General features: G+C 57.0%; 1 protein-coding gene across 4 annotated transcripts; it reads left to right on the plus strand.

Moving 5' to 3' along the window:
• Positions 1-2,456: 2,456 nt before the first annotated feature.
• Positions 2,457-236,637, plus strand: DNMT3A (DNA methyltransferase 3 alpha). Of its 4 annotated transcripts, none has more exons than XM_074991537.1 (24): positions 2,457-2,538; positions 16,793-17,041; positions 46,401-46,505; positions 100,309-100,579; positions 133,010-133,056; positions 133,966-134,112; positions 138,430-138,462; positions 193,909-194,121; positions 200,209-200,367; positions 200,472-200,579; positions 201,472-201,628; positions 202,252-202,401; positions 203,503-203,547; positions 205,384-205,463; positions 209,328-209,440; positions 210,644-210,827; positions 212,055-212,139; positions 213,043-213,188; positions 214,295-214,385; positions 214,486-214,634; positions 233,126-233,226; positions 234,922-234,991; positions 235,687-235,805; positions 236,349-236,637. In XM_074991537.1, exons 2-24 carry the CDS (start codon positions 16,973-16,975, stop codon positions 236,488-236,490), a joined length of 2,784 nt encoding a protein of 927 aa, XP_074847638.1. In that variant the 5' UTR covers positions 2,457-2,538; positions 16,793-16,972; the 3' UTR covers positions 236,491-236,637. The 4 variants fall into 4 exon arrangements, with proteins under 4 accessions (XP_074847638.1, XP_074847639.1, XP_074847640.1 ...); XM_074991538.1 differs by having other exon boundaries at positions 233,126-233,211; XM_074991539.1 differs by lacking the exon at positions 138,430-138,462.
• Positions 236,638-280,192: the final 43,555 nt, after the last annotated feature.

A 280,192-nucleotide genomic window follows, 5' to 3' on the forward strand; every position in this document is an offset into this window, starting at 1 on the left:
ATAGACAGGCACTATATGTCCTCCGAAGTTCCTCGGTTCCCAACAGCCTTAACACACCTCCAGAACGTCACGCTATCAGCTTCCTCACCAGTTCCAGCTGAGTAACCACCCTGCCTCCCGACTGAATTACCAGCCTTGTGCACTCAGGACAGATGGGTCCTAAAAAGTACTGTACGGCGGGAAAATCACGGCATTTGGACAGTAACCAAAATTGCGTCTCTCTCTCTCTCTCTCTGTGTGCTGAGCTGTGAGGGTGTGCCCACAACTGGGGTGTAGCCCATTCTCAATCACCGAGAACCTTCTGGTTCTGGACCGTCGTGTCACCTGCTGGGAGCCCTTGGCCAAGTGGGAAACGCAGGTGGGCGTCTCAGCCAGCACAGCCGGCCTGGCTCAGGCAGGGGGGCTGTGTGGAGGACAGAGGACACTTGCAGGCTGCATGGGAGGACGGCTGGAGAGGAAAGAACCGGCAGCGCCTGTATGATGACACCGGGCATGGTGGGAGCGGTGCACCCGGCCAGGGGTGGTGTTGCCTCAGGTCATGCTCAGGGCTGGGCGGGGAAGGCAGCTGGAGGCTCTGCCAGTCTGCGGAGCAGTGAGCTGCCCCAGGTGCTGCCCCCAAGCAGGGGGTGGGAGGGGGCGATGCTGGGACCAGAAGGTTCCGTGTTGGGGGGAATGGAACCTTCTTTCCCCCTCCCCCACCTGTGACTAGACCTTCAGGGGATGCAGGGGGTGGGGCGGGTGCAAGTGCCCCCAGGTGAGATGGGGGAGGGTCCCGGGTTGAGGTGGACAGGGCGGGGGCAGAGGGGGCGGGCGGCGGGGGGGTCCCGGGGCGGGCGGCGGGGGGGTCCCGGGTTGAAGTGGACAGGGCGGGGGCAGAGGGGGTGGGCGGCGGGGGGGTCCCGGGTTGAGGTGGACGGGGCGGGGGCAGAGGGGGCAGGCGGCGGGGGGGTCCCGGGTTGAGGTGGACGGGGCGGGGGCAGAGGGGGTGGGCAGTGAGGAGGGGTCCCAGGTTGAAGTGGACGGGGCGGGGGCAGATGGGGCAGGCGGCGGGGGGGTCCCAGGTTGAAGTGGATGGGGCAGGGGCAGAGGGGGCGGGCAGCGAGGAGGGGTCCCAGGTTGAAGTGGACGGGGCGGGGGCAGAGGGGGCGGGCGGCGGGGGGGGTCCCAGGTTGAAGTGGACGGGGCGGGGGCAGAGGGGGTGGGCGGCGGGGGGGTCCCAGGTTGAAGGGGACGGGGCGGGGGCAGAGGGGGCGGGCGGCGGGGGGGTCCCGGGTTGAAGTGGACGGGGTGGGGGCAGAGGGGGCGGGCGGCGGGGGGGTCCCAGGTTGAAGTGGACGGGGCGGGGGCAGAGGGGGCGGGCAGCGGGGGGGTCCCGGGTTGAGGTGGACGGGGCGGGGGCAGAGGGGGCGGGCGGCGGGGGGGTCCCGGGTTGAAGTGGACGGGGCGGGGGCAGAGGGGGCGGGCAGCGAGGAGGGGTCCCGGGTTGAAGTGGACGGGGCGGGGGCAGAGGGGTCGGGCGGCGGGGGGGGGTCCCGGGGCGGGCGGCGGGGAGGTCCCGGCTTGAAGTGGACCGGGAGGGGGCAGAGAGGGCGGGCGGCGGGGGGATCCCGGGTTGAAGTGGACGGGGTGGGGGCAGAGGGGGCGGGCGGCGAGGGGGTCCTAGGTTGAAGTGGACGGGGCGGGGGCAGATAGGGCGGGCGGCGGGGGGGTCCCGGGTTGAGGTGGACGGGGCGGGGGCAGAGGGGGCGGGCGGCGGGGGGGTCCCGGGTTGAAGTGGACGGGGCGGGGGCAGAGGGGGCGGGCAGCGAGGAGGGGTCCCGGGTTGAGGTGGAGGGGGCGGGCGACGCGGGGGGTTCCGGGTTGAAGTGGACGGGGCGGGGGCAGAGTGTTCGGGCGGCGGAGGGGTCCCGGGGCGGGGGTAGGGGGGGCGGGGGGGTTCCCGGGGCGGGGGCAGATGGGGCTGGAGGCGGGGGGGTGTCCCGGGGCGGGCGGCAGAGGGGTTCCGGGTTGAGGTGGGCGGCGGGGGCAGAGGGGGCGGGCGGCGGCGGGGTCCCGGGGCGGGGGCAGATGGGGCTGGAGGCGCGGGGGGGGTCCCGGGGCGGGCGGCAGAGGGGTCCCGGGTTGAGGTGGGCGGCGGGGGCAGAGGGGGCGGGCGGCGGCGGGGTCCCGGGGCGGGGGCAGATGGGGCTGGAGGCAGGGGGGGGTCCCGGGGCGGGCGGCGGAGGGGTCCCGGGGCGGGGGCAGAGGGGGCGGGCGGCGGAGGGGTCCCGGGTTGAGGTGGGCGGGGCGGGGGCAGAGGGTTCGGGCCAGGCGGGGGCCCCCGGGGCGGGCGGCGCAGGAGGACGGGAGGGCGGGCGCTAGGACCGCGCGGCCGCCGCGCTCCCGCGCCCTGGCTGGCTCGGCTGGCTGGGCTCCGCGCTCAGTGCTGCAGTGGAGGCGGCGGCGGCGCTGCGGGAGGAGGCCTCGCCGGGCAGGGCGGGCGGGATCGGCGGCGGCGGCGGCTCCCGGGGGGGAGGTCCAGGCCCGGGACTGGCCGAGGTAGGAGCGGGCCCGGGCGGCGGAGGGGGCCGCTTCCCTAGGGCCGATCCTCCCCTTCTCCGCCTCCGGGGTGGGGGCGGTGCCATGGGGCAAGCGGGCAGGGAGCGGGGGGGCTGGCAGCCGGGCATGGGGCCGAGGAGCTGGCAGAGCCCCCCCGCTGCACCGGCTGCAGCCCCCCCCGGCGGCGTTTGCTCCGCACCGCAGCCCCCCCCCCGCTTGTTGCATTTTATTTGATTGCAAAGAAATCGGCCCTAGATGTTGCACTGACCCCCCCCCGGCGAGCTCACGTGCCCCCGCCCGGGGGGGGGTCGGTCCCGGGGGCTGCCCCCTCCCCGCACCCGGCCGCCTTGATGCGGGGCACGTGAACTTGATTCACCCCGGGGGCCGTGCGGGGAGGTAACAGCCCCTCATCAATTAATCAGCCCTCGGTCCCATTCCCGGAGGTCGAGCTGCAGCTTTGGCGTTGAATCCGGGGGGGTCGTGGGGGGGGGCACCCGGGGCTTGTCTTTATTTCACGCCGCTCTTTGCAGACGTGTCTCGGTTGCGTTGCTCTGCATTGCTCCCGGGGCGGCTGCTGCTGTTATGTTTTTTGCAGCGGTACGTTGGGGTTTATTAAAAAATAAGCTGGGGGCGGCGGGGGGGAGAAGGATGAGCCCAGTTCCAGGGCAGGGAAATAATCCCTCTCCGCCTCCCTCAGCCCCTTCTGGGGAGGGACTGGAGAGTCGTGTTTGCAAGAGGGTGGTATGGAGGGCAAAGCAGAGAAGCAGGAAAAATGGCAGCCTGGCATGACCCTCGCTCTCTCCCTGTGCCCCCCCCTTCGCTCCTAGCCAGTGCCCTCCAGAGAAGGGGGCCTTATGCGGGGTGCCGAGCAGGGAGTCCGGCCGGGAGGGGGTCGGAGGGTTCTGTAGACAGCTGCAGGGTGTCGGGCACCGCCTGGGGGGCTGTGCTGATCTGCTGGGAGAGGAGACTGTCCCCAGGGAGCAGGTCCCCGCTGTGCACCCCCACCTGTGGCTTGCTGTGTTGGTGTAGAAAGTAGGAGGGACCCCCTTGAATTTGGGCGGGAGGAGATGCTGCTGTCTGCTGTTGGATTGTGCCTCCTGAGGGCCAGGGCTGGGGTGCAGGGAGGTATAATTCCCTAGGCTGACTGCTGTCAGCATCCTCTTGTTCTGGAGCTTGGCTGAGGGCATGGGAGGAAACCTGCCCCCCTCTCCCCAGCACAAGCTGAGGCCGGGCCAGGGAGGGAGGGGTGCAATGTAGGGAAGGTGGAGGGTTTTTGGGGGGGGGAGGCGTGAGAAGGGAGGGTTCTTCCCCTGTATCGTACCATCAGACCTGGGCCCAGGGGAGAATCCTCAAGATAAAGACTCCACAAGGGGCAGAGGAAGCGGCTACATCTGCGAGTGGATTTGGAGGAGCCAGGCTGGTTCACAGCCCCCCAGTAAAGCTTGGGTCTGTCCTCCCTGTGAGGAGCTGGGTGCAGACGTGTCCTTGAAGGGTTTGCATCTGCACCGGTGAAGGGCAAGGCATCGCAGCTGGGATTTGGGGGGGAAGGAGGGAGGCTGCACTGGGGATCTGGCCCCCTCCCTAGTGCACACACTCACTGCAGGGGAATGGGCTCCATGGGACCATTTAATCAGCCCCACAAATTCGCCCTGTAAAACTCACTCCCTTCCCTCCTGCCTGTGCCTCTTTCTTCCCTGCATTGCCTGCTTGGCTGGTTTATCATCCTGGGCCTGGCAGAGGGCCAGGCTCCATCCCCTCCCCTCGGGGCGCTCTTTTCTCCAGCCTTTGGGCCGGGATCTGGCAGGCAGTTCGGGGGGGTGAAGTGGGGGAACACACTGCAAATCTCTGCTCCCCCACCCCAAGTCCTGTTGTCTTTTTATTTAGAAATTGTCTCCCTCCCTCTTTTCCATCTTAGGCAGCAGCAGCAAGGCTGGTCTGCCTGTATTGTGACAAGGGCTTTGCAGCTCCCTCCAAACAGAAGACGCCTGGAGGGGTTCGGTAAGGCAGGCTGGCATCTGAGATGGGCACGTTAGTCATTCTGTGCACACAAGTGTCATTGCCTTAGCCTGCCCATCTGTGTGCGTGTGTGTGTGTGTGTGTGTGTCTGTTTCTCTTGCGCTCCCATCCGTCATCTGGGAGTGACAAAGTCCTGTGGGATATGCATGGAGAATCTTTTCCTTACACGCAGTCATTTCAAAATGATCTTTGTCAAAACGCTTGCCCCAGCTGGGGGACGGAGCCCTGCTACCTTTAGCCTCAGAAAGTTCTCAGGCCAGGACTGGGGCAAAGAGGACAAGATGACGTGCTTCGTAAGATTGTATCCACGTATGACATGCACCGTGATGCTCCTGTTACTGTTTCCACAGACTTTCCTAGATGTCTCTTCTAACGTTAATTGACGGTTCGAGTCAGTGATTCCTTTTTTCAGTGTTCAGATGTCTGTGTGTCTGTGAGCAAGCGAAATCTTCCTCTTAAGCCCAGTTCCCCCCTTTGTGCTGTGTAAATGGCATCACAATTGGATTGGCTTTACTGTATTTCCATTGCTTTGCTAAGTGGATGATTGCAGAGTCAAACCAAGAAAGAGGTCATTGGGGAAGTTCAGGTAAACTGCTAACCTCTGGAGAGCAGAGGCTTTGAGAACACCCATTGTGTACATATGTGTGTGTATTTTTAACTTCACTGTTTATATGGGTCTGGAGTACCATTTAGGAAGGTGAGTGTTCTGTCTGTCATCCTATGGGAGGAGAAGGCCTGGAAATTTGTAAGCAAATTCTTCACATCCAGTGGTTGTGAAGTTCTTGACAATAATGGAAGAGGAACTGACCTTTCTGTGTTAAGTAACTGCTCTCAGTAACTCTTCACACATGCAATAGCATTTCATGCTGAGTCAGCTCGAAAGTTCCTAGCAGGAGTCTTTTTTCTTAAAATGAAACATCCACAAACATTTCTAGGAAATAATGGATGCCCATCTATAACACTCGTACAAGCAGTTCTATAGTAGAGTGTCAGTGGGATTAGGGGCCAAACGATGTTTCCTTAGCTATTTAAATAATCTCTACGTTTCTAACTGTCTTAAAGCCATGTGTCTGGGCTGATTGGAATGAAAGCAGCGCTGAAATGATTTAGTTCCTAACGTCATTCTCAGTGAAACTTGGGCTGGGTAAAACCCTGGAGGGATGTTTGCATTTAAAAAGTTGGCAGAATCCGCTAATTTGATCCTGCTTTGCAAAGTATTTTTGAGGGTGGGCACCACCCCTGTCACCACAGCACCTCCCATTCTTTACTGTAGTTCTTTGGTACTTTGTACAATGGAGCTCTGCTTTGGAAATCAGTTCTGGGAACCTCAGGTGATTTAATATTCGTTGTGCATAGTCCTAAAAATGTCACTACATGACTGTATCACTGCTTGATTGATTCCATGCCGGCATCTCCCCACACTTACACCAAACCATGGGCTGTTTTTTTTTCTTTGCTGTCTGTTGCAGTTTGGGGTTCTTCTAACCTCCAGCATCCTTGCTTTGCTCAGGCTATGTCTATACTTACAGAGTGTCTGATGTGCCGCGATCAATCCTCCAGGGTTCAATTTTGCTGCGTCTGTGAAGACATGGCAAAATTGATCTCTCTGAACTCAACCGTCGACCTTGGTACTCCATACTGCCGCATGGAGTAGAACGTCGGCATGAGCCCAAAACTCCCCCACACCCCCAACACTGGGGAACAAAGTGGAATCTGATGTGTCAATTCTAGCAAGGCTAGGCTACGTCTACACTAGCCCCAAACTTCGAAATGGCCACGCAAATGGCCATTTCGAAGTTTACTAATGAAGCTCTGAAATGCATATTCAGCGCTTCATTAGCATGTGGGCGGCTGCGGCACTTCGAAATTGACGTGCCTCGCCGCCGCGCGGCTTGTCCCGACGGGGCTCCTTTTCGGAAGGATCACGCCTACTTCGAAGTCCCCTTATTCCTGTGAGCAGATGGGAATAAGGGGACTTCGAAGTAGGTGGGGTTCTTTCGAAAAGGAGCCCCGTCGGGATGAGCCGCGCAGCGGCAAGGTGTGTCAATTTCGAAGCGCCGCGGCTGCCCGCATGCTAATGAAGCGCTGAATATGCATTTCAGCGCTTCATTAGTAAACTTCGAAATGGCCATTTGCGTGGCCATTTCGAAGTTTGGGGCTAGTGTAGACACGGCCCTAATGGCATAGCTAGGATTGCGTATCTGGGATCGACTTTGTTCCCTGGTGTAAACCAGGCCTCAGTCTATGGTGGTTCTAATCTTCTTAGGGTGCTTGAGAACAGTTTGAGAGGTTTCACTTATAAATCCCTTGAATGTCTCAGGTGGCTAAGGTATTGGTAGAAAATAGGCATGCACGCAACTCTGGTGTGTTGGTGATGACAGTCCAGGAAGGGAAACACTGTTCTCTGCTCTGGGCTTCTTAGAGCCTGTCGCAGAACTGAAGAGGAAGTGAACTGCTCCAGTAAAGCTCTTTATTACCCGGGTGTGTGAGTTTAATTTTCCATGTAGAATCTACTGTTTTGATGTATGGGATGTTTCATGGGGGAGTGGTACAGAATTAGTTACAGGTAAACAGTGACACGTTTCACACTTTTGAGTGTAGTTTTCTAGAGTTTGGGACCAAACTGTGACGGGGTTCCTGAATGTTCTTACAGATTTTGGGCGGCTTTGGAACAAAGTCCTTCTTGACCTGTTAACTAGTTACTTTTGTAGTAGCCGTTCTGTTAGGTGTCCAGGTGGGTGGGGTAGGGTTGTCCGACTTCCAGGAGCACATGAAGTAAACATTTCATAGATTCATAAACTTTAAGGTGAGATCAAACAGGCCATCAGATTTTCGCTCGGACACCACCTGCTGCACTGAGCCTAGTGACTGGTCTGTCTGAAAAAGCAGATGCCTTCTGGAAAGACCTTAGATTGGAAGCCATCAAGAGATGGAGACTCCATCACTTCCCTAAACCCCTCACCCTTCAATATTGCACCTTATTTCTCACTGGAATGTGCTTGTTTTCACCTACCTGCTGCTGGTTCTTGTACTTCTCACTGGTGGGAAGAACTCTTTCGTACCAGGATTTTCCCCCGTGAAGGCACTCATACCCTGCACTCGACTGACTTCTCAGCCTTATTTCTGAGACGCTGGCCAGATGGAGCTCTCTCAGTCTCTCACTGCAGGGCATTCTTGTCCAGCCTCTAGTCGTTTTTTTGGCTCTTTCCTGCATTTTCTCCAATTTTCAACATCCTTCTAACTTGTACATCCCAGAACTGGATGTAGTATTCCAGGATTGATCTCATCCATGTTGTGCACATCGGAAATTACCTCCCCGCTCCTGTGCCCCAGTTTCTACTGTCAAGGGTGACATTGGCTATGCTTTCTCCAGTTTGACCTGGGAACTTGGTCAGTTCCTTGCTCACCATGGTCCCTAAATGCTTTTTACTCTCTTCTTTCCAGAATACACTCTTCCCTTCCCATGGCTATGGCCTGCAGTCCTTGTTCCTGGATATATAACTTCACATGATTACGTTTCAAGTGTAGGAGAGGATCTTGACTGGTTAGATTACAGTGTAGGAGAAAAGAAACTCTTGTTGTGTGGAATAACTTTCAGCGGGGCTATTTTGGGGCCTTTTCCCATATCTTCCTCTTTGCTGTTGAGTCTTTTGCTGAGAACCAGCCTTTCTTCCTCCAACATGCCTGTTTTTGTGTATTTTCACCTGACCTATGTGCTGTCACTGGCCCCAGCACTTGGCAGAGTTGCTGGTCTGATTTTGCTGAAATTCCCAGGGTATAATGTGAAGTTTCATGTAGCTCTCTGTGACGGAAGAAGCCACATACAAATTGAGATTCTGGCTTCTTTGCCTAACACTGACACAATTTTGAATAATAAGCAAAATATTTGATCATAGAAATTTATAATGAGCTAAGTGTTTAACTGGATCAAGCCAATACTTTTATTACCCACGACAGTGAATTTATTACAGCCATCTGTTGGAAGTAATGGCACAGGTGACACATCCCTTCTAAGCTGTTAGTCCTGAACATTTTTTGGCAAATAAGACTGATTTTGTTTAATCTGTGTCTTATCAGCCTTGTTGTAGTGGAAAGAGAGACATTCCCAAATGCCTTCTTTTCTGACTGTTCAGAGTTATGGTTTGCAGTACCATTTATTTGATGCTGTTTTGGAAAGTGACGTGCTCTGACCTCAGGTTCTAAGGAGAGGTGGGCTTGCTGGCTACTCTCATGGGATGTCTCCAGTGAAAACTCAGGTGCAGTAGATGCTGACTCAGGGTAGGTACCACTCTTAGCTCTGAGTCAGTTCTCAGTGAATGCTGCCGTGTTGAGCTGCTGGAGGGGGTGGTAATGACTCAAAGTTGTCAGTTCTCATCTTTCTGAGTCAGTGTTCAGCTAATGCCCCGGAGTGATTTAAGGACAGCTGAGTGGTTGTTGGTGGCTCAGTAAGTGTCTCCTGTTCCTGAGTCAATTCTGAACTAGTGCATTGGGATGGGAAGAGGAAGGAGGGACTGTGCTGGCACAGGGGCTGTCGGTGGTTAGTAATCATACCTGTCATATTTGAAGTGCTTTGAACTGGTTCCCCAAGAGTACCTCCCAGCTCCCTGGAGAGCGCCCCGTTTTTGCAAGTGCAAAGTAAGCAGCACACAGCCCTTCCTCCCCACTTCTCCGTTGAACCACTCTTCCCCCTGCATGTGAGGGGCACCGTGTTAGCAGAGGTGCTGTCCTACCCGTCAGCAGTGCAGCTCAGCTTCTAAGTATCTGGGGTCAGCAGAGGTCCTTGGGTGCTTGCTGGCAGGGGAAGGGTGTCATCTCTCTGTCATGGCCAAGCACCAGCAGGGGTAGGGGTAACTGCTTGCTGGCGTGCCTCAAATTCTGCATGTCACATCTGAGCAAAGAAACCGTGCCCTGCAGCAGCTGGGGGGCCAGTAACGGAGAGAGCATGCGTGTGCGTCTGGCATGTGCATTGCAGTGGTATGCGTACCGTATGCATGCCAGTGGACGGGTCTTGGGGTGCTGGCCTTTGTGATGCAGCTTGCCCTTATCATTAATAGCAGAGGCAAGAGGCTCCTGAGTTCTCCTCTTTGAAATGACTTGAGATAAAATGCCTGTTAGGTTTCTGTGAGTTCCCCATATGTGCTCAGGCTGAAGCATCCTGACAGCAGGCCTTTAGGAGTTCCTAATAAACCCTGGTTTGTCAGCACTGCATGTCTCATCGAAGGTAACCCACTTTAACGCCTCTGCCGTTAGTGGGAGTGACTGGCAGGTCCCATGCAAGCTATGCCTTGTGGGGGAAGTGCTGTAAGTTTTCTTTCCCACTTGCCTTCAGTTGTAAGGTCAGACTGAGCTGTTAAATAGAGGAGCAGAGGAACGGGCATAGTCCTTCCCTGCACTTCAAAGGCAGGCACTGGTGCGTGAGTGGGAGAGCCAAGCAAGTGGCAAGGAGAGGAATAATTGTGAGACCTGCTGCACTGACTGGGTGAAACTCTTCCAGTTTGCAAGCTTCTGCTCAGCCTTTGCTGCTAATGTGCTGGTAACACCACTGGGCGCTAGAGCACAGGAGGAGGGGTGTGTGCCGTGATCAGGGAAGCGAGCGTTGGAGGAGCACGCTACTTTGGGTAAGGTGGTTCAGAGAGCTTGGGACCAAGGCCAGGCTGCTGTGATGGGCCTCTCCTGAAGGCCCCACAGCTTCCATCCTGCATGTGTACCCTGTCTCCGGGGTGTTCTGAGACTCTCTCTGGTGACGCTTAGACAGAAGGAATGTTGTGTAGACCTTGTCCAGCCTCCTTGAGATGCAGAGGCAAGGTCATTCGCGGGCTGGGCAGGAAGTCCCCTTCCTCCTCTTGGCTTCCAGGGGAAAGGGGGGGGGTTCACGCTCTGTGGTGGCAGAAGGACAGCGCTGTGCCAGTGGCTGTCTTTGAAAAAGGGTCTGTGTTTTAAGTTCAGCAGAGGGCAAAGGGAGACGTTCGGTGGTGATGCTGTCAAAGCATGGTGGGGGCCAGGGGAGGTCTTTGTTGCTCATTGTTCCCCGGTTTTCCCCATGTGTATTCCCCTTCTGCCTGGTGTTTCTAACAGAGCCTGCCTATTTTTAGTGCATTTGGAGACCATGTTTGCTGGAAGCGAATCAAAGCCTGAGAACTGGCTATTTTTCAGAGCGGAGCTGCGTGCTGCTCTGAGCGAGCCGTTTCTCTGGGACATTGGGGATGACCTGGGGTGGGGGCTGGCAGGCGGTGCTGAGCTATTTGCTGGCCTGGTGTGTGTGTTGGAACGCCTGCCTAATGGCAGAGCTCCCTGCATCTGGGGGGAGAAGTGGCTGACAGAGGTGTTTCAGATGGGTTTGAGGAGGCTTACTTACACATGCCGGCTCAGCTGGGGCCCAAAGGGTGGGAGACCCACCAGGGGAGAGTGTTCTGTGGTGAGGGGCCCCCAGGGGTACAAGAGCCCTGCAGTGGAGCTGGACTGCGTGGGGGGATATGGAAGTCCAGAGGGAGGGGTGAGACCCTGGCAGAGGAGTCAGACAGCGTGGGGAGCGAGGGGAGAGGGAATATCAGACCCTGACTGAGGAGCTGGATTGCCTGGGGGGTGGGGGTCTAGGCCAGATTAGATGACACCCACTGACTGAGGAGCTGCATTGCATGGTGGGGGGCCTAGGCCAGATTAGGTGACACCCCCAATTGAGGAGCTGGATTGCCTGGGGGGGGCGCTAGACCAGATTAGGTGGCACCCCCTAATTGAGGAGCTGGATTGCCTGGGGGAGGCTAGGCCAGATTAGGTGACAGCCCCTGACTGAGGAGCTGGATTGCATGCGGGGGGCTAGGCCAGATTAGGTGACACCCCCTAACTGAGGATCTGGATTGCCTGGGGGTGGGGCTAGGCCAGATAAGGTGACACCCCCGGCTGAGGAGCTGGATTGCATGCGGTGGGGGCTAGGCCAGATTAGGTGACAACCCTGACTGAGGAGCTGGATTGCATGGGGGTCTAGGCCAGATTAGGTGACACCCCCTAATTGAGGAACTGGATTGCCTGGGGGGGGCTAGGCCAGATTAGGTAACAGCCCCTGACTGAGGAGCTGTATTGCATTGGGGGGGGGGGGGGGGCTAGGCCAGATTAGGTAACAGCCCCTGACTGAGGAGCTGTATTGCATGGGGGGGGGGGGGGGCTAGGCCAGATTAGGTAACAGCCTCTGACTGAGGAGCTGTATTGCATGGGGGGGGGGGCTAGGCCACATTAGGTTGACACCCCCCTGACTGAGGAGCTGGATTGCATGTGGGGGGCTAGGCCAGATTAGGTGACACCCCCTAATTGAGGATCTGGATTGCCTGGGGGTGGGGCTAGGCCAGATAAGGTGACGCCCCCGACTGAGGAGCTGGATTGCATGCGGCGGGGGCTAGGCCAGATTAGGTGACACCCTTGACTGAGGAGCTGGATTGCCTGGGGGGGCTAGGCCAGATTAGGTGAAACCCCTGACTGAGGCGCCAGATTGCATGGGGGGAGCTAGGCCAGATTAGGTGACACCACCTAATTGAGGAGATGGACTGCTGTGGGGGGGCTAGGCCAGATTAGATGACACTCCCTAATTGAGGTGCTAGATTGCATGGGGGGGCTAGGCCAGATTAGGTGACAACTTCTGCTGAGGAGCTGGGTTGCATGGCAGGGGCTAGGCCAGATTAGGGGGCACCCCCAACTGAGGAGCTGGATTGCATGTGGGGCTAGGCCAGATTAGGTGACACCCCCTAATTGAGGAGCTGGATTGCCTGGGGGTGGGGTTAGGCAAGATTAGGTGACACCCCCTAACTGAGGAGCTGGATTGCATTGGGGTCTAGGCCAGATTAGGCAACACCCCCTAATTGAGGAGCTGGATTGCCTGGGGCGGGGGCTAGGCCAAATTAGGTGACACCCACTAATTGAGGAGCTGGATTGCCTGGTGGGGGGCTAGGCCAAATTAGGTGACACCCGCTAATTGAGGAGCTGGATTGCCTGGGGGAGGCTAGGCCAGATTAGGTGACAGCCCCTGACTGAGGAGCTGTATTGCATGGTGGGGGCTAGGCCAGATTAGGTGACACCCCCTAATTGAGGATCTGGATTGCCTGGGGGTGGGGCTAGGCCAGGTAAGGTGACACCCCCAACTGAGGAGCTGGATTGCATGCGGCGGGGGCTAGGCCAGATTAGGTGACACCCCTGACTGAGGAGCTGGATTGCATGGGGGGGCTAGGCCAGATTAGGTAACACCCCCAATTGAGGAGCTGGATTGCCTGGGGGGCTAGGCCAGATTAGGTGAAACCCCCGGCTACGGAGCCAGATTGCATGAGGGGAGCTAGGCCAGATTAGGTGACACCACCTGATTGAGGAGGTGGATTGCTGGCGGGGGGGCTAGGCCAGATTGGGTGACACCCCCTAATTGAGGAGCTCGATTGCATGGGGGGGCTAGGCCAGATTAGGTGACACCCCCTAATTGAGAAGTTGGATTGCATGGGGGGGGGCTAGGACAGATTAGGTGATACCCCCTAATTGAGGATCTGGATTGCATGGGGGGGGGCTAGGCCAGATTAGGTGACACTCCCTAATTGAGAAGTTGGATTGCATGGGGGGGGCTAGGCCAGATTAGGTGACACCCCCTAATTGAGGAGCTGGATTGCCTGGGGGTGGGGCTAGGCCAGATTAGGTGACACTCCCGACTGAGGAGCTGGATTGCCTGGAGGGGGCGGGGGGGCTAGGCCAAATTAGGTGACACCCCGACTGTGGAGCTGGATTGCCTGGGGGAGGCTAGGCCAGATTAGGTGACAGCCCCTGACTGTGGAGCCTCAGCCCCTGACTGAGGAGGTGGATTGCCTGCGGGGGGTACGAGTTTGAGGGGTGTCAGAGCCAATTGGTGCTGCTCAGGATGAGCAACATGGGGTGCTCCCCGCGCCAGTGAGGCCACGGCTTGGGGGTACAGCTCTTAGGGGTTGGGCACGGCACACAGGCAGCGCTGGGAGATCTGTCCTGCCCTGGGCCCAGAGGCAGCACCGCAGAGACGGCCTCTCAAGGCGGGGGCCTCCTGGCTAAGCTCAGGGTGGGCAGAGGTGGGGCGGTCGCTGAGGATGGCCATTGGAGGCTGACGCCACCCAAGGGCAGCGGCGGACCTGGCCCTTGGCAGGGAGGTGGTGAGAAAGGCTCTTGGGTTTTGCCTCTGCTGGGGAAGCTTAGGCCGTTTTCCCGCCTCTCCGCTGGTTGAAAAAGCTGCGCTGGTCGGCGAGGCAGCAGGCCCTGCTGCTTCATGCACCTCGTGGCCACCGAACTTGGGCAACTCCCTGGCCCGCCGAGCACCACTAGCTCACTGGCTGAGGGCGTCCTGGGGGCTCCGAGAATAGCTCGCCTTCCCCTCGGCCAGCGCCGCAGGTCCTCACCTTGGTCCCACGGGTCCCAGCCAGCAATTCAGCTGTGGACCTGGGGCTGACTCGGCAACTTCAGCCCAGCTGCCTTCCCGGTTCTCCCCCTGCTGCTGCACTCCTTCCTGGCTGTGCTCGCGGCCCACAGCTCAGCTGCCTGCTGAGAGCTGGTCTCCTGGCTGCCTGATTCCCCTTCCGACCCAACAGCAGGACTTGCCATGCTGGGCTGTGTGGGGAGCAGAGCATGGCCAGGAGCAGAGTGCAGACAACATGCATCACCGGGGGGGCGGGGGGATGTCATCTGGGGGGCATAGCGCGTGGGCTAGGGGGAGTCTCAGCCAGGGGGTGGCCGGGGAAGCTGCCTGGGTTGTCACTGTCACCTTGCGGGAATTGCAGGCAGCAGGGGGGCTGGCCGTGCCGGAGAGGAGCAGGCGCTCTGCCGGGCCATGGTCTGTCTGCGGGATGGAGGGAGACAGGCCCCAAGGGAGTGGAGAGGCAGCTGGTGGGGTAGAGGTGGGAGCTGGAGCGATGTGAGTGGATGAGGGATCGGCTTGCCCGGTGAGAGGCTGTGAAAGGAGAAGAGTCAGGGGTCAAAGACCGGCCTGTGGCACAGGTTCTGAGCCGGGGTGCAGGGGTCCGTGAGCTGGTTGTGGGGGCTGCTGAGCGTTAGACTCCCTGGAGCCTAAGGTGCTCCCCAAGTCCTCCTGTGTGGGGCCGACGCGCTGGGTGTGAGGCCCCCTGGGGCAGCTGCCCAGCTCGTTAGCCCCCTAAGGCCGGCCCTGGCTTTTCTAGGCGGAAGAGCAGTTCTTGTGGCACAGGCGGGCGGTGAAGCTTTAAACAGCTTGCTGGGGCGGGGGATGCTCAGAATGAAAAGGTTGCGAGAGGACCCCTGAGCTACCGGAGTGGAGACCACGAGAGCCCCAAACCGTGCTCAGAGCGGGCCAGGAGAGGAGGGAGTCTTGAGAGCCGCAGCTGGCGGACACGTCAAGCAGGAGTCTGACCTGCGGTGTGGAAGGCAGCAGCCAGGGCAAGGTGGTGAGGAAGCTCAGTGCTCTGGGAATGGCCTGGAGGGGAGGTTGGAGGAGACCCTGGTGCGGAGAACGTTCCTTGCTGCCCGGGCCTCCTAGCGGAGGGGAAGCAGCTTCCCCCCCCTTGGTCTCAGGATCCCTGCAAAGAACGAAAGGCCGGGGGAGGCTGCGTTAGCTCCCTGGCCTCTGAACAGAGCAGAAATGGGGGGCAGCGCTGGAGGCTCTGACCCCTGCATGCAGCTGGGGCCAGGCGCAGAGAGGGGGAGAGAGAGAGAGAGAGAGAGAGACTGGTTCTGTCCTGCATCCAGCCCCCACGCCCCGCTTCAGCGTGAGCAGAGGTGTGGGGACGGGGCTGGTTCCTTCCTACACCCCCCCCCCCACCTCAGCACAGAGCAGAGGTGTGGGGAGGGGCTGGTTCCTTCCTACACCCCCCCCCACCTCAGCACAGAGCAGAGATGTGAGGAGGGGGCTGGTTCCTTCCTACATCCCCCCCCTCCACCTCAGCACAGAGCAAGAGGTGTGGGGAGGGGCTGGTTCCTTCCTACACCCCCCCCCTCCACCTCAGCACAGAGCAGAGGTGTGGGGAGGGGCTGGTTCCTTCCTACACCTCCCCCCCACCTCAGCACAGAGCAGAGGTGTGGGGAGGGGCTGGTTCCTTCCTACACCCCCCCTCCACCTCAGCACAGAGCAGAGGTGTGGGGAGGGGCTGGTTCCTTCCTACACCCCCCCCCCACCTCAGCACAGAGCAGAGGTGTGGGGAGGGGCTGGTTCCTTCCTACACCCCCTCCCACCTCAGCACAGAGCAGAGATGTGGGGAGGGGCTGGTTCCTTCCTACACCCCCCCTCCACCTCAGCACAGAGCAGAGGTGTGGGGAGGGGCTGGTTCCTTCCTACACCCCCCCCCCACCTCAGCACAGAGCAGAGATGTGAGGAGGGGCTGGTTCCTTCCTACACGCCCCCCCCACCTCAGCACAGAGCAGAGGTGTGGGGAGAGGCTGGTTCCTTCCTACGCCCAGCCCCACCCCCAGCCTCAGCAGGAGCAGAGGTGTGGGGGGAGGGAGGGGTGGGGGACACCCAGTGCTGGCTTCTGCCCAAAGCTGGGGGGAGCAGAGAGCGGGAGGGGCGGGTTCCTTCCTACGCCCAGTTCCCCCCCACCTCCCCCCCCCCGGCCTCGGCCGGCAGCAGAGGTGTGGGGATGGGCTGGGGGAGGGAGCCGGGAGAAGCTGCTCCCTGCCCCCCCCCCCCCCCGGCACAGCCCGGCACAGCCCGGGGGGCAAGAGGTGCGCCTGGGGTTTAAGTTTGTGCTCTGGAGGCAGCGGCTCTGCCTGCCCGGCAGCCCCCCACCCTCCTGGCTGGGAACGAGCTGCTGCGGCTGGAAAGCTCTAGAAACAATTCGCAGCTCCGGTGCCAAAGGCAACAGCAGCCCGGGCCATGGCGAATGCAGGCAGCGTTCTCCATAGCAACAGGTGCTTGCTGTGGTGGGCAGCCCCTGCCGGGGCGGGGGCCGCATCTCTCTGGGACCGTGGGCGGCGGGGGGGTGTCTCTGCCCTGGGACAGGACTTTGGAGTTGACTGGGGGGCCAGGCCGGGCGAGGGGCTCTCCTCAGCCTCTGGAGCAGCCGGGAAGCGTGATGTCAGGGTGGGGGGGGGACCCTGCAGGTGGGTGGGGGGAGGCCAGCAGAGCTGGGGGGAAAGGGGCCCCTGCCTGGCTGAGTCAAGGCTGCAGCGTGTTAATAATTGTCCCTGGCTGGGGGCGAGGCAGCTTCGAGCTGGTGCGTGTGGCTGCTGCAGGCAGTGGTGTTCCCAGCCTCACCCCGCGCCCTTCTCTGTGCTTCCTCCGCAGGTGGCAGGAGGGGCCGGCCGGCCGGACAGACGGAGGGCTGGGGACGTTGCTCTGGGGGCAGGTTTTAAACTTTCTTCTTGTTTTTAAAGTTGGAACTTTTTAATTTTATTTTATTTAAAAAAAAAAAAAAAGAAAAAAAAAAAAAGAAGCAAAACTTGCCAGCCTCCTCCTCTCCCCACAATGCCGTCCAACGGGTCTATTGACACCAGCAGCCCTGCTCCGGACAGGGAGACGCCCGACGCTCACAAGGTAAGGGACCGCCAGGGCAGCTTTGGCCTCTGAAGCAGGGCGCAGCCGCTCCGGGAGGGGTTGCTGTGCTTCCCGCTCTCTGATGGCCCACGCGTGGTGAGTTGGGAGGTCTCAGTCCAGTGGCCCTGTCCATGTCCAGGGTTGGTGCTACCTGGCAGAAGGGCCGCTGGTGTGGGGGCGCAAGGGGGAGCCGCTTGCCCAGCAGCTGTCTTGCCCCTCCTGGGGGGTGCATGGGGTTCAGGCTCTGGGGCTGTGCCTCTGGCCCCAGTGTTTTCAAAGGCCCATGCCTGTCTGATTGCTGGGGGGAGGTGTGGGGGACAGCAGGGCAAGTGGTGGCTGGGGCTGACGTGGGGCATGCGCTGGTTCAGTGTTTTTCAACCTTTTAATATAATGTACCCCTTTAAAAAAAAAAATGGTGAGTACCCTCAGACTTCGCTCGCGTGCCCTAAGGTTGTGCGTACACCGGCTGAGAAACAGGGTCCCACGGTGTTCTGAGGTCTTGAAACAAGGCCCCTTCAACCTCTCCAGACTACTGGACCTTTTTACGGGTCAGGTTTGTTTTGCATCCCACCGAGTTACACCTCACTGAAAAACTACTTACAAAATCATGCAAAAATCTCACAGCAGACTCCTGCTGACTTTCTACCGTCCTCTTATCAAATCAATGAATTGGAGTAGAAATACTGTACTTGCATTTCAGGGACAGGCGTATGCAGTACTAGAAAGAAGTCATTGTCTGAATGAACATTTAGATTCCTTTGACTTTACTAGTGTTTATGTGTAGCCTGTGGTGAAACCAGGCAAATAAGTAGGTGAGTTGATGCACCCCCAGAAGACCTCAGTTTACCCCTGGTTGAGCAGGACAGCTCTAGTGCCTCGCAGGTGGAGGGAGCGTGGCCACAGGCGGGTCCTGGATTTGACCTGGGAGTGAGACAGGCAGTGGGGAGGCGGGAGCTGCTGAGTGGGATTAGAGTGGATTGAGCTATTTCTGGGCACTGCTGGGTGGGGATGAGAGTGACTGTGTGATGGGACCTTCTGTTACCCTCCTTGCTGCCGCTCCGGTAAGGCAGGGGAAGGAGGACAGCTGTTCTGTTGGATAGGGTGGCCGTAGGAAGGCGGGGGCCTGGCTGCTCTGCAATGGCTGGTTCTCCTGCCCCTCTGCTCCTGGGCCATGGGGGCTTTGGCAGCAGGACGTGGGTCAGTACCCTCCATGTGGTCCCTGGTCTGACTTCACACACCTGGGTAGATGGGAATGTGGCCCCTTGCACCAGGGAGACACGAGTGTCATGGGGGAGTGCACGCGTGCACACGTGCAAGGAGTAGCGTGCCCCCCATGCCAGGGAGACCAGTATGATGGGGGTGTGCAACCACTTGCAGGGAGGAGTGCACCCCCCTGAGCCAGGGAGACACACATGTGTTTGGGGATTGCGTGCGTGTACAGACACGGAGTTCATCCCTGAGCCAGGGAGACACACGTGTGATAGGGGTGTGTGCACACACACACACACACACACACACACACACACAGGGGGAGGAGTGCACCCCCCTGCACCAGGGAGACAGAAGTGTGAGGAGGAGTGTGTACACACGCAGGGAGGAGTGCACCCCCCTGAGCCAGGGAGACACACGTGTGTTTGGGGATTGCGTGCGTGCACAGACACGGAGTTCATCCCTGAGCCAGGGAGACACACGTGTGATAGGGGTGTGTGCAAACACACACACACACACACACACACACACACACACACACACACACACACACACACAAAGGGGGAGGAGTGCACCCCCTCTGCACCAGGGAGACAGAAGTGTGAGGAGGAGTGTGTACACATGCAGGGAGGAGTGCACCCCTCTGCACCAGGGAGACAAGTTTGACGGAGGGAAACATGGGTGTGAGGGAGGAGTGCACACCTGAAGCGGGGTCACAAGCACAGGGGAGTGAACGCTCCTGCATCAGTCGGGGGGGAGCATGCAAGGGGGTAGTGCACACGCCTGAAGCAGGTGACCCCTAGCAGGGTGGAGAGATGTTGGGGTGTAGGTGGGGCAGAGAGCTTCGGCACGCACACTGGGCTCGAGTGCGAAGGAAAGGCAGCCTGGGAGGAGGGACCACACAATGTGGCGAAGGGCCTGGAGCAAGGACAGAGCTGAGAGGGACTGACGCCAGGCCAGCTGTACACAGATGTACGAGGGCAGGGGGCGGCAACCCGGAGAGCAAGAAGAGCCATTTTTTCCGAATTTGGTGAAAACAAACTTATTAATTCCAGAGCGGTGATGCCCGTGAATAAGAGATGGTCCTTAATGAATAACCTCACACCGTACTTTTTGTAACCCGTTTCAGACAGAGCGAACACACGATGGTTTGTACTACGATACATGTTACTGCAGGACAGTCACAAACTTTGTACAATACTCGATTTCCTCACACTCGATCTGTGTGTCTTTGTACCACCAGCTGGCTGCCGTCCACTCCGGAACCTTCTTTACCTGTGCCAATGTCACTTCACGTTTAATTTCCGTTTTCTTTCCTAAAATGCGTGTGGCCCTTCACAGCAGGAATGCTGCAGGCTTTTTCCTTTTCAAAATCTAGACTTTATTAACCATACGATCTAAACAGACACAGGGTCATATCCCCCAAGGCTCTGCAAGTGTGAAAGGGGGCATTATCCAGCCTTTCGAGAGCACTTATTGTTTGCTGTTTAGATACGAGCTGTTTGTTGTTGGGCTTTTAGACCGTCACCATTTATTGAAAATAATCAGGAAGGTTTTTTTTTTTTTATTTTACTTTGCAATTATCCCTAAAGAGCCTCCTGTGGCTCTGGAGCTGCAGGTTGCAGACCCCTGTGCTAGGGAGCGTGGCGGGAGAGAGGCACAAGGACGTTACGCGGGATGGCATGGGAAGCGATGCACACCGAGGGGGAGCAGGGCATAGGTGTGGGACTCCAGGGACCGAAGGAAGATTGAGACGTGCTGGGGGTGGAAAGAGGGAGGCGCAGGCCTGCTGGCGGTGGGGCAGGAAAAGGAGACCTTGTGCTCTCTCTCCCGATGAGGGGGAAGCACAAGGGCCTGTGGCAGAGCTGTGCTCATTTGTCAGCCAGAGCTGGGGGCCCAGCCCTATCGCCAATGCCGCGCTGGAGCGGGAGAGCTCGGGTGAGGCCCCGCAGGAGGAGGGGGCCTGTGAAGCAGGGTGTAGATACACCCCCCTCCATTGCCAGGGTGAGAGGTGCGCATGTCCCTGTGTGAGCCAGGTGTGCGGAGCGGGAGCGCGGTGCAGTAGCCCCTCTGAGAGGCGGGAGCACGCAGCAAGCCTGCGGCCCCCTGAGTGGGTTGCTGCGGGAAAGATTCCCACGCGGAGCAGCAGGTGGGGACTCTGGGCTGGAGCTGGCTGCACGGGGCCTGTGGTGTTCTACCTGGTTCCCTGGGCGCTGGGCGCCCCTCGCCTCACCTCCCTTCTTACCTCCTCCAAACTCACCAGAGGAGTTTGCAAGTCCAGCAGCAGCAGCAGCCTTTTGGTGGGCTGGTTTCTGAGCTCCATGTCCCGAACGTCTGCCCTCCAGCCACAAGCTGGGCCCGGTCGCAGCCTCCCCCTGCGGCTCAGCTGTTCCTAGCCCTTCCCTATGCTGAGCGCAGGACGCCTGCAAAATGATGCCTAGGGAGGCGAGTTGAACAGCTGTCAGTTGAAATTAAAGTTGAGTTGACTGAGCCCCTTAAAAAGAAGCATTGTGTAACTGGATTCGTGTTGTTTACCTTCTTTAAGGCTTTAGGGTGCAAACAGGGAGGAGTGACACACGCATTCGCGTACACCTCTCTTACGGGGGGAAGGGGGCTGTTACCAGCTGACTGTACTTCCTGCCTGGTACTCTGCCCGCCACACCTGTCTTGGCCCCGGCCATGGACCTGCCTCTCCGCGTACCTGGCACAGCTTCTTCCTGGGGGATGTGGGGGGCAAGCAGGGTCACATGCACCCCCTCCAGGTGTCCTTCCTTTCAGCACTGGAGGGAAGGGATGGGAGCTGATTCCAGCTCCAGAGAAGGAGAAGCAGGGAGCGGATGATCTTGTGTGTAGCTGGAAGCAGCTTGTCCCTGACCGCACAGTATCCAAAAGCAGCTAACGTCTCCAGGCTCCTGCTGGCCACGGATATAACCCAGCCGTCCCCTGGTTGCAGCGTGGGCGAGAGGGGGCTATGCCTTTAAGGTCACACTGTGCACCAGGGCCCAGGGAACCTGACTGCAGGGGCTTCAGTGGACCCAGCTACAGAGGTGGTGCAGCAGCCCCACATCCCTTGGAGGATGACCCAGGAGTGGGCTGTGTGCAAAGGGTGCTAAAGCCCTGCCTTGGGGGCTGCTCCATCCCCTACACCCCTCTTTTGCTGAGCCACCTTCAGCTGGAGCCTACAGGTTTGGGGTACGAACAGGCTGGAAATTGCTCCCCTGCTGTCCCCACCTGCCACTCCAGAGCTTAGCTGAGGGGCGGGGAGGCTGTAGGGGGTTGGTACATGCTGAGCTAAGCCGCTCCTGGCCAGTGCCCTTGGCTGGAGGTTCCTGGGCTTGCCTGGGGCACTGGCCGAGCTGGAGGGAAGGAGTCTGCTGGACAGGCTCTGATCGGGGCTGGCTCTCTGTGCAGCTGGGGGAGTGGGACACACTCTGCTTGAAGCTGGGTTCAGAGGAGCAGCAGTGCTTGCGGGGTGTATTGTAGGGCCAGACCAGGCACTGGACAGCAAGAGGAAGATGTGGGGAGCGATGCATAACTGGCAGCCACCTGGGGCCTGCCCAGGCTCACCAGACACTGCTGTGGGGCCGGCTCAGAACGGGATGGGGGCTGGGGCCCAGGTGTCCGAGCCCTGGCACACAACAGGCGCTGCACTGATGGGTCTGCGGCTCCTCCTGCTGCCGGGGGCTGCGTCTGTGCCCCGCCACCAGCCTTGCACACCAGCCCCTGGACCCCTCCCTGGCTGCAGGACCCACCTGCCAGGACTGGTGAAGGGGGAGGCAGAAAATAGGGGGCAGTTTGCCCATTTTTAAGAAGAACTGGGGGCACCTGCAGGAGGGTTTAAATAGGGGACTGTCCCTTTAAAGTGGGACATCTGGGCACCCTGCAGTGCCTCGCTCCTTCCCTGCTGCACTTCCCACTCTGCTGTCAGGTAGGAGGTGGCGCGCCGGTGTCCATCGCTGCCCCGCTCTCTCCCCTCGCCTCGGGCGCAGAGGGCTGGCACACGTCATCCGAGCAGCCCGCTGGCTTGGCCCTGTCTTCCAGACCCCTCGTTTCCTTTGCCAAGGTCCTGGACCACCTCCGGACATGTCTGAGCACAGGTCTTTCCTTCCCGCGCCTGAGCACGTAGGCGGCGGGCGGCCATGCTAGCCCCTCCTTCCAGAGGGACGATGGTAGCGATGCGCTTCAGAGTGTGCTAATGAGGCACTGCTGTGAATATGCAGCACCCCCTTAGCATAATGGCGGCCACGCGCGCTTCGAAACTGCCGGTTTCGTAACACGCACCGCCTGTGTCGCCGGGGGCCTTTCGAGACGGCCCCCTGGTTTCCAAAGCCCCTTCTTCCCAAAACCAGATGGGAAGAAGGGGTTCTCAGGATCGGGGCCGCCGCGAAAGGCCCCCAGCGACACGGGCAGCGTGTGTTACGAAACCGGCAGTTTCGAAGAGGGTGCGGCTGCCGTTATGCTAATGAGGTGCTGCATGTTCGTAGGAGGGCCTTGTTAGCATATTCCAAAGTGCCATGTTACCAATAGGAGGGGCTGGTGTGGCCGCAGCCTTAGCGAGAGTGTTCCTCTGGCAGGCCGCTTCAGGGCCACTCTCGGCTTGGCCTATGCCCCTCTTCTCCCTTTGCTGCTTTTCTGACTCTTCTTGAAGGGGCAGATGGTCCTGGTAGGGCCCCACCGCTTGGCACTTCAGCCATGTGGCGGGGCCCTCTCACCTCCACCCCACCCTGGGCACATCTTCCCCCAGACCCTCTTTCGGGTCAGTTTTGTAGGTTAGTGATCCAAAATGAACCTAAAACTCTGCCCTCCGGCCATAAACTGGGCCCAGCCCCTAACTCCCCTTCAGCTGCCTCCCAGCCTTTTCTAAGTGGGCAACTCCTCCGGTCTGAGTCTCTGCAGACGGTAACTCTCGTCTCCTCTGAGTTTCCTGGACTCATCTTTCCCCCCGAGTCCTGCTGCCTTGGATAGGGGAGGCATTTCCTCCAGCCCTGCCAGTTCTCCCTAAGCCCGTCGCCTCCTGTCCGGTGTGGCAGGCCTGCCTTGCAAGTGCCAGGCCATCCCATGAGAGGGAGGAAAGACTGCGATGTGTGCTGGAAGGGCAGAGCGGGACTGAGAAGTGCCCTGTACGCAGGGGGATGGGATGGCCCCTTGCACCTTGCATTAGCTCTGACTTCTCTGCCAGCAGAGATCCAGTGACCTCTCAGCACTGGCTGCATCCCTTCCCTGCCACACGCTCCAGAGGGGGATGCTTCGGCCTCTGCTAGAAGCCACCCTGGCTCCCGGAGCAGCCTTGAATTTGGAAAGCACAAAGGCATAAGGCCCCCGGCGTGCTGCACAGCCTAGTCTGGTGCAGTCTAATGGTGCTCTGGCTTTGCCGGAACGGCCTTCGACAGGGCTTGTTTTGCCGGGTGACGGCAGAGGGGAGCGGAGCAGCGGGGGCCGGGGACCGTAGAAGGCACTTACCTCAGGAGAACGGGAGTCAGCTGCTGCTTAGGGTACATCTGTGCTGCAGGGAAGACCAGCCTCACTGTGGTCAATCTTCTGCAGTTTGATTTAGTGTGCCCGGGGCGGGCGGTGGTGCCAAATCGAATTTACAGCCCCCATCGACTGCACTGCTCCTGCCCCGCTAGGAGTAAGGGAAATTGACAGGAACGCAGGCTCCGATGTCCCCCACCTCTGCCCTTGTACTTCGTAGCCTTGAGCTTAGCGCAAAGCCCCACCCAGAAACCCATCTTTGGTGTGCTGCCGCTGGGTGACGTTGTGCTAGAAGAGGGACGGTGGGCCGTACTGATCTCCCAGCACTGCCTGTGTGGTGGGCCCTCCTGGCCCCATGTCTCTAAACTGCAGGCTTATGTGGGTGGGGGACACCCTTACAGCGCAGTTTGGAAGGAGCCCGGTGCTCTAAGGGTGCTGCTGAAGATGATGAATAAATAGTAATAAGGAAATACTGTCTATGGCAGCAGTAACTAGGGAGTGGTGTTAAAGTGCAGCTGTTGAAGTAAAGCAGGTAACTTGTACCCAGTATGTTAAAAGTAGCTTAGAAGGTCTCTCAGCCATTATTGTTGATTTTTAAAAAGTTGTGGATCCCTGGGAGAGGGCCAGGGGATGTAGAAAAGCTCTTAAAGTTGTGCCAAGATTTCAAGAGTCAAGGGGATGACCATGGAACGTCAGCTGAGTAGCCTGGCAGAGTTCTGGGAAGGGTGATGCAGAATGTGGTCAGGAAAGACTGAAAGGGAAGGCAGAGCCATTAATGCCACTGCACATGGTTTCATGGACAGTGAGGCTCGCTAAACAAGCTTGTTAAGTCTTTGTTCCGAGATGCCAGGTTCAGCTGTGGAGGTAATAGCGCTGACACAATACACTCAGAGTTCTGACCCTGTCCCTCATGATATTCTGATAAAAAAAATTACTCTTGTTCAAATCAATGCATCACGGCAAATCCCCAAAGGACATAGCCTCATCGCGGGTTGAGTGCCACGGGGACCGAGCTCTAGCTGAGCCGTTACAGTGGCCTGGCTGGGCACTCAGTGTCTGCCCACCATTGGCAAGCTTATCATGCCAGAGAAGCCTTTGGTGACTGTGATTGCTGGCGGCAGCCTAGTCTGTTGGTCTTTTACCCTAACAACGTGCGTGTTCCAAAAAAGCTGCTGGGCTGATTGCTGGGTCTGGTGACGGATGTCCTCACTGTTCTGCCACTTGACATAGAGCAGTTGACAAAGGCAGCAAAACCTTCCGGCTGCTGCTGCTCAGTCTTCTCAGCTCCCACATTTCATTGCCCTACAGTAGAGTTGGTAGGACCACGGCGTTGCAGATCCGCAGCTTCGTCACAAGCTTAACGTCACCCCATCTGCACGGAGACGCCTGAAGGGCTCCAGGTACGCAACAGCCACTGCTGTGCAAGTGTTCACATCTCTCAGGCATGCCAGGGCGCCGTCCCAAGTCTCTGGCTGTGGCCACCTGCTTGACATTCCATCTGGACAGGTTAATACTGAGCTCATTGTAATCTGGAGCTGGAGGCTGATCAAGGGGAATGGCAAGAGGTTATCTGGATCAATGTGCCCAGGCGTCTTGCCCAACCAGGCTGGCATCAGGCAATCTAACAGAAAAAGGCAGAACAAACCCAAATATCTGAGTGCTGGAGTGAGACAGATTCAGAAAGTACCAGTTCTTAACAGGGTAATCAGCCCTCGGGAGAATTTACAAAGGGTTGTGGTGAATTCTCCGTCACTGGACAGTTTAAAATCCAGGCTGGATGTTTGTCTCAGACACCTCATAGTTCAGGCAGACGTTATGGGCTTGATGCATAAATGGCTGGGTGGAGTTGTCAGAAAAGATGATCTCAGTGGTCCCAGCTGGGTGAGATCAGGCCAGGAAGGAGCATCAGGTAATGGGACAGAGGCAGGGTGAGAGTGGGAGGTGGCATGGTAGCAATGGTGCTGGTGCTCCACAGTTTGCCTTAAGAGGTTTAACATCAACAAAAGTACCAGGGGGATTGACCCTCCTGCTTTGGACAGTGGAACACACAATGGTGAGAGCTGGCTTCAGCCAGCGGGCTGGAAGTGAGGAGGGCCACAGCAAGGGGCAGCCTGCGCGCTCTCCCAACACGGAGGCCCCCAGCTCTGGACTGGTCATTCCTTTTCTGGGCCTCTCCTTACCAGAGGGTTACTGACAAAGTGGAAGGGATGTAGTGAAGAGCCACAGAAATGCGCTGGGGGCTGAAGGACCTGACGGATGGGGGATGTTGCAGAGCTACGCGTGGTACGGGGCGGGGGGCGGGATGGTGACGGTGGCCCCAGGAGTGTAGCTGGGGGAAATGGGATGGAATTAAGCGATGACAAGCGCGAGGCTCCCTGGCAGGGCAGCGGGCCAGGCTGGGGCGCTGGCTTTCAGGGAAGGGCACTGCTGTTCTAGTGACAGACTGCTGGCAATCACACCACTGGGAGCAACCTCTCCTGGCCCTGGGGTGAGCAGGAGCCCTGCACACTTTTCTGGTTTGGGGTAAGGCCAGCTCCCACGCTGAGGTCGCATGCAGAGACTAAATCCGTTGCACTGTAAGGTGAGATGGGTGACTCTGCCTCTGAGATAGCGCTGACTCCCAGGTCCCATTGCAGCAGTGAGGGTGCTGTGCTCTGGGGAGTGCAGAGCAGACCTGAAGTCCTGACCAGAGCCTGTTCCCAGGGGCTGCCTCCGTCCCAGTGCAGTATTTACCAGGTACAGTGTTCTCGTTACCTTCCTGGGGCAGATTTCAGCTCTGGTGTAAGTAGGCAGGATTCCTGGTGTTTTCCCTGGGGAGCTCAGAAATAGCTGCCCTGCTGCACCCCACGTGAAAAGAGCAGCAGAGACGTGAGCTGAGGCCAGTGACCAGAGCGAGGTCCTCTTCACAGCCAGTGCCTACTTCAGGCAGCAGCTCTCCTTGGAGGTAGCTTCCCGGTGGGTTGTTGCTTGGCAGCGGTAGGAGAGGGCTGTGCTCCGGGAACACTCCAGGCAGTGAGGCAGCTCATTAAACTTGAGGGGGAGGAGGAGCAGTGTAATTTACCAGTGGATGAGTCAGCTCTGAGCCAGCTGGAGGAAGCAGGGAGGTTATGGCATGGACACTGTGGAGATGCATCCTCTTTGTAGAGGAGGAGCATTTCCCCTCCTGCCAGGTTTTGCCTCCTTTGCTGCACTTTGTCCATTCCCTGCACCCCCTGTGGATTCTCCCTCGATGGTGGGATGCTGTGATTCAGGTACCATCCTGGAAATGCCAAAGTTTTGCCAGCTGAACCTGGTCTTGGCTGAGTGGCGTTTGAATGGGTTCTCTCAGGGAAAACACAGGTGCTGCAGGCCTGGTGCTGGTGCTTCTGTAGGTGGTGGTCTTCCTCTGCTGAGTGCTAAGGGCTGCCTGTGATAGGACGGGGTTTCTAGGACAGCTAGAGAATCACTCCAGGGTGCTTAAAATCCAGGCCACTTACAGCCCCAGGCTGGGATTTCCTTCTCACTAAGGCAAATGCAACCGGCCACCACAGCACCTCTGCCAGCTCCACTGACCAGCCAGAAGCCACACAAGCAAACCCACAGACTTCCCAGCTGTTCTGACAAACCAGAGCAATAGCCCCTACTCATGTGAGAGGTTCTTAAAACCTATTTCACCAACTCCACACACATTCTTCCAGGCCCCAAAGGTCCAGCTGCGGTTCCAGGTCAATGTACACTTGGATCTTATCCAAAACAATACGGTCACCAATTCTTTAGATCTAATATCTAAAGATTTATTAATTTAAAAAAAAAGAACAGGATTAGAGAGAAGAATGGTTAAAGTGATACATTACGTACATCAATTACAGCTATTGGTGCAGCCAGCGGTGTTATATGCTGATTCTAGAAAGTCTGTGCAAGCATCCTTTTGAAGGGTGGGCCCCCAGTCCAGACAGGCTTAACTCATGAGGACTGAAGAGTAAAGAGGGTCCCTGCTAAGGCCCATCTTCTAGTTTCTTCTATGCGGAGGGAAAATTCTGTTCTTCTGCCATAGGTCATGGCTCACCACCTGACCAGGTGGGTGTCTGTGCTGCATTGCTATTTGATGCAGCCCCTGGAGGAAAATCCTATCTTCACAAAATGTGTATTGGCTGTCTGGGCCTCTGCTCAGTTTATTGTCCTGGCTGGGGTGAAGACCCACCTCCCAGAGCGAATCTTAGCGCTGAAACATTTCTGATACTGCTACAGAGCTAACATCTGTAGCTTTACATACAAACATGGCACAGACATATAAGTAGCATACCTAGGTTCAGGGCATCGTCAGCTTTTATTAGACACCTCACACAGCCCCCTTGGCACAATATTTGGCGCCAATAGATACAGTGGGCACATCAGATATCTTCCATACCCATATACAACCCTGTCACGTCACACCCTCACGCAAAGTTAAAAACCATTTGGAAAAATTAGATGTCTGCAAGTCACCAGGGCCTGATGAAATGCATCCTAGAATCCTCAAGGAGCTGATAGAAGAGGTAGCTGAGCCGTTAGCTCTCATTTTTGGAAAGTCATGGGAGACAGGAGAGATTCCAGAAGACTGGAAGAGGGCAAATATAGTGCCCATCTACAAAAAGGGGAATAAGAACAACCCAGGAAATTACAGGCCAGTAAGCTTAACTTCTGTGCCAGGAAAGATAATGGAGCAGGTAGTTAAGGAAGTCATCTGCAAGCACTTGGAAGGTAGTAAAGTGATAGGGAACAGCCAGCATGGTTTCGTAAAAAACAAATAATGTCAAACCAACCTGACAGCTTTTTTTGACACGATAACGAGACTCGTAGATAAGGGAGAAGCAGTGGATGTGGTATACCTAGACTTTAGTAAAGCATTTGATACGGTCTCACATAATATTCTTATCGACAAACTAGGCAAGTCCGACTTAAATGGGGCTGCAATAAGGTGGGTGCATATCTGGCTGGCTAATCGCACCCAGAGAGTAGTTGTTAATGGTGCTCAATCCAGCTGGAAAAGCGTAACAAGTGGGGTTCTGCAGGGGTCTGTTTTGGGACCAGTTCTGTTCAATATCTTCATTAATGATTTGGATATTGGCATAGAAAGTACGCTTATTAAGTTTGCAGATGATACTAAGCTGGGAGGGGTTGCAACTACCTTGGAGGATACGGTCATAATTCAGAATGATCTAGATAAATTAGAGAAATGGTCTGAAGTAAACAGGATGAAGTTTAATAAAGATAAATGTAAGGTGCTGCACTTAGGAAGGAATAATCTGTTTCACACGTACAGAATGGGAAAAGACTGTCTAGGAAGGAGTACGGCAGAAAGGGACCTAGGGGTTCTAGTAGATCACAAGTTAAATATGAGTCAACAGTGTGATGCTGTTGCAAAAAAAGCAAACCCGATTCTGGGATGCATTAGCAGGTGTGTTGTGAACAAGACACGAGAAATCATTCTACCGCTCTACTCTGCGCTGGTTAGACCTCAGCTGGAATATTGTGTCCAGTTCTGGGCACCCCAATTCAAGAAAGATGTGGAGAAAGTAGAGAAGGTCCAGAGAAGAGCAACTAGAATGATAAAAGGTCTGGAGAACGTGACTTATGAAGAAAGGCTGAAAGAATTGGGCTTGTTTAGCTTGGAAAAAAGAAGATTGAGGCGGGACATGATAGCGGTTTTCAGATATCTTAAAGGGTGTCATAAGGAGGAGGGAGAAAACTTGTTCTTCTTGGCCTCTGAGGAGAGAACAAGAGGCAATGGACTTAAACTGCAGCAAGGGAAGTTTAGGTTGGACATTAGGAAAAAGTTCCTAACTGTCAGGGTGGTCAAGTACTGGAATAAGTTGCCAAGGGAGGTTGTGGAATCTCCCTCGCTGGAGATATTTAAGAACAGATTAGATAGATCTCTATCAGGGATGGTGTAGATAGTGGTCGGTCCTGCTGTCGGGGCAGGGGACTGGACTCGATGGCCTCTCGAGGCCCCTTCCGGTCCTAGTGTTCTATGATTCTATATTCTATGAAAATTGATGCCAGTAACATCACTGAGGGCATCTTATAGGCCTCCTGCTCTAGAAAACGCATCGGCTGCAACCTTCTCCTTCCCCTTTATGTGGACTATGTCCATGCCATGGTTCTGTAGGGCCAGACTCCAGTGCAGCAATCTGGAGCTGGTACCTTTGGTGTTGTGCAGCCAAACCAGCAGGGCGTGATCCCCCAGCACTGTAAACCACCTGTGATTCCAGTAGGGTTTAAGCTTCTTCACTGCCCCCACCATGGCGTAGCACTCCTTGATGGTGGCGTAGTTCGCTCAGCCAGGGAGAGCTTCTTGCTCAGGTAGGCCAAGGGTGCCTCTTGTCCCCTGCACCTCCTTGCATTAGCACCGCCCCCAGTCCAATGTTGGAAATGTCAGTGCACAGCAGAAAAGGCTCGTCAAAGTTAGGGCTGGCCGGAACAGGCTCCCGGGGTCAGGCCTCCTTTATGCGCTGGAAGCCCTGCTCGCAGGCCTCTGTGCGTACCACCCGGCCTGCTTTCTTCTTCTTTGTGAGGTCCGTGGTGGGGGCGGCAGTGTCACCGAACCCCTTCACACACCTCCGGTAATAGTTTGCCAGACCAACGAATGCCTGGACCTGCTTCTTGGTTCTGGGGGTTTGGCCAGTCCTTACTAAGGCAAATCCCAGCCTGGGGCTGTAAGTGGCCTGGATTTTAGGCACAGGTACCTGGATTGATTTCTCTAGCTGTGCCCAGAAACCCAGTCCTATCACACAGCTGTCAAGCTCAGATTGCTGTGTTTCCAGCCTCCCTGTGTGCATAGCTAGTTGGGGGTGGGGGCAGGTCTTTGGTTTAGTGGGGAAGGCGTGCAGGAGGGGCGTTTGGCGTCCTCTTTGTGTACTCTGCCCAAGGGCCTGCATGCCTGATGCTCAGAGCAGCTGCCAGGAAGTTGTTTAACCCTGTGGTTTGCTAGCCTTACACCTGCCTTTGCAGCCCTTCTTCATGCTGTGCTTCCTGACCAGCAGAACGGCAGCAGTAGTAACCCTTAGGTGGCCCAGGCTTAGCAGGGTGAATGGAGGCTGTGGCCTCAGCGTGGCATTGTCCCATTGCCTCTCAGACAGGGACGGAACTCAGCACGTCTGAAGCCTGAGTCTCTTGATGTGAAGGTAGGCCAGCGGTCGCAGAGCACACCACCTGCCAAGAAGGGGGGAGGTACCCCTTATCTCACAGAAAAGGCCCCCCATGACCAAGCCGTCCTTGCATGCTACCTGGCACGGGGCCAGAAAAACCAGGCCCCAGGAAATTTCCAGGAATTTGGCCTATTCACGTAAGCAGAGCTCGTGAGAGCACTGGCTGGAAATGGGGCCACCCTCCCTCCTGAGAGTTCAGGGGTAGTAGAGAGCACCTGGGAGCACTTCTAGCGGAGACGGTCAGCTCCTCCCCATGGAGGGAATTTACCAGCTAGCTGAAAGTGGGTAATAGCCTCACCAGCACTAAAGAAAACGTCATCCTGCACCAAAGTCCTCCCAAAGTCCCAGCTGGCCTGCCCTGGTCCCTAGGTAAGGGAATTCCACGGCACAGACCCTTCCTCTGGCCAAAGGCAGGCAACTCTGATAGTTAGCTCGTCCTCCATTGGCATCGCCTGCCGAGATTTTGCCCTTTGCCTGCCTGGACTGTTCAAGCGCTGCAGGCAGCTGTTGGACAAGCTGGTGACACAACAAGGGCGGACGTGCCAGCAGCAGGCACCAGATATCCAGTTCTACAGCCGCCTCACGTGCAGTGTGAACAGCACCACCCGTCAGCTTTCTGAGCCTGCCGATGCAACACCTGGCTGCAGAGCAGCTGGCTTGAGCTGAGCTGATGATGGGAGGGACAGGGAAGCTGTTTTGAGGTGCCTGGTTCCTCCTCAGTTTCACCCCTCTTTGGGGCATCAGCCCTTGGGCTGAGAAGGCGATCCACAGCGTATGGTCCCTTCAGACACCTCAAGGTATTGGGTGCCTAAAGAGTTATGGTGGCAAAAACAGCTCACTATAAGACTGGCCAAAAGACAGAGATTCACACATTTACGGCCTCCAGGACTGAGTACTGCAGCTTGTTCTAGCTAAGTGTAAAACCCACAAAAAGCTCTAGCTGGGACAAAATACAGCAGGTGTTCTGCTTAGCAACATAGGGTGCATGGATATATCATCCCAGGCACATTCCCTTCATCAGCTCCCCACTAGGTCAAGGTCTCTCTCCTGATGCCCAAAGCTTCAGAGATCATCCGTGGCCTGAGAGGCACCTCTTCCTCTGTGGCCAGGGCCTCTCACCCAGCTGCACTGTGGCGGAGCAGTGACCTATACAAAGCACAGTTGGACCCGGGTGTCTCAGGGAGACTGATAGAAGAACTGAAAGAGATATCTCTGCCGAGCATCGAGGGCGAGTAGAAAGAGTGGTGAAACGACTAAAGAACAGCAAGAGCCCTGGAAATGCTATGACCACGGGAGAGATGATCAAATATGACCGAGAAGGTATGATTCAGGAAATACACCGAAATGACTATGTAATATAGCATGGAGAGAAGGGAAGGCACCTAAGGAATGGACAAGAGCTGTGCTAGTGACGATACACAAGAAAGGAAGTGCATGGGAGTGCAAGAACTACAGAGTGATTGCCCTCAGGAGTAATCTAGGCAAGGTGCTAATGATGATACTGACAGAGAGACCGAGATCGCAGATAGAAGAACATCTAGTGGATGAGCAAACAGGGTTCCGGAAAGATAGAAGTACCATACAGCAGATATTGGCACTAAGGTTGATAGTGGAGAAAGCTCGATGAAAGAACAAGAACACCTACACTTGCTCCATCAATTTGTCAGAAGGCATTTGATAGTATCGATCAGAAAGTGGCTTGGGCGGTGTTGGAGTCATACGGAGAGGGTAGCAGACTGATAGGTTGTTGAAGGAGATCAATGACAATGCGGAGGCAGCAGTGAGAACGTATGGGGAGTTGGGAAGCTGGTTTAGAATGAGTAGAGATATGACATGAGAGAAAGAGATCCCATATCACTGAATCTCTTCATCGGCATCTGGAGAGAGCGATGGACGAGATCAAGGAAGAGGCAGAAGGGGTATCTGTGCAAAGGAAAAGAATTAACAACGTGAGGTTCACAGATGATATAGTTATCATTGAGGAAGATGAGGAGAAGCTAGCGAAAATCGTGCAGGTGCTAAACGAGGAAGGAAAGCAGTACAGACTGATTACGAACATCGATAAAATAAAAAAAATGCTATTTGGAGATAAGGAGATAAGAAGGAAGACCAGTGAAGATGGGACTGAACTAGCGAATGTAGAGAAGTTCACCTGTCTGGGGAGCAACATAACGTATGATCTAGACTATAAGACGGAAATAGCGACTAGAAGAGTGAAAGCAAGAGAGAGTTTGAAGGTGATGGATAAGCTCTGGAAAAGCAAAGCGATTAGCTTAGGAACAAAGCTGAGTGTCTTGAAAATGTGTGTATTCAGCAGCATGTTGCACGGATGTGAGGCATGGGTGATAATGAAAGATTCAAAGAGAAGACTATTGGCATTGGAGAGCAGTAGTTATAGAAATATCCTGACAATAGGATGGATGCAGAAGGTCACCAATGAGGAATTCTATAGGATGATACAGCCGAAAGAGAACCTACTGCAGAAGGTTATACAATGGAAGTTATAGCTATTCGAGCATGAACGATAAATGAAGAATCAAGACCCTGGTATTCGGCAGAATGGACAGTTGAAATAGGAGAGGCAGACCCCACAAGGAATGGGTAGATGGTATAATAGGTTGGTACGGAGCTAGTCTGCAGAAACTAAGCCACTCCGCACTGGACAGGGAACGATGGAAGGAAATAGTGAGAGAGGCATCAGACACCAACGGGTGCTGAGCCTATGGTTGTTGATGATGATGATGATGATGGTGAGTGAAATCATCCCCCATCAGGAGAAGAGAGAATGTTTCTGTGTTCACTGGCCATGTTGCTTCATCAACATCTGAGGGCAGAAAAGAGTCACCATACTTCCAACTTCTACAGCCGTAGATCGCTGGATGGGAAGAACCTGCCTTGCTGAATCCTCCCACTGTGTACCTCTCATGATACAAAATGTCTTCTGGGAAATCAGAGTGTTCAAAAGGTTCTAGCGAGACTGTACTAATGACATTATGGGACATGACTTGAAATGGTTTCGGCTAAAGCCTATACTGCAGACCTTGCTCCTGAAAGAGAGGTGCGGCCCTGGGGGTCACCAAGTCTCGGCTGAATTAGAACTCAGCTTTTTGACTTAGTTGTTTCACACACCCAACAAACTATTTCTAGCTCTGCTGTGCCTGACTCTATAAACCTGCCGTTTCCAGACTCCTGTAGTCCTGTCAGCAGGCTGATTTGTCTGACAGTGCCCAAATTTCACCTCCCTTTAGAGCCACTTGTTTACAAACAGAAACACAAAAATGTGAGAGTGCCATGGCACAGTGTTACAGGCGAAGTGCTTACATTCACATTTTTATTCTGGAATTAGAAGCTAAACCGTGACCCTGCAGCAGTGTGCCTTCTAAGTTTTCCATCGACGGGTCGAACAAATTTTATATGCACCACGGCATGTATGGCCGTACACCACCAATAGAAACACATGCTGCTAGCTGCCTGTGGGCCTGTACCTAATCAGCTGGGCAGCACTTGAATCTCTCTAGCCACCCATGTGCTCAGCTTATATGGAACACTGTCCCCCCCCGCACCCCAGCTGAGAAACACTGATATAGTATGTAGAGCAGTAAAAACAGGTCATTGTTTGCATGAAATTCTAGTTTGCCTGACTTTGCTAATGCTTTTCATGTGGCCTGTTGTAAAACCGGATGAATTAACATACCCTCTGGAAGACCTCCCATGTACCCGTGGGTATGAGTCTCTCTGGTTCAGAACCACGACTCTAAACCACTCGAGTATTGTTTCCTGTAGGCTGACAAAGAAGGGGTGTGAGAATGTTGGTGTTTCCATTTTAGAGCTGTGCTGACCAGGACTTGTCCAAAGAGTGCTACTGTACTGCCAGGAGAGAAAAGAAGCACAGAGATGGATGGGTGGGCTCCTGGGCATTGACACTGCGGCTGCTCCAGGGCTGGATTATCCACAGAAAAATATTAGTGGGGGTTTAACACCCCCTGGCAGCCAAATCTGGCTTCCCACCAGTGAACCTTCCCGATCAGTTCCTTCCCCGCCCAGTGCCTCTCACCCATTCTAAGCAGCTGTTCTGCAGCACTCAGGAGGCACTTGTGAAGTGGGGGGTTGGGAGAAGGGGTTGAGCCCCCTTGGGCCTGGAGGAGACTGGCACATGTTCAGGGGAAGAGGACAGCTCTTTCCTGGCCAGAAATGGCCGTGCATTTGGTCAGAGACCTAGGCAGCCTGAGCAAAGTGGATTTATTTAAATCACCAAAAAAAAAAAAAATTGATTTAAATCAAGTTACCAAAAGAAGTGAAGACGGACTGTGCTTAGAGAGCACTTAATTTTGGAGTCAGCCCCACTGAACTCACTGGCACTTCTGTTTTTTGAGAAAACACGTATAGAATAGGGGTTCCCTTGGGAAAGCTGAGTTTTACTGAAGTAAAATAGGGACTAGACTTATGGCCTCACCGGCATGGTCTGTGGCCAGGCTGTTCCAAAAGAAGGGACATGTATTATGTAATAGAAAATAAGAAAACAGCACCCAGTGGCAACTGGCAACTCTAAGTTTCTCTTACTGCAGCTTTTTGTATGGTATACTTGAGTGGTAGAATCTACACCTAGTTAACTAACTAAACAGGCCGTAAATCTTAGCTAAGCTAAACTTTTTTTTTTTCCCAGCAACATGCGGCGCAGCAAGCAGCTTGCAATGATACTAAAAGGCACAGAGAGAATCTGGAAGAATGATGCATTGCAAAGTTACCCGTCAGTTGATCTGTTCAGCCATAGCCGCATAAGAACGTAACATAAGAATGTAATAACATAAGAACGGCCACACTGGGTCAGACCAAAGGTCCATCTAGCCCAGTGTCCTGTCTTCTGGCAGTGGCCAACGCCTGATGCCCTAGAGCAGGGTTGAGCAAACTTTTTGTGTTGGGCCCCACTTTTCGTGCCCTGTAATTAGCTGCCTCAGAAGGGATGTGGTGGGGAGGGGATGCTCAGGAGTGGGGTGCTGGGGGGCTCCCAGGGGAGGGGTGCTTGGTGGGAGGGTGCCAAAGAGGGACCCCAGGAGGGTATCTTACAAAGCCGGGAACAGGCCGGCTGCCCCCACCACTTGACTCAGAGCCTCTGCGCTTGCTGATTGGCCCAGCATTCCCTTCGTGACAGCGGAGGTGGAGGCCGCGTGGCAGAAAGCAGAGGGCAGGTTTGGGCGGAGAGCCGATTGCACTGGGGTCCTGCCCCTCTAGGGGGTGTGCCCTCCAATTTGCGCACCCCTGCTCTAGAGGGAGTGAACAGAACAGGTAGTCAAAACAGCGAGCCCTCTCCTGACTCCCGTTTCCAACCTGTGACAAACAGGCCACGGACACCATCCCTACCCATCCTGGCTCATAGCCATTGATGGGCCGACCTCCAGGAATTTAGCTAGCTCTTTTATGAACCCTCTTATAGTCCTAGCCTTCGCAGCCTCCTCTGGCGAGGAGTTCCACAGGCCGGCCCTGGGCTGCGTGAAGAAACACTTCCTTGTGTTAGTGTTAAACCTGCTGCCCATTAGTTCCATTGGGTGACCCCTTGTTCTTCATCTTCATCTACATCATTTCCTCTCGATAAGGAGTTTTCCTTATGATATTTCGTCCTTGCAGCTGCCAGGCTGTCCTCCTCCTCCTCGCACCGCTTACACTTGACACATTTTCCTTTTTTACTCAAGGAACAAATTTCTTCAAAATAATCCCAGATAAGGAGTCTCTGAGGCCCAGAAGCCAGGACAGTTTTTCTGTGGCAGAAGTGTGGGGAGTACAGAAAGTGGCGTGTGCGCTGAATACTGTCTTCCCTTTTTATTTCTAGTCTGCTCCGCTATTCCTTTCTACACTGTCTCCGTCCTTTCCTATACGGTAAACTCTTCATACCAGCAGCCCCAGCACTGGGAGGCTGCCAGACAGACGCATATTCTGGATGGTAGAGAGGTGGACCTAGCAGTGCCTAACTAGAAAGAAAAGCAAGAGTAGGTATTAAGCAAACAAAAACGTAAGCAGAGCACTCTATTTACCACCACCAACAGCAGCATCGTGCACTTGTAAACTCACACTGTATTTGCTGTATTTATTTTAGTTATTCTCACTGTGCTGTACTTACAGAAAATGTAACTAACATTGACTTATGGTTAAAATGCCGGTTATTTGAGAATTCTGAAGGTCAGAATGCCAGGTAGGAAAGAGTTTGCTATATATTGTCTATCATTAAGACAGTGTCTTAACTAAATGCTCTGCCGTGCTTGGCTCCTACGTGAGCACGAAACAAACCCAGGCCTATCTATGCTGTGTCCTTTGCACATGATGCTTTTTAGTCTTCTGAGAAACAGAAATTGAAAGCCCAGAACTTTGAAGAAGCGAGAGCTGGTACTTAGGCTGGACGTACTGGAGCAGGGGTTCCCACCCTTTTCACTAGAGCGGACCCCCAATCACCCCTCCAAACTGTTTGCAAACCCCTGTCAAAGCCAATTCTAGCTGCTCTGTGTTGTCCATTACAAGCAAAAGGAAATCACAGCATAGCTTTTTGGACAGTCATTCATGATGTTATTGGAAGAGGTTTAATTTAAAACTCATAACTGCGTGTAACTTTGCAATTTATTTAAAACTGATTTTCTGTGATAGTTTTTATTTATCTTTTTCATGGACCCCCCCAGGGGTCCACAGGTTGGGAACCACTGAACTAGAGCCATTAATTCATTTTTATGAGACTAGGTGCACGCTTGGCATAAGATTTAATTGTCTGTTATATTGAAATGAGAAATTCAGTGGTGATGGTTTTAAAAAAATTTAAAAAATCCGATTTGTTTTGATTTAAAAAAAAAAATCATCGATTCTTATTCTCCTCCCCACCCCCAAGCCTGGGTGACATCTGGGGGCCGTTCCTTCCCCAGTGCTTGGTTAGAGGCCAATGGCAGCTTTCCCTGTAGGCTGGGTGCTTCTGTGGCCGCCCAGCAGAGAGTCAGATGCCGCCCAGCTGATTAGCAGAGTGCCCGCAGCCGGGTTTTGTTTCAGCTGGTGATGCGCATCCGCCTGTGCCTCCATGTACGTAAACATGTGTTCCTCCCTGGGATGGAAAAATCTGCCTACGGATGGAAAAGATTAGAGGGAACATTGGCTGGCAGGTCTGCCAGGTCCTCCCCCTCAGCTCCGTTCTTCGCCCTGGGTGGTTGATGGTGAGGATCCTGCTTAGCGGGGCAGGGGTGACGCTGAGTTTGGTCTGCGCTGGTGGCGAAATGTCGTGGCTGTACGCTGGGCTGTGACGTGGCCCCTGCTTGTGGGTGAGATGCTGTATAGTTCTCTGCGGCGTTCTGATGCCAGGCCCTGCTGAGAGGCTGACAGTGAGGGCCGGTTTTGTTGGTGCCTCTGTGGGTGACCTGTCCGATGACTGACTGTAAGGCAGGACTGTTGTAACCAAGGCCTGGAGACCCCAGGAGAGAGTCCAGGACCACCCCGCAGATTAGGTGCACGCCCATAGCCAGCCGCACGTGTTTCTTCCTTTGGTGCACAACAACCTTTTATTCTGCCGCGGGACGGAGGCAGTTAGACGGCACACTGCTGCTGAGCTGTGGCACAGTGGCCATCATCCTTGCTCTGATGATGCGGGAGTCCTGGGGGTCACCCAGCAGCTTCTAAGACTTATCGTGAGTTGCTATAGGTTCTGGGGTGGGATGGCAGCAGCCCCAGGGCCCCCTGTACTGGTGGTGTGTGCACGCAGAGGGCAACGCTGTCCCTGCCCTGCAGAGGGCAAAGACGCAGACAGGCCTTGACCACTCTGTGCCGTGCCTGCACAAGGCCTTGCACAGTCTGCGTTCACTGGCGGTCAGGGACTGGTGGTGGCCTCCCAGTAAGGGAGAGAACAGCTTCCTTGGATAGCCGCTGGGAAAGACAATGGGGTTCTCCCGCCTTGGGCCTGCCAGAAGGAGGGGGAGCTGCTAGGGGGCCTGGCGCAGGGGAGCTGTGTGGGGAGTGAGGGGGTCTGTGGATGGGGAGAACTGTGTGGGGAGGGCCTCCTCCCCACTGCTGACCCCTCAGTGCCCTGCACACCCAGGCTGAGGGTCTTGGGCTCAGCCCCAGCTGGCACCACACTGTGCCCTTCCCTTCTCCAGCCACTGCTCTCTCTGCAGGCCCCGGTTCCTGCCCACTTCCAGCCTTCCTGGAACCCCCATCTGGATCAGCCTTAATGATCTCCCCCACACGCCTCCCAGCTTCCTCCCACCCCACCTGCACCACGTTTTTTTCCTGCTCTTTTTCTCCCAGGCCCCTGCATAACCCCTTATCCCCCTGCCCCTTCTGTCAGCCCTGGGCTTCGCATGCACAGCTGTGCTGAGGCTGATCAATCCCAACCCCAGCCCCTGCTTTTCCGGCGCCAGGCTGCCCTAGGCAGCCTCACTGCTAGGCCTCCCCCTTCCTCCTCCTCTCTGGGCTCTCTATGTGCTTGGAGATAATGGCATTCCTGGGGCTATTTTCTGCGCTGGGCCCCACCCAGCTCTGCCTTACACACACCTGTCCCTGGCGGCCTTTGTCTCCAGTTTCTTGCTCTGACATTTCCTTGTCTCTGACACATTCCAGTGGTCCTGTGCCGTGCAGGCGCCAGACGGGGGAGAAGCAGGTTGGGGCGGGGGTGAGCGTGCAGGAATTCTAGCACCACTCCCACCGGGGATCACTGTGAGGCATTGGGCCTGTCTTCTGGCCCCCTCGTCCAGCTGGACCACCTGCTGGGGGAATTCTGCTGCAGCTTTCTCACGGAGTCCAGGGAGGGTCGTTCCAGCAGAGCCGGTTTTGGGTTTTTTTCTTTTATTTCAAGTCCTTTCAACAAAACGATTAAATCTTCCCCAAGCCTGTGCCTGCCCCCCACCCCCCATGAATTCCTCAGCCCCAAAGTGTCTGGCTCTTACCTCAGAGCCTTTTGGAGAACAGGGCTTCCCAGTCTCCCTTCTGTCCTTTTGGTTCCTTGGAGCAGTTCCTCCAGTAGCAGTCCCGGCATCCAGCTGCTATTGCCACTCTCTCTATTTCCTGCTCCTCTGCTTGAGGATCAGCTAGTTAGGCTTCAGGTCTTCCCAGGTGCTCGCAAGAGGTATAAAGACTGCGTGAAGGCCAGCGTTGCTCATGCTGGTTTAAAACCAGATAGCTAGAGCAGCATGCAAAAGACCGAACAGGCTGGCATGCTCTCATACGACACATGTAGGACAACTTTGAAGAGCAGCTACGCGGATGCTCACTGATGCTCGGGAGAGGAAGAAAGCAACAGCTGCAGTCGCACCAACAAAGCCAGGACAATTCCCTTGTCTCCATTGTGAACGCCCGTGCCGTTCAAAGCTTGGACTCCTCAGCCACATGCGAGTCCACAACCCACGAGCCTGTGCAAGCCCAAGACATCATCGTGGGACACGACGGACTACCTACATACTTTCCAGGTGCATTGGGTGGGGTGGTCAGCCAGCTGTGGCCCTCACACCTCAGTGGAGGGGTAAAATCCTGGCTCGCAAGGAGCTGCACTATTGAGTGAAGATCCTGTTACTTACTGGAACTGTGGTTCTTTGAGAGGTGATACAGATGTGTATTCCATGCAGGCGACGTGCACCCTCTGCACTGGAGCTGGGGTCTTTTGCCTGGTGGTACCCGTAAGAGGGGTGGTGCTCATGGCGCAAGCCTGTGGTCTCTCCCCTAGCTATATGAGTCGGGGCTCCTCCTACCCTTGTCAGTTCCTTCTCACTGAATGCCCACAGGAAGACTCCAGTGCAGAAGACGGTTGTGGAATGCAGGTCTGCACCTCATCTCAAGGAACCAGTTACCGCAAGGAACCGTTCCTTCTTCTTCAAGTAGGTGACTAGTGAGCAGTTCCCCCATCTGGTGGTGGAGCCTGGAGTCTACCTGCAGGAGGATCACAGGACTTTTCTTCCAACATTAGCGCCCGCTCTGGAAGATGCTGGGATGGTGCACTGGTATGTAAGCACATGTACAGACAATCTTGTGGCCACCCTATAAATGGTCGATATGGAAATGTCATTGAGGAATGCCACTGCCGTTTGTCCAAGCCCATGTGTTCTGAGGATGCTCGCTCATACATGGTCTTTAGGCAAGATGTTCTCCATCTGGCCATGGGTCTGTGGAGAGAGCACCTGTCCTTTTGTGCTTATCCCATATTCAGCCATGACACTGGTCAGATCTATTCAACCAGAGCGCTGGACAGCCTCTAAGGTATGGAGGAGTCATGTCTCAGGAAAGGAATGCTTCTTGGGGGGAAAAAACCAAGCAAATGCAGGGCACCAACAGAGCCAGGACAATTCAAACGATCCAGACTTTGAATGCAGCTCAAGAGTTACTTTGTCCCTGGAGAGCTGCATGTAAGGATGCCCCACCAGTAGGGATGCTACTCTTTCACCCACCCACTCTTGTGGCAGAGGTAATGGCTATCAAGAAGGCTGTTGTCTGAGACAGGAGGGGAAGCGGACAGGAAGCAAGGGGCTTGAATGGAAGCCCTGTTCAAGCCACTAAACCCATGTTCAGGTCCCACATAGGAACCAGCTTTCAGCCTGGAGGAGGCAGGCAGATAAATCATTTCAGAAGTGTCATCATCATGATGCTGGATAAAAAGCTTTTCCCTTGGACAGGTGGATGAAACACTGATGTTGCTGCCAAGTGCATTTTTAGCAAACTTGGGTGCTAGGTCTGGTTCCTGAAGGTGTAACAGGTCCTCCAGGATGTCTTGGGTGGAAGCCTTCACTGGATGGTTTCCATGGACTCAGGACTACACGGCAAACCCTCCTCTGCATTGCCAAATAAGCCACACTATTGGGAAGTTTGCAGTTGCAGTTGCCAGCTGCAGTGGCAAGTGTGCAAGAGGGAGCCTGGGCTAAGCCCCTCCAGAGCAGAACAAGCAACACTTCTACTACGTGCTTGTTCAAAGAGGTCAGTCATGGGGATGCTCCAGGATGTGAACACCTTCCAAAGGACAACCCTCTTCAGGGACCGCTTGTGGCATGGGGAGAAAGCCCTGCTGAGATGATCCACAAGATGGTTCTGGACCTCTGGTGAGTGGACAGTGTTTGGAATGAGGTCCTCTTCACTGCAGAACTGCAGCAGGGCGATCACCCCCGGGCAGAGTGCTCTGGAATGAGTTACCCTTTATTCAGGTATTATTGGTGAGCATGTGAACTTCCGAATTGGGTCCTGGAAGGCACGACACCCCCATTGTGGGTCGCCTGAAGCACCAGTGTATTGATGGGGAATGAAGCTTGTTGCTCCAGTCACAGACCTTGCACTCTAAGCGAGTCCAGATTCGCACTCCAACCCAAAAGGGAAGTAGTAACAGAGAGGTGGCCGTGTCAGTCTGCGTTCTAACAAAACCAACCAGCAGTCCTGTAGCTTTTTCAAGACTAACAAAATGATTGTTGCGGCGATGGGCTTTCGTGGGACAGACACATGACTGCTGTTTTGTTTCTCCACAAGGGATGTGTTCATAACCACTGACTTGGTGGGAGAAAGCTGAGCAAAGGTGACCTCTTTGCATGTATTACGTGGTGACTTCCGCAAGCGCAAGGACTCCAGGACTGCTGGAGGAGGGTGACCTAATCTGTGTGAAGACTTTTGGGCAGGCTGTTGAACCGTGCTGCCGACAGCAAAAGCGCCGGGCACCCAAGCGACAGCACACGGCTTCACGTGGTAGAAAAAGTCGGTTTTCTTGGCAGCGCTTTGCCTAGTCAGACCACGGTCAACAGCGCAATCCCGTTGTGCGCTTCAAAAGCCAGTTCTGCTTATGAGTGTCTTTGTCACCGCCTGTGGAACGTGAGAGGCATTCGCCTTCCCACCAAACTCAGTGCACCTTGTGCAGGGCTTCTCTCTAGGCTGGGACACACGGACACGCTGGAGAATGCAACCACAGTAAATGACGTGTCTTCACATGTGCTGTCCGTGTCTCATCTCTGACATCGGGCGGTCACGCAGGACACCAGCCATAAAAGTTCTGAACCAGTGCTGCGTGGCTAAGCCTTGAATTCCTCCTCTTAGAGGAGCAGCTTTGCCGAGCCGGTCACCTGGTGTGTAGGGTGATACGTGACTCTCCAGAGCCAGATTTCGTGCTTTGAAAGCAGGAGCGCATACGCTGCAGGCCCATGAAAATGCTTGGAGGACATTTGGAGCTCACCTACAAGCTGGAAAAGCCGGGGCAGCTGCTGTCGTGGGCATCTCCGGGTGGCAGCCAGCCTCCTGGGCTGCAGGCTAAAGTCATTGAGAACAGCAGAACAAAGAAAGCCAAAGAGGAAAGTGAGTGGAGAAAGCAGCTGTGCAAAGCCAGGTGGCCACATCTGCTTGACACGTGTGTATCTGCGGATCCCTTGTCCATTTACAACAAAGGGAAGGGGAAAAAAGCAGTCCTGTAACACCTGAAAGACTGACAGTGTGTCTTATTAGGTGAGGAGCTTTCCTGGGGCAGACCCACTTCACAGGTCTGGAGAATCCTGGTAATGGAGATGAAGAGAATTTAAAAAAAAGAGAAAAAATGGAAGGAAAAAGCTGACAAATCAGCTAGATAGGGCGGAAGGAAAGGAGGAGGGAGGAGGCAGGGGAGGAAAAAAGCCTCTTCAAGTGTCTGTTCAGTGAAGTGGGCTGGCTGCAGTCTCTGCAGATATCAAAAGTGGGGAAATTGTCCTTGTAGTGGGTAAGGTAACTGCTATCTTTGTTGCGTCCATGCTGATAGGTGTCAACCTTGCCAACAGATTCCAATTCAGATGTCTCCCTTTGTAAGCTGGTGTAATCAGGGAAAAAAACTGGTTCCTGTGAGGATCCTGGCTGGAGAGTCCAGCAACATGCGATTCTCTGGCCTGTACTCTGTGGGAAGTCAGATGATCTGAATGGTCCCATCTGGCCATACCATCGGCGTGGGCTTGTGCCTGGCCTGGCCACTCCTCCGGGACCCAGTGGGGAGTGGGTATGAGGGTGGCCATCCAGCTGTGTGCTCCTTGGTTGGGAACTGCATCAGGACAGCGTGTGGGGCTGGGAGAGCCACCTTGGCTCTGGGGTGAGGTCCCTGCTCTAAGAGCGGGCAGCAGGGGCTGGCACAGAGGGGCTGTTCCCAGAGGAAACAAGCACTAAGAGCTGCCACAGGGAAGCGTGTGTGGTCAGCGTGTTCCCCCCTCGCCGGCCGGACACACAGGACCTGTGGTGCTGGGCTTGGCTTACTTGGGGGATGTGCATGGGCCTTGACTGTGGCGTGTGTAGTGGGGTGCTGCAGGGCAGGTGTACAGACAGGCACAGCCTGGCCGCTTGGTGCCCCTGCTCCTGGCATGCTGCGTTGGGTGTCTCCGCGGGGGCACTCAGCTGCCCAGGCGTTTGGCAGCAGCCTCGTTGTGTTCAGGAGGAGCTGGAACGTGGCTGGAGCTTGTGCCTGAGACGTCAGGCCCCTGGGAGCCATTGAGGCACCGCTGGATCTCGGGAGCCAGCTCACATCCCCTCCCCTGGCCTTACCCTGTTCCAGTGCCCCCTCTCCTTCTGCTTCTCCCCTCGGCTGGCCTCTTCCTGCCTTGGCTGGGGCTCCCATCTCAGAGGCTCGATGACATGCGTCCCTGCCACAGCGAGCTGGTTGGTTTCCCTCTGCTGGGGTGCAGGTGGCTGGCTGCGGTCCCCGAGAGGCCAGTCCCTGCCCATGGTGCACAGCCAGCAGGGAGGTGCTGCACCTTGCTGGGGGCTGCTGGCAGCTTTTTCTGGCCTTGGCTGGGCAGGGGGTGGTGGAGCTGGCTGGGCCAGCTGGGAGAGAGCAGAAGGTCTGTGTAGCAGGTCAAGCATGGGATCTCAGTCCAGCCACACAGCAGCCCCCCGGGTCCCTTGCTGGCAGCCTCTGCGGAGAGGCTGAGGGCTGAAGGGCCAGTGGAGTTCTGGGGCTCGCCCCTGACACAGCCTGCGCTAACTCCAGCCCTGGCAGCGCTCGGGCAGAGTGGCTGGCCCCCGTGGGACTGTACTGGCATGCAGCTGGGGCCTCCCTGGGGAACATGAGCCGCCCCTCTGGGAATGTGTCAGCCACTCGGAGCAGGTTCCTCTCCTTGGGGCATGTTCACCTCCCTGGGCCCATGCCAATCGCGTGCATCTCAGCAGCTCGCTGGGGCCGGGATCGGGACCGCTCCAGGCCTGGGAGGGGAGGAGGTGGAGCTGCGCCCCTCAGCCGGGCCAGGTGCTGGAGCTGTGAGAGTGGCAGGATCTGCAGGGAAGGGTCACGCCTGGCTCTTGCTCAGGCCCGTGTGGTTGATCAGTCTCCCAGGCTCTCTGCTGGCCTCCCCACTGCTCTGCCCCGGATGCCCCTGAGAGATCTGCAGAGCTGGGCTGCGGTGGAGAATCTTAGAATCCTTGAATCCCAGGGCTGGAAGGTCCCTCAGGAGGTCGTCTAGTCCAGCCCCCTGCCTAAAGCAGGACCAGCCCCAACTAAGTCATCCCAGCCAGGACCTTGTCAAGCCGAGACTTAAAAACCTTGAGGGAAGGAGAATCCACCACCTCTCCAGGCAACGCATTCCAATGCTTCACCACCCGCCTGGAGAAATAGTTTTTCCTAATATCCAGCCTACACCTCTCCCTCTGTAACTTCAGACCATTGCTCCTTGTTCTGCCATCTGACACCACTGAGAACAGTTTCCCCCCCACCCCCCTTTAGAGCTCCCCTTCAGGAAGTTGAGAAGCCTGTCTGTCCTCTCCCCTCCGCCAGTGCAGTAATGTCATTGGCAGTGCTGGCTAGAGGAGGGTCTCTGGGGGGCGGCATTCGCCTCCGGCCTCTGGGTGTAGATCCCCGTACCGGGGAGGCTGCCAAGGCGTGTGGTGTGCCTGCATGCCTGGGCACAGACAACCCTCCCCTCCCTGGCCCCCAGCCAGCTGTATTGTTTGCCAGATGGAGCCCAGCTCCCAGAGGAGGCTGCCCCTCCTGGCTCTGGGGCAGCCCTCAGCCGTCTCCTCTCCCTCCGAGTGGGCCGTACCCCAGAGCGAGCTGAGCCCTCCCTTTGAACTCATCCATCCCCGCCTCTTGGCTTCTGCCAGTCCTGTCAGTTCTCAGCTCCTCCCTGGCTGGCCGCAGCCAGGCCGCCTGGAGCCGGTGAGTAGTCAGCCGGCACAGTCCAGGAGGGGCGGGTTCCAGTCCCAGGGGCTGGGCAGCGCTGCTCCTGCCGCCGGCGGGGCTGGCGGCTCGGGCGGAGGAGTGGTGCCCTCACTACAGCACTTGGAGACGGGGCTGGCTCAGGGCCTGCTATTAGCTGAGCTGTCGGCCGGGGCACTCGGAGCCAATATTCACAGGGTGGAAATCTCGTTTCCTCTGCCAGGGAGGAACCAGCACCCGTCCTGACCAGAAGGGGTCTCCGCCCGGCTCTTTGCTGCACGCTGCTGCCCCCCCCAGGGGTGGCTGCCCCTGGCAGGGGTCTGTAGCCTGGGAGGCGCGTTGGGATGACGGGCTGTGTAGAACCGTGAGAGACGCTGGAGAGGAGGGAGCAGCCTGGCCCCTCCTGTGCTCACTGTACCCTCTCTTCCCTGAGCAGAAGGAAGAGGAGCTGGAGGAGAACCGGGGCAAGGACGAGAAGCAGGAGCCAGGGACAGCCACCCGGAAAGCAGGGCGGCCTGGCAGGAAGCGCAAACATGCCCTGGTGAGTCTGGGACCGCGAGGCGGCTCGGAGTCCTGCCAGCGGGGCTCTGTCTGGGCTGACGGTGCCGGGAGGGGGGCGGAGGGCACTGAGCCAGAGGGGAGAGCCTGGCGCGCTGGCGTGGCTTGCGGCGGAGTGGGAGCGTGGCCCCTGCTTGTCTTGGGCGGTTGTGTGTGGCACTCCGTGGGCTGCAGCAGCTCCGGGGCAGGGCTCGCTTGAGTGCTGTGGAGAGGAGGAAAAGGAGCCTGGAGCCCATGGGAAGGCACAGCCCCGTGGCATGTGATTGTGTCACCGCCTGGTGTAGAGGGAGGGCGTCAGAGGAGCTGTGCAGGAGCACAGACGCTGGGGCAGGAAGCAAAGGTAGGAACGTCTGACCCGGTTCTGCATTGCAGCTCACAGCTTGCATGGAGAAGTGGCAGCTTTGGTGACTACATCTCCCAGCATGCAGTGGGGCCAGGCAGCTTGGCGGGACTTAAGTGGCACCTCCACTGAACCAGTGGAAGTGCCTGTGACCTGCTCTGTTTTGTGCTGGGCAGGTGTGTCCTTTGGGCTCTGGGGTTCTTGCTCAGGGAAGTTGGAGGGGCCAGGTCGGTGGGCTGCTGTGTAAATACATCAGGGCGGTGCCTCGGCCGGCCTTCCCACAGGGCGACTGCCATACAGACTGGCGGATCTCACAGTGCCAGGGACACTAACAGCCAACAGGCAAGTAGCTTCTGAAATGCAGGTGCAGGGTTCCCCCATCGCACCAGCCTGCTCTGTGGAGATGCCGGAAACCTCTCCCAGTCCAGCTGTCAAACTCAGCAGCGCCCGGCCTTAGTTACTTACCCGCCTGCTGTAATGGGGGCAGGTCGGTCCCCTCACTGCTCTTACAGAGGCGGAAGCTGAGGCACAAAGCTGTTCTGCCTTGCCAAAGCCAAGAGGACAGCCAGTGGCGAGACAGAGACCGGCGCCCGGCCGCCTCGGTTCCTGGGTCTCTAGCCCAGCCTGCTGCCTGCCTGGCCAATACAGGATGCTCGCCTGCTCCCTCTGCCAATTCTGTGCTTGCCCTAACAGAGACGTGACCCCTTTGCCTGAGCTTTGGAGCATACAAGCCTGTCTGTCAGCCTGCTGCAGGACCCAAGCGGGATGTAGGACTCGCTGGTGGTCTCTGGGATTGTCTCTGGCAGCTGCAATAACAAGGCATATTGGACTTCTCCATTTACACAGCAGTGCTGGGTTGCCTCCCCAAGAAACCTCCCCCTGGAGCTGCTGCTGTCAGTGTCCCGCACTGCCTGCCCCTGTTCCTGATGGCTGTCCCAGAGCTCCCCATTCCGGCCCTCCCAAAACACTTGCCAAGCCAGAGCCTCCATCCACGGGGCCAGTGTGTGGTGGGGGTCCCTGCAGTGCTCTCTGCAGGCTAGCTCACTGCATGCTCCCTGAGGGATTCATGCAGCATGTGTACAGAGCCAGCCCGGCCGCCGGACCAGGCACCGGTCCCCATCCCCAAGTACACAACGTCCCTGGCGGGGACCGTGTTCTTCAGACACTGTCCGAACCTTGAGCAGAGATCACACATGCTAACAGGAGACACTGCCCCCTTGGTGGCTGGTCCATCCCTCTCATCCGGGCCTGGCCTGGGAGCACATCTTCCTTGGGAAGCGGGTCCTGCTGCAGCCTGTGCCATCCCCCAGCAACTTCGTACTGTGCCCTGCAGGCCAGGGATTTGGGCTGTGTCACGCCGGGGCGGGCAGGCGAACCTGCCTGCCAAGCAACTGGGAGGTTCAAGCATGAAGCACCCTTGTGGCAGCTGGAGTGTCTGAGAGCCTCAGTCCTCCACAGCATGGGGCAGGCTGGGTGGGTCCTGGGCTGCAGCAGGGGAGTGGGTGTGATGGGAGAGGTGCAAGGCAGGGGCACCTCCCCTTGCTGGCTCCTGTAGATTTCACACCAGCCTGCCTGGCCAGCATCCACGGCTGTGCTGGGGCTCTCGATCTGCTGGCAGTTGGGTGCTAATTGCCCTGCAGGAGGCAATGCTGCTGGGAGGAGACTCCCCCTAAACCCCACCTGGTGCGTGCTCAGAGTCAAATGCTGCCACAGGCACTGGGAGCGGGTGAGGATTTGCAGGTCGTGGAGGTGTTGTGCCGCTCCTGGACCAGCTATGCGGCTCTCGCTTGGCCGCTCCCTGAGATGAGAGCTCAGCCCTGGCCTTGGCGGATTCTGTGCAGGGGCTCAGATGTTCCCTTAGTCTGATGGAGGTTGGCCCCATCTCTGCGGAGGCTGTGCTTCAGCCCCGGCGCCAGCAATCCATGCTGGGTGTGCGAGCCCCTGCCCAGAGCCTGGGGTGTAGAAAGATGCCACAGTCCTGCTCAGAGAGAGCCTCTTAGAGGGGGCTGTGCGAATGGTGCTAACTGCTGTGCCCTGGGGCGCGCCCGGCGGCTCTGAGGGCCGGCTGTTAGCAGGGGTTCCGAGTGCTCACTCGTGTCTGTTCCATGGGAGGGGGGTGTGTGCCAGCCGCTCTGGCGCTGCAAGCTCTAGGGGGCTGGCCTGGCGCTCTCTGGAGTGTCGCGCACCTGACGGGATCTAAGGAACGCTGCTGCTGCCTCTCGCCCTCCGTCCCTTCTCGCCCCCAGCAGAGGTGCACGGAACGTCTTCTGCTCTTACCAGCGTCCTCCCAGACCTAGTGTACGTAGTGAGTGAGTTACCCTTCGCGGTAGTTCAGAGTTTCATTAGTCCCAACCCGGACTCAGCCTGGGGTGGGTCCTGCCCTGCTTCCCGGGCATTAAGCTATGCAGTCACTGCAGATACCCTGTGCCCATCAGCAGCAGTCCTTCCAAGCGTTACCATCCATGTGCAGAATAAATTTTATGTGCGCTGAGCCGTGTGCTCTACTAGTAGAAACAGAAACCTATCTGTGGGCACTTGGCTAATCAGCTGGCTGGCTTGAGTCTCCTGAGGGGCCACACAAGTGCCCAGCTTATAGGGAACACAGCCCATCAGCAGTCCCCATGGTGCTTGAGCAAAGACACACAAGTGACCAGTGTCACATCTGCAAGCCTTTCAGGCCTAAGGGGCTGGAGCACGTGACCTGTGAGGAGAGGCTGGGGGATTTGGGCTTGTTTAGTTTGCAGAAGAGAAGACTGAGGGGTGATTTAATAGCAGCCTTCAACTTCCTGAAGGGGAGCTCTAAAGAGGAGGGTGAGAAACTGTTCTCAGTGGTGTCAGATAGCAGAACGAGGAGCAATGGTCTGAAGTTACAGAGGGGAGGAGTAGGTTGGATATTACGAAAAACTATTTCCCCAGGAGGGAGGTGAAGCACTGGAATGCGTTGAGTGAGGTGGTGGATTCTTCATCCCTAGAGGTTTTTAAGTCCCATCTTGACATAGTCATGGCACGAATGATTTAGCTGGGGTTGATCCTGCTTTAGGCGGGGGGCTGGACTAGACGACCTCCTGAGGTCCCTTCTAGCCCTAGGGTGCTATGATTGTATGATAAGCCTAGGACTCAGAGGATTCACAATATGTGACTTGAAATGCTCCCGATGGAGCTGGTGGAGCAAAAGTCTCAAGTCAACACAGACTCACGGAAGCTCCATCTTTTTGGACGGAAAACATATTCATCTTCCAGCGTGCAGCTGAGAGTGGCCAACCACCGGGCCCTCCTCGGCTGTGGTGGCAAACCGTGGCCAAGTTTGACGTTTCCCTCCCAGAAGGTTCCTGGAGAGAATTCCAAGTGAGCCTCAGTGAGGTTGCCTCCGTGGTCAGGGTGGCACTTCAAGTGGCATCTGATGCAGCTGATTCTGTTGCCCGCACCAAGGCCTCTGCAGTTGCCATGTGGCGAGCTTCTTGGCTGATTCTCTCCAGATTGTCCGCTGAGGCTCTGCAGTCAGGGCAGGCCAGGCCCTGTTTGGGGATCAGGCCTGGAGGAAGCTGCTTGGCTTGAAGGGCTCCCTGACCGCCCTCAAGGCTCCAGGCTCTGTGTCCCAGGCCTGCTGTGTAAGTGGTTCAGCCTGCAGCATCCACAGGGGCAAGGGAGCCAATCCTGGCAGGACCTGCCTCCCAAAATGCCAAGGACTGTGAGCGCTGCCTGAGCAGTTCCCTGAGCCGTGCAGCCACACGGCTTCCCATTAGGCCCTGCGTAGGGGCTCCAGGCTGTAGGGGGGAGAGCTGCCTCACCCCAAGTCCTGGAGCTGCTGCACCCAGTGGGGAGGAGTTCCTTCCCTCCGGCCCCAGCAGGGAGTTGCCATGCCCTTCAGAGTGGAGACCCTCCCCATCGCTCCCAGCACAGAGCTGCCCAGGCAAGCCTGAGCCTCAACCCCTACCCCACTTTGAGCCCCCTCCTGCTCAGCCCCACTCCAGAACCTGCATCCCCAGCCAGAGTCCTGGCACCCCAACCCTGTGTCCCAGCCCTGAGCCCCTCATCCCCAGCCTCACCCCAGGCCCCGGAGCCCTCATACCCCTGTACATGTGACCCTTTGCCCCAGGCCTGAACAGCCTTCACACTCAGAACGCCTTGACCCCACGCCACCCTATGAATTCTGTTATGGTCACCAATATGCAGGTGGGGTGTGACACATCACCACCATGTGTCTCACCACCTCCACATCGGTGCACGTAAGAAAATGCATTCCACTCAGGGTGGAAAAAAGTAGAGGGGACACCCTGCTCTCTGCCCAGCTGGGCACGGACCCCTCCAAACAGTGAGTCACGAAGTTATTTTCAGTGCGTGCCCGAGGGCAGCCTACCAGACTGTGCCACAAATCCAGTTTCCCCTTTTTTTCCAACCACCTTTCTCTTTCCCTCTGCATGGAGCGCCGGGACCTTGGGCCTGGTCACAGCTCCACATCCTACGATTTCTGTCCACTCCCACCCCCACCTCACCTCCCTGTCCCCCTTCAAGTGCCCTTCGCACAACCTCTCCTCATGCGGGAGGTCAGGGTTTGGCAGCTGGTGCGGTGGAGGAGGTTCTGCTCGTACACAGGAACAGGGGGTTCTGTTCCCATTATTTTTAATCCCGAAGCCCAAGGGTGGCCGACGTCCCTTTCTGGACCTACAAGACCTCAACAGGTAATTAAAGCGGCTGAAGTTCTGCATGGTCTCCCTGGCTTCTGTCCTCCCTTTCCGGGATCCGGGAGACTGGTACTCCGCCTTCGGCCTGAGGGACACACACTTCCATGTCGCGATCTTTCCAGGCAGCAGACACTACTGCTGCCTTACAGCAGGTTCTGCCCAGTGCCAGTTCCCAGTCCTCCCTTTTGTCCTGGCTATAGCACCAAGGGTGTTTAGCAACTGCGTGGCTGGGGGCAGGGGGGTGGAGCTTACCTCAGGTGCTGGGGCACCAGACCTACCCGCACCTAAAAGCCATGTTAGTCGCCATTCACAGGATAAAATTAATCAGAGTGGTGCTCAGCTCACCCTCTGCAAGGCTGTTTCTGCCACTAGGTAGGTTTCAGGCCCTGACAGACCTCATCCAGGGGGTATCAGTATTTCCTCTGATGAAGTCCGGGGTTTGCCTGCTCCTGCTGGACCACTTGGCAGCATGCAAGTACAGGGTCTGCCATTCCAGGCTCCACAGGTCGACAGCCTGTTCCCCACCCTGGGACCCCCCGGCAAAGATCCACTGGCAAAAGTTACTTTGCTGCCGTGGTGGACTGATCGGGAGACGGTCCCAGAGAGAGTTCTGTTTGAAACCCCTCCTCTCCCTTGCGCTCGTATCAGCGCCTCAGACTTTGGCTGCAGAGTGCACTTCTGAGGTCTCTGGAGCGGGAAGTGGTCCCTGGAGGAGATGATGGTCCCTATGAATGTCAAAGAGCTCAGAGCTGTCCACTTGTCATGCGGGTCCTTTCTGCCTCACCTGTCGGGTAAAGCAGTGAATCCAGATGGACATCGCAGCCTTGATGTTCTGCAGCACCAGGCCAGGAGAACGAATTCCTCTGCTCTCTGCCAAGGGGCTCTGCATCTCCAGGACTTCTGCATCAGCCACAACATCCACCTGGAAGCTGGTCACTTCCCTAGCATCAGGCATATGCTGGCAGATCCCCTCAGCAGAGGCTTCCCTCACCACAAGAGGTTGCTCCTCCCAGAGGTTGGGAGAACTACCTAAGTAGATCTTCTTGTCACTAGGCAAAACAGTAAATGCTATCAGTCTTGCTCCCGGCACAAGTTTCCACTCCCTTTGTGATGTCAGTCTCCCGTTGTGGGTGGGGGGCCTGATGGAGGCGTTTCCTCGGTTCCCTCTTATCTGCAGGGTCCTGGGAAGGATCAAGCGGGAGAGAGCACAATCAATCACGACCACCCCAGTGTGCCCTTGCCAGCACTGATTTAGTACGCTTGTGAATCTGCAGTGACCCTTCCCTGGCTGCTCCCCAGCCAGCCAGACCTGCTGTCATGGGGTCGAGGTTGGCTTCTGCATGCCAGCCTCATGTCTTCTCCACCTCTTGGGCGTGCGCCTTCTGTAGCTGAATACAGAGGAGTGATGCGCCTGCCTGGCAGAGGCCCATGGGTCCTCCTGGGAAATAGGAAGCCCTCGACCTGGCTCACTTTTCTGCCTTGGTGGATGAGGTTTTCCTGCGGGATGTCGGAACATGGCCTCTCTCCCTCACACTCTTCTGTGCAGTCCCTCTTGGATGACCTGCTGTACCTAGACCCTGCCAAACTAGGGTCTGGCACGCTCGTCCATAAGCAAGCATCTGGTGGCCATCTCTGCTTGTCGCACACGGATGCCAGGCTAGGGGATTTTCCCATGACATGACAGTCAGATCCTTGAGAGGTCTCAGGAGACTGTTCCTGCAGGTGTGGACCCCATTCTGCAGCGGGTTCCTAACTTGGTTCTCTCCAGGCTCACTGGCCTGCTCCAGGCTCACTGGGCTCCTGCTCCCTTTCCCTCTTGTAATGGAGGGTCACTTTCCTGGTGGTGGTAACGTTGTCAGAAGAGTGTCTGAGATTAAAACCTTAACCTTGGAACTGCCTTACACAGTCTTCTGCAAAGACAAGGTTCAGCTGCAACCACATCTGGCCTTCCTGCCAAAGGTGGTGTCTACCTTCCGTATGAGTCAGGACATCTTCCTCCTGGTGTTCGGTCCCAAACTAAATGACAGGCATTGGGGTGGTCTTGTCTGACCTGCAGCACAGCAGAGGCCAGAAACCTGCCTGACAATCCATCTGCTTTTGGTTGAAACTTTGTCAGTGATGGAGAATACACCACAACCCTTGGGAAATTGTCCCAGCAGTTAATTACGCTCCCTGGTAAACATTTAGGCCTTAATGCCAGTCTGAGTTTATTTAGATTCAGCATCCTGCTATTGGATTATGTAAGACTTTTCGTCTGCTGGACAGCCGAGCCCAGTATTAGACCATTGTTCATCACGCAGGTACTTCCAGACAGATCAAGTTACTTGTTTTGTTAAGCTAACCAAATTGAGCTCTTTGAGTCTGTCGCTACAGAGCATGTTTTCGCTTCCTTTAATCTGACCCCTTTCCGATTTCTCTTTCTTAATGGTGGCACTAGACATGGATGCAGCAGGGGTTCCCCAGTGCCAAGTCCAGAGGTCAAACAACTTCTCCATGCCTTCTACCCCTTGATATATCCTAGGATTGGTTGCATTAGTGCCTTTGGCCAGCAGGCTGCTGGCCCCACAGGCATGTAGCGCAAGGTGGCATGGCCCTGGCCGGGTCCGGGTTGCATGAGGAGGCCCAAGTGTTATGGGGTAGTTGGTCTGAAGCTCAGGGATTGAACTGGAAGAAGAAATATGAGGGGTTCTTCTCCAGGCTCCATCCACATGAGGTGCAGCTGTTAGGGGCCTGGTCAGGCCTGCTCCCTCAGTTGTGCAGGGGCCCAGAGTGTGACTCCTTTTTGACTTCAGGAAAAAAAAATGAGGGACGCTTCTGAGCCCACCCACTCACGGTGCCAACCGACCCACCAGTAAAGGCGGAGGGGCAGAGCGGTTTGGTGTGAATCTTCCTCTCTTTACGTACATCATCTGGGGAGCCGTGACCTCGTTATCATTTAGCTCAGCTGCCCGCTGCTGAGGAATTAATGAGGTGTTCGCTCCTCAGCTGCTTCCAGCCTTGACAGGTGTCACTGTGTCGGTTCTGCTCACATCGTATTTCCCAGGGTTTGTGCCAAGCGTACGTAACAGCTGGAGACTTCCCTTTCCGGTGAAAGCCGAGGCCCTGAAGGACAGAGCAGGTTGCCGTGTTACTGGCGCACCACCCTCCCACATACCAAGTCCTTTCAGCTTTGCGGGGGGGGCACGACAGGGGCAGATCTGAGGCTTTGCTGCTTCTGCCTTTGGGACCAGAGGGATGTGAACAGAGAGCGGTCAGGTGCTAGGCAGAGCTGAGGGTGCTAGAGGAACGTGATGCCTGGAGGGAGCCATGCTGCCCCGCGAGGTGCTAGCAGAGCCCTCCGGACAGGCTGTTGACTGCAGAGCGGAGCGGTGTCTGGCTGGCTGAGAGGCGGAAGGCAGTGGCGATAAAGGCCAGCTCGCCGCGTGGGTCGTACAAATCTCTGTCCAAGGCTTAGGATTGTGAATGTAGGGCAGAGCTATAATTAAAGTGCTCCAGTGGTGCATCGTAGACACGGCCCGCAGCAACGGGAGGGCTTCTGCCATTGCCACAGCCAATCCGTGTTCCTGGAGGCGGTTGCTAGGGCGACGGGAGCATTCTTTTGTAGACTTAGTGCTGCCTGTCCCGGGAGCTAGGTGGGTTAGCTCCGTTTCTCTGAGGGGTGGGTTTTCCAGTGTAAATTCCTGTGTAGATCAGGCCTCAGATGCCTCGTTGCTGGGCTCCTCAGGGGGCATCACTGGGGACAGTGCGTTGGTGGTCAAACCAGCGAGGAGGTTGCATAAGGACCAGGAGCAGGAACAATATTCCAGTGCCTTCCTGGGACTGATGACCGGTGCAGAGAAGGTGGGTGGCTGCTCCCTGCCATTCACCCTTTCCCATATGCCTAGGGCTCAGCCAAAGGCAAGACCAGGAAAACTGCGTCGTGGCCCATGAAATATGGTCTCCTCCTGTGAAATGTGGCCTTCTGTGTGCTTCTACCCAGCACTGTGCATATTCCATGGGGGAGAACGTGTTTCGCAGCTTGAGCTATCCAGCTATGGTGAATGCATCAGGCCTACAAGCCCTGTAAGATTCTCTGCCTTCACTTTTCCTCCTCCTTGTCTCAAGGGCTAGCGGGTGCCAGGCACTCTCTGAGGGTGACCGTTCAGTGACTGAGACGCCTACGCTGGGGTCAGACGTGGGTTTTGTTCCCAAGGCTGGCTTAAGTGACAGTAGAAAAAATGTCACCCTTTAGCAAAGCTGTTGGGCAGTGGAGGGCAGCACCTACGGGCGACCCCATTCCAGGAGGCCCTCCATCTTTCACATGGCAGAGCCCTGAGAAGCGGAGCTTTAAACTAGAAGCTGTTCTCAGCCTTGGCTGTATAGCAGACCTGGGGTTCCACTGGGACCTGCAGTGAGGCTGAGGGGAATCCCCTGTCCCCCACACAAGGCTGCACCGTCAGACACCTTTCCATAGCGCTGCAAGCGTGGGCTGTGCTTCCAAGTTGTTGCGATGTCCCTGCTAGAGAGATGGGATTTTATAACAATGCCGGCAGGGCCAAGGCTACGCAGCAGTACTGGTAAACTTGCCTCGGGCTGGTGTATCTCACCCCTGTGCTGCTGTCAGAGGGTGATTGCTGCACACATGGGGCTGACTTTAATCAAGCTGGTTTTCTATAAATAGCCATGCAGCCGCCCTGCCCTGGGTGCTGGCCCTGGCTGAGCAGGCCCCTGGGTACGTACTTGGGAGACAGAGCAGGGAAAGGAGCTGTGTCTAGCTCAGGTGACCCACCGATGCTGCTGCTGTTCCTCTCTACGCTCATGTAGACATGCCGTTTGGGTGCGTCAGCACTCTGCTTGGAGTCCTAGCTGGCCAGCGGTGGCTGAAACCACCTCCTTGACTGGCCCCATCTCCCCAGCGCTGTTCACCAGTAGCATGCGTGTGCAGATGCTGTGGCGTCTGTACTGATAGAAACAGTTCTCCACTAACAGGTGCACGGTCTGGTCTGGTTTTGAGCTCCGTTCCTGGGGATCTCAGTGATTGGAAGCACCCCACCACCCCGAATCCTCATGGTTTTGGAACGCCTTTCTTCCCGCTAGCTCACCTTGGCAACCCAGCCCCAGGGGGCTGGCGCCGTGTAAAGCTACAAGCCGCATGCTGCTGCCTGGCCCAGGAACCAAGTCCCAATTTGCTCAGCCTGTGGGGAGCAGGAGCTGTGCAAGAGCAAAGGTGTCTATCTGCACATTGCAGAGGGCGTGCGTGCAGCAGCTGGGTGTGACAATGAGGAGCAGCTTGGTTGCACCGGTACCTGGCGCTCAGTACGGGTACAGCGTGTTTCGCTTTCTGAACCAGAATAAGCTACGCTGGTGTATGCTGACAGGCCTGCGCCTGCTCCACTTCATACTGGGGACTGAAGCAGCAAGCCCCGGGGGTTAAGGCCTTGCTGACAGTCTCTGTTCTTCCTCACTGTGCTGCAGCTCTGGAGCTCGGGGCCGCTGGGTCCAAGCTGATGTGTCCTCCTGTCATTCTCCCCTGTCGGTAAAACACAGGCTGGGGTGGAGTCCATACCAGGGGGATTCTGATGCTTTATTACCTGCCAACCAGAAGCCTAATCTGAGCATCTCTGTTTGCCATCAGCTGGGTGGATAATTAAATCCCTCAGGAGTGCAGGGTCCTTCTGGCTCCCCTCCTGCCTGACAACCTGTAGGCGATGCCCTGTGTGTCCACTTCCACAGACCTTCATTCCAAAGAGTTTCTCTACTACCCTCCTCGGTGTCGGTTGCTGACTCCCCTTTGCGGCAGGGGCTTGTGCCCTACATTATCCCACCTGTCCACATTTGCGCTGTGCCCGCCTCAGAGAGCTGCTCCCTCCGGCTCTGAGGAAGTAGCCCACTCCTTGTTAGCGGGCATTGTTGTTTGTGTTGCAACGCTGGGCGGGGCGGAGGGCTCTTGTACTGGAAGCTGTGCACTGAACAGTGAAGGACAGTCTCTGCCTAAGAGCACGTATGGCCTGAGGCAGATCAGGTGAGTGAGACAGAGCAGGGGTGGGATGGAGAGAGGAGTGATACCAACAGCAACATGCCCAAGTTGTAGCCAGTGGGAGCAGCAGGCAGTGCCAGCAACGTTCTCTCAGCCTCGTGGGCATCGGGAGGGCCAGGAGGAGGGGCAGGTAGGGATTTGGTGAGTTTTGCCCAGTGCGTTTGCCTCGTGAGAGGCGGGCGGGGCAAACACGAGAGAAGCAGGTGACTGGGGCTGGCGTCCCTGGCAGAGTGGAGGAGGGTAGGGCCTGTGCGATGGGGGACGGAGCGCTCGGATGCCGCAGCCAGAGACGCGATGTGTGCCTGAGGTGGTGGGGATGGGGAGTCCAAGGGTCGGACACAGAGAACACGGCGGGGCGGTCCAAGGGCCAGGAAGACAAGCTTGGGGACAGCATGTGTCAGGAGGGGGGCAAGGCACGGTGGCAGCGGAGGAGGGGTGAAGTCAGGACACAAGATGATGGGATTCAGGGGAGAGCTGGTAAACCACCGGGTTCCTGCGCGGCAGCTGCTCTGCTTCTGGCTTTGCAGCTGCAGGTGTGGGTCTCTTAAGTGCCCCGGTAGCTGTTCTGTGTCCACCTCTGCCCAGCTGTGCCCGCTGCATGAAAAGGCGGATGGCTGCTTCTGTTTGCCTGGCCGTAGTTGCTTGGCTGAATCCACTGCCCACCTGGCGCTGCCTGACCAGAGACAGAGGGTGTCTCATGGGGCTTGGCCCTGGCACTGGGGCCATGGAGCCTGTACCTGCTGCTGCGGCAGCCTGCTCCTGCCCCACACAAGCTGACAGTGGAGCTGAGAGGCTGCCCTGCGGACAGTGCAACGCATTGTCTTTGTGTGTACACAGCATCCAGGCTGCCAAATGTGACCGAGCTGGCAAGCCTCGCAGCCCTGTCAGCCGCTCGGGCACTGCCAGGAGAATGTCTCCGTGCTTGTTTTCAAGGGGAAAGCCCCGGCCTTGTGTGGGTTACTATAAATAGCCCACACAGCTGGAGAGCCCTGCTGTGCTGGCTCCTCCAGGGGAAACCAGAGGCTGTGTCCAAAGCCATCTTCCTGGGAAATAGAACTGGCTGCTGGAACCCAGTGGAGAGAAGCCAGAAAGCCTGTGGTACGAATGCTCCCTGTGCATCTTGGTGGCTGCATTTAACTCTTCGCGGGCTGGTGGGGGAAGCCAGCCTCTCCTTTAGTCCTGGTGGCAGGGATGCTTTGCTGTCAGGCCATCTACTCTGGGAGCGCTCCCAAGGCAGCTTCACAGTGCACCTGGCCATGGGAGCGAGAGTCTTTCTGGCCTCCTCAGCGAGTCGTGGAGTCAGGCCAGAAGAGACCACTCAACCATTGGGTATGACCTGCTTTCCAGCACAGGCCACCAACCCACCTGGTTACTCCACACCAGGACCAGTGACTGGTGTCACATGACCTGATTTTTGTCTTGGGTGTGGAAGCTATCTTATGTGTTCATTGTATCTGTTGGCCCCAAATATTGTGCCAAGGCAGGGGCTGTGTGAGGTGTCTAAGGAAAGCTGAGGATGCCCTGAATCTAGGTATGTTACTTAAATGTCTGTATCCCGTGTATGTAAAGCTACAGATTTTAGCCCTGCAGCTGTATGAGAAATGTTTCAGTGCCGAGGTTCACAAAGGGAGGTGGGGCTCCACCCCAGCCAGGACAATAGACTGAGCCAGGGCCCAGATGGCCAACACCCCTTCTGTGATGTTAGGGTTTTCCTACAGGGACTGCAGCGAATGGAAACTCAGCACAGAGACCCATCAGGTCAGGTGGTAAGCCAAGCCCTGTGGAGAAGAAAGGAATTTTCCCTCCACATATGAAAAACACTAAGATGGGCCCTGGCAGGGACTTTCTTGGCTCTTCAGTCCTCATGAGTTAAGTCTGTCTGGACTAGGGGCGCATCCCTCAAAGGGATGATGTAGTCTTAGCAGTGTCCATCTTTGATCTTCTGTCTGGTGGTCTCCAAGGGCCCATGTCCCAGCATCTGGACCCCAGCAGGCCGGATCTACGAGGCTCCAATGACTGAATCTATGTAACCTGAAATGAACTTTCAGAGACTTTCAAGAATTGGCAAATAACATCGCTGGCCTCCATCAACAACTGAAATTCATCTCTCTGACCCTGTTCTTCCTTTTTTTATGAATAAATCTTTCGATATTAGATCTAAAGGATTGATGAGTGTGTTGTTTTGGGTAAGATCCAAGTATGTGTTGCTTTAAGACTGTAGCTGGACCCTTTGGGGGCTGGAAGAATCTGTGCGGCATTGGTTGAAACAGGTTTAATGGCCGCTTACCTGAGTTTGGGGGTTGCTGGTCTGGGCTGGTAGAGCATCTGAGAAGTCCGTGGGTTTGCGTGTGTGACTCTGGCTGGCAGAGGTGCCGTGGAGGCTGGTTGGATTTGCCTTAGTGAGAAGGAAATCCCAGCCTGGGGCTGTAAGTAGCTCGGGTTTGAAGCGAAGGTACCTGGACGGATTTCTGTAGCTGTGCTTACCCCATCCTATCACACCCTGTCACAGGAGGCTGAACTGTTGGGTGTCACTGGCTGAGAACAGGAGGGACTGATGTGTGTCACTGCCTGAGAGTACTTCAGCAGCCAGGAGTTGATGGGGTGGAGTCTGGTCAGACGATCCTAGCAGGTAACTCCCCCCGTGCTGCAAACGAAGGAGAATCCCTTCCACCCCCAAAGTTCTTGCCAGTCTAACCAGGGGAAAATTCCTTCCCCATGCTGCGTACGGTGACGAATGCCATACCTGGGTCAAACCAAAGGTCCGTCTAGCCCAGTGTCCTGTCTTCAGGCAGTGGCCAGTGCCAGGTGCTCCAGAGGGAGTGAACAGAACAGGGAATTGTGAAGCGATCCCTCCCTTCGCCCATTCCCAGCTTCTGGAAAACAGAGGCTAGGAACACCAGCCCTGCCCAGCCTGACTAATAGTCAGTTATGGACCCGTTCTCCAGGAACTTGCCTAGTTCTCCTTTGAGAACTTGCTCGTGTCTATTTATAGACCCGGTATGGCAGTGAAGCAGCTTAACCTTACGGGCTGCATGTTCCGCATTAGGAGTGCCTGCTCGCCCTGTGCCCTGGTGCCGGCAGGTGTTACCTTAGCAGCACCTGTGGGGAGTGTTCCTGGCGACCCCTGGAGTGGCACTTCTAAGGCACAGTGTAATGGGTGCTGTCCGCTCCCCGACCTTCAGTTCCTTCTTGCCACCAGTGATGACGCCGAAATCTTCTGCTGCCTTGTGCAAGCTTGTTCACGCTGCTCGGTGGCGTGGCCTCTTTCTCTCTCTGTACGCAGCGATAGTTACTTAGACTCCTTAGTAGCTAGAGTTAGTTGCAGGTCCCAGACGGGAATTTTGTCCCACTTTGGGGCATGCGCTGATCTCCTGGGTTTAAGCCCTGTGACCTCTACAAGCATCCTGTGCCCATCAGCAATCCGTACAGCAGCTCCGTGCAGTGTCAAGGTGAAGGACTTGTTAGCAGCATGTGTCGCATCTGTAAACTGTTTAAACCCAGGGCTAAACGAGAGTGAGACATCCATGTTCGGGCTCTCCTGAGGGAGTGGCCGTTGGCCCTGGCACTGAAGCACTGACCTGACTGGTGCAGAGCATTCCCCCAGTGCCGTCATCCCGCCAGCACCAGTCCCCCTCACTGGCTCTCTTCTAAAAGGCTGAAAGCTCCGTGAGGGGCCTCAAGGAGAGGGTTGGAGGAGACTTTACAACCCTCACTGGGTGACTTGGCTCCTCCGCCGGCGTCCCAGGCACTGACTCAGGCCGAGTGGTCCAGCCTGCCCCATCCAAGCCTCGGTGAGGTCCTCCATCACATAAAGTGCTGTCCACACCTGGGTGGTACCGGCCTCAGTCTGGTCTGTGCTCGTTCACAGAATCCCAGGGCTGGAAGGGACCTCAGGAGGTCATCTAGTCCAGCCCCCTGCCCAAAGCAGGATCAACCCCAACTAAGTCATCCCAGCCAGGACCTTGTCAAGTTGGGACTTAAAAATCTCAGGGGATGGAGAATCCACCACCTCTCTAGGCAACGCATTCCAGTGCTTCGCCGCCCTCCTGCCAGTAGGGAGATTCCAAGCCTTATCGAGCCCAATTGTGGAAGTGCACGTTTCCCCGACCACGGGCAGGTTTGGCCTGCTCACGCTGGGTACGTGGCTGTGTGCATGTCCGTGGTGCAGCCCACCGGACTTTGCACGTGGCCCTCTTCAGCAGCGGCTGGCATCAGTCTACTCCCAATCCTGGGACAACATGGAAAAGGTTGTCACCCTCCCCTGCAGGTTCTCACCTCGCTGCAGGGCTGGACCGAGTGCAAGAATGTCCTGCGGAGGGGTCCGGTTTTGCAGTCATCCTTCCTCCGGGGAGGGCGTATCCAATGCAGTGGAGCTTGGTTGGGGGGGTTCACATTGTCAGTCTCTTGGCTCAGGGCATGGGTATCCCAGAAGAGGCTCTGTGACGTACAAACACTGAAGAGCACCGGGCTGAAGAGTCCGGTTGGCTGCATAGCGTTCATGCCTCACCTGTCCAGCAACTCAGTCCTCACAGGCAATATGGCGTCACTGTGCTGTGGCAACAGGAAGAGAAGAGTGCATTCATCGGCCCATTGCCAGGAGACCCTTCTGCTCTGGGTCTTCTGCATTGCCCACGACATCCATTGGGACGAAGTCAGGGAGGCCCTAGTGGAGCACCTCGTCAGGGACGTCTCTTTTCACCAACAGTTGCTGCAGTGGGACCTTAACTTGGTCTTCTCCAGGCTCACTTCACCCTCCTCTGAGCTGCTTGGTTCCTTCTCCCTTTCTCGCCTATCCTGGAAGGTGCCGTTCTTCATAGCAATAACATCAGCAAGGCGTGTCTGCGACCTGGGACTCACTGCACTCCACCTCTTACAAGGACAGGGTACAACTGCAGCCTCACCCAGCCTTACTGCTGCAGGTTGTGTCCGCCGTCCGCGTGGGCCAGGATACGTTCCCTCCTGTGTTCTGCACCATGCCTCACAGGCCTGCAGAGGAGGGATGCCCATGTGTGCTGGGTGTGCGGAGAGCACTAAGTGTGTCAAACCTTGCCTCAAATCAACACAGCTTCGTGTCACCACTGCAGACCTCATGAGGGGCCTGCTGGAGCCATGGATCGGTGAGTGTGTACGCATCTGCTGCACGCTGGCTCGCATACCTCTGCCTGAGATTGTCCAAGCCCATGGCACCAGGGCTCAGGCATCCTCAGCAGCTTTCCTGGCTCATGTGCCCATACGGCAAGAAGTCCTGTGGCACCTTATTGACTAACAGATATTTTGGCACATAAGCTTTCGTGGGCAGAGACCCGCTTCATCAGATGCATGGAGTGGAGATTCCAGAGGCAGGTGTAAATATACAGGCTCATGAAAAGAAGTGAATTACTAACTAAGAGGAGGGCCAGAGTTGAGGAGGTCAGTTCAGTCAGGGAGGATGTGGTCCACTTCCAGCGTGATGTGGAGGTGTGAACACCAAGAGCGAAGAAACTGCTTTTGTTCTTGGCTAGCCACTACCAGTCTCTGTTCAGTCCTTGGCTGATGGTGTAAAATGTGCAAACGAATTGCAGCTCTGCAGGTTTCCTTTGGAGTCTGCTTTTGAAGTGTTTTTGTCGCAGGACGGCTACTTTTAAATCTCAAAACAAAAAAGCAGTCAAGTAACACTTTAAAGATTAACAAATAATTTATTAGGTGAGCGTTCATGGGACAGACCCACTTCTTCAGACCATAGCCATATCAGAACAGGCTCAATATTTAAGGCACAGAGAACCAAAAACAATAATCAAAGTTGACAAATCAGAAAAAAAATTATCAAGGTGAGCAAATCAAAGAGCAGAGGGGCCGGGGGTAGGGTGGAGTCAAGAATTAGATTAAGCCAAGTGTGCCAAAGAGCCCCATAATGTCTCAGAAAATTTGCATCCCAGTTCAAACCACGTGTTAATGTGTTGAATTTGAATATGAAAGAGAGTTCAGCAGTTTCTCTTTCTGAAGCAGACTGAAAATTCTTCTTCAGTAAGACGCAAACTCTCACGTCATTAACAGAATGGCCCACTCCATTAAAATGTAGACTAACTGGTTTGTGGATCAGGAATGTGTTGATGTCTGTTTTGTGCCCATTAACTCTTTATCTGAGAGAGTTTGCAGTCTGTCCAATATACAAAGCATCTGGGCATTGCTGGCACATGATGGCATATATGATAGCTGAGGAACATGAGAATGTGCCCGTGATTCTGTGACTAACCGGATTAGGTCCAGTGATGGTATCTCCAGAATAGATATGTGGACAGAGCTGGCAGCGGGCTTTGTTGCAAGGAAAACTCCCAGGACTGGTGTTCCTGCAGTACAGACTGTGGCTACTGGGTAGAATCCTCATAAAGTTGGGAGGTTGTCTGTTTTACCTTTAAATCTGTTACTGAGTGTTCGGGGAGATGGAAGTGTTCTCCTACAGGTGTTTGTATGTAACCGTTCCTGTTACCTGATTTGTGTCCATTTATTCTTTTGCATAGAGACTGTCCAGTCTGGTCAATGCATATTGCAGTGGGGCATTGCTGGCACACAATGGTGTAGATTACATCAGTAGATGTGCAGGTGAATGAGCCCCAGACGGTGTGGTTGATGTGGTTAGGTCCTGTGATGATGTCGCTGGTGTAGATATGTGAGCAGAGCTGGCAGTGAGGTTTGTTGCAGGGACTGGTTCCTGAGTTAGATTTACTGGTTTGTGATCTATAGTGGCTGGTGAGGATTCGTTAGAGGTTGGCAGGCTGGCTGTAGGTGAGGACTGGCCTGCCTCCCCAGGTCTGTGAGAGTGAAGGATCATTGCTCAGGATTGTCATGGGGTTCCAGGGTCCCCAAGCACTGCACCCCCAACTGCAGCCAGGAGTGACTCTCACTCAGTGGGTAGAATGGGAAGTTTATTAGTAGATGGAGACACAGTGCAGTGCAGAGGTGTCAGTACAGCAGACAGAGCCGGTCACTCCAATCCATCCTGGGGAGAGGAGGCCCTGAGGGGTGCCCACATCTGGGCTCTAGCCTCCCCTCAGCATAGGCTGACTGCCTTCCCTCTCTCCCCGCAGCTTCCAGCCCCCGCCTCTGATTCAAAACCCAGCTCCGCTCCTCCCTGCTCTTCGCTCAGGGACAGAGGTGTTACCTGCCAGCTTAGGTTATAGACAGGAAGGGGTCATCCCCAGCCCTTGTGAGCTGCTCAGCCTGTCACATACGCATCCAGCCTGACTCTCACACACATCCACCCCCCACTCCATCACAAGGATGGGCTGCAGATCACTGATGTTGCGCTGGAGAGGTTTTAGCTGGGGGCTGTATGTGATGGCCAGTGGTGTTTTCTTGTTTTCCTTGTTGGGCCTGTCTTGCAGCAGGTGGCTTCTGGGTACACATCTGGCTCTGCCAATCTGTTTCCTCACTTCCTCAGGTGGGTATTGTAATTTTAGGAAGGCTTGGTAAAGGCCTTGTAGGTGTTTGCCTCTGTCTGAGGGGTTGGAGCAAATGCGATTATACCTTAGTACCTGGCTGTATACAGAGGATCCTGTGTTGTGCCCTGGATGGAAGCTGAAGGAGTGTAGATAAGCACAGTGGTCCGTGGGTTTCTGGTATAGAGTGGTGTTTATGTGACCATCACTTATTTGCACAGTAATGTCCAGGAAACGGATCTCTTTTCTGGACTGGTCCAGGCCGAGGTTGATGGTGGGGTCTATAAAGAGCCACCCAGTGTGGAATGGACACAAGCAAGCACCTGCTGCCCATTAACTTCACTGGGTGACCCTTAGTTCTCGCGTCCTTGTGGGGGTAAATAACCCCTCCTTATTGGCTTTCTCCAGACCAGTCCTGTTAATCTTGCCTAATACTGAAGCTGTTGACTCTGACCATGTGAGCAAAACTCACCAAGCGTCAGAGACACAGAATTCATTCTATCCACCTCCAATGCTCTGCTCTCTTCAGCCATGGTCATTTCCTACCTCAGAGGAAGGATGCGGGGGGAGACACAGAATTTGCTGGTGAAGAAAGATCCCTTCATGACCCCTGTGGGGTAACCGTCTGAAGTCTTGAAACAGGCTGGCAGGCAGGGCGATTACCCCGCACCAGGGGCACAACGTGGCTGGCCTGTTGGTATCGGAGCCCAGTGGAGTGCTAGGATCTCTCAGGCTCTGTGCCCCATCCTAACGGTGTCTGACTTCCTCTCCAGGCAGGGAGCTGTGCTGGGTGGGGTGGTAAAGCTGATCTGTTCTTCCACTGGATGTTGGGGAATGTGAGGGTGGGAGGTGGCGCCGAAGGAAGAACCCAAAGCAGGAAGTGGAGGAAGGGCAGGGGTCTGGTGTGTGCTCTGAGAGGCTGGTGCCGTTGCTGCTTGCTGACAGTGTTGGTGAGTGAATCTGCTGCTAACAGTGACCTCTTCCCCCACTCCCTGCTTTTGGGAGTAGAAGCCAAGGGGGGCAGAGTGTGAGGAACCTCAGAAGAACATAAGAACAGCCAAACCAAAGGTCCATCTAGCCCGGTGTCCTATGTGCCCACAGTGGCCAATGCCAGGTGCCCCAAAGGGCGTGAACTGAACAGGTAATGACCTCTCTCCTGCCATCCATCTCCAGCCTCTGCTGGGAACATCGTTCCTTACCCATCCCAGCTAATAGCCATTAAGGGACCTAGCCTCCATGACTTTATCTAGCTCTTTTTTAAACCCTCTTCTAGTCCTTCCCTTCACAGCCTCCTCTGGCGAGGAGTTCCACAGGCTGACTGTGCGCTGTGTGAAGAACTTCCTTTTATTTGTTTTAAACCTGCTGCCCATTAATTTCGTTTGATGTCCCATCATTCTTATATTACGGGAATAAGTAAATAATTTTGCCTTGTTCACTTTCTCCACACCACTCATGAGTCTATATATCTCTGTTACATCATAAGAACATATTCCAAGGCATCCTTCCATCTGCATTGCGCCCTTCATAACTCCATTTAAGGTCGTCATTTGCAGCGTTGACTGTGACTGTGGAGGCCCACACGAGAGTGACAGTCCTTGCTACATCTGTTGCATGTGTAGTGGGTATCTGGCAGGTCCTTGCTGTCCTTTCTACGGGCTTACTTCTCCTCTGCTAGCTGTCTGATCCTCATCTCGCCCTTCTGAAGGCCCTTGCGTAGGTCCTGCTTCCAGCTGCTGCAGTCGTCTGCCAGCTCTTCCCAGCTATCTGGGTCGATGTCTGCCTCCTTGAGATCCCTCTTACTGATGTCTTTGTAGCGCAGCTGGGGGCGTCCGGGAGGTCTTTTGCCAGAGGCTAGCTCGCCGTACAGGATGTCTTTTGGGATCCTTCCATCGTTCATCCTGTGGACATGGCCAATCCAGTGGAACCACCGCTGCCTGAGGAGGGTGTGCATGGTTGGGAGTCCAGCTTGCTCGAGGACGGCATTGTTGGGCACTCTGTCCTTCCATGATATTCCAAGGATGCGCCTGAGGCAGCGCAAGTGGAAGACATTCAGCCTCTTTTCCTGATGGGTGTACAAGGTCCAAGACTCGCTGTCGTAGAGGAGGGTGCTGAGGATGCAGGCTCTGTAGACTTGCATTTTGGTGTGAGTGTACAGCTTGTTGTTGTTCCACACTCTCTTGCTAAGTCTGAACAGAGTTGTGGCTGCTTTTCCAATCCTCCTGTTTAGCTCAGACTCCAGCGACAGGGTGTCGGTGATGGCGGACCCGAGGTAAGTAAACTCGTGGACAACCTCTAGCATGTAATTGTCAATGCTGATTGATGGAGGTTCAGCAACGTCCTGATCAAGTACGTTTGATTCTCTAGGTGGATGGAAAGCCCGAAGTCCTTGCATGCTTTGGAGAACTGATCCAGCAGTTTTTGAAGCTGGTCTTCTGTGTGTGTCACTACAGCAGCGTCGTCTGCGAGCAGCATGTCTCTAATGAGCCCTTCCCACACCTTAGACTTAGCCTTCAGCCTTTCAAGATTAAACAGTTTCCCATCAGATCTTGTGTGCAGCAAGATGCCCTCTGTTGAGGACCCAAAGGCTTCAGGGGGAGCGCGAAGATGATCCCGAACAATGTCAGAGCAAGGACGCATCCTTGTTTGATGCCACTCCTGATGCTGAAGGCATCCGATGATGTGCCGTCATATTGGATGGTTCCTCTCATGTCTTCGCGGAAAGACTGGATCATCTTGAGTAGCCGTGGTGGACAGCCTGTCTTGTGGAGCAATTTAAACAGTCCATCCCTACTGACCGAGTCGAAAGCCTTGGTCACGTCAATGAAGGCGGCATAGAATGGCTTCCCCTTCTCCCTGCATTTCTCCTGCAGCTGCCTCAGGGAGAAGATCATGTCAATGGCAGATCTCTCGGCATGGAATCTGCACTGGGATTCAGGATACACCCTCTCAGCAATCTTCTGGAGTCTGCCGAGGATGACACGTGTCAACAATTTACCAGTGATACTTAGGAGGGAGATTCCATGGTAATTGTTGCAGTCACTTCTGTCTCCTTTGTTCTTATACAAGGTTACAAGGTTGGCATCCCACATATCCTGTGGAACCTCACCCTCCCTCCAGCACAGGCACAGCAGCTCATGTAGGGGTTCCAGGAGGGTGTCCATGGCACACTTGATTACCTCTGGTGGTATACCATCCTGGCCTGGGGCCTTTTCTACTGCAGTGCTGTCAATAGCTTTCTTCAATTCGACCACAGTAGGTTCCTGGTCCAGCTCATCCATGACTGACAGGAGCTCAACGGCGTTGAGGGCTGTATCAACCACAGGGTTCTCGCATGAGTACAGCTCGGAGTAGTGCTTGATCCAGCGCTCCATCTGTTTGGCTTTGTCAGTGATGACTTCACCAGATTTGGATTTCAGAGGTGCCGTCTTGTTCTGGATGGGTCCCATTGCCTTCTTTATGCCCTCATACATTCCCCTGAGATTACCAGAGTCAGCACAGGTCTGGATACTGTTGCATGGCTTAAGCCAGTAGTTGCTGGCACAGCGCCTGGCTGTCTGCTGTACTATTTTTCTGGGTACTCTGACTGGGTGAGCGTTTATACTCCAGAAGTGAAGCACGCTCCTTTTTGATGGCTGGAATCATCTCATCGGAGTTAGCTTCGAACCAGTCGTTTGTGTTTTCCAGCTCTTCTTCCAAACACTGACAAGGCCATATCGCAGATCGTGTCCCTCAGATGCTGCCATCTGGATGTTGCATCAGCACCCCCAGGGGTGCTGCGCAGATTCTCCTCAAGGGTTTCTCTGAACATTTCAGCTTTTCTGGGTTTGCCGTCTTTCTGGCATCAATGCGGGGCTATCCAGTTGGTTTAGAATGGTTTAGCTTCTTGGGTCCCACCTTGAGCTTGGAGCAGACTAGTGAATGATCTGTATCGCAGTCGGCACTACAGTAGCTGCGTGTCAGGAGGACATTTTTGAGGTTGTCGCATCTGGTGATGACCAAGTCTAATTGGTGCCAGTGTTTCCAGCGTGACACTCTGCGCTGTGGCTTGGTTTGGAAAAATGTGTTTGGGATGCACAGATTGTGGTACGTGCAAAGTTCGAGGAGACGCTGTCCGTTGTCATTCATTTTTCCCACACCGAAGTGACCTAGGCAAGAGGACCATGAGTCACGATCGGCTCCAACTCTTGCATTGAAGTCACCCAAAAGGTACAATTGTTCACGAGCAGGTATTTGCACTATGGTAGCACTGAGCTCGTCATAGAACTTGTCCTTTACTTCTGGTGTGGCATTCAGGGTTGGAGCATAAGCACTGATCAGGTGGACAGGACCGGTGCAGGTTTGAAGTTTGACCTGAAGGAGTCTTTCTGATCCTCCCGTGACTAGTTCCACCATTTGCAGAAGGGTGTTTCTGTTGGCAAAGCCGACACCATGCTCCCTGGGTTCATCTTGGGCTTTGCCCTGCCAGAAGAAGGTGTAGTCCTTTTCCTTTACGGATCCTGAAGCTGCAAGTCGCGTCTCCTGCAAAGTGGTGGTGTCAACTTGGAACCTCTTCAGTTCCTCGCTGATGACAGCGGTCTTTCAGGTGTCGCTGATGTCCTGAAGATCTTCAGTCAAGCCAGTCAACATGGTCTGTACATTCCGGGAAGCAAGCTTGAAACTTTGATGATTTCCTTTTCTTAATAATTTTCTTGTTGATTTGTCTAGTGCTCATTTCAGTCACTTGCCAGGTTTGGGAACCTTAAGCCTCATGCGCCCAGTGAGGCAAGTGAACTGTGGCGAGACAGTACCCTTCTGGCTGGGGGCTGCCCAGCTTAAGGTCGGCGGTGACTGTCTAATGAGATGTGATGATCTCTCCCACCGTTGAAGGCAACCCCTGGCGCTCGTTCTCTACGCCAATCGAGCAAGAGCTTATAACCAGTACCTGTTGCCTCCCGTGTTGGTTCAACGCTGTTAAGCGGTGCTGGAGTACCTCTCCAGGTGCAAGCCTGGGCAATTTTTATGGAGACCCTGGGCTGCCCAGACACCAGGCCCCCGCCCTCGGCTTTACTGATATAGTCCAAAGGAAAGGATAACCTCAACGTTTGGTACCAGCTCAGCTGCAGGAGTTGCCAGGTCAGTGCCAGAAGTTAACACAGAACCACCTTAGGACTCCCCTCCATATCTTCTGTCAGAGTTTACTCCCTTAGCCTTACTGCTTCCCAGGATAACCCACAAGGCAGTGAGGCGTCTTCCTCCACCTTCACAGGAGTTGTCGATTTGCAGCACCACATCTCCTGGTCTGCCGTTGAGACTGTGCATTAGAAGGGAGAAGGAACAAGTCCCTCCATAAGGGCGGTGTGTGAGACAGACCAGACCCCCCTTCGCTGTGTTTCACCTGCTGCGAGCTGATGCAGTTGCCTGGGGGATGGTGTCGCTGTAATGCACAACAGCTGCGAGGAGCCAACAGTGAGAGTTGAGTGGTGGGTGAGGACCAGTGCTTCCGTCTGCCTGAAAAGGTGCAGCTGCTGGAGAGTCAAAGGTACTACTTCTACCCCAGACACCCCATATCCACCCATAAGAACACAAGAATGGCCATTACTGGGTCAGACCAAAGGTCCATCTAGCTAAGCATCCCATCTGCTGACAGTGGCAAGTGCAAGGTGTCCCAAAGAAAATAATCAAGCAACTTGTCTCCAGCCATCCATCTCCAGCCTCTGACAAACAGAGGCCCGGGACACCATTCCTTACCCATCCTGGCTAATAGCCTTTTATGGACCGAACCGCCATAAATTTATCTAGCTCTTCTTTGAATTCTCTTATAGTCCTAGCCTTCCCAGCCTGCTCTGGTGAGGAGTTCCACAGGTTAACTGTGTGGCACAGGACTTCCTTTTATTAGTTTTAAACCTGCTGTCCATTAATTTCATTTGGTGTCCTCTAGTTCTTATATTATGGGAACAAGTAAATACACCTCTCACAGAGCTGGAAGGGACCCCTCAGGAGGTCATCAAGTCCAGTCCCCTGCCCTCTTAGCAGGACCAAGCACCATCCCTCCCCCACCATTTGCCCCCAATTCCTAAATGGTCCCCTCAGGGGTTGAGCTCATAACCCTGCCTTTAGCAGGCCAGTCGTCAAACCACTGAGCTATCCCTCCCCCTTTTCTTTATTCACCCTCTCCACATCACTCACAATATTATATACCTCTATCATATCCCCCCTCAGTCTCCTCTTTTCTAAACTGAAAAGTCCCAGTCTCTTTAATCTCTCTTCAGATGGGACCCATTCCAAACCCCTCATCGTTTTAATTGCCCTTGTCTGAATCTTTTCTAATTCCAATATATCTTTTTTGGGATGAGGTGACCACATCTGTATGCACTATTCAAGATGTGGGCATATCATTGTTTTGTGTAAGGGCAATAAGATATTCTCTGTCTTATTCTCCATCCTTTTTTTTAATGATTCCTAACATCCTGTTTGCTTTTTGGACTTCCGCTGCACACTGCGTGGATGTTTTCAGGGAACTATCCATAGTGACTCCAAGAGCTCTCTCCTGCTTAGTTGTAGCTAAATTAGCCCCCCTCATATTGTATGAGTAGTTGGGGTTATTTTTTTCAATATTCATTACTTTACACTTACCCACATTAAATTTCATTTGCTGTTTTATCACCCAGTCACTCAGTTTTGTGAGATCCTTTTGAAGTTCTTCACAGTCTGCTTTGGTCTTAACTCTCCTGAGCGGCTTCGTATTGTCTGCAAACTTGGCCACCTCACAGTTTACCTCTTTCTCCAGATCATTTATGAATAAGTTGAATAGGATTGGTCCTAGGAATGACTCTTGGGAACGTCACTAGTTACCCCAGAATTTACCATCTGTTTCCTGTGTTTTAGCCAATCCTCAGTCCAGGAAAGGATCTTCCCTCTTTTCTCATGACAGCTTAATCTACATAAGAGCCTTTGGTGAGGGACCTTGTCAAAGGCTTTCTGGAAATGTAAGTACACTATATCTACTGGATCCCCCTTGTCCACGTGTTTGTTGACCCCTTCAAATAACTCTAATAGATTAGATCATAGAATCACAGAACCCTAGGGCTGGAAGGGACCTCAGGAGGTCATCTAGTCCAGCCCCCTGCTTCAAGTAGTATCAACCCCCGCTAAGTCATCTGTCCCATGACTATGTCAAGCCAGGACTTAAAAACCTCTAGTCATGGAGATTCTGCCACTTCTCTTGATAATGCATTCCTGTGCTTCACCGCCCTCCTGGTGAAATATTTTTTCCTAATTTCCAATGTACTCCTCCACCTCGGTAACTTCAGACCATTACTCCTTGTTCTGCCATCTGTCACCACTGAGAACAGCCTCTCTCTTTCCTCTTTAGAGCTCTCTTTCAGGAAGTTGAAGGCTGCTATCAAATCTCCCCTCAGTCTTCTCTTCTCTAAACTAAATAAGCCCAAAACCCTCAGCCTCTCCTCATAGGTCATATGCTCCAACCCCTTAATCGTTTTCGTTGCCCTCTGCTGAACTGTCTCCAATGCGTTCATATTCTTTCTATATTGGGGGGCCCAGAACTGGATGCAGTACTCCAGATGTGCCTCACCAGTGCCAAGTAGAGGGGAATTACAACTCTTCTAGATCTGCTGGAAATGCTTCTTGTAATGCAGCCCAACATGTTATTAGCCTTCATGGCTACAAGGGCACACTGTTGACTCATATCCAGCCTTTAATCCACTATAATCCCTAGGTCCTTTTCTGCTGCGCTGCTACTTAGCCATTTGGTCCCCAGCCTGTAACGAATCTTGGGATTGTTCCATCCCAAGTGCAGGAATCTGCACTTCTCCTTGTTGAACCCCATCAAATTTCTTTTGGCCCAGTCCACCAAATTGTCTGTGTCTGTCTGGACTTTATCCCTACCCTCCAGTGTACCTACCTGACCTCCTTGCTTAGTGTCATCTGCAAATTTGCTGAGGGTGCAATGCATCCCCTCATTCAGGTCATTAATAAAGATATCGACAAGTACTGGCCCTAGAACTGATGCCTGGGGCACTCCACTTGAAACAGACCACTCACCACTCTCTTGGGCAGCTATTTATGTAAGTAGGACGAGGGCGGGGAGGCGGCGGGAGCAGGACGAGGGCGGGGAGGCGGCGGGAGCAGGTCTAATGCGGGAGGTGTGGTGGGAGCAGGACTAGGTCAGGCAGGTGGGAGCAGGACTAGGGCAGGGAGGCGGTGGGAGCAGGACTAGGGTGGGGAGGTGGCGGGAGCAGGTTTAGGGTGGGGGGCGACAGGAGCAGGTCTAATGCGGGAGGTGTGGCGGAAGCAGGACTAGGGCAGGGAGGCGGCGGGAGCAGGACGAGGGCTGGGAGGGGGCAGGAGCAGGATTAGGGCGGGGGGGTGGCAGGAGCAGGTCTAATGCGGGAGGTGTGGCGGGAGCAGGACTAGGGCGGGGAGGTGGCGGGAGCAGGTCTAATGCAGGAGGTGTGGCGGGAGCAGGTCTAATGCGGGAGGTGTGGCGGGAGCCGGACTAGGGCGGGGAGACGGCGGGAGCAGGACTAGGGCGGGGAGGTGGCAGGAGCAGGTCTAATGTGGGAGGTGTGGCGGGAGCAGGACTAGGGCGGGGAGGTGGCGGGAGCAGGTCTAATGCAGGAGGTGTGGCGGGAGCAGGTCTAATGCGGGAGGTGTGGCGGGAGCCGGACTAGGGCGGGGAGACGGCGGGAGCAGGACTAGGGCGGGGAGGTGGCAGGAGCAGGTCTAATGTGGGAGGTGTGGCGGGAAAAGAACTAGGTCGGGAGGCGGCGGGTGCTGGACTGGGGGGGGAGGGGGCGGGAGCAAGACTAGGGTGGGAAGGTGGTGGGAGCAGGATTAGGGCGGGGGGGCAGCAGGAGGAGGTCTAATGCGGGAGGTGTGGTGGGAGCAGGACAAGGGCGGGGAGGTGGCGGGAGCAGGACTGAGGGGGAGGCGGCGGGAGTAGGACTAGGGTGGGGAGGCGGAGGGGGCAGGACTGAGGGGGAGGCGGAGGGAGCAGGACGAGGGCAGGGAGGCCTGCGGGAGCATGATTAGGGCAGGGGGGCAGCAGGAGCAGGTCTAATGCGGGAGGTGTGGCAGAAGCAGGACTGAGGGGGAGGCGGTGGGAGCAGGACTAGGGTGGCGGGGTGGTGGGAGCAGGACTAGGGTGGGGGGGTGGCGGGAGCAGGACTAGGGTGGGGGGGTGGCGGGAGCATGTGAAGTCTGGGGAGGCTATTGCTGCTCCTGGGAAGGGGACAGCTCGTAGCCCTGGAGTGATGTGGAGTAGACGGGAGGCTCTGTGCCCACCCTGACAGTCACTGGACTCCTGTCTCGTGGATTGGCTGGTGCCAAGCAGAGGAGTGACTCATCACGTTGGGGATCCCTACCGCTAAGCCCAGTCATGGGGACCTCAAGGACTTATGGCAAGAGGCCCTCCTCTAGCCAAGTGAGGGCTTGAAAGGGCTGGACTGGAGGTGGGGCTGAGACCCGATGACCCTTTCCCACCCACCTGAGCAGGCTGTGCTGGTCCCAGGTAGAAATACAGGGTTAGATCTTTCCACTGACCCTTGTCATCGCACAGCCTGTGTCCCTTTGCCCCTGCCCAGGAGAGCCGCTCCTGGAGGGTGTCCCTTGTGCAGGGCAGCATGGAGATGGCTGTGTGAGGGGCAGCAGGTAGGGGATGGAGGCCGGGGGCAGCATCGTAAGAGATGAGTGCAGAGCTGGGCTGGGCAGATGGGTGGCTGCTGGGAGCCAGTGGCACTGATGAAACAGTGGCTGTTTGTGGGCTCACCTGGTGCTCGGGGAGTTTGCTTTCAAGAGCTGCGGTTGCCAGCCAAGCCTGGTTAAATCTGGATTCCCAGATGAGGAAGCCTCATTTGAAAGCCACCCGGTGAGGGTACGGCTGTGCTCCAGCGACCCACCTCTTCTCTCTCTGGGCCGCCTGTTTGCGCACAAGAGTCGGAGAGCAGGGCAGGGCCTGTGCAGAGCAAGGGGTATCTCTGGGCAGGTGCTTGACCTGCAGATCACATGGTGCATCCCGTGTCTGTGCAGAAGCGCCTAACGGGGCGTGTGCCCCCCGTTCCTGCCTCAGCAGGAGCGGGAGGGAGAAGTTACTCCCCGCCCAGGGAGACGGCACAAGTGCCGCAGTGGCTCTGCAGCGTGTAACCCAAGCCTGGAATAAATGCAGGCTTTGCAGGCCTGCGCATGGGGCTGCGAGTTCCTGTTTATTTCTGGTTCCCAGGGAGCATCCCGAGGTCACCGATTTCTAAGAATAACTGAGGGCAGCTGAGTCCAAACGGAGAAGCCGCCAAATGCCTTTCACTGGAGGAGAAGCAAACAGAGAGGCAGGGATGCAGTGGGCCAGGAAGTGACACGCTCAGACGCAGGCACGCTGCACTAATGAGTCAGTAGGACCTCGTGGGCATGGCGCGTGCCGAGCCCTTGGGTCCGTCTCAGCTGGCTGCTGCTCTGGCTGGCCTTGGAGGTGTCACCCCACACCAGTGGTTCGGGCCTATGGCAGGCTGAGGTTCCTGGCCCCTAGAGGTGTGGTGAGCAACCAGACGGGTAGCAGAGTGCAGGGAGACGGGCTTTGTGCACCTCAGTCCAGGCCTGGCTCAAAGCTCCTTGTCCCCCGGCCGCAGGGCATGGGGCACCTTTGCCCAGACAGAGCACGTGAGAGGAGCTGAATAAAGTTCCAGATGTTTCCAACTGGCCAGGCGGGATGGGCCTCAGCGTACGAGAGCCCAGCAGCCCTCCTGCTGGAGTGTGCCGGCCGGGGGGACTCTCTCTTCCGTCTTTTGGAGGAGACGGGGCATCTGTCCGGCTCTCCTGTGACGCAGGGCGGCTGGCTGTGTCCCCTCCGGGCTGGATGGCTCTTTGCAGCCCCCTGGTTCTGGCCCTTGGTGGGAGCTGGCCTGTGCTTTGCTGGTGACCTGAGGCAGGGGCTGTGTTTGTGTGACAGTGATAGCCCATGTGGGGACCTTGCCTGGTGCCGGTTGTGGTGTGTTAGGCGGGTGTTGCTGTCAGGGCAGGTGAGACAGTGTGGCCAGTTTGGATTTGCTGGGGTTGTTTGCCCAGGTGGGCTTGAGGGGTGAGAACTGTAGAGAGGGTCCCCTGGGGCAGTTCTTGGGAGGCAAAGGATGGGGAGCCCTGCCCTTGCCCTGCTACTGAGCTGAGCTCAGGTCAGGCTCCTGCCCTGCAGTCTCCAGAGCGAGCAGCGGAGGGCAGCTCCGTCTCAGCTGCACTTCCTGCCGGCTGCACAAAGGAGTGGCTTGGTGTTGGGTGAATGCCCTTTGGACTAGGGGCCTGAGGAGAGGGACGGAGGGTCCTGCCCAGTACCCCTTGCTGGCCTGGCGGCCTCTCTGGCTTCTGCCCTGTGGGCCAGGAGGTCCAGAGCCAGCTAGGCCCTGGTGAATTACCCTCAGATGGACTTACCAGGCTGCAGCGACTGTGCACAGGGAAGGGAAAGCCAGGGGGTTGGATGGCCCTGGCAGGAGAGGGGGGTAGGTTGCATTCCTAATCCAGCCCCAGATTGGCACTTCTGTCCGACTGGGCTAGAAAATGCCTGTCACCACGCTGTGCAGGGAGGCTGCCAGCGGTACTGGGGAGCCCCGGGCTGGGATAGCTGGGGGCTGGGACAGAGGGACACTGGGAGAGCCTGGCAGGCTTAGCGAGGGGCTTGGGGAGCAGGTGGGTGGGACCCCCATCCGCCTGCCGGGCAGCTCCCTGCTGAGTCCATGGCCTCCCAGCTGTGTGCAGAGCCTGCAGCTCATCCATGCAGTCCACAGAGACTACAGCTCCCATCATGCTGTGCGGCCCAAGCTGCGGGAGTCAGAGGATGGAGCATTGCACGCTGGAATCTGTGCAGAGCTGCAGCATCTGCTCAGCGTCTCTTGGCTTGTTTGAGTCTCTCTCTCAGCCAGGTGTGGCAGATCCTAGGGCAGGAAGGGCTCCTCCAGGAGAGCACCTGGAGAAAGCATGGGCTGTGTCTTTTACTGACGGTGGGATCTCAACCCTGGCTGGTTTTTCTTGCACATGGGTCCTCCTGTGTCACTGATCTGGGCAGCACATCCTCCAAAGCAAAAGGGTCAGTGCACAAGCGCCCACTGCCTCCATTGGTCCTGTGGCATGTCCGTGGAACTGGCCTGCTATTCTATGGCGGGAGCAGGGGCTGGGGGCCAGGACTCCTGGGCTGTAGGTCTGTAATCGGGGTGGGGAGAGGGGTTTAGCGGCGGGAGCAGGGGACCAGGGGCCAGGACTCCTGGGCTGTAGGTCTGTAATCGGGGTGGGGGGTGGGGTTTAGCGGTGGGAGCAGGGGGCCAGGGGCCAGGACTCCTGGGCTGTAGGTCTGTAATCGGGGTGGGGAGAGGGGTTTAGTGGCGGGAGCAGGGGACTGGGGGCCAGGACTCCTGGGCTGTAGGTCTGTAATCGGGGTGGGGAGAGGGGTTTAGTGGCGGGAGCAGGGGACTGGGGGGCCAGGACTCCTGGGCTGTAGGTCTGTAATCGGGGTGGGGTTTAGTGGCGGGAGCTGGGGGCTGGGGGCCAGGACTCCTGGGCTGTAGGTCTGTAATCGGGGTGGGGAGAGGGGTTTAGTGACGGGAGCTGGGGGCCAGGACTCCTGGGCTGTAGGTCTGTAATCGGGGTGGGGAGAGGGGTTTAGCAGCGGGAGCCGGGGGCTGGGGGCCAGGACTCCTGGGCTGTAGGTCTGTAATCGGGGTGGGGAGAGGGGTTTAGCAGCGGGGGCTGGGGGCCAGGACTCCTGGGCTGTAGGTCTGTAATCGGGGTGGGGAGAGGGGTTTAGTGGCGGGAGCCGGGGGCTGGGGGCCAGGACTCCTGGGCTGTAGGTCTGTAATCGGGGTGGGGAGAGGGGTTTAGTGGCGGGAGCCGGGGGCTGGGGGCCAGGACTCCTGGGCTGTAGGTCTGTAATCGGGGTGGGGAGAGGGGTTTAGCGGTGGGAGCCGGGGGCTGGGGGCCAGGACTCCTGGGCTGTAGGTCTGTAATCGGGGTGGGGAGAGGGGTTTAGTGGCGGGAGCCGGGGGCTGGGGGCCAGGACTCCTGGGCTGTAGGTCTGTAATCGGGGTGGGGAGAGGGGTTTAGCGGTGGGAGCCGGGGGCTGGGGGCCAGGGGCCAGGACTCCTGGGCTGTAGGTCTGTAATCGGGGTGGGGAGAGGGGTTTAGCAGCGGGAGCCGGGGGCTGGGGGCCAGGACTCCTGGGCTGTAGGTCTGTAATCGGGGTGGGGAGAGGGGTTTAGCAGCGGGAGCCGGGGGCTGGGGGCCAGGACTCCTGGGCTGTAGGTCTGTAATCGGGGTGGGGAGAGGGGTTTAGTGACGGGAGCTGGGGGCCAGGACTCCTGGGCTGTAGGTCTGTAATCGGGGTGGGGAGAGGGGTTTAGCAGCGGGAGCCGGGGGCTGGGGGCCAGGACTCCTGGGCTGTAGGTCTGTAATCGGGGTGGGGAGAGGGGTTTAGTGGCGGGAGCAGGGGACTGGGGGGCCAGGACTCCTGGGCTGTAGGTCTGTAATCGGGGTGGGGTTTAGTGGCGGGAGCTGGGGGCTGGGGGCCAGGACTCCTGGGCTGTAGGTCTGTAATCGGGGTGGGGTTTAGTGACGGGAGCTGGGGGCCAGGACTCCTGGGCTGTAGGTCTGTAATCGGGGTGGGGAGAGGGGTTAAGCAGCGGGAGCCGGGGGCTGGGGGCCAGGACTCCTGGGCTGTAGGTCTGTAATCGGGGTGGGGAGAGGGGTTTAGCAGCGGGGGCTGGGGGCCAGGACTCCTGGGCTGTAGGTCTGTAATCGGGGTGGGGAGAGGGGTTTAGTGGCGGGAGCCGGGGGCCAGGGGCCAGGACTCCTGGGCTGTAGGTCTGTAATCGGGGTGGGGAGAGGGGTTTAGTGGCGGGAGCCGGGGGCTGGGGGCCAGGACTCCTGGGCTGTAGGTCTGTAATCGGGGTGGGGAGAGGGGTTTAGCGGTGGGAGCCGGGGGCTGGGGGCCAGGGGCCAGGACTCCTGGGCTGTAGGTCTGTAATCGGGGTGGGGAGAGGGGTTTAGCAGCGGGAGCCGGGGGCTGGGGGCCAGGACTCCTGGGCTGTAGGTCTGTAATCGGGGTGGGGAGAGGGGTTTAGCAGCGGGAGCCGGGGGCTGGGGGCCAGGACTCCTGGGCTGTAGGTCTGTAATCGGGGTGGGGAGAGGGGTTTAGTGACGGGAGCTGGGGGCCAGGACTCCTGGGCTGTAGGTCTGTAATCGGGGTGGGGAGAGGGGTTTAGCAGCGGGAGCCGGGGGCTGGGGGCCAGGACTCCTGGGCTGTAGGTCTGTAATCGGGGTGGGGAGAGGGGTTTAGCGGTGGGAGCCGGGGGCTGGGGGCCAGGGGCCAGGACTCCTGGGCTGTAGGTCTGTAATCGGGGTGGGGAGAGGGGTTTAGCAGCGGGAGCCGGGGGCTGGGGGCCAGGACTCCTGGGCTGTAGGTCTGTAATCGGGGTGGGGAGAGGGGTTTAGCGGTGGGAGCCGGGGGCTGGGGGCCAGGGGCCAGGACTCCTGGGCTGTAGGTCTGTAATCGGGGTGGGGAGAGGGGTTTAGCGGTGGGAGCCGGGGGCTGGGGGCCAGGGGCCAGGACTCCTGGGCTGTAGGTCTGTAATTGGGGTGGGGGGTGGGAGCTGGAGCCAGGATTCCTGAGTTGCACTCTGCGTTTTGTCCCGGGCGGGGTCACTTTTACACTCTGCTCTCTCTCTCTGCCGAGTGGAGCGCTGCATTTACCCCTTCCCAGGAACAGGCTGGAGGAGAACTGGTACCCTTCCCTGTTGTTTCCTGTTGTGTAGCCGTTTACTGACCCACGAGGGGTGCGTCGGAGGCTAAGTGCATGGCTCTAGTGGGTTCCCCGGGGCAGAAGAGTGCAGATGCCTGCCAGGCCGGATCATGATGCTGTTGGTTCTGGACCAGTGGCCAGCACCAGGTACTTCCCAGGGAGAGCATGACAGCCCACGGTGGATGCCCTGTGTGCTTTTTCGCTGCTGCATCTGAACCATGTTGCCAGGTCTCTGCTTCTCCAATGACCGGCTGCAAAGCCATAGGGCCCATGGCCGCGACTGAGTTCAGTCTGCGTCTGACTCGCACCGTTCATGTGCCAGCTCCTGGGGGCTTGTTCTCCAGTTCAGTTCATTTATTTGATGCTGCCCCCAGACTTTCTGTGCTCAGCGTGCCATGGGGGGGCTTCTGCTACCCGGAGGGGCAGGAAGCAGCTGCTGTTTGGGATTGCAGAATCACCACGTTCGCTGGATGGTTCTGCTGAAGCAACCAGCAGCGGAATCGTGCCAGTGCTGGTATTTATGAAGCTGTGCTTAGGTTCCAGAGTTAACAGCTCATTGTGGTGAATGATGGGCTATTGTGTCTAGCTGTCTGCGGCCCTGGGAATGCCGGCCATGCAGACTCTGCTGCCTGAGCCTTTTAGGGCCATTTTTTCCCAACAGCGCGGTCCCTGGGCGGCAGCGTAACACTGGGGAATGAAGCAAAACAGCGGTCACGTAGCACTCTGAAGACTAACGAAGTGATTTAACCGAACGCTTGCCTGTCCTGCGGCGGGGTTAATTTTCCAGCAGTCTGCTTTGTGTCCTGCCTTCACAGAGCATCTGACAGCGAGGGCTCTGCTGCCTGCAATGCTGACTCGAGTCCCTCCCCCCATCCGAGCTCGACGGGGGCTTAGGGACTGGACAGCAGCAGCCTTGCAGCGTCCCAGGGCTCTGCGTGGCCTTCTGGAGACCCCAGCTGTAGTGCCTTTGCATGCGCTCTCCGGCTGCAACCTGATCTCTGCCTCTGGTGCCTGGGGAGAGGGGCAGAGCTGGCACCCCGCCAGCCCAGGCTGGAGCAGCACTGCTTACGTGGAATGACGGCTATTTCCTGACACTGGCTCAGGCCTGGAAAGAGCTGGCTGTGCCCACCCGAAGGTTTGCAGCTCGGGAGGAGTTGGCGGGAGGCCAGGGTTCTGTCTCTGCACTGTAAAGGCACAAAGCAGAACAACTACATCTGCTTAGCTTGGCTGGAGCGCCACGTCCGGGTGGGGGCTTAAAGGCACAGCTTGCTGAGTTGTGAGCGCAGGAGGGGCGGCGTGGGATTGGCATGCCAGCAGGGGGGAGGCCGTGCCTCAGCTCGCTGGGGCAGTTGGACCCAGCCTGCCTGGCATAGTGTAAATCGCTCTGGGGGGTGGCTACCGGGGGGTGGCAGGGAGAAGTGTGTGTGTGTGTGTGTGTGTGTGTGTGTGTGTGAGAGAGAGAGAGAGAGAGAGAGAGAGAGGTCCTAGGCTCGATCGGCCTAGGCGAAGGGGAATTGAATGCCTCGGGGGGATCCCTGCAGCTTAGTGGCTCCCTGCATGATCCTGGGAAAGCGGCCACATTCCTCCAGCCACCGAGGCCCAGAGCTGATTGATGCCTAGTGTGGCGAGGAGGCATCTGGCCCAGCTCAGCTCTGCAGCATTGTTTCTCCAGCCGGGCTGTCGCTGGGCCAGAATGGGCTGGGCCCTGTGCAGCCACTTTTCCCAGGAGCCCTTGCAGCAGCCCGCGGCCTAATCCAAACCACATGGCCTGGTTTCCCGTTTCCTCCCTGGGAAGTGCACAGAACCATTGTTATTGTTTATAGTGGAGCCTCCAGGATGCAGCTTGGAACATGGTGTGAGCCGAGCTGCGCACGGAGGCCAGGGCGGAGACTGCAGCGGACCAGTTGCTGCGATCCCTTTTCTGGGGGTGCTGCTGCCTTGAGGCTCGCGCAGGCTCTCGGCGAGCTGGGGCCTGTGCTGAGAAGCTCTGTCCTGTGCAGAGCCCTTGCAGGAGGTTTAGTCTGCCCCCGTGCACAGTGCTGCAGGGCCAGGCAGCGAGGTGGGGTGCGGCAAGTGGGAGGGTGACGGGGTGGGATCTCCTGGCGCAGAACATGAGCTAAGGGAGAGCAGGAAGTGGATTTTGTCTCGGGGCAGAGACGGGGTCCGTCTGCCGTGGGAGAGAGACTTAGCAGCATGTTCGCACGTAGGGCTCTGAGCCGGGGGAGCAGCCCAGCCCAGCCCAGCCCAGCGGCAGCTGGGCCTTACTCCCTCCCGCTCCTCCTCTGCAGCTGTCACAGCCGGGGTCTGGGCTGGAACTCCTGGGCAGCAGAACGGCTCCTTCGCCTGCAGCCCATACACTGCGTGTTGTCCGTTGCAGGATGGAGCCATGTGGCCTTTCCCTTGGGCGACCGCAGGGTTGTCTCCTGCAGCCTGCTCCCTCTGGCTTTATACAGTGGTAGATGTTCCCAGAGGTGGGGTCCCTCTTCTGCCTGGGACAAGCCCCCCACCTGGACCGGGTCCCCTGCCTCTGGGTTCTTAATCCTAATCAGCGTCCATGGCTGGCCAAGCACTGAGCAAACAAATGGTCCTGGCCCTGTGGAGCTCACAGTCTGCCTAAGCCAAAGCCGGCAGATGGATACAGTCAGTCCGAGCGTGTTCTTCAGAGTCTCTTCCAGACCCTGAAGGCAGCTGTTAAATCAGAGCAGACCGCGCCACTCCCTGTTGTAACTTCCAGGCCCCTCACTGCTGTGTAGCATTAGCCTATTACTCCATTTCATCGGTGGCCCCTCTGCCAGCATCCAGTCTGTTTGACAAGACTGTCCGAGCCAGTCTGAATTAGTTTGGACATCCCAACGTGTTCTGCTACTTCCCTGGGTTTCCAAATTCTGACAGATAAAGCCACAGCCTCTTGTCCAGCTTTGTTCTGTAACATACCCTGCTGCTGCAGCTGCTGCTGGTTAGCGTTGTCATTCTGTTAGTGCTGGGTTGCTGCGTGTCTTTAAATACAGCTCTTGTTCAGCTGAGGCTGTGTTAGTATTGTGGGATGGTCATTTCTCAGGCTTCCCTCGTTTCTCTGCTGGAGGATTGGCACTAGATTTCCTTCTATTCAGGCTTTTTGGATCTCGGTGATGCTTCAGAAATTGCTCTCTGGGCTTGTGGCGGGGAGGAGGAGCGCCGTGGCTTGCTTCCCTGGCTGATTGGGAGGGATTTCTATTTTCCAGGTGTTGCTGTAGCTGCTCCTCGCAGCCAGTTCTTTCTCAGGTCTGCATTACTTCCTGATCGGCCAAATGTTTCCTGGCTTGTGTTGGAGACGGGCTTGGAAAAGCCATTTGGTGTCTCCCTGCCTGATCTGCGAAGGAGCCTCCTGTTTCTCCCGCCTTGAAATCCAAACAGCCCCTCTTAGCCATGTCTCAGCTCCTGAGGCAGTGCTGCAGCATTGCAGCTGTGCTGCCTTCATGCTGGCACTTCTGACGTTGATGGAAGGAGCCTTTCTGCTGAGGCCGTTAATTCTGCTCCCCAAGAGGCTGTAACTAGGGCAAGGGAAGAACTCTTCTGTAGCCCTGGCTGCGGCTACACCAGTTTCGTCTCACTCCAGCCATGACATTGTTCACAGCCTTAAGCAGCCTAGCTAGGCTGAGCTAAGTTTGAAGTGTAGAAACAACAAGAAGTCCTGTGGCACCTTATAGACTGACAGATATTTAGGAGCATGAGCTTTCATGGGCAAATACCTGCTTCATCAGATGCGTGGAGTGGAGGCATCTGACGCAGCAGGTCTTTGTCCACGAAAGCTTATGCTCCTAAGTATCTGTTAGTCTGTAAGGTGCCACAGGACTTCTTGTTGTTTTCGAAGACATGGACTAACACGGCTCCCTCTCTGATGTTTGAAGAGTAGAGTTAGTGATCTAGCCTTTGGGCTAGCAGGAGGTGGCTCTTTCCCTTGCCCCGGAAGCCCTCTGTGGTGTCTTGTCTGGTAACCTCCTCACCGGATCCAGTACAGGTTAACCTGTTCCTTGCATTCTTCTGGTTTGGAGCAACTCTTAACGTAGCATATCCATATGCTCTGGCCTTCCCCATTCAGTTTTCTCAATTCATTTAATTCCTCTTGCTTTGCTCTCCTGAGTTTACATCACCTCGTGCTGCTGGGTTCTGGGACCCAGCTTCTGCCTGTGGGGAATTCAGGTACCAGGCTGCTCCTGGTGTTCTTATTCTCCATCATGCTCTCTGTATTGCCATGGCCTCTCCTTAGGGGGCTCTTTGCATCCTGGGCTGGATCCATTCCCCTACAGAGGTGCGGGTGGTACAGTCTCTTGGGGATAGTCCGTATTCTTGAAAATGACGGTGCTGGAAAGTGAAAATCTCCAGCTAGCCCTGATATCTGGGTTTCCAAGATCCCCAGGCCAGGAGGACAATTGTGATCATCTGGTCTGATCTCCCCAGCACCAGCTAGAGCAGGGGTGGCCAACTTTTTACATTGGGGACCACGTGGCAATTTTTACATATTCCAGGGGCCAACAAAATAGCCCCAAACCCACACCTCCACCCTCGCCGTAACCCCTTGCAGCCCCAAACCACTCCCCCATGCCACCTCCAGGCGTAACCCCTCAGAGCCCCAAACCCAGGATTAACTTACCTCACAGAGAAGCACCACTTGCTGCTTGTGATGGAGTGGTGGGGTGCATGTGAGTGAGTCAGGCTGGGTGTGTGTGTGACAGGCAGAGCAGCTCACAGGGCTAAGGATGACCCCCTGGGGCTGTAACCTAAGCTGGAAAGTAACACCTCTGACCTGAACAAAGAGCAGGGAGGAGCCCAGCTGGGTTTGAATCAGAGGCAGCAGTTAGAGGCTGGGGGGAGAGGGAGCTGGAAGGCAGCCAGCCTGGCGAGGGGGGAAGCTACACCCCAGAGGGGCACCCCTCAGGCTCCTCTCCCCAGGACGGGTTGGAATGACTGTCTCTGCTGGCTGCACTGACACCTCTGTGCTGAGCTGGGCCTCTGTCGCCTAATAAACTTCCTGTTCTGCCTGCTGAGTGAGTCACTCCTGCCAGCGGATGGGGTGCAGTGCATGGGGACCCCTGAACCCCATCACACTGCTGTCCCCTGCTGCTCCTTTGCCAAGCCCCCCATCTCCTCTTCACCGCGGCTGCACGGCTCCCACCAGTCCTCCTGCTCCCTTCCCCCAGGTGCAGCACGTGCAGCTCTCTGACCTGCGGCACTGAAATAGCGAGACTCAATTGAATTGGTTTAATGGCTGCATCCCTCCTGCCAGCCTTTAAACCAGTTAAAGTGAGTTTACTCTTTCAGCACAGCAGAGCAGGGAACCAGAGCAGGAGTAAGCGGCAGCAGAGGTGGGAGCAGCAAATGGCTCCTCCAAGAGCCACATGCAGCTTGGAGCCACCCAGCTGGCTTTCAAAATGGTGTTGCTGCTGTTTCCCCGGGCCGGTTGAAAAGACTGCGCGAGCTGGACTCTACCCCATGGGCAATGTGTTGGCCACCGCAGGCTACAATGTGGCCCCAGAACTGTTCAGCAAGCGCCCGCCTCTAGACTCTAAAAGTGTTGTTGGACTATATGTATATATAATATGGAGATGCACATATCTCATAGAGCTGGCAGGGACCTCAAGAGGTCATTGAGTCCAGCTCCCTGCCCTCTTAGCAGGACCAACCACCACCCCTGACAGATTGTTTTTGTTTTTTAAATCTATTTGCCCCAGACCCCTAAATGGCCTCCTCCAGGACTGAGCTCACAGCCCTGGGTTTACAAAGCTAATGCTCAAACCAAATGTTGCAGCTCCCCAAACCGCTGCCAGCTGTCGGGTCCACCTGGAAGCGTGGTCCCTGACCCCCCAGTGCTTCCATTACCACTCCAAGGAGCAGGAGTGGCGAACAGTGAGGGCAAGGAAGGGTTGCATTAGTGATTTGTTTTCAGGCTGGCAGGGGAAGGCCACTAATGACAGACACTCTATTGTGGCAGAAGTGTCTGGCAGTGGGGAGGATGGTGGCTTGATGCTGGAAGCCAGCGGGCCATCCATGGGAAGGAGAAGTGGATGAAGAAGGTGTCAATCCTGGGGTCACTGGGAGAGGGGCCCGAAGGCCATGCTGTGATAGATCTGGCTCAGGCAGAGGCCAGTGGCTATGGGGCATCTTTCAGGCAGGCAAGGAAGGTTAAGCATGACCTGCAGAGGACCGGGAAATGATGCTCTGGCTTGCCCATCCCCCTTCCTGGGCTCTTCCCAGGGAAGATCTGCTCATCCATCCCCTAACTCCACACAGCAGCTCCTCCTGCAGCCCAGCCTCTGTGGCCTGCCCATGGGTGGGACGGGGCCGGTGTCCCATCTCACCTGAGTTTTGGCAATGAGAAGTCTAAGTTATTCCCTGAAGAGGCTCTCACCTGGTGACCAGCTGCTGGTTCCTGTAAGCAGGAACCACCGCCCTATGGCTCCCTCGCGTATGCCACATCTTGAGTGGAACCCTGAGCTCCTCTTGCTGGTCGGGGTGGTTTATTAAGAGCTGGATCTGCAGTAATTGTCCTCGGAGCCCAGTTTCTCTCTGCTCCCCAGGCTGGACTTCTCAACTGACCCCTGACTATCCTTCCCTCCGCCCCCCCATCAGTAAAGCCGGATTAAATACAAGCCATGGTCTGCCCTTGCAGGCTGCGCCCTGAAGGCAGGGCTAGGTCCACTGAGCCCCTGGGAGAGAAGCGGTTGTCTCTATAACCCTAGCCCACCCTCGCTGGCAGCTGGCTTAGCAATGGTGATAGACAGATCCCTTCCATCCATGTGTCCGTCTGGCAGTACAGTGGCAGAGGTGCAGAGCCTAAGCGGTGCCTCTGCAGGGTAGACGTGGCCAGGGACAGGGAGGGTATATGCTGGCCCACTCTGGAGAGGGGAAGGAGTTGCTCTTATCTCCTGCAGGGACCTCTCCTGATGGGCTCCAGATGGGCCAGCGTAGCAATGGGCTGGGCTGTGCATGAGAAGCTCAGCCACAGGATCCCCATGGGCCGGGCAGCTGCTGCGTAGGTCCTGGCAGTTGGCTCTCACAACACTGCATGCACCTGGTGAGCTGTGCATCATTGTCTTGTCCAGGGACGGTGCAGAGATGCTCTGAGGTCAGCGGCTGCCTGATTCTCAGACTGGCCACTGGTGCTAAGGGATGGCAGAGACCCTGTCCCCAGGCCAGGCCAGGCCAGTGCTGGGTGACTGCTGTGTCAGGGAGAGGTCCCGGCTGGGCAGCTCATGACTTCAGGGCGAAGCCAAGGCCCTGCCTGAGGAGTGTCAGCAAGCTGGTGGGTTCCAGGCAGTGCCCCTTCTGGTCTGCTCTGGTCAGGTCAGGGAGCACAGTTCTGACTGCACAGGGGTTGTGTCACCACTGCCCCGGATGCCTCACAGCACTTGGCTGCTGTAGCTCCCAGCTTGGACGCACAGGCAGCCTGCCACCCTGCAGGTCACATATGAGGTGTGCGAGTGTGAGAGAGGGAAAGAGAGCCCTGGGACAGCCGCGTGGAGCCTGGGCACCACCAGCCAGCTGGCCCCTGCACACTCCCAGGCCTGCATTTCCCTACAGCCCTGTGCCCTGCAGCTCCTGGACCATCTCGTTACACACCTAGCACTCAGGGAAACTGAGGCATGGGGTGTTCATGCAGGTCCAATGTGCTCCCAGGCCTGAATTTGCCTAGAGCCCTGTGCCCTGCCATGCCTAGCCCTTCCCTGCGCGCTCTGAGCAAGAATCCCATCCCTCACTGCTGGTTCCAGCGCATTATCCTGCCTGGGGCCGTTACAACCTCCCTAGGCTTGTGTATGTGCCGGTATCACTAGTGAGTCACAGATGAGCCATTGGGCCAAGGGAGTTGGGTGTCAGGAAGGGAGATGGAGACAGGCAAAACTCAACAAACTACATGTACTCCAGGCGGCTTCTTACCGGCCTGCCTCCTGCCCAGCCGTGGCTGGCCGTGCGCACACACCCACAAGGCGCCGGTTGCTTTTGGTGAAAGCGCTTTGCCTAAGACTTCACCCCTCCTCCTCCTCCTCCTCCTTCAGCATGAGGGCCTTTCCTCCTCCTCCTGCCAGAGCCCTGGTCCCAGGCCCCTGCCGAGTGCTGCCTGTCACAGGTGGCATCTGTCTTTGCTGCTGTCCTCAAGGGCCAGGGCCCTGTGTCAAGAGGCTGGAGGTCTTTCCCTTCCCTGGAGTGGAGCTGGGGCCCCCAGGTGTGATTCTGCCACACTGGAGGGACCCAGGAGGTGGGCAGCTAGGATGTTCTCTCCAGGCAGGGACAGGCCTGGTTCTCCTTGCTAGGGCCCACGCTGTGAGCACCCCCCATGCCGTACGGACCATCACTGCAGCCGGCGATGCGGGGCTGCGGTTAGTCACCAGCTGGGCCCAGGCTCCACGAGGCCCCTCATGCCAGGCCCTTTGTAACCAGAAACGTTGGCACAGCCTGGAGCCAGGTGCTTCGTGCCAGTGGGGCAGACCTGTCTTCATAGGCCAGAGGAGGTCTCCTCCCAGCCAGAAGCTTCTTCTGCCCCACATGCTAGTGTGATGGGGTTCAGGGGTCCCCCTGCACTGCACCCCGTCTGCTGTCAGGATTGACTCTCACTCAGCAGGTACAATAGAAGGTTTATTAGGCAACAGATGCCCAGTTTCTCACAGAAGCGACAGCACAGCAGCCAGAGACAGTCCTTCCAGCCCGTCCTGGGGAGAAGACCCCGAGGGGTGCCCCTCTGGGGTGTAGCTTTCCCCCTCCTCAGGCTGGCTGCCTTCCAGCTCCTCTTTCCCCAGCTTCCTAACGGCCGCCCCCGATTCAAAACCGAGCTCAGCTCCTCCCTCCTCTTTGTTCAGGGCAGAGGTGTTACCTGCCAGTTGTAGCCCCAGGGTCATCCTTAGCCACTGGGAGCTGCTCTGCTTGTCTCTCACATCCAGCCTGACTCACACATGCACTCCCCCCACTCCATCACAGCTAGTCTGGGGCTTCCTCTGCCCAAGGGGGAAATTGGCCTTCCTCGTCTCTGCCTGGCCTGGCCTGGCCTGGGGCAGCAGCAAAGGGCCTGTCCTTTGCCTAGGGCCGACCTGGTTACCAGCCCCTGGCCGGGCCAGGCCTGCTTAAACCCCCTGGAGTCATGATTCCAGTATGCGTCCGTAACCCCTGCTCCACACTCACATGCACCCTGCAAGGCCAGGAACGAGCACTGAGTCATTAGTGTCCCAGTGGTGTACAATGGGGCACCTGCGAGACAGGTTGGAGACAGGTCGCTGGGCTGGGGGAGCCCCTCCCCTGTGGTGCTGGGCTGCTCTTAGGGTCACCTCTATCCACAGAGGAGTGGAGAAGCCCCCAGAGGCTGGAGCAAGAGCTCCCATTTGGGGCCTGGCTTGTGGCTCCTCTCGGGTGCCTGGGTCTTTGTTCTGCCCAGCGTGAGCATCACGTGAGGAATCACTGTCGAGTGTGCTCAGCTGGCCTTGGAGGAGAGACAAACCTCTTCTTTGCCCCTTCGCCCCCCCCGCCCCGAGACTCCTGCTGCGGCAGGAGGGGGATAGGGACTGAGGAGCGGTGGGGATCGCACCTCCCGGTACTCTGCCCCTTCCTGCGTAGTTGTGAGGTGAAGGGAGAAGAGATGACCCCCAGGAAAGTGGCTGGGCAGGTGCACAGGCTTTGCCCTGTCTCCTGATATCAGGTCTCTGACCCGTCTGCCCCGATCCTGATTCCTGCCTCTCACTTTGGAATAGGACAGGGTTTCTGGACATGGCTAGAGAATCACTCCAGGTACCTTTGCTTCAAACCTGGGCCGCTTACAGCCCCAGGCTGGGGTTTCTTTCTCACTAAGGCAAATCCAACCAGCGTCCACAGCACCTCCCCTAGCCTCACTGGCCAGCCAGAGCCATACATGCAAACCCACAGACTTCCCAGCCGCTGCCAGCCCAGACCAACAGCCCCCTCCTCAGGTGAGAGGTTCTTAAAACCTATTTCACCAACTCCACACAGATTCTTCCAGGCCCCAAAAGCCGTGTCTACACGTGCATGCTACTTCGAAGTAGCGGCACTAACTTCGAAATAGCGCCCGTCATGGCTACACGTGTTGGGCACTATTTCGATGTTAACATCGACGTTAGGCGGCGAGACGTCGAAGTCGCTAACCCCATGAGGGGATGGGAGTAGCGCCCTACTTCGACGTTGAACGTCGAAGTAGGAAACGTGTAGTCATTGCGCGTCCCGCAACATCGAAATTGCGGGGTCCTCCATGGCGGCCATCAGCTGAGGAGTTGAGAGACGCTCTCTCTCCAGCCCCTGCGGGGATCTATGGTCACCGTGTGCAGCAGCCCTTAGCCCAGGGCTTCTGGCTGCTGCTGCTGCAGCTGGGGGTCTGTGCTGCATGCACAGGGTCTGCAACCAGTTGTCGGCTCTGTGGATCTTGTGCTGTTTAGTGCAAGTGTGTCTGGGAGGGGCCCTTTAAGGGAGCGGCTTGCTGTTGAGTCTGCCCTGTGACCCTGTCAGCAGCTGTGCCTGGCACCCTTATTTCGATGTGCGCTACTTTGGCGTGTAGACGTTCCCTCGCTGCGCCTATTTCGATGTGGTGCTGCGCAGCGTCGATGTTGAACATCGACGTTGCCAGCCCTGGAGGACGTGTAGACGTTATTCATCGAAATAGCCTATTGCTACTTCGATGTAGGCTTCACGTGTAGATGTAGCTATAGGGTCCAGCCACAGTCCCAGGTCAATGTATGCTTAGATCTTACCCAAATCACCATGCTGATTCCAGTCCTTCAGATCTAAAACCTAAAGGTTTATTAACAAAGAAGGAACAGGGTGAGAGAGAAATAGTTAAGGTGATACATTACATACATCAATTATGGCTATTGATGCAGCCAGCGATGTTATGTGCTGAATTCCTGAAAGCCTTTGAAAGCATCCTTTTGGGGAATGGGCCCCTCAGTCCAGACAGGCTTAAGTTATGAGAACTGAAAGAATCCTGATGGACCCTGCTGACGGGACTCTCTGGATGGACAGGTAATTAAAATATTTAAATGAGTCCCTGAATAAGGGAGTACATGAACCCCCTGTTTCTTCGATGCCGGAACCCAGATCAAATCCCCGCTACAAACCCCAAACCGGGCGACGCTACTCAGGTGAATCTTTTGGGTCTCCACTAGAGCCTCCTGGAAAGGAGAGGCTGACAGGAGCAATGAGACAAGGACAAGGGTTGTAAAGTTTAAAAAAACAAAGTAACTAGGATTTTATTAAGGGACACAACAAGGTTAGAACTATAACAAGTAGCAGTTCTAAGATGTAAACTTATTTATGCTCTAACGATACTGCACTTGTGTTTGAAACTGTGTCCATTTGGTGGCTTTCCTTTGGACCTCGAGTTGATTTTATTGTACCGCAAGGCAAAGGATTTGGTTATAGGAGCAAAGGTAAAAGGATAGAGGAGTTTAGGAATGAAGGGTGTTGGGAGTTTGAAAAATCCCCGCTGACTCCTTCCAAAGCCGGGGTGGGGGTGCTAAGCCCCACCTCCGTGCAGGGTCAGGTTGCTAGCCTGACCCAAGGGGTTGGTACCCGAGAGCCAGTCTGGGCTGTCCCTCTTTGAGGGGCCCACGGTACTCCCTTAGTGGGTCCAACTAAGTGTACCTGGGAGGCTTATGCTCTTCCACAGGTCACTATGGTAGGATTTGACAACTGAGGGAGGCAGGGAGGCAATGCCTTCCCCTGCAGTCTATTTAGAGGAGGTGAGTAAGGATAAGGGGAAAAGGATAGAAGGGAAAAGGGTGGTTAGAACTTTCGCCTTAATGTTAAACCGTTAAGAGCTAGACGAACTATAACAACTTACACTTACTAATAACCATTAATTATTAATTAAATGTGCTGAGGTTTGGTTAATGTAGTGAACCCTGCCTGGGGTGTCCAGGCCCGGCCTCAGGGGGTCGGGCCCCCGGGTGCTTCCCTCCTCTCGTCAGAGGAAGGAACAACAGAGGAGCAACCCCCGTTCCCTCGCAGAGGGTCCTGATTTCCCAGGTGGGAGTGAATGTAGTATATGTATACAGCTATGTTAAGGCAGTTTTACGTGTCCAGTCCGGTTAGGTAAGGTCCAGTCCAGTAAGAGTCCAGACCGGTGGCGGTGAAGCGTCGATGCCGCAAGATGGCTGGCGGCGGGAGCAAAGGGGCCGCTGTGATGGCAGGCCCTGGGCTTCAGCAGGCGAGCACGCAGTACCTCACCCTAGTGGTGAGGCCAGGTCGCCGCCCGCCCGCCCCACCTCAGGGCTGCTTGCTGCTCCTCGACGCTAGAGAGCGGTGAGGCGCGATGGCGCGAAGACGCCGCTTCAGGCCGCGAGGCGGCTCAGGGTCCTGTCAGCAATGGCTGAGGTGGCTGGGTGTAACTAGCCAGGCAGTGATTTAGCTCTGTTCAGCACCGCTCAAAGGCGAGTGCTGAGGTGATTTCAGCTCTGTGCCGCAAGCGCGGCTGTGGTTCAGCTCTCTTCGGCTCTTAAGCCTGGCCGGCCTCGGAACTCTCAGCGGTCGCCCAGTGGCCTCGCTGTTCCGTATAGGGTCAGCAGGGTCCTTGCCCGCAGTACCCAAGGGCCCCGAATGCCAGGACCAGCCTGGCTTATATATGTAGAGTTCATACATGATTCATAAGCTAATTTCCATATGAAGGTTCTAAGCACATGTTTTCAAACAGGTCCTCTGGGCCAGGGAAGCTTCTAGAAGCTGCTCACCTGCACCCAATGAGGAGCCTGGATTTCAAATCCATTATTCTGAGGTGTTTGTGAGTTCAGGTTACCGGGGAAACCAACTGACACAGAGTGACGGTTACAGGGGGCTGCTAAATGGCAGCCTATGTATCTTTAGAGTCTACCTGCTCCTGCAATGATGTTAAATAGGCCGAAGGCTTGTTTCCCCTGGCCCACGGGGACAGTAATGCCCAAAGGGATAAAAAATCCTTGACGCCTGCCTGGGCCTCTCTTAAAGTTTTATCTTTTATGCAGAGGGAAAATTCCTTTCTTCTCCCGTAGGTCTTGGCCTACCACCTGACCAGGTGGGTTATCGTGGCCTGTTGCCATTTGCTGCAGACCAGGAGGAAAGCCCCACATTCCTGAGGTGTATCAGCCATCTGGGCGGCTGTCCCTTTGTCTTAGTCCATCATCCTGGCTGAAGAGACCACCGCGCCTCCCATTGTGCACTCTGAGCATTTCTAAAACAGCTGTAGAGTCACTACCTATCACTTTACATACACACATGGCCCAGGCATGCAGGTGTCATGGACAGATTCAGGGCATTACTAGCTTTCATTAGGCACCTCGCTTGGCCCTCTTGCACAAAGGTAACATAAATGGCTTCCATATTCCATTTAAATATTCCAACACCACCACACGCTTTTAACAGTGCTGCCCCCAATCTCCGGTCTCTGACCCCGATTCCTGCTGCTTGATTCTAACTCGGTACTGCCTTGATATCCAGTCTCTGACCCTGGTTCCTGCCTCTCTCTTCTAACCCAGTACTGCCCTTGGCTCCTGTCATTGGTGGACTGACCTCGGCCCAGCTGCGAATGGTAGACCAAACCCCCACTGCCCTGGTCCTTATAGCAGGTCCATGGGTGCGGACTCCTGGAGCGTTGTGTGAGGGTAGCTCTGTGCAGTGTGAGATGAGCCGTTCCCGTGGCTTCCAAACAGGCCACACCAGTTGCAGCAGCTCCCATAAGGCACTTGCAGTGAAGCTAGCCAAACCCTGGGCCTGGCTTCTCTCCAGGCTGGGCTCCTGGCAGGGCTCCTCTCAGAGCTCAGTTCTGGCCAGACCTTACGTCCCCTCTCCCAGAGCATCTGAGCCCACCTCCCTCGTGTTTGGGTGGGTTCAGTGAATTACCGGAACCAGTACTAGCACCAGGCTTGGGAGTTTCAGGCAGCTATCGGCCGACTGGCACGGTACAGCGTGAGTGTGTATGTGGGGCGGTGTGGGGGGTGCAGGTCTCTGTGCTGATGGACGCACTGGAATGGGGCTGAAGTTACTCCGTTCCCTACACTTGATGTCTGTGCAGGAAAGGAAAGCCTGGAGCCAAAGGTTGGGTCAGGTCAAGCGCAGAAGCAAGCACAGCCTGGCCCGGCCCAGCCCTGTGGCGGGCGGACAGAAACGCCAAGTGTTGCTGCAGGGGGGCGCTCTTCCTCGGGCGCTCGGGGTCCCTCGGGTGGGTGAGAGGCAGGTGTCCAGGCTGATAGACCCCAGCTGCTTTGCCAGTGTCCTGCCGCGCAGAGCTGCCCTGCTGGGCGGTGGTGTTTCGTAGACTCCATCCATCCGGTCCCGGCGGCTCGGATCGCCGCTGTTGATGGCTGGGGGGGGACCCGTTTGGTTTCTCGAGGGCTGCCCCAGTCTGCCGTGTGGACAGACTCCCATGCTGCTGCAGGGGCTCTGGGTGAGACCTGCCAGGTGTTAGCCACCCCCCTCCAGTGCACCCCACGCCCCTTGCTGTGGGCACCCCGAGGTCTCTGCCTCTCCCTCTGTGCCTGGGCAGCCCCTCCCACTCTCCTGACACCAGCAACCCCCACTGCGTGGTCTCTGCCCCTTTGTGGTGACTCCAGCCCTTGGCCTTCCCCTTCCCACCTACAGCCTGTTGCTGCCTCTCCCCCAGTTTCCTCCCCGGCCAGACTCCCGCCCCTTCGCGTCCCCCCCGCGTGCCAGGCTGTGGCTGAGCTGGGTGCCCAGGGCTCTGGGGGCGAGGAGGCTGGCCTGTGACTGGAGGAAGTGACTGCGAGGGAGGCAGCCTCAGGGCCGGCGCTCAGCAGGAAGCCACTGCTCCAGCGCTGAGAGAGAGAAACGAGTGCGGGGCGGAGGCTCCTGGGACACGGGCCAGTGGCGGCTGTCTGCGGGGGGCTCCGTTCAGCCTCCGGAGGGGATGCGGTGGGGCCTGCACCATGGTAAGAGCCCTTGGGGCCCTGGGCTGTGCTGGCAGCATGCGGGGTGTCTGTCAGCGCATGGCCGAGGGGGTGGGGGTTCCACCTTCCTTCCCTGCTTGGGACCTGGTGCAGGGGGGTTCGTGCCTGGCGGACGGCGAGGGACCCTGGCAGCGTCAGGGTGGGGGATTCTTGAGTTCGTTGGGGGGGATCTGCAGTGCCTGGGAGAGGGACGGGTTTGGAGGGCTCTTGAGAGCCCCGCCTGCGCCCCCCGCCCCCCTTCTAATCCTGTGTTCAGCCCCCCCGGGCCCTGAGGCTGCCTGCAGCTCCTCTTGGCTATCGCAGCCTGTGGAGCAGAGGCAAAGCCCGGCCGTGTGCTAGCAGGCTGGCCGTGCCATTGTGCCCTCTGGCAGCCTGCCAGCGTGCGCTGCATCTTGGGATGTGTAGTTTCCACTGGGCACGATGCAAGCGCCAGCCCCGTTGTGCACCAGCTGGGCCCAGGCCTGGCCCTGCATCGCGCTTCCTTTCTCGCTTCGCTTTGGAGTGAGCAGCGAGTGGGCGGGGGGCCAGCAGCCCTGGTGTGGAGGGCTGTGTGGCAGGAGAGAGATGAGGGGCCGAGCAGCCTGTGAGCTTTGGCCGGGGAGGCTCCCTGGGGCCCCTTTTGGCTGGACTGAAGGGGTTCCTCCTGACCCACCCCTGTGCCCTGCAGAGCTGAGGGGCTGGCCTAGGAGGAAGTCACGTCTGGGGCCTGGGACTGGCACTCCAGTCTCGTCTCCTTGTCTTGGGGGCAAGCCTCGCGCTGCACAGCCAGGCTTGCCGCAGGGCCTGGGCCGAGGCCAGGTGGGTGCAGCAGGTGCTGAGTGGGATGGCCAAGGTCTCCCAGGGCCTGGCGGTGTGGGTGCCCGAGAGGGCTGGGCACCACGTGAAGTTCCTGGCGCTGAGTGACTCTTCCCCAAGCCGCCGCCTTTCTGCTGCTCCATCCATGTCTGGCTGGGCCCCAGGCAGGTCCACCTCTGCCCCCAGGGAGAGGCCAGGCCCTCGGGTCCTGCAGGGGCTCCTGGTTTTGTGTTGCCCCTCGGCTGCAGGCCGAGGTAGGCCCCGGGTCTCAGGCCTGGCTTGTGGGAGGGGAGGTGCGGAGGCTGGGTTTGGAGCACAGGAAACTGAGCTAAGTGTTCAATACCTCATGCTTCCTAATGGAGCATGTAATGTGCCTGGTGAGCGCATGGGGGTAGGCCTGGCACGCCGCCGGCGTGGGGCCCTGGGGGCTGAGGCTGAGTGACTGCAGCCGCTCTGCACGGGCTGCTTGAGAGGGGGCGCCCTGTTTGCCCGGTGGGCTGCCGGGTACGGGGAAGGCCTGGGAGCTGTGCTGTGCTGTGAGTTTGGCATGGGGGCTGTTGGCGGAGCTCCAGGGGGAACCCAGATGCACAGGGGTGGCATTACGTGGGCAGACCTCAGTGCTCCAGCGTTGTGCTGCAGGGAGCGGTGGGGTGATGGAGCAGGGATGTTCTGGCTCGTCGGCTGACTGGGAGCCCCCCCAGCAGCTGAGCTGAACCCAGACTCTGCTCTCCCCACCTGCAGCAGCTGCAGCCCGAAGACCTGAGCTCTGATCCAGCCTGAGGCTCGAAGTCTCCCCCTTCTTGTAGGAGGGAACTCTCCAGGCCAGACCTGGCTCCCAGGAAATTCCCGTTTCGCCCAGTGGCCGATAGTTTCTTTGCTCTGGGGGAACGTAGGCCCTGGACCCAGAGGGACCCATGCTGTGACCTGCATTCCCTGGGGCTTTGGCCAAGGGAGGAAACCTTGGCCTGGAGAGCTGTAGGAGAGAGTGGGGCATGGGGCAATGTGCCCTCTAATCTTCTCCAGCCATGTTCAGGATGGTTTCGCAGTGCCCTCAGGCCTGTGTGGATGTGCCCCACCCGCAGACACACAAAACCCAGCTGTGGGTGCTCTGCTCCTGAGCTGGGAGGCTCTTGGCCCTCTCGTGGATGGCCGCACAGGTGCACAGGAGCACCGGCATGTGGAGACGTGGCCATGTGCTGTTAGCAGAACGGCTCCTGCCTTTTGTCCCAGCTGCAGCTTGCTGAGTCTGGCCGGTTCCCAGCTCAAGTGATCTGCAGTAATAGTTCCTGGAGGCCAAGCAGTGAATCTCTAGGGCCAGGTCTGACGGGGGCCCCCAGGGTGGCCCTAGGGAAGAGAGCAAAGGAGCCGGGAAGATGGGCCCCCCAGTGCCGCCCTGCTGGATTAGTTGCTGGTTTGTGCGTGTGCCTGGCGCTTCAGAATCTGGGGGGGCGGGGCCCGCGGCCTGGCCCTGATCTGGCCGCTGGGTGAGCCCCTGCTGTTATGGGAAGAACTGAAGTGCCCCCTCGCCAGCAGCACAGCCCCCGTAGCCAGCGCTGCCGAGCACGCTTCCCTGCGAGCCTTTGCAGAGCACACTTACACTTTCACTCTCCCTTGCCACGGAAACCACTGCGCCAGGCTGGGACCTTTCGCTCTTACTCCCCACCCTTCCCCTCCGTCCACCACGGCTCTCGCAGCCTCGGCTGGGCCCAGGCAAATGGCACCTGAGCCCCGCTGCTGAGCAGGGCAGCAGTCCCGGCCCACCAGGGCTGCGCAAGGGAGCGTGGCCGGACTGCTCCTCACAGCCAGTGGAGGCTCTCCCACTGCACCTGGGGAGCGGGGGGCAGAGGGGCAGTCCAGGCCTGGGCTGGGAGCTCTCACACCACCGCTGGGCCTTGCAGGCTGCCCCCCCTGCCCGTCCCCTTCCTCTCAGCTGAGAGCTCCTGCAGTCTGTCCTGGGCTGCTCAGCGACGGGAGAGGTTGGCCTTGGTTCTGTACCTGCCTGGGGGCTGGCCCCATACACCCAGCCCAGTGCTGGCCTGCGGTGGGGTCCAGACCCCAGTGCTTGCTGTCTGTGGTGCCCCCGCCCAGAACCACTTCCCCCCCGCACCTGCTGCCCCCCCCCCATACACACAGAGCTGGGAGGAGGCACCAGCACAGGCTGGCGATGGGCTCTGAGTAATGTGGGTGCCCAGCGCCTGGCAGGAGCCCATGTCCCGACCACAGGCCTCCCTTTGCTTTGGGTTTGCAGAGCTCCTGACAAGTGCTGTGAGAAGCCCGTCTGGGGCTGGGAGTCTGGGAGCCGAGGTCACTGGCCTGTCCCATGCTGCGTGCACACACCTGGTCAGGGCCAGGCTGAGACAGCCTCGTGGGGCTCAGCTGGGGGGCAGGCGGGGAGATGCAGGCCCTCCCGAGGTGCCTGGCTCGCAGGGGAAGCCTGTGCAGCTGTGAGGTGAGCTGGGCCGTTGGCCAGGCTGGGGTGAGGGTAGGAAGAGACCTGGAGCTTTGGTGTGGCTGTGCTACATTTCAGGGCAGCTGGACACCGGCAGGAAGACGTTCGAGGGAGGGAGGGGGAAGGGGAACAGGGCGGTGAATTTGTGAGTCATCAGCAGAGATGGGTGTTAAAGCCAAAGCCCTGCTGTGGCTGAGATCACTCAGAGAATGGCTGCGTGGCCCCCAGAGAGCTGCTCAGCCTGGCTCTGGCTCTGGCTCTGGCTCTGGCTCTGGCTTGCTGTGTGCTCTCAAAGAGCTGCGTACACAGAGCCTTGATGCCCTCTCTGTAGCCCTGTTTGTAGAGCACCAGCGTGAGCCTCGCAGGCCCAAGTCATCTGAGCCTAGCGGGGAGGCTTCCTTCTGCCAGCGGCACAGCCATACTCAGCGAGAGCCAGAGTGGAGGGAGACAATGGGGGGGGGGGCAGGAAAGTGTCCCTGAGAGGGTCTCCCATCGGAGGGGGAGTGCAGCAAGGCCGTCCCTAGAGGAGCTGCGGAAGGGCAGAGCTGAGACTGGGGCCAGCCCAGACATTGCAGGGAACCAGCCTGGCTGGCTGTGTGAAAGGCAGCCAGCCGTGGCCCGGCTGCGAGGGGGGCCTCAGAAGAGGTCAGCTGAGATCTCTGGGGGTGCCAGTGGAGGCAGGGGGCAGAGTACCAGCAGCGGTAGCCGTCTGGCTCGGTGAGCCCTGAGGAGCTGGAGTTGGCTGCGTTACGGCGCAGACTCTGGCAGCGTTGCTAGGAGAGGAGCTGTGTGCAGCGGGTGGGGAGAAGGGGCAGGGCTGGTGTCTTCAGGTGGCAACGCGTGCCTGGAGCCCAGAGGTCCCATGGCTTTGGATTTCAGGGCAGCTCTGGACACTGTGTCTGCTGACAACTTCCCTGCGACATGAGCTCAGTTGCCTGGAATGTGGGGCTCTTGGAGGGGGTGTGACGCGGGGGGGCTTTACTGTTACGCTGGGTCTGGGGCATGAGGCCAGGCAGGGAAATGGGCTGAGGTGGAGCCGTCTCCGAGGCGATTGGCTGGAGCCCTAGAGAACCCCCTAAGGGCCTTTGCCTGTTCCGCTGGCTCTGAAGCAGCTCTCCTGCCAGGTGGGGCTGGGGCCGCGCGTCCTGCCTGGCCCTGGTTTGTAAGGAGCAGCAGGGCAGGAAGGCAGGCAGGCTGAGGCACAGTAGCTAAAGGGTCCAAGTGGGGGGCGGTGCTTGTGCAGCCGGGCATCCCTGCTGGGTGTGTGTGTCGGGGCTGCCCACAGTCGTGGCGGAGCGTGGAGGTGCTGGGGTACTTACAGACCTGGTGCTCACACCTGCCTGTCCAGCGGGGGAATATTGCTGGGCCTGATGTCCCAGGCATGGGCTGGGCGGGGGTGTTGGTGAGCCTGGGTGGGGGCGCGCTGTTCGCTCTCCCCAGACCTGACCCTTTCATTGGTCACGGCGGCACATGGGGAGGGGAACTGGGCCTGCAGCACACAGTTTGGGCTCAGCGCCCAGAGGCACTAGCTACGCACCTCGGCCCACTGTCTGCTCCCTGTGCTGGGGTCGTACCATTTACCGCTAGAGTAGGAAGAGAGCCGGGAGCGTGGTGACGATGACACGTTCCTTTCCGGTAGTTTCCGTGGAGGCTGTTAAACAAAAGCCACCAAAGTGAGCCGTTTCACCAGCGGAACAGGAGCGCTTTCGTTCAAGAGTTTCCAAAGAGCTGGCTAGGGACCTCACTGAACCGTTCATGGTGGTTTTCAGTTCTGTCTTGGTGCACTGGGAAACTTGCAGTCGATGGGGAAGGATTTGTTGCAGGCGCTGGGGGAGCAGGGCGGGTGTGTGAAGAGGGAGGCAGTAGCCCATTGACCATCTGTCTTCGAGCTGAGAGCGGTCGTGTCCCCAGGACAGGGAGGTCACTGCTGGGGGAGAGCTGGGCATCTGCCCCTCACAGACCCTTTAACCCCTTCAGCACTGGGTTCCCTGGCACCTCTCAGAGCTCTACATCACTAGAGGACACTGAGGGGCCCTTTCTGGGCCAGGTGTGGATCCAGTGCAGTACACAGGGCTGGAAGGCAGGATTCATCCTGTGAGGCATGGGGCCATGGCAGGCCCAAGGTTCAGCTCCTCCCAGAGTGCCAGTGAACTGGGTACCCCCCTTGCAGGAGGAGCTGGGGAACAGGTGGACAAATGGAATGTCCCAGTGAGGACAGACAAGGGCATAGTCTGGGGTCAGGGTGAGAGGCTGGAGCAAGGGGGCTCTTGGGGTGTCCTCTCCGGTGAGGGCATGTGGGATGCGCATCACAGGACATGCTGGGGGCAGACGGGGGAGCCAGGGGTTGAGGAGGCTGGGTGATGGCACTGGCAAAGCACCCATCGAACTGGCTTCTCAGCCTCTCCCTTTTTCTGCCCCGCAGGTGGAAAGTAGTGACTCATCCAAAGACACTGCCTCAGTCCCAAAGTGCCACCCCCCCTGCCAGGAGGCTGGCTCCGCCGAGCAGGTGCCCAATGGAGACCTGGAGACAGATGGTGCTCAGTGGAAAGGCCCGGAGGACAGCGACGGGACCCCGAAGGGCGGGCAGCATGGCGAGGACGAGACGGACAGCCTCCCAGACAGTGAGATGGGCCAGACCCTGGAGAATGGGCGCTGCTCCCCGAAGGACAGCCCGGATCCGCCAGCCAATGAGGGTGAGCTGGCCCCTTCTGCCCCCCAGAAGAAGAGAGGCAAGAGGAAACTCTTGGAGACAGCTGGGAAAAGTAAGACCTCAGCGTTTAGGGCTCCCGACTACAGGGCTGGCAGGATCCAGGAGCAAGGGTAACGTGACCTCCGGCTGCCCATGGTCCTGCTGCCCCCAGCCACGTGCCGTGCCTGTGCCGAGGGCAGCAGCATTAGTGCTCTGTGCTCCCAGCCGCCTCGCAGACCCAGGAAGTGGGGAGCTGGAACCTTTGGTGGGGCAGAGGCGTCTCGACAGATTCCGCATTGGGGAGCAGGTGCAAAACTTCCAGCTGCCCCTCGGTGCCCCTGTGCATTGCTGGGCTCTGGCAGCGGACGAGGCGGCAGAGGGTCCCTGGGGGCTGCACTGTGCAGAGAACGGGGCATTGCAGCTGCCGGCAGGTCTTGGTGCGTTCTCCCAGAGCTGGCGTGCTGGCCCCTTTCCTGGAGGGTAGCCCGGCTGGGGCCAGGCCCAGTTCTGCTGAGCTGCCCCGGGGGGCGCGGGGGCGTGTGCCTTCTCTCGAGGCTTTGTCCATTTGCTGTAGCTATCAGGACATGGGGGTCAGGTGGTCGAATGGGCAGAGCTGGACCGCCGGGGGCTGGGTCTGCCTCTGGGGCAGAGAGGCCTGCAGAGTTTGTCTTTCCTGTGCTCACCTAGCCGGGTTTGCAGCTCCCTGCAAAGGCCCAGGTGTCGGAGTCTGGCTGTGCTCAGTCACCACATCTTCAGGGGGTATTCGCCAGTTCCTCAGAGCTCTGCTGCCCTCCAGGGCCCACGGAGCACGGCTGGCCCTAGGAGAGGCCAGTCCCTGTGCAAACCAGCCCCCACATCGGTTGCACGCACAGGCTTCCTGCCCGACGAGCCAAGAAGGCTTCAGCACTCATGGGGCGAGTTTGTCTGCAGAGGCAGCTGGGGTGAGAGGAGAGTCAGGGCGTGCCCCTCTCATCCGAGTGCCTGCCTTCTCCCCCAGCAGCAGCCAGTGCTCTGCTCTCTGTGGTGTGTGGTCCCCCGCCAGCTCCCAAACCCCCTGGGATGCAGCCAGCTCCCAGTGGCAAGCCCCTTTCCCTCTGCCCACTGGGATGTCTCAGCTGCAAGATGGGTCATGCTGAGCTCCCTGCTGGGAGAGTGCCTGGCTCTACTCCACTGAGGCCCTGGCTGGGTGGGCTGGGGCGGTGAGTATCTGCGACTGCGTGGGGCAGTCTGACGTGGATTTATGGGCAGAAGGGCAGGGAGCTAGCCAAGTGCCAGAGCTGCCCCCAGCCAGGCTCTCGGCATGGGAGTGGCTGCCCTGTGGGACTGCTGCATTCCTGCGGGTTGTCGCTGATCAGTATCTGGGTTAGTTCTGCTCCCCGGCAGAGCTGGAGCAGGAACTGCTGTGGCAGCTCATGGTGCATTAATTACCAGCCCCGCTAGTCTGGATCCTGCTTGTAGCAGTTCCCACCTCCCCAGGCCAGAGGGGAGCACTGTGCTCAGCTGGGCTGACTCCCTGCACTGCACCAGTTAGGTCTGCCCACAAGATTTGCCTAGACCTGAGCCATTAGACAAGCAGCCAGCCGAGATTTAGGCGTGCCAGGGTTGGCGAAGCCCCCACACCCCTGAGGGGGTGGTTCCCATGCATGTGGGCCTCAGAAGCCTGTCATTCCCCTTGCCTGGCAGTTCTGGCCTGTGCAGGGCACGGTGTGCTGAGGTGCCAGGCCTGCGGTTGGGGTTCCCTTTGCCCAGCTCTGCTCCCAGCGGTGCTTGTGCCATGGGCGTGTGGCAGGCTCGGTGCTGCTTTCCGCTGAACAGGGGTGGGGCTCTGGAGCTTCAGTGAGGGGCCGGGGGTGAAGGGCACTAGAACCTCCGTGTCAGACTGCTGCCCCAGTGCTAGCAGATGGTTGCCTTCTCTGGCCACATCCAGGGTGCTGTTAACGCAGTCTGTGGGTGAGCCTGAGGCTCCCGGCTCCTGGCACTCATGGCCAGGGATTCTAGAATTCCTCACACTGCGCAGAAGTGCAGAATTTGCATCTCTGCCGAGACTCCGTAGCCCTACTTCTGTGCAAAACCAGACGCTGGACAGCAGAGCCCCGATTCTTGGCTCTCATGGGGCCGGAGCCAGATGGGCTCGTCAGAATCTTGGGTCACCTGGAGAACTGGCTAAGAGCTTTCCATCCCTGACCTTCAGATGGGGTGGGGCTGGGACCGAGCACCCGAGCCCCTGGCTCGGTTAATGTGGAGATCCAGTGAGTGGCGCCTCGTAGGAAGAGGGCTCTGCTGCACGGAATGCAGACAGGGCAGGATGTGGGGTGTGTAAGAAGTGCCAGTTGCGATGCTTTTCCTTTCTGACAGTGATGGCTGGCACTGCTGGTCAGCTTCAAACTTGCTGAAAATTGTAACGCAGTCAGCAAAACCCTGTGTGCAGCCGCTAGCTGTGTGCACCATGGGTGGGAAAATGGAAGTTTAGTGTTTCATTCGGATAGCGGCAGAATGCCGGGTTGTTTGGCTTCTGTCGGAGAATTTGGGGGTTTTATCATGGATAACTTGGAGCTTGCTCGTGGCTCCAGGAGAACCCCACTCAGAGCTCAGCAAAGGGCGACTCGCTCAGTTTGGCGCCTGTACACCACTCCCTTCTCCTGACATGCTCACCCTACTCTGTGGGCACTGGGGTGGCTTTGCTGGGGCTGACCCATGCTCTGCCCTTTTGCATGTCTACCTAATGTCTTTTGCTTGCTTTTGCAAGGACAGATGCTAGGAGAAGGTAGGGTCCCTGTGATCCTAGCCAGGCGAGAAACCAGCAGTGACAGGGATAGTCAGACCAAACACCCCAAAGGTCTGCTCAGCCCAGGGCCACTCTCACAGCCTCTAGGAAGTCTGGGGGCTGCAGCGGACTGGCATGAAGCAGAGGGTACCTTCAGTATGGAGGTGTGGCCTCCCTAAGATGGCAGGTCCCAGCGTGCAGGTCTGTCTCTTGTGGGGTCAAGGTTGGCTGAGATGCAGCATTCCCTGCTGGGAGCTGTCATCTGTCTGTGTGGGCCTTAGCCTGCGCTGGATATCTGAGTGGCTGTGGACCATGTCATAGAATCATAGAACTGGAAGGGGCCTCGGGAGGTCATCAAATCCAGTTGTCTGCACACACAGCAGGACCAGGCACCATCTAGACCATCCCTGACTAGTGTGTGTCTATCATTATCATCTATAACCGCGGGCTCAGCGCCCGTTGGTGTCTGATGCCTCTCTCACTGTTTCCTTCCATCTTTCCCTGTCCAGTGCAGAGCGGCTTAGTTTCTGCAGACAAGCTCCGCACCAACCTACTGCATCATCTGTCCATTCTCTGTGGGGTCGGCCTCTCCTATTCGAACCGTCCATGATGTGGTGTGTGTCTGGCCTGCTCTCAAACATCTCCAATGATGGAGATTCCACAACCTCCCCCCAGGCAATTTATTTCGGGGTGTAACCATCATAACAGAAATTTTTTTGAAATGTCCAGCCTAACCCTCCCTTGCTGTAATTTAAACCCATTGATTCTTGTCCTGTCACCAGAGGTTGAGGAGAATAATTTTTCACCCTCTATCTTATTACAACCTTTAGGTACGTGAAAGCTGCGGTCATGTCCCTTCTCAGTCTTCTCTGCCCCAGCTGGACTACACAAACTATTCTTTCTTTCTTTCTTTCTTCATAGATCATGCTTTTTAGCCACTTGATCATTTTGGTTGCTCTTCTCTGGATCTTCTCCAATTTGTCCCCATGCTTCCTGAAATGTGTCCAGGACTGGACATAATACTCCACTTGAGGCCTAATCAGCGCTGAGTAGAGCGAAAGAATTACTTCTGGTGTCTTGCTCACGATACTCCTGTTAATGCATTTGTAATGTGCTTAAAACAAGGCCACGTCCAGCTCAGATGTGTTCCTTCATATCATGCAAACCAAACCAGTCACAAAGAGCACCTCTGCTGCCTTTCTGGCCAGCGGGAGGTTACACAAGCCAATCCCTCAGTCTCTCTAGCTCCTCTCATGTCCCAAATCAGTCTCCTCCTTACACAGGTGGGAGGTTATGAAAACCAATCTCACCAAATCCAAACAGGTCTGTCCAGTCCCCAAAGGGACCAGCCACATTCCCAGGTCCATATATACTTAGATCTTATCCAGAACAGCACGCCGAGCCAATCCTTTAGAATCTAAAATCTAAAGGGTTATTAATAAAAAGAAAGAAAGAACTGGGTGAGCGTAAAGATTGTTAAAGTGATCAAATTACATACATCAATCATAAAATCCTCGGTGCAGGCTGCAGCAGGCAGAATATGCTGCTATCTGAAAAGTCTCTGGGAATACGTTCTTTGTGGGATGGGTCCCCAGTCCGTTCAGGCTCCATTCGTAGCAGAGATGTTGCTGCAAACTGCATACAAGATGGAGGCCAAATAGTGACTGCCGGGCTCCCTTTTATAGTCTTGCCTGTGTGGAGGAAAAATCTTGCCTGTAGTCACATACACAATGAAGAAGCACATGATCGGTCGCCTGTCCACCCAAAAAGGAGCGTTCTGCCATTGGCAACAAGCCAGACAACATGTCTCACCTAAATTCCTTAGCTGTGGATTGGAGTCTGATGAGGCCCTTCGTCTGTTAAGTCCATCTTCTCCTGGCTGGGAATTCTTCACATTAGGCTTCCCCACCTCCTATTGTGTCCTCCCAGAACTAACTTCATCTGCAAGTACGGCGCCAATCATAGAATCATAGAAGAGTAGGACTGGAAGGGACCTCAAGAGGCCATCGAGTCCAGCCCCCTGCCCTTATGGCAGGACCAAGCACTTTCTAGACCACCCCTGAAAGCCATCTATCTAACCTCTTCTTAAATATCTCCAGTGATGGAGATTCTACCACCTCACTTGGCAATTCGTTCCAGTGTTTGATCACCCTGACAGTTAGGAACTTTTTCCTAATGTCCAACCTGAACCTCCCCTGCTGCAATTTAAGTCCATTGCCTCTTGTTCTATCCTCAGAGGCGAGGAAGAACAAATTCCCTCCCTCTGCCTTATAACACCCTTTTAGATACCTGAAAACTGCTATCATGTACCCCCTCAATCTTCTCTTTTCCAAACTAAACAAGCCCAATTCTTTCAGCCTTTCTTCATAGGTCATGTTCTCTAGACCTTTGATCATTCTCGTTGCTCTCCTCTGGACCCTCTCCAATTTCTCTACATCCTTCCTGAACTGCGGTGCCCAGAACTGGACACAATACTCCAGCTGAGGCCTAACCAGCACAGAGTAGAGCAGGAGAATGACTTCTCGTGTCTTGTTCACAACACACCTGTTAATGCATCCTAGAATCATGTTTGCTTTTTTTGCAACAGCATCACGCTGTTGACTCATATTTAGCTTGTGGTCCACTATAACCCCTAGATCCCTTTCTGCTGTACTCATTCCTAGGCAGTCCTTTCCCATTCTGTAAGTGTGACACTGATTGTTCTTTCCTAAGTGGAGCACTTTGCATTTGTCCTTATTAAACTTCATCCTGTTTACCTCAGCCCATTTCTCCAGTTTATCCAGATCCTTTTGAATTATGACCCTATCCTCCAAAGAAGTTGCAACCCCTCCCAGCTTGGTATCATCTGCAAACTTCATAAGTGTACTTTCTATGTCAATATCTAAATTGTTAATGAAGATATTGAACAGAACCGGTCCTAAAACAGACCCCTGCGGAACCCCACTAGTTACACTTTTCCAGCAGGATTGAAAACCATTAATAACTACTCTCTGGGTACGGTTATCCAGCCAGTTGTTCACCCACCTTACAGTAGCCCCATCTAAGTTGTATTTGAGTAGTTTATTGATAAGTATATTATGTGAGACCGTGTCAAATGCTTTACTGAAGTCTAGGTATATCACATCCACCGCTTCTCCCTTATCCACAAGGCTCGTTATTCTATCAAAGAAAGCTATTAGATTGGTTTGACATGATCTGTTTTTAACAAAACCATGCTGGCTGTTCTCTATCACCTTACCACCTTCCAAATGCTTGCAGATGATTTCTTTAATTACCTGCTCCATTATCTTTCCTGGCACAGAAGTTAAGCTGACTGGCCTGTAGTTTCCTGGGTTATTCTTGTTCCCCTTTTTATAAATGGGTACTATATTTGCCCTTTTCCAGTCTTCTGGAATGTCTCCCATCTCCCACGATTTACCAAAAATGATTGCTAAAGGCTCAGATACCTCTTCTATCAGCTCCTGGAGGATTCTAGGATGCATTTCATCAGACCCTGGTGATTTGCAGACATCTAATTTTTCTAAGTAAATTTTAATTTGTTCTTTTCTTATTTCAACGTCTAAACCTACCCCTTTTTCACTAGCATTCTCTATGTCAGGCATTCCTTCAGATTTCTCAGTGAAGACCGAAACAAAGAAATCATTAAACATCTCTGCCATTTCCAAATGCCCTGTTACTGTTTCTCCCTCGTCACTGACCAATGGCCCTACCCTCTCCTTGGTCTTCCTCTTGTTACCAATGTATTTGTAAAAAGCCTTCTCGTTTCCCTTTATGCTTGTAGCTAGTTTGAGCTCATTTTGTGCCTTAGCCTTTCTAATCTTGCTCCTGCATGCTCGTGTTGTTTGCCTATATTTGTCCTTTGTAATTTGTCCTAGTTTCTATTTCTTATACGATTCCTTTTTTATTTTGAGATCATGCAAGATCTCCTGGTTAAGCCAAGGCAGTCTTTTGCCATGTTTTCTATCTTTCCTACGCAGCGGGATAGCTTGCTTTTGGGCCCTTAATGTTGTCCCTTTGAAAAACTGCCAACTCTCCTCAGCCGTTTTTCCCCTCAGTTTAGCTTCCCATGGGACTTTACCTACCAGCTGTCTGAGTTTACCAAAATCTGCCTTCCTGAAATCCATTATGTCTATTGTACTGTTTTCCCTTCTACCCTTCCTTAGAATTGTGAACGCTATGATTTCATGATCACTTTCACCCAAGCATCCTTCCACTTTCAAATTCTCAATAATTTCCTCCCTATTTGTTAAAATTAAATCTAGAAAAACTTCCCCCCGGTAGCTTTTTCAACCTTTTGGAATAAAAAGTTGTCTGCAATGCAATCCAAGAATTTATTGGACAGTCTGTCCCCTGCTGTATTAGTTTGCAATGTTTGCAATGTCACATGCAAAAGTGATACAGACATATAAGCAGCAGAAACAGATTTCAGTGAATCATCAGCTTTCATTAGACACCTCCTCGGCCCATTTGGCACAAGATTGGTGCAAACTTAATATGGTAGTTCCAATAATGGTTCTTGTGTTCATTTTAAAATCCAGTAACATCACCGCCTCCCAGATTCACGTTTGCTTTTTTTGCAACAGCGTCACACTGTTAACTCATGTTTAGCTTGTAGTCCGCTATGACCCCCAAGATCTCTTCCTGCTGTGCTCCTTCCTTGAGAGTCCCTCCCCATTCTGTGTGTGCACAACTGGTTGTTCCCTCCCAAGTGGAGCATTTTGCTTTTGTCCTCAGTGAATTTCATTCTGTTTCCTTAAAGCCATTTCTGCAGTTTGTCTCGATCATTTTGAATTATGACTCCAAAGTACTTGCAAGTCCTCCCAGCTTGGTATCAACTGCACACTTTATAACCCCACTTGTTAGGCCCACCCAGCATGACCATGAACCATTGATAACTACTCTCTGCGGGTTTGCAAATGGATTCCTTAATGATTTGCTCCATCATCTTTTCTGGCACAGCAGTTAAGCTGACTGGCCTGTAGTTTCCTGGGTTGTCCTTATTTCCCTTTTCATAGATGGGCACTACATTAATAGCTCAGTGGTATGAGCATTGGCCAGCTAAACCCAGGGTTGTGCATTCAATCCTTGTGGAGGCTGTTTAGGTGCTGGGGCAAATAGATGTCAGGGATGGTGCTTGGTCCTGCCAAGAGGGCAGGGGACTGGACTAGATGACCTCCCGAGGTCCCTTCCAGTTCTAGGAGATGTGCATCTCCAATTTGCCCTTTTCCAGTCTTCTGGAATCTCCCTTTTTGTCCATGACTTTTCAAAAATGATAGCCGATGGCTCAGACGCCTCCTCAGTCTGCTGCTTGAGCAGTCTAGGGTGCATTTCATCAGGCCCTGGTGACCTAAAAAGAGCTAATTAGTCTAAGCAATTTTTAACTTGTGCTTTTCCTATTTTAGATTCCGAACCCACCCGATTTTCCTTGGCAATCACTTTATTAGGTGTCCAGTCACCACCAACCAGGCTGCCTCATGCTCCCATAGGACCCTCTTTTGGGTGCTGGGGAAGTCCTGCTTCTTGTGGCCCGACTCTGCTGCCTCCCTGCTTGGGGGCTGGGTGTTTCCTGGTTCATTGGCCTCACAGGGTTTCTGCATGTGCAGTTCAGGGCCTTCCCCAAGACAGGGGACTTCTGGAGGACAGCCACCATCCTGTGCTCGGCCCCTACCTGGCATGTGGCAGTGGAGGTGAGGCGCGTCTCCCTAGTTTCTCTCCAGTCCCTTCTGGTGGCTTTGGGGCACTGAGAGACCCAGGCCCTATACTGCTGCTGTGGGAATGCAGTAGCTCTCCGAGGAGCCGGAAGTGACGTGCTGTGATAGGGGAGCCGGCAGGGTGCCTAGGAGCTGGGGCTGATGCTTACCAGGGAAAGGAGCCTGCGTTGGGTGCTGGGGGGGCGGCGGGGGGTAGGGAAGTGGTGCTCAGCGGCTCCTGGGGAAAGGCTGAGACGCGGGAGCCCCAGGCACAGCTTGTTTGCCTTCTCAGCGCTGTCCTCTTGGGAGTCTCATCATACCTGAGGCAGGCTGGGGATCTGCTGCAGGCTCTGGGGTCCGAGTGAACAGTTCCTGGCAAGCTGCTGCACGCTGAGGTGCGTCAGTACAGCAGGGAGAAAGGGCCCCCTCTGAGTGGGCCTGAGTCAGGGCTGGTTGTTGGCTCATTCCTTGGGCATCTGAACAGCCTCTGGGCCTCCTTTCCTTCTTGGTGCCCTTTCGGGCCTGCGTGGGTCGTAGGCAGATGCCGGCCCCTGGGTTCTGTCGCAGCCTCGGCCCCCGTCTGCCTTGTGCTCCCTCGGCTCAGCCTGCCCCTCTGCAAAGGCAGAACAATGCTCTGGTTGGGGTTGAAATGCTGCAGGAGTTGCGGGTGAGTGCCATGTTTTTGGCTCTCGTAACCTGAGGCTGAACCTTACCATTTTGGCGTACTAGTCCCCTCCCCAAGCCATGGCACCTCCCTGGTGCACTGCTGGAGCACCATGACTGATCCAGAGAGGCAGTCCCAGCCTGAGGGCAAGGCCAGCAAGGCGCTTGCATTTAACCCCACGCCCCAGCCCTGCCATCGCCGTGCCATCTACAGGCGCTTGGCCGGGCCTGCAAAAAGGTGGGGTGTTGGTACCATGTCAGCCACGTCTGCACCAGTGTTTGCACAGGGCTCTCTGGGGGATGCGACTCTTCCGGGCATTCAAAGGGAGCTCAGCTGGGAGAGTACGACTTCGCCAGGCCTTGGGAGGGGCTCCCCCCACACGCTGCCCCCACGGTCCTTGCAGAGACTTGGAAGGTGGCCAGAGTACACTGAGGTGTGGAACTGGTTGATCAGGTGTTTTCTCTGCAGGGTGTCCTGGGGCTTGGGGGAGGGGCTGTGCAGGGGACTCCATCGCTGGGGATGCTGCAGCGTTGGGGCCACATTTCTGTGCTGCAGGGCCCCGCTGTGGGGCGAGAGGGGAGGTCTGTCACAGGCCCAGCCTAGAGAAGGGTTGTGGGGGTGTGCAATGGGAGCACAGCTCTGGCCTGCTTGCTCTGCCAGCGGGAGCCAGGCCAGGTGAGGCTGGAAGAGGTATCAGGGTGCTGGTGCTCTGGCAGGCAGAGGCCCAAAGAAGACAGGGTGGCTGGTGCGCAGCTGCAGAGCAGAGAGGAACCAGCTTAGACTCTTCAGCCCCTGCAGCCCCAATGGTTGAAGGCTCCTTCTGAGGGTCATTTTTCTCATGGGGCTGGAGAGCCCGCCAGGGAAAGATGAGCGCCCCGTCCTCCCTACAGAGAAACAGAGGTCAAAGCAGCAGGGGCTGCTGGCACCATGTCACCTGCCTCCTGTGTGGCGCAGGCTGGTACGATTTCAGCCAGATACCCCTGTACAAAGCCCAGGGATTCAGGTTTGGCTAAAGCAGCTTCCAGAAGAGCCACCAGTCTTGGTCTGAAGACATGGAGAATCCACCAGCGCCCCAGTTAATCACCCTGGCTCTTCCCCCCCTTGTTGTCTTTCGAACTGGCAGGGCCTGGCCTTGGCTCTCATCGTGGGGTTGCCTCTGCACCAGCTCCAGAGACCCGCCCATGCTCAGCCTTTCTCCCTGTGAGGCACACAGCCCTGGAATCAGTCTGTCTTTGGTTAAGTGTAATATTTTGAGGGGTTCTGGGCCATGTTGAGAGAATCAACCCTGGGCAAATTGCTTAAACCGGACTATTTACAGCCCAGGCGAGGGTACCCTTCTTGATAAGGCATACCAAGCCAGCCACAAAAGTACCTCTGCTGCCCGTTGGGCCAATCAGGAGCTACACACACAAACCCACAGATTCTCCAGCTGCTCCTAATTCCCAAATCAGCAACCCTTGTAGTCAGGTGAGAGGTTATGAGAACCAATTTCACCAACTCCACACGGATTTTCTCTGGTCCCCAAGGGACCAGCCACAGTCCCAGGTCAATATATCCTTAGATCTTACCCAAACCAGCATGCTGGGCTAATCCTTTAGAATCTAAAGGTTTATTGATAAAGAAAGAACAGGGTGAGAGAGAAAATTTGTTAAGGTGGTTAAATTAAATACATCAATTACAGCTGTTGCTACAGGCTGCAGCTGATGGTAAAAGCTGCTATTCTTGAGAGTCTCTGAAAGTCCATCCTCTGAGGTACAGGCCCCCTAGTCCACACAGGCTTAGTTCTTGAGGACTGAAAGACAAAAATGGCCACTGCCAGGGACATCTGTATGGACTTGCCTGTGGTGGGAAAAACCCTTTTTTCTTCACGTAGGCAATGGAGTATCAGCTGATCAGGTTATTTGTTGGGGCGTTCTGCCATGGGCTGCATCCCAGATAACGGGTCTCGATCAATTTCCATAAAATGTGGATTCCACATCTGGGTCTCTTCCTTTGTTGAGCCCATGTCACCTGGCTAGGGAGATCACACCTTCCATTGTGAATCCTTAGCGCTAAAACATTTCTAACACAGGTACAGAGCCAATATCTATAACTTTAAGTATAAAGCTGGTACAGATATACAAGTAGCGTAAACAGATTCAGTGAATCATCAGCTTTCATTAGAAACCCCACCTGGCCCGAGATTTGGTTAAAACGTAGTACAGTGATCATAGAAATGGCTTTCGTATGTAATTTAAAAATCCAGTAATGTCACAGTAAGGTACAGTGGAATCTCTAGGGCCTGGTCTGCATGGAAAATTCAGAGTGATTGGTTGCACTGCTCAGTGGGCTGAAAAATTCACCCCTCCTCAGCACCAGAATTATCCCTAACTCTTGGGCAGATGTGGCTGGGTTGGGGGCAGTGTTCCTGTCAGCCTAGCCACTGCCTTCTGGGAGGGGGCTCCCCCTACTACCTGAATCCCATTTCCAGCACCATAGGGAGCGTCTGCCCAGCGACGCTATGGGGGCTAGCTGCACTGAGGGAGCTGTGTTCTCAGTTACTGTGAAACGTTGTTCCTGTCCCCTCCAAGGCCAGGCCTAGAGCAGTGGCAATCACCAGGCTGGATCAGCCTAGAGGGCCAGCCCCCCAGCAGTAGCCAGCACCAGGTGGTCCAGGAAAAGCCCTGCTAGAGTAGCCTGCCCCCCACATTAGCTCACATTCTGGTCTCTGACAGCTAGAGGGTGGCCTAAGTCCTGCGGCCTGACATTTGACAGCCCTTCTCGAATGTTTGGGGGCAGTAGGTAGGAGAACGACGTAGCCTTGTTATCCCGAGAAATGCCCTGGTGCTTTTGGAATCTTGCTGCGTTCTTGGCCTCAGCGAGCGCCACAAGCTAGCTACGGGCTGTGTGACAAAAACCTTTAGCTCGATTTTGAATGCCCCCGTTTAATTTAACACTCTTGGGCTATACGGCGAGGACACAGGGTGCTTCCAGGTTTCTTTCTCTGTGTGCAGTAGAACCTCCCAAGTACAAACTCCTGAGTCATGAACTGGCCAGTCAAGCCCGCACCTTATTCGGACCCAGAAGTCCATAACGAGGCAGAGGCAGAGACCAAAAACAAACAAACAAAAACAAAACCATCAGAACAGCCACACCGAGTCAGACCAAAGGTCCGTCTAGCCCAGTGTCCTGTCTTCCAGCCATGGCTAATGCCATCACCAGTGGTAATCATCAAGTGATCCATCCGTCTCTTGTCACCCATTCCCAGCTTTCTGCAGGCAGAGGCTAGGACACAGTCCCTGCCCATTGGGGCTAATAGCTGTTTATGGACCTGTCGGCCATGAATTTATCCAGCTTTTTTTTTTTAATCATGTTATAATCTTGGCCTTCACAGCATAGAATGCTAGAATCCTAGAGCTGGATGAGACCTCAGGAGGTCATCGAGTCCAGCCCTCTGCCCAAAGCAGGACCAATCCCAACCAAATCATCCCAGCTGGGACTGAAAATCCCTTTCGTATGGAGATTCCACCACCTCTGTAGGTAATGCATTCCGGTGCTTCAACAATCTCTTAGCGAAACAATTTTTCCTAATATCCAACCCAGATCTTCCCCACTGTAACTTCAGACCATTGCTCCTTGTTCTGCCATCTGTCACTGCTGAGAAAATCACAGATGAAGGCTGCTATCAAATCCCCCCTCACTCTCCTCTTCTACAAACTAAATAAGCCAAAATCCTTCAGTCCCTCCTCATAGGTCATGTGCTCCAGACCCCTAATCATTTTGGTTGCCCTCTGCTGAACTTTTCCAGTGCATCCACATCCTTTCCATATCGGGGGCCCCCAGGACTGGATGCAATATCCAGATGTGGCCTCACCAGTGCCAATAGATGGGAATAATAACTTCTCTAGATCTTCTGGAAATGTTCCTCTTAATACACCTCAATATGCCATTAGCCTTCTTGGCTACAAGGGCACACTGTTGACTCATATCCAGCCTCTCATCCACTGTAATCCCCAGGTCCTTTTCTGCTGCACTGCTACTTAGCCAGTCATGCTTGGGATTCCTCCTTCACAAGTGCAGGACTCTGCTCTTGTCCTTATTGAACCTCATCAGATTTGTTTTGGTCCTGTCCTCCAATCGATCTAGGTTACTCTGAATCCTATCCCTATGCTCCAACATATATACCTCTGGCAAAGAGTTCTACAGGTTGACTGTGAGTTGTGTGAACAAGTACTTCCCTTTGTTTTAAACCTGTTGCCAGTTATTTCATTATGCGACCCCTAGGTTTTGTGTTATGAGAAGCAGTAAACAACACTTCCTTATTTGCTTTCTCCCCATCAGTCATGATTTTAGAGATCAGTGTCATATGTCTCCTTCTTGTCTCTTTCTCAACATGAAAATCTCAGTCTTACTAACTTTTCCTCATATGACATCTGTTCCGTCCCCCGGATTATCTTTGTTGCCCTTTTCTACACTTTTTTCAGTTCCAGTATATCTTTTGCTTTGTGTGCTGTATTTAAGATGTGGGTGTACCATGGAGTTATATAGAGGTGATATATTTTCGGTCTTGTTACCTGCACCTTTTTAGTGATGCCCAACAATGTTCACTTTTTGACGGCCTCTGAGCAGTCAGTGGATGTTTGCAGAGAACTGTCCACAATGACTCCAAGATCTCTCTTGAATGAGCTAATTCAGACCCACAACATTCCCTGTATATAGTTGAGATTATGTTTTCTAGTATGCATTACTTTGCATTTATGAGCATTGAATTTCATCTGCCATTTCGTTGCCTAGTCACCCAGTTTTGTGAGATCCCTTTGTAGATCTCCACTATCTGCTTTGGCTGTGATTATCTTGAATAGTTTTGTATCATTGGCAGTTTTTGCCAGCTGACAATTTCCCCTTTTTTCAGTACAGTAGGTCAGTGTTCAGTTGTTGCAAACTTTTGAAAGAAAAACCATCAAGTTTTGTTTGGAGTGATAACATTTCAGAGTTACGAACGAGCTCTGTTCCCGAGTTGTTCATAACGTTGAGGTTCTGCCATATACGTGTTCTTTCATAGTGCAAAACATTGTAACACCACATCACAATGAACAGTAAACACAGTGCAGGCGACGCTCTGGCCAGCAATCCTCCTCAGTGTTTTGTGGTCTTCTCATGGCCTTAAAAGAGCACCACTGGTCATCTTGTTTAGTCAGCTATGTCGTCAAACCACACTCGTGACAGCCATCTGCTGTCCCCAGCACCAGGCACCAACTGCTGTAAAGTTTGCTTTGTCAATCTTCTTCCTCTCATCCAACCACACGGCCTGTAAATTCAAGTTTTCGTCTGCTGATCATCTTGGCAGTAGCAAATTATAGGTGTGCTGTAAATTTCAGGCAACTACTTCCTTGCAAGGCGTGTTTGAGGCACAGCTACTTCACAGCAATTGTCTGTAGCATTTCAGTTTGCAGACAGACAGTCAATTAATGTCCTATTTCCTTAACATCCCAGTATCACATTCACCTCGCTGTATGCCAGAGACAAGAGTTGGTAGCAGTTTCATTTTACACTTCATGGTAAAATCTTCAAATGTTACTGTGTGTGGCTCAATCAGCAGCTGCATCTCCGGGTCAGGTCTCTCAGGGACATCCACTGTCCTCTAGTCCTAGCACTTGGGTTTAGAAGTAAGTTCTGCACACACTCCTGTGCCGCCTCAGGTTTGGGTAGGCAGCACTTCGTCTTTTCACTGGCCTCGGACATCCCCACTGTCTCTATCTTATTGTGCAGTAGCTTTAGACTCAGCTTTTCTGCTGTAACTCTTTCTAGCAATTGTTACCCTTCTTTTGTGATGATCCAATTAGATGAGCATCATCGGCCAACCGTGGGTGATTACGTTTTTGTTGGTCGATGGCTACCCCCTCCTGTTGTTTTCTGTCTGCAGCTCTTTTAAGATGTTTTCAACGTAACTTTTGAAATGGGTCAGTGGGACCCTCTGACTCATGCCTATCCTCAAGTCAATTACTTTGCTGATGTTTTACAAACACCAAAGCCGCCATGCTTCTGTAGAGATTTCGTGTCCACTTTACTACATTTTCACCAACTCAGATCAGCTAGAGGATTGGCCCAAAGAGCTTTCTGCCATATGCTGTTAAACAAGTTAGCCAAACCCACCAAAATCACCTTCCCATTTTTCTCCAACTCTGTCCTGTAGAGCTTCCGAGTCTGGGGCCATCTTCCAGACTCCTGATTCGGAGGAGTGTGTGATGTGTCAGATGGGTGCCTCTCCACCACTTTCAATTAGTTCTGCTTCTCTGTCACGCAGTCCAGGCACTTCCTTGCTCCACCCCCTGAGCGCCTTTGGTCACAGTGTTACCCACGCAAATGTCTTTATCTCTTCCACGCTCCAGGAACACACACACCTTTACCCAGTTCTTAAGGCTCAAGACGCAACCCTGTTAATTCAAACATCCCCCCTTCCTAGGGCTCAGGCTGTAACTTCTGTGGGTCTGCAGGATCTTTGCCACTGAAAAAGCCTTACACGGTAATATTCTTGTTCTCTATTTTTGGACAATTACCAAGCAAGCGGAACACATGCTAAGCACACAGTGGCATGCTCACCAGTCCTGATAGAGGCAGGCACACTTCCCCTGTTAGCCAGACAAAGTCAGAGGAGTCCTGGCAGCTCTGGTCTTAGGCTGTGTCTTGGGGGTGAGTTCTTTTCCCAGGTCTTTTCTTTCTTCTTTCCTGCCTTTCTCTGTCCTTCCAGCTGTTTTCCTTCTTGGATCCCAGTTTGTATACTGAAACTTCAGTCCTGCTTAGAGCTTCCTTGACCAATTATTTTAATATAATTTTACCAACCAATCATACCCTGCTGTAGCAGCATTACCTAACGAATCATCCTGCTCACCTGAGCTGATTTACACCAAGCAAAATTAAATTATATACCAGATAAAAACAATTACAAACCAGACAGAGATCATACAGACAACCAATAGGAAAGTGAGGACAATCCTCATAGAATGAGGATTCCACGACCTGAGATATTGATAAGTAGTTTCTTGCCAGGCAAAAGGCTGTTCATTATTTTTTCTCTGTGCCTCTTGAGATCTGTTTCTTTATCTAGTGACAGTGGGTCCCCCAGCTTCACAGCTAATGGCTGCTGCTCTTCATTCTGGCAGCGGCGGAGGTTAGGGAAAAACCGTAGTGTAATACTGTTACAACAGGAGGTGGTTCTTTGTAAGAAGCATAGCTTCTTGTGACGCTCTGCCTTTTTCACTTCCCCATTAAAATTCCTGTTGTTCATATTACACAGTTCTCAGCAGTAACCACCACAAGGCTTGAGTGCAATGGTAGCTTTCCTAGCAGAGAAGCTCTTCCAAAGAGTCATGATGGTTTCTAGGCATTCCTAATGGCAAGCAGTGGTTGTCTGGGCAGGAGAGCTCAACACACACACCTAGGACACAGAGAACCCGGCAGCAGGGCCTTAGCCTCCACAGGTAACAAGGGGCAGGGGCCGGCACAGCCAGAGCAGCCCCGGTGCCAGGCGGGCGGGTAGCGTGGCACAGAACAGCAGGCAGGAGGGGGCTTGCAGGTGGCGTGTGGACAGGCAGGGGTACACCAGGCTGTTGGGAAAGCAAAGCCCTGTTTTAAGTGATTTGCCCTGATTTGGCCTTCTCAGCTGTGCTCAGAAAACCCTCCCGTATTACACCCTGCCCAGCTGGGTGGTAAGTGGAGCCCTGCCCCTTTGTGCAGGGGTAATGCCGCCCTAGCAGGTGCTGTGGTGCAAAGGGTGTTGACCAGGGAGTCTGAAGGCTCCTTTGGCTCAACTGCCTGGCGCCCCAGGTCTGAGGCAACGCTTTTTAATAGCACTCAGGTCTGAACCGTGACGTTGAGTTTGGTCCTGTGTTGCTCTGGGGCTCCTGGGATCAGCTGCCGTGCTGTAGATGTGGACAGTACCACTGGTACCAGGGCTTGTCCTGCTACCAGAGCCCGATGCCCAGTGCCAAAGTCGCAGCGGAGTGGGCAGGTGACCATGACCGCAAAGACCGGTGACCCTGGGCTGTGCTGTGCTGTCTGCTACATCTCAGCACAAACCCGTCTCATCGGGGTGAGTCTCATGTGGAACCCCTGCAGTGTTTTAAAAAGATCAGCCTCACATTAGATACTTACAGCCCACAACTGGGGGTCCTCCACTTGGTTAAATACCTCCCTGCCTTTTTCCAGCAGGACAAACCTTCGCTGCTCTTGTGGGATCCAGCTCACATTGCAGAGGGGTTCAAAAATAGACAACAATTCCTCTACATCCTCGCTATTCTCTGAACGAGGCACCATTTCCCACAACTTCTGTTGTCCCCAGGGGGGCTTTCAGGGCTTGGCAGTTTCTGCTACTCCTCCAAGACTTGTGGCTGAAGTTCAGCAGCTTCTTTCTTCATCTTTGAGAACAGCAAGAAGTCTGGTGGCACCTTGTAGACTAACAGATATTTTGGAGCATAAGCTTTCGTGGGCAAAGACCCGCTTCATCAGACTTCTTGTTGTTCTCGAAGATACAGACTAACACGACCACCTCTCTGTTACTTTCTTCATGTTGTGAACTTATTCTGCAGGTTGCCTGGCTCTGTCCTCAGCAGCCACTTGTTCCATATACCTACTGTGGGCTTCCCTCTCCGCCACAGCATTCTCTTGTTTTTCTTTTAAACAAAGGTCTGCACATTTTTGTTCATAATCAACATCCACTTTCTTCACTGCCTCCTTCTCTCTGACTGCTCCTGCACTATCTCTAGGCTGAGTCATCAGTCCTTCTAGGCCTCAGTTCTTGGCAAAGATGCTTCTGAAGTGATGAGCTGGAGTGAAGACAAATGGAGGATTTTTTTCTGGGCCCCCTTAATACCCTGGGCCACATGGAAGGAATTGCTTTCTTCTCCTTATGTGGGAGCACTTTGGAGATGGAGCCTGTCACATGGGCAGGTCACCTGTCCACTTTCTTTTTAGGCAACCAGCCATTGCCTGTCTGATGGCTTGTATGTTCACAGACAAATTCCTCAGAGGTTGATTAGGTTGATAAGGCCTTTTGTCTGTCAAGTACTGCTTCACCTGACTGAGGAACCTTTCAAATACAAGCACAGAGCCAGTACTTAGATCTTCAAATATGGAAATGATACATGCATATGAGCAGTAAAAACATAATCAGTGAATCATAAGCTTTCAACAGACACCTCACCTGTCCCACTTTGCACAAGATTTGATGAAAACATGGAACAGTGGTTGCAACAGTATTTTGCCTGTTCGTCTCAAAATCCAATAATGCTGCACCCCCTAATGCAAAATTGATGCAGGAAGGAATGACAGTAACATACTGAGTGCATCACAAGGGTCTTCCCATGTTTGGCCGTGTGTTACTAGAGGTTTTAAGCCAATAATGGAAATATCAGAGTATTACTGGAATGGCTTATGAAAACCATATTTATCTAACACTGGGTTAATTATTGTAAGGCTCACCATGGAAATTAAGATATTATTGAGTCCTTTTACAAATTCAAGATACAGCCTGGTTAGATGAATAGTGGATTGGATCTACTTTTGCAGCATGGTTTCTACATGTCTTTGCTGATCTTGCTAACATCTAAAGCAGATAATCAGTTGTTTAGTGCACGAATTCTGGCATTTAGTCAGGAAAGCAAAATGGTTGTGTGCCTCAGTTTCCCTTTTCCGTACAGCACTTTAGGTCTGGACTGTCCTTTCTCATGTGAGAAGTTCCAGGACTAGCTACACACACCCACTGTGAAATTTCAGAATCGCGATGTCTTTTAACGTACATTCTGTCCGTACACACCTCTCTTAATGTGTTCCAGGGTTTTTCCAAAATGTTATGCACCTTGTGCACCTTTACAGCTTTTGGTACCAGCAGCACATCAGCTGCAAGAGTTAACATCAGCAATAGGAACAAATCCATTGCTACTGTATATTTTCAATTCTTCTCATGCCGTATCTTTGACTCAATACCATTGGATATTTGGCATTTCAGGGTTAGCCTGTGGCTTCCCTTCGCAAAACCAAGTTTTTCCTTCCTCCTCCTGTGGCCTCAAATCCTAATCTCCGTCACTGGCCAGTGTGGCCACAGAAATGTGCTGTGTGACCGGTTCGGGCTTGAAGAGGTTTGCCTCCAACCTGGGGCTTCAGGCAGAAGAGCTAAAGGAGCGATCTGACTCCCTGTACTACACCCTTTGTTCCACAGCACCTGTTAGGGTGGCGTTATCCTTGCATGAAGGGGCAGGGTTCTACTTACAAGTGTGCAAATACGCAGTTGAGGAGGGCATCTTGGATACCTGCTGTAGGCAGCTGTGTGGGGTGTATGGGGAAGCGCCAGTTCCGGTGGCCAGCCCCAGCTCCTGGCTACCTTTCCTGCAAGCTGCACTCGGCTGGGCCATCTGTCCTGTGGGGGGTTCAGGGACTGGGACAACCCCTCCTCCACTTTGTCCCCTCCATTCCCTGCCCCCATGCCATCCCTTCCCCATACCAGCGCAGCCTGGGGATTAGTGGGGGGCCTGGCACCAGCAGTAAGGATTGGTTCTGCCCCTGCACTCATGGGTGGTGGTGGGAGGTGTGTTACTGCCACTGTGCAGAAACGGAGCAGAGCGGGCTGGGAGAGGGCAGAGGGGCTGAGCGGAGCAGGGATGCCTGGCTGCTGCAGCTGCTGCTGCCACCATGGGGAGCGTGTTGGGGAGACCCCTGTTGTGTCTTCCCCATGCCAAGCCCCCTAGTAATCCCCCGGCTTTGGCAAGGGGCAGGGCTGGTGGGGAGGGAGCAGGGGTCTGGAGTGGGGGCTGGGGTGGAGCAGGGCTTGTGGCAAGGGGAGGGTTACCGCAGGTCCCCTCTCCCCCTAGGGACATCCGCGTCCCCAAGGGTCTGTACTGGAGCCAGTCCTATTCAATTTATTAACGCACAATGTGGAAAAAGGGATAGAACCTGGCCACCTCATTTGCAGATGATATGAAACTCCTCAAGACGGTTAAGTCCAAAGCAGGCTGCAGAGAACTACTAACAGGTTGGACAAAACCGGGTGACTGGGCAACAAAACAGCGGGTGAAATTCAGGGCTGATAAATGCAAAGTAATGGGGTCTGAATGAACTCTTACCGCTCGAGAGAGATCGTGGGGTCATTGTGGAGAGTTCTCTGAATACATCCACTCAATGTGCAGCAGCAGGCAGGAAAGCCAACAGAGTGTTAGGCATCATTAAGCAAGAGAGAGACCAGGGTTGGCAATCCCCGGCACATGTGCCAAGGGCGGCCTGCGAGCCTATTTTCAATGGCACGCAGCAGGAGCTCAGCCCCGCCCCTGCTCCCCACGGCAGCAGAGCCCTGGTAACGGCAGGGAGAGTTACGCAGCAGCACTTTGGGGCCAAGTTTGCGGCAGTGGACCAGGGCAGCTTTCCCGTGGCAATAGCAGCCGTGTTCTTTGAGCCTTTATTATCTTTGGAGGCAGGGCTGCTCCAGGCAGCCGCGGGAGGTGTGTGGCGTGCGCCATGCCGACTGGACGGGCTGCCCCATGTTCCATCGTGTCCCTCGGGGGCGGGCGTCACCGTGCGGCCATAAGAGGCGTGTGGCAGGTGCTGTCTGACCGCCCGGCCAGCCTCATGTTCCATCGCGTCCCTCGGGCGGGGCTTCCCCAGGCGGTCACGTGAGGTGTGTGGCACACCATAAACTCCGAGAATCTGAGGGCGAGAAGGGACCTTAGGGGGTCGTCTAGTCCAGCCCCCTGCCCAAAGCAGGACCAACCCCCACTAAGTCATCCCAGCCAGGACCTTGTCAAGACGGTACTTAAAAACCTCGAGGGATGGAGAATCCACCACCTCTCCAGGCAACCCATCCTAGTGCTTCACCTCCCTCCTGGGGAAGTAGTTTTTCCTGATATCTAACCAACAGCTCCCCCTCTGTAACTTCAGACCATTGCTCCTTGTTCTGCCATCTGACACCACTGAGACCAGCCTCTCTCCATCCTCTTTAGAGCTCCCCTGCAGGAAGTTGAAGGCTGCTATTAAATCACCCCTCAGTCTTCTCTTCTGCAAACTAAATAAGCCCAAATCCCTCAGCCTCTCCTCATGTTGCTGTGCTGGCCAGCCAGCCAGCCCGGTATTCCATCATGTCGCTCAGGGGCCAGGGCTACTCCAGGCAACTGTGTGAGGTGTGTGGTGTGCCACATAAGAACAGCCACACTGGGCCAGACCAAAGGTCCATCCAGCCCAGTGTCCTGTCTGCCGACAGTGGCTAGTGCCAGGTGCCCCAGAGGCGTGGGGCAGACAAGTAACGATCAAGCAATCTGTCTCTCCTGCCATCCATCTCCAGCTTCTGACAAACAGGCTAGGGACGCCATTCCTACCCCCTGGCCAAGAGCCACTGATGGACCTAACCCCCATGAATTTCTCTAGCTCTTTTTAAAACCCTCTTCTAGTCCTGGCCTTCCCAGCCGCCTCTGGCGAGGAGTTCCCCAGGCTGACTGTGCGCTGTGCGACGAAGAACTTCCTTTTGTTTGTTTTAAACCTGCTCCCCATTATTTTCATTTGGTCTCCTCTCGTTTCGATATTATGGGAACAAGTAAATAGTTTTTCCTTGTTCGCTTCTCCACACCACTCATCATTTTATAGACCTCTGTCCTATCCCCGCTTAGTCTGCTCTTTTCTAAGCTGAAAAGTCCCAGGCTCTTTAATGGCTCCTCTTATGGGACCCCTTCCAAACCCCTCGTCATCTAATTGGCCTTTTCTGAACCTTTTTTAATGCCAGTGTAACGTTTTGGATTTGAGAAGACCACACCATATTCTCCTTCTTATTCTCTGTCTCCTTTTTAATGATTCCCAAAATCCTGTTTGCTTTTCGGACTTCCACTGCCTGCAGCATGGATGTTTGCCGAGAACTGTCCATGATGACTCCAAGATCTCTTGCCTGATTAGCTGTAGCAAATTCGCCCCAATCATATTGAATGTGTAGTTGGGATTATTTTTTCCAAAGTGCATTACTTTACATTTATCCACATTAAATTTCATTTGCTGTTTATTGCCCAGTCACTCCATTTTGTGAGGTCCTTTTGAAGTTCTTCACAGTCTGCTTTGGCCCTTGCTCTTCGGAGCAGTTTAGTATCGTCTGCAAGCTCTGCTGCCTCAGTTTACCCCTTTCTCCAGATCACTTATGAATAACTTGAATAGGATTGGAACACCACTAGTTACCCCTCTCCAGTCTGAAAATTTACCAGTGATTCCCACCCTGTTTCCTGCCTTTTAACCAGTTCTCAGTCCATGAAAGGATCTTCCCTCTTACCCAGGAGAACTTCATTACGTAGGAGCCTTTGGTGAGGAACCTTGTCAAAGCCTCTCTGGAAATCCCAGTGCTCTGTATTTGCTGGATCCCCCTTGTCCACATGTTTGTTGACCCCTTTACATACCACACCAGCTGGCCAGCCAGCCCCATGTTCCATTGCATCCCTCAGGAACAGAGCTGCCAGTAGGTAGTACCTCCTTCCTTTTTCCTCCCATCCACTCCCACGCTGAGGAGCAGCAGCCAAGAGTATGTCCTTGAGTATGGTCAAGAAGGTGAAAATGGTCACCAAGTCCTGCCTGGAGTGCGCCCAGGTGGTGTGCCCCCTCTGGGCGAGGGGCACCAAGCCTGCCCCATTCAGCCCCACTGGGGGGACAAGCCTGGGCAGTGCTGCTTTCCTCATCCCAAACCTCTGCAGCACCGTGCACGGGAGGGGAGGAAAGACTCACCTTCGCTGCCATTATGTAATAGCCCACCTTCGTTACAGATGCGTTTATAACTGCAGCGCTCTGGGGTGAGCAGGGCTGTTTGGGTAAGGGGCAGGCCATGCCTGCACTAGCTCTCTGTTGTGTGGTGCCCTGGGAGCTGTGAAAAACAGTGCCTCTCTCTGCCCCAACTCTCCTCAGACTGGGGCTGGGGAACGGGGTTTTAGAAACAGCCTTGTTTTTGCACTGTTACAGAAAGTGCTGCTCTGGGAAGGGGCAGATGGTGGAGAAAAGGGCTTGATACCACAAGGGCCTTGGGGTTCAGCTTTCCTCACAGGGGTTTGATTGATTGTTCAGCAAAGGCTTCTCACTTCCTAATCCATCTTCGCTCAGAAATCCCGCCGAAAGTCTGCCGTGCTCTCCCCTGGCATGACACACCAGGCATGGTCCATGCGCCTCTCCTGGCCTCCTCCCGAGCTGGACTGGGTGCGGAAGGTCAGCCCTCGCCCGCAGGCTCCTTCCCCACCCATCAGTGACTTTGAAGAGTCTCGCCAGCACTCAGACCGTCCGCGGAGCGCGAAAGGTCACATTTTGGCACTCAGCCTCACAAAGGCTGCTGCAGCATCAGGGTGGGCCGGCCTGAGGGTCGGATTTGGGGCGGGGAGGGCCATGGCGCTGAGCATTCGCTCCCTCAGGTGCTTGCCTGGTTGGGCTTCCCACATACTCAGGGTCTGGACCGGCAGTTCCCAGGGTTGGGAGACCGTGACCCCTTCTGACAATTCAGGAAGACTTGTGACCCAAGGAATTGAAAACGGGCAAGAGTTCTCCGCGGGGAAAAATTACAAATCTTGTTCACCTCCATTCCCCCTGGCTTAAACCCCTCACAGCCCCAAACTGCCCCTCCGGTCTTAAACCCCTCACAGCCCCAAACTGCCCCCGCCCGGCTTAAACCCCTCACAGTCCCAAACTGCTCCCCCGGCTTAAACCCCTCACAGCCCCAAACTGCCCGCCACCCCCGGCTTAAACCCCTCAGAGCCCCAAACTGCCCCCCTGCCCCCGTCTTAAACCCCTCACATCCCCAAACTGTCCCCCAACCCCCCAGCTTAAACCCCTCACAGCCCCAAACTGCCCCCCGCCACTGGCTTAAACCCCTCACAGCCCCAAACTGCCCCCCGCCACTGGCTTAAACCCCTCAAAGCCCCAAACTGCCCCCCCGCCCCCCGGTTTAAACTCTTCACAGCCCCAAACTGCCGCCCCACCCCCCAGCTTAAACCCCTCAGAGCCCCAAACTGCCCCCTGCCGCCCCGGCTGAAACCCCTCACAACCCCAAACTTCCCCCCATCCCCCTGGCTTAAACCCCTCACAGCCCCAAACTGCCCCTGTGCCCCTGGCTTAAAGTCCTCACATCCCCAAACTGTCCCCCAACCCCCCAGCTTAAACCCCTCACAGCCCCAAATTGCCCCCCTCCCTCCAGCTTAAACCCCTCACAGCCCACAGAATGATAGGGCTGGAAGGGACCTCAGGAGGTCATCTAGTCCAGCCCCTGCCTAAAGCAGGATCAACCCCCACTAAGTCATCCCAGCCAGGACCTTGTCCAGCCAGGACTTAAAAACCTCAAGGGATGGAGAATCCACCATCTGGTGACAAATCTGAGGAACTCTCCCAGATTGAAGTGACATTAGAGGAGGTTTTGGAGTTAATTGATAAGCTGAATAGTGACAAGTCTCCAGGACCAGACGACATTCACCCAAGGGTTCTGAAAGAACTCAAATGTGAAATTGCGGAGTTATTAACAGTGGTTTGTAACCTATCCTTTAAATCCACTTTGGTACCAAATGACTGGAAGACGGCCAATATAACACCAATATTTAAAAAAGGCTCTAGAGGAGACCCTGGCAATTATAGTTTAACATCAGTACCAGGCAAATTAGTAGAAACACTAGTAAAGAATAAAATTGCAAGGCACGTAGAAGAGCACGAATTGTTGGGCAAAAGTCAGCATGGTTTCTGCAGAGGGAAGTCGTGTCTAACTAATCTATTAGAATTCTTTGAAGGGGTTAATAAACATGCGGACAAGGGGCACCCAGTGGACATAATATACCTAGATTTCCAGAAAGCCTTTGACACGGTCCCACACCAAAGGTTTTTATGTAAATTAGGTGGTCATGGGATAGGAGGAAAGATCCTTTCATGGATCGGGAATTGGTTAAAAGACAGAAAACAAAGGGTGGGAATAAATGGTAAATTTTCACAATGGAGGAGGGTAACTAGTGGTGTTCCCCAGGGGTCAGTCCTGGGACCGATCCTGTTCAACTTGTTCATCAATGATCTAGAAAATGAGGTAAGCAGTGAGGTGGCAAAGTTTGCAGATGACACCAAGTTGTTCAGGACAGTCAAAACCAAAACAGATTGTGAAGAACTACAAAAAGATCTCAGCAAACTGAGTGATTGGGCAGCAAAATAGCAAATGAAATTTAATGTGGGTAAGTGTAAGGCAATGCATGTTGGAAAAAATAACCCAAATTACACGTACTACATGATGGGGTCAAATTTAGCTATGACAGATCAGGAAAGGGATCTTGGAGTTATAGTGGATAGTTCTCTGAAGACATCCACGCAGTGTGCAGTGGCAGTTAGTAAAGCAAATAGGATGTTAGGAATTATTAAGAAAGGGATCGATAATAAGACAAAAGATATCATACTTCCCCTATATAAAACTATGGTACGCCCACATCTCGAGTACTGCGTGCAGATGTGGTCTCCTCACCTCAAAAAAGATATATTGGCATTAGAAAAGGTTCAGAAAAGGGCAACTAAGATGATTAGGGGCTTGGAACGGGTCCCATATGGGGAGAGGCTAGAGAGACTGGGACTTTTCAGTCTGGAAAAGAGGCGATTGAGGGGCGATATGATAGAGGTATATAAAATCATGAACGGTGTGGAGAAAGTGAATATAGAAAAATTATTTACCTTTTCCCATAATACAAGAACTAGGGGACACCAAATGAAATTGATGGGTAGTAGGTTCAAAACTGATAAAAGGAAATTTTTCTTCACACAGCGCACAGTCAACCTGTGGAACTCCTTGCCGGAGGAGGCTGTGAAGGCCAGGACTCTCTTAGGGTTTAAAAAAGAGCTTGATAAATTTTTGCAGGTTAAGTCCATAAATGGCTATTAGCCAGGGATAGAGTATGGTGCCCCTAGCCTTCAGTACAAGGGCAGGAGATGGATGGCAGGAGATAAATCACTTGATCATTGTCTTCTGTTCTCCTTCTCTGGGGCATCTGGCATTGGCCACTGTCGGCAGATGGGATGCTGGGCTGGATGGACCTTTGGTCTGACCCAGTATGGCCATTCTTATGTTCTCTCTAGGCAACGCATTCCAGTGCTTCACCACCCTCCTGGGGAAGTAGTTTTTCCTAATATCCAGCCTACACCTCCCCCTCTGTGACTTCAGACCTTTGCTCCTTGTTCTGCCATCTGACACCACTGAGAACAGCTTCTCACTCTCTTCGTTAGAGCTCCCCTGCAGGAAGTTGAAGGCTGCTATTAAATCACCCCTAAGTCTTCTCTTCTGTAAACTAAACAAGCCCAAATCCCTCAGCCTCTCCTCATAGGTCTTGTGCTCCAGCCCCTTAATCATTTTTTTTGCCCTCTGCTGAACCTGCTCCAGAAAATCCACATCCTTTTTGTACTGGGGGAGGGGCCCAAAACTGGACACAATGTTCCAGATGGGGCCTCACCAGTGCCGAATAGAGGGGAACAACCACTTCCCTAGATCTGCCGGAAATGCTCCTCCTGATGCACCCCAGTCTGCCGTGAGCCTTCTTGGCTACCAGGGCACAATGTTTACTCATATCCAGCCTTTCATCCACCATAGACCCCTAGGTCCCTTTCCATCGTACTGCTGCTGAGCCAGTCGGTCCCCAGCCTGTAACAGTATTTGGGATTCTTCCGCCCCAGGTGCAGGACTCTGCACTTCTCCTTGTTGAACCGCATCAGATTTCTTTTGGCCCAGTCCTCCAATTTATCCAGGTCACAATCTGGATTCTCTCTCTACCCTCCAATGTATCTACCTCTCCCCCTAGTTTTGTGTCATCCACAAACTTGCTGAGGGTGCAACCCAGTCCCTCATCCAGGTCATTAATAAAGATGTCGAATAACACCGGCCCCAGAACCGAGCCTTGCGGCACTTCGCTTGAAACGGACCACCATCCAGATATTGAGCCATTGACCACTACCCAAACTGCCCCCCCGCCCCCTGGCTTAAACCTCTCACAGCCCCAAACTGCCCCCCACCAACCTCACATGAGTCCGTTGCTGCTCCTTTGCTGGGCCCCCACTGCCTCCTCCACACAGCTCTCTCCATCCCTCCTATTGTCTTCCCCTGCCCAGGGATGGCTCAGTGGCTTGAGCATTGGCCTGCTCAACCCAGGGTTGTGAGCTCCATCCCTGAGGGGGCCATTTAGGCATCTAGGGCAAAACAGACTTCTGGAAAAAAAAAAAATCATCTGCCAGGCATGGATGGTGATAGGTGCTGCTGTGGGGGTAGGGACTGCTCTCAGTGACTTCTCAAGGTCCCTTCCAGCTCTGTGAGACAGGTGCATCTCTCTCTATATATGTGTATTCTCCTTCCCTGCATTTATCACTCCTATGCAGCATTCTTGGACAGGAGGACCTGGCCAAAAAGGGGATTGCAGAGCTGCACTCCCTGAACACAAATATTACCACATTACCATATAGCCAAGTTCTCAGGGACGTGATCTCCAGCTGGGCAGACTTTTGAAACCCAGTAACTCTTCATGATTTTTTCTAGCTTCTCCTTTATCCTTGCTGTCAGAGCTGGGTGCCTGGCCAGCAGTCATTCTCCAGCTGCCCAGCAGCAGCTCAGTAGGAAGGACGGCAGCATCTTACCATGGTCTCTCAGCCTTCTTTCTGCTAGCCTGACCAAGCCAGGCTCTGCCCATCTCCTCTCTTGGGACAGGCCCTGCATTTCCCGATGCCCTGTCAGCCCTTCTCCGCACTTGTTCCAGAGTAAGTCCATCTTTCTGGAGGATGACCAGAGCTGCCAGTGTGTTCTGAGTAAGGGCCTACCAGTGCCCTGGACAATGGCATAACTACGTCCCTGGTACAGCCCAATGTCCTGTTTGCCTTTTCTCAGACGCATCACCTGGGTGGCTCTTTGTGACTCCATGATCCACGTGCACACCCCAGCTCTCTCCTTCCCGCCGTCTCTTCTTTCGCCGCTGCTTCACTGTCATGTGTAAACCATTCAAAGGGATGCAGGGAGACACGCCTTTCCTACGCAGAGTCGGACCCGGCTCTGCCAGGCAGGTTGCGAGTCTGTTTTCAGTTATCGTTTCGTCCCAGTTTGCCCAGTGGAAATTCTCTGTCTGACCCTGAAAGCCGGGTTTAACGTCATGGTGATGATCTGTCAGCCACGGGCCTGAGGGATATAACTGGTCAGAGGGTTTTGGTGCCTTTGCAGTGGCACCGTGGGACACGTCTCTCCCTGGGAATGAGGCCCCGAGCGCTGTGCCCTGCCTCCAGCCATGCTCCATACTGTGTTCCTCACCCCAGTTCTTGGTGTGTCCCCAGCTTGAAAGAGCAAAAGGCAGTGATTCTCCGAGCCCGGTGCCCTGGGCTGAGGCGGAACCCAAAGGACACAGTGGCAGCTGTGCGGAGCTAACCACAGGGCTAGCCATGGCTTGTCTTATCTGATAAGCCCCACCAGAGCGTTCTTTCTTTTCCAGCTGTGATACCATCTTCCAGCAACTTCTTTCCACTGGCTGCAGTGACAGCTCAGGGAGGGAGCACGGAGTCAGCCTGGTCGGCTGGAGTCGGCTGCTGGGCTTCGGCTTCCCTGCCGGCTTCTCTCCCTTCTGCACTGTTATCTGTAAGTGCTGCCTTGCCTTGGGGGCTGGCTGTTCTGCAGCTCCCTGAAAGAGTCTCCCCTTTTCCTGGCAGGAACCCTGCGCTGGAGGGCCCGGGCCCTGGCTCTCTCCTGCAGCACGAAGAAGCCGAAGCAAAGTAATGCACATTGGAAAATATAATCCCGACTATACATATAAAATGATGGGGTCTGACTTAGCTGTTACCACTCAAGTGAGAGATCTTGGAGTCACTGTGGATAGTTCTCTGAAAACATCCACTCAATTTGCAGCGGCCATCAAAAAAGCTAACAAAATGTTGGGAATCCTTAAGAAAGGAATAAATAAGACAGAAAATGTCATATTACCTCTATATAAATCTATGGTATTTCCACATCTGGAATACTGTGTACAGATGTGGTTGCCCCATCTCAAAAAAGATATATTGGAATTGGAAAAGGTTCAGAAAAGGGCAACAAAAATGATTAGGGGTATGGAACATCTGCCATCTGAGGAGAGATTAAAAAGACTGGGACTTTTTAGCTTGGAAAAAAGACGATTAAGGGGGGGATATGATAGAGGTTTATAAAATCATGACTTGTGTGGAGAAAGTAAAAATGAAATGTTATTTACTCCGTCTCACAACACAAGAACTAGGGTCACCTAATGAAATTAAGAGGCAGCAGGTTTAAAACAAACAATAGGAAATATATTTTCACGCAACGTACAGTTAACCTGTGGAACTCCTTGCTGGAGGATGTTTTGAAGCCCAAGGCTATAGCAGAGTTTTGAAAAGAACTAGATACCTTCATGGCAGATAGGTCCATCAGTGGCTCTTAGCCGGGATGGGCATGGAGGGTGTCCCTAGTCTCTGTTTGCCAGAGGCTGGAGATGGGTGACAGGGAATTGATCACTTGATGATTGCCGGTTCTGTTCATTCTCTCTGGGGCACCTGGCACTGGCCAGTGTCAGAAGACAGGACGCTGGGCTTGGTGGGCCTATGGTCTGACCCAGTGTGACTGTTCTCATGTGGTTGGAGGTTCCCAGGAAGCCTCCAAGCAACCCCAGGGGTCAGGACCTGTGCTCCCTGTATGGTGGTGTTTGTGCGACGGCTCAGGCGAAGTTCAGACGCCCTCCAGCTGGTTAGTAGAGCGCCCACAGCGAGGTTTTCTGTTTCTGCCAGCGGTGCACATGCCTCCGTGCACATAATAATTGTTCCACACGTGGATGGAAGAGGTCAGAGGGCACTTTGGGCAGGACTGTGGGGAGGGGGCTAGCTCATTCCCAGTGCTCTTGACTTCCTGTTGGCCAGGAGGTGTGGGGAAGGGAGTGCGAGCCTCCAGTGGGACTTGGCAGAGCTCCAGGCAGAAGTCTGGGACAGATATATTCGGCAGCGTGAAGGGCATGGAGTCCTACTCTACAGAAGGGGCTGCAGGGCAAGCTCCCTCCGCCTGGTCAGAGCACCCATCTCCACCCCGGAGCAGGGCAGAGGGCACTCAGTCTCCAGCCCCTGTGTCCTGAGTGATGCCGCTCAGACCTCTCCCAGCTGGGCCGTGGCCACTCACTCGTTTTAGCCAGTCTGGGTAGCCCCAGAATTGGCGACTCTGCCTCCGGGAGCCAGGTGCTTCCGGTGTTATCCTGCCCTCACCACCATCCAACTTGAGCCCCTTTCGGTGAGCCCCAGGACCAACAGCTCTCACGTGACTGTTCTCTCTTCCTACCCCTCCTGTCGTGCTCTGGCCACACACCTTCCCCTGCCTGTGCCTCAGTTTCCCCCTTATTAACTAGGACTCAAGTGCCTCAGACCCAGAGGCAGAAGGAGGGCGTTCTGGCGGATCAGAACCTGGCCATGTGTCGTTGCCACATAACCAGCTGGTGGCAGCAACCCTGCAAATGACTGTCTCAGAAACATCCTGGGACAGCTACCCGCACTTCTACCCCCGACCCATGCATGGCTCGGCCGGGCACCATCCTGCGTGCACCCTCCAACCTCAGCACTCCAGCTTGGACCCCACTTCTGCTGCCCATCTCCCATCCCTGGCTTCCCTCAATCCCCCAGTGTGTTCCCAGCACCCCAACGCATACCATCCAGGGTGTCTGCCCTCTGCGAGCCGCCTCTGTAGCCGTTGCTGGCTGGGAGCAGGGCCATGAGGCTTGACTCTGCTGGAGCCAGCAGTGTTCCCCACTGCCTTAGCAGGGGCTTTTCTCCATCCACTGCTTTCCAGCCCCTAAGCTGGGCCCTCACCTTGCCTAGGACCCACTGCTGCTATGCCAGGCACCACCCAAAAGCTAGCTGCTGGGTGGATCAGGGACCAGGGCTCTGGAGTCAGTCCCACTAGAGCAGCTGCCCGAGGCAGCTCTGCTCTCCTTGCGTTACCACTTGAGTGGTGGAGGCCCTTGCCAAGCCACTTGAAGCTGCCAGGCTGCTGCTCAGTGCAGGGCACTTCCTTTCCCTCGCTGTAGGAGCCGGGCTGGGTGGCCCCAGGCCTGCCTGTAGTAAAGCCCTGCTTGTGGCAAGTGGCCATGGAACGTCCTCCTCACCTTGGGCTCAAGCCTGAGGAATCTGCAGGATTCCCCAAACCCTGGAAATCTGGAAGTGTGGCCCAGCCCAGCAGAGTCTGGGGGAGTGGCGAGGGAGCCCACAAAGGTGCGTGTGCCATGCAGACACACATCCAGCAGCACGTGGGCAGACAGCGCCCCGGGCTCCTCACTGCCGTCCATGGCAGGGCCCAGGGCAGTGCAGGGGTAGCTGCTGAGCTGGAGTGTGGCGGTGTTGCCCCAGCTCTCGTGGGAGTTGAGCTGTTTGTGGGGTCGTGGCCCGGGCCTGGCATGGAGCAGCAAAGCCAGTTGCAGCCAGGGCTGGGCAGGAGGAAATGCTCAGCGAGGCTGGAGGCTGGAGGCTGGCCGGGGACCCTGGGCTTGGAATGACAGGGAAGGCTGCCAGCCTAGGCTGAGGGGCAGAGCCAGAGCTGGATTCGGGAGGCCGGAGCGGAGGGTGGGGACTGGGGGGCCCCGCCTTGCTGTGGGAGTGCTTTGTGCAGTGCTTGTGGTTAAGAACATTACAGAGCCACTAAGAACACCTTTAGCAGAGGCGGAGTGCACCCCCCGTTAGGCAGGGGCCTCACCCCTCACGTGACTCACCCTCTGCTCCTCCTCGTCTGTGGCCTGAGAACACGGTCGCTTTGACTGTGTCAAAGGTTTGCAGCCCCAGAAACGGTTGGTTTTATTTTTATCTCCTTTCCTGGCAGCAGCTCTGCACCTACCTGCAAGGCAGCGAGATGTATCGATAAGACAGGAAACCAGAGCCCTTTGCATCGTGCTGTGAATGCTTCCCTTCCCACCCTGCTCCCCAGCCAGGCCTGCCCATTCCCAGGTGTCACCGCCAGCCTGACAGCATCCCGAGGCTTCAGGAGTCCGAGGGGCCACATGACATGGCCACTGGAGTTGGAGCTGTGCTAGCCCAGCCCTGGGGCCTGAGAACCCCTTTGCAGGCCCTGGGCGGTGGCCTGGAGCCCTGCCCTGCTCTGGGTGGGGAAGGGCGTGTGTCCTGGTCAGGCAGGCGCGGGAGGCCAAAAGCAATGGAGACTCTCTCTTCGGGGCAGAAGGGGGCGGACTGGCTGGGCCATACCGGTGGAGCTGCCGAGGGCAGAGCCGTGTTGCCCAGCTGCTGTTTCTGCCCCGGACTGGGCTTTCCTGTCCCGTGGGCTGCAGTTCAGCCCCTGCCCCAGCTGAAGTGTGCTCTCTGTTCTGCTTGTAGGCAAAGAAGAGAAGGAAGAAGCTAACTATGACTCCCTGAAAATGGAGGCAAGTATGTGCCAGGGTCAGAGCCCTGGGGCCGTCGCTGCCTTGCCAGCTGTGGGTGATGCTTTAGTCCCCTGGAGCCCCAGTGAAGCTGCAGAGCTAAGTGAAGGCTTCTGCCTCCAGCGGCCGACCACAGGCAGGATCAAGGGGCCACTTGGCTAGCGGGCCAAGTTCCTGTCCGGCTGCAGCCTGGCGTTGCGGGAGGGCGTGTCAGAGAGGGGCACGTGGAGCGAGAGGCTGACTAGGCACAGTGCAGCATGACAGACCCTGTGCAGGGCTGGGCTGGGTTGTACCCTGCATGCCCTGTAGCCCCAGACCCTAGAGCCCTCTAGCATCCCAGGGACCATTAGCTCCAGAGGGAGACTCCTATCCCAGAGCCTCTGCCCTATATCAGACACGGATCAGAGGCACATGGTGAGCCCAGGTAATCTCCCGGCTGGCTAGACGGGCTGGGCTAGCTCTGGCTCTGGCTCTGGGTGGGTCTAGCTGCTAGCCATCTCCGTAATCCACGCCCGAACTGGTGGGTGCTGTGCCCCAAGCACGGCCCTCGTGGCACTTCTCTTTGGAGGGGAAAGAGAATCCTCCTGCCTCCAGTGGAGGGATGAGGGTCTGGGCACCCAGAGCTGCTGTGCTTTTGTGGTAATGCAGCCACGGGTACAACATGGCCTGGATTGGTGCACGCTGTGCTCTGGCCATGGCCTGGCCCTGCTCTGAGCCCTGGCACGCAGTCAGGAGCCTGCGTGGCCTGCGCTGGAGGAGTTCCTTCCCTGCTCTGTCCCTCAGTCCGTCTGCTCCCCCACCCCATTCAGTGGGAATCGTGCTCTGCCCTCACTGCCCCACGTCCCCAGAGCTGCGAGCCGAGAGGCCAGCCCCCGTCAGCCACATCTCCCCTCTCTCTCTGCCCGCGAGCAGGGATCCCGAGGCCGCCTGCGCGGTGGTTTGGGCTGGGAGTCAAGCCTGCGTCAGAGGCCCATGCAGCGGCTCACCTTCCAGGCGGGAGACCCGTACTACATCAGCAAGAGGAAGAGAGACGAGTGGCTGGCCAGATGGAAAAGGGAGGTAAGGATATGGCTTCTGCCTGGCCTGGGCTCAGGCCGGGCTGCCGTGCGAGGGGAGTGTTCTCCTGGCCAGGTGCAGCAGTCGCACTGTGCTCCAGCTCCGAAGGGCAGGGCTGGGCAGGGGAGTGGCACCCAGTGGTCAGAGCACCACCAAATGCCTCTGGCCTCCGATTTCTGCCCCGGCTGCCCTGCCCCCAGGCCCTTTGATCCCCACTCTTGTGACGGCTTTCTCATGTTGGTGACAACTCTGCTGAAGCGGCTGCCTCTCCCCTCACCCCTCGCCTGCTCATGACTTCCAGAGACAGACCCAGGCTTCAGAGGAGCACCCGGCTGCTGGCTGCACAACAGGAATGCTTGGATGAGGCCTTGTGTCTGAACTGGCGTCTTTAGATGGAGGGACAGTAAAGGGTTCTAGTGACAAATTGGTGACTGTCCGATGATCACTGTGCTTGCTGGGGACAGCGGAAAGCAGACCTCTGTGCTCCAGAAGTACAGGGCCCTCTTCCTTCACCTGAAGGAGACTCTCTCTTAGTGGTGAGCAGTGCAGGGCCTGGGGTGCGCAGCTGGGCCGTTCTGGTTCTGTTCACAGACAGGCCGGCCAGCTGCTGACAGCACCATTAAGTGGCCTTGCGTGGCCCTGTGAACGCACTCATGCTTTGCAGCCCTGTCGGGAGGACTCTGTAGCTGACAGCAAAGCCCGTGTGACCAGTGGAGAGCTCAGGAAGGTGTGGTGCACACTCAGGAGCTCAGGCCAGGATGTGGGTTGCAGCAGGAAGGGTCTGAAGTGTTGCTAGTGTCATTCTGCCTCTCCAAAGCCCCTACCTCCCCTCTGGCCTTGCTGTTTCGGCCAGAGGGGCTCCTGGGAAATCTGGGAGCTGGCAGAGGCAAACACCGTAAAGCATCGTTTGAAATCACCCCCATTGTAGAAACTACATCCGCATGGAAATGTTTCTGTTAGGCCTTCAAGTCAGTCTGTCCAAAGAGGGGTAGCAGAGAAGGTAGCAAGGATGGCTGGGTTTTCCAGGGCGAGCAAGCACAGGTGGTTCCCTTAGGGAGCTGACAGAATACCATTCACCCTTCATTTTATTAACCATTGGGCCAGGTTCTCCCGCTGTCCTTGCTGAGGCGCAGGGCTGGCTCAAGGGAGCTGGCTCCCGATTTACGCTGGTGAAATGAGAGCAGAGCCCAGGCTGTTGTGTCTGTGCCAGTGACCACAGAAATGATGGAAACCAAGATTTCTGCTAAATGACTGTAACCTTTCCCTGTTGAGGCTGTTTTCACACACTGTGGTCAGTGAGACTAGGGCGGTCAGTGTAATTTCCTGTTTCTAGTCAGTTTCAGGTGCATATTGTTCTCCCTGCCCTGGCTGTTGTGTTTTGGCGGTGGAGGCTGGTGGGGAGCTCAAACCCAAGCAAAGCTTGGTTTCGTGGACGTCCAGGCACTCCTGAGCCCTGGTGCACCAAGCGGCTGTGAATTGGGCAATGGCTCAGGGCCCAGGCAGCTCCCAGGGGCCCCAGGTTGCATGACTGCACTTCCAGAACCAGTGGCTCAAGAGGAGCTGTGCTGGTGTTGTTTTTTCGCAGTGGCACTGAGGAGCCCCAGAATGTCCCTGCTTAGGGCCTCCAGGAGCCAACGCCACCTGCGTTCAGGAGACTAGGGGCTATTTTCCAAAATTGGAACGTGGGGCCTCAACTGCCGCTTTCCGTTTAGGTCGCGTTTGTCCTCTCTCCCATCCCCCCGCCATGGTGCTCCCCAGACTGTGCTGGGCTCTCTGCGTGCCCGGGTGCAGGGCTCTGCTAACCCTCTCTGCTTTCAAGTGCAGGTCCCAGTGCTGCTTCCTTGCCACCCTCCATCATGTGCTGCTCTTCTGCCCGTTACCTCTAGCAGGGCTCAGGGCTGGCAGCTGCCACTGCCAGTCGCCGAAGGCCAAGGGGATCTGAGCTTGGACAGGGGGCATAAGGGAGCAGTTGGAAGTCATCTTTTCCTTCCCTGTGCTGGGGGCACGGTGCCTCTTGTGGTTTGCTGTGACTTTCCTTTTTGCCATCAGGTTCTGTGTCTGTGTCTCTGAGTCTCTGTCACTCTCATGATGTGTGTCCTGTCCATAATCAGAGCCCGGAGGGCAGTTCCTCCAGATTCACCATGTGACAATGTCACAGTGAATCTGGACATCTCTGGCTCCTGGAGCCTGCCACTAAAGCCCTCCCTCCAGATCCCTCTTCTCAAGCACTGGGAACAGTGGGGAGGAACTGGGGAGAAACCTGTAGCAGAAGACCTTCCTTTGAGTCACTGCTCTTCTCTCTGTGACTTGAAAAACAGAGTACACCTGAGCCGGCCAGCCTGCAGCTGGTACACCCTCTGTTTGCACTGTGTAGCAGGCAGAGGCCCTGGCTAAGGCTGCGGTCTCAGTGGGCTTGGAACTGTACCGACCTAGTGGGAAACCGTCCAGGCCCCTGGAGCTGATAGTGGAAAGTAGGGTGGGAGGCAAAAGAGGCACAAGGAGGTGAACAGATTGACCTGGGGTCCCACCGGAGCTGCAGAGCAGAGCTGCCAATAGAAGCCAGGCTCTCTGTTGCCCGTCCAGTGCCCTTGCTGCTCGGCCAGACCGTGTCTCTGGCTAGTCGAAGTGCTGGAGAGTCTCTGTAGCACCCTGTGGCCTCTTGCTCTGGCTGTGTCCAGGGACTCCGGCACAGAGGGGAGCATGCAGGAAGCTGCCTGGAGGGTGTCTGGACTGCGGGGTGGTGGTGGGGCTTTCCTGGGCCAGAAGGCAGACTGTGACCATCCAGTCACTGTGCTTTGCGCTACAAAAAGGCCCCACCTTGCCCTAGCCCTTGCCAGTGATGGAGAAGCTGCCCTCCCCACCACCTCGGTAAGTCGTTCCGGTGGTTCGTTCCCCTCTCTCTGAAACATTTGCACCTTATTCCAGCCTGACTTTGTCTAACGCCCACCCCGGCACTGGCTCCTGCTCGGTGTGTCTGTGGACGATGGAAAAGTCCTTTGACACATTACGGTTGGACCCAAGCCCTTGCCCCTTCTCCGCTTCCCAGTGGGCTTGTTCCTTTTCTCCTGGGTTCCAGGAGAACCAAGACAAGCAAATGCGACTAAACTAAACCCAAGCCAGAGTGAATAAACCAGGGTGGCCGGGGGGTGGGGCTTTGCACAAGCCCAGGGCCTGCCTCCTGCCTGGAGGAAGCAGCTGAATCTTTGCTGTCTGGAGCAAAGACGGCTCATCCCAGGGTGCGCTGCTCCTCTGTGACCCGGCAGGCTTGGCCCCGTGGCATGCTGGGATGGGGATGTATTTGTAAGGCTGTTTGGATTAGTCTGGAGCACTAGATGCTGTGACCTGTTGTCCACCCGCTGCGCGCTGGTGTGTAGGGTGCTGTGGGTTTCCTTGGGCTGCCCTGGGGTCCCTTCTGACCCGATGCTCTACAGGCGACACCTAGGCAATGGGCCCCCCGGAGGGAAGATCCTCTGTGTGTCAGCTGGTGTAATGTGGAGCGTTCACCTCTGTGCGTTCTTGGCCTCGCCCTGTCAGGCCCCGTGCTAAGGCACTAGTCTACTGCAGGGCATGAGGGCCGCCGTTTGGTCGTGCAGATGGCGTCTAGCTGGGGTGAGCCATAGAGCAAGGAGCGGGGAGGCCTGACTTCAGAGTGCACAGAGTTCTGGGTGAGAGCCAAGCCCCTGCCCTGAACTCAGAGCATCTCCCGCAGGTCCTTTGCAGGATGGTCGGCAGGGCCAGTACTGTCTGAGCACTGCACGCTGCCTGGGGAGGCATCAGCAGGGCTTGGGGGCACCTGGCTTCACGCCGGGTCGCTGGGCACCGGCGCCCTGGAGACAGCACTCAGTCACAGGGAGCGAGCCTTCCCGGAGCCTGCCTCTGCCACCACCGTGTCCCCTTTCTGGTTCCGGCAAAGGAGTGAGAAACCTCAGAGCCACAGTCAGGGTCCCGGCTATTCAGAGAACAGACTAGCGGCCAGGGAGCCCAAGACAACAGCTCCCCCCAGAACGGTCAATAGCCCCCCCTCCCCTGTCACAACAACCCCCTCCTCTTCCGCCTCTGCTCCAGTTCCAGTGGTGCAGCTGCCCTCGGCTGATGGGCGCACGCGTCCCACTTCTTCCGGCTCACTCAGCAGAGCGGCTCCAAGGCCTCAGTGTGCTGCAAAGGGGAAGGGGATTTCCGTGTGCTGTGCCCCCCCTCCTCCCCGCCCCGCTGCTGCTGCAGCATCTGCTTCCCCCCTGGGGCGGCTGGCAGCTTCTGATGTACTGAATGATGTGGCTGTGTTTGCTAACACCCTCCTCTCCTTTACCTTTCTCCCCACAGACTGATAATCCATCGGCATCCCAGCTTGACAAGGTTCGTGGCATGGGTGTAACTTCCTTTGGGGGGCGGAGCGAGGGGCACGGACATGCTGTGTTCTGGGTAGTGTTTATTGTGACCTTGCGATGATGTATGGGAGGTGCAAAGCCCCTGGGCTTTGTGCTGCTGGGCATGTTACAGGGCGTGCCGAGACCTCAGACTGCCAGTCACCCGTTCTCAGCGCCCTGCTCACACCCAGACTCACACCTCCAGTCACCCGTCGCACACATGCACTGGTGTACGCACACTGGCATACTGATGTGCGTGCCTGTGGATGCACACTTAGTTCTGAATGTGCACTAGCATCCCCCAAGGAGCTGGGGCTAAAGCACCCCCGCTTCGCTCTTATGGCCCCCACCCATGTGGCCTTTCAGTACAGTGTCTCCACGCAGGCAAGACTAACAAGCTCGTGCTGAGCCCTGGCCGCTAGAGAGAGGTGCTGAGGGGCCTCACGCTTTGGGTAGGTGCTGTGGGCTCTGCGGTGCAGACAGCAGAGAGGCAAGAGATGGACTCGGGGGCGGTCTGAAAACAGACTCCATTAGACTCTCCGAGAGATACAGAAGTCTCCTCCAAATGGCGGAAGCTGCACAGGAGGGGCCTCTGCGCCAGCCTGGGAGGTTGTGTTGGATGGATCGAGAGGAGGCTGGTGAGGGACAAGAGAGAGGTCTGGGAAACAGGCTGGTGGAAGCCCAGGGAGGGAGACACTGGGCCCAGCGGAAGTGCCTGAGTCTGTGGGAATGCGCCTGAGGCACAGGCGGAGTGGCAGTGCTGTAGGGGTGCATTGTGCTCGGTAGTAACACGGTTCCTGCCCCAGGAGGCTTGCAGTGGGGGTGAAATCCAAGTGATGGCAGCACACACCCTGGAAACAGGCTCACCAAGGCCAACGGTGATTTCAGCACAGGAGGGCTGAAGCTGTGGCTGATTCAGGCCCAGAAGAGGAGGCGGCAATAGGCAGGTTTCCAGGCAAAGGAGATGTGGGAGGAAGAAGAGGGTTTGGCGGCAGAGGAGGGCCCTCACCCACCCAAAGGCAAGCAGAAGCTTGGCAGTTGATTGATCCCTGAGCAGCGTATGTAGCCTGCTCCTGGCAGAGAGTACCCCACTGCCAGGCACCCTGGGGCAGTCTGGTGTGCGTCTGGGGCCAGACATGTACTGAATATGCAGCCAGGTCCTGCCTCAAAGAGTTCAAGGGCCAGAGCTACACACGATTAGGCCAAAGGATGTAGCACATTTTAACACACTCTGTGTCCAGATGTATTGTCGTCGCTGGAGCTCAGGCTCTGAGCTGTAGGTTCTTACCCTGGCCTGTTAAGGCCAGTTGGCTGTGATATAGCAGTGACAATATCTGAGGTCAACATCAGCTTCCTTGTTTGAAGTTCGACTGTACTAAGTGCTCTGAAATCTACACAACTATTCAGATCACCTTTTTGTGTCTGTCTCAAGGACTGCAGATCTCTACGTGATCCACCTTGGGGGCCATTTGGCCAAAGCCTCCTAGGAGGGGGAATGGTGATTAGAGATGCAAAAGGAAGCAGTGATAGGGCTGTGCAGTGAGGGATGGGGTGTTGCGGGGAAAGGGTGGACCGGAGTAGATGGTCCTGGAAGGAAGAAGAGTTGGAGGGCTCAGTTAAGGGGGAAGGTGGTTACAAACATTTCAAAGCCCAACCATTATCCTTTTCCCACGGAGGAGACACCTTGTATCCAAATAGGCAGATCACCACACTGGAGCGATTCCTGTCTCTACCACTGGCTTGCTAGGTCACCTTGAGCATGTCACCTTGCCAGTTTGTGCCTGGGTTTACCATGTGTAAAATGAATCCTTAGAGAAGTATTGCTGAACAGCTCTGTATGGAAAAGCTAGCTCATTTGGTTGGAGCCTAGTCAGAGTGGTGCACCCAGCTGTGTAAATGACCAGTAACTCCTGCCCACCAACATTTCACTTTCTGTTTAATAGTCTAGGAAGTTAAATGGCAAACACGGAGTTCATGCAGAGCTCAGGTTGCCTGGTGCTGGGCTACACGCCAGAATGGCAAGTGTGATGAACCAGGAAATCCTGAGTTAAGGTAAATGCCCACGCAGCCTGAACTGTGACCTCTTTGAGTGAGGCCCTCATACCACACTCCGGTACATCCAACTCTGCCTTGTCCCTGTGATGGACGGCACCGTCTGCATTTGCCCTGTGCTGAGACACTGAGCCTGCTTCCCCTACAGCCGCTTCACTGCTCTTTGAGAGTCCCTTCCCACTTGCACCAGGGTATCACCTAACCTTGCTCTTTTTCCTACCCACCTCCTGACAGCATCCAGGCAAGAAAGCCCAGGGTCCCTCTCCGGACAGCCGGCTCCATTCTGTGTTGAAGGGATTCAAACAGGAACCGCAAGGAACACGTGCATCCGTTGTCTTTGGTAACAGGACTTGGACGCACAGATCTGCCAAGCTGCTCCAGCTATTCCCACTCCAGCCAATGTAGTTACAGCTCACACCGCAAACAAGGCTGCGGTGCGTGCAGAGAATTGCCTGGGGCTACTGCCAGCTCCAGGGGGCAGAGTCAGGCATGAGTGGCCATGCGCCCCGAGTCTGTTTTGTGGGTTCAGAAATTGGAGTTTGCTGTACCGCAGCCTTGGGTTAATGAAGGGCTTTGCCATTTAATTTTGCCTGGAAAACTCGCTTACTTTGTGTTCTAAGACTGAACACTCTGCGGGGCAGGCCCTGAGCTGCCTGCTGGATTGGTGCAGTGGGGGCAGAATGCAGACCGGATCCTGGGCAGAGCCCTTCAGTGGGCATAGGATAGTTTCTAGGGCTGTGCTTTCCCTTCACAGTTGTCCATTTGGAAATGTGCTTTGCTGTGTTGGAAGCCACCCAGTGGCAAAGGGAAGTGCTTCTCTTGTGGCCTGGCGGAAGCGGAGAGCTTGTTTTGATCCAGTCAGGCACAGAGGGTGGCCATGGAGGGTTCACAAAGGTGCTGGAAGTCCGGTACAGTCACGTTTCATTGCAACAAAAATCAAAGCTGGTATTTAGAGGGAGAAGAGAGGAAAGAGCTGGGGGCCAAGGACTGACTTTGTGGGGCAGAGCAGGAGCTGCCTCTAAGGATGGAGAAATAGCTGTTGGCTCAAGAAGGGCACAGAGATGCCAGCCCAGCTGGGAAGTGGCCAGAGAACAGGGGCTGCTTTGGCATCAGCTGGAAGGAGCCTTTCTCCGCTCAGGAGAGGTGGTGGTTAGTTTCATGGAGGAGAGACATTCCACGCAGAGGCGGGAGGGAAGCCCAGGCTGACCCGTGAGAGGGGCTGGAGAGGTGCGAGGCAGTGATTCAGGCACTTTGCTGAGATGGGAAGGTCAGAGGTGGGGACATGGGGGGAGGGCCCAGGGCAGGAATTTTAGGACTGGACAGCAGCCAGGAAAGAGGTGGTGATAGCACCAGAGGTGACGCTGGTACCATCAGGAGCCGGTGGCCCTGCCAAATACACAGTCCACTTGGGTCAATTTACAGTCCTGGGGATTTTTAAAATGGCAAATCTGGTGATTTCAGCTATTTAAATCTGAAATTCCACTGGGCTGTAAATACTGGGGGTCGGATCCAGAAAGGAGTTGTGTGGCGGTTGCAAGGTTGTCGGGTGGGGTGGGAGGTATTGCTACCCTTACTTCTGTGCAGCTCCTGGCAGCATCATTGCCTTCAGAGCTGGTCGGCTGGAGGACAGCGGCTGTAGGCCAGCAATTGAGCTCTGAAGGCAGAGCTACTGCCAAGAGCAGTAGAGAAATAGGGATGGGATGGGACAGGATTGTGACCCTTACATCTGCACTGCTGCCTGCAGAGCTGGGCCCTCAGTCAGCAGCTGCCACTCTCTGGCCCCCCAGCTCTGAAGGCAGTAAGGAAGGGCGAGATGGGTATGGTAACGTCATCCTTGTTTCTGCACCGTTCCTGGCTGGGCACTGCCTTCAGAGCTGGACACCCAGCCAGCTGGACAACCTCTGCGATCTGGCCACCCAGCTCAAAAGGCAGCAATACCAGAGTAGGATGGCAGTACCGTAACCCTCCTGAGATACCGTTGTGGCCCCCTGCACACCTCTCTTTTGGGTCAGGACCCCCAGTTTCAGAAACACTGGTCTCATCCGTGAAATCCGCATAGCATGGGGTAAACGCACGCGGGAGGACACCAGAGTTCATGGAGACACATTTTGCGTGGCTGTGAATCTGGCGGAGCCCTACCAATAAGAGACGTAAGGTGTGAAGGGCAAAAAGCACTGAATGAGTGCTCCTGTATACTACTAGAAAGACCCAGGAGAGACAGTAGAGTGGAGTGGGGCCCCTGGGCCGATGCCATGATCTGGACCCACTGTCTGGTGAAGCGTCTCCCTTTTGACCAGTGCCTCAGCAGCGACGCCACAGCCACATCAGCTGGAGAGGGAGTCGGCCAGCAGGCTTGGGCCCTGCGGGGGAGATCCGGAGCGCTGACGAGGCAGAGAGATGCGGAAGTGTGGGGAGAAGGGCCTTGCCCAGTGATGGGGTGGGAATGGACGGAGGGTGAAGGACGAGGCTGTGTGAGGCTGGAGGGGGGCAGACACTTTAATGAGCCAGGAGCAGCCTGGGAGTGCGTGGGGAGCCATGCAGGGGCCGCGAGCTGCCCGGCCATGGGCTGATTTGGGAGAGTGAGGAGGTGGGGACACAGCGAGAGCTGCCTCTGAGCAGATGGGGATCGTCGCACGTGGCTGGAAGGGGAGAGCTCAGGGCCCGGACACGGTGGTTCTGAGGGCAGCCCAGAGGGTGCTCAGCTCCACTCCATGTCTGTGGGCCCCTTTGTGTTGTGAGCGAAGAGATGGGGGCATCTGGGCCCCGGTGCCAGTCCTAGGAGATGGGGTATCGGGCCCCCAGTGCTATTCTGAGGAGATGGGGGTATCAGGGCCCTGGTGCCAGTCCTAGGAGATGGGGATATCAGGGCCCCGGTGCCAGTCCGAGGAGATGGGGACATCTGGGCCCTGGTGCCAGTTTGAGGAGATGGGGGTATCTGGGTCCCGGTGCCAGTCCTAGGAGATGGGCGTATCTGAGCCCCCAGTGCTATTCTGAGGAGATGGGGGGTGTCTGAGCCCCCAGTGCTATTCTGAGGAGATGGGGGGTGTCTGAGCCCCTGGCAGCTGTCGGAGGACGTAGAGGGTGTCTCAGCTGCTGGGGTGTGTGTCTGAGGGGCAGGTAGGGCACAGTGAGCATCTCAGCGTGTGCAGTGTGTCTGTGGGGCACCTCAGGGAGGGTGAGGACCGGGGACGTCCGAGGTGGAGGAGGGGGTGTCTGGCCCCAGGGGGCTTGTTGTAAGTCTTGACAAGGAGCAGGTGGCATCTAAGCCCCACACTTCTTGCTTGAGAGGTCAGGTCTCTGTCCTTGCTGCACGTCTGAGGAGAGGGCAGGGGCGCGTCGGCCCCCGCAGCCTGGCGGAGGTGCTGGAGGAAGGGGCCGTCTCTCCCCTGGGCTGTGCCTTTGGGACGGAGGCCTCAGGCTGCGTTGTGCGGTTCAGGGTGTTTAGTCTGTGTTGCATTAGGAGAATCCCTGGCTCCTGGCACAGCCGGGGAGCCGGCCGAGACTCGGGCCCTTGTGGCTCTGACTCCTGGCCGAGGGAGCCTGTGGGCAGGCTCAGAGCTGGTGTGGCGCGGGAGATGGCTGTGAAGGCTGCGGCAGGGGTGTTGTGGGGAACACGAACAGGCCAGGCTGATGGTTTACTGGTGTGGGGAAGATGCCTGGTCGTGCCCCGAGGCAGGCCACAGGGCTGCCGGGCTGGCCCAGAGGATGGGGACAGATGAGAGCAGGCCCATAGCTCGGGAGGGGTCGTGTATCGGGGGGTTAGAGGTGGGTGGGATCAGGCCCTAGTAGGGTGTGGGGTGGACACACCAACCAGAACGGACCCACCCCGCCCCTGTTCTCTGATGCGTGCAGACTCTTCCTTGCCACCACACCAGGCCTCCTTTGCAGGAGTTTCTGCTTGGCTCCTGCGCCAGAGACTGGCCGCTTTTGAAACCAGCGTGCCCACCCTGCCCTTCCCCTGCGTTTGACCCAGAGCCATTGGTTGGGGGCTGTGGGGGAAGGGGACAGGTCTCTGCCCTTTAGCAGGGTGAGCCAGTCGTGTGCCATAGCCAGATACTGCTTCAGAGCCAGCGGAGCAAGCCCTGCAGCAGAGTGTGTCCAGCCGACCCCAAACACCCTTCCCAGCCAGCCCTTCTCTGCCCTAGGCTGTTTGCAAGTGCTCGTTCTCTGCCAGCTCTCCCGGCTCCCTCCCTCACTCACCCATCCCCTCCTCCTTTTGCTCCCTGGAATCTTGGGGGTGTTCCAGCCCCCGCTGTGAGAGCCCAAGCAGGGCAAATCGCTCAGAACAGGGCCACGTACAGCCCCAGACTTGGGGTCCTTCACTGTCAGGCACCAAACCCGTCACACCGAGCGCTGGTGTGGCCACACTGCCCGGCAAGCAGGCACACAAGCAGTTCTCTCCCCCTGGGGGCAGGTTATGGAAACCAACCTCCCCAAAGCCACACAGGTTCTTCCAGCCCCACCCCGGGTCAGCGTGTACCTCAGATCTGACCCCCGAGCACCCTGGGCCCGTCCTTTGGGATCTCAGGTCTAAAGGGTTATTAGAAAGGAAAGAAATGGGTGAGAGTAAAACGGTCAGAGCAATCCAATGCCGCACACCGGTCCCAGCAGTCTTGGCGCAGGCGGCAGCAGAGGGGGGCAGGCAGCTGTCTAGAAAGTCTCTGGAGTACATCCTGTGTGAGGGCAGGTCAGCGATCCTTCCGGTCTCAGCTGGGAGCTGGGAGGAGCTGGGCTGCAAACCAAGAGGGAGGAGCCCCAGGGCCGCCTTTGTACCTCTGCTCATGTGGCGGGAATTCCATTGCTCCACCCTGACTGGCGGCATGTCCAAGATGGAGCCCGTCCTGTGAGCAGGTCACCTGCCCAAGTCCTTTTTAGGCCGCCAGCCACGGCCCCTCTGCTGAGTGACGTGTCCTCAGCCGAATTCCTCAGCTGGGGACTGGAATCTGGTGCGGCCTTTTCGCTGTCTTGGCTCGGGACCTTTCTCGGGGGGTTGCCGCTCCTCCTACTGTGGTCTCCCGGAAACTAACGCTCTCAGTAGCAGCACGGAGCCAACCCTTACAACCCCGCGTATAAAAGTGCTACAAATACCCGAGCCCTGTAGATAGATTCAGCGAATCCCCAGCTTTCAGCGGACACCTCCTTTGGCCAAGATTTGGCGCAAACCTAGGACAGTGGTTGCAGTCGTGTTTCGCATGTTCATCTGACAATCCGGTAACGTCACACTCCCTTTCTCCCCCCTTCGTTCTCGCACTGGCGGACTCGCAGCTGTGTCTCCCTAGCAACAGGTACTCTCAGGCTGTGTGGCTATTTATAGACCTGGCCTGCTGAGCAGCGCCGGACTATTGCTTTGCAGCAGTATAGGGCAGGGGAATGGGGGCAGGGCTGGATTGCCAGGGTGGCTCCTCTCTCCTTCCCGCTGCTCGCCTCCCAGAGGCGACCTGCAAGCCACAGCAGGCTTCTGAATGGAAGATAAGGAACTGCATTGGCAGCCACAGCGGGGAAATGAAGGGGAGGGATCTGAGTGGTTCTGGAGCCTAGGAGGGGAGGCCCTTAGCTCCAGACACTCCCTGCGTCTGTCCTGCGCCCTGTGCAGACGGACATGTGCTGTGAGCTCTGCCACAGGCTTTGCAGTCATGCAGGCTGCCTAGCGAGAGAAGCTGGGCACTGCGGTTTGAAGCCTGTAGGTAGGACTTTTGCTTTGATGCAGGTCAGTCCTGTCACTTGGTTGCTCTGAGGTCTGTCTGACCCTGTGCAAAGCAGATGGATTAAAAGGACAGGAATAGCCCTGCTGCCTGCAGGTCAGGCCTGCGACTCTCCTGTCCTCCACTGCCCTTCTCTCCCACTGGGACCAGGTTAACCAACTTCCAGCAGTGTCAGAGAGCTCAATCCTGTGCCGGGCACTAATCTGCCAGAGGCTGGCAGGACTGCAACAGCCCATGGGGTTACGGAGCCCTAGCAACAGTGGGCTCATTTCTGATGGATGTCACCTGGTTGGTGTGCACATGATTTCCTGAGCTGGATCTCTGCATCCCAGATCCAGGCCCCACCCCTGTGGCAAATGATGGTGTTCTGCTATCCCAGCCTGAATGAGGGAAGCCCACATGAGAAGAGACAGAGGAAGGGTTACTAGACAGATGAAGCGTAAGGGCTCCAAATTCATCTAGGAGCAGGGGGAGTTCCTGTTGTATCCACTTACAGAATCACAGAATCACAGGGCTGGAAGGGACCTCAGGAGGTCATCTAGTCCAGCCCCCTGCTTCAAGCAGGATCAACCCCACTAAGTCATCCCAGCCAGGACCTTGTCCAGCCGGGACTTAAAAACCTCCAGGGATGGACCTCACTTACGCCAGTGAGGAATAAGTCCATCAGAGTAGATCACGCTCTAGTGAGAAAGAGAAGAAAAATGTCATATGTGAGGAGAGGTTGGACTTCACCTCCGGGTCACTGGTTCCAGTACATCCCTAGTGGGGATCATTCCCACCTGAGGGTGTTCAGTGGGGCGGAAGGAATGAGCTGGGAGACTCAGGGCAGTTGTGAGCAGACAGGTATCCACAATGTAGAGCCACCACCCAAGGTCCTGAATACCGGCTCCCCAGATGGGACCACAACACTGCTTTGGAGTGGAGTTGGGGGGGTGCTTGCCCTCCGGTCGCCCCAGTTGTGCATTGCCTGTAGATATCACCTCCCAGCTCCAGCGCTGTCTGACTGCCTGCTGGCTTATGGCCATGTGCAGGCCTGGCACCTCTCCCAGGGAGTGTGCAGGCAGGGAGGTGCGAGGTGCCCTTAGTAGGTGGTTCTGGAAGACCAGGCCCAGAGGGGGCGCTTGCTCTATATGAGATTGGCAGCTGCAGCATTTGTATCATGGCTTTGGTGGTAAGGGTCGTGCCTTAATCTCCCGCAGGAGTGAGAGGAGAAATGGTCCCAAAGCAAAACTCTAGCTCGGTAATCAGCTCCCAGCTCTATGGTGTAACCTCTCTCGGGAGCTTTGGGAAGGTCTGACTCTCAGCCTGGGCTTTAGGTGGGTCCCATTATAGAGAATTCACCCCCCTCACGATCCTTTCGTGACCCTTGCCCAGTGCTTTTTTTTTGTTCTGGCTCTTGCTGGTCCTTTCCACATGGACTTCCCACTGTCGCCTACTCCATCCTTTAAATGGCGATCAGGTTTTCCACCTGCCTGAGTGCCAGCTTCCATGGGCTGCCAGAAGCCAGTGATTCCTGTCCTAAGCAAGACAGATCCCAGAACAAACTATCAGAGTCACTCTGGAGATGCAAACCTCCTCTCTCTTAGTAGTAGGCATCCTTCAGTCTGGTGTTGGCTTTGCTGTCAGAAACACCCTTCTACAAATGGTGGAATTAGTCATGGGCGGATCAGAAAGACTTCTTTGGATCACGCTTCAAACTTGCGCCAGTCCCGACCACCTGATCAGCGCTTATGCTGTTTCTAGCTGTTATTTCTGCCATTCTACCCAAAACTGAATGTCATTGAGCTTCTCTATGTTCCATGGCACAGCTGGGCTGCAGAGTCCCGATGCTGGCACTAAGCCTGCAGGAGAATGAGGACCTAGGAGTGCTAGGTCACACATGCAGTCTTTCTGGGCCTGCCTGTGTGGCACTCTCTGCTCTATGGGGTGATGGAGAGTCTGGATTTTCAGATGCTTGTGGAATGATCACAGCAAGTTGTAACACAGGCTAAGTCTATAGTAGGGTGAAAAGTCGCAGAGAGGTGGCCATGTTAGTCTGTATCTTCGCCAAACAGAAAAGCAGCCCTGTAGCACCTTAAAGACTAACAATATTACTTTTTATGTGATGTGCTTTCAGGGACAGACCCACTTCTTCAAATCTGGAAAATCCTGATCTATTCTATATATACGCTATATACTATACATACACTATGTATAGGTCTTCAGACTCTTAGACAAAGAGTTAATGGGCACAAAAGAGACATAAAAACACTCCTGATCCACAAACCGGTCAGCCGACATTTTAATGGAGTGGGCCATTCTGTTAGTGACTTAAGAGTGTGCGTCTTACTGAAGAAGAATTCTCACACTACTTTGGAAAGACAGGCTGCTGAACTCTCTTTTATATTCAAATTCAATACCTTAACACGTGGTTTGAACCGGGATGCGAATTTTCTGGGTCATTATAGGGGCTCTTTTGCATACTTGGCTTAATCTAATTCTTGACACCCCCCCACCCCACCCCACCCCTCTACTCTCTGATTTGCTCACCTTGATCATTTCTGATTTGTCAACCTTGATTACTATTTTTGGTTCTCTGTGCCTTACATATTGAGTCTGTTCTGGTATGGCTATGGTCTGAAGAAGTGGGTCTGTCCAATGAAAGCTCATCACTTAAGCTACGTCTACACGTGTATGCTACATCGAAATACCTTATTTCGATGTAGCGAAATCGAAATAAGCTATTTCGATGAATAGCGTCTACACGTCCTCCAGGGATGGTGCCGTTGACGTTCAGGTTCGACGTTGGGCAGCACCACATCGAAGTAGGCGCCACAGGGTAGCGTCTACACACCAAAGCGGCCCACATTGAAATAAGGGTGCCAGGAACAGCTGCAGACAGGGTCACAGGGCAGACTAGCACTTCCCGGGCAACAGCAAGCCGCTCCCTTAAAGGGCCCCTCTCAGACACACTTGCATTAAACAACACAAGATCCACAGAGCCGACAATTGGTTGCAGACCCTGTGCATGCAGCATGGATCCCCAGCTGCCACAGCAGCAGCCAGAAGCCCTGGGCTAAGGGCTGCTGCACACGGTGACCATAGAGCCCCGCAGGGGCTGGAGGGAGCGTCTCTCAGCCCCTCAGCTGATGGCCGCCATGGCAGACCCCACTATTTCGATGTTGCGGGACGCGGATCAGCTACATGTCCCCTACTTCGACATTCAACGTCGAAGTAGGGCGCTATTCCCATCTCCTGGTGGGGATAGCGACTTTGACGTCTTGCCACCTTATGTCAATTTCAACTTCGAAATAGCGCTCGCCACGTGTAGACGTGGCGGGCGCTATTTCGAAGTTGGCGCGGCTACTTCGAAGTAGCCGGCACGTGTAGATGCAGCTTTAATGAATTATTTTGTTAGAAAGACATCCTGTATGGTGAGCTAGCCTCTGGCAAAAGACCTCCCAGACGCCCCCAGTTGCGCTACAAAGATGTCTGCAAGAGAGACCTCAGAGAGGTAGACATCGAGCTGGACAACTGAGAAGAACTAGCAGACGACCGCAGCAGATGGAGGCAGGGGTTACACAAGGGCCTTCAGAAGGGCGAGATGAAGATCAGACAGCTTGCAGAGGAGAAGCGAGCACACAGAGAGCACAATAAGGACTTGCCAGACACCCACCACATCTGCAAGAGATGCAGCAAGGACTGTCACTCTCGTGTGGGTCTTCATAGTCACAATAGACGCTGTAAATGAAGTCCTCAATTGAAACTTTAAAGGGCGCGATCCATAGTCGATACAGACTGAAGGATGCCTACTACTACTACTACTACTTTAAAGTGCTACTTTACTGCTTTTTTGTTTGATATGTATAGGTCTATACCAGAATATAAGTCAATTTCAGATACGCAGTTCTAGTTATGGCATTTGCATAGCTAGAATCGACATATCAGAATCGACTTACTTCCCTAATGTAGACCTAGCATCTAATACTCTCCTGTCGACCTCCCGTACAGGGTCAACTGCTGACCCCAAAGAGATCGATTTTGTACGTCTTTACCTGACGCACGCCATTGAACTCCGGAAGATCGACCTTGACCGGATCGATCTTCCTTGAGATATGGACATACCCGGAGCTACTCTGATAGAGGCCTCAGGCAGTGCCCTGCCTCTCGCTGCACAGGAAGGGGGAAGGTGTTGGATTCCGAGGCACGGACTGTGAAAGGCAGGAGCACTGAAATGCAAACTGACACAGAGGCACTGACGTACCACTGAGCCAAATGTCTGTGTGGTGTTGGTGAGCCAGGGACCCCACCGTCAACCGCTTATCTCCTGCACCCCAAACACTTACTCCACACCTTGCAGGCAGAAGAGCATCAGGTTTTTAGCCAGGGTGAGTGCACATATCCAAGTAGCTGACTTCCCTGTTGATTGAAATGACAAGGGTTGGAGGCAGGGGACAGTCTGCCCAGGGTGGAGCTGGCCTTCGGATGAAGAGTCTTGAAAATAGAACCACAGTCAACTGGTCCCTCAGCTGTTTTGAGGCATGTGTTGGGGGGATCTGATGCCCCCCCACCCCACTCCCGTGTGCATGAGGAAGGTGAGTCTGTGATGTTTGGAGTGTGTGCCTAGGGCCGCAGAGAATCATAGAATCATAGAAGAGTAGAACTGGAAGGGACCTCGAGAGGCCATAGAGTCCAGCCCCCTGCCCTCACGGCAGGACCAAGCACTTTCTAGACCATCCCTGAAAGCCACCTATCTAACCTCTTCTTAAATAGCTCCAGTGATGGAGATTCTACCACTTCCCTTGGCAATTCGTTCCAGTGTTTGATCACCCTGACAGTTAGGAACTTTTTCCTAATGTCCAACCCGCACCTCCCCTGCTGCAATTTAAGTCCATTGCCTCTTGTTGTATCCTCAGAGGCGAGGAAGAACAAGTTCCCTCCCTCTGCCTTATGACACCCTTTTAAATACCTGAAAACTGCTATCATGTCCCCCCTCAATCTTCTCTTTTCCGAACTAAACAAGCCCAATTCTTTCAGCCTTTCTTCATAGGTCATGTTCTCTAGAGCTTTGATCATTCTCGTTGCTCTCCTCTGGACCCTCTCCAATTTCTCCACATCCTTCCTGAACTGCGGTGCCCAGAACTGGACACAATACCCCAGCTGAGGCCTAACCAGCGCAGAGTAGAGCGGGAGAATGACTTCCACAAGGCTCGTTATTCTATCAAAGAAAGCTATTAGATTGGTTTGACATGATCTGTTTTTAACAAAACCATGCTGGCTGTTCCCTATCACCTTACCACCTTCCAAATGCTTGCAGATGATTTCTTTAATGACCTGCTCCATTCTCTTTCCTGGCACAGAAGTTAAGCTGAGTGGCCTGTAGTTTCCCGGATTATTCTTGTTCCCCTTTTTATAAATGGGTACTATATTTGCCCTTTTCCAGTCTTCTGGAATCTCTCCCGTCTCCCATGATTTTCCAAAAATGATTGCTAAAGGCTCAGATACCTCTTCTATCAGCTCCTTGAGGATTCTAGGATGCATTTCATCAGGCCCTGGTGATTTGCAGACATCTAATTTTTCTAAGTAAATTTTAATTTGTTCTTTTCTTATTTCAACTTCTAAACCTACCCCTTTTTCACTAGCATTCTCTATGTCAGGCATTCCTTCAGATTTCTCAGTGAAGACCGAAACAAAGAAATCATTAAACATCTCTGCCATTTCCAAATGCCCTGTTACTGTTTCTCCCTCGTCACTGACCAATGGCCCTACCCTCTCCTTGGTCTTCCTCTTGTTACCAATGTATTTGTAAAAAGCCTTCTCGTTTCCCTTTATGCTTGTAGCTAGCTTGAGCTCATTTTGTGCCTTAGACCTTCTAACCTTGCTCGTGCATGCTCGTGCTCATGTTGTTTGCCTATATTCATCCTTTGTAATTTGTCCTAGTTTCCATTTCTTATACGAAGTTATCTTTGAGATAGGTAGTAGCACTGTTCAGCTGACTCAGAGTAAAATGGTACCACTGGCTGTGTCTGGGGTAGGAGTTACTGCATTCCAGGGCTTGGTCCTGTGCCCATCTGCCATTACCTTCTCTTCCACTTTCTTTGGCAAGTTGTTGTGTAGCATGACACCATCTCTGCCAAATGCCACCTTTTCCTCCAGGTGGAACATCTCTCAGGGCTGGGGCTGGCATTGTCTTTGTGCATGGCTAAAACTCTCAGTCAGCTCTTCTGCATCTCCTAGTCATCCTGTCTGGCCTCTGACACCCTACTAGTCTCCTTAGGTCCGTGCAACATGCTGTGGAGAGGCCCAGCTGTGTGGCCCATCACTATAACCATGTTAACCCCCTTGGATTCCTTTCCTCAGGCTCCTCCTTCTCCCCTTTGGCACCTTCCTGCTACCCGCTGTCATCCCCTATCCCCTCTGCTCTGCTATGGAGACGAGCTCCAAAGCTCTATGCCAGCTTCTTCCACAGAGCTGCAGTCACCACAGAACAATAAAGGAGACGCCCCGATTTCCCTCCTCCCATGTTGATGATGATCCCTTTGTAGGATTGTCCAACAAATGGAGGCAAACTTTCCCATGCTCCCTCGTGTATCAGACGTTCTAGCAGAATATGTCCGAGCCTCCGTCCTTTCGTTGCACCTGCATTTCTCATGGGTGCTGGTCTGAGCTCTGCATCTCTGCAGGCTGGTCACTGGTTCTGTCTCTGGTAGCTGTGCCCGTTGCACTGTGCTGCGGTGGCGGCCGGTGCAGGGCGCTGCAGAGTGGAGCGTGTCCTCATTTAGACTCACTGTCTGCTCCTCTGCCTTTGCAGTGCAGGCCGTGTTTGCTGCTTAGGCTGAGGTGGCACTGGGATCGGATGCGCCTTCCTGTGTGCCAGGGGCTTGGTCTGGGCTTGGTTCTCCTCTGCAGGCAGCCTTGCTGCGATTCCTGTGCACGCAGCTTGTTAGAGACTGAACAGTTGGGTTTTGTCCCATTGGTGTAATTGGCTGATAAACTGGATCCTGAGGCTTGGAGCCCAGACAGTTGGATGGTTGGACTATGCTGTCGGAGGCTGTGTCTAGCAAGTGGTTTCTCTATAGTGCAATTTGCTTTAACCCTCTGGTCCGTGTGGTGGTGCGTGGACCTAATGATTGCTTCCCAGTTCCATTCTGTGGTGCTTTAAAGTTCAGCTGGGTTGCTAGACGGAGTCTGAGGCTTTTTCAAGTCTCTGAAGCCAATAAAGAGGCCTCTTAGTTCTTCACGTTAACTGACGAGTGTCTGCAGGGTCAGGAGGTGGGTCAGTCGTCAGAGCGGTCTGTAGTTTGCCTTGCCTGGTAACCCTGCTGGGGTGGCCCTTGGGAGGGAGCTCCGCTAGCTTTGGGGAGGTAGAACTGTGTCTGTTTAAGGGGTGCTGGAGACAGAGGCTAAACCTACACTGCAGTTTTCTGGCTCGGGGTGTGAAAAAACTCATCCCAGTGCTGTAAAGCCCCAGTGCAGATGGGCTCCCCTCATGGAGGTGATTTGCAAAGAGCACGGGGAGAGCTCTCTGCCAGCACTAGTGCCACAGTCACACTGCTGCATTAAAGCACTGCCGCAACTGCGCTTTAAACTTAGAAGTGTAGACAAAGCCAGACGCTCGGGGTAGTTCCTCCTCCAGTTTTAGTTACAATCTCTGCTCTAGTCCTGCTCACCTGGAACGGTGATGGTGTTGCAGAGCCCCAAGGAGAATGCTCTTCGCCTGCTCCCTAAAACACCAGTCAGGACTCCGGTGAAGTATCCTCCTCGCACTTAGCACACTGACAACCAGCTCCAGACACCTACTTGGCTTTGGCCTTCCTGGGTCTGACCCCAGAGCATTCATGGACCCTGTTCACTGTGCACTCCCTGCAGATAATCCTGCAGTCCCTGCTGGGACTCCAGGGGAAGCCAAAGAGCGCTGCACCCCAACCTTGTGGTCATGAGACTCTGGAAAAACTGGGAAAATGGTCTGAGGTCAATAGGCTGATGTTCAATAAGGACAAATGCAAAGTGCTCCACTTAAAAGGGAACAGTCAGTTTCACACATACAAAATGGGTAGTGACTCCCTAGGAAGGAGCACTGCAGAAAGGGATCTAGGGGTCATAGTGGACCACAAGCTAAATAAGAGTCAGCAGTGTGATGCTGTTGCAAAAAAAAGCAAACATGATTCTGGGATGTGTTAGGAGTGTTGTAAGCAAGGCATGAGCAGTAACTCTTCCGCTCTACTGCACGCTGAGTAGGCCTCAACTGGCGTACTGTGACCAGTTCTGGGTGCCACATTTCAGACAAGATGTAGACAAACTTGAAAATGTCCGAAGAGCAACAATAATGACTTTGTTTCAGAGGCATAGCCCTGTGAGTCTGTTTCAGCAACTACAGCTAGGAGCCGTGTGGCACCTTATAAACTAACAAATTTATTTGGGCATAAGCTTTTGTGAACTAAAGCCCACATGATCTAGAAAACATGACACATGAGGAAAGACTGAAAGAACTGGGTTTGTTTAGTCTGGAAAAGAGAAGACTGAGAGGGGACATAACAGCTTTCAGGTACCCAAAAGGTTGTTGCAAGGAGGAGGGAGAAAAATTGTTCTCCGGAGCTTCTGATGATACAAGAGGCAATGGGCTTAAATTGTAGCAGGGGAGGTTTAGGTTGGGTGTTAGGATAAAGTTCCTAAATGACAGAAGTAGTTAAGCACTGGAATAATTTGCCTAGGGAAGCTGTGGAATCTCCATCATGGACATTTTTAAGAGCAGGATAGACAAACACCTGTCAGGGATGGTCAAGATGGTGCTTGGTCTTTCAGTGAGAGCAGGGGCCTGGATTTGATGACTCCTTTGAGGTCCCTTTCAGTTCTAATAGTCTTTGATTCTACATATATGGTCTGCAATGTCTCATGTCACTGAATCGGCCATCGCGGGATATGCATGATCGCTGGCAGTTATTGCAAACATATGTATCTTGGCTGGGGGTGCTTGCTTCCTACAGAGCAGAAGTAGGGGCAAGTATTATTATATTTATATCCAGTATTGGCAAGACCATTACTGAAATACTGCCCAGTTCTGGTGTCCATGATTTAACAGGGTTGTTAAAAACATGGAGAGGATTCAGAGAAGAGCTGCAAAGGTTTCTGGAGGTCTGGAAAACTTGCCCTTGCTGGAGAGACTTAAGAAGCATAATCTATTAGGCTTATTAGGGAGAAGCTGAAGAGGCGACTTGCCCACAGTCCATAAGTAACTCTACAGGTAGCAGAGGGCTCTCATTGAGTCAATGGAGGCAGAATGAAATGCAGTGGCTGGAAACTTAAACTAGACAGATTATGAATAAGGTGCAAATGCTTGCCATTGAGGGTAATTAACCACTGGAACAATTTACCAGGGATGTGATTGCTTCCCCATCAGTGGTGGTCTTTAAATCATGGTTATGTATCTTCCTAAAAGGTGCCTGTGGCTGGAAGCACTTGGTGAAATTCTCTTTCCTGTGCTATACAGCAGGGCAGACTAGACAGCCATAGCAGTGCCTAGTGGTATTAAAATCTGAGACCCTGTGACCGTTCCCCAGCCCCTCAGGTTGGCCGTGTGCGTGGTGGGATGATGACTGGGGGCAGAAATCACTCAGGCCCGTGTAAAATGTTGAAGTTCGCTGTGCCCAGAGTGTGTACTTCCATGACAGTTTGTCACTACTTGCTGGTCCTGATCTCTGGTGAGTTTTCATGTGGCCTGACACCATCTCTGTCGAATCTCTCCCTTCCCCAAGGAGAGGGCAGGGCAGGGCAGGGCAGGGGAGGAGAGGGAGAGAGCAGCAATATGTTTTGTACTCCCCTGAATCCTCCCCCGATCTCCCTTTGGTGTGTGTGTCGCAGAGCTCAAGGGGAGCGTGCAGCTTTGTCTTGTACTTCACCTTTGATTTTTTTCCGTGTCTGCGTCATGTTGAGTATTACTCAGCAAGGCACTCTCCTTCCGTTTGGGCCATTGCTTATATGTGCCCACTGTCTCCATTCCTTCCTCTCTGCTAGTTACTGCATACTGACAAGGCCCCATCACTGGAGCATCCGAGTGCCTCACGGTCTGTAAGGCCTTTATCCTCACAGCCCACCCTCATCCCAGGAGTGAGAGCAACCGGAGAACAGACACACCATGGCTTGCCCAAGTCACATAGTGAGTCTGGTGGAGCAAGGGATTGTATGTGGTGGTTCTACCTGCCAGGAGAGTGTTCTAAGCCGGGGCAGCAAACTTTTTATGTCAGGCCCCACTTTTTAAACCTGCAATTAGCAGGGCCCCCAGCCTGTCTCAGGTAATCCAAACCGCCGGACATTTTGGTTATGTTCATGTGAAAAATCCCTGTTGGCGCATGTAAGAAAATCAGTGTATTGAATATAAAATCTTTGGCAATCAGTACAGAAATGTGAATACACAGATGTAAAAACAGTACAGGTGTGTCTGCACTTGCATTCCGCTTTCGAAAGAGGCATGCAAATGAGGTGTAAATTTACATATTTGAGACCTCATTTGCATATCCTAATTTCGAAAGAGCTTCTTTCGAAAGAAGAAAGCCAGTGTAGATGCTGCTCTTTCGAAAGTAAACCCCATCTTCAAAAGAATCCTTCTTCCCATTAAATAAAGGGAAGACGGAGTCTTTTGAAGATGGGTTTACTTTCAAAAGAACAGCGTCTACGCTGGCTTTCTTCTTTCGTAAGAAGGTCTTTCAAAATTAGAATATGCAAATGAGGTGCCAAATATGCAAATGTGTGCCTCATTTGCATTTTTGATTTACCTCATTTGCATGCCTCTTTCGAGAGAGGAATGCAAATGTAGATGCACCCTAACAGTTTTCAACATGTTTAATGAGATTGATGAGCCTGAGACCCAACAGCTGATCATGCTGGGCCCCCTTCTGAAATTTCATGCCCCCCACTTTGCGCACCCCTGTTCTGACCAATGGGCCACCCTTTCTCTTATCTCATTTTCTGCAGGTCCCCTCTGTTCTTCCTTCTGCATTTCCTTCTCTGCCGCAATACACAGGGCCCATTTTCTTAGGGCCGCCCTCCTCCCCTTCCCCATTACATCTGCTAAGGGCTACAACTATGCTACACCCAGGATCAAGCGCTGAAATTGATCCACCAGCTGTTGATCTAGTGGGTCTAGTGAAGACCTCCCAAGTTGACCACAGATCGCTCTGCAGTCTGCCCCCTACTTTGCCCCTGACCAGAAGAGCAAGGGAAGTAAAGGGGAGAGTGCCACTGTCAGCCCCATGGTAACATGAGCTACGCTACGTCAACTCCAGCTCCGTTATTCATCTAACTGGAGCTGCGTGCGGTAGTGTAGACGTGGGCAACCTGATCAGCTGTGGAACAGGTAACGTTGACACTCCCGTCTCTTCCTTGAGTATTGGAGCTGGTGCCCTCATGAGAGTAATAGCAGATAAGGGAGTCCCGTCTGTTTCAGGCTGACTGCAGACTCAGGCGGGCGCCCAGCCATTTCACATGTGGAAGGTTATCTCTGCAGCCACAAGGGCTACAAACTGCTTTTAAATGAAAGCTGCAATTCTCTACAGCCTGGGAGAGTTGTGCAGGACACGCCGGTACACCACGCAGGCTCGATTCGACCCATGGGGCCTATGCGTGACACCTCCCTGCCTAAGGGAACGTCTCTGAGCTCAGGCTTTTCTGTCCACCTACACCACAGAAACTCACACCCATGCCCGCATTAGCTCCTCGCTCAAACCTGTGAACACCTCCTCTGTAGTTTTCCTATTACCCACTTCACCCCGCCCCCCATCACAGAGAACAACACAGGAATGGTCACCCTGGGTTAGACCAGAGGTCCATCTCACCCAGTGGCCACTGCCAGGTGCTTCGGAGGGAATGAACAGAACATGAGTCATGATGGCTGTGTCTACACGTGCCCCAAACTTCAAAATGGCCATGCAAATGGCCATTTCGAAGTTTACTAATGAAGCGCTGAAATGCATATTCAGCGCTTCATTAGCATGTGGGCGGCAGCCGCGCTTCGAAATTGACGCTCCTTGCCGCCGTGCGGCGCGTCCAGACGGCGCGTCCAGACGGGGCTTATTCCCATGGGAATAAGGGGACTTCGAAGTAGGCAGCATCCTTTCGAAAAGGAGCCCCGTCTGGACGCGCCGCGCGGCGGCAAGGAGCGTCAATTTCGAAGCGCGGCTGCCGCCCACATGCTAATGAAGCGCTGAATATGCATTTCAGCGCTTCATTAGTAAACTTCGAAATGGCCATTTGCATGGCCATTTTGAAGTTTGGGGCACGTGTAGACACAGCCAATGTGACCCAACTTCTCTCGCCCGTTCCCAGGTTCTAGCAGAGGGTAGGGACACCAGACCTGCCCAGCCTGGCCATTGATGGCTTGTCCTTCATTCCCATGGGAATAAGGGGACTTCGAAGTAGGCAGCATCCTTTCGAAAAGGAGCCCCGTCTGGACGCGCCGCGCGGCGGCAAGGAGCGTCAATTTCGAAGCGTGGCTGCCGCCCACATGCTAATGAAGCGCTGAATATGCATTTCAGCGCTTCATTAGTAAACTTCGAAATGGCCATTTGCATGGCCATTTTGAAGTTTGGGGCACGTGTAGACACAGCCAATGTGACCCAACTTCTCTCGCCCGTTCCCAGGTTCTAGCAGAGGGTAGGGACACCAGACCTGCCCAGCCTGGCCATTGATGGCTTGTCCTTCATGAATTAACCTACTTACAGTAACAGAGAGGAAGCCGTGTTAGTCTATATCCTATCAAAACAAAAAAGTAGTCCAGTAGCACTTTCAGGACTAACAAAATAATTTATTAGGTGATGAGCTTTCGTGGGACAGAAAACCCACATCTGAAGAAGTGGGTCTGTCCCACGGAAGCTCATCACCTAATAAATTATTCCGTTAGTCTTGAAAGTGCTACTGGACTGTTTTTTTGTTTTAACCTACCTATAGTCTTGGTTTTCATGCCATACTTGGGCAAAGAGTTCGACAGGTTGACTGTGCTCAGGGGGGCGGACGTACTTCACCAGGCTCTGGACAAAGGGTGTGGGGTGTAGCCCCGTGTCCCAGAAAGGGCAGGGCCTTGCGCAGAAGAGGTGGGGCAGGGGCTTAGCTTTCCCCAGCAGCCCTTCCACAGCACCCAAGGCTCCAGCAGCAATTTAAAGGGCCCAGGACTCTGGCTGCTGCCGATGCCACTGCAGCAGTGGCTGCAAGACCCAGGCCCTTTTAAATCAGTGGGTTCCAAGGCAGCTTCCCCATTTTTCCCCCGCACGCCCGCCCCCATTGGTGGGCCTGACTGTGCACTGTGTGAAGCAATGTTTCCTTTTGCTCAGCTCAAAGCCGCTCCCCATTAATTTCATTTGGTGACCCCTAGTTTTTGTGTTAGAGAAAGTAAACAAGGAAGTGTTACTTACTCTCTACACCAGTTACGATTTTATAGACCTCTATCATATACCCACTTGGTCGTCTCCCTTCCAAGCTGAAAAGTCGTGGTCTTATTACTCTCCTCATATGGGAGCTGTTCCATATCCCTAATCATTTCCGTTATCTTTAGTTGTACCGTTGCCAATTCTCAACTAACAAGCAGTCCTGCAGCATGTTAAAGACTAACGTGTTTAGTAAGTAATGAGCTTTCGTGGGTAAGACCCTCTTCGGGCAAACACAGCTGTCCTTAATATTCAAGATGTTGAGTGTACCATGGATTTTTATTTTCTGTCTTATTATCCACCCTTTCTTTAGGATTCCCAATATTTTGTTCACTTTTTAAGTGCCGCTGCATGTTGTTGAATGGGTGTCTTCAGAGAACTATGCACGACTCCAAGATCTCTCTCTTGAGTTGTGAAAAGAAATTTAGACCCCTATTAGTATATGTGTAGTTGGGATTGTGTTTTCCACTGTGCATTATTTTGCATTTATCAACATTGAATTTCGTCTGCCGTTTTATTGCCTGTTTTGTGAGGTCCCTTTGTAGAGCTTTGCAGTTTGCTTTGGACTTTACTGTGTTGAAGAGTTTTGTATCATCTGGAAAATTTGCTACTTCATTCTTTATCCCTTTTTCCAGGTCATTTATGAATAAGATGAATAGGACTGGTACGAGTACAGCCCTCTGGGGGACTCCACTAGTTACTTCTCTTCATTCTGAAAATGGACCATTTATTCCTACCCTTTGTTTCCTATCTTACAGCTAGTTCCTGATCCCTGAGAGAACCTTGCCTCTTATCCCATGACAGCTCTCTTTTGCTTTAGAGCCATTGGTGAGGGACCCCGTGAAAGGCTTTCTGGAAATCTAAGTACACTATAGCCGCTGCACCCCTCTTGTCCACGTTTGTTGAGCTCCTCAAAAAATTCTCATAGATTGGCAAGGCATTATTTCTCTTACCATGGTGTCCAAACTCTAGCCACATGTAAATATATATATCTACAACATATATTTGCATAATAATAAATATAATTACAGAATAATGTGGTTGGACACAGAACTGGTTGGACACTGCAGTTTACAAAGAACCATGTTAACTCTTCCACAACAAACCATGTTCATCTCTGTATCTGACAGTTCAGTTCTTTTCTATAATTTCAGCTAAGCTGCCTGGTACTGAAGTCAGGCTTTCCAGCCTGTAATTGCCAGGATCGCCTCTGGAGCCCCTTTTAAAAAATGGCACCACGTTAGCTATTCTCCAGTCATCTGGTACAGAAGACAATTTAAAAGATGGATTACATACCATAGTTGTATCAGAGAGGTAGCCATCTTAGTCTGTAGCTTCGAGAACAACAAGAAGTCTTGTGGCACCATATAGACTAACAGATATTTTGGAGCATAAGCTTTCGTAGGCAAAGACCCGCTTCGTCAGATGCATAAGTGGGGGCCCCCACTCATGCATCTGATGAAGTGGGTCTTTGCCCATGAAAGCTCATGCTCCAAAATATCTGTTTGTCTATAAGGTGCCACAGGACTTTTTGTTGTTCTCATACCACAGTTGGTAGCTCTGCAAGTTCCCATTTGAGTTCCTTCAGAACTTGGTGAATACCATTTGCTCCAGGTGACTATTACTGTTTAGTTTATCAGTTTGTTCCAAAACCCCCTCTAATGACATCTCTTCATCTTCCTACCCTCTTCCTTTGACTAGTCACTTTCCATTTTGGGTCCCCACATTGGTTCCCCTGCCTCCGTGGCATCAAACCTCCACGATTGTGCTCCAACCTGCACAGCCCTTGTCACCTGTTCCTTCTCCCCACACCCACAATGCCCTGGACTGTCAGCTTCATCCATGGGTCTTTCCTGTTTTCACTACACGGTGCTTGAAACCCCTGCCTCTAACTAATCCATAAGGACACTGTACTGGCTGCCCGCAAATCCCTCCTGAAGTAGTTGTACCTTCTCAAGGCCTATAGCCGCGGTGTCCAACCAGTTCTGAAGTGAACTAGCCACGTTATTCTCGAAAGACATTTATTGTTCAAGCTAACTGGTCGCCCTCAACCAGGCAAACAGCCACATGTGGCTAGCACATTGGACACCACGGGTCTTTCGGAGGTCATCAGTGATAGCAAGCCAGGTCAGCAGAGCTGAACCAGCGCGAAGTGTTACACTGATGTTGAATGATGTGGAGTGTGGGGAGTTCTGGCTGTTGCTTGTCTGTGTAGCTAAATGCTCCTCTCTCCTTTCATTTGATGGCTGCAGTCTCTCATTGCACCTCCTCCCGCCCCGCAGAGTGGTGCCCTGGTCCTGACGGGGGCCTCTGGCTGCTAAGGGATATACCAGGGGTTGGCCAGAGCTTCAGGTAGGGAACCCACGGCTTTGCTCTCCCTCGTGTTTCAGATACTGCAGCGCACAGGGCCTCTGACTCTGGAGCTGGAGGAGTCCAGCCCGCTCGGGAACGCATACCCACGAGTGCAGATTGGGGTCCAGCACTAAACGTGGAGGGCAGCCACGATGCCTCAACCAGCAGAGTGGCCTGCGTGCCCCAGGTGCAGGCCTCGTGGCAGTAGTAGGGATGTTAGCCTAAACCTAGCGTGTAATTGGTTAACTGAGTTTACACCCCCATCTGGGAGAGGCTTGTAGGTGGAGTGCCTAGCTGGTGCTCCTGTTGTGGAACGTCTGTCAGCATCCTTGCTCCATCAGGGTACATCGGCCCTGCCAGGCTGGAATTACCCCTCCAGCTCCAGTGCAGTCATCTCCTCCCTCTGGGTCTGAGCTCTGTATCCCGCATCTGGGCACGGGTGCTGTCTCTGGTAGCTGTGCCCATTGCACTGTGCTGCGGTGAGGGCCGCTGACAGGGCTGTGCAGGGTGCTGCAGCATGGAGCACGTTCTCCATGAGACTCCCTTTCTCCCGATCCTCTCCCTGTGCAGTGCAGGCCGTGTTTGCTGCTTAGGTTGAGGTGGCCCCAGGATCGGATGCTCCTTCCACTCCCTCTGGGCCATCTGCCATTGGCCACTGTCGGAAGACAGGATATGGGACTAGGTAGACCTCTGGCCATTCTTATGCTCTGCGTGCCGGAGCCTGGGCCTGGCTCTGCTCTGCAGCCAGCCCTGCTGGGGTTCCTATCCATGCAGCCTGTTAGAGGCAGAACAGTTGGGTGTTGTCCCGTTGGTGTAATTGGCTGATAAAGCAGATCCTGGGGCTTGGAGCCCAGACAGTCGGATGGTTGGACTGTGCTGTCAGAGGCTGTGTCTAGTGAGTAGTTTCTCTGTGGTGCAGTTTGCTTTGACCCTCCGGCTTTGGGGAGGCAGAATTGTATCTTTGGACGGGGGAGTGGGAGACAGAGGGATTGAGGCTATTTCCTGCCTCAGTTTGTTTATTTACATTCTATGCCCAAGTCCTCATCGCCTTGAACAGAGATGGCAAGAGCTGCTGCTAGGCTGCCCATGCCCCCACTGATAGCTGGCTTCCTTCTCTGAGCCTTCTTCCCTGTCCTGCTCCCAGCGCTGTGCTGGTGCCCTTAGCTGCACCCTGGGCAACCTCTCAGCCCAAAATGTTCCAACAGCTTCATCCACTCACCACTAACCTTTGCTCCATGTCTCCTGCGCCCAGCACGCTTTGACCACGGGGGGTGTGAGAGAGAAATGGACAGTTGTACAAAGTGGTCTGTCCCTTGGTAAAATTCTCAGCTTTGCACACGCAAGTGCAAATGACTAACTCGTTAGAGCAGACTGGGCTCAGGAGCAGTAGGAGTTGGTTCAGGCTGAAAGGTCACCAGCTGAACCAGAGCCAGGCCAGTGTATAATTACACAAGCTGAAACTGTTCAACTCGTCTTCCTCCTACCACCGCAGAACACAGCAGCGGCCTTTGGAAATCTCTCAGACTCCTTCCATGGGCTGGGCCGGGCTGGGACTGTACCTGAGGCTGTTCAGAACTCTATCTCAGGCGTGAACGCTGGGCACGAGCGTGTGGTTCATCATGCCTAGTGGTTCAGTCCTGCACCATGAGCATTGCTGATGCGTTGCTGTGTCCCACCTGCCACCCTGGACTCCCACCTGGTGACATTTCAGCCCCCAGTCACACAGCTGCACCAGGGCTGTTCTCAGCACTAAACAGAGGCGCCTGCCAGGGGCTCTGTGCCTTCCCTCCTTTGTCCAGTTGTTCTGCAACACAAAGATTCAGAGTCCCGGCGTGTCCGCCAGTCTCATCCAGACAAAAGAGAGTGCTTAGCTCACGCTACCCCCAACCGCTGCAGCCGGCTGTGACCAGCCTGGGGGTGGGGGGTGCCTTTGGGCAAGGGCCCCTGGCATTTAACTCTTTCCCCGGAGTTCAAGGCTGTGCTTCACTCTGCCGTTTGCCACCCCAACAGAGTCACTGTATCTGACTGCACTGCAGGCACCCGGTGACAGGTAACACGAGATGCTGAGGCACAGCCGCAGGTCGTATGTGATACCTGTGCACAGCAACTCTTGCAAACGCACAGCAATCAGGCACGGGGGGGGTAGCTCCACAAGTCACACTGTTCACTGCTTGTGGAGCGAGAGGTGATCTATAGGCAGGTGGTGTAAGACGCGTAGGCCAACGGAGCGGAGTGTCCAGGAAGGCTGTGGAAGCTCCTTCACTGGAGGATTCAGGAGGCTAGGGAGCCATCTGCCTAGGCTGGCTTAGATACAACCCATCCTGAACCGCGGCAAGGACGGGGGACAACCTCGGTGATCCCTGTGGCCCCTTCTAGCCCTGTAGTTCTGTACCACCAGCACAAGTAACCACAGACCTGCCCACGCAGGTGCAGCTGCAACTGGGTGCCAGCGCGCCATCAGTCTCCCACTTCCCCCACTGGTCCTTGTGTGGGGCTCCCCCGCCCGCCCGCATCGTGCTGCTGCGGAATCGCGTTAGCGGGCGCTCCGGCGGCCAGAGCGGGAGGCCGGGCCGAGCTGCGCTGAGCGTGGGCCTCGGCGCTGGCTCTGCCCTTGTGCTGTAACGCGGGTCGGTGGGGCAGCGTGGACAGTTTCCGTGCCCCCAGGACCGCGGTTCCATTGCTCTAGCACCTCCCCTCCGCAGCCCTTCCCGCACCGGGGCGCGCTGCTCCCCTCTGAGATGCGGGACCGGAGCCCTGCGGCCCTTCAGGGACTTGCCCCGGTGCCCACGTGGGAGGTCGGGGGAGAGCTGGGCCCCGAGCTCGGCCGCTCTAACCTCCCTGGCTCCCGCCAGCCTGCGGCCGGGAGCCCCCTGCCCGGGCGGCCCAGCCGGGGGAGCCGCGGGCCGGTGGGCGCGGGCAGGAGGGGCAGTGACACGGCGCCAGCTCGGGGGGCCCTGGCAGGAGCGGGCGGGAGGAGGCCGCTGGTGCCCTGGCTGGGCCGGCCCCGAGACGCGCCCCCCCCCCGCCCTCGCTCCCGGGCCGGACAAGCGCCCGGCCGCCCCGCCGTGGGCTGCGGCCTCTCCCGGGCCCTGCCCCGCTGCTCGCCAGGCCCGGCCCGGCCCTGCAGGCGGCGGCCGGAGCGCAGCGCTGCCCGGGGCCCCGCTGCCCGCCAGGGGCAGGCCCGGCCGGGGCGGCGCGCGGGCCCTTCGCTCTCCGCGCTGCGGGCCGGGCCGGGCCGGGCCGGGCCGGGCCGGGCCGGGGGGGGGAGGGGGAGGGGGCTCTCCGGTGCAGCCGGGCGGCCCTGGCTCCTCGCCAGCGTGTGCAAGACCCCCTCCCCCGCCCCTCGCAGCCAACCAGTCAATCCAGCGGGATCATGTGACCCGGAGTTCCCAGACAAAGACCCTGTGCAGCGTGGCCCCCCGGGACCCCCGCCCGGCTCGGCTCGGCCCGGCCCGGCCCGCGGCACTGCCCGGCGGCGAGCGCCCCGCACGCACGCACCAGCCCGGCCGCGCGCACGGGTAGGTCCCCCCGCGGGGGGTGCGGCCGGGCCGGGCCGGGCCGGGCCGGGGGCAACGGGCGGGCTCGCTGCAAAGTTCGCCCTGTGCCGCGCGGCGGCTGCGCTGGGAGATCCGGCGGGGGGGGGGGGGCGAGGCGGGATCGGGGGGGGGCCGCCGCCTGCCGGGGGTCGCCTCCCTGGGCGGGGAAATCCAGTGGGACTCCGCGGGGGGGCTGGAAGTTGTTAAAGAGGCAAATTGCCCCCCACGGCGCCCAGGGGAGCCCCCCGGCGGCTCTGCCCGGAGCAGGAGGAGAGACGCTCGGGGAGAGGCGCCCCACGGCAGTGGCCGGAGTGGGGCTTGTCGGGGGGCAGTCGCGCCTCGGGGGCTCGGAGTGCATGTTCTGGGGAGGGGAAGAACGGCAGGTTCCCAGGCCGGAAGGGAAAAGGGTGCTCCTGTGATGTGATCTGCAGAGCTGGGGGGAGACTGGCCCCCGTCCTACCCACCACAGAGCTTCTGGGCATACAGGCAGGCTCCATTTAGAGGTTTGCCAGTGACGCTGAGTCCAGAACCAGCCTTGGGAAATCTTGGCCACAGTTAACTACTCTCCCGTTAATCATTTACACTTTATTTCCAATCTGAGTCTGTCTGGCTGCAGCATCCAGCCCTGGGATCACGTTAGGCCATTCTCCGCTAGATTGCAGAGCTTGTTATCACGACAGTCGCAAGCTTTGTTCGTTGTTGAACTAACTAGGCTGCGTTTCTTGAGCTGTAAGGGCACGTCTGCGCGACGCTGGGGATTGAGCAGGGTTCGATCCAGCAGGCATCGATTGAGAGCGTCACTAAAGACGCAGTAAATCGATCTCCGAGCTTGCCCCTGTCGACGCCAGTACTCCAGCCAAAGGTGGAGAGTAGCCAGCGTCGACAGGCGAGCAGCCCCCGTTGGCTGTGTAGAAGACACCACAGTAGGTATGTTGACTTCAGTTGCGTAGTTTGCATAGCTGACGTAGATGGATGGTAAAGGTAAGTGTAGACAAGGCCTAAGGCACGGTTTCTACTCCTTTAAGCAATCGCCGGGCTCTTCCTTGGCCCCTCAGCAATTCAGCAGCATCCGTCTTGAATTGTGGGCCTCCGAACTGGACACAGTAATCCAGCAGTGGTGCCACTGGTGCAAAATGCGGCGATGCAATAACTTTTCAACTCCTACCTGAGGTTCTCTTTTTATGCATCCAAGGATCACATTGGCCATTATTCTTTGTATCAGGAGATGGACGTTTACATGTAGCTGTGTTAAAAGACATTGTTGGATTGTGACCAGCTTATCATGTGATCCCGAATGGTTGGTGTCAGTGACCCACCCTCTTCATTATTTTCCACTCCCCCAATTTTTGTGTTATCTTTAAGTTTTATTATGTTTACTTGCCGGTTATTGATAAGAGTGTGAAATAACATAAGGCCAAAAATCCCTTCCTGTGGGATCCTGCAAGAAGTAAACCTGACTGATGATGGTTTCCTATTCACAGTTACATTTATCACCCAACTTTTATTCCATTGAACGTGCGCCATGTTAATTTGATATTTTAGTTTTTTAATTAAAATGTCATACTGCATCAAGTTAAATGTCTTACAGAAAGTGTTACATCAACATTACTTTTACCAACCAAACTTACAGTCTCATAAAAAGACACCAAGTTAATTTGATTTAAATCTATATCAATTGGCATTGATTATGTTACCCTCTGTTCATTCTTTATTAGTCAAGTCCTGCATCAGGCACTCCTTTTTTACCCAGGTTCAGTGTTTGGCTGACAAGCCTATCGTTACCCAGATGTCCTGTTTACCCTTTCTAAATATTGGCACAAGATTAGACTAGAACATCCCCTGTGCTCTACAACTTATTAAAAATCAACATTAATGGTCCAACCTTCCCCTTAGCCAGCTCTTTTAAGACACACAGCCAGCTCCTTAGCCAGCTCTCTTGGGTGCAAGTTAACTTGATTTACTGATTTTAAAATATCTTGCGTTTTTAGTAGTTGCTGCTCAGCATTCTTCAGCGGAAGTAGTGGAATAGTGTCATCACCATATGCTGCAACTGCATCATCTGTTTTTCCCAAATACAGAACAGAAATATTTACTGAACACATCTGCCTTTTTGCTTGGTTACTGATAATTCTGTCATTTCAGTCTGATAACAGGCCAGAGCTATTGTCAGATTTTTAGAGCTGCCTTCACTCCTCCTGCTAAACGCTCCCCATCCCCAGGGACTTTCGCACACATCTCTGTCCCCAAGAACTCCTGTTGTCCCCAAAGGATCCTATTTCCTTTCGTTCCGCGATACTCCTGCCGAAGCTCCAAGTCACAAGTGGCTCTTTAGTATACCTCCTGTGGCTCTTTGCAGCGTATGATATTAAAGCTGTGCATCAGTTAATTATTCACCCGTCAGGATGCTTTTCCTGTATTACTAACCAATTGTAACTAATAGCATCGTAATACTTGACTAGCAATAGAGAGGTGGCCCTGTTAGTCTGTACTCCTGCAAAACAAAGCAGCAGAAATGTAGCACTTCAAAATGATTTATTCGGTGATGAGCTTTCGTGGGACAGACCCACTTTTTCAGATCGATACTTGGTCAGTCATTCTGCTGGGAAACTGACATACTTAGATCTAAGAATTTCCAGCCATACAATGCAGAGCACGAGCAAGTGAAGCCATGACTGTGACACCTTTTTGGGGTAAAGTTGATCACTAGTTTGGCTCCTGACCCCTGAGGCCTGACTATCACTGGGTTAGGTGTTCTCGGTCACCCCTGTCTGCAGACTTGCCTTGTGTTTGCTGAGGGATTCATTTAAACCATTTGTTTCACCTCTTTACAAAGGGGCTGGCTGCCTAGCCAGGTCATGTGGGTGGGGCAGATTTGCAGTCAGAGAGCAGCCAGACGGTGGGGTCCCAGACGGATGGAGAGTGGCTGGGTCTGATTGATGAGTGTGACAGGGAGCCTGATTTAGAACAGCTGGGTCTGACTGGTGAGTGGCTGAGCCCAACAGAGAATGGCAGGGTTTGAATGACTGCCTGCCTGTGCGTGGGGGAGCCTGATGCAGGACAGCAGGGTCTGACTGATGGGTGTCAGCAGGGGAGTCTGATGACTGGGTTTGCTTGACAACTGCAAAGAGGGAAGCCTGATGGAGAATGGCTGGGTGTGGTGAGGGGGGACAACTGGCAAACCTGGAAGAGACTGGCCGGACGTGGGTGGGATGGGCAGCAGGAGAGCCTGAAGGAGAAGGACCGGGTGTAGTTGGCAGGGTCAGCCAGAGAGTTCACTACTCCCCCACTGCCCCTTGGTAGCAGAGTCCCAAGAAGCCAGGCTCTGTGAAACTGCGTGAAGGAAGTTGTGGGAGGTTCAACGCATACAGGGCTGGAAGGATCACAAGAGGTCGTGAGGGCTTTGCCCGACTGCGGTTAAAAGCCCTGTCGTGGTGGGTTTCTGCGGCATTCCACAGCTTCACTAGCTTCATAGCGGGAGAGTCTTTCCTAATATCCCACCTTGTCTCCTGGCTGCAGATCAGCCCCTTCCTTTGTCCACCTGTCTGCAGTGGCCATAAAGAACAACCAGCCCCGGCCCCTTCAGCACCCCTGAACAGACCTGCAGACTGTGAACAGGGCCCCCTCCGTCCTCTTCTTTCAAGAGAAGCACGCCCAGGTTTTGTAGGTCTGGGTTAAGCATTTTTGTGACACCCCCCCGACCCCACAGATTATCCCCATCTTTCCCACAGTGCAGCATCCAGAACGGGACCTGGCTCTTGGCACCAATAGAGTGGGGCAGTGCCACGTGTGACCCTTCCGTTTCTACACTCCAGGGGAGTGGGAGGCTTTTGTGGCCAGCTACATTACGTTGTTGAGCTCTGTGGAGTTTATGGGCCACTGTTACCCCCAGCTCACGCTCAGCAGTTGTGCTGCCTAGCCAGTAATTTCCCATTTTGTAATTGTGCCTTTGAGTTTGCTTTGCTAAGTGTAGCACTTTGCGCTTGTATTAAATTTCATCTGGGGCTGATTTCAGACCAATTCTCCAGTTCATCAGGGTCATTTTGAATTTGGATCAGAGTACCGGTAGCGCTTGCCTGGTGGGTGTTCTCTGCAAATGTTATAAGCACCTTCTCCATTCCATTGTTTAAATCATTAAAGAAAATAATACCTCTGAGTGATTGCTCACGTCCATTTGCACACACCCAGTCACTGGAAGCTTTCTGCCCTAGCCAGTAGCCATAGGGTTGGTGCTGATGTGGCGACCAATGTGTGCACTGCCTGACCACCACATCACCCCTCTCCTGCTCAGTTCCTTCTCGCTGCGCTGAGGGTCGTTGGGGCTCGTGCTTTCTCTGCTCACTTCTTTAGCTAGTAGCCTACTGTAGTGTGAATAGTTCTTGAAGAAGGGTAAATAGTTTTAGTACGTGATAGTTAGTCTTAGGCTGTGTCTACACTTGGCCAAAATTTTGAAAGGGCTATGCTAATGGCCAAATCGGAGAATACTAATGAGGCGCTGAAATGGATATTCAGTGCCTCATTACTACGCTCCCGGCCGTGGCGTTGTTTCAATCGCGCGTGGCTCATCTACACGGTGCCCTTGTCGAAAGGACCCCACAGACTTCGAAATTCCGTTGTTCCTATCAGCTGAGCACTCAGCACCAAATACTGTATCGGTGCCGGCGTTGATGTGAGCACAGGGGTTGGCGCCAGTGTCACATCCATGAGCCCCAATCGCTCCGTTTCAGGGCTATGGCACCTGTCCTCCATAGACAAAGAAGGACCCAGCACCGTCCTGTGCCACTGATAGAAATAATGGGATTTTGACATTTGCAGGGCCCCATGTAGATGAGCCACGCACAATCAAAACGCAGCACTTTTGAAATGCCGCTGATGAGGCACTGAATATTCATTTCAGTGCCTCATGAGTGTTCTCCAATTTGGCCATTAGCGTGGCCCTTTCGAAATTTTGGCCAAGTGGAGATGCAGCCTTAGTGTTTTAACTAATAGCCGAGACGGGGCTTTCCACCCCCCGGGCGCCTTGGCACTGGGGCATGCCTGGCTCTCCAGGCTTTAAGACTTGTTCAAAATGCAGCAAACTTGTGCTCAAGAGTGATGGCCATTCAGCCTGTTGGATTTGCTTGGAGGAAGGACACTTTTGTGATCGCTGTCCAGTTTGTAAGGCCTTTAAGTCCAGAGCTTTGAAAGACAGGGCCCAGTGCCGTAAAGTCCTCTTAACGGAGGAGACCCTTATGCCTCAAGAGTCTTCAGCAGGAGTGGAGAATGTTGCACCGGCGCTGTCAACCGCGGTGCTACCTAAGGACTCCCAGCACCGAGAGCAGGTGCAGGCACCGGCGCCTTCTCAGCGCCGTAGGAGTCAATCATCGGTGCCGATGAAGAGGAGGAGGCATGAGAGGCATCGCTCGTCGAAGTCAGAGCGGGGCGGCCTGAAGGCCAAGGCTCAGGCGCACGCTGCCAAAGGGCAGGAGACACGTCCGTTGAAGCCGGTGCGAAGCGGGAGCCCGCAGGTGCTGGACTTGCCTTCAACACTGGAGGTGTTTCAAGCGGCACAAGACGGTGCGGGGTCCTTCTCCGTCTATTGAGGACAGGTACCATTGCACTTAAACGGACTGATTGGGGCCCACGGATGTGTCACCGGCGCCAACCCCTGTGCTCACATTGACACCGGCACTGACACCGTGTTTGGTTCTGAGTGCTCTGGTGCCGACCCGGCAGACCGTGGGCCAGTTTCAGGTGACCTATACTCTGGCACCATCCTCAGTGCTCATGACATCAGCACTGATGCCGATGGCCCAGCCATGGTCACCTGTTTCTGAATTGGCGTCGGAGTCGGAGTCGGACTCCTTTTACTTGAGCTCAAGAAGGTCACGCCATAGCCATCGCAGGCACCGTAGTTGTCACTTGGACAATACGGGTTGGCCGCCAGCTTCGCAGGCAACTCTGCTGTGGCCTTTCTGGAGCCTGTGGGCGTTACATGAGGCGCAGGGCCAGGCCGTTGGAGTGCCTTTAAAGGTGCCAGGGGCCCCGCCGATCTCGCACTCGGCACCCCACCACTAGAACAAAGACAGGAAGCGGCGGTCATCATGGAGCTGCCTGTGGCTACTTCGTCGGTGTCGCTCTCGGTGCCGTCGTCAGCACTGTCACAGCAGGACTGGACCCCTTCGGTGCCGGCGCCACCCATAATTGTACTTCTGGTGCCAATAGGACAGGCACCAGCCGAGGCACCGGCACCAACGCAAGTGCAGGGAGCGGTAACGGTGCCTTTTGTGCCCACTGCGGTGGGGTTTTCTGCCAAACCGGTGCCTATGGCAGCTCCGCATATGGTGCCCCCTGGTTTGCCCATAATTTCCATGGGGGGCCAAGTGCCTGAACAGGTCACTACTGCTCATCCCCTCCAAATGGAGGTGCAAGGGCCATCGTCGTATTCCTCCCTGGATGAGGCGGTGACGGGCTCATCGGCCTCACCTGTGTTGGAGGATGGCAGGGCTTTTCAACAGCTTCTTAGGGGAGTGGCCCAGAACTTGGGGGTTGCAAGTGGAGGAGGTCTGGGATGAAATGGACCCAGTCACAGATATTTTGTCCTCCACAGGCTCCACCAGGGTGGATCTGCCCATAATCAAAACAATTGCCACTATGGCTAAAACACTTTGGCAGACCCCTGATTCCGCCATTCCTGCAGCCCGTAGGAATCAGAGACAGTACTTTGTCCCATCCCAGGGCACTCTTATAATGCAGTCAGCGCCCTGTCTAAGTTCTCTGAGATGGTGCCACCCAAAGCCAAGCAGGACTTCACAGCCATTATGGAGGACAACAAATTGATTTCAAGGGCAGCCCTGCTGGCAAGGGATATGAAGGGAATGAGAAGGGTTTCTACAGGCAGGTTAACAATAAGTGGGTTGTCAGAGAAGGTGTGAGGCCGTTACTGGATGAGGGAGGTAACCTAGTGACAGATGATGTAAAAAAAGCTGAAGCGCTCAGTGGTTTTTTTGCCTCAGTCTTCAGGGACAAAGACAGCTCCCACACTACAGTGCTAGACAATGCGGTATGGGAAGGTGGAGAGCGGCCATCTGTAGGGAAGGAACATGTTCTGAGCTATCTAGAAAAACTAGATGTACACAGATCCATGGGTTTGGATTTAATGCACCTGAGGGTACTCAGGGAATTGGAGGAGGTCATTGCCGAACCTTTGGCCTTTATCTTTGAAGACTCTTGGAGATCGGGGGAGTTACCGGATGACTGGAAAAAGGCAAACGTAGTGCGATGCAGGGAACTATTGACCAGTCAGCCTTACCTCAATCCCTGGGAAAATCGTGGAGGGGATCCTCAAGAAATCCATTTTCAGGCACTTGAAAGAGGGGAAAGTGATCAAAAGTAGCCAACATGGATTCACCAGGGACAAGTCCTGCCTGACCAATCTGCTTAGCTTCTATGATGATCAGCTTCTGTGACGATTTAATAGGCTCTGTGGACATGGGAAAGTCAGTGGATGTGATATACCTTGACTTCAGCAAAGCTTTTGATACGGTCTCCCACAACATTCTTGCCCATAAGTTAAGAAAATATGGACTGGATCCTTGGACTATAAGATGAATAGAAAGCTGGCTTGATGGTCGAGCCCAAAGGGAAGTGGTCAATGGCTCAACATCTGGATGGAGGTTGGTTTCAAGCGGAGTGCCACACGGCTCAGTTCTGGGGCCGGTGTTCTTCAACATCTTTATTAATGACCTGGATGAGGGAGTGGGTTGCACCCTCAGCAAGTTTGCGGGTGACACAAAACTAGGGGGAGAGGTAGATACGTTGGAGGATAGAGAGAGAATCCAGAGTGACCTGGATAAATAGGAGGATTGAGCCAAAAGAAATCTGATGCGGTTCAACAAGGAGAAGTGTAGAGTCCTGTGCTTGGGATGGAAGAATCCCAAGCATGGTTATAGGCTGGGGACCAACTGGCTAAGCAGCAGTACAGCGGAAAGGGACCTAGGGATTCTGGTGGATGAGAGGCTGGATATGAGTAAACAGTGTGCTCTTGTAGCCAAGAAGGCTAACGGCATACTGGGGTGCATTAGGAGGAGCATTTCGAGTAGATCTAGAGAAGTGGTTGTTCCCCTCTATTTGGCACTGGTGAGGCCACATCTGGAATATTGTGTCCAGTTTTGGGGCCCCCCTCCAGTATAAAACTGACGTGGATTTGCTGGAGCAGGTTCAGCGGAGGGCAACAAAAATGATTAAGGGTCTGGAGCACAAGACCTATGAGGAGAGGCTGAGGGATTTGGGCTTGTTTAGTTTGCAGAAGAGAAGACAGAGGGGTGATTTAATAGCAGACTTCAACTTCCCGCAGGGGAGCTGTAATGGGGAAGGTGAGAAACTGTTCTCAGTGGTGTCAGATGGCAGAACAAGGAACAATGGTCTGAAGTTACAGAGGGAGAGGTGTAGGTTAGATATTAGGAAAAACTACTTCACCAGGAGGGTGGTGAAGCACTAGAATGCGTTGCCTAGAGAGGTGGTAGATTCTCCATCCCTTGAGGTTTTTAAGTCCTGGCTTGACTAGGTCCTGGCTGGGATGACTTAGTGGGGGCTGATCCTGCTTGAAGCAGGGGGCTGCACTAGATGACCTCCTGAGGTCCCTTCCAGCCCTAGGATTCTGTGACACCCCAATCTCCAGTCGCCGCACCTCATAGTGTGGGTGCTCCGTGGCTGAGAGACCAGGAGCTGGCCTGTTCGGATCCCATAAAAGAAAGTATTGTTAGATAGAAGAAATCCCTCAACTAGGGTGACTTATGTGGCTAAGTGGGAAAGGTTTTCGGCGTGGGTGTCTCACAGAGGGCTATCTCCCTCACAAGCCCCCATCCTGATGATTTTAGATTACCTTTAGGGTCTGGTGCAGGAGGGCTTGTCCCTCTCCTCGGTTAGGTGCACTTAGCTGCTATCTCAGCCTTTCACCCAGGTAATAGAATGTCTTCTGTGTTCTCAGACCCCATAGTCAAAAGGTTTCTGAAAGGTTTAGGTGGTCATGGGATAGGAGGAAAGATCCTTTCATGGATCGGGAACTGGTTAAAAGACAGGAAACAAAGGGTAGGAGTAAATGGTAAATTTTCACAATGGAAGGAGGTAACTAGTGGTGTTCCCCAAGAGTCGGTCCTGGGACCAATCTTGTTCAACTTATTCATCAATGATCTAGAGAAAGGGGGAAGCAGTGGGGTGGCAAAGTTTGCAGATGACACCAAACTGTTTGGGACAGTCAAAACCAAAGCTGACTGTGAAGAACTTCAAAAAGATCTCAGCAAACTGAGCGATTGGGCAGCAAAATGGCAAATGAAATTTAATGTGGGTAAGTGTAAGGTAATGCATGTTGGAAAAAATAACCCAAATTACACGTACAACATGATGGGGTCAAATTTAGCTACGACAGATCAGGAAAGGGATCTTGGAGTTATAGTGGATAGTTCTCTGAAAACATCCACGCAGTGTGCAGCGGCAGTCAGTAAAGCAAATAGGATTTTAGGAATAATTAAAAAAGGGTAGAAAATAAGACTAAGAATATCTTACTTCCCCTATATAAAACTATGGTGCGCCCTCATCTTGAGTACTGCGTGCAGATGTGGTCTCCTCACCTCAAAAAAGATATATCGGCGTTAGAAAAGGTTCAGAAAAGGGCAACTAAAATGATTAAGGGTTTGGAAGGGATCCCATATGCGGAGAGGCTAGAGAGACTGGGACTTTTCGGTCTAGAAAAGAGGAGACTGAGGGGCGATATGATAGAGGTATATAAAATCATGAATGGTGTGGAGAAAGTGAACACAGAAAAGTTATTTACTTGTTCCCATAATATAAGAACTAGAGGACACCAAATGAAATTGATGGGTAGTAGGTTCAAAACTAATAAAAGAAAGTTTTTCTTCACACAGCGCACGGTCAACCTGTGGAACTCCTTACCAGAGGACACTGTGAAGGCCAGCACTCTAACAGAGTTTAAAAAAGAGCTCGATAAATATTTGGAGGTTAGGTCCATAGGTGGCTATTAGCAAGGGGTAAGGTATGGTGCCTAGCCTTTTGTCGAAGGTGGGAGATGGATGGCAGGAGACATTGCTTGATTATTGTCTTCGGTTCACCTCCTCTGGGGCACCTGGCATTGGCTACTGTCGGCAGACAGGATACTGGGCTGGATGGACCTTTGGTCTGACCCAGTATGGCCATTCTTATGTAAAGAATCAAGCCCCAGGTTTGGGCACCACTGCCCCCATGGGACCTCAGTGTGGTGTGACCCAAGTTTATGGGGGCCCCCTTTGAACCCCTGGCTACCCGCTCCTTGCTGTTTCTGAGTTTACAAAACAGCGTTTTTCGTGGCAGTCACCTCAGCCAGGAGAGAGTCTGAGTTGGGACTTTCACTGGAGGCCTTGTACACTGTATTTCACAGGGATAAGGCTGAGACCTCACCCCAAGTTTTTACCTAGGGTGGTCTCTGTGTTTCACGTTAACCAAGACATTTCCCTACTGGTGTTTTATCCAAAGCCCCCTGCTTCCCCAAGGGAGCAATGTTTGCATAACTTGGATGTTAGAAGGGCGTTGGCCTTCTGTATGGATGGGACTAGGCCCTTTAGAAGGACGCAGCAACTCTTTGTGTCAGTAGCTGATAGGATGAAGGGCCTTCCCTTCTCCTCCCAGCGGATTTCCTCCTGGATGGTGACGTGCATCAAGGAGAGTTACAAGCTCGTGGGGCTTCACGAGAGCACAGGCGTCGTCTGTGGCGTGTTTGGTGGAGGTGCCTATCCAGGACATCTGTGGGGTGGCCACCTGGTCCTCAGTTCATACGTTTACAGCACATTACGCTTTGACGCAGCACGCACGGGAAGACTCTGTGATGGGCAGGGCTGTCCTGCAGTCCTTTTGGGGCTCCGACCCCACCTCCTAGGCACTGGCTTGTATTCACCCAACTCGGAGTGGACATGAGCAATCACTCGAAGGAGAAAAGGCAATTCCCTGTTCTGTAACTGGTGTTCTTTCAGATGTGTTGGGCACGTCCATTCCAAAACCCTCCCGCTTTCGCCACCGTTGGAGTAGCCAGCAAGAAGGAACTGAGTGGCCGGGGGCCGGGGGAGGGCATATATTGGTTGCAATACCGGCACCACACCAGGGGGCACCGCACTGAGCCAATGGCTACTTGGTAGGGCAAAAAGCTTCCAGCAACTGGGCGTGTGCCTGCGCACACTCAGCTTGGAGTGGACATGAGCAACATATCTTGAAGAAGACCAGTTACGGAACAGGGAACTGTCTTATCGTGCCTGAGCCAGCAGGAGTCTGCTAAAGACACCCTCCTAGTTTCATAGCAAACCCTCAATAACTACAGTTTTGAGTAAGATCATTCAGCTGGTTTTGCAACCTTTAGTAATTTCATCTCGACCACATTTCCCTGCTTGCTCATGAGACTGTCATGTGAGAATGTGTCAGAAGCCTCACTCAAATCCAGATAGCTTGTCTGCTGCATCCCCTCAGCCTTGCTAGGTAGAGCCCATTTTCTGCCTTCGCCTTTCTGATTTTGCTTCTGCGTGCTTGTGCCATTTCCTGGTACTCCTCCTTAGCCGTTCATCCGTTTCCATTTTTATAGGGCTCTTTTTTGATCATCAGGTTATTAAAGAGCTCCTGTTGGAGGTGTATTGGCCCCTCACTCTTTTTCCTGTAATTCCTTCACACCGGGAAGTTTGCGATTGTGTCTTTTTAACATTGTCTCCTTGGGGAAACTGCCAGCTCTCCTGAGCTCCTTGTGCCCTTGGATTTTCCTCCCCTGGGACCTTACCCAGCAGTTCTCCGCATGTGTAAAAGCTGCTTTTCTAGACAGCCATTCCCTGCGTTCTGCCACTGTCACTCCTCTCTGCTTAGAATCATGACATCTGTTGTTCCCAGGTCACTGTCGCCCAGCTGGCCTTGCACCTTCAGGTTCACAGCCAGTTCCTCCTGGCTGATCAGAATTGAGCTTCTCTCAGCTCCGCTTTCGGAAACAAAAGGTTGTCCGCGGTGCATTCCAAAAACTTGTGGGAACCTTTGTGTTTTGCTGGGTAACTCTCCCAAGAGATGTCTGGGTAGTTACGGCTCTGCATTGCCTCCGGGTCTTGTGCTTTGGTTGTTTCCCTTTTTTGTTCTAGAAACAAATGCTTCACCTGCCTCCCCTCCCTGGCTTGATGTCTGCAGCAGACCCTGCTCTGATGCTGTTGCTATTCGATTCCCCCTTTTATCAATAGGCAGGAGCCTTTAGCTGGTTTGCCTCTGGCAGCTGTCTGGGTCTCAGAACACATAGAGATTGTAAGAGCGTCAGTTCAGCAGATCCCAGTTGGATGCGTGAAAGGCAGCTCAGGACACAGCCTGGACTAGGGGGAGAACAGAAGGAGCTAGTTAAGCTCCCAGCTGGAGGCAGCAGGCTGGCAGACGTTAAAAAGCAGTGCCCACCAAGGGGAGGGGCACAAGGTGGGGATGGGGAGGAGGTGGAGGGCAGAGGAGAGAAGATGGATAAGGAGACCAAGTGAGACCTACAAGAGACAGCAGTGGGGAGAGGGACTAGCCGAAGGGGAGAGTGCCTGGGCGCCCCTCCCCCAGGGAGGCTGAAGCCCTGATTGTGGCCAAGGGGGAAGGACTGACCAGCCGCCTGGAGTGGCAGAGGCAGGCTCAGCCTCAGCCCTCCGGCAAAGGGAGAGGCGTGGGACCCTGGCAAGACCCGGCCACACGAGGCTCTTGATGTATGATGCGGCATCGTCTCCCTTTTCCCTGCCTGTCCCTCCTGCCCTTCTCCAGCGCTCGGTAGCAGGACTCCAGGCAGCAGAGCTAGCCCAGAGGGTCTAAGTGATGCCAGCTCAGCAGAGGCGGAAAGTACAGGAGTAGAAGTACTTCGTGACACTACTCAAGTACGGCTTTCCGGCACTTGTACTTAAGTATTTTTAAATAAGACTTTGACTTTTACTCAAGTCGGGTTTTAAGACAATATTGAACTTTTTACCCCACTACCACGTCCAGAAGAACTGAGTGACTCTCTGCTTTCCCCGGCATGCTGAGCCGCGCGTGAGCCAGCGTTCTGCTTGGCGAAAGCGCCGCCGCATGCGAAAAGCGGGCAGGCGTCATGCAGAGAATGTTGAAAAAAAAACCAATCCGTAAACGCGATGACCCGCCCACGAAGGCGCCTTTGGAAAGCTCCGGCAGCACCTTGTCATTCGAACCCAGCATCTGCATGCAGGGGGGGCAAGCCTCGTGGGCCGGACGTGGCGTGCAGGAGACAACGCTGGCATTGTGTGCTGCTGGGGGAAGGTGATGCTGGAAACCCCTCGTGGGAGGGTTTCCTGGTTATACCTACTGGGCAAATTTTACCCAATAGGAACAGTGGAGGGCAGCACCTGGGGGTGACAGGGAGCATGGAGCCAGGTGGGCACCCCAGCCCCTGCCACCACCCAGCTCTCCCAGCTTCCTAACTGCTCCTGGACCCTCCCACCCCGCCGCGGTCTCCCACTCTGAGTGCATTCCTGCACCCTGCCCACCGGCAGACACCCCACCCCAGCTCACCCCTGCATCCTCCCACTCTTCCAGACACCCCACCCTCAGCCTGTTCCTGCCCCTCCCGCCCAGACAGACCTCCACTTCCAGCCTGCTCCAGCACCCTACCCTACCTCCCGCCCAGACTCGGGGTGTAAAATCCCACATAATTGGTTAACCAGTTAAGCGCTCAGTTGGGGCCGCTGGAGTATCTCTACTCGTGGAGCAATGGGGACCAGTGCTGCTCTGGTCCGGCTGGGGTGTCCCTGCCTGTGGCACCCCTGTGGGTAGAGGGCACTTCAGTGTGGCCAGAGCAACTCCCACCCGCAGCAGCCTGGCCTGCAAGTGCCCCCCGCCTGAACGGAGCAGCCTCTTCCCACAGCAACCACGGGTGTGCCGCAGGCAGGGGCACTCCAGGGGGGCCAGAGCAGTCCCCTTGATCCCATGTGTACTGTGGGCGGGGCTGCTCCAGCCTGGCCAAAGCAGCCCCAGTCCCAGCACACCTCATGGGAATCTCTGATTTCCGTAATGTGACGCCTGTATTTAATTTGGTCACTCGTTAGCTTTATAGATCACAGAATCATAGAACACTAGAACAGGAAAGGGCCTCAAGGGGCCATCAAGTCCAGTCCCTGCCCTCTCGGCAGGACCAAGCACCATCTAGACCATCCCTGATAGGTGTCTATCTAACCTGCTCTTAAACATCTCCAGTGATGGAGATTCCACAACCTCCCAAGGTAACTTAGTCCAGCGTTTGACCACCCTGACAGTTAGGAACTTTTTCCTAATGTCCAACCTAAACCTCCCTTGCTGCAGTTTAAGCCCACAGCTTCTTTTTCTGTCCTCAGAGGCCAAGAAGAACAAGTTTTCTCCCTCCTCCTTGTTACCCTCTTTGAGGTACTTGAAAATGGCTATTATGTCCCCTCTAAGTCTCCTCTTTTCCAAACTAAAGAAGCCCAGTTCTTTCAGTCTTCCCTCAGAGCTCATGTTCTCTAGACCTTTAATCTTTTTAGTTGCTCTTTTCTGGACCTTCTCCTATTTCTCCACATCTGTCCTAAAATGCGGTGCCCACAACTGGACACAGTACTTCAGTTGAGGCCTAATCAGTGCTGAATAGAGCGGAAGAAAGATGTTCCATGTCCTGGTCACAACACTCCTGCTACTGCATCCCAGAATCGCGTTTGCGTTTTTGTGACAGTGTAATGGAATAAATTGCTTATGGCGGTTGTGGACTTTCTATCACTGGAGATATTTAAGAACGGGTTGGATAAATACCTTACCAGGGACGCAGGGATGATATGGAGGGTGCTTCATCGTGGCGTGAGGGCAGGGGATTGGACTCAATGACCTTTTGAGGTCTCTTCCAGTTCTAGTGTTCTGTGACTCAATGACACACGTCACACAGACACGCACACACTTTATATATGTATGCGTGTGGTTCCCTGTGATAACTCAGGCAGTTAGTGACAGTAGGCTGGCTACGTTTTACTTCTGGATGCTTGAGTGCAATTAAGGTGGAATGCCGTCGTACTGTTACTCAAGTGGTTTTCCAGAAGGATACTCTGATTTTTCCTTTACTTTATTACATTTTTTCCAAAGGAGCAGTACTTTTATTCAGGTAACTTTTTGGGGTACTTTTTCCACGACTTCAGCTCAGTTATTAGGTAGCTCAGACACTGAGACCTTGTGCTTCCTGCCTGTTCCTCCAACTGCTTGCATTTGTGTGCAGACATCTAAGCAGTAGGACCAAAGAAGGGAAACCCTGCCAAGGCAGAAGAGAGGGACTCCCCTGGCACAGGGGATGCAGGGAAACCCTGAGCAGATTCCCTCACTGGTTTCCCCTTTGCTGTTCCTAGGATCCTTGTGGAATTTTTTGTCTGTAGCTCCTACGCCCTCCCTCAACATCCAGGCCCCCCAGTAAGATCGCCTTTTTATTCCAACCTGTGGGCCTCAGTCACCTGCTCCTTTGAACCGAGTGCAAAGCTCTCTCGTCTCAGAAGCAGGTTGGAGCTGGGAGAATATCCAAAACCCAGCAGCTTGACTGCAGTTGAGAGAGGCCCTGTTGGGTGCTGGCGGCAAAGGGCGCCTGCCCTTGCAGTGGGCTAGAAACCCACAGAAGCCTGGATGAGAGAAAGCAGCAGAAGGACTGCCAGGGAGCACCTGGGAGTGAGCCCCCGAGGGGCGGCCAGCTGCAGCTCGGTGACCAGGACAATGGGTGTTTCTCTGGTCTGCGAACTACGCCAATTCTAAAAGAAGCATTAATAATCCTCTGGACCCAACTAGTGATCCTTTCCCAGCTAGATTTAATAAGCGAGGAAGGGCAGGGGTCAAGCGAGCACGTGGTCGGACACACTCCTCCAAGCACCTTGTCCACATTCTTGGTGTGCAGTAACTGAAACTGCTCCAAAGAGAAACGACTGGTTCTTCTTCGAGTGGTCCCCGTGGTTTCTCCACAATAGGTGTCGGGCTCGCCTGGCGCCGCAGATCAGAAATCATCCAGCAGTTTCTCCTGGATCGTGCACGCGCCGGCGCGCGCCGCCCCCCTGCATGCCCCCGGCCGCGTGCGCGATCCGGTCCCCTCCAGTTCCTTCTCAGCTGCCATCGGCTGCAGACGGAATCTACTCAGGCTATGGCCAGAGTCAGATTAAATAGTGGTTTTTTCTACGTCTCATTTGTTGTTTTTGGTTATTAAAAAAAAGAAAAAGAGTGGAGTGGAGAAGAGAAGAGTGGACGTGAAGGCCATTTAGGCCGCCCGCTGCCCCGCAGGCCGGTGATCACTATTTGGGGTGGACAGGCACAGATTAAGTGCTAAGTACCCTATTAACAGTAAAGGACTCACCGCAATGGCCTCTTCAGGTTTTAAAAAGTGTGAGTCATGCCGTGAAGCTATGCTGGCCTCCATGGGGCATAGCGAATGCATCCGATGCCTGGGGGAATCACAGGCTACCCAGAAGTGTTCTCACTGTGCTAAGCTCACAGCCAGGGCCAGGAAGGACAGAGCGATGAGGCGTAAAATGCTCTTGTTGATAAGGCTCTGCAGCCGGACTTGTCGGAGAAGCCTCACCCAGAAGGGCCCTCTGGGTTGCATAAGAGGAGGACAGTTTTCTCTGACCCCTTCGGTGCAGAAATGGAGGAAACTCTCCCTGGCTCGATCCTTGCCGGCGTTTGCAGCGAGCAGGACGAGCGGAGCACACAGCCCCCAGCCACATACTCAGGCAAGCGGCACCGCATGTGGCAGAGGCTGAGCCTCCGGTTATACAACAGCCAGCACGCGCGGCGCCTAGAGCGTCAGCGAGGCAAGCGCTGGACCCGGCGGCACCGCCACAGGCGGCACCGGCCCCCGCGGCACCAATGGTGCAGGGGCGCCAGGCACAGAGCCTGCAGGCACCGGAGGAGGATACCCGCACGGCACCGACAGCGGGGCCGAGATCCCCGGCACGGAAGGGGGCGGTGCTGGCCCTGCAGGGGGGGGGCAAGGCAAAATCAAAAGCCCAGCACCGCAGTCCATCTCCGGACAGGGCTGCGCTGCTGTTAGCACCGAGCCCTCCCCCTGTGATACACACGCCGCACCGAAGGCCTGTGTCTCCACCAGCCCATCCGGAACCTCCTTCTCCGTTCCTCCAACCAATGTCACCATGGCTTGGGCCACCTTCACCAGTTCTGGGATTGGACCCCCTGGAGTACTATCACAAGCCAGTTTCACCTCCATCTGTGTCGTCGCGGAGGTCTCGCTCTCCCAGACGTCGGGGGTGCACACCCCGTGAGTGGTCTAGGTCTCCATCCCCGGACCCTTGCCTGTGCTGCCATGGTCGTCCTTATCATACTGGACACAGACACCACAGGCCTAAACCCAGGGGCACGTCCCCCCCGGCCGCACTCCCGATCGGGGACGGAAACACAGTTGTCTCAAGGGGAGTTAATTTTAGAACCCCGAGACTTTCCTTCACAATCCTCCAGCGAGCAAGTGTATCATCGACCGCAGGAGCCCGAGGGTTCGAGGGAGGTTTACCCTAGTGGTTCCTCCTCATCCTCCCCAGATGAGGCCATGGCCCCCGGGGATGTCTCTCCCCCGGATGACCTTAAACAGTTTCAGGAGCTGTTTAAAAGGGTGGCTTTCACGCAAGACATTCAAACGGCAGAGGTGCAGGAGAAACATCACAAACTCCTGGAAAATTTGAGACCCCCGGCTTCGTCCAAAATTGCTATCCCGCTGGATGAAGCCATTCTGGAGTCAGCCACTACCATATGGCAGACTCCGGTCTCTGTTCCGCCTACGAACAAGAGAGCGGATAAGAAGTACTTCGTCCCGGCAAAGGGCGTGGAGTTCCTCTTCAGTCACCCACAACCGAATTCTTTGGTGGTTGAGTCGTCCCAGCAGAGGTCAAAGGCTTCTCAGTACAAATCGGGGGGACTGGACAAAGATGCCAAGAAGCTAGAGCTGTTTGGCAGGAAGGTATATTCCTCTCCTATCCTGCTATTGAGAATGGCAAATTATGGGCACACCTAGCAAACCATAATTTTGATAATTACTCCAGGCTTACTCCCCTCATGGATTCACTCCCGGAAGACAAAAAGCCAGTGTTAAAGGCGATTATTCAAGAGGGCTACGCAGCATCGTGGACGGGAGTCCAGATCGCCCTGGACGTGGCGGACACGGCGGCACGTTCAACGGCTACAGCAGTGGTCATGCGCAGAGAATCCTGGCCCCAGACGTCGGGTATCCTGAGGGACCTACAGGCGAAGATCGTGGACCTTCCCTTTGACACGCAAAAGCTGTTTGCAGACTCAACCGACTCGGTCCCTCACTCCAGTAAGGACTTGAGTGCTACACTTAGAAGCTCGGGCATTTATACTCCCCCATACAGGAGGGAAAAACTTTATCCTCAGCAAAGACGCTACGCTTACAACCACAGCGTGCTCAATATCAACGGGGCTACGGCCAAGGGCGCTATCAACAGCAGCAACAGTACAGAACTCCAAGGCGACGTTCTCAACAAAGCCGTACGCCCTTGGGTCAGGCCCAAAGGCAACAAGTTTGACGGGTATGTCGGGGGCTGCACTATCAATACCCTCACTCAATGCCACTCTCATCTCATGTTCCATCATCGCCTCAGACCGTTCCACTCCCAATGGCAAAAGATCACCACAGACAAATGGGTGCTGAAGATCATAGCCACGGGTTACGCGATACCCTTCCAGTTGCTTCCACCAATGAAGCCTCCCACCAGGCCTCACCTCAGGGACGCTGCCCACGAGGCGAGCCTCAAGCAGAAGGTGAACCACCTTATGTTCATAGGGGAGGTGGAAAGAGTGCTGGAATAATTCCAGGGGAAGGTTTTTATTCACACTACTTCCTACCAGAGAACAAAACAGGACACTGGAGGCCCATCTTAGATCTTCAGGGCCTCAACCGTTACTTGCGCAAGCAACGGTTTTGGGTGATCACAGTTGCCTTGATACTCACGGCACTGGACGATGGAGACTGGGTTGCAGCACTCGATTTACGAGATGCTTACTTTCATACAACAATCCACCCGGCACACAGGCGCTTCCTCCGCTTCACGGTCAGCCAGGAATGCTTCCAGCACAGGGTTCTTCCGTTCGGCCTCTCCTCGGCCCCCAGAGTCTTTACCAAAACCCTGGCAGTGGTGTCAGCCTACCTGCACAGACAGGGGGTGTTTATTTTTCCCGTATCTGGGCGACTGCCTGTGAAAAGGGGCCTCGAAGGCAGAGGTCTTACGCATGATACGCGTCGCAGCGGACACGATTTTCTTCGCTAGGCCTAGTCATCAACCTCGCAAAGTCGAAGTCTGAACCCACACAACATACAGAGTTCATAGGGGCATGCATAAAATCTACCTACCCGACGCCCACTTCCGCACCATCAGTTCATCTGGTGCAAGTCTGGCAAGTCATCACATATAGCCCCACGGTGCCGGTCTTAACGTGCTTACAGCTGCTGGGCCACATGGCGGCAGCGACGTTTGTGGTACAGAATGCCAGGTTGCACATGTGAAGCCTGCAGCATTGGCTGGCGAGCGTTTACAAACCAGCATCCCACACTGTCCACAGGGTGGTGTCGCCCACAACAGAGGTGCACAGATCCCTGGCGTGGTGGGAAAACCCTGAGAATCTGCTAGTGGGGGTGCCTTTTCACCAACCACAAATTTCAATTTTTTCTTACTACCAACGCCTCCCACATAGGATGGGAAGCGCACATTGGCGACAAGGTAACACAAGAGCTATGGTTCCCTGCGGAACAGACACTGCACATAACCGTGCCGGAGCTCAGAGCAGTGTTCAACGCCTGCAAACATTTTCGAGATTACCTACATGGCAAAGTAGTCGGGATTCAATACTGACAATACCTCCACTATGTTTAACATCAATCGACAAGGAGGAGCACGATCCCGTGCCCTATGTGCAGAAGCAGTCCAATTGTAGAATTGGTGCATCGCCAACAACATAACGTTGAAAGCCTCGTACTTGCCGGGCACTCACACCGTGAAAGCAGATCAGCTGAGCAGGCGCTTCGCAATCACGCACGAATGGCAGATCTGCTCCGATCTGCTATGGTGCATTTTTCGTACACAGGGGTTTCCCCAGATTGATCTGTTTGCCACAAGGTCTTGCACAAAGCCGGAAGGGAGAGAGCTCGCATGATACTCATAGCCCCACTTGGGATCGGCAGCAATGGCTTCCCTGGCTTTTGCGCATGTCGGACCGCCCACCGCTCCATCTACCGGTGGCACCGGACTTACTCACGCAGTCTCGGGGTCCTTAGTGCACCCGCACCCTCAGGGTCTGCACCTACAAGCATGGCTAATCCATGGCTCAGCTCTTTAAATAGCACGTGTACAGAGGGAGTACAACAAGTCCTGGAATGTAGCCGAAGGACCTCCACCAGGAGGACTTACAAGCAGAAATGGGCTCGATTCACAGCCTGGTGTTCCGCCAAGCAGTTAGCTCCCCTTGACGTTCTTATACCTGTAATACTAGAATACTTATTGGACCTCAAGAGGGGCGGGCTTTCTCTATCCTTGCTAAAGGTCCACCTCGCTGCTATATCAGCCTTTCGGCATACAGAGGAAGGGCTCATGGTATTGGCCCATCCTATCGTTACCAGGTTCTTGAAGGGGCTGGTAAACCTGTACCCCCCTCGGAAACCGCTTCCACCGTCGTGGAATTTGGACTTGGTGCTCAGCACGCTATCGGGTCCACCTTTTGAACCATTAGCCACAGTTCCCATACGTCTCCTTACAATAAAAAAAAAACAAAAAAAAAAACCTTCCTCCTTGCAACTATGTCAGCTCGCACGGTGAGTGAGCTCGCGGCAGTGATGGCAACGCCGCACTGCACAGTATTCTCAAAGGAGGCGGTAACCTTAAGGCTGCACCCAGCCTTTGTTCCAAAAGTCTCTTCGGAGTCCAATCTTAACGAGCCAATAGTTTTACCCTCGTTTTACCCGAAGCCTCACAGCTCCAGCAAGGAGGCGCGCCTGCGTCTCCTGGATGTGAGGAGGGCGTTGGCCTTCTACATAGACAGGACTAAGTCCTTCCGGAAAACGGACAGGCTCCTAGTCTCTCTCTCTCTCTCCTAGGTCAAAAGGGGAAGGCCTCTCTTCACAGAGAATCTCTAAGCACATTGTGTCCTGTATAAAAATGTGTTACGAGCTTCAAAATGCTCCTTTGCTGGCCCCGCCCAGGGCTCACTCCACCAGGGCGGTGGTGGCGTCAACAGCCTTCTTCAAGAGCATCGCGTTAAAAGACATCTGTAGAGCGGCGACCTGGTCATCTTACGACACCTTCGCCGAGCATTATGCCCTGCCTCAGGTATTCGAAGAAGATACCCGTCTGTCGACAGCAGTCCTCTCGGGGGCAAGCTGCACATAAACCGATTACCCACCTCCTTACTTGGGTTACTGCTGGGTAGTCACCTATTGTGGAGCACCCACGGGGACACTCGAAGAAGAAAGAGAAGTTACTCACCGTAGTAACAGTGGTTCTTCGAGATGTGTCCCCGTGGGTGCTCCACCACCCGCCCATCCTCCCCACTTCGGATCTCTGTCTAGTGTTTTTCAGGAGCATCCGAGGTGGTAGGTCAAGGAACTGGCGGGGACCGGATCGCGCACGTGGCCGGGGGCGCTCAGGGGGGCGGCGCGTGCCGGTGCATGCGCAATCCAGGAGAAACTGCTGGAAGATTTCCGATCTGCGGCACCGGGCGAGCCCGACACCTATTGTGGAGCACCCACGGGGACACATCTCGAAGAACCACCGTTACTACGGTGAGTAACTTCTCTATGGTGCACTCAACACATTTTGTACCCCACTTGCATGGCAACCCGAGTCCAAGTCAGATCGAATGCGAGTGATCTTCGCTTCAAAGTGCTTTGCGAACTGATCACAGCGGGAAGCCGAACGTGCCTCCATATCATCATAAGGGCCAGAGCGTAACGGGCCCTGCACCACTCGAAACAGTTCTGCTGGAGGGCTTTGTGCAGGTGCAATACATATGGAAAAATAACTTTTCTTCACTGTCAGCACAGCTACAGGGAGAGCTCGGAATTCAGCTCTACCCTGCAGGTGGTCGGATTCAGCTGTGGCTCTCCTCCAGCAGCGTTCTAGCCGTCACACAGATCATTCTGCCACCATCAGTTCCCCAGAGACCCGGGAGTGAAGTTGGCTCAGCTAGCTCGAAGAGGGCCCTGCAGAGCAATCATGTCAGCTGCTCGGTCTATCTCGGTGTTCCATATATTAACTAGGGCCTCAATAGGTCCATTTGTCACAACAGCTTGGTAATCTCTCAGGGACCCGCAGGCCAGGCACTGGATGTGCGCAGGCACTCCCAGAAGAAAGGTTGCAGGCGTCCAGTCCGTGGCCCTCCCGCCTTCCCCTCTCTGGCAGAGGGTGTCGGGCCTGAGGGAGCCCCAGGAATCTGCCTGCTTACAGCAGCCATTGCATCTCATGAAGCAGGTCTTTGCCCAGGAAAGCTTATGCTCCAAAATATCTGTTAGTCTGTAAGGTGCCACAGGACTTCTTGTTGTGTTTGAAGATACAGACTAACATGGCTAACCCTCTGGTACTTGTCACCATGCAAGGCACTGCATTTAGCTGTATGGAGTGGAAATCCATCAGCCTCACGAAAAATTTGCACAGATACAGGCAGACAGCATCTTCCTCTCCAAATGCAAACGGATGGACATCATACCAAAGTGACTGCCAACGCATCTGACAAAGTGGGTCTCTGGCCACGAAAGCTTGTGCTCCGATACATCTGTTAGTCTATAAGGTGTGTGGTAAGGCTAGCCTCGTTCCTGGGCTCCGGGCCTCTATTCAGTCCACTGGCCCCATGGCAAGGACGCCATTGCCCTTCTTGGGATTGGAGGAGTGGGATGGAGGTCTGGGGGGAACCTGGGCTCTTCCCCAACCCAGCAGGCCATAATTGCTGGGTTCTGGTCCAGGGACCCTGTGTGACTGCTATTGGTGGGGAAGGGCACCTGTAGGAAGGAAAGACAGACAATCCAGGGAGCTATAGACCGGTCAGCCTTACCTCAATCCCTGGGAAAATAATGGAGGGGAACCTCCAAGGAATCTATTTTGCATTTTGGAGCACTTGGAAGAGGGGAAAGTGATCAAAAGTAGCCAACATGGATTCACCAGGGGCAAGTCCTGCCCGACCAATCTGATTAGCTTCTGTGACGAGGTAACAGGCTCTGTGGACATGGGGAAGTCAGTGGATGTGATATACCTTGAATTCACAAAGCTTTTGATGCCGTCTCCCACAACATTCTAGTCCATAAGTTAAGGAAATATGGATTGGATCCTTGGACTATACGATGGATAGAAAGCTGGCTTGACGGTCTGGCCCAGTGGGTAGTGGTCAATGGCTCAATATCTGGATGGCGGTCTGTTTCAAGCGGAGTGCCGCAAGGCTCGGTTCTGGGGCCGGTGTTATTCAACATCTTTATTAATGACCTGGATGAGAGACTGGATTGCACCCTCAGCAAGTTTGCGGATGACACAAAACTAGGGGGAGGGGTAGATACGTTGGAGGATAGAGAGAGAATCCAGATTGTGACCTGGATAAATTGGAGGACTGGGCCAAAAGAAATCTGATGCAGTTCAACAAGGAGAAGTGTAGAGTCCTGCACCTGGGGTGGAAGAATCCCAAGCATTGTTATAAGCTGGGGACCGACTGGCTCAGCAGCAGTACGATGGAAAGGGACCTAGGGGTTCTGGTGGATGACAGGCTGGATATGAGTAAACAGTGTGCCCTTGTAGCCAAGAAGGCTAACGGCATAGTAGGGTGCATTAGGAGGAGCATTTTGAGTAGATCTAGAGAAGTGGTTGTTCCCCTCTATTTGGCACTGGTGAGGCCCCATCTGGAATATTGTGTCCAGTTTTGGGCCCCCCAGTATAAAAAGGATGTGGATTTGCTGGAGCAGGTTCAGCGGAGGGCAACAAAAATGGTTAAGAGTCTGGAGCACAAGACCTATGAGGAGAGGCTGAGGGATTTGGGCTCATTTAGTTTACAGAAGAGAAGACTTAGAGGTGATTTAATAGCAGCCTTCAACTTCCTGAAGGGGAGCTCTAAAGAGGAGTGTGAGAAAATGTTCTCAGTGGTGTCAGATGACAGAACAAGGAGCAATGGTCAGAAGTCGAAGAGGGAAAGGTGTAGGTGTAGATATTAGGAAAAACTACTTCACCAGGAGGGTGGTGAAGCACTGGAATGTGTTGCCTAGAGAGGTGGTGGATTCTCCATCCCTAGAGGTTTTTAAGTCCCGGCTTGACAAAGCCCTGGCTGGGATGACTTAGTTGGGTTGATCCTGCTTGAAGCAGGGGCTGGACTAGATGACCTCCTGAGGTCACTTCCAGCCCTGTGATTCTATGATTTTATGATGATTGTATGGACACCTCAGCTCTTCTCCCTGGGCCACTTCCCCAGACAATCCCTGCCATACCTGCTCCAGGTAGTGGGAGCAGCAGCACGGTCCCCCTTCTGGATCGGCTCCCCCCGTGCGATCAGTTCTTTCCGTCCTCACATCGAATCTCAGGGCTGCCTGGAAAGGGGCCCAAAGCACACAAGAACGGCCATTACTGGGTCAGACCAAAGGACCATCTAGCCCAGCATCCCATCTGCTGACAGTGGCCAGTGCCTGGTGCGCCAGAGGGGCTAGACCCATGAAAATAATCAAGTGTCTTGTCTCCTGCCATCCAGCTCCAGCCTCTGACGGTCAGAGGCCAGGGACACCATTCCTACCCCTGTCTAACAGCCTTTTATGGACCGAACCTCCATGAATTTCCCTGGGTCTTCTTTGAATTCTCCTATAGTCCTGGCCTTCCCAGCCTCCTGTGGCGAGGAGTTCCACAGGTTGACTGTGCGCTGTGTGGCGAAGAACTCCCTTTTGTCAGTTTTAAACCTGCTGCCCATTAATTTCATTTGCTGTCCTCTCGTGCCCCAGCCCCTCGCTGCCGAGAACTCCCCTCCCCTGGTGTCCTAGAAAAACTCCCCCTGCTTCTCTCCACTCGCCTCCTGCGCTCTCCTCAATCACCTCCCCCTCCCGCTGGGCAAAGGGGCTTTTAAAGGTGTCTGAAGTGGGACCACCGGCCCCCAGCTGACGCAGGGCGGCCCCCTGCCCAGCTGCTGCCCCTCCGTTTGTGTGCCAGTTCAACACTGCCCTGCTTTCCCTCTTCTACTCCCTCCCCCGGCCCCACCCTGTCAGAGGTGCCACAGGACTTCTCGCTGTTCCAGCAGCCCCCTCCCCAGCCAGAGCAGCAGGCTCCAGCCGTGCGGGGGGCACTGCGAGGGGAGGAAGCTCACTGGTAGCTGGGCCAGGGGAGGGGTGAGGCTGGAGGCCTGGGTGCTCTGGGGCTCGGGCATGGAGCTCAAGGGACGTGAGCGTAGCCTGCTGGAGCTGGGGCCCAGGCTGGGCCGGGGGACCAGCGCTGTGTGTCGCAGGGCTGGGGCCAGGCGCTGCCTGTGGGCCGAGAAGCAGGGCTGGCTGGGAGGCTGAAGGAGGCTCCGGCGGTGGGCCGGGGGGCTGGGGTTGGAGCGGCATCACGAGGCGGGGGAGGGGAGCCTGTGCACAGGTGGGGGCTGGACCTTTCCAGGCTTGACCCTGGGGCACACAGCTGAAGTGCGGGGTGGGAGTGCTGCTTTGCTGCCCTGTTGCTCCCCTCCCCTAACAGCCCTGGCAGCAGGCCCGGTGCCTGGCCCCGCACTGCCCCCCACTGCCGCAGTTTGGCTCCTGCACCGTAGGGTGGGCCTGGCAGTGTGGCAGCTGCGCTCCCCAGCCATCCCCTCTGCATCCCCTGCACTGCCAGCTGGGGGCTGCTCCAGCTGGTAGGAATGGGGCGGTGCCAGCCTTCCAGGGCATGGGAGCCCAGCCACAGCCCTCCTGCCACTGGGCAGGTCGCCTTCCCTCCGGCTCCGTACAGCTGCGTGGTGCGGGGGCTGCAGGGCCCCGGGGCTGTCCCGCTTTGTGCCCCTGCCCTGTGCCACAGCCGGCCTCCCGCTCAGCACTCAGGTCTCTGCGGCAGCTGCTGCCCGTCCAGGCTGGGCGGAGGCCAGTAACGCACCTTCCAAGGCCGTAAGCTTAGCCGGCTCCAGGCACAGATCAGAGGCCTCAGAGCAGCCGTCCGGGCATGTGTCCTGTCTGCCGACAGCGCCAATGGCGGGTGACCCCGGGGGAGCGAACAGAGGGGAGCCGTCAAGTGAGTCCTCCCTGGCGGCCCATTCCCAGTGCCTGGCAGCGGGCCGCATGACGGAGGATTCCTGGCCCAGCAGGGAAGGAAGGATGCCACGTCTGAGTCGGCCCCTGAGCCGTGCTGCCCCGAGCCTGGGCCTCCTGCCCTGGCCCCGCACGGCGCTCGGGCTCGGAAGCGTTTGATTGCTCTTGCCTCGCGCTCTGATAGCTGCAGCTGGCAGGGGGCTGCTCTGGCCCGGGCATCCCTCAGGCGCCACCCAGCTGCAGCTCACCGTGCGCCCCACCACACCCTGGTCTCTCAGGCCCGAGGGCTGCGCTTGAGTCACAGATCCCTCAGCCGTGTGTCCCTTTGTGGCCTCCCGTTCCTCTCCCTGCATTTCGTCCCACACGGGCTGCAGCAAGCCCGGCTTGCCATCCGATAGGTGCCGCCCCAGCCTGGGGCTTGGCTCCCGTAACCCCCGGTAAGAGACTCGTTGCATCGGGGCAGGCAAGCTCCCAGAGCGCTGGAGTCCTGGGCCTGGGAGCTTCCAGCAGCACGGGCCCCCCTATTCCACGGAGTGCCAGGCTCCCCCCGCCAGCTGTGGGCAGTGACCCTGCTGGCGGCGAGAGCTGGTCACGCAAGTGGTGTTACTCCGCAGGGCCCTGGGGAAGGCGCTTTGGTTTGTGGCTGGGGTCAGGGAGGGGCAGAGAGCAGCTCTGGCTGGGAGAGCATGGGGCAGGCTTGTGCCAGGCGTGGGGTGTAATGGCCCCCCCGGTTTTTAACATCCATGTGTGGAATACACTTTGTCTTACGTGCCCAGGCGTGTGCTGTGCACCACCCCAGGCAAACACGGGGGATGTTCTGCTGACTGTTTCCAGGGGGGGCTGCCCAAGCGCTCGGCTCCCGGGGGCATCGGTGGGGTGCGACCCCCCGCTCGATGCTGGTGCTCGTTCTGCTCCAGGTGGCAGTGGTCTCTGCCTGCCACCCCAGCAGGCAGCAGCTGAGAGCTCCTCTGGCCCCAGGTGCCATGTGCGCGCCCTGTCCTGCACTCCTGGTTGCAATATTGGCTTGTGGGGAGCTGTGCGCCATCGCCTCCTGCCCCCGGGCTGTGCCACGCTGCCGCCCCGGCGCGGAGCAGGAAGGGAGGAGGGGGCGGTCACGGCTCAGTTGCTTGGGGGGCCAGGCACCGGCCAGGCCTCTGCCCTCGTTTTGCATCGTGGCTGGGAGAGCTGCCCTCGCACCTGGCAGGTGAGGGTGCTCCTCGCTACGCGGGCACCGGCCCTGCAGCACTGCCCTTCCCAGGGTGTCCAGCCCCTGCAGTGCTTGGGGAAGGAGCCAGGCTGCCACGGGGACACCCCCCCATGTCTCCAGAGGCCTGGCGCCCCCTTTGGAGAGGGGAAAGCTGCCCCCCACCCTGGGGAACAGCTCCAACCCAGGCCTCCCGCTCTGGGGAGCAGACGGGGACAGGGCTCCTGACTGCTGCAGGCTGTGGTGACCTGCTGCCCTTCCCTGAAGCCACAATGCCGCCCCGGGGGGGGGCCCAGCCCTTTGGCTGAGCTGTGGCATCCCTCATTTCCTGCAGCCCTGGCCACTGCCATGGCGCCTGTCCAGGGAGCAGCTGCCTCCCCTCCCAGGGGAAGGACTTCCGCTGCCGGCCTGGCCCTGCACTCCACCCCCAGGAGGCTGGGGAGATTCCCAGCCAACATTGCTGGGCACGTGGCAGGGAGCTTCCCTGCCCCCAGCCAGTGCTGCGGCCCTGGGGGTGACGGGCTGGGTCTGGACCCCGCAGCTCCTGGCCAGGAGCCTGTCCCCGTGATGGGGCTGAACCTGGCGCGTCCGGTCGTGCGTTCTGTTCCACAACCTGCCTGTCTCTGCCCAGAGGGGAGACCCCATCCCCAGTGACCCCCCCAGTGTTCCACCATGGGCACCCCCAGCCCAAGCTCTGCAGCTTGCCCTGCCCGGCTGGATTCCTGTGTGCGCAGCTGGAGTGTGGGGGGTCGAGGCCCAGGGACAGCTGGGCCCCTCACGGCCTTCCCCAGCAGAGCCCCATGGTGGGAGAGTCCAGGATGAAGCCCCTGAGCCCAGCTGTGTGAGCAGGGCCCTGGGTGAGCCGAGTGGCCCCTGCCCTGCCCTCTGCCCACTTTGGGGGCTCCCTCCCTCCTCCCCAGCACACGGCAGGCGCTCTGACCCCCCCCCCCCCGCTCTCTCTGCAGGCTGAGAAGAAGGCCAAGGTCATTGCCGTCATGAACGTGGTGGAGGAGAGGCAGCGCTCAGAGCCCCAGAAGGAGGAGGAGGCCAGCCCGCCTGCCTCGCAGCAGCCCACTGACCCCGCCTCGCCCAACGTGGCCACCACGCCTGAGCCAGTGGTGGCCGACGCCGTGGACAAGAGCACATCCAAGTCAGCCGACGACGAGCCGGAGTACGAGGTGAGCTGGGCCACGGGCCGGGGCAGGCGGGGAGCCTTCGAGCCGGCACTCCCAGGGGCGCGTGTTGGGCACAGCCTCCGTTGGGAACCCAGCCGCGCCGGAGTAGCTCTGCCACGCTCTGGGAGCTGGGCCGCCCCAGCTCCCTGCCGCCGGCCTCGCTTCCCCCGTCCTGCACGCTTCCCCTCCCCCAGCCGTTCTCGCACACCTTCGCCGCCCCACGCGCCTCCCGTCTTGTCTGTCCTTGCACGCCGCCCCAGGTCTCCCCGCACGCCTCCCCTCCTGTCTGTCCTTGCACGCCTCCCCGGCTCTCCCCACGCGCCTCCCCTCCTGTCTGTCCGTGCATGCCTCCCCAGCTCTCCCCACGCGCCTCCCCTCCTGTCTGTCCGTGCACGCCTCCCCTCCTGTCTGTCCTTGCACGCCTCTCCAGCTCTCCCTGCACGCCTCCCCTCCTGTCTGTCCGTGCACGCCTCCCCTCCTGTCTGTCCTTGCACACCTCCCCAGGTCTCCCCGCACGCCTCCCCTCGTGTCTGTCCTTGCACGCCTCCCCAGCTCTCCCCACGCGCCTCCCCTCCTGTCTGTCCGTGCACGCCTCCCCAGCTCTCCCCGCACGCCTCCCCTCCTGTCTGTCCTTGCACGCCTCCCCAGGTCTCCCCGCACGCCTCCCCTCCTGTCTGTCCTTGCACGCCTCCCCGGCTCTCCCCACGCACCTCCCCTCCTGTCTGTCCGTGCATGCCTCCCCTCCTGTCTGTCCGTGCACGCCTCCCCTCCTGTCTGTCCTTGCACGCCTCTCCAGCTCTCCCCGCACACCTCCCCTCCTGTCTGTCCGTGCACGCCTCCCCTCCTGTCTGTCCTTGCACGCCTCCCCGGCTCTCCCCACGCGCCTCCCCTCCTGTCTGTCCGTGCACGCCTCCCCAGCTCTCCCCGCACGCCTCCCCTCCTGTCTGTCCTTGCACGCCTCCCCAGGTCTGCCCGCACGCCTCCCCTCCTGTCTGTCCTTGCACGCCTCCCCGGCTCTCCCCACGCGCCTCCCCTCCTGTCTGTCCGTGCACGCCTCCCCTCCTGTCTGTCCTTGCACGCCTCCCCGGCTCTCCCCACGCGCCTCCCCTCCTGTCTGTCCGTGCATGCCTCCCCTCCTGTCTGTCCGTGCACGCCTCCCCTCCTGTCTGTCCTTGCACGCCTCTCCAGCTCTCCCCGCACGCCTCCCCTCCTGTCTGTCCGTGCACGCCTCCCCTCCTGTCTGTCCTTGCACACCTCCCCAGGTCTCCCCGCACGCCTCCCCTCCTGTCTGTCCTTGCACGCCTCCCCAGCTCTCCCCACGCGCCTCCCCTCCTGTCTGTCCGTGCACGCCTCCCCTCCTGTCTGTCCTTGCACGCCTCTCCAGCTCTCCCCGCACGCCTCCCCTCCTGTCTGTCCTTGCACGCCTCCCCAGCTCTCCCCGCACGCCTCCCCTCCTGTCTGTCCTTGCACGCCTCTCCAGCTCTCCCCGCACGCCTCCCCTCCTGTCTGTCCTTGCACGCCTCCCCAGGTCTCCCCGCACGCCTCCCCTCCTGTCTGTCCTTGCACGCCTCTCCAGCTCTCCCCGCGCGCCTCCCCTCCTGTCTGTCTGTGCACGCCTCCCCTCCTGTCTGTCCGTGCACGCCTCCCCTCTTGTCTGTCCTTGCACGCCTCTCCAGCTCTCCCCGCACGCCTCCCCTCCTGTCTGTCCTTGCACGCCTCCCCGGCTCTCCCCACGCGCCTCCCCTCCTGTCTGTCCTTGCACGCCTCCCCGGCTCTCCCCACGCGCCTCCCCTCCTGTCTGTCCTTGCACGCCTCCCCGGCTCTCCCCACGCGCCTCCCCTCCTGTCTGTCCTTGCACGCCTCCCCAGCTCTCCTCACGCGCCTCCCCTCCTGTCTGTCCTTGCACGCCTCCCCAGCTCTCCCCACGCGCCTCCCCTCCTGTCTGTCCTTGCACGCCTCCCCTCCTGTCTGTCCTTGCACGCCTCCCCAGCTCTCCCCACGCGCCTCCCCTCCTGTCTGTCCGTGCACGCCTCCCCTCCTGTCTGTCCTTGCACGCCTCCCCAGCTCTCCCCACGCGCCTCCCCTCCTGTCTGTCCGTGCACGCCTCCCCTCCTGTCTGTCCTTGCACGCCTCTCCAGCTCTCCCCGCACGCCTCCCCTCCTGTCTGTCCTTGCACGCCTCCCCAGCTCTCCCCGCACGCCTCCCCTCCTGTCTGTCCTTGCACGCCTCTCCAGCTCTCCCCGCACGCCTCCCCTCCTGTCTGTCCTTGCACGCCTCTCCAGCTCTCCCCGCGCGCCTCCCCTCCTGTCTGTCTGTGCACGCCTCCCCTCCTGTCTGTCCGTGCACGCCTCCCCTCTTGTCTGTCCTTGCACGCCTCTCCAGCTCTCCCCGCACGCCTCCCCTCCTGTCTGTCCTTGCACGCCTCCCCGGCTCTCCCCACGCGCCTCCCCTCCTGTCTGTCCTTGCACGCCTCCCCGGCTCTCCCCACGCGCCTCCCCTCCTGTCTGTCCTTGCACGCCTCTACAGCTCTCCCCGCACGCCTCCCCTCCTGTCTGTCCGTGCACGCCTCTCCAGCTCTCCCCGCACGCCTCCCCTCCTGTCTGTCCTTGCACACCTCCCCAGGTCTCCCCGCACGCCTCCCCTCCTGTCTGTCCTTGCACGCCTCTCCAGCTCTCCCCGCACGCCTCCCCTCCTGTCTGTCCTTGCACGCCTCCCCAGCTCTCCCCACGCGCCTCCCCTCCTGTCTGTCCGTGCATGCCTCCCCAGCTCTCCCCACGCGCCTCCCCTCCTGTCTGTCCTTGCACGCCTCCCCAGCTCTCCCCACGCGCCTCCCCTCCTGTCTGTCCGTGCACGCCTCCCCAGCTCTCCCCACGCGCCTCCCCTCCTGTCTGTCCGTGCACGCCTCCCCTCCTGTCTGTCCTTGCACACCTCCCCAGGTCTCCCCGCACGCCTCCCCTCCTGTCTGTCCGTGCACGCCTCCCCAGCTCTCCCCACGCGCCTCCCCTCCTGTCTGTCCGTGCACGCCTCTCCTCCTGTCTGTCCTTGCACGCCTCCCCTCCTGTGTGTCCTTGCACACCTCCCCAGCTCTCCCCGCACGCCTCCCCTCCTGTCTGTCCTTGCACGCCTCCCCGGCTCTTCCCACGCGCCTCCCCTCCTGTCTGTCCGTGCACGCCTCCCCTCCTGTCTGTCCTTGCACGCCTCCCCAGCTCTCCCCGCACGCCTCCCCTCCTGTCTGTCCTTGCACGCCTCTCCAGCTCTCCCCGCACGCCTCCCCTCCTGTCTGTCCTTGCACGCCTCTCCAGCTCTCCCCGCGCGCCTCCCCTCCTGTCTGTCCGTGCACGCCTCCCCTCTTGTCTGTCCTTGCACGCCTCTCCAGCTCTCCCCGCACGCCTCCCCTCCTGTCTGTCCTTGCACGCCTCCCCAGCTCTCCCCACGCGCCTCCCCTCCTGTCTGTCCTTGCACGCCTCCCCGGCTCTCCCCACGCGCCTCCCCTCCTGTCTGTCCTTGCACGCCTCCCCGGCTCTCCCCACGCGCCTCCCCTCCTGTCTGTCCTTGCACGCCTCTCCAGCTCTCCCCGCACGCCTCCCCTCCTGTCTGTCCTTGCACGCCTCTCCAGCTCTCCCCGCACGCCTCCCCTCCTGTCTGTCGTTGCACGCCTCCCCAGCTCTCCCCACGCGCCTCCCCTCCTGTCTGTCCTTGCACGCCTCCCCAGCTCTCCCCACGCGCCTCCCCTCCTGTCTGTCCGTGCATGCCTCCCCAGCTCTCCCCACGCGCCTCCCCTCCTGTCTGTCGTTGCACGCCTCCCCAGCTCTCCCCACGCACCTCCCCTCCTGTCTGTCCTTGCACGCCTCCCCAGCTCTCCCCACGCGCCTCCCCTCCTGTCTGTCCGTGCACGCCTCCCCTCCTGTCTGTCCTTGCACACCTCCCCAGGTCTCCCCGCACGCCTCCCCTCCTGTCTGTCCGTGCACGCCTCCCCAGCTCTCCCCACGCGCCTCCCCTCCTGTCTGTCCGTGCACGCCTCTCCTCCTGTCTGTCCTTGCACGCCTCCCCTCCTGTGTGTCCTTGCACGCCTCCCCGGCTCTTCCCACGCGCCTCCCCTCCTGTCTGTCCGTGCACGCCTCCCCGGCTCTTCCCACGCGCCTCCCCTCCTGTCTGTCCGTGCACGCCTCCCCTCCTGTCTGTCCTTGCACGCCTCCCCTGCTCTCCCCACGCGCCTCCCCTCCTGTCTGTCCGTGCACGCCTCCCCTCCTGTCTGTCCTTCCACACCTCCCCAGCTCTCCCCGCATGCCTCCTGTGATGGAGTTGGGGGGGGGTGCATATGTGAGTCAGGCTGGATGTCCGAGGCAAGCAGCAGCTCCCAGTGGCTAAGGATGACCCTGGGGCTACAACTGGCAGATAACACCTCTGCCTGAACAAAGAGCAGGGAGGAGCTGAGCTGGGTTTTGAATCGGGGGCGGCAGTTAGAGGCGAGGAGAAGGGAGAGCTGGAAGGCAGCCAGCCGGAGGAGGGGGAAGCTACACCCCAGAGGGGCACCCCTCGGGGTCTTCCCCCCAGGACAGGTTGGAAGGACTGTCTCTGGCTGCTGTGCTGTCGCTTCTGTGAGAAACTGGGCATCTGTTGCCTAATAAACCTGCTGTTGTACCTGCTGAGTGAGAGTCACTCCTGCCAGCGGACGGGGTGCAGTGCAGGGGGACCCCTGAACCCCATCCCACCCAGGAAAGAGGGGCCAGCCACCCACCCCCCAGAGAGCCAAACAGAGCCCGGACAGAGCAGCCGGCCCGAGGGACACAACCAGACCCAGGCTGTTACCGCTGTGGGCGAAAGGGGCATAGAGCAGCCCAGTGCCCCAGGCTCCCAGACAGGTTGAGCAGGCCGGGGGGTCATGGAGTCAACTGGGTGGGGTCCCAGAAGTCAGAGGAGTGTGATGGGGTTCAGGGGTCCCCCTGCACTGCACCCCGTCCGCTGGCAGGAGAGACTCTCACTCAGCAGGTACAACAGCAGGTTTATTAGGCAACAGATGTCCAGTTTCTCACAGAAGCGACAGCACAGCAGCCAGAGACAGTCCTTCCAACCTGTCCTGGGGGGAAGACCCCGAGGGGTGCCCCTCTGGGGTGTAGCTTTCCCCCCTCCTCAGGCTGGCTGCCTTCCAGCTCCTCTTTCCCCAGCTTCCTAACTGCCGCCCCCGATTCAAAACCCAGCTCGGCTCCTCCCTGCTCTTTGTTCAGGGCAGAGGTGTTATCTGCCAGTTGTAGCCCCAGGGTCATCCTTAGCCACTGGGAGCTGCTGCTTGCCTCGGACATCCAGCCTGACTCACATATGCACCCCCCCCCCCACTCCATCACACCTCCCCTCCTGTCTGTCCTTGCACGCCTCCCCGGCTCTCCCCACGCGCCTCCCCTCCTGTCTGTCCTTGCACGCCTCCCCAGCTCTCCCCGCACGCCTCCCCTCCTGTCTGTCCGTGCACGCCTCCCCAGCTCTCCCCGCACGCCTCCCCTCCTGTCTGTCCGTGCACGCCTCCCCAGCTCTCCCCGCACGCCTCCCCTCCTGTCTATCTGTGCACGCCTCCCCGGCTCTCCCCACGCGCCTCCCCTCCTGTCTGTCCGTGCACGCCTCCCTGGCTCTCCCCACGCACCTCCCCTCCTGTCTGTCCTTGCATGCCTCCCCTGCTCTCCCCACGCGCCTCCCCTCCTGTCTGTCCGTGCACATCTCCCCAGCTCTCTCCACACGCCTCCTCTCCTGTCTGTCCTTGCCCACCTTCCCTGGCTCTCCTCACACACCTCCCCTGCCTCACGCTGCACACATCCCCATCTGTTCTTGTACACCTTCCGTCTCACCCTGCACACCTCCCCTTCCCCGTCCTTCCTTGCACACCTTCTCCTCTGCTTTGTGCAGGCCTCTCCCACACTGCACACCTCCTCCCTGTGCCCACACCCCACACCTATTCCCCTCCCTACCCTGGGCGCTTCCTCGGGCCCCTTTCTGCACCTCCCCTGCACACCTCCCTTCCCCCAGCCCACACCTCCCCCCCGTTCCCACTTCCCACGTCCAGCCCCTGCCCTGCCTGACACTGTCTCCTCCCTGGGCCGCCAGGATGGCCGAGGCTTTGGGATCGGCGAGCTGGTGTGGGGGAAGCTGCGTGGGTTCTCCTGGTGGCCCGGCCGCATCGTGTCCTGGTGGATGACCAGTCGGAGCCGAGCAGCCGAGGGGACCCGCTGGGTCATGTGGTTTGGAGACGGCAAGTTTTCTGTGGTAAGTGGCCGTGCCGGCACCCTCTGGGCTGCAGGCTGGCAGCGCTCGGGCCGGGGCTGGTGGAGGGCGTGTGCCCCTCATGGCCCCTTCTCTGCTCCTCTCAGGTCTGCGTGGAGAAACTCCTGCCGCTCAGCTCCTTCTCCAGCGCCTTCCACCAGGCCACGTATAACAAGCAGCCAATGTACCGCAAAGCCATCTACGAGGTCCTGCAGGTACGTGCACTCGGCCTGGAGAGGCTGCTGGGTGCCAGGCACAAGGGTTGGCCTGCCCCCGGGAGCAGGCCCAGCTGGAGGGCGCGTGACCCTGGGCGGGTTCCTCAGGCTCCCCAGCCGGGCGCCCAGGGGACGGGTCAGGGAGTTACGTATGGATGGTGAGGCTGCTCCGGTGCTGGCCCGTAGCTGTCCTTACCCGTATGCAGTTCCATAGGGCACCTGCCAATGTGGGGCACTGCTGGGTCCTCCCGCCCCCCCGCCCTCCTCTTCATGTGGCTCCGCTGCCTCCCGAGAGGATACGCTTCACTGAAAAACGGAGAGGCCTTCCGCAGTGTTAGCAGAGCACCGGCCCCGGGGCAGCAAAGCACCAAACAGGCGTTTGCCAGCCCCCGGTGGGCACCGTCCCTTCCCAAGTCTCGGCAGCTGCCTTTAAAACTGGCTGTAAAATACTGGCGTGCTGCCAAAGGTGATCAACTCACAGCTCCGAGCAGTCGCCCCCTCGGCGGCCCTGGGGCAGAGGGGCACCGGGGCACCGGGGCAGTGGTTGTGCGTCGGGGGCCCATAAGCCCTAAGGATGGCCCTGCGACGGGCCTGGCTGGCACAGGGGGAGGAAGGGGAGGGCCGCTTGCCTGGGCCCAGGCCGTGCAGCTGGGAAGTGCTATGGCTCCTGGAGTTAGACCAGTCTCGGCCGGGCTCCGAGGGCGCGGTGGGGCCCTGGCCTGCTCACAGCAGTGTCGATGGCTCTGCCCAGGCCGTGTCAGGGCGACTCTGCAGCTCCCAGAGCCAGCAGCAGTGTCCCAGCTGCACACAGAACCGAGCTGCACCCGGACGCAGGGGCAGGGGCAGGCCTGTGGTCTGGGGGCGACTGGCCTGACTGCGGCTCACCGTGCAGGTGGCCAGCGGCAGAGCGGGGAAGATCTTCCCAGCATGCCCCGAGAACGACGAGACCGACACGTCCAAAGCGGTGGAGATCCAGAACAAGCAGATGATCGAGTGGGCCCTGGGGGGGTTCCAGCCATCTGGGCCCAAAGGCCTGGAGCCGCCTGAAGGTAACGGGCTTGTGGGCTGGGTGGCGCAGCCCCAGGCGGGGGAGCCAGGCCGTGGAGTGGGCCCTAGGCCGGGGATGGGCCCCTATTTATCCATGGCACCCGAGTGTGCCGCCGAGACGCTGCACCTCCCGCCCCCCCATGGAGGCTGACGACCTGCAGCCGTCCTGTCCCTGGCTTGGTTAGCAGCTGCGGCTCTGTCCTGGCCACGTCTGGCCGTGGTGTCCTCAGCAGCCTGCCAGGCCGGACCCGGCGCAGCGCAGAGGGACTGTCTCAGCAGCGCAGGGTGGAGGGCTGGTTTGCCCCCGGGAGCAGGTCTGGCCCCTGCAGGGCCAGTGCAGACCTCCTTCCCCACGACCCCCCTCCCTCCTCTCACCCCGTGTGGGGCCGCTGCTGCTGTGGCAGGAGCCTGCTTGTGCCTCAAGGAGCACCCGCCCGCAGCCGGCGCCCCAGGGAGACAGCGGGGAGCAGGGCTCGGGGAGCAGTGGCTGCAAAAGCTACTGGGGGTGTCAGTGCAGAAGTCCAGCTAGCTGCCCACCTGGGCACACTCCCCATGCCCGCTGCCAGCAGCCAGCCCCTGTCCCTCCCCTGCGCCCGCCTTGACCACGGCCTGTCCCCTTGTGCAGAGGAGCGGAATCCCTACAAAGAAGTTTACCCGGAGGTGTGGGTGGAGCCGGAAGCAGCTGCGTACGCCCCGCCTCCGCCAGCCAAAAAACCAAGGAAAAGCACAACCGAGAAGCCCAAGGTCAAGGAGATCATAGACGAGCGCACCCGAGGTAGCTGCCTGCCCACTGATGGAGGGGGTGGCTGGCTGGCCCCGGGCAGGGCCGCTCACTTGCACTGGCAGAGCTGCGCCGGCACCCAGCTCCCCAGCAGCTGCTGGTGTCACACCCTTGCTCTAGCATGAGAGGACGAGCCCGCCTCCTTGATTGGCTCCATCCCTCCCCACCCATGTCCAGCCCAGGAATCAGGGCTGCCTCGTGCTTCCCTTTTCCTCCTGCTGCGGCCGGCCTGAGCCGAGTCCCCTGGATCAGGCTGCTGGGGGCCCAGGTGTCTCGAGCAGTTGAACCACCCTGTCCTTTATGGGCCTTGGAATCGGCTCACGAGCCTCGGGCCCAGGGCAGCTCCAGCTTCTCCTGGACAGGGGCTGCCTCTGGCTCTGAGTTACAGCCCACTGGGAGCTCCTCTGCTCACCCCATCTCCCTGGCCAGGGAAGGGACGGAGCCAGGAGCAGGAGGGAGTGAGGAGAGAAAAGGTGGGGCTGCTCCCTCACCACAGAGTGACGGCCCCCACGTATCTCCCCTGTTGCCGTGCCCCCCGGGGAGAGGAGAACGAGCCCAGTCACTGCGTCTCTGTGCTGGCACACTGCCCTGCCACACTGGGTCTGTGCTGAGTGCAGGCGCCTGGCACCCATGGCCCTGGACGCTAACCCCTTGCTGCCTGGGCCTGGCCAGTGCAGGCCAGTCCCACCCAGCGTCCCAGCTCCGAGCCCTTCTCACCCTTCCGTCCCTCCTGCTAAGGTCCTGGCTCCTCTCCCTGGGACCCCCACCCATCTCCACGAGCCCCCCAGCAGTCTGGGCTAAGCTGGCCTGGCCTGGATCCAGCTTCTGCTCCTGTTGGGCAGCAGAGTCACTTCCTCATCTCTGGGGACACTTCCAGGGGGCAATAGGAGAGGGGGCTGGAATTCCCACCCTGCCTCATTCCAAGGCTGCTGAGGCCTGGCTGGGGAAAGACCCTTCTCTCCGGCCCTGCAGGGACACTCGCTCTTTCCTTAATGAGCTCCCGGGCCAGCTCGAAGCGCCCTGCGCGGGGGTGTGACTCAGCTGCCCTCTGGGCCCCACCTGGGACCTGCCTGACTTGTTCTTTCACTTCCCCAGAGCGGCTGGTTTATGAGGTTCGCCAGAAGTGCAGGAACATCGAAGGTGAGTGGATGTGAGCTGGGAGGTGCCCAGCGCCACCGCCGCTCCCCAGACACCCGTAGAGAGGGGACGTCAGTCAGCTTCCCCCTCCCGCGCCCCCCTCGCTGTCCTGACGCTCGGGGCTGGGCGGCGACGGGGCAGGAGGGAGCCAGTTGGCAGAGACGTGGGGATTGCGCCTGCCCAGCTGGCTGGGCTGTCCCAGGGACACAGCGGGCAGCGGGGGCTGCATGGCGTGTGCTCCTACGCAGCCGGGATCCTCAGGCAGCGGTGCTGACAGCTGTCACAGGGCTCTGCTTAGAGACGGGAGACTGGACCAGAAGGCGGTTGGCTCCACGCTCCCCAGTGTCTTCATCGCTGCTCTGAAGGGAATCTAGGTGCTTGTAGGCGACCCAGCCGTTGGCAGTGTGTTGCGTAGTGCGGGGGGCCGGCAGTGCGGTGCCAGCAGGAGTGCTCGGTAAGCCAGGCCCACTCCAACGGGTCGCTGCGGAGGAGCCAGCGCTGCAGGCCAAGCGCTCAGAGCGGGGCGTGACGGGAAACGACAGAGGTTGCGGCGCGCAAGCCGCTGCGCAGGAATGGCCAGCAGGACGCGTTAGCAAAACCCAGCGCAAGCCTGGCTGTGTTAGCCCGGGAGGGGCTCGGGGCAGCTCTGAGTGTCTCCCAGCTGTGGCCCGTTCTGTGGGTCCCATTCACAAGGACACTGGAAAGAGCCGCCCGCGGCCGTTTGAGGGCCAGAGAAAGCGCCCTGCAGCGACCGCCTGAGAGCTGGCCGTTCAGCCTCGGAAAGAGGCTAGGTTACCATGTCTGAGTGCCTTCCCAGGGAGACACCCAGGTGCCGGAGGGCCTATCCTCTAGCCGACAGGCTGGGAGCTGAAGCCAGACTATTCAAACAAGAACTAAAGTGCAGATCGGTAACAGTGCAGGTGATTAAGTGGGCGTGGGGAGGGGAGCGGGGGGCTCCCCTGGGCAGTTTGGGGGTTCTCCACTGCTTGGCATCTCTGAATGCAGGCGGGCTGCCTGGCTGGCAGAGGAGTCAGCTACAGCCACATTCCTGGGGTGATAGGCTGGAATACAATGGCCTGGGATACACACGCCTCAGCTGGGATACTCTTGTGGTCCCGTCTGGCCTGGCGCTCTGGGGCTGTCTAGTTGCTCTGGAAGGCGGGTAAGAGACTGGCTCGTGGCTCTGCACAAGGCCAATAGCTCATTCATCTCGCCAAGGCAGAGCGAGCCCCAGTGAAAGGAGGCGAATCCCAGGCGAGGAGTGAGGAGCAGGGCTTTAATGGAGGCGGGAAGCCACCTACCCCCTGAGGTAGAGGCACCGTCATTTGACCACGTTTGAACGCTCGGGTTTGGGCTCCATTGAAGGGATGCTTGTGGGCAGGAGGCAGGAACTGATGTCTGGGGTCTGCCCAGTTGTGAGGCAGAACATCAGACCAGGTGACCGGAAGCCGTAGCGCAGGCGTGTGCAACCCGCGGCCCGCATGCGGCCCTGGACAGCAGGTAATGCGGCCCCCCAAGATCGTAAACCTTTCACATTAGTGTGTGATTGATATACATTCGCTATATTAGATATTTTCTATGCGCCCCAAGACAATCCCTCTTCACTCAGTGCGGCCCAGGCAAGCCAGAAGGTTGGACACCCTGCCGTAGAGCGTGTGCCTTTAGGCTCCATGCGGCTGGGCTGTGGTGTGCTGGGCTCAGGCCGACTCTCTGGAAGCTCCTGGGGACGAGGTCTGGGAGATTGGGCTGCTCCAGGCCAGGGCAGCCGGAGCGCAGGGAGGGAGGGCTGAGGGGCCCGCACGGTAACGCGCTTGCCTGTTGTGCTCTTCCCCCCCCCAGATATCTGCATTTCTTGTGGAAGCCTCAACGTCACTCTGGAACACCCTCTCTTTGTCGGAGGAATGTGCCAAAACTGCAAGGTACGGGGTGGGAGGGAGACTTCCTGCCTCTGCGTAGGCTGCCCTGGCCGTCTTCCCTGGCACTCCAGGCCCCAGACGAGCAAAGCCCTGTGTGCACTTTGAGCGTCCAGCTCTGCACTGCAGAGGAGTGACACCCTCCTGGGGGGCCTCCCGGGGTCACACAAGGCCAGTCTCTCTTCATGTGGGCCCCATCTCCGAGGGACCGTCCCTGCTGCATTCCGCCCGGGGTGACGCACGAGCCACGCGCCCGGAGCCGGAGAACCTGAAAGCAGAGGTGTCCAGAGGTCCTGCTCATGTGCGCTTGCTTCCCCTCGGTGTTTTGGCCGCGGCGGTAAAGGGTGGGGCAGATGGCGCATGACTTCCGCCCCTTCCCGCTGCTGCGTGTCCCAGGTGCTGGTGTCCGCTCCTCTCCAACGCGGTGGAGAACCTGTTCTGAGTCGTGGATCCTTTTCTTCTCATTGCCGAGTTGAGCACAGTGGTGTTCTCGGGAGTGGTTTCACTCGATCCGCAGCCTTTTGGGTTGTCTCTTTTCCAATCCCACCTGCATGCCCATCCCAGCACCCACCCGCAGGTGCAGGATTATGCCAAAGGCACCAGGGTTCAAGGTCTACACCGCCTGCCCGTGTTTATTCCCTCTCAGTCAGTGCAGTGCTCATCCCAGGGCAGCATCTGCCGGTCCCACCCCAGAGGGCCAGGCTTTCCACCTCAAGAAGAACATCTGAATCGCAGCCAGGCTAGGGAACTGCCCATACGTCGGCCTGATCTCACCTCCGGCTGCCAAGGTCAGGCCCAGCTCCAACAGTGCTGCCGCTCTGGACCCCGAGCTGGGGCCTATTCGGGGGGCGAGGAAGCAGGCACATAAGCATGGCAGAAAGTCCATCTCCAAGCCGAGGACAAGGCACCGTGCCCAGGTACCCGCGCCGAAGCAGCAGCCCGTTCCACGGTGCACCAGCGTTCCGAAGGAAACTGATCACGCCACCTGGCGGCTCTGCCGCCACCAAGCACCCTGTCTTGTGCACCCTCGTGTCAGCCGCCCTTAGTACAAGAGGCCTGGTGATCCCAGGGTCGTCCTCCGCGCCTGCTCCGGTTCCGGCTGTGGGACAGGCACTGTTAGACCAGGGAGATCAAAAGGAGCCTGTTCATCACTGCCTGTTCGTCGTAGGAGAACCCAGATCTCCACACTTCCCTCCATCGCCTGTCCAGGACTCCTGCGGTCACATCGTGCTGCAACTCGCCCGCCTATGATTCCCACACTCCCACCACCCCCGCGATACCACCCCTGGGGTCAGGAGCTGGTGTCCAGTGGAGGACAAGGGCTGCCCGTTCCCTGCCACCAGATGGGTACCGGTGGGGACTGACGGTGCCGTGGCGGTGCCCTCCTCCATCCACAGAGAAGTCGTTGGTGCTGCTCACCGCTGACTCTGCCCTGCCGGGGGTGCTGGTCAGCCCTCGGAGCCTGCCTCTGGCAGGGGAGACTCCCCCATCCCCTCCCTCGGCGATCGCGAGCACCACTCCGGAGCAGGTGTGGGATGGAACCGCTCAGTCCCGTTCCATCTGGAGCAAGAGGGTATCCAGTCATCCTCTCCAGAAGCTGCCGTGGCTCAGCCTCCCCTGGCCTCCAGATGGCTCCCAGCAGGTCCCAGAGCTCCTAGGAAGGGTGGCAAACGGCTTCTTGCTCCAGGGAGGAGGCACCAGCCAGGCCGCCGAGTTCCTGAACTAAAATCCCCGTCAGCTGTGTGGTTGAGCAGCCCTGCAGCTGCCTGTTTATTGCCATGCAGGTCAGGGGCCTGCTGCAGCTGGGAGAGGGCTGCCCCACCCTCCCGTGGCCCCAGAGGAGACCCCTTTCCAATCAGCCAGGGCTGCAGTCCTGCCTCAGCCTGGCTGCTGCCACTGCAGCCTGGCTCCAGTCTTGCCATTGGGGGGCAGCCCTGGCTCCCATCCAGCTGCAGCCCCAGCCCCAGCCCCAGCCCCAGTCTGGTCCTGGCTCCCGTCCAGCGGAAGACAATGAGCAAGAGCTACACAACTCCATAGCAAGCGACAGCATCAGCCAATGCGGGAAGGCAGCTGGAGACCTCTTTATCTCCACGGCAGCAGTGTACTGCGCGGTGGGAGGCGTTGGTATCCACTCTCAGGCTGATGGCTTCTCCACTGGTCAGACCCTTCACTCCTCCCACGAGCCCTCCATAAGCCCGGGTGGGAGAGGGCCTCGTTCAGGCCAGGCCGGTTCAGCTTTCCCAACCTCCTCCACCTCAGCCCATCCGTCACTTCTCCTACCCGACTTCCCAGAGCTGCTCCCACAACACAACCCATGGACCAAATAGCCTGATCCACAGACACGTCGTGTCAGAGCATGGCATGCGGATGGGCGAGAACAGGGGCGACTATCAGCTCTGCAAGACGCTCTCCTTAGCATCGGGAAGGCGCCCGCAAGGTGTTCCTGTTGGGCCAGGGGACTCGCTCGTCCTCCCCAGCCCAGCTGCAAGAGCTCTGCCTGGGTGAACATTTCTCTTCCTTTGGCTTCCTCCTGCCCTCAGTTCTCTCACAGCCTGTGTCGCGGACATCGGCGCCCTCCACGCCTCTGAGGAAAGACACTCCTCTGTATTTGCACATCCATTGACTACTGAGGGCTCCTCCGGGCCTTCCTGCCTAGACAGCCTGTCGTCCGCCTCGTTCTGTCAGCGGTAATGAGACTGCCCTCGAGGCTCTGGCTTCGTGCCCTGTCCCTTTCCAGGAAAGTCTCCTTCCTACAGGCTGTAACTTGGGCACGAAGGGGAGGCACATGGGAGCTATGGAGCAACCCCCTTTCACTGCATTCCTTAGGGATGGGGACTCCCTGTGCCTGCACCCCAAGTTTCTGCCAAAGTCGTAGCTCAGTTTCATCTCAACCAGCCCTACGCTCACCTGCTTTCTCCCCGCAGGCTCATGCCTCTCCGGAGGAGCAGTGCCTTCACTCTCTTGATATCCACAGGACCTTGGTCTTCTACCTGCGGAGGACAAGACCCCTCAGGCAGTCCCCCAGACTGTTCCTCAGAGCATTAAGGGCAGATCTCCATGCAAAGGGTTTCCAAATGGATTTTGGGGAGTGTTATGCTCTGTCAGTTAATGGGACGGCCTGCACCCCTTGGAGTGAGAGCCCAAGAGCCCACAGATTGACTGTAGACACCCTCCGGGATGTGCCACTTCCAAACATGCGTAGAGTTTGGTGCTTACCTTGGGACACGCTGCATCTGAAGCTGGACTCTGCTCAGGCTGCCTTGTTCTACATGGCTGTCCTCCTTCCCAGCGTTCTAGCCTCCTCCGGAGTCCCCCTCAGTGGAACGCAGTCAGGGTCGCACATGAAGAGGGAGAGGAGTTACTTGTGCATGGAGGTTCCCCATGATGCGGGGTCCCGGCTACGTTGCAGAGCAGATGGATTTGTGATGGAGGAGGAGCCGCCCCTGGCCCTTTATTGTCTGGGACAAAAGCAGGAACTGGAGCGAGGGCCCATGCATGGCCCCCTGGACTCTCCTGCTTTCAGATTCACCTGCTCTGGGCACGCGGCACATGTGTAACCTTTCTGGGGGGTGCAAGTAGGGATGGCGTGTCCGGAAAAACCTCCAGTGACAGGTGAGTGGTCTTCTCCTCTCCTGGTTTTCTGGTCCCCCGACTGAGGGGATTCCCCTGGAACCAGCCTCGCCACATCCGCGGCCAGACTGGGCAGCAGGAGGCCAGTGCAGACAGCTGCAGGCGTTCTGCCCAGCCCAGCAGGGCAGCCAGTGGGACTGTGGGTTTCTCTGCTGCGGTATCTCTGCATGGCCAGGTGCTGTGTGCATAGTCTGAGATGCGGGGGGACGCATAACTCCTGCCTCTCTCCCTACCCCCCAGAACTGCTTCCTGGAGTGCGCCTACCAGTACGATGACGACGGCTACCAGTCCTACTGCACAATCTGCTGCGGCGGCCGCGAGGTGCTCATGTGCGGGAACAACAACTGCTGCAGGTGGGCACAGCACTGGCCCATTCTGGGACCCCCGCGCAGCGCCCGTACAGCCGCTCTGGGACCTCCCCCGCGCAGCGCCCGGACAGCCGCTCTGGGACCTCCCCCTGCAGCTCCCGGACAGCCGCTCTGGGACCTCCCCGCACAGCGCCCGGACAGCCGCTCTGGGACCTCCCCCGGCAGCGCCCGGACAGCCGCTCTGGGACCTCCCCCTGCAGCGCCCGGACAGCCGCTCTGGGACCTCCCCGCGCAGCGCCCGGACAGCCACTCTGGGACCTCCCCCTGCAGCGCCCGGACAGCCGCTCTGGGACCTCCCCGCGCAGCGCCCGGACAGCCGCTCTGGGACCTCCCCCTGCAGCGCCCGGACAGCCGCTCTGGGACCTCCCCGCGCAGCGCCCGGACAGCCGCTCTGGGACCTCCCCCTGCAGCGCCCGGACAGCCGCTCTGGGACCTCCCCGCGCAGCGCCCGGACAGCCGCTCTGGGACCTCCCCGCGCAGCGCCCGGACAGCCGCTCTGGGACCTCCCCGCGCAGCGCCCGGACAGCCGCTCTGGGACCTCCCCGCGCAGCGCCCGGACAGCCGCTCTGGGACCTCCCCCTGCAGCGCCCGGACAGCCGCTCTGGGACCTCCCCCTGCAGCGCCCGGACAGCCGCTCTGGGACCTCCCTCTGCAGCGCCCGGAAAGCCGCTCTGGGACAGCCGCTCTAGGACCCCCCGCGCAGCGCCCGGACAGCCGCTCTGGGACTTCCCCCACGCAGCGCCCGGACAGCCGCTCTCAGACCTCCCCGCATGGTGCTGGGCCAATGGGATGTCAGGACTTGGCTGAGTGCTCTGGGAGCCCAGCATGTTGCTGGGTTAGATACTCTGGGACCCCCAGCACAGTACTGGGCCAGGGAGACTGCAGGTCTCAGTCGGCTGCTCCGGGACCTGTCTCCCCCAGCACACAGCTGGCCCAGCTGCTCTGGGACCCCCGGTGCAGCCCTGGACCACTCCGGGACTCCCCAGCACAGAGTTGGCCGGCCTGGGCCCTGAGCCCCAACAGGGCCAGACTGGGACGCTCAGCAGGGTCCTGCCCCTGCATGTGGGGGGCCCACGGGCCTCATTGGCATTCTACCCCGCAAGGGAGGGGCTGCTGCCGCCCCGGAGGCCTGGCAGTGAGGAGCGCCGACGCGGGGCTGAAGTGTCTCCTCCTGCCCGGGCCTCGCAGGTGCTTCTGTGTGGAGTGCGTGGACCTGCTGGTGGGCCCCGGGGCCGCCCAGGCAGCCATCAAGGAGGACCCCTGGAACTGCTACATGTGTGGCCACAAGGGCACCTACGGGCTGCTGAGGCGACGAGACGACTGGCCCTCGCGCCTCCAGATGTTCTTCGCCAATAACCATGACCAAGAATTTGTGAGTATGTGGCAGCGCTGCCCGGGGTGCCCCGGGGCTGGAGGCAGGGCAGCCCGCCTGAGTCCCAGCAGTGCCTTGCTCCGCGGTGGCCCCTCAACCTCCTCCCCCAGCCCTGCACCCGCCCTTCCACCATCCCTGCGCCCGCCTTTCCCCTCAGCCCTGCGCCCGCCTATCTCCCAGCCCTGCGTCCGCCTCTCCACCAGCCCTGCACCTGCCCTTCCACCATCCCTGCGCCCGCCCTTCCCCCCCAGCCCTGCGCCCATCCTTCCCCCCAGCCCTGCGCCCGCCCTTCCCCCCCCAGCCCTGCACCCACCTCTCCCCCCCAGCCCTGCTCCTGCCCTTCCCCCCAGCCCTGTGCCCGCCTCTCCGCCAGCCCTGCGCCCACGTTCCCCCCAGCCCTGTGCCCACCTCTCCACCAGCCCTGCGCCCGCGTTCCCCCCAGCCCTGCGCCCGCCCTTCCCCCATCCGTGCACCCGCCCTTCCACCCAGCCCTGCACCTGCACTTCCCTCCAGCCCTGTGCCCGCCGTTCCCCCCAGCCCTGCGCCTGCACTTCCCTCCAGCCCTGTGCCCGCCGTTCCCCCCAGCCCTGCACCCGCCTCTCCTCCCAGCCCTGCGCCCGCCTCTCCTCCCAGCCCTGCGCCCGTCCTTCGCCCAGCCCTGCGCCCGCCTGTCCCCTTAGCCCTGCGCCTATCCTTCCCCCAGCCCTGTGCCCGCCTCTCCCCCCAGCCCTGCTCCCATCCTTCCCCCAGCCCTGCGCCTGCAGTGGCCCCGCTGCCCTGCAATGGCAGGTTGGCTCCAGGGGATGGGGCTAAGCATGCCCGGCAGGGCTGCCTGGGCAGTGACTGTACTGTTGGTATTGGTACTCCTTGGTCCCTGCTCAGCCCAGGGGCGCCGGGTCCTGGGTCCAGGCCCTGCTATGGCAGGTGGGCCTGTGGGAGCTGGGCAGGGTCCCGCTGAGCTTCCCCTTGGTGCGGGGCCTCCCCTCTCCTCTTCTGCAGCCAGCGTGCCCACAGGGCAGGTGCCCTTTGGCGCGGGGGGGTAGTTCTGCTCCCTGTGAGCCCAGCCCCGGAGAGCCCCCCTGGGTGAGGTCCCTGCATTGCGTGTGGACCCAGCTGCAGCTAGGCCCCCCAGCCCCGGGAGCTGGGAGCCCAGGCATGTCCCAGGACAGGCTGAGGGGGCGTTCCCCGCGCCCCTGTTCAGGCCGGGCTGTACGTGCTTGTTTGCAGGACCCACCAAAGGTTTACCCGCCAGTCCCGGCTGAGAAGAGGAAACCCATCCGCGTGCTCTCGCTCTTCGACGGAATTGCCACAGGTGGGTTAGCAGGAGGTGCGGCGTGCGGAGAGTCAGGCCTCGGCTGCTGCTGTCCATCTCCCGGCGCACAGTGCCCCGCTTGGGCCCCACAGCCTGGCAGCCCTGCGGGGCAGCTGCGACCCAGCAGCAGTGCCCAGCTCCCTTCGCAGCATGCAGGGGCCGGGGCAGCAGGTCCCAGCGGGCAGGTGTCCAGCAGAGCGGGCTCCCGGCTGGGACAGGGGTTTGGGCAGGCAGCGAGAGCCCACCTGTCTCACAGCTCTCCGAGCAGGGGCAGGGCTTCTCGTGTGGAGGGCGGCCCCCAGCCTCGTCCGGGCGCTGCCGGCCGTGTTTCAGAGGGGGGAGCCCTGGTCGCCAGCAGGGGACTGCGTACTGAGATGTGGGAACGAAGTCAAGTGGGGTGGGGGGTCCCTGAATCTGTGGCCTCTGTAATTCTCAGGGATGCCATGAGCGTCCTGACTGCACCCGACAGCTTCAGGAAGCAGCTGCTTGAGGTCCTCTGTTTTGTGTCGGAGGGGCCAGTGGTCCTGGGTCACGGCTCAGCGCTGAGATGTCTCCCCAGACGCCAGGGCGGGGCTGCGACCACACCCAGCCCTTGTCCAGGAGCTCAGTGAGTCCTAGATCCACAGGCCACAAGGACCCACTGCGACCCCCTGGGCTGACCCGTGCACAAGGCAGGCCACCGGCTGCCCCAGGGGAGCCCCCTGGGCAGAACCCCCGGCCATCCCTTTCCTCTGAGCTCTCGGAAGCTCGTCCGGGGCCCAACACTGACCTGGCTGGCCAGGCCTCTCAGGAGCGGCTGCTCCTGGTGCAGCTGGCCTGGGCCGATGGCGCGTGCCTCCAGGGCACTGGGAGCAGGGCCGCCCGTTGCTCAAGGCGTGACCCGTTCCCTTTGTCTCTCGGCAGGCCTGCTGGTGCTAAAGGACCTGGGCATCCAGGTGGACCGCTACATCGCGTCCGAGGTGTGCGAGGACTCCATCACTGTGGGGATGGTGAGACACCAGGGCAAGATCATGTACGTCGGCGATGTCCGGAACGTCACCCAGAAACACGTACGTGAGCCTGCCGCCGCCTGCCCCACTCGCTCCCCAGCCCCAGCAGGCGTCCCGGCTCGGGCCGCACGCGCCCTTTGCCAGGGTCAGCAGGTGGGGGGCAGAGTGCGCACCTCCCAGCCCCCTGGGGGTGGCCTGTAGGCGTCGTCACACCGCAGCGACAGCCCGACTGGCCGGGGCCCCCGATGGCATCTGTTCTGGCTTCTGGGCTGCGTGGCCTAGTGCCCCGAGACACACAGCCACCGTGAAGTGCAGGGCTGGGTGACCTGTGGCCAGCCTCTGGCACAGGGCTGCGTAGCCTTGTCACCAAATCCAGGGGCTGCCACCGGGGGGGCTGAGCCCACCTGCTTCCACCGGGCTCAGCCCAGGGCGCTAGCAGTGGCAGTGAGCTGCTGGCAGCATGCGGAGTTTACACGAGTGGAGCTGCTGCTGGCTTGCCCCCCGGGCTGCCAGACGCTCTCGTTCTTGTGACATCGGGGCTCCTCGGCGCAGGCGACACCCTGGGTCTGGGGCTCTCCCGCTCACCGCCTGGGCTGCTGCCCTTTGAGCCGAGGGGCAGGACTTCCTCTCCACACAGTGTGGAATTAACCCTTGCCCACCAGTGCGAGGGGTGCACGCCCTATTACGGGACCACTCCATGGTGTACTCGGGGCTGCATGTTACCAGCCATTCACTTTCAGCCAGTCGCCCCTGTCCTGAGCCCAGGACCTCATCCCTAGAAAGGCAGGCGGGCAGGCAGAGTGCAGAACCCCTCACTTCCCTTGGCAGTACCTCACCTGGCTAGTCACTGGCGTGGTTAACAGACGGTGAGCTGTTCCACCTTGGATTGGTCTGCTGTCCGTTTTTAGCGACTGGTACGTGGTCTCCCTGTTTCCATGGTCCCTGGCATTTTCACCCGACAGGCGCCAAGTCTCACGTGGTGGGGCATTTTCTCTGGCCCTTGAATCAGTCATATGGCTCTTTTCTGCCTGCGGCTGTTTCTCAACATCTTTGTGAAATGCGACGCCCCCGCCAGCTGGAGTCAGAACTCCCCACCGCGGCACTCGATGGAAACGAGCCTGCCTTACCACCCCGCCGCCCCTCACTGGCACATCTCTGTGTTACAGATACAGGAATGGGGCCCTTTTGACCTCGTGATCGGAGGAAGCCCGTGTAATGACCTCTCCATTGTCAACCCGGCCAGGAAGGGTCTTTATGGTAGGTGTCCAAGCCGGCCGTGCCTCCCCTCCCACGCTCCAGTGCAGGCTGAGGCAGCTGTCAGCCGCTCACCCCTGTCTCTTCTCTCCCTGCTGCCCAGAGGGCACTGGACGGCTCTTCTTTGAGTTTTACCGCCTTCTCCATGAAGCCCGGCCCAAGGAGGGTGATGACCGGCCCTTCTTCTGGCTCTTTGAGAACGTGGTGGCCATGGGGGTGAGCGACAAGAGGGACATTTCACGCTTCCTTGAGGTGAGGACGCAGCAGCAGGCCCGTGGAAGCCTGCTGGCCTGCCCTAGTGCATGTGGGGGTCGCGAGAGCCCTGAGCTGCAGCAGGGTCTTGCTTCTGGGCCTGGGGGAGTGTCCATAGGCTGGTACCCATCTAGCTGAGTCCTCACTGACCACGTGTGACTGAACCTGGCCTGAGGGGCAGAGCAGGGCCTGCTATATGCACACACACTTGGCTGTGGTCAGTGAGGTGGGTCCTGCTGGGACAGTGCCGGCAAGCAAGCAGGGTAGGAGTCGGGGTGGTGTTTCATGCTGGTGTTTGGCTCTGCTGTGACCTCTGTTGGAATCCTCTGTCCCGCTCTGGTGCCCAGTGGCCAAGGACAATGTGCATATGCTGAAGGGCTCAGAGAAGAGCTGCGAGAAGGGTGGAAGGGTTAGAAAAGCCGCCTTGTAAAGCTAGACTCAGGAAGTTCCATCCAGGGTGGCTCGGTCCAGGCCGGAAGGACCAGCATGAGGAGCAGCGTGTGGCAGGGGGCTCACTGGAGGGCTGGCCAGGGTGGTTTGGTCCAGGCCAGAAGGACCGGCGTGGGGAGCGGCATGTGGCAGGGGGCTCACCAGAGGGCTGGCTTGGGGGGCTTTTTCCAGGCCGGAAGGACTGGCGTGGGCTCGCCGGAGAGCAGAGGCCAGGCTAAGGCGAGCTGAGGTCTGGCCGCGGGAGCCAGGCAGGCTCCCACCAGCGCTGGGAGGTACAGTTTTGACGGTGAGGGTAACTAACCCTGGGAGCAGGCCAGTGGGACTCTGCCGCTGGCAGTTCTTGTAAATCAGCTGGGATGTTTTCTGAGCCGGCTCTGGTGCCGTAAGCGCCGAGGCTGGGATGTTCTGGGCCCTGTGCTGAATGAACTGCTCACCCAAGCAGAGCCCTGCACGCTCTCTGCCTGTGGACCACTGAACGTTTTCAGGAGCTCCTAGTGGGACAGGGCAGGGGGCAACCCTGCCTGGGCTGCTGAGGGAGGGGATCCCTGTGATGGGGTTCAGGGGTCCCCCTGCACTGCACCCGTCTGCTGGCAGGAGTGACTCTCACTCAGCAGGTACAACAGGAGGTTTATTTGGCAACAGATGCCCAGTTTCTCACAGAAGCGTCAGTACAGCAGTCAGAGACAGTCCTTCCAACCTGTCCTGGGGAGAGGAGCCCGAGGGGTGCCCCTCTGGGGTGTAGCTTCCCCCTCCTCAGGCTGGCTGCCTTCCAGCTCCCTCTTCTCTCCAGCCTCCAAGTGCCGCCCCCAATTCAAAACCAGCTCGGCTCCTCCCTCCTCTTTGTTCCGGGCAGAGGTGTTACCTGCCAGCCTGGGTTGTAGCCCCAGGATCATCCTTAGCCACTGGGAGCTGCTCTGCTTGTCTCTCACATCCAGCCTGAGTCTCACACAGGCATCCCCCCCCACTCCATCACAATCCCCACCTGCACCTTTTGTGGGGGTTGGTTGACTAGGAGGGGGGCCCAGTCAGGGCCGCCCTAGGGCCCGCGAGTGGCAGGGCAGCCACCCTAGGAGCACTAGGGCCCAGGAGGTGGCAGGGTTGTGGGGAAGAGGTGCTGCCAAAACAGGGTCCTGACAGCTTCATGGGTCCCTCTAGTCTTCTGTGCCCTGGGCTGACCTGTGCTCCAGCCCTCCTCGTAGTCCCCTGGCCTCAGTTTCACTCCATCCCCATCACCGCCTCCTTCCCCCCGAGCACCCACCACCCTGCCTGGCTGTATGCAGAGCGCCTCACAGCCGGGTCTGCTCCGGGGTGCCAGGGCGTACACAGAGTGCGAGTGTCTGGGCAGCACAGGGCCTGCCGGCAGAGACCCTCCGCTCACCCCCCAGGTGCTGCTCTAGCCTTTGGTTTAACGGAGAGGGGCCAGAGGCTTGGGGCAGCCGCAGGCACTTTCCATGTGCTCCACCGCTGGGTGCGCAGCATGGCCGACCCCAAGCGCCAAGGCTGGGATTCCTAGTGCTGTGTGCGCCACGGGCCTGGGGTGGGGCGCAAGAACCGCGGCTGGCAGGGTGCAGTCTGAGCCCTGGCCCTGGGCAGTCGGTGCACACCCTGCCTGGCTCCGAGTTCCCTCTCGGGCCCTCTCCCAGGCTCCCCAGAGCAAGCAGCCGGTCAGGGCTGCTGAGTGCAGGCGTGCAGTGAGCAGGTCTCTCCCCCCAGGGGCACCTGGCTCCCAACCCCCTGCTGCCCAGACAGCTGCTCTGAATGGAATCCAGGCTGCACCACCCCACCCAGCTCCCGATGGGCTTCCCAGCGGGGAGCTTTTACCGCCCTCAGGCAAGCCTCTCCTTTCTCAGTCCCCGAGATCCCCTTCGCCCTCAGCTTCCTGCCTGGCCCTGTGCGTAGTTCTGTGCACGAGCCAAGGCGGGCAGGGTTAGTCCTTACGCTTGCCCGGCCGGCCAGCCCTGGCTCATGTCTCAGGGCTCCCTGCAGCGAGGCACTGGCTGGCTGGGAATGCAGTGCCCAGAGCCGGTGACAGCGTCCGGAGCCACGTGGATTTGTGCACCCGTGGGTCTGCTGTCTGCTGGCAGTGCCTCCCTCCTCTGGGCCACTGGCGCTGTGAGCTTCTGTTCCACAGACTCCCCCCCCAGCAAAATCCTGTGGGATGTTTGCCCTTTGGACAGGCATGCTGAAGGAGCGGTCTGTGTCCTTGCAGTACAGCGGCATCGCAGGGCTGTTTGCAGTGCTAGAGGCCTCTCAGAAAGTTTTGTTTGGAGCAACAGTGCAACATCCCAGCATCGTCCCGGGGCTGTGTTTGGTTGGGGAGCAGTTTTGGAGCATTGTCACGGAGCTGCGTGGGCGGATTCTGCTTCAGCGTTGTCGTGGAGTTCTCTTGGGGGGAAGCAGCTGGGAGTGGTGTTCAGGGGTTGGATGCAGTGTTACAGCACCTGGAGAGCTGCTCCGGGTGGGTGTGATTCAGTGCTGCACCTCTGCCGTGGTGCTGTATTGGGAGTCGGGGTGCAGAACTGCTGCAGGGCACCCCCGGCAGGGAGCTGTGTTTGGTGTTGGGATTCGGGGTCACAGCATGGGGGGAATTTGGCTGGAGAAGTGTGATGCAGTTTTGGGGCCCTGTCAAGGAGCTGTGCTTGGGCTCTGCCGTGCAGTGTTACTCCAGTGTCAAGGAGCTGCGCTTGGGCTCTGCCGTGCAGTGTTGCTCCAGTGTCATAAAGCTGTACTTGTGCTCTGTAGTGTAGTGTTACTTCAGTGTCATAGAGCTGCACTTGTGCTCTGCAGTGTAGTGTTACTCCAGTGTCGTGGAGCTACACTTGTGCTCTGCAGTGTAGTGTTACTCCAGTGTCGTGGAGCTGCGCTGGGGCTCTGCCATGCAGTGTTACTCCAGTGTCGTGGAGCTGTGCTTGGGCTCTGCCGTTCAGTGTTACTCCAGTGTCATGGAGCTGCGTGATCAGGCTCTCGCGCACTTTGATACAACGGTGGTGCTTTGTTGGGAGTTGGGCCGCATTGCTCCAGCACTTGTGTGTTGCTTTGTTTGGGAGCGTGGGGACCCGGTATTGTAGCGCTGTCACTGACCTATTTTGGGGGCTGGGGTGCAGTGTCAAAGCACTGTCACACATCTGGGTTAGGAGGGTGCAGTGTGGCAGCACTGAAATGAGTTTGGCCCTGTGAGGCCGTGTTGCCGCGCTGCCCTGGAGCCAGGTGCGGGCTGGGATGCAGGATTGCCGCGCTGCCCTGGAGCCGTGTGAGGGCTGGGATGCAGGATTGCCGCGCTGCTCTGGAGCCAGGTGCGGGCTGGGATGCAGGATTGCCGCGCTGCCTTGGAGCCGTGTGAGGGCTGGGATGCAGGATTGCCGCGCTGCCCTGGAGCCGGGTGCGGGCTGGGTTGCAGGATTGCCGCGCTGCCCTGGAGCCATGTGAGAGCTGGGATGCAGGATTGCTGCGCTGCCCTGGAGCCGGGTGCGGGCTGGGATGCAGGATTGCCGAGCTGCCCTGGAGCCGTGTGAGGGCTGGGGTGCAGGATTGCCACCCTGCCCTGGAGCCGTGTGCGGGCTGGGATGCAGGATTTCCGCGCTGCCCTGGAGCCGGGTGCGGGCTGGGATGCACGATTTCCGCGCTGCCCTGGAGCCGGGTGCGGGCTGGGATGCACGATTTCCGCGCTGCCCTGGAGCCATGTGAGAGCTGGGATGCAGGATTGCCGCACTGCTCTGGAGCCGGGTGCGGGCTGGGATGCAGGATTGCCGCGCTGCCCTGGAGCCGGGTGCGGGCTGGGATGCAGGATTGCCGCGCTGCCCTGGAGCCGGGTGAGGGCTGGGATGCAGGATTGCCGCGCTACCCTGGAGCCGTGTGAGAGCTGGAATTCAGGATTGCTTCGCTGCCCTGGAGCTGGGTGTGGGCTGGGATGCAGGATTGCCGCGCTGCCCTGGAGCCAGCTGCGGGCTGGGATGCAGGATTGCCACGCTGCCCTGGAGCCGTGTGCGGGCTGGGATGCAGGATTGCCGCGCTGCCCTGGAGCCGTGTGCGGGCTGGGATGCAGGATTGCCGCGCTGCCCTGGAGCCGGGTGCGGGCTGGGATGCAGGATTGCCGCGCTGCCCTGGAGCCGGGTGAGGGCTGGGATGCAGGATTGCCGTGCTGCCCTGGAGCCGGGTGAGGGCTGGGATGCAGGATTGCCGCGCTGCCCTGGAGATGGGTGCAGGCTGGGATGCAGGATTGCCGTGCTGCCCTGGAGCCGGGTGAGGGCTGGGATGCAGGATTGCCGCGCTGCCATGGAGCCGGGTGCGGGCTGGGATGCAGGATTGCCGCGCTGCCCTGGAGCCGGATGAGGGCTGGGATGCAGGATTGCCGCGCTGCCCTGGAGCCGGGTGCAGGCTGGGATGCAGGATTGCCGCGCTGCCCTGGAGCCGGGTGAGGGCTGGGATGCAGGATTGCCGCGCTGCCCTGGAGCCGGGTGCGGGCTGGGATGCAGGATTGCCGTGCTGCCCTGGAGCCGGGTGCGGGCTGGGATGCAGGATTGCGGCGCTGCCCTGGAGCCGAGTGAGAGCTGGGATGCAGGATTGCCGCGCTGCCCTGGAGCCGGGTGCAGGCTGGGATGCAGGATTGCCGCGCTGCCCTGGAGCCGTGTGCAGGCTGGGATGCAGGATTGCCGCGCTGCCCTGGAGCCGGGTGCGGGCTGGGATGCAGGATTGCCGCGCTGCCCTGGAGCCGGGTGCGGGCTGTGATGCAGGATTGCCGCGCTGCCCTGGAGCCGGGTGCGGGCTGGGATGCAGGATTGCCGCACTGCCCTGGAGCCGAGTGAGAGCTGGGATACAGGATTGCCGCGCTGCCCTGGAGCCGGGTGCGGGCTGGGATGCAGGATTGCCGCGCTGCCCTGGAGCCGGGTGAGGGCTGGGATGCAGGATTGCCGTGCTGCCCTGGAGCCGGGTGCGGGCTGGGATGCAGTATTGCCGTGCTGCCCTGGAGCCGGGTGCGGGCTGGGATGCAGGATTGTGGCGCTGCCCTGGAGCCGAGTGAGAGCTGGGATGCAGGATTGCTGCGCTGCCCTGGAGCCGGGTGCGGGCTGGGATGCAGGATTGCCGCGCTGCCCTGGAGCCGGGTGCGGGCTGGGATGCAGGATTGCCGCACTGCCCTGGAGCCGTGTGCGGGCTGGGATGCAGGATTGCTGCGCTGCCCTGGAGCCGGGTGTGGGCTGGGATGCAGGATTGCCGCGGTGCCCTGGAGCCGGGTGCGGGCTGTGATGCAGGATTGCCGCGCTGCCCTGGAGCCAGGTGAGGGCTGGGATGCAGGATTGCCGCGCTGCCCTGTAGCCGGGTGAGGGCTGGGATGCAGGATTGCCGTGCTGCCCTGTAGCCGGGTGCGGGCTGGGATGCAGGATTGCCGCGCTGCCCTGGAGCCGTGTGAGAGCTGGGATTCAGGATTGCTTCGCTGCCCTGGAGCTGGGTGTGGGCTGGGATGCAGGATTGCCGCGCTGCCCTGGAGCCGGGTGCGGGCTGGGATGCAGGATTGCCGCGCTGCCCTGGAGCCGGATGAGGGCTGGGATGCAGGATTGCCGCGCTGCCCTGGAGCCGGGTGCAGGCTGGGATGCAGGATTGCCGCGCTGCCCTGGAGCCGGGTGAGGGCTGGGATGCAGGATTGCCGCGCTGCCCTGGAGCCGGGTGCGGGCTGGGATGCAGGATTGCCGTGCTGCCCTGGAGCCGGGTGCGGGCTGGGATGCAGGATTGCGGCGCTGCCCTGGAGCCGAGTGAGAGCTGGGATGCAGGATTGCCGCGCTGCCCTGGAGCCGGGTGCAGGCTGGGATGCAGGATTGCCGCGCTGCCCTGGAGCCGTGTGCAGGCTGGGATGCAGGATTGCCGCGCTGCCCTGGAGCCGGGTGCGGGCTGGGATGCAGGATTGCCGCGCTGCCCTGGAGCCGGGTGCGGGCTGGGATGCAGGATTGCCGCGCTGCCCTGGAGCCGGGTGCGGGCTGGGATGCAGGATTGCCGCGCTGCCCTGGAGCCGGGTGCGGGCTGGGATGCAGGATTGCCGCACTGCCCTGGAGCCGAGTGAGAGCTGGGATACAGGATTGCCGCGCTGCCCTGGAGCCGGGTGCGGGCTGGGATGCAGGATTGCCGCGCTGCCCTGGAGCCGGGTGAGGGCTGGGATGCAGGATTGCCGTGCTGCCCTGGAGCCGGGTGCGGGCTGGGATGCAGTATTGCCGTGCTGCCCTGGAGCCGGGTGCGGGCTGGGATGCAGGATTGTGGCGCTGCCCTGGAGCCGAGTGAGAGCTGGGATGCAGGATTGCTGCGCTGCCCTGGAGCCGGGTGCGGGCTGGGATGCAGGATTGCCGCGCTGCCCTGGAGCCGGGTGCGGGCTGGGATGCAGGATTGCCGCACTGCCCTGGAGCCGTGTGCGGGCTGGGATGCAGGATTGCTGCGCTGCCCTGGAGCCGGGTGTGGGCTGGGATGCAGGATTGCCGCGGTGCCCTGGAGCCGGGTGCGGGCTGTGATGCAGGATTGCCGCGCTGCCCTGGAGCCAGGTGAGGGCTGGGATGCAGGATTGCCGCGCTGCCCTGTAGCCGGGTGAGGGCTGGGATGCAGGATTGCCGTGCTGCCCTGTAGCCGGGTGCGGGCTGGGATGCAGGATTGCCGCGCTGCCCTGGAGCCGTGTGAGAGCTGGGATTCAGGATTGCTTCGCTGCCCTGGAGCCGGGTGCGGGCTGGGATGCAGGATTGCCGCGATGCCCTGGAGCCGGGTGTGGGCTGGGATGCAGGATTGCCACGCTGCCCTGGAGCCGTGTGCGGGCTGGGATGCAGGATTGCCGCGCTGCCCTGGAGCCGGGTGCGGGCTGGGATGCAGGATTGCCGCTCTGCCCTGGAGCCGGGTGCGGGCTGGGATGCAGGATTGCGGCGCTGCCCTGGAGCCGGGTGCGGGCTGGTATGCAGGATTGCCGCGCTGCCCTGGAGCCGGGTGCGGGCTGGGATGCAGGATTGCCGCGCTGCCTTGGAGCCGTGTGAGGGCTGGGATGCAGGATTGCCGTGCTGCTCTGGAGCCGGGTGCGGGCTGGGATGCAGGATTGCCGCGCTGCCCTGGAGCCGGGTGCGGGCTGGGATGCAGGATTGCCGCGCTGCCCTGGAGCCGTGTGAGAGCTGGGATGCAGGATTGCCGCGCTGCCCTGGAGCCGTGTGAGGGCTGGGATGCAGGATTGCTGCACTGCCCTGGAGCCGGGTGCGGGCTGGGATGCAGGATTGCCGCGCTGCCCTGGAGCCGGGTGAGGGCTGGGATGCAGGATTGCCGCGCTGCCCTGGAGCCGGGTGAGGGCTGGGATGCAGGATTGCCGCGCTGCCCTGGAGCCGGGTGAGGGCTGGGATGCAGGATTGCCGCGCTGCCCTGGAGCCGGGTGCGGGCTGGGATGCAGGATTGCCGCGCTGCCCTGGAGCCGGGTGCGGGCTGGGATGCAGGATTGCCGCGCTGCCCTGGAGCCGGGTGAGGGCTGGGATGCAGGATTGCCGCGCTGCCCTGGAGCCGAGTGAGAGCTGGGATACAGGATTGCCGCGCTGCCCTGGAGCCGGGTGCGGGCTGGGATACAGGATTGCCGTGCTGCCCTGGAGCCGGGTGAGGGCTGGGATGCAGGATTGCTGCGCTGCCCTGGAGCCGGGTGAGGGCTGGGATGCAGGATTGCCGCGCTGCCTTGGAGCCGGGTGCGGGCTGGGATGCAGGATTGCCGCGCTGCCCTGGAGCCGGGTGCGGGCTGGGATGCAAAGTTTATGTTGAGTGTTTGCTCACGTCCGTTCCAGTGCAGGTGCGGAAGTGTCGTGTGCAGCGTTGCTGGAGGTTTTCCCCTGGTGGAATCAGTCAGGCAGGGTGTAGAGGCACCTGCCATCCCACCACCCCCTCTGCTCCGTCTCCCTCTCCGGGATGGTCCCTGGCGTGGTCTTGCTCTCCTGCTCTGCAAGCGACACTCGGTGGTTTCTGGGAATCGACTGTAGCTCACGTGTCAATCCTTGGCGTTCCCGAAGCTGGCAGATGGAGTTGAATACTTGCAAGCTCCTTCCCTGCTGGGCTTACGGCCAGGGCCCCGGGGCTTCTAGCAGGCTGTCGGCTGCCCCGAGCCATGCTGGAAAAAGCCCCACACACCGGCTGCCTGACGTGCTTGGAGAAGGGCCACTTGTGGGGGGAGCCTGGGTCTGTCAGCATTGCAAGCCAAGGCTGAGAGTGAAGAAGCCAGTAGACTCCAGCGTCTCCCAGCGGGCGCGGCACTTGGCCCTTCGTTGGAGCCTGGTCCAGCACCTTCCCTGCCAGCACTGCCCCAGCCTCATCCAGAGAGGCGCAGGGGGGCTTGGGACGCCTGGGACACCCACGTGACAGCGACAGAGCCACCAGGCTGTCAGCCTTGGCTGCCGACCCCACGCCCCGTGGTTGAGGCCAAAGAAGGGGAAAGGGTCAGACGGGGCTGATCCCCTGCAAGGGAAAGCACAGCAAGGGCCACGATGGGCCACGCTGGTGGCATAGGGGGAGCCCAAGAGGGGATACAGCTCTGGCCATACCAGCTACCCTAGAGGCATGTGAGGCCTTCCTGAGCCTTCCCAGAGCCAAGGCCCGTGGAAGGCAGCTCCAGTGCCACAGGGTCCCATCCCGCGGAGCCAAGTGCCAGGCTGACACCGCTCGGCATCTCGCTCAGCCTCCTGGGGCTTCACTCCTCACTCAGGGCACTGACCCCAGGCCCTTGACAGGGCGCTCCAGGAGCTCTCCCGCCTCTGCCGTGGCAGTCAGGGTGCAGGTCCCGATCCTGGTTATCTGCAGGGCACTGGCCTGCTCTTCTGTCCACATGATCCCCTCACACTGTGCCATCTCCCCAGCCAGCAAACTTTCAGCTTGTGGTGCAGCCATCTTCCCACGCGCCTCGCGGAACGCCAAAGCACCACCTGACGCGTTGCTGCGCAGCCTCCTGCACTGGAATTGGCAGGAGCCAGCCCTGAGCCTGCCGCTGCCCCTAACTGCCACCCAGACCCCGCTCCCCAACCTCCTTTCTGGAGCCCCCAAACTCCTCCTCGCAGCCCCATCCCAAAGCCTGCGCTCCCCCCACCTGGAGCCCCAGCCTGGGCTCCCCTTCAGTACCCTGAACCCCTCGTTTTTGGCCCAGGCCTCCATGCCTTTCCCTGCAGGGCTGTATGTGGCTCACAACTGAGTTTTTTCTGGCGGCACGGGGGCTGATACAGAGAAAGTTCTCCACAGCTGCCTTAAGACCATTCCTAAAGGGGCCCCACATGGTTCACCAGTCCAGCGGGTGTAAAATCTGCAGGAGCTGTAAACCCAGAGTGGAGAAGGAGCAGGATTCTCAGCTGAAGGTCTCCTGATGGAGTCGACCTTCCGCCCCAGTCACCCCATGCAGCACTGGTCCTAGCGCCGGGAAGTTGGAGGCACAGTGTCCTGGCGTCGGCGTGGGAGGTTTCAGGGCCAAGGAAAGATTCAGCTAAGGTGCCTGGCACCGGGATCCAGCCCCAGTGGGAAAGAACTGGTGGGTGTGCCCCTACCAAGGCATTGAACCCTGAGGTCACCAGTGGGGTGCATCCCATGTGGGGGACACCCAAATTCGGGCCTGCCTATGCTGGCACAGTTGACTGCAGCCTCACAGGGAGGCCCATCAAGTCCAGTCTTGGTGGAATCCTTGGTGCGGGTGGTGTTGGAGGAGAACCTGGATCCTCCTCTCCATGCCAGACACATCAGAGACGGGGCAGGACCCAGGTGCCATACTTCAGCAGCCCCTTTTCCCTTCCCTCCATGCCTGGTTTTCTTTGATACATGCAGCCCACGTGCATTTCAAGACACACCCACTGCCTGTCCCAAGGGACCGAAGAAGTAGCGGGTTGACAGGTCCCAACATACCACCAGGGGGGAACCGCCAGTGACGGAGCCCACAGCACACACTCCTGTATTGGAATGGACCTGAGCAACACAACCCAAAGCACAACATCAGAAGCAGTGTTACAGCACTTCTGTGCCGCTGCGTTAGGGTTTAAGGTGTCACATTGCACCACTGTTTGAGGTCTGGGTTGCGGGGGCTGTGATGCATTCTTCCAGTGTTGTTGTGGGGCTGCGGTGGGGTGGGGCCATGACAGTGTTCCAGCCGGGTTGTGGAGGTTCGTTGGGCCTGGGATTCAGTGTTGGAGCACTGTCGTGAAGCTGGGTTAGAGGCCACGCTGCAGCGTGGGGCTGCATTTGGAGTCTGTGGTGCCGTTTACGGCACCTTTTTGGACCTGTGTTGAGCACTGGGATAGGTGCAGTGTTAGAGCACAGCCATGGAGCTGCGTCGGTGGGCTGGCATGTAGTTTTGCAGTACTGGGGTGTGTGACGCTGTGTTGTGACGCTGTCATGGGGGTGTGCGGGGGGCTCCTGTGCAGCGTTGTGGAGCTGGGGGTGGCTGCGATGCAGTGTTAGGGAGCTGAATTGGGGTTGCATGTCGTGATGCAACCGTGTCATGAAACTCAACTGGGGTTTCAGATGCAGTTCTCAGAGCTATCTTGGAAGTGCACTAAGCGGTGTGGTGCTGTGTCAAAGCGGTATCATGGGGCTGCGATGCAGGGTGATGAAACTGTCATACAGGTGTGTTACAGGCTGGGATGCAGTGTCTCAGCACTGTCGTGACCTGTGTGTGGGTGGCCAAGTTCTACAGGCATGTGAACAATAAACAGGTTATCAGAGACGGTGTGGGGCCATTACTGGATGAGGGAGGTAACCTAGTGACAGATGATGTAGGAAAAGCTGAAGTACTCAATGCTTTTTTTGCCTCAGTCTTCACAGACAAAGTCAACTTCCACATGACGGTCCCAGACGATGCAGTATGGGAAGGTGGAGGGCAGCCATCTGTGGGGAAGGAACAAGTTCTGAGCTATCTAGAAAAACTAGATGTGCACAAGTCCATGGGTCTGGATTTAATGCACCCCAGGGTACTGAGGGAATTGGCAGAGGTCATTGCTGAACTTCAAGGTCATTATCCTTGAAGACTCTTGGAGATCAGGGGAGACACTGGATGACTGGAAGAAGGCAAACATGGTGCCCATCTTTAAAAAAGGGAAGGAGGGCAATCCAGGGAACTATAGACCCGTCAGCCTTACCTCAATCCCTGGGAAAATAATGGAGGGAATCCTCAAGGAATCTGTTTTGGAGCACTTGGAAGAGGGGAAAGTGATCAAAAGTAGCCAACATGGATTCACCAGGGGCAAGTCCTGCCTGACCAGTCTGATTAGCTTCTATGACAAGGTAACAAGCTCTGTGGACATGGGGAAGTCAGTGGATGTGATATACCTTGACTTCAGCAAGGCTTTTGATATGGTCTCCCACAACATTCTTTTCCATAAGTTAAGGAAATATGGATTGGATCCTTGGACTATAAGATGGATAGAAAGCTGGCTTGATAGTCAGGCTCAACGGGTAGTGGTCAGTGGCTCAATATCTGGATGGTGGTCTGTTTCAAGCAAAGTGCCGCAAGGCTCGGTTCTGGGGCTGGTGTTTTTCAACATCTTTATTAATGACCTGGATGAGGGACTGGGTTGCACCCTCAGCAAGTTTGCGGATGACACAAAACTAGGGGGAGAGGTAGATACGTTGGAGGATAGAAAGACAATTCAGAGTGACCTGGATAAATTGGAGGACTGGGCCAAAAGGAATCTGATGCGGTTCAATAAGGAGAAGTGTAGAGTCCTGCACCTGGGGCGGAAGAATCCCAAACATTGTTACAGGCTGGGGCTGACTGGCTCAGCAGCAGTATGATGGAAAGGGACCTAGGGGTCTATGGTGGATGAAAGGCTGGGTATGAGTAAACTGTGCCCTTGTAGCCAAGAAGGCTAACGGCATATTGGGGTGCATTAGGAGGAGCATTTTGAGCAGATCTAGAGAAGTGGTCGTTCCCCTTTATTCGGCACTGGTGAGGCCCCATCTGGAATATTGTGTCCAGTTTTGGGCCCCCCAGTATAAAAAGGATGTGGATTTGCTGGAGCAAGTTCAGCGAAGGGCAACAAAAATGATTAAGGGTCTGGCGCACAAGACCTATGAGGAGAGGCTGAGGGATTTGGGCTTGTTTAGTTTACAGAAGAGAAGACTTAGAGGTGATTTAATAGCAGCCGTCAACTTCCTGAAGGGGAGCTCTAAAGAGGAGGGTGAGAAACTGTTCTCAGTGGTGTCAGATGGCAGAACAAGGAGCAATGGTCCGAAGTTGAGGAGGGAGAGGTGTAGGTTAGATATTAGGAAAAACTACTTCACCAGGCGGGTGGTGAAGCACTGGAATGCGTTGCCTAGAGAGGTGGTGGATTCTCCATCCCTAGAGGTTTTTAAGTCCTGGCTGGACAAGGTCCTGGCTGGGATGACTTACTGGGGGTTGATCCCGCTTGAAGCAGGGGGCCGGACTAGATGAATTCCTGAGGTCCTTCCAGCTCTGGGATTCTGTGATATGTCTGTGGGGTGGGATGCAGTGTCACAGCGCTGCGGTGGGTATGTCTGTGGGGTGGGATGCAGTGTCACAGCGCTGCGGCGGGTATGTCTGTGGGGTGGGATGCAGTGTCACAGTGCTGCGGCGGGTATGTCTGTGGGGTGGGATGCAGTGTCACAGCGCTGCGGTGGAGCTGTGCCGCTCCCTGGGATGGAGCGCTCCCTTTTGAGTGCTTGCTCAGGCGGGTACTGTTCTTGGTGAGCGCGTGCCCACATGCACAGTTGCGGGCGTGTCCATCAGGAAGGTCTGCTGTGGTGCCCTCAGAGTGCTGCATTCATCCGCCTCTGTACTGGGCGCCTCCAGCTCTGCACCCTTTCAGTGCCCTCTCTGTTCCTTCCCGCCTGCCGGATGGCTGGGCTGGGCTGGGCTGGGCTGGGCTGGGACTAGGCTCTGCAGGGGGTTATGCCTGTGTGCCAGCCCTGCTCATCACACTGCAGGCTCGTGCCTATCACTGACCCTCACAGCAGCTCTTCCACCCAGGAGAAGTGCAGGATTTCCCCAAACTTTTGTCCCAGCGCCCAAAAGGAGAGGGAGGGACTCCCTGGTGGAGGACATGGTGTGCCCGGCAGAGGAGCTCTCCTGAGCAAATTCCACACCCAATATCTCGGCATTGGCATGGAGCACCCTGCCAGCACAAGGAACCTCCTACCACTGTCCCCCTCACTGGCACCCAAGGAGCATCGAAAGGAAAAGGACTCCTATGCTCAGCACCATCCAAGGAGGTGAAGGGGGCTCTGGGCAAAGGGCAGCTCAGGCCACGTCCCCACACCAGAACTGCAGAGTACTGCTAAGGTTGGGTCTGACTCCTGAGAGCAGTAGAGGGTCCCAGCTTCTACGGGGACCTTCATCAGCTCAGATGGCCCAAGCAGCCAAAGACCTGGTGGGCCTACCAGTACCACAAGCACCACGCCAGGCAACGGAAGTGGCTACCTCTTTGCAGCCCTAGGGGGACTCAGTCATGGGACTTCCCCCAATGGCACAAGAACGCTGGATTACAGGCGTTTGTCTTGGTCCCCATGGCCTAGAGCACTGGTCCCATCTCCCCGGTCGCCAGACTCTCCTTCCACAAGGCACAGATCTCCAAATTCTAAAGGCACAGGGTCCCGCGTTCCCAGTACCAGCCAGCCTCCTGCCTAACATCACCGTGGGGCAGATCTTTGTCACCTAGCAGTCTCTTAGGCTGGTCCCCACCGGTCTCGGGCCACTTGCTATCACAGGACCAATCGCTGCTGCTCCATTACCACTCAGGGGACAGGCAGCAATCCAACAAGAGTTGGTTGGCACATTCAGGCCTTCGCCGCTCCACTGTGGTCACCGGAAGGGGACTGGCCCCAGTGGGAGCTGGGGCTCAGCCCATCACCATGTTTGGGGTCAGTCCCTGTCAGCCCACAAGACACAGCATGGCTGCAGGGACCGTAGCCTGCTCAGTGGTCAGGTCAGAGCCCTAGAGGGTGCTGGTGATGCTGGTCCCATACTCCGACCATTCCCCTGTGGGGCCTAAGTCACAGTGCCAGCACTGCACTTGGAACACACTGTGGGGACAGCTCAGCAGGGGCCCATGATCTGCTTCTCTTCCAGCACTACCTGTGTTGTCTGTGTTGCCGGACAAACAGTGGCTGGGCCCACCTGGACTGGAAACCTCGTTGGCAAGTTTAAGGGGAACCAGGCTCTCCTTAAAAGAGAGGTTCCCAAATTAAACCCCAAAGGAGGAGCAATCAGGTGCCTTCTTCGGCGTCTTCTTGTCCTCCACCCCGGCCTTATAACACCCTACTTGTCCACCCAGTGGTCCTAAAGATTGCTAAAATGCTGGGGCACAGCCCGCCGTGATTGTGCCCTTTTGGACATGGGTGGAAAAAGAAGTGTTTCATCCCCACAAATGGGCTTGAATATAGGGGTCACTGGCCATTCTGCTGTTAGCGAGGGGGACAGGTAGGGACAGGTGAGTGGTACACCAAAAATAAAGATGCCAGCTGGCGAGGCCTTTTTGGCAGAAGGACTTATTCAACAGCCAACCTTCGGTTCTAGGCAACTGCTCACGGAGCCCTGGTGAAAGGTACAATTTGAATTTGTGAGACTCCCTTGTCAAGTTCAATGAAGCCCTTCTGCAGGATCTGGCCCTCAAGTTTGCCGTGATCCTGAAGGAGAGCAAAGAAGTAGCCAAGGTCACCATTCAGATGACCTAGGACACTACAGACCTGGCCACAAGGGTGGTGGCCTCGGCAGTGGCCTTGAGGGGCAGCTTTTGGCTACAATTTTCAGGGTTATCTCCAGAGACACAGGATCTCTAGTTTGAGGGTGTGGCGCTCTTTTCTGAGCTCACTCCTGCATGGCTGCATGACCTTAAAGACATCCGGGCCACCCTGCAGCCACATGTCACAGCAGGCCGTAAAGCAGTTCCTGCCTCTTCCTCCGCCTTACCCTGGCAGTCTTCCCACAGGAGACCTACGGGAGAAAGAACAGAGTTGAAGCGTTGAAGTGACGCTGCCCTTTGTCCTCTGATTTGCCAGCTCAGGCCAGCCCTTTGGAACATCAGGGGGTCCAGAGACAGATGTTCTTGAAGATGCAACTAGGGACGCTGCCCCAGCTGAGTACCTGACTCCACCCACCTGTTCTTTCCATCTGTCTCCCTGCCAGTCAACAGGGCTGCAAGTGACATCAGACCGTTGGGTGCTCAGCATGGTATTCTTGAGCTACACACTACAGTTCCTGTCTGCCCCTCCCTCCAAGACCCCTTCCCTGGCCCTTTCCAGGGACCCTTCTCACAAGCACCACCTTGCTCAGAAGCTGGGCAACCCCCTATGTGTCGGAGAGGGTCCTGCGTGTTAGGAACGGGAAAGGATTCTGCTTAACAGCACTTCTTAATCCCAAAAGCAGATGGTGGCCTAAGACCCATTCTGGACTTGCGTTGCCTCAACTAGCGTCTTAGAAACTGAAGTCACGTGATCTCTCTGGCCTCTGTCATGCCCTCCCTAGATCTGGGGGACTGGTACGCTGCCTTCGACTTGAAGGATGTGTATTTCCGTTTTCACAAGACACAGATGGTTCCTCCACTTCGTGTGGGGCCAGCCCTGGGAGTGCTTCCAAGGTGCACGAAGCCAACGCTGAGGCATCGGGATGTTGAGATTTACTCTTACGTTGCTGGTCAAGGGCTGGTCTCTGCATCAGGTTGCTCCCCTTGTCTCGATCTGGATCTGTTGCTAAACGAGAAGAAGGTCACCACGTGGGTTTCCTTCACTGGGGCCTTCCTCTCCTAAGCCAGATTCCGCACTGCGTCAGAACCAGTCTCGCTTGTGCAGACCCAGCCTCTCACCACCGCTCACACGTGCGACGCCTGCGCTTACGGGCTCTGGCACACGCAGCTCCATTTCAGGACCCTGCAGACGTGGCTGCATCAGCCTATGTCCCCAGGAGACCCAGCCTAGTAGCCTGGGCAGTCACGGATCCAGATCCCATACTGCCATTGCTTGCTTGGGGGTCGGAGGGAGACCCCTTCTCAGCCCCGTTTCCTTTGTTTCTGGGGTGGAGAGCTCATCTGGGGGATCTCGGTGCACAGGGTCATTGGTCACATCGTGGTTGCTCCCACACGTGGAAGCGAGGGAGCTCAGTGCAGCGAGCTCGCCTGCTTAAGCTTTCCTGCCTCATCTAACAGGCCTGGCAGTTCAGGCCTGACGCACAATACTGCTGCTGGGTTCTGCATCACAGGCAAGGTGGAGCCTCTCCTCTGCCCTTTGCCAAGAAGCCCTTGGGCTCAGAACCGCGGGTGCTGCCAGGAATGCTTCGACAGCTCGCCTCAGCAGGACCTACTTGGCTGCCCACCAGTGGTCGCTCCAGCCAGATGTGGCCAGTCTCACCCCCCAGAGTTGGGGGCTCTCCAGGGGAGCTCATTTGCATGCAGGCAGCTGCTGCTCTGGCTGGACCTGTTGTTGTCTCGGGACCATTGCCAACTGTTGCATCCACCCCGACGGTTGCATGATTGAATGTGGGTGAGAGGCTGTTCTTAGTCGGTGTCCCACAGGTTCTGTTAGGCGACAAAAGCCCTGTACCAAAGCAACCTACCTGTCCCAATGGAAACGACTTCCATGCTGGGCTTTGGATAAAGTGGACTTTTTCGACCCACGAGGGCCTCACTGAAGTTAAGACGAAGGAGGTAATCCAGAATTAAGATCCAGGGTCTGTCTCTTTCACCTGGTGAGGGCCACTCAGCTCCTATTTTGGCCTTTCATCCTTTGCTCAAGGCAGGTTGGCTTTTGCCCACGACACGTCTGCCAGCTTCCTCATGAGCTGAGAGCACCTCTAACCTCCTGCAGGGAGCCTGTTCCTCTGTGTTCCTGAATCTTGTGCCGTCACAGCAATGGCAGCCCCTTCTGAGCTTCTGGCTTCCTGCTCCCCCACCCTCCTCTCCTGGAAGGCTGCTTTCTTGGTGGCAAGAACATCTGCTCCCAGGTAACAAGTGCTCCTGTAGCTCCTGTATTAGGTCACCAGCTTTTGTGCACAAAACCCACTTCCAGTTGCAAGGTGCCACAGGACTGCTTGTTGTTTGTGAAGCTACAGACTGTGCAGCTCCCCTCGGAGCCTGTCTGCCCTCAGCATCTCGGAGATTAGGGCCCTTTGCTCGGAGCTGCCCTACACGGTGTGTTACAAGGGCCAGGTCCAACTGCGACCACATCCAGCCTCCCTGCCCAAGGCTGTTTGGCAGTTTCCTATGACTCAGGACATTTTCTCACCTGTCTGCTTTGCTGAAACAGGGGAGGGGTGCAGGCAGCACTCGCTGGGTGCCAGCAGGGCACTAGCCCAGCCTTTTCCCAAGTCTCCACCATTAGCTGTCCTCGTGAGCGACCGACTTTAGCCCCTTCCCAAGCCCAAATGCCAATCCAGGATACCTGCAGGACTGCCTCCTGGTCCTCTCACCGCACACTGGCGTCACTTTATGCGCTTACCCAGCAGGCCCAAGGTGGTGCTGGCTTCGGTAGGGCAGTGTTGCCAGCTGTACAACTGGGAACTCTGAGCCCCCCTCCCTGGGCGCTGCTCGTGGGTCACCTAGAATGGAACTGACAGGAGACGCACTGGAAGAAGAGAAAATCCTGGTGTATCTTCTGTTCCTCGCAATGTGCTGCTCCTGCCTATTCAAGTACCCGCCTCCTGTCCTTGCAAGAGGTGCCAGCAAGGAGGAGCTGAGAGGGCGTAGGGCGGGCAGTGCCTAATATACCGACACAAGCACCGTGACCACGGCAGTGCCACAGCTGGCTCTGCAGGTGCTGGCAAGACAAAACCCCAGCGACTGTGCACGTGAGCTGCCACGCACTTGGAACGAACGGGACCTGAGCAGCCATCTCGAAGAGCGCGAGTTACGACAGGTAGGTAACCCTGCTTTACAGCACTGCCGCAGACCTGTGTTCGGGGGGCGGGAGTGTTGTTGCAGCATTGGAACTGTGGGGCAGGGAAGTGGTGTTGCAGCATTTTCGTGGCGGTGTGATACGGATTGCGAAGCAGCATTACCACACTGTCCCAGGGCTGCGCTGGAGCACGTTTGTGCTGTGGAGTTGTTATGTTACTTTATTGCTTTCTTTCTCGTTTGCAGTCCAACCCTGTCATGATAGATGCCAAAGAGGTGTCTGCAGCGCACAGGGCCCGGTACTTCTGGGGTAACCTTCCCGGTATGAACAGGTTGGTGAGAGCATGGTGAGAGCACCGTGAGTTTCGGGCCGTTTGCTTCTTGCATGACAGCAGAGCGGTTTAATCATGACTTTGGCACCTTCCTGACTCTTCGCAGTCAGCTCCTGGCCTGTTGATTGATGTTGCTGCGGGCGTGAAAGCACCAGGTCACCCTGGCGTGTACCAAGCAGGGCACGCCAAGGCCCTTGAGGGGTGCAGGCAGTTGGGTTGTGAAGTTCACCCCCAGCTGTTCCGGCTCCATTCTGAAGAGCAACCTCTGGGGGCTCATGGGAACTCAGAGCTCCTGATCTCTAGTCTGAGCACATCCCTGGGAGGAGACAGAGTCCCAGGCTCCTCCCGCCACAGCCCAGCTCGGCCCTTTCACTGTGAGGAACGTTCATCGCGTGCCCGTTGCCCTTGGCTTCTCAGGTCCCGTAGTTGCATGGGCAGAGCAATGATGGGCGGCCGAACACCTTGACGTCTAGCGGCCTGAGCCCAGACCAGGGGGCCAGGACTCCTGGGTTCTCTTCCAGGCTGTGGTGTCAGCTCCCTCCTCTTCCCTTGTTGATCCCCTCTTGTGTGCCTCAGGTTCCTCCTCCATAAGATGAGGGTGAGGGTTCACCGACATGGGGGGAGGGGGAGCATATGTGTTAGCAGGGTTTTGTGATGGCTTTTTCACTCCCGTTCTGAGCAGCGACGGATGCAGCAGGGGACGGTCCGCAGCTCCCAACCATGTCCCTGCAGCAGCCCTCTCCCAGCTGGGGGGGTGGGGGGGTGACACCATGGAGCAGGACGTTGTAACTGGGTCACCTGTCTCTGCTGAGTCTGAATTCCCTGGAAGTTCTCCATAAGCCTCCAGAGCTGCTCTCTCCACCCCTTCCCCCCCACTGCCTATGGATCAGTCCACGATCTGCACTGCTGCCTCCGTTCACTGCCAGTCCCACACTGCTCTGCCTTCCCCCCCACCACTGCCAATGGATAATGGATCAGTCCACAAGCTGTGCTGCTCTGTTGATTCACTGCCAGTCCCACACTGCTCTGCCTCCCCCCCCCCCAACTGCCAATGGATAATGGATCAGTCCACAAGCTGTGCTGCTCTGTTGATTCACTGCCAGTCCCACACTGCTCTGCCTCCCCCCCCCAACTGCCAATGGATAATGGATCAGTCCACAAGCTGTGCAGCTGCATCAGTTCACTGCCATCCCACACTGCTCTACCTTCTCACCCCCCCCGCCATTGCCAGTGGATCAGTCCATGAGCTGATCTGCTGCCTGTGTTCACTGCCAGTCCCAAAGTACTCTAATGGATCAGTCCATGAGCTGCTCCCCCTCTCCCTGTGGGTCATGGATCAGTCCATGGGCTGCGTTCCCCCTGTAATGGCTTGGACCATAAGCTGCGTCTCGCCCCCCTAGGTAATAGGTTGGTCCGTGAGATGCTTTCCCCACCCCACCCCCAGTAATAGCTGTACTCCCCACCTGCCCTGCAAATGGATCGATCCATGAACTGCCCCCCAGGGTAGTGGGTGGGCCCAGGAGGTTCCCAGGGGCCCTCTGTGGGGTGAGCCATCGGGAGCGCTGTGCGCAGGATGGCTGCACTGCCCAGGGCTGCCTGCTGCATGCCAGCCCCCGAGGCGCAGGGGCAGCCCGCCCCCTGACACGTGGCTGGAGCAGCTGAGCGCGGGGGCGATGCCCGTTCTCAGGTCCCCGCCCTTTTGTCTCTTAGGCCACTGGCATCTACAGTCAACGATAAGCTGGAGCTGCAGGAGTGCCTGGAGCATGGCAGAATAGCCAAGGTCAGCGCCCGAGCCCCCGCGGGGGGCAGGCACAGCACGCCACAGCTTTGGGCGTGAGGCCAGCGGGCGTGGAGCGGGGTGGGGGGCCAGGCAGAGGGGCCGGCCGCGGTGCACACGCTGGGGCTGGTTGGGGAATCCTGCACCCGGAGACTGGATCTGTGCAGCTCGGTTCCAGGGCGCAGCCACAGGAGGGCGCCGGCCGTGGCCGGGAGGGACACGCAGAGGACAAAGCTCAGTTTGTTCACCGGGGGCTTGCAGCAGCTCTGCCGTGGCTGGAGAAGGGCCTGTCCCTGGGGTCCCCTAACACATGGCCTGGCTTGAGGCAGGCTCCCTGCTCTGCCCACCGAGGCCTCACAGCTGCTGCGGTGGGCGCAGAGCGTAGCCCAGGGCTGTGGGTGGCAGCAGTCAGCTCCTCGGCAAGCAGCTGAAGTTTGAAAGGCCTCGTGACAAGGAGGGGGTGGGAGAGACTGGCCCTGCTGCTGCCAAGGTGCCAGGCCGACGTGGGGGTTCTGCCTCACCCAGCACACGTCCGGAGCCAGCCAAGGCTAATCAGAGTAACCAAGTGGCCCCCTGAAGGTCTGGGCCAGCGAGAGACGTGGTGCTGCACTGCCCTGAGCTGACAGGCCCCCGGCCGCCCTGTTAGCCTGGCCGGGGCGGCTCTGGTGTGCTCAGGGCACTTTGCTTTTCCCTTCCAGTTCAGCAAAGTGCGGACGATCACCACTCGCTCCAACTCCATCAAGCAGGGCAAGGACCAGCATTTCCCCGTTTTTATGAACGAGAAGGAAGACATCCTCTGGTGCACGGAGATGGAAAGGTACCACTGGCCTGGGGCTGGGAGGGGGTCCCTGGGCAGGGCCCGTCTGCACTGGCAGGCTGGGAGGGAGGCCTGGGGCCTGGCCCGGGTCTGCTTTGTGCTGGGGAGCTCTGGCAGGACCAGCCAGGCGCGGGCCGAGTCTCAGGTGTGTTTGTTGACGGCGGCCAAACCGAGGTCTCTCGGCCCGATGGACTCCCGTTTGCTCACCCTCCACGACCCAAGCTGTGTCTGTCGTACCTGTGGTGTCGCCATTGTCATTCTGCCACTTCTCCGGCGGGCAGCAGAGCAGCCCCCGACATGCACACAAGCCCCATCTCCAGCAATTCCGTGCACGTTCCCTGCCCCGGCTCACCCTTCGCCTGCCGTGGGTCTTTCGCCAGACCCATCACCATGTGTCGGAGCACCTTTGCGGTGTCCTGCCGTGGGCCCTGGAAGATCACCTTCACGTCTGCATCCGGCCGAGTTCTGTGTGGCTTCAAGGAGGACTCCTCGGGCCAGCAGTCGTCTAATCTGTGCTCCTCCTGTCCCCTCCTTTCCACGCAGGGTCTTTGGCTTTCCCGTGCACTACACGGATGTCTCCAACATGAGCCGCCTGGCCCGGCAGAGACTGCTAGGCAGATCTTGGAGCGTGCCGGTGATCCGCCATCTCTTTGCTCCCCTGAAGGAATACTTTGCCTGCGTTTAAGAGACACACAGGAACTGGTGAAGCGGAATGAATCAGAAATAAAACCACCCATGAGAAGAAAAGTGAAAATGTGGAACAAGAGAAAAATCAGCACCCAGAAGAGACAAAGGAAGAAACCCGATGGGAATCCACCGCGTCTCCCCAGCAAAAGGGTTCGGTGTCCTCTCCTGAATTTTCAATGTTCAGCTTTTAGCCTATTTAAAAAAACCGATTTTTTTTGGTAACCTTTTAATTTTCCGCTCTTTTCTGGATGGGTTTTTCTGTTAGTTTGGTTTCTGCTTCTCAAAGCTGCGAGCGAGGTGAGAGGCTTTCCCGAGCTTGTGAGCAAGCGCTGCCCTAGCAGGAGGGCAAAGCCAGCAGGAAACGCTAGCAGAAACCCACGCCTAGAGAGGGGAGCGCGAAGGAAAGGTTCTGCCAGCCTGCGCTCGAGCTCGAGCTTTGTCTCTGGTCTGGTGAGCGTAGGAGCACAAAGCAGGGAGTGCTCAGCCTGTGCCGTACCTTCCAGCACTGAGCCTTACTTACTTCTACCAGCACCATCACTGGTGATGCAAAGCAAAACCAACTAGCAGGGAAGCCAAGAACATGCACCACACCACACACTTTTCTACAGTATTTCGGGTGCCTACCACACCGGAAACCTTGAAGAAAGCAGATCCTAGATGCCGCTGTTACCTCTTGTTTACAGTTTATATATATATGATAGATATAAGATATAGATATATATATATATAAAAGGTACTGTTACTACTGTACAACCTGACTTCATAATGGTGCTTTTAAACAGCGGGGTGAGTCAAAACATCAGCTTCCACGTTGCCTTACGTGCCAGGACTTTCCACAGCGCTCCGCAGGAGGGGAACCATTCGGACCCAGTGCCGGGGCAGGGGAGGGACTGGTCCCCGCCCCCGGGCAGTGTGGGGGAGGGACAGGAGAAAGTCTCCGTCCCACGTCATGCAATAACCTTTTTCTTTTCAAAAAGGAAGGCCCTCCTCCCATGCCCTGGGGAGAACTGGGCCTGGGGCTGCCCCGCCTGCCCGCTGGGGCTGGGGAGAGAAAGCCCTTACCGGAGAATAAACACCACACACGTACTGGTGCTTTTCTGCGTACGTCGCCTTTGGGTATTCTTTTCCGAGGGGCTCCCCTCCCCGGTCCGAGGCTGGGATGCAGCACCATGCGGAGCGGTGCTTTGGGTCACCTCTGAACTCACAGCTGCAGTTTTCTACTGAGAAGCTGATGCCATCTCTGATTCTTCTTGTCTCTGTTGTAGAATGAAGAACTTGACTGTAGGCTCATGCCGGGAGGGGAGGGCCAGGTCCCTTCTCCTGTAGCAGATGCCCCCCCGTTGCTCCTCCAAGCCTGGGGATGCAGGACCAAGCTCGGGCTGCCCGGTGGGTAGGCCCTTTCCTGCGCTGCCCCAGCGGGGAGGCCGGTTCTCTCTTTTTGTGGATGCTGTGAATTCTGTTTCTTTAGTACTTGATCGAACTGCAGCTGTGCTGTCCCTTGCCATCAGTCCTGGCACGCTGCACCTCATCCCTCCGGCCTGGGACAGAGGACGTGTGGTCTGCAGGGCAGCCAGCCTGGGGGCAAGAGCTAGACTAGGAACTGCATTGGCAAATCCTCCGGAGGGTGAGTCGTCCCCACCCCACCCCACCCCTTCAGGCCAGGGCACTTCCCAGGAGAGCAGCATCTCCAGAGGGGCTCCCCTCCTCTCCGGGGCATGGGGACCCAGAGCCAGCCCTACAGCCAGGGCAGGCAGAGCAGAGGCACTTCCCCCCGCATGCCGGGGGAAAGCCAGCAGGCACCACAGGCACTCAGGGTGGGCAAGTCAGAAGATGCACAGTCAGACGGAGGGACACTGCCCACCCCCTACGGACAGAAACTGAAGCCTCACCTGTGTACCCACAATGACTGTACGACCAGCTGTGGGAATGAACACATACAAACCCGAGCACGCAACGACCGTGGGAACCAACACACACACACATCTGAGCATGCAATGACCGTGGGAACCAACACACACACACACCTGAGCATGCAACAACCGTGGGAACCAGCACACACACACATCCGAGCACGCAACGACTGGGAACCAACACACACACACATCCGAGCACGCAATGACCGTGGGAACCAACACACACACACCCGAGCATGCAACAACCGTGGGAACCAGCACACACACACATCTGAGCACACAACGACTGTGGGAACCAATACACACACACACACCCGAGCACACAACAACCGTGGGAACCAACACACACATGAACCTGAGCACACAACCACCATGGGAACCAACACACACACACACGCATCCGAGCACGCAACGACCATGGGAATGAACACACACATGCATCCGAGCATGCAACAACTGTGGGAACCAACACACACAGGCATCCAAGCATACAACTACCATGGGAACCAACACACACAGGCATCCAAGCATACAACCACCATGGGAACCAACACACACAGGCATCCGAGCATACAACAACCATGGAAACCAACACGCACACGAGCACGCAATGACCGTGGGAACGAACAGAGACAGCAGCGCATGTGTATGCCCCAGACAAGGCCATACACAGAGAGAGAGAGAGAGATGGTGGAACACTTCTACCCCCGCTCACTCTCAGACGTAGAAGCCTGCGGGGGTTACAGCCCAGCCCGAAATTCTCACCTTCCCCGTAAGGGCCATTCTCCACGCCCCACCAGCTGCTACTGGCTCTGTGAGAAGCGGCTGTGTCATCTCCATGGACGGGCTGGGGCAGCTTGAGAGCTGCCCAGTGACCAGTTTGGCGGGAGCAAGGCAGGAGCCCTGCTCAACACCTGAGCCCACTGCCTGGGGCGGTTGCTGCAGCCCTGCCTGGGTCCCAGCCCTGTGGCCCTGCCCTGCCTGTCTGCAGGCCATCCCCTCCCTGTGCGCAGCTGGGGCAGCCTGACCCCTCCGTTGCAGGGCTGGGGTCCAGTCTGTTGCAGGTGTAGGGTCCCTGGCAGCACTAGACCTGCCGGCAGAAGGGCTCTCTGTGCCCTGGACCGTGCTGTGGCACCTGCTCTGTCTTTGCCCTGAGGGCCAGAGACGAGCCCAAAGCAGACATGCAGTGAGCAGCCGGCAGCCAGTGAGTGCAGTGCCCCACAGCAGGAAGTCACCCCCTTCAAAGCCATAGATGCAGGGATATGCTAAGGGAACCAAGAAGGGCCTGGGCGCTGGGGGACCCTGCGTGCCAGGTTTGCACCCCACTGCCAGGGAACATGGGGCTATAACTGCAGCACATTCCCTGCCCCCCAGGGCCGGTCAGCGTGGGGCTCAAGCCAGTTCTGGCCCTAGGGGTCTGTTCCTCCTCTGCTCCCGTGGCTGGCATTGTGAGTGCCCCAGGGGCAGCCCTGGCTGAGCCCCAGGCAGAGCAGGCAGGCCGTGGGCTTAGCAGGGCTCCCCAGGCTGCTAGCCCTGTGTGCTGTGGCTGTGCTGGCCCACGGGAAGGGACCTGCGAGCTGGAGCTGGGGCTTGGACCCTACCTACCTACCACCTGCCTACAGCCTATCACCCCAGTGCTTCCCCCCAGACCCCCGGCACAGCAGCCGTGCCAGCTGTGTCACGAAGGGATTGTGTCTAAGGCCTCTGGGCTGGAGGAGCCCTGGGCCAAGAGCTGCCAAGGCCCCGAGGAGGGCGGAGTCCGTGCGCTGCCTGGCCCTGCCTCTGCTGCTGCAGCCCCCTTGGTGCTTGAGGTAGTGTCCCAGGGCCAGTTCGTAGAGGAAAACTGCAGGCTTGGTGCTAACGCGCAGGGTTGGGCGGCTCGCCGCTCCTCCGGCGTGCTCCCGTTCTCCATAACTGTGAATGGTGCCGGGGCCCCTGAGGCCTGACACTTCGCTCTGCTGGGCAGGGCAGGGCGCCGCGGCAGGCGGGCAGGGAGGGAAGGTGCCTGGGCCTGCTGGGTGCTTGCTGATTTCACAGCAGGTCCCTCTCAGATGGAGGGTAGCGCCTCCCTCTTAGCTGCTGGTCCTGCCGTGGCCCCCCTGCCCTGCCTCTCAGGCGCTCCCATGGCAGCTTCCCGGGAACTGGGCTCTCGCGTGCGGTTTGCTCTTCTCTGCAGCTCTCTGGAGAGGGCATTTGCGTCTCTTCTTCACACTGCAGTTTTCCTTTCCCAGCAGGGCAGGGGCTGCCCCCAAGAGGCCAGGCAGGCCAGTCACGGCCAAGCGCACATGAGTCCTAAGGGGAGATGGCCATGGGGGTCAGCCAAGGGCTCCTCTGTCCACCTAGTCTCTCTGCCATATGACTGGTGCTAAGTGGGGGATCTGGGAACCCCACGAACTGTGCGTGAACGCTGGGGGAGGGGCAGCCTGAGCCCAGGGGCTCCAGGAGGGAGCCGGGGGCAATGGAGTCATGGAAGCGGGTTGGAGTGGTGCACAGTCATGTTAGCAGCACCCAACTCGTTAATCTTTACATTTTTGTAAAGGGCCCAGGCTCCCGCCCGCCTGCCCAGGTCTCAGCAGAGACCTATGCAGAGTTGTCACTTCCCTCCCCTTGTTCAGTGGGGCCCCGGATATGCCATGCTGGGGCCAGCGTCACCCTCCCACCAGCAGCCCACCACCAGCTGCAAGGAGCAGCTCCTGCATGAGGCTGGTGTGATGGGGGACCTGGCTGTTAGGTGGGTACAGGGACCCCTGTGGCTGAGGCCAGAGGAAAAGCAGGTTTCTGTTGCTCCACAAACTGGAAACTCTGGGAATGGCCCTTTGGCAGCGGTTTCAGGCAGTTGGTTTTTCAGATCCCCCAGTCCCTGTCTGACACAAGCCACCGGGTTCCCAGCCCGCAGCCTTGGGACACCGGCGGGGAGAATTAAGGTTTTTAAAATACCCAACACATTTTTTTTAAAAAAGCAAAAAGCAAATTTTGTTGCACAGCCCGAGATCTAAAAAAGAAAAAAAAAAACCTAAATTCCTTAAAATCCGCCGAGGGAGTAGGTGACAAACAAGGTGCTAAAACATTTTATTAAAAATCTATATTGTTAAATTAAGTCTGCTGTCTGGACAATGACTGTTTGTTTTGTTTTCTTGTGGAGTTTCAAAGAGCACTATTATTTTACTCTTATATATTATTATTAAAAACAAAAAGGCATTTTAACTTTGTACTTGAAAACTAAATGAGAGATTTCATGTGTTTTAGCCTAGGCATTGAAGTAGCTGATGCTTAACTATTTGTGGGAAAATCATTTATTCATTCTGAAGAATAAACGCTGTAGAGGATTTGGTAATACCGTTGACTGTTCCCTCTGATTTGGCTTGAGTCCCCGTGCTAGACTCCTCTAGTCGACATTCCATGCAGCTAACCCTCCTTTTCGCCCCTTGTTTATTTTGGTTTTGTTCCTTTTTTATGATTACAAGTACTCTGGTTTCTGGTTCCAGCATCCTTCAGCCGCTAGTTTTGTTTTTTTTAGGGTCGCTTCTCTATTTATTGACAATAAATAATGTACATTTCACAGTATGGTTCTGCGACCTGGTGGGAAAGGGGCCTCGGCCGCTCCCGCCCCGGTGTTCTGTTGTATCTCTGTGTAAGTATTGCTCGTGACATAGCTGTTATGAACTAATTAAAAAGGTCAATGCGTGCAGCAGATGTAGGAAGTCTGTCCGTTTCGCCTTCATCCCGTTTCTTTTTTCTTTGGTGCCCAGAAGAATATGCGGAAGAAAAGCTCCTTTCTGATGTACTTGTGCTGGAGAACACTTGAATAAATGTACTGTTTTTGTGCAAAAAAAGGAAAAAAAAAAAGAAAACAGTCCCACGGTCATGTGCTTTGTGTCGACTCCTGTTGTCTCCGCGCGTGGAGGCCCTGGCACTGGGGGTGCCGCTGGTGCTGTCCGCTCTCGCTCGTTGGGCCCTGCCGCTGGGCCTGGGCGGTCAGTAGGGATGTCACAGCCGGCAGTGCCAGCTCTTCCGGGCGTTGTAACTGGGTTTGTGTGTAACTGAATGCTGGCGTGGTTCCGCTGCTCCCCTACCCCGTAGCTCTCTGGGCCCTGCTCCTGCCAGGGGCTTGGCTTTAAACCCCAGTCCAACAGCACCATCGCAGCATGTGCCTCAAAGCCAGGCACGCCCTGGCGAGCCCTCCTGCTGCAGGAGACACACCTTGAGAATGGCCAGGCTGGGTCAGAGCAGAGGCTCGTGGGTCCCAGTGACCTGTCTGCCACCAGCAGCCAAGGGCAGGTGCCCCAGTGGGAGTCAACAGAGCAGGGACTCATCAAGGGACTCAGTCCGCTTGGCCTCAGAGCAGCAGTCAGGTCTGAAGGCTCCTCAGCCCCTGCCCCATTCTCAGCGCTGCTGGGGGTGAATTCTTGCTGCAGATCCTTGTGCTGGAAGAGGTGCTCTGGGGAATTCGCCCCGGGGGACTTGGCAGCCTGGGTTGAGCCGTTGCTGCAGAGCCGGGCCACTGGCTGGCCTCCCGCGTGGGCTTTCCCAGGCCCTGGCCCTGGCCCTGGCCCTAAGCAGCGGGAGGCCCAGGTCACCGCCTGGCACGGCGGGCCAGGACTGGGTGAGCCGGGGGCGGCCGGAGCTGCCTGGTGCTCTCTGGAATGCAGGCTGGGTGCAGGGCGTTGCCCGCCAGAGGCAGGACTGTGAGCTGACGAGGAGGTTTCCCTGCACTGCCTGGAGGCGGCCCCTGGCAGGACGCGGTGCTGGGCGTGCAGAACTGGCTCTCAGCCATTCTCCTCAGCATTGGAGCTTGGCCTGGGGAGTGGAGCTGGTCCACATGGTCACACTGGCTCCCCAGCGCTGAGGGCGGACAGGTCAGAGTGCAGAGCATGGGGAACCCCACTTGGGCCTGCCAGCCAACCTGCCCAGGCCTTGCAGCCCGAGGGGCCGGGCCAGAGATGGGGCAGGCTGGGCCCCACCCCCTCCTTTGTGCCCAGGCCATGGCCACTAGGGATGCCCAGAGAAGCCGGGTGCCTCCTGATTGTCCCCCTGGCTGCAGCTTTGTCCATTGGGGCCCAGTCTGCCCCGACACAAACCCCAAGGGCAGAGCAGCCTCGTCGGCCCAGCAGCGGCTGCGTCTCTGGGGAGCTGGCGCTGCCTGCAGTGCTCTAGTGTGGAATGCCAGCGCAGGGCACAGCCCCGGCGGCGCGATCCCCTCCCCTGCCCCACGCCAGCCCCGTGCTGCCGGCGGGGCGCCCTGTCTGCGCTGAGCCGGGAGTGGGCTGGTGCAGCCCTGGGGGCCCTGACACACTGTTGGCGAAGTACCTGTATGGCATTCGCTGCCGCTGCTGGCTGCTGCCTGGGGCTGGCCTTGCTGCCGCTCACCTGCCGCGCTCAGTCGTAAGGCTCTGTCCCCGCGCAGGGCTTCCCGCCCGGTGCCCATCACCCATGCCTGGCCCAGAGCTCAGCCCTGGTGGCGCGATGGGAACAGCTGAACTTGCTGGGCTGGGCCGTGGGCAGGCACGCCCGGGCTGGGGTTCCCTTGGAGCACGGCCTGGCCTGCGGTGCCTCTGCGTTAAATGGCGGCTCCTGGCCGTGGGCGGCCGCTCACCTGGGAGCCGGGGCGGAGGGGTGCAACCCTGCCCCAGCCGGGCTGTGTACACAGACGTGAAGGGGTCGCTTCTGTGGTGGCAGCAGAGCTCAGCTGCGTGCTCAGCTGGAGCTGGCAAGGAGGTGCAGAGCTGCCCCCCGGCGCAGGAGACACCTGATTGGTGTCCGGCCGAGGTGTCGCAGGACTCAGCGATGCTGGGACCCTCGATGCGCTGCCAGATGTTGCCAAGCCCGGACACAGGAGGGGGCACCCGGCCTGAGGGCATTGGTGGGTGCTGAGAACTGAGCCCCAGAATGACAGGTTTGTTCTTGAGTCTGGGCCCTGCTTCCCTGGCCAGGCCATGGGGGGCAGTGACTTTTGGGAGCCCCTGCCAGAAAACTGAGCCCTATGCCACCAGCATGGGTCAGCCCGCTCACCAGGGAAACCGAGGCAGGGACCCTGCAGCCCTATGGAAACGGTGCAGAGAAGGGCACTGAACACACTGAAGAGGCCAGAACAGCCACCATACAAGGCTGGGTTAAACAGCCAGCTAGAAAAGCGCCGCCTGGTCGGCTGAGAGCCGTCTGCAAACCCTGACCGGGGTGACTGGCATAGACTGGTTGGTGGCTGTTACACAAGCCCCAGGGGCCGTCCAGTGACCTCAAGAAGCAGCAGGTGTAAAACCACCCCAGAGGCAGCATTTCCTCAGTCATCCCGTGTAACGCCCAGCTGGGGGGTCAGGAGGGCCAAGCCTATAACGGGTCAGAAACAAGTGCGAACCATTCCTGGTGGTTAGGTCCTGCACCAGCTGTCAGCCAGGCTGGGCAGGGCACAAGCCCTGGCGGCGCCTGGTGTCCAGCAGCGTCTGAGAGCCCTCTGGAAGATCAGTTTGAGGGGGCAGAGCAGGTGCCGGCTCATGCCTGAGGTTTAATGCGCCCTCTCTGGAGCAGCTCCCTGCCCCATGGCTGCATAGGAAACCCCAAACCATGGCTATGCCTGGCTCATCTGTGTGTGGCCAAAGGTGGGTGCTGGTCTAGCCACAGGCGTCTGCTTACAGCTGCTGTGTCCCAGGCTGGCGGGTAACAGCTGAGCCCTCACAGCCCACAGGAGCTCCTGGGATCCACTCCAGGACTCCTGCGTTGGGGGCCTGTGACTCCCTGGCCAGGAGCGACCTGGTGCAGTGGGCTGGTCTCCAGCTGAGGCTGCTCTGTCCCGCTGCCGCGGCAGGCCCAGCCACGCAGGGAAGCAGTAAGTGGCTTTGACGAGCACCAAAGGGTTTGTTGGCACGCGCCCTGTGCAGCCATGCCGAGCTAGTGCCGCGCTCCCGCGGCTGAGGTTGTAGCTTCCGGCAGGTGCGAGGCCAGGGACCCGAAACCTCTGCCAAGGACCAACCTGCAGGGCTGCTGGGGCCCAGGCAGCTAGGCCTGCCCAGGGGTCCCCTGCTGCCCAGCCCGGCTCCACCAGCCGTCCAGCCAGCCAGTCACGCAGAGCTTGCTGGCTGGAGCTCCCAGCACCACGTGCAAGGACGGCTGGCAACACCTGACCTGTCTGCAGGTAAGCGCATCTGCTTTACCCCGTGAAGAACGCGCCGCCCTCTGCCCTGTGTAGTTTATCCTATGATTGGTACCACACCTGGGCCTTGCTCTGTGCAACTGTCCCTCGGGCATAAGCTGAGTAGTGCTGTGAGCTGCGGCATACGGGCCCGTCTGTCCAAAAGGCAGGCTCCCTGGGCGGCAGGACAGAGCAGCATACCCGGGCACTGTCTGGGATGCCATGGTCAGGCCCTTGTAGTGCCTGGGGAGTTCATAGCTGGCTGGGGAATGCGAAGCCCAGAGCTCACAGTCGGTGGGGTGGGGGTCCGTGGCCTGGTTCCTCACAGGCTGCCCTGCACTTTGTCCCCTGGCTCTCGAGTCGCTGCAGGAGAGCTGGGCTAGCTGGCCCACACGGCAGGGTTGGGGTGGGGCTGTGGTCATGGAATCCGAGGGCTGGAAGGGACCTCAGGAGGTCACTGAGTCCAGCCCCTTGCCCAGAGCAGGATCAACCCCCACTAAGTCAGCCCAGCCAGGACTATGTCTGAAAACCTCTAGGGATGGAGAATCCACCACCTCGCTAGGCAACACATTCCTGTGCTTCTTTCCTTTTTTAAAAATGGGCCCTACATTTGCCTTCTTCCAATCATCCGGGACAACTCCCCATCTCCACAAGGTTTTAAAGATAATGGCCAAAGGCTCTGCAACGCCATTTGCCAATTCCCTCAGGTGCACTAAATTTGGACCCCTGTATGTGTGTGTGTGTAGCTTTTCTAAATGGCTCCTAACCTGTTCCTTCCCCATTGAAGGCTGCCCACCTCCCTCCCACACTGCATTGCTGGGGCCATAGTCTGGGAGCTGACCTTGCGCATAAAGACTGAGGCTAAAAAAGCATTGAGTACAGTAAGGTCTCAGCATACGCGACCCTGCTCGTAAACGGCTGCCCCCAATTCCTACAGTAAACCCTGGAAATGCGCGATTCCCAGTTGTGCTTAACTCACCCCCAGCCCACCCCCTCCCCCAGCGCCAGCTCACCGCCCCCCCCCCACTGGCTCTGCACAGCCCAGGCTAAGCCACCCCACCCCCCCATTCACTGCCCATGTATCACGCCTGTGCACCCCCCCCCCACCCCTGCCTCTGGCTCACCACCCCCCAGGCGCAACTCCAGCTCAACCTCCCCAGCCCTGGTTCAACCCCTCAGCCAGCTCACCGCCTGTGCCTGGCTCCGCCTCACCCCATCCCCGAGCCCACCTCTGGCTCTGGCTCTGGCTCTGGCTTACCACCGCTCACATGCGGCTCCAGTTCAAAACCCTCCATCCCACTCCCACCCCCCACACCCTGGTTTAAACCCCACCGTGCGCCACCCAGTTCCCCTCCCCCCCCGCGCATGGCTCTAGTGCAACACTCCTGGCCCAGTTCAAACCCCCTACATGCAGCCCAGCTCACCACCCCCCTTGCACAGCTCCAGCTCAACACCTCTCACCCTAACCCACCGCCAGGCTTAACCCTCCCCAACTGCCCCCCACCCCAGGATTCGTATTTCTGCTGCTTGCCCGGCTGCAGAACGTGTGCCGCCGGGGTGGGGGGGGGGAAAGCCGGACCCCAACTTATGCGAAACCCAGGTTACGCGAGAGTGAGTGGACCTGACCCCTGGCATAACGTGAGGCTCTACTGTACTTCAACCTTTGCCACGTCATCTTCCACCAGGTTACCTCCCTCATCCCATAATGGCCCCACACCCTCCCTGATAACGCCCGGGGCAGCGATGTTAACAGGCCTGTAGAACCCCTTCTTGGTGCCCTTCACATCCCTTGCCAGCTGCAGTTCCAGTTGTGCTTTCACTTTCCTGGTTACTGCCCGGCTTTCTCCAGCCATATATTTACACTCCTCCGTAGTCATCTGTATAAGTGTCTGGGGTGTCCGGGGGTGCGGTAGCACCTCTGGTGTGGGAGACTTGTCCTGTCTCTTTGGGGGCAGCGCGTGCACCATTGGTCCCCACCTGGCACGCAGCTCTCACCTGTGGCGCCAAGAAGCTGTAGCATGGGCAGCAGCCACACCCCAATAACCTGCTTGCACAGGCGGGCTAATCCAGGTGAGGGTAGCCGACAGGTCTGAAACCTTTGGTGACTTAGGGACTTGCCTGTCCGAGCATGCGAAGTCAGCGCTGGCAGACTGGACAGAAGAGCTCAGCAGCGAGATCCAACAACCAGGAAGGTGGCTCTGCACCGCTCTGTGGAGAGTGAAGTGCTGATCGTGCACCGAAGACGGCCTGGCCATCCACTGCAGCCTAGGCAGTCGCAGCCGTGACGACTTTTCATACCACTGGAACCAGGCTGCTGAGGCCAAGAGAGTGGAGCTGCCCCTGCACAACGGCTTTTCCACTTTAAACATTCTCCCGCACAGGTTCTTTGCACAGTCTCATCACTCAGATCAGTCTACTTTATTTACTAGTCTACTTTAGCCTTCCGCCTCTGTTTACATCAGAGCCCTGTGGTGATGGGGAAGGGGCGAAGCGACAGGTGGAGGTGACCACTGGGAGTCGTAGTTCCAAACCTGCCTGTAGGCAGCCTGTGGACTTTGGTCACTCGACTCTGAGCCCGGGAGAAGAGTGGAGTACGACAACATCCCAGGTGACTGAACAGGCCCTTTTTGGAGCAGCAGCACTGCTCACCTTCAAATGAGGGAGGGGCCTAGAAAAGGTGTCCCAAAAACTGCTTGTCCCAAACCAAACTGGCCAGCATGCTGCGGCTGGCAGTTTTACCCTCATAGCGGTTGAAAAACAGTGAAAAGAAAGATATTTGGAGCATGGAACATTCACACCCTCTTGGACAGGGAGAGCACTGAGGCCTGAGAGAAGAACAGCCCTCATAGCAAGAGAACTGGCATGCTGTGACATTGACATAGCCTCCCTGAGCGAATCCGGACTTGAAGAGGAAGGATCCATCTTTCAAACCAAAAGGAAGTTACACCTTCTTCTGCAAAGGCAGGCCAGAAAATGAAGACAGAATCCAGGGAGTGGGACTCGCCATCAAGACATCACTTCTGCGTCAGCTTCCTGATGTACCAACTTGCATCAGTGAGAGCTTGATCAAGCTCCGCTTCCCCCTCAACCCCTTTCGCCATGTTACAGTCATCAGCACTGACACCCCCACTCTGACCAGCAGCAATGAAGCAAAAGAGTTTCTATGAGGACCTTGACCGTCTTGTGAAAGCAACTCCTCCCAGTGACAAGCTCCTGCTGTTGGGTGACTTCAATGCCACGGTCAGCAAGGACTGTAGGAATTGAAAGGTGCTTGGGGCATCACGGTGTTGGTAACATGAATGCCAATGGCCTTCTCCTGCTGAGCTTGTGTGCAGAAAATGACCTGACGATTACCAACACTCTCTTCAGGCAGGCCGATAACTACAAAGCCACATGGATGCACCCGAGATCAAAACAGCAGCATCTGATTGACTGTCATCAGTTGCAGGTGGGACATTCATGATGTTAAGATCACCAGGGCCATGAGGGGAGCTCAGCACTGCACTGATCATAGACTCGTCAGATCTGTCCTTATGCTGCACATCACACCACCGCACTGCAAGAAGCTCGAGGTTGTCAGACTCTCCTTCAACATCCGGAAGCTGCAACGTATTGACCATTGTGAGCAAATTGGAGCCTGCCTTGATAACATGCTGACGTCCCATGGCCCTCTGACTGGAGACCCAACATAAAAGTGGGACCAGTTTAAAACCCTGGTGATGGAATCGGCCAAGTCGACACTAGGACTGAAAAAGAGAATTCACCAAGACCAGTTTGATGGAAAGAAAAAGACCATTATGAAGATCTTAGAGGAAAAACGGAATGAGTGTCTGGTATGGCAAAACGATCAGTCCTCCATCTCCAAACATGACCGTTTCAAGCACCTTCAGAGTCAGGCGCAGACTGCAAACTTCGCAAAATACAAGATGAGTGGTGGGAGAGAAGTTGACAAAGTCCAGTACTACACTGACACCAAGAACTCCAAGACGTTCTTCAGCGCTATCAAAGCTGTATGTGGACCTTCAAAGCCAAGTATTACACCTCTCCTGTCCACAGATGGCATGAACCTCCTGAGGGAGAAGAACAGAATCAATGGTAGGTGGAGAGAGCACTTTAGCAACCTTCTCAACAGACCCTCCATTGTCAACCCTGCGGCCCTAGACCAGACCCCTCAGAAACCCACGATAGACAGTCTTGACCTGCCCCCTACAATGGATGAGGTCAAAAAGGCAATCGGCCAGACCAGCTCTGGCAAAGCCCCTGGGATGGACGGTATCCCTGCTGAAATTTTCAAGGCAGCAGGACCAGTGTCACTTGAAGCATTTCACAGCATATTGACCAGCATCTGGGAAGAAGACCTGCCCAGAAACTTTAGGGATGCCACAATCGTCTCGCTCTTCAAGAACAAGGGCAACAAAGCTGTCTGTGGAAATTACTGGAGCATCTCCCTTCTCTCTACTGCTGGGAAGGTCTTGGCTTGAGTTATCCTCAACCATTTGATCCCCAGCATCTCAGAGGAGAACCTGTCAGAGGCACAGTGTGGTTTCCTCTCAGGCCGCAGCACCATTGCCATGAACTTTGCTGTTCATCGGGTCCAGGAAAAGTGCATAGAGCAGAGCTTGGATCTATATGCCATCTTTATAGACCTGACCAAAGAGTTTGACACCGTCAGCAGAGAAGCCCTGTGGATTATCCTCTCAAAATTCGGCTGCCCAAGAAGATACGTTAACCCCATATGCCTGTTCCACGATGACATGACTGGCTTTGTTCTTTCAAATGGCGAGTCCTCAGATCCATTTGAGACATCCAGTAGTGTGAAGCCAGGGCGCGTGCTGGCCCCAGTGCTATTCAACCTCTTTTTCATGCGCGTCCTCTGCCACACCATTAGGGGCCTGGACCCTGGAGTCTACATAAAGTCCAGGCTTAAGAGGTCACTTTTTGACCTTCGCCGTTTGAATGCAGAAACCAAGACGCTTGAGAGGTTCATCCTTGAAGCCCTTTTTGCTGACGACTGTGCACTTGTGGCACACAAGGAATCTGATCTCCAGCTCATCGTCAACAAGTTTGCTGAAGCCACTCACCTCTTTGGTTTGACCATCAGCCTAGGAAAGACCCAGGTGCTGTTTCACCCTGCTCCAGGATCTGCTGCTCTCCCCGCTTCAGTCTCTATTGAAGGAACAGAGTTAAAAACAATGGACGAGTTCAATGCCAGGATCTGCCAGGCCAGCCAGGCACTAGGACGTCTGAGAGTGCGAGTGTTGAATCAGCACAATATCCGACAGTCCGCTAAACTGAAAGTGCACCAGGCTGTAGTCCTGACCGATCTCTTGTGTGGATGTGAAACCTGGACCTTGTACAGAAAACATGTGAAACTGTTGAAGCTCTTCCACACACAAAGCCGGAGGTCAGTACTGCACATTTGATGGCAGTACAGAGTCCCAAACCTGGGAGTCCTTGACAGAGCAGGAACCACAAGCCTGGAAGCCGGGATTCTGAAAGCCCAGCTTCGCTGGACAGGGCACGTCATATGAATGGAGGAGTCAAGAATCCCTAAGCAACTCCCTTATGGTGAACTCTTCCAGGGCAAAAAGAATCAAGGCAGGCCTCACAGGAGGTATAAAGACTGCATGAAGGCCAGCATTGCACATGCTGTATTAAAGCCAGAGCAGCTAGATTAGCATGCAAAAGACTGAACAGACTAGCAAGCTCTTGTACGACATGTGTATGACAATTTTGAAGAGAAGTGACGTGTACGCCTGATTGATGCTTGTGAGAGGAGGAAAGCCACAGCCGCAGCCGCACTGACAGAGCCAGGACAATTCCCTTGCCCCCACTGGGAACGCCCGTGCCGTTCAAGGCTTGGACTCCTCAGCCACACGCGAGTCCACAGCCAATGAGCCTGTGCAGCTCAAGACATCATTGTTGGACGCGACAGACTACCAGGAAAATAGTCATCTGTCCAAGTTTCCACTTCTTTTATGCATCCCTTTTCAGTTTAAGCTCCCCAAGTAAGCCAAGCCGGTTGCCTACCATATTTGCTTTTCTTACTGCGCATCACTATGGTTTGTTCCTGTGCCTTCAATAAGACCTCTTTAAAATACTGTCAGTTCTCCTGAACTTCTTTCCCCTTCATATTAGCTTCCCAGGGGATCCTGACCATCAGCTCTCTCAGAGTCAAAGTCTGCTCCTCTGAAATCAAGGGCCTGTATTTTATTGCTCACCTTTCTTCCTTTCCTCAGAATCCTGAACTCTACCATCTGGTGCTCGCTGCAGCCCAGGTTGCCAGCCTCTCCTATTTCACCCACTAGTTCTTCCCTGTTTGTGAGCAGCCGACCAAGCTGTGCAGGATCGGTTCCTTCAGCACTTGTACCAGGAAGTTATCCCCAGTGTTCTCCAAAACCTTCCTGGATTGTCTGTGTGCTGCTGTATTGGTCTCCCAACAAACGTCTGGATGATTGAAATCTTCCATAAGAACCAGGGCCTGTGATTTGGAAGCTTCTCTTAGCTGTCTGAAGAAATCCTCATCTACCTCCTCTCCCTGATCTGGCGGCCTACAGCAAACACCAACTTCAGCATCACTTCTGTTGCTTCCACCTCCAAGCTTAACCCAAAGACTCAACTGGCTTTTCTCCCTCCATATACTGGAGCTCTGAGCAGTCATGCAGCTCCCTCACATACAGCCCCCCTCCGCCGCCTTTTCTCCCCGTCTGTCCTTCCTGAACAGTTTATACCAGGCCTCTTTCCCACCACCTTTTCTTCCTGCCGCTGCCCTTTTTCAGTGCCGGCTGGGCAGCTCTGATCTGCATGTGGCTCTTTAAGGAGCCTGCCTCCCCTCCCTGCTCACAGCCTCCTGCCGGCCACACCATCTGCCCAGCCAGGGCACTGCCACAGCCTCCAGCCGCACTCTCAGGTATGTGGGGCTGGGACAAGGGGCAGCTGGTGGGGGCCTGGAGCAGGGAGTAGTGGGGGTTTGAGGTGGGGCAGGAGCAGGAGGGTGGCTCTGGCCCCACGTTGTTGGGGACGGGGCCAGCTCAGGCCCCACACAGTGGGGCAGTTAAGCTGCTGGAGGGACAGGGGTGTGGCTCAGGCTTTATACAGGGAGGTGCTTAAGCTGCCAGGGCAGGGCAGCTCAGTTCCTGCATGAGGTGGCTCGGGCCCTGCCGGAGGGGGCGGGGGGGGGGCAGCTCAGAGCTGGCACTGGGGGAGCGGCTCGGGCCTCATATTGGGGCAGGAGTTGGGCCCCACGCAGGTGGTTAAGCCTCTGGGGGGCAGCTCAGCCCCAGTGCAGGGCAGTTTGGGCCCCGGGTGGGGTTATTCAGGGCCCATTATGGGGGGCAGTTAAGCCACTGTGTGGGGTGACTTGGGCCTCCCCAAGGGGTGGTTAAGCTGCTGGGCGGCAGCTTGGGCCCCATGCAAGGTGGTTTGGGCCGCTGGGGGGGGGCAGCTCAGGCCCAGTGCAGGGCAGGTTGGTCCCCGCATGGAGGGGCTGCTTGGGCCCCCTAGGGGGTGGGTAAGCCGCCAGGGGCAGTTCGGGCCCTGCATGGGGGAATTAAGCCACCGGGATGGGTTGGGCCTCGGGGCAGGTAGAGGCAGTTTGGGGTTTGAGTTCTGCCACTGTTTTTTCTAGAAAAGTAGCACTGGTTTATACTCGCCCACGACTGTGCTGCAGGTATGCGAATCATCCCACCAAGTCTCCGTTATTCCAACCACCTCGTACTCCTTTGACTGTGCCAGGGCCTCTAAGTCTTCCTGTTTGTTCCCCAGGCTGCTTGCATGTGTGTACAAGCACCTTAGGTAATTAGCGGATTGGCCACCTTCTCCTTTCGAACGAGGGCTCCTCCTTTGTTGCACCTTCTTCCTTCCCCACTTACCTCAGGGCTTGTGTCACCATCCCCCAATGACCCTAGTTTAATGTCCTCCTCACTGGGTTTGCAAGCCTGCCCACAAAGACACTCTTTCCTCTCTTCGTTACGTGGATCCCATCACTTCCTAGCAATCCTTGTGCCTGAAACAGAACCCCATGGTAAGCAACCCAAGCCGTCTCTCCTATACCACCTGCACAGCCACGTGTTGACTTCCTGCAACAGGGAGGATGGGCGAGAACACCACTTACACTCCATATTCCTCCATATGTTCAGGAGAACTGGGCTAGCTGGCCCGGGGGCAGGCCCGGTTGGGGTGTTCAGCAGAGCTGGGCTAGCTGGCCCACAGGACAGGCCCGGTCGGGGTGCTCTTACGTGCATGTCACGCCATGAGGAGACGCACGGGGCAGCCATCTGACCACAGAGAAATGAAGAAGAAATGTGCAACTGGAGGGCCCTTCGCCCCCTGCAGTGACATCATCTGCCTCATCAGGTAAGGCTGGGATGCTCCTCCTGCCAGAGCCTGAGCACAGCCAAAGCATTCGGGACCCTCTGGGTGCATGGCCATTAGTAGTTAGTAGCAGCATCCTTCAGTCTACGTAGACTATGGATCGCGCCCTTCCTAGTTCCATTTGGGATCGTCATTTGCAGCATCGACTGTGACTGTGAAGGCCCACATGAGAGTGACAGTCCTTGCTGCATCTGTTGCATGTGTAATGGGTGTCTGGCAGGTCCTTACTGCGCTTTCTGTGGGCTCGTTTCTCCTCTGCTAGCTGTCTGATCCACATCTCACCCTTCTGAAGGGTGCATGGCCAATACACTGACAATCCCTGTGCAGGCAGCCCTGGAGAAATGACCCTAGCTTCTCCGCTGCACTGTGCCAAGTAGCTAGTGGCTATTGGACCCAGCCTGAAATCTATGGTAGATCCCAGTGCGTGTGGCACCTGCCTCTGCCAAGGCAGACGTGCTGCCCTGAGTGTGCATAGCCCAGACTGTGATCGAGCTAATTGCAACCATACTATGTGCACCCAGCCACTAGGAGTTCATGAAATAGCATCATGTAGGGAAGAGTTAGCTGGGTGCCAGACCGTCAGATGTTAGGCATAACCCTGGCAGTTTTGCAAATCAGAATGGGAAGAAGGGAAGAAAAAGATGTAACTGAGCAGAGGCACACCCTGTGCATGGACAGCCTTGAGCCTGGACACCCCAGTAGTAAAAGTGGAGTGGCAGCTAGAAACGCAAGGCTCTAGCAGGGGTCACTCCTGATGACCTGTGTGTTTTGCACAGTCAGCTGCAGAGAGTTTGGATACTAGGCATACTCTGGGAACGGCCTTGGGAGCTAACAGCTCTGCTCCCTGGCAGGGCGGCATTTGGCCAGTGCTGCCCCATCGTTGGTCACTCAATACCATCTCAGAATGTAGGTAAACATCTGGGATATTCCAAGCCTATTGCTTATGTCTGCGTGCGCTTACATCTAATCAACTGCAGCGTTAGCCAAGGGCACACAGACTTCCATTTAATCCTTGCTCAGACAATGGCTGAATCCCTATTGCTTTAGTGTAGTATGGGAAGCTTTTCTGCGCAACACTGAGAGGGCCAAATCTGGGCAAATTGCTTAATTCAGGGCTACCAACAGCCTGAGACTGGGGGTCCTCCACTATAAGGCACCAAACCCATCACACAGAGCACTTCTGTTGGCACACTGGCCAGCAAGAAGTCACATCAGCAGTGCCCTCAGACACTCCAGCTTCCCTTGTGCCACAGCCACTGCCCTCCTTACACAGGTGGGAGGTTATGAAAACCGATCTCACCAATCTGCACAGGTTCTTCCAGCCCCAAAGGATCAGTTACATTCCTAGGTCAATGTGTACCTCAGATCCCAGCCAAGAGGGCATGCTGGGCCAGTCCTTTAGAATCTACAATGTAAAGGGTTATTAATCAAAAGAAGGAAAGAATAGATTGAGAGTAAAATGGTTAAAGCAATTCAGTTCCATACATCAATCCCAGAGTTCTTGGTGCAGGCTGCAGCAGAGCAGGGGCAGGCAACTATCTTAAAAGTGTCTGGAGTGCATCCTATGTCAAGGTAGGTCAGCGATCCTTCCGGGCTCAGCTCGGAGCAAAGATGCTCCTGAAGTGATGAGCTGGAATGGAGACAAATGGAGGCGCTCTGTGGATCCTCTTTATCCCCTGGCCAATGTGGAGGGAATTCCAGGGTTCTCCCTGTGGGGAAGCGCATCTGAGATGGAGTCTGTCACATGGCCAGGTCACCCATCCAAGTCCTTTTTAGGCACTTAGCCATGGCCTGTCTGCTGAGTTACACGTTGTGATGGAGTGGGGGGAGTGCATGTGTGAGTCAGGCTGGATGTCTGAGGCAAGCAGCAGCTCCCTGTGGCTAAGGATGACCCTGGGGCTACAACTGGCAGGTAACACCTCTGCCCTGAACAAAGAGGAGGGAGGAGCCGAGCTGGGTTTTGAATCGGGGCCGGCAGTTAGGAAGCTGGGGAAAGAGGAGCTGGAAGGCAGCCAGCCTGAGGAGGGGGAAAGCTACACCCCAGAGGGGCACCCCTCGGGGTCTTCTCTCCAGGACGGGTTGGAAGGACTGTCTCTGGCTGCTGTGCTGTCGCTTCTGTGAGAAACTGGGCATCTGTTGCCTAATAAACCTTCTGTTGTACCTGCTGAGTGAGAGTCACTCCTGCCAGCAGACAGGTGCAGTGCAGGGGGACCCCTGAACCCCATCACACACATTCACTGATAGATTCCATTCACCACCTGAGGAATTTAATAAGTTCAATTCTCTGTCAGGTATGGCTTCACCTGACTAGGAATCCTTTCACAATCGGTTGCCAAATCTCCTATTGTGATCTGCCAAAAACTAAAATTTCAAGCACAAGCACAAAAACAATACTTAAAGTCCAAGTATAAAAGAGATTCCTGGCGGTCGCTCAATAACGAGGAGGATGTCTTATGTCACCCACCTATTTGTGAGTGTGTTGATGGCTGATCAGCCCGATTCTGGAGCCTCAGATCTTATCACAGAAGAGGCCGGTGTTGGCAGCTGTTAGAGGGGCATGGGGCAGTTTTTGATGCTTTTCTTCCCTTCTTTGCCTGTCTTCATCTGCACTGTGGTGGGACCTCTCAAATTGTTCCACCCCCAACCCCCATGGATTACTGTTCTCCACTGGGGATGGTCTTGGGCAAGGTTCTCCCCAGTATGGACACTGATGCTCCCTGTTTTCATGTGTGCCCTCACCATGTCCTTATATCGCTTCCGCTGGCCCCCAACGCTCCTCTGTCCTTTATCCAACTTGGAAAACAGAAACTGTTTTGGGAGGCACTGATCAGACATCCGAACCACATGACCAGTCCAATGAAGTTGTTGGTGAATGATAATGGCTTCAGTGCTGGTCTTGTTCAACTCTTCCAGGATGCTAGTGCTTGTGAGCCTGTCCTCCCAAGAGATATTTAGGATTCTCCTAAGGCAGCATTGATGAAATTGTTCAAGTGCCTTCAAATGCCGCGTGTACGTTGTCCAGGTCTCACATGCGCACAGTGACATTGGAACAACCACTGCATGGTACACAAGAAGCTTTGTCTTGGGATAGATCCCCCAGTTCTCAAAGACTCTTTGTTTCAGGTGGGCAAAAGCAGAGCTTGCAGGGCTCAGGCAATGCTGGATTTCCACATGAATGTTGACTTTAGTGGAAAGATGACTTCCAAGGTATGGGAAATGCCTCACACTTTCTGGCAGTTCTCCATTGACTTCAGTAGAAGGTGCATAAGACTACTGTCAGCAAAGGTTGGTGGAGTACCTTGGTTTTTTTCATGTTCAGTGTCGGGCCAAGATTCTTGTATGCTTCAGCGAAGGCACTTAAGATGGTCTGTAGGGCTTTGGGAGAAAGAGCAGCAAGCATATTGCCATCCGTATGCTGGAGCTCCATGATCGAGGCTGCGGAGGTCTCGCTTTTAGCCTTCAGTCTCCTGAAATTGAAAAGCTTCTTGTTCATTCTATAGACAATCTCCAAGCCATCTGGAAGCTTGTTACCAATGAGGTGAAGGGTCAGGGTGATGAAGATGCAGAACAGTGATGGGAGAATGACGTGGCCTTGCTTGACTCCCGTTTTGACCTCAAAGGGGTCGCTTTGGGATCCGTTGTTGCCCATTACTGTGGCAGTCATGTTGTCATGAAGCAGCCTCAAGATGTGAATACATTTTTGGGGCAGTAGCTCTTTGAGAGGATGGTCCACACAGCACTATGACTGACAGAGTCGAATGCTTTGGGCGGGTCAATGAAGGTCATGTATAAGACTTGGTTTTGTTCACAACATTTTTCTCGCAGTGACCAGGCAGTGAAGATCATGTCCGCTGTCCCTTGGAATGGTCAGAAGCCACCCTGGGGTTCTCGGAGAATTTCTTCTGGGAGTGGCAGGAGTCGGTTTGAAGGATTCGAGTAAATGCCGTTGCCAGGAGGGAGACGCCATGACAGTTCCACAGTCCAGCTTGTCGCCCTTCTTGAAGAGATCGACAATCAGTGCGTCTCTGACATCTTGTGGCCTCTGCTCCGTATCCCAGATCTGGAGAACCAGGAGGTGGAGCTGCCTGTGGAGATCTGGCCCCGCCTTCTTTGAAGACTTCTAGTCTGGTGGCCTTGCTGCGCTTCGTCGCTTTGATGGCAGCTTGGGCCTCACTCAGGGCAGGAGGTGTTGCAAGATCGTCTCTAGGCGGTTGCTGAGGGATTTGGTCCAGGGATTCTAGGACCACGGTGGAGGGGCGGTTCAGGAGCTCATTGTAGTGCTCCCTCCAGCAAGAAGCGGCGGCTCCATCGCCTTTCAGGAGCTGGGTACCACACTGTGATCTCAGGGGAATGAGTCCATGGTTTCTTGGTCCATAAACAGCTTTGGTAGCATTGAAGAAACCTCTTGTATCGTTAAGGTCTGTGAGATGCTGGAGTTCTAATGTCTCCTCAGTCCCCAACTGGTTTTTAAGAGTCTTGTTTTATGTTGGACTTCTCCCTTGGCCTTGGCAAGTGCTTCTCTCTTCATTGTGCAATTGATGTCGCTTTGCCAGGCCCGACTATGGCCCCTTTTCATCTTGAGAGATGGCGGTTAGCGGCAGCAGTGAGGATTTATGGGCAGTGTTTGAGTCTGCAGCTTCTCTTGCGGCTTATCCGTCCAATATTGGATTTGCACGGTCAATTGCAATAATCGCATGTCAGTCTGTTTCCAAATTCTTGAGTCTGAGAGTTTTTTGTTCTAAGACGAAGTTCTTTTGTGTGGCTTGCACAAATACTATCAAAGGATGATGTGCCACATCATAGCAATCATCGCCAGGTATTTCAATCTGATGATGTAGATTCCCAGGCGTTTACAACGATGTTAAATATTTTCATGGCATTTTTGCAAGTATCTTTGAATCTTAGCTTTGGTCTTCCTCTTGTTCTCAACCCACATGACAGTTGACTGAAGAGGATTTCTTTGGGAAGGTGTTCATCACCCATTCTTCTGACACGACCAAGCCATCGTAATCTTCTGCTGTTGAGGATCGCTATGGGGCTAGGTATGCCAGATCTTGGCAGGACATCTGCATTTGAAACTTTATCTTGCCAGCTGACATTCATAATTCTGCAAGGCAGTGAAGATGGAAGCAGTTGAATTTTTTCTCCTGGTTGGAGTAGGTGGTCCATGTCTCAGAAGCATATAGCAGGATACTCAATACACATGCCTGGTAGATTAATATCTTTGTTTTCACTGTCAGTTTAGGATTGTTCCATGCTTGTTTCATAAGTCTGCCAAACATTGTAGCTGCCTTCTCAATTCTGATGTTCATTTCTTCGTCCATGGATAGGTTTGTGGTGACAGTAGATCCAAGGTAACAGAATTGTTGAACCACATCTAATGGGCTTTTATCCAGAATGACATTGGGTCGCTGAGGTATACCTTGAGTAAGTACAATGGTCTTCTTCATGCTTATGTCAAGGGAAAACAACTTGCAGGCTCTGGACAGAGAATCCATCAGCGACTGTAGTGTGTTTTCATTATGGCTGCATCTACACGTGCACGCTACTTCGAAGTAGCGGCAGTAACTTCGAAATAGCGCCCGTCACGTCTACACGTGTTGGGCGCTATTTCGAAGTTGAAATCGACGTTAGGCGGCGAGACGTCGAAGTCGCTAACCCCATGAGGGGATGGGAATAGCGCCCTACTTCGACGTTCAACATCGAAGTAGGGACGTGTAGACGATCCGCGTCCCGCAACATCGAAATAGCGGGGTCCTCCATGGCGGCCATCAGCTGGGGGGTTGAGAGATACTCTCTCTCCAGCCCTTGCGGGGCTCTGTGGTCACCGTGGGCAGCAGCCCTTAGCCCAGGGCTTCTGGCTGCTGCTGCTGCAGCTGGGGGTCCGTGCTGCATATACAGGGTCTGCAACTAGTTGTTGGCTCTGTGTATCTTGCACTGTTTAATGAAAGTGTGTCTGGGAGGGGCCCTTTAAGGGAGCGACTTGCTGTTGAGTCCGCCCCGTGACCCTGTCTGCAGCTGTGCCTGGCTCCCTTATTTCGATGTGTGCTACTTTGCCGTGTAGACGTTCCCTCGCTGTGCCTATTTCGATGTTGGGCTGAGCAACGTCGAAGTTGAACATCGACGTTGCCAGCCCTGGAGGACGTGTAGACGTTATTCATCGAAATAGCCTATTTCGATGTCGCAACATCGAAATAAGCTATTTCGAAGTTGGGTGCACGTGTAGACGTAGCCTATGAGTGACAAGATCTGCATCACCTGCGAACCTTTCTTGATCTTAGTTTTGGCCTTGAATCTTGAAAGGTCGTAGAGAGCACCATCTAATCTTGTGTGGAGAAATACATCCCTGCATGAGTTTTGAAATGCCCAATTTACTGGAACTGAGAAGAGTATGCTGAAAACAGTAGGAGCAAGAACACACCCTTGTTTGACTCTGCTGTTCATTACAAACGGTTCTGATGTAGATCAGTCATATTGTACTATTGCTTTCATGTTTTTGTGAAATGATGTTATGAGCTTGAGTAGGGTCAGTGGACAGCCAATCTTAGTTAATACTCTGTATAATCCTGATCTACTAACTGTGCCAAACGCCTTTGTTAAGCCCATAAATGCTATGAATAACGGCTTTCCTTGTTCTCTGCATTTTCCTGTAGTTGTCAAAGAGAGAAAATCATGTCCATTGTTGACCTGCCAGCCTTGAAGCCACATGTGTTTCTGGATAGACTCAATCTGTGAGTGTTTGCAGGCATTTGAGAATGACATGGCAAATGCTTTGTCCGAGATACTCAGTAATGAGATGCCTCTGCAGTTGCTGCAGTCACCCTTGCCACCTTTGTTTTTAGAGAGAGTGATGATGTTTACATCCTTCATGTCATGTGGGACATCACCTACTCTCCGACATTTTAGGAGTAAATCATAGAGGAAGGGGAAGAGCACAGCCTTGTTTGCCTTCAGGACTTCAGCTGGGATTCTGTCGTTTCCTGACACTTTTCCATTGGAGAGAGCATCAAGAGCTTGAGAAAGTTCCTCTTCCATAGGCTCTGCAGCTAGCTCTGGCATTTCTGGAATAGTTGGGATCAGGATGTCAGGTTCAGGTTGTATTTATTGTATGCTCATGGGAATAAATAATTGAGTAGTGCTCCACCCATCTGGACATCGGCAGTTTTTTGTCTGTGATCACCTGTCCATTTAAATGCTTCAGTGGGGCAACTTTGGTAATGTTTGGTCTGAGTGCTTTCTTCAATCCATCATACATGGTTTTCAGGTCACCCAAACCAGATGTCTTTTGAATATTAGAACATAGCTCGGCCCAATACTTGTTCACAGACCACCTGGATTCTCTCTGAAGAGCAGATCTTGCATGTCAAAGTTGATCTCTTGTGCTTTATGATGGTCTCTTTATGTTATTCAGATGTGCCTTGTGTTTTTCTTCAAGAAGAGGCCTAAGAATGTCAGTGTTTCCATCGATCCAGTCTTTGTTAGAGAATGTATGTGTTCTGGGGGCAGATTTGGCTCATTCGTATATTGCATCTCTCAGCATGGACCATGTTTTGTCAACAGTTTGTTGGTCAGGCTTGTGTTCCATTTTGCAAGTGAGATCGTCTGCAAAGCCAGAACATTTCAGTGCATCTCAGATATTGAGGGTACTGATCTTTTGCTTACTGTGTTCCCTTGTCATACAGAGTTTCTTTGGGATGATTTTCACTCTGCTGATGATCAAGGGGTGATCAGTGCCGCAATCTGAGCTGTGGTAAATGCGTGTAAATTTGACAGCATTGAGATGCTTCCTGCCTACCAGTACAAGGCCAAGCTGATGCCAGCAACCAGATCCAGGGTGGCACCATGAAACCTTGTGACACTCTTTCAAATTAAGGAAAGTATTAGTGATGTGGAGCTGAATCTGAGAAGCCTTTGACAATTTTCATTCATTTTCCCAATACCGTGATGACCGAGGCAGATAGAGCAGGACTAATGGTCATGTCCAACTCTTGCACTGAAATTGTCAAGGATGTACAGTTGTTCGCCAGTTAGAAAGGAATCTATAACTTTCTGAAGATTACAATAGAAGCGGTCCTTCTCCTTGGTGCACAACGCCAACATGGGTGCCTTAGCACTGATGATGTTGACGTAGGCTGACTTGGAGCAGAGCTTCAAGGACATAATGCGTTCCAATTCAGCCGTGGGCATATTGATAGATTTCAGCAGATTGTTCCGAGCAGCATATCCAACTCTGCAGAGGCAGTGTTCCTCGGAGCTCAACCCCTTCCAGAAGAACGTGTAAATAAAAAAGCAGTCCAGTGGCACTTTAAAGACTGACAAAAGAAAGTGTAGTTGGTTTCTTTCATTGACCCAGCGTTTGCCAGCCTGGTTTCCTGGAGAGCAGCAATGTCCACGTTCAGTTTGTGTAGCTGTTGATCTATGACTGCTGTTTTGCGTATCGCGTCCATGTTCATAAGGTCATGGGCAGATTCAAGTCGTGGACGCATGGTGCGCACATTCCAGCTGCCAAGCCAGAGGCAAGTTGATTTATTATTTCGTGTTATGATAGGTACGTTCTTCACATCTACTTTTTGATTTATGGTCTATCCCCATGCACCCAATGACAAAGGCAGATGTAGCGGGTCAGCGCCTTACTGACCAGGGGCTGCCCAACTTGAGGCAGGTGGTAACTGACCAGTGGAGTGTGATGACTTCTCCCACCGACAAAAGTGACCCGTGGTGTCCTCCTCTTTGCCAGTTGAGGAGGGCTTATTACCCGTAAGTGTCACTTCCTGTGTTGTTTCTATGCTATGAGCAAGGATGGAGCGTCCTCTCCATTTGGCACCCTCTTACATGCTGCATTGCCTGGGCTAGTGTTTGGAGTAAGTGTGTTGCCCAAGCGGCACAATCCCCCTCTTGGTTGCCGCAGTTGAATCCAAAGGAAAGACGGAAGTCAGTACATGTGGAACAGAGGTGACTGCAAGGAGATGCTGGAAAGCAGGTTCAGTGAATCCTCCCTGCTACCCGCCTTAGGGTCTCCACTCCTGATTTTCTCTGTGGGCTTACTCCATAGCCTTTCGCTTTCCCAAATGTACCCATAAGGAAGTGAGGAATTTTCTAACAGGGTTGCCTTCCCAGGGGTGGCTTAAGGAGTCACGCTCCCTTGGATGCCGATGACCAGATCATAGCTCATACACCATTTGGATTATCCAAAATAATCCAGTGACCCAAGTATTCCAGACCTTCATCTCATGCAGAATGAGGGGCCAGTAGCCTTATTTGATAACGGGCTACACGCACCATGCCACAACATTGTCATTGGGCACTTGTGATTTTTTAAGTGGGACAGTGGATGCCAACCAGTGTCCCTTCACATCCCGGTAAAGTTGTCTCTGCTGGTCTGCGGCTGCATATTTGCGAAACAAAGTGCACTTAATTTGCAGCAAACTTCTCAGGCGAGGCTCCCTCCTCTCCATCACCTGGAGACACACTTGGCAGTGTGCAGCTCTGCTCCTCTGTGCCCACCAGGCAACTGCACGAATAGGCAGGGGGCTCTCCAGGAATGAGATTCTTCCCTTTCGTATAGTTGGGGTTCCTAAAGGCAACCACTAGGACGCGTATCATAAACTGCAGCCTCTGGAGCCCGAGGACAGAGAAAGCTGCAGTTCTCTTCTAGCAAGAGGGAAGCTGGGATCTCTATTACGGCAAAAATCATGAGGGGCGAGTCCAGGGCCGTCCGCCATTCGGGTCACCCCAGATGGCTCCAGTAGTCCCCATGACTCCTCAGACCCTCATCGGGGCCTGGAGGCAGGGAAGCACCAAGGAAACACGAGACCACTCTGCCCTCAGCTGGCGAGCACCCAGTGTCTGAAATCAGAGCCCAGGGACAGGCTGCTGACCAGGAACCCCACAGGAGAACAAGTGTCCAGTGCTCCCATGTGGGGCACCTCACCATCTCCCGCCGCCCCTCCATCTGCTGGCCAGTGGGCAGGCTGCTTCTGGGGATATCTCGCTTATGTTTGGGAACCTTTTCCCTTCGAGTGCAAACAGCATAAAAGACCCCTAGTCCCTTCTGGTCTGGCTGCTGAAACAAGTGCTTCTGCAGGTGAGAGCCCTGAACGGGGCGGGTGGGTGCTGTCTTTGTTCCCCGCTGACCCATTTGGGTGCAATAACCCTGTAATATACTGCTAAGGGAACCAAACCTGGGCCAAGTGCTTAAAACCAGGCCGTGTACAGCCCAGCCTGGGACTCCTTCGCACCAGGCAAACCAAACCAGTCACACAGAGCACCTCTGCTGCCTTTCTGGCCAGCCAGGGTTACGCAAGCCAATCCCTCAGGCTCTCCACAGGTATTTTGGAACATAAGCTTTCATGGGCAGACACCCTTCATCAGTGCCCACTCACGCGTTTGACGAAGTGGGGATTTGCCTACGAAAGCTCATGCTCCAAACTATGTTAGTCTATAAGGTGCCACAAGACTTCTCGTTGTTTTTGAAGCCACAGACTGACTTGGTTCCCTCTCTGATACTTAGTCCCTCCAGCTCCCCGGTGACAAAATTTGCAGCTGACACTAAGCTAGGGGAAGTGGTCCGTACACTGGAGGGTAGGAACAGGGTCCAGGGAGACCTAGACAAATTGGAAGATTGGGCCAAAAGAAAGCTCATAAGAATCCTGGAATCCCAGGGCTGGAATCTCAGGAGATCATCGAGTCCAGCTCCCTGCCCAAAGCAGGACCAACCCCAATGAAATCGTCCCAGCCAGGACTATGTCAAGCTGGGACTTAGAAACCTCCAGGGTTGGAGATTCCTCCACCTCTCTAGCTAACACAGTCCAGTGCTTCATCACCCTTCAGGTGAAATAGTTTTTCTTAATAGCCAACCTACACCTCCCCCTCTGTAACTTGGGACCATTGCTCCTTGTTCTGCCATCTGTCACTACTGAGAACAGCCTCTCTCCATCCTCTTTAGAGCCCCCTTCCAGGAAGCTGAGGGCTGCTTTCAACAAGGACAAGTGCTGAATCCTGCTCTCAGGATGGAGGAATCCCAAGCACTGCTACAGGCTGGATGCCGACTGGCTAAGTAGCAGTGCAGCAGAAAAGGACCTGGGCATTGCAGTGGATGAAAAGCTGGATATGAGTTAACAGTGTGGCCTTGTAGCCAAGAAGGCTAGTGGCATATTGGGGTGCATTAGGAGGAGCATTTCCAGCAGATCTAGGGAAGTGATTGTTCTGCTTTATTCAGCACTGAGGAAGTCTCATGTGGAGTATTGCATCCAATTCTGGGCCTCTCATTAGAGAGAGGATGTGGATGCACTGAAGAGAGTCCAGCAGAGGGCAATGAAAATGATGAGCAGGCTGGAGCACATTGCTTATGTGAAGCTGAGTGGTCAGGGCTTCTTTAGTCTACAGAAGGGAAGAGTGAGGGGGGATTTGGTAACCGTCTTCAAGTACCTGAAGGTGGGTTCCAAAGCAGATGGAGAGAGGCAGCTTTCAATGGTGACAGATGACAGAATGAGGAACAATGGTCTCAAGTTGGAGTGTGGGAGGTCTAGGCTGGGTATTAGAAAAAACTGTTTTGCTAGGAGAGTGGTGAAGCCCTGAAATGGGTCACCTATGGGGGTGGTAGAATCTCCTGTGACAAAGTGGGGCGTGTGAAGATTTTATTCCCCTGCTTAGGCTGAATGTTTCCTGATATCCTGTAGTTACACCAGGTGGGTGCCTCAGTTTCCATAGGCATAGCATCAGTGCATAGTGGTAACAGGAGATTCAGGCTACGTCTACACGTGCACCCAACTTCGAAATAGCTTATTTCGATGTTGCGACATCGAAATAGGCTATTTCGATGAATAACGTCTACACGTCCTCCAGGGCTGGCAACGTCGATGTTCAACTTCGACGTTGCTGAGCCCAACATCGAAATAGGCACAGCGAGGGAACGTCTACACGGCAAAGTAGCACACATCGAAATAAGGGAGCCAGGCACAGCTGCAGACAGGGTCACGGGGCGGACTCAACAGCAAGTCGCTCCCTTAAAGGGCCCCTCCCAGACACACTTTCATTAAACAGTGCAAGATACACAGAGCCAACAACTAGTTGCAGACCCTGTATATGCAGCACGGACCCCCAGCTGCAGCAGCAGCAGCCAGAAGCCCTGGGCTAAGGGCTGCTGCCCACGGTGACCACAGAGCCCCGCAAGGGCTGGAGAGAGAGTATCTCTCAACCCCCCAGCTGATGGCCGCCATGGAGGACCCCGCTATTTCGATGTTGCGGGACGCGGATCGTCTACACGTCCCTACTTCGATGTTGAACGTCGAAGTAGGGCGCTATTCCCATCCCCTCATGGGGTTAGCGACTTCGACGTCTCGCCGCCTAACGTCGATTTCAACTTCGAAATAGCGCCCAACACGTGTAGACGTGACGGGCGCTATTTCGAAGTTACTGCCGCTACTTCGAAGTAGCGTGCACGTGTAGACGCAGCCCCAGTGTGATAATTTCTCACATGTAGACAATGGGGCTCCAGGCTCTTTATAATCTAGGCAATTAGGTAACATCTTTTTCCCTGGGAAGCGGGACAAAAGAGGGACCTGGCTGGTTTGAATTGGAACTGGGCAGCTGGAGAGGGTGGCAGGAGAGCCAGGCCCCAATTTGGGGATCCCCTCTGGGCCCCCTACTCCCTAAAATGGATTGTACTCATTGCTTCTGTTTCTGTGCTGCTAAGTCTGTTCTATGCTGTGTCCCTGTGACCTAATAAGCCTTCTGTTCTCCCTGCTGAGTAGGTGTTACATCTGGGGGTGAATAGGGTGGGAGGGGGGGACGAGGAGGTGCCTGGGGGCGGGGGGGTGAATAGGGTGGGGGGAGGTGTGGGGCGAAGGGACGGTGCCTGGGGGCGGGGGGTGAATAGGGTGTGGGGGGGTGTGGGGCGAAGGGGCGGTGCCTGGGGGCGGGGGGGTGAATAGGGTGCGGGGGGTGTGGGGCGAAGGGGCGGTGCCTGGGGGCGGGGGGGTGAATAGGGTGGGGGGTGTGAGGCGAAGGGGCGGTGCCTGGGGGCGGGGGGGTGAATAGGATGGGCGGGCGGCGAAGGGGCGGTGCCTGGGGGCGGGGGGGTGAATAGGGTGGGGGGAGGTGTGAGGCGAAGGGGCGGTGCCTGGGGGCGGGGGGTGAATAGGGTGGGGGGGGTGTGGGGCGAAGGGGCGGTGCCTGGGGGCAGGGGGTGAATAGGGTGGTGGGGGGGTGTGGGGCGAAGGGGCGGTGCCTGGGGTAGGGGGGGTGAATAGGGTGGGGGGGGTGTGGGGTGAAGGGACGGTGCCTGGGGGCGGGGGGTGAATAGGGTGGGGGGGAGGTGTGAGGCGAAGGGGCGGTGCCTGGGGGTGGGGGGTGAATAGGGTGGGGGGGGTGTGGGGCGAAGGGGCGGTGCCTGGGGGCGGGGGGGTGAATAGGGTGGGGGGGGTGAGGCGAAGGGGCGGTGCCTGGGGGCAGGGGGGTGAATAGGGTGGGCGGGGGGGCGAAGGGGCAGTGCCTGGGGGCGGGGGGTGAATAGGGTGTGGGGGGTGTGGGGCGAAGGGGCGGTGCCTGGGGGCGGGGGGTGAATAGGGTGGGCGGGGTGTGGGGCGAAGGGGCGGTGCCTGGGGGTGGGGGGGTGAATAGGGTGGGGGGGGTGTGGGGCGAAGGGGCGGTGCCTGGGGGCGGGGGGGTGAATAGAGTGGGAGGGTGTGAGGCGAAGGGGCGGTGCCTGGGGGCGGGGGGCGAAGGGGCGGTGCCTGGGGGCGGGGGGTGAATAGGGTGGGGGGGGGCGAAGGGGCGGTGCCTGGGGGCGGGGGGTGAATAGGGTGGGGGGGTGTGGGGCGAAGGGGCGGTGCCTGGGCGTGGGGGGGTGAATAGGGTGGTGGGGGAGGTGTGGGGCGAAGGGGCGGTGCCTGGGGGGCGGGGGGTGAATAGGGTGGGGGGAGGTGTGAGGCGAAGGGGCGGTGCCTGGGGGCGGGGGGTGAATAGGGTGGGGGGGTGTGGGGCGAAGGGGCGGTGCCTGGGGGCAGGGGGTGAATAGGGTGGTGGGGGGGGTGTGGGGCGAAGGGGCGGTGCCTGGGGTAGGGGGGGTGAATAGGGTGGGGGGGGGGTGGGGCGAAGGGACGGTGCCTGGGGGCGGGGGGTGAATAGGGTGGGGGGGAGGTGTGAGGCGAAGGGGCGGTGCCTGGGGTAGGGGGGGTGAATAGGGTGGGGGGGGTGTGGGGCGAAGGGGCGGTGCCTGGGGGCAGGGGGGTGAATAGGGTGGGCGGGGGGGCGAAGGGGCGGTGCCTGGGGGCGGGGGGTGAATAGGGTGTGGGGCGAAGGGGCGGTGCCTGGGGGCGGGGGGTGAATAGGGTGGGCGGGGTGTGGGGCGAAGGGGCGGTGCCTGGGGGTGGGGGGGTGAATAGGGTGGGGGGGGTGTGGGGCGAAGGGGCGGTGCCTGGGGGCGGGGGGGTGAATGGGGGGGCGGGGGGCGAAGGGGCGGTGCCTGGGGGCGGGGGGTGAATAGGGTGGGGGGGTGGGGCGAAGGGGCGGTGCCTGGGGGCGGGGGGTGAATAGGGTGGGGGGGTGTGGGGCGAAGGGGCGGTGCCTGGGGGTGGGGGGTGAATAGGGTGGGGGGGTGTGAGGCGAAGGGGCGGTGCCTGGGGGCAGGGGGGTGAATAGGGTGGGCGGGGGGGCGAAGGGGCGGTGCCTGGGGGCGGGGGGTGAATAGGGTGTGGGGGGTGTGGGGCGAAGGGGCGGTGCCTGGGGGCGGGGGGTGAATAGGGTGGGCGGGGTGTGGGGCGAAGGGGCGGTGCCTGGGGGTGGGGGGGTGAATAGGGTGGGGGGGGTGTGGGGCGAAGGGGCGGTGCCTGGGGGCGGGGGGGTGAATAGGGTGGGAGGGTGTGAGGCGAAGGGGCGGTGCCTGGGGGCGGGGGGCGAAGGGGCGGTGCCTGGGGGCGGGGGGTGAATAGGGTGGGGGGGGTGTGGGGCGAAGGGGCGGTGCCTGGGGGCGGGGGGGTGAATGGGGGGGCGGGGGGCGAAGGGGCGGTGCCTGGGGGCGGGGGGTGAATAGGGTGGGGGGGTGGGGCGAAGGGGCGGTGCCTGGGGGCGGGGGGGTGAATAGGGTGGGAGGGTGTGAGGCGAAGGGGCGGTGCCTGGGGGCGGGGGGCGAAGGGGCGGTGCCTGGGGGCGGGGGGTGAATAGGGTGTGGGGGGTGTGGGGCGAAGGGGCGGTGCCTGGGGGCGGGGGGTGAATAGGGTGGGCGGGGTGTGGGGCGAAGGGGCGGTGCCTGGGGGTGGGGGGTGAATAGGGTGGGGGGGGTGTGGGGCGAAGGGGCGGTGCCTGGGGGCGGGGGGGTGAATAGGGTGGGAGGGTGTGAGGCGAAGGGGCGGTGCCTGGGGGCGGGGGGCGAAGGGGCGGTGCCTGGGGGCGGGGGGTGAATAGGGTGGGGGGGGGCGAAGGGGCGGTGCCTGGGGGCGGGGGGTGAATAGGGTGGGGGGGTGTGGGGCGAAGGGGCGGTGCCTGGGCGTGGGGGGGTGAATAGGGTGGTGGGGGAGGTGTGGGGCGAAGGGGCGGTGCCTGGGGGCGGGGGGTGAATAGGGTGGGGGGAGGTGTGAGGCGAAGGGGCGGTGCCTGGGGGCGGGGGGTGAATAGGGTGGGGGGGTGTGGGGCGAAGGGGCGGTGCCTGGGGGCAGGGGGTGAATAGGGTGGTGGGGGGGGTGTGGGGCGAAGGGGCGGTGCCTGGGGTAGGGGGGGTGAATAGGGTGGGGGGGGGGTGGGGCGAAGGGACGGTGCCTGGGGGCGGGGGGTGAATAGGGTGGGGGGGAGGTGTGAGGCGAAGGGGCGGTGCCTGGGGTAGGGGGGGTGAATAGGGTGGGGGGGGTGTGGGGCGAAGGGGCGGTGCCTGGGGGCAGGGGGGTGAATAGGGTGGGCGGGGGGGCGAAGGGGCGGTGCCTGGGGGCGGGGGGTGAATAGGGTGTGGGGCGAAGGGGCGGTGCCTGGGGGCGGGGGGTGAATAGGGTGGGCGGGGTGTGGGGCGAAGGGGCGGTGCCTGGGGGTGGGGGGGTGAATAGGGTGGGGGGGGTGTGGGGCGAAGGGGCGGTGCCTGGGGGCGGGGGGGTGAATGGGGGGGCGGGGGGCGAAGGGGCGGTGCCTGGGGGCGGGGGGTGAATAGGGTGGGGGGGTGGGGCGAAGGGGCGGTGCCTGGGGGCGGGGGGTGAATAGGGTGGGGGGGTGTGGGGCGAAGGGGCGGTGCCTGGGGGTGGGGGGTGAATAGGGTGGGGGGGTGTGAGGCGAAGGGGCGGTGCCTGGGGGCAGGGGGGTGAATAGGGTGGGCGGGGGGGCGAAGGGGCGGTGCCTGGGGGCGGGGGGTGAATAGGGTGTGGGGGGTGTGGGGCGAAGGGGCGGTGCCTGGGGGCGGGGGGTGAATAGGGTGGGCGGGGTGTGGGGCGAAGGGGCGGTGCCTGGGGGTGGGGGGGTGAATAGGGTGGGGGGGGTGTGGGGCGAAGGGGCGGTGCCTGGGGGCGGGGGGGTGAATAGGGTGGGAGGGTGTGAGGCGAAGGGGCGGTGCCTGGGGGCGGGGGGCGAAGGGGCGGTGCCTGGGGGCGGGGGGTGAATAGGGTGGGGGGGGTGTGGGGCGAAGGGGCGGTGCCTGGGGGCGGGGGGGTGAATGGGGGGGCGGGGGGCGAAGGGGCGGTGCCTGGGGGCGGGGGGTGAATAGGGTGGGGGGGTGGGGCGAAGGGGCGGTGCCTGGGGGCGGGGGGGTGAATAGGGTGGGAGGGTGTGAGGCGAAGGGGCGGTGCCTGGGGGCGGGGGGCGAAGGGGCGGTGCCTGGGGGCGGGGGGTGAATAGGGTGTGGGGGGTGTGGGGCGAAGGGGCGGTGCCTGGGGGCGGGGGGTGAATAGGGTGGGCGGGGTGTGGGGCGAAGGGGCGGTGCCTGGGGGTGGGGGGGTGAATAGGGTGGGGGGGGTGTGGGGCGAAGGGGCGGTGCCTGGGGGCGGGGGGGTGAATAGGGTGGGAGGGTGTGAGGCGAAGGGGCGGTGCCTGGGGGCGGGGGGCGAAGGGGCGGTGCCTGGGGGCGGGGGGTGAATAGGGTGGGGGGGGGCGAAGGGGCGGTGCCTGGGGGCGGGGGGTGAATAGGGTGGGGGGGTGTGGGGCGAAGGGGCGGTGCCTGGGGGTGGGGGGGTGAATAGGGTGGGGGGGGTGTGGGGCGAAGGGGCGGTGCCTGGGGGCGGGGGGGTGAATGGGGGGGCGGGGGGCGAAGGGGCGGTGCCTGGGGGCGGGGGGTGAATAGGGTGGGGGGGTGGGGCGAAGGGGCGGTGCCTGGGGGCGGGGGGTGAATAGGGTGGGGGGGGTGTGGGGCGAAGGGGCGGTGCCTGGGGGTGGGGGGTGAATAGGGTGGGGGGGGGGGTGAGGCGAAGGGGCGGTGCCTGGGGGCGGGGGGTGAATAGGCTGGGGGGGGGTGAGGCGAAGGGGCGGTGCCTGGGGGTGGGGGGGTGAATAGGGTGGGGGGGGTGTGAGGCGAAGGGGCGGTGCCTGGGGGCGGGGGGGTGAATAGGGTGGGGGGGGTGAGGCGAAGGGGCGGTGCCTGGGGGCAGGGCGGTGAATAGGGTGGGCGGGGGGGTGAATAGGGCGGTGCCTGGGGGCGGGGGGGTGAATAGGGTGGTGGGGGGGTGGGGGGTGAATGGGGCGGTGGGGGGTGTGTGGGCCGAAGGGGCGGTGCCTGGGGGCAGGGCAGGGTCCCGGAGGTCAGTGCGCGGCCCCGCGCTGCAGGCGGGCACGAGCCTGGGGGGGGGGCCATGCCACCTGCGCCCCCCATCCGCCCTGGGAGAGGCCTTTGTGCCGGCTCCCTGGTCACCATGGCAACCCCCCGGAGGAGCAGGTGGAACGGGTGGGCGTGTCCGGAGCGCTCGGCCCCGCCCGCTGTGAGCCGCGCCCCCTGGCGTCCGGCGCGCGGGAGGGAAGGGCTCTGCCAGGGGCGGGCTGTGATTGGCTCGGGGCGGTGGTTCAGCCCCGCCCCTCGGCGGCGCCGCGGAGCAGGTTGGTGGGAGAGGCGAGCGGGGCGGACGGCGCGAGGCGAGGAGCGGAGCCGGCAGCAGCAGCGCGGGGTGAGCGGCCGGGCAGGGCCGGGCAGGGCAGCGCCGGTTCCCAGGCGGGGGCCGCACTGCGCCGCCCCCTTGTGGGTGCGCGGGGCGCTGGCCCGGGGGCGCGGCCGGCGGGGGGACCCGGAGCCGGAGCCGGGGCCGGGCTGGGGCCGCGCCTTTGTTGTCTGGGGCGGCGGGGACACGCCGGTCCTGCGGGCCGGGCCCCGCCCCGGCGGAACAGCGCACCTGCGGGGCGCCCCATTGTGCGGGGCCGGCTCCCGGCTGGCCCGATCCGGGCACCGCCCCGCCTCCCGTCGCCCGAGCTGGGCGCTGGCTGGGGCGGGGAGAACCTGCCCCCGGGCCAGCGGCTGCGGGCTGCGCTCCTAGGCGGGGCTGCGGCCGGATCCCCGGGACGGCGGGCGGAGAGGGACCGGTGCTTCCGCAGCAGGGTTGGGGGGCACCAGCCCCGCCCCGGAGAGGCGCTGTCCCCCTTTTACCGGGGGGCGGGGAGGCTGGCTTGCTCCATTTTCGCACACCCAGCCATCGCCGGCTGCTTTGGCACCTGGGGTGGGGTGGGGGGTTTCTGGGCAGGATCCTCTGTCAGGGGCCCGCAGTGCCGGCTCCGCATGTGCTGCACGCTGCCCCGGGACCCCGCAGGCTGTAGGGTGAGATAACGGCAGGGTGCATCCACGCCCCACCCCCCCGGGCTGCTCATGCTGTAGCTGTAAGATGGTGGGCAGGTGTTTGAGGTGTGACCAAATCCTGGAGCAGAGGGCGTAGCTTTGCCCCAGAGGGAAGGAGCACCTGCAGGTCCATGTACTGGACACCTTTCTACCCGAGGCCTTCTCTCTGCGTGGCTGGTGAATTGGGCGCACCTTGGATTTCAGGTGTGTGCTAAGGGAATGGAGGAGGCTTTACAGAAATGAGGTGGCTGGGCGGATGTATGGCACCAAACACACTGGGGTCCTGACCTAAACTGTCGCTGAGGCCCGAGTCACTCATACACACAGCAAGGAAAAAATACGAGGAAAGGGGGTGGCAAAGGAGCAAGAGAAACAAAGCAGCTCCAAGCCCCTTTCCTCCCGCCCACATCAGCACCTTGGAGGAGGTTTGGCTGCTTGTCTGCTATGCAGGAGGCTGCTCAGATGGTGAGGCAGTGATTAAACCACCAGGGTGGGCGGCTAGGGATGGCACACAAGTGGGAGAGAGGCATGCGTGGAAGAGGTTACGGTGGAGCGATCACGAGGGGTCATTCTTTCCTACACACGGAGAGTTTGCGTCTTTCTGGGTTTTTAAAAGGTGAAGATTAGCATATGGGGACAGGGTTAGAACTCAAAATGACCTCGGCAAACTGGAGATTGGGTCTGAAATCAGCTGGATGACATTCAGGGAAGAAAAGTACAAAGTGCCGCCCTTGGGAAGGAAAAATCAAATGCATGGCTACAAAATCGTGTGTGGTTGGCTAGGCTGGCAGGTGCTGCAAAGCCTCGGGGGTCACAGTGAATCACAGAGTGAGCGTGGTGCAGTTGTGAAAAATGCTAATGTTCTGGGGTGTGGTAGCAGGGGCATAGCTTGTAAGAGAGCCCCCAGAGGTGATTGTCCTGCTCCTGTTGGCACTGGGGAGGTCAGAGAGTATTGTCTCCAGCCCTGGGGGGCGTGCTTCCAGAACGATACAGGCACACGAGAGAGAGCGTCCAGAGGAGAGTAACAAAAATCGCTAGGAAGTTTAGAAAAGTGTGGAAAATGGAGACCTGGGTGTGCTTGGTCATGAGAAAAAGAAGAGTGAGGGGGCCTGAGCAACCTTGACGTATATATTAAGGACTGTTTCTGAGGAGGATGGTGATCAGTTGTGTATTCACGGACAGTATGATCAGTAATAGCCTTCCAAGAGAGGCATCTCTGTCGTTTATCAGAGAGGGAGCCGTGTTAGTCTGTATCTTTGAGAACAACAAGAAGTCCTGTGGCACCTTATAGGATAGCAGATATTTTGGAGCATGAGCTTTCCTGGGTGAAGACGCGGCTTTGCTTATGCTCCAAAATATCTGTTAGCCTATAAGGTGCTCCAGGACTGAGGCATTCTGGACAAACACCTGTCCACGGTGGTCTTGCTTTGTTTGGTCCTGCCTCAGCCAAAGGGGCTGGACTACGTGACCAGAGAACTAGCAGCCGCTTGCAGCCCCATGGTGCTGTGAAGCTGAGTGATATCTGGCATGAGAGCTAGCATGAGGCCACCTTCTCTGCAGGGTCGCTGCTCGTAGATGTGCGTGGTGTGGTGTTGGGAGGCAGAAGTCAGCCATGATGCTGGCTAATTAAACTCTCCCCATACAACTTTCCGGAGGGCTCTTTCGCATCAGTGCCTCTGGGGTGAGGGCCAGATTGACATGAAGAAATGAAATGGCTCCTCCCTTGGATCGATTGCCCTGGGGCTTGGGGGCTTCATCGGTAATGGGTCTGCCGGATCAATGATTTCTCTTCTCCCCTGGGGCAGGAGTGGGGTTTTGTTACCTGGGGCGTGCCATGCTTGTGAGGGCGTTGGCCTGCGCTTGGCTGTGGGTAGGCGGGTTTTGTGCTGTTCGGACAGGTGCAGTCATGAGAACTGGTTGTAGAACGTGCGTGGCACCTGCCCTGAGTCTGGAGTCAAAGGAGTAAACGCCAGGCACCGGGGTGCCCTCTGTCTGTTCCTGGGAGCTGTGCGTGAACTAGCCGTGTTTCACACCTCCCGGGGGAAGGCCCTTGGTGGAAGGTTTCCGAGAGGGGCTCTTTAAACGTTTTTGCCGCAGAAATGGACTTTTCCTGCTAAGCAAGGCTGCAAGATGAATATGCTCTGTGCAGACAGGCTGTGAGCAGCCTAGGGAGGGGGGAGAGTGTGCCAGTGGGATTTCAGTGCAGCTGAACCGCAGTGAGGTTGTCATTGTCTCCCTAACAAAGGAGGGCCTCTGATCCTGGCAGAAAACAATGAATGGAGGTCTGGATGTTTTGTGGTGGCAGAGTTCTTCCCTCCCAGGCAGGGAGAGAGGCTGGTGGGGGGTGGGGGCTCTGTGCTTGGATCCCTTCAAGAGGAGGTACTCAGGATGGAGACCCCTGCAGCGGGCAGCCTCCAGGGTGTAACCGCCCCCACCCCAGTTACTCACTCGTCTGTGCATGGGGCTGTTTGTGTATTGATGATCTCTTTGGGATGGCTGCCTGGAAAACGCTTCAGCTCCTCATCTGAAGGGCTCAGCGAGCAAGCGGCGCCAGGCTGTCCCTTCTCCCTGCCTGACGCAGCAAATGGCAGGGAGGTGCTGTGAAATGGGGGCAGGCTCTGGCTACTGAGGGGGCGATTCCTACCCCGTGCTATGGCTGTAGCGTCGCTTCGGGTGCTGGGTATGTGTGTTGCATTTCAGCTGTGCGGTACCTTGTGTACTGCTTGTTCCCTCCCCCGTCTGACTGTCCTGTCTCTGTACGTGCGTAAGCTCCCTGGGCCACTTAGCTCGCTGTAACCCCAGACTGCTGGAGGCCTGGGCTTTCTTAGGGGTGGCGTTCGCCCAGGACTCCTTGCCATTCAGCACGCCTGGTCTGAGAGGCGGCACTGGGCTCTGAGGCCAAACAGGTGTGATTGTGTGAGTGGCTTTGGGGGAGAGGGGCTGGCGCAGCGGCAGGGTGCGTCTTGGTGCTTGGCTGCCTTGGGCTTGTGCTGCCAGCTGGTGGGTGTGTCGGGAGCAGGCGGGTGATTGGGGGGGGGGGCCCTCCGCTGGCAGAAAGGACCGTTTGGCCAGCAGAGCAGCGCAGGCGGTCTTCCACTTTAATCGCAGCACAATGCGGCCCTATCTGGAAGGGGCTCTGCAAACCAGCCTGTCCCCAAGTGCACGGGCGCTAGGGAGTACAAAGAGCCAGGCAGGGCGGGGTGGGAGAGGGCCGAGGCGTTCTGAGCCGAGCCTGGGGTGGCCGTGGCGGGAGCTGCAGGGGAGGTCAGTGCCGCCATAGCTGAGAAGAGAGAGGGGAGCGGCAGAGAGCAGGTCTGTCTGGTCTGCCCTTTGCAGAAACACCCGCCCCTTCCAGGCGCTGCCCCCCAAGCAGCCAGCTTTCCGTCCCCCTCCCGTCACTCCTGGGTGCGTCCGTCCCTCCCTGTTCGCCCCTGCGCTCCCGCACAGTCTGTGTCAGATCCGATCCTCTCTAGGCCTGACCCCCAGGTGAGGGCTGGGCGCATTAGCAGTGGCTGACAGGGTCGCCCTCCTGCGAGCGGTTGTGCCAGGAAAGCGCCCTAAGCCCCGCTCGTGCCCGGGCTGTAGGGACGCAGGGAGCTTGTGGAGGGGCTGTGCTGCTCGCTGTGCGTGACAAGATGGCTGCAGTGTTCTGCTCAGGCTGGCGGCGAGCTGGGATTTTGGGGGCGTGGGAGCTACTGATGGTTGTTGCTAGCAGGGGCAGAGCTTGGCCCTGGCCTGTGCTGAGGCTAGGGCCTGGTTCAGGGGAGCCAGCAGCCTCGCCGAGCCCCTGGGCAAGGTGTGTGTGGGTGGGTGGCTCTGCCCTCCTGGAAGGGGGAGCAGGGGGCAGCCAGCCCTCGGTGCTGCCCGGTACACTCTGCACCGTACCTGCCCCCCAGCAGCCTGCAGCGCGTGGTGCCCCGGGCGTGGTAGAAAGGGCCCGGTGCTGCAGCTGCTGCCGTGCCGGAAATGGCAGCCCCGGCCCCTTTGGAATGGCCAGGAGCGGGCAGTGCCCTCTTGCGCCCCCTCCCCGTCAGCGGGGCTGCTCCGGTTCAACCCAGGGACTGGGCGGTGCGTCGTCCTCTCCACTAGCAGCTTGCCGAGTGAAGGGGCGGCAGCCGGTACCACTCACAGGCGATTTCCTGAGAGGGGCCCAGGCTCGTGTATATGCTGGGCTGGGGAAAGGTCCTGCGATGAGGCTCCGGGCCAGCCCCAAGCCGGCTCGCTTCGGCTGCTGGTGAGAAGCTGCCATGCCAGCATCCCGTCCGCTGGCGGGCCTTTGGTGCGGCTCCTCCTAGGCGAGGAAGGTGGCTCGGTCCCCCACCACGGCTGGCATGTGGGCTGTGGGCACCGTGCAGGTCGGCCTGAGCCGGGTGTTCTTTCCGAGCCGGCAAACGCAGGCTGGAGCCATTTGGCACTATTGGCCGGACGTGACGCCTCTCCTGGTTCCATTCGCGTTGGCCGAAGGGTAGCCGTCGAGGAGCTGGCAGGGAAGGGGTTAAAGCCTGGCTGGCAAGTGTGGCCGCCTGGGCATGAATCACCGGAGCTTTGCTTCCAGGCAGTGGCCATGTTCTCTCCTAGCTCCCCTTCACCGGCCGGGCGGGGAGCACCCGTTTCCGGCGCCTAGTAGCTGACCCTGGACGTGGCTCCCATGTGCCTGCCCGAGTCTCGGCGTCGGAGTGCTATGGGGTCCGGGGGCCGTAGGGGTCAGACAGCGGGGGCGGAGGCAGTGGCAGTTGCCGAGTGTGGAGTGTGGCCAGGTGCTGTGGGCAGGACTCTACCAGGGTAGCCCCCAGAACAGCCTGTGGAGCTCTTGGGGCTGAGGCCTGATACCAGGTGATGCGGTGGGCGAATCGGGCAGGGCTGCTGTGCCCTCCCAGCAGAGAGGAGAGTTGGTGGGGGATGTAGCAGCCATGCGGGTCAGCACCAGCCCCCTGCTTGGGATTCCCGCGCCTTCATCCCCTGCTGCAAACCTGCGGGTCAGCACCAGCCCCCTGCTTGGGATTCCCGCGCCTTCATCCCCTGCTGCAAACCTGCGGGTCAGCACCAGCCCCCTGCTTTGGATTCCCGCGCCTTCATCCCCCGCTGCAAACCTGCGGGTCAGCACCAGCCCCCTGCTTTGGATTCCCGCGCCTTCATCCCCCGCTGCAAACCTGCGGGTCAGCACCAGCCCCCTGCTTGGGATTCCCGCGCCTTCATCCCCCGCTGCAAACCTGCGGGTCAGCACCAGCCCCCTGCTTGGGATTCCCGCGCCTTCATCCCCTGCTGCAAACCTGCGGGTCAGCACCAGCCCCCTGCTTGGGATTCCCGTGCCTTCATCCCCCGCTGCAAACCTGCGGGTCAGCACCAGCCCCCTGCTTGGGATTCCCGCGCCTTCATCCCCTGCTGCAAACCTGCGGGTCAGCACCAGCCCCCTGCTTGGGATTCCCGCGCTTTCATCCCCCGCTGCAAACCTGCGGGTCAGCACCAGCCCCCTGCTTGGGATTCCCGCGCCTTCATCCCCCGCTGCAAACCTGCGGGGCCGTCGTTTGCTGCTCCAGGACTAGGGGGACCGGAGCTCCCTGCCCCCACTACCGGACAGGGAGATATGAGGGGAGGGGTGGCTCCCCCTACTTCCACCAGCCCCTGAGGAAGCGGCAGCCTCCAGCTCCCCCCAGGAAAGCAGCAGGGATGCGGCAGTGGCCCATGCTCCCCCGCTTCCCCAGCGCTCGGGGAAGTGACTCCCGCCAGCAGCTGGCCCCGCACAGCTGCTGGTGGAAAAGGCTGGCGTGGCTGGGCTCAAATACGGGACAATTCGCCCCTTTTGAAGAATAGGTGGGGATGCCTTTTGGGCGTCCCAAATACGGGACCATACCACCTAATACAGGACGGGTGGTCACCCTAGCCAGGGCCCAGGTTTCTGCGGAGGCAGGAGAGGCTCCTGCCCTGCGAAGGGGCGGTGTGACGTCGCCCCGAGCTAGCCCCCGTCTACTGCTGCCCCAGCACGCCCCGCCACAGCTCTGTTCTGCCCACGCCTGCAGCGCTGGGGCCACCTCGTTGCCAGTGGGAGCTCAGCTGTCCGACAGGAGCGCAGAGCTGAGCGGCACGAGGGCAGCAGGGCAAGGCAGACAGCTCTGGGGGGCAGCCTGGGTCCCACAGACGTCCAGCCCCGCGCGCACAGGGGGCACCAGTGCCCTGCACTCCCTGGCCTCTCCCACCCCTGGCACTTCGGGAGGAGCTGCAACTCGCATGATCCCTCTGCAAATGTGGGAGTGCCGGGGGCAGGGGGTGGCAGGCGGAACCCCAGGGGGCTGTGGGCAGGGGTGGCCCGCTGAGGCGGAGAGCCCAGCCCCTCCTGTGGCCGGCTGGCCTGCTCGCCCTCTCCTGCTGGTTGCTGGGGGCTCCTGCCGCGTGAGGCGGGGGCTGCTGTTTGGTGGGCGAGGCTGTTGGCCAGGGAGCAGGTGCCAATAGGGAGAGGTGAAGGTCCCGGCAGTGCCGAGGAACTGCCCCTGTGAGCTGCGTTGGGCCGGGGACGCGCCCGGGAGGGTGTGGTGAGCTGTGCCGGAGAGCACGTTCCCGGCTGCACTGCAGGTCGCTAGAGAGTGTGTGGGTGGTCTAGCTCAGGGGGAGCTCCTGGCACTGGGGCTGGGCTGGGCCGGTGTCCCCAGCAAGCTCCCCGCGCTCGGGTGCAGCAGCTTGGGCTGGCTGCATGGGAGCCTGAGCTGCAGCATCTGTGCTGTTTGTAGGGCGCTAACATGAGCCCCACCGGGGTCCGTCTGCTCGGTCCTTGCTGCAGTGCAGCCGTAGGAGCGAGGGAGGGCTGGAGTGCCGGAGACGTCCCTTCGGTGGCAGCCCTGCCTCTGCCAGGAGCAGAGGTCGCGCCCAGTGCCAGCAGCTGGTGATGGAAGGAGCTGTGGGGTTCTTACCCGCGCAGGGTTGCAGGGGGTGGATAGGCCGGCTGTGTGCCTGGCCTGCCTGATGGAGGACTCTGACTTCCAGCTCCCTGAAGCCAGCTGAGGAGAGAAGACTCTCTCCAGCCTTCTTGGTGATGGGCCCCAGGAGCCAAGGCCCAGCTCAGGGCAGCCGAAATGGGCAGGCATCCCTTGATAATCACTCAGGCCTCGGTCGTCTCTGGTGCTTCTGTTGCACTGGGTCTGCCGGGGCCTGGTGCAGAAATTGTCTGGAGTTGCTCGTTTCCCTTCTCCTCATTGCTGGTCAGTTTGGGCTGTTTTCTTTTGGGGGGATCAGGCCCCGGCCGTTGCTCTGTGCCGGGAGGGCTGGCCCACGCTCTCTGGGGCAGTCCATGCAGCTAGCTGGGGCAGAGCATGCCCTGGGACAGGAGGGGAGCCCAGCTGCCAGGGCGCTGGGTGAGGAAAGCCGTGTGTTTCACTAACCACAGCCCTGAGTGGCTCACACCCCACAAACAGCGGGTGTGGGGGCCGTCCTGGGCAGGGCCAGGCAGCTCCCACCCTCTGGAAATTGTCCCAGGCTTGCTGTCAGTGAGCCAGGCTGCATGACCCTGGGGTTCCTCGCTGCCCTCGGGTGTCTGCGCCCTCAGAGAGGTTGCTCAGCAGCTGGCTTCGGTGACGCA

This window comes from Carettochelys insculpta, chromosome 3 (assembly GCF_033958435.1).
Source record: "Carettochelys insculpta isolate YL-2023 chromosome 3, ASM3395843v1, whole genome shotgun sequence".
In the NCBI taxonomy this organism is placed as follows: domain Eukaryota; kingdom Metazoa; phylum Chordata; order Testudines; family Carettochelyidae; genus Carettochelys; species Carettochelys insculpta.

Excerpts from the sequence above, each read along its gene's own strand:
- DNMT3A (XM_074991537.1), top strand. The coding sequence starts at position 16,973 with ATGCCGTCCAACGGGTCTATTGACACCAGCAGCCCTGCTCCGGACAGG. Across the intron at positions 134,113-138,429 it reads TGGCCAGATGGAAAAGGGAG|ACTGATAATCCATCGGCATC; the intron begins GTAAGGATATGG and ends TTCTCCCCACAG. Across the intron at positions 200,368-200,471 it reads GAGACGGCAAGTTTTCTGTG|GTCTGCGTGGAGAAACTCCT; the intron begins GTAAGTGGCCGT and ends TGCTCCTCTCAG.